Source organism: Crinia signifera, chromosome 12 (genome assembly GCF_055691185.1).
Source record: "Crinia signifera chromosome 12, ASM5569118v1, whole genome shotgun sequence".
NCBI lineage: Eukaryota > Metazoa > Chordata > Amphibia > Anura > Myobatrachidae > Crinia > Crinia signifera.
The window spans coordinates 75,251,800-75,484,489 of record NC_139228.1 but is presented as its reverse complement, the minus strand read 5'-3'; the positions used below and the strand labels follow the sequence as shown (position 1 = coordinate 75,484,489).

At 46.2% G+C, this 232,690-nt stretch overlaps 4 protein-coding genes and 1 long non-coding RNA gene across 5 annotated transcripts; 1 reads left to right on the top strand and 4 right to left on the bottom strand.

The window, feature by feature from the left end:
• Positions 1-10,782: 10,782 nt before the first annotated feature.
• On the bottom strand, positions 10,783-16,246 carry LOC146049480 (uncharacterized). Its single transcript, XM_083166023.1, has 3 exons — positions 15,860-16,246; positions 14,478-14,644; positions 10,783-12,695 (listed from the first exon to the last, which is right to left on the bottom strand). Exons 1-3 carry the CDS (start codon positions 16,019-16,021, stop codon positions 11,204-11,206), a joined length of 1,821 nt encoding a protein of 606 aa, XP_083022149.1. The 5' UTR covers positions 16,022-16,246; the 3' UTR covers positions 10,783-11,203.
• Positions 16,247-21,593: 5,347 nt separating this feature from the next.
• On the bottom strand, positions 21,594-36,116 carry FKBP3 (FKBP prolyl isomerase 3). Its single transcript, XM_083167296.1, has 7 exons — positions 35,942-36,116; positions 33,743-33,844; positions 31,838-31,945; positions 30,864-30,999; positions 29,496-29,563; positions 29,087-29,184; positions 21,594-21,757 (listed from the first exon to the last, which is right to left on the bottom strand). The coding sequence occupies exons 1-7, from the start codon at positions 36,062-36,064 to the stop codon at positions 21,703-21,705; spliced, it is 690 nt and encodes a 229-aa protein (XP_083023422.1). The 5' UTR covers positions 36,065-36,116; the 3' UTR covers positions 21,594-21,702.
• Positions 36,117-36,171: 55 nt separating this feature from the next.
• FANCM (FA complementation group M) lies at positions 36,172-212,881 on the top strand. The gene is made up of 23 exons (XM_083167295.1): positions 36,172-36,966; positions 43,063-43,235; positions 90,310-90,387; positions 90,874-91,032; positions 149,515-149,646; positions 151,906-152,038; positions 153,466-153,555; positions 156,764-156,859; positions 163,512-163,699; positions 165,296-165,502; positions 168,345-168,573; positions 170,226-170,377; positions 171,076-171,231; positions 174,591-176,658; positions 180,501-180,583; positions 180,698-180,769; positions 189,225-189,305; positions 190,207-190,363; positions 204,147-204,250; positions 204,720-205,244; positions 206,699-207,056; positions 210,605-210,896; positions 212,550-212,881. The coding sequence occupies exons 1-23, from the start codon at positions 36,315-36,317 to the stop codon at positions 212,668-212,670; spliced, it is 6,306 nt and encodes a 2,101-aa protein (XP_083023421.1). The 5' UTR covers positions 36,172-36,314; the 3' UTR covers positions 212,671-212,881.
• LOC146050122 (heme-binding protein 2-like) lies at positions 98,139-125,370 on the bottom strand. The gene is made up of 5 exons (XM_083166966.1): positions 124,699-125,370; positions 109,517-109,608; positions 108,306-108,447; positions 107,406-107,589; positions 98,139-101,240 (listed from the first exon to the last, which is right to left on the bottom strand). Exons 1-5 carry the CDS (start codon positions 124,928-124,930, stop codon positions 101,069-101,071), a joined length of 822 nt encoding a protein of 273 aa, XP_083023092.1. The 5' UTR covers positions 124,931-125,370; the 3' UTR covers positions 98,139-101,068.
• LOC146050345 (uncharacterized) lies at positions 211,980-226,794 on the bottom strand. The gene is made up of 3 exons (XR_014466293.1): positions 226,559-226,794; positions 214,416-214,514; positions 211,980-213,462 (listed from the first exon to the last, which is right to left on the bottom strand). It is a non-coding gene; the product is annotated as an uncharacterized LOC146050345 (long non-coding RNA).
• Positions 226,795-232,690: the final 5,896 nt, after the last annotated feature.

Here is a 232,690-nt window from a genome sequence, read left to right as displayed (position 1 = left end):
CTTGCTCAGAGATCCCTCTGCTTTCATACAAGCTGCCATAGTGCCGCCCGTCCAGCGGCTTTTAACTGTGCAGAGCGCGCCGTGCGTGCTGTTGCCGGAAATGGCGTCCCGCAATGCATTGTGGACGCTGTAGTCCTGCCGCGGCGGAAGCGCGTCACCGCCACTCTGAAAGCCTGGCGTTGGCGGAAGTCGCCTCCGGCGCTCTGAATCCTGGTGCTTGTAGTCGCACACGCTGCCTGGACGCCGCCGCTCTCAGTAGCAGTATCATGCTGGATTTCCGCAGCGGTTTAAGGTGATATACATATATGCTTTTTAAGGAGACTTACCCATCCGCTCCTGACCTTTTTACATGGACAGTACTCTTAGAGCCACGCTTCCATGTTGCTCTTCCCCATAGTGACCCCCTGTATCTATGAAGTGAGCCCAAAATAAAGTAACCACTCCTGCCTCTAACTACACAAGGAGACAGGAAAAAAAGACACCAGGGTCTGGGAGGAGCAGGGATTTATACAGGAAGGGGAGGTCCCTGGGAAAAAAGTAACCTGTCTAATTACGAGGAGGAGGGATGGAATCCCAATGTTAAGGCTGCCATGGGATCGTAGAAGAAAGATGGATTTGATTCCTTTACCACTTAAATCATCCAGATAAGTTTAAGGATGTCAAGAGCTATAGACCAAGCCGACAAGATAGCGGATTAGGTTCTTTTGGCCGCAGCGTGGCGAGCGAGCCAGTCGGGATACCGAGGTTGGGCTAATGAATGTCGGGATCATGACTGTTGGAAGCCTACACCACACCCGTCAGGGTAAGAAAGTTTGTCTGAAAAACATATACTAGATACCAGTCAGAATCATAGACACTTCTTGTCTTCTTGACTGTGTACAGGACTGATGCTTCTTATTTACCTGCCTAGCATGCTTTGAGGCGAAGCCGTCATCTATTAGAATGAACTTAGGTCTACAGTTATTAGGTCGACCCCACTAGGTCGACTGGCAGGAAGGTCGACCTGACTTAAGGTCGACGTGGGCCAAGGTCGACATGACTTAAGGTCGAATTTGCATAAAGGTCGACATGAGGAAGGTCGACTGGTCATAAGGTCGACATGGGGTTTTTCACTGTTTTTTGAGCTGACATGTGCCGACAGGCAGTATTTCATGTCCTACCATCCACTAAGGCGTGGAGGAGGTTATTAAAGCTGTGGTGAGTGAAGCGAGCCACCGTGGCCGAAACATTGCGAGCGATGCGAGGGTCCGATTCTCATTGCCTACTGTGTCCGTGTCGACATTCGGATAAAAAAAAAAAGTGAAAAACCCATGTCGACCTTATGACCAGTCAACCTTCCTCATGTCGACCTTGGCCCATGTCAACCTTAAATCAGTCGACCTAGTAGGGTCGACCTAATGACTGTAGTTCATTCTGACAGATGTACCGATTCCGCTTTGAGGGCTAGATCCCGACAATCATTTACCCGACGTCGGGATCCTGACTGTCAAAACGCCGACAGCCGGGTGCCCGACGGCCACCCGCTATTTTCCCTCGTGGGGGTTCACGACACCCATAGAGGGAGAATAGAATAGGTGGCTCGCGTAGCGAGCCACCGTGCCCGCAGCGTGGCGAGCTCAGCGTGCACGCAGCGCGGCGAGCCCGCAAGGGGCTTTTTTTGCACTCGCCATGCTGTCTGACTCTGGCCAGTCGGGATAATGACTGTCAGGATCCCGATTGTCGGAGTCCCATACCACACCCCCTAGCATTGGTCTAGCTACATCACCAAGAATAACTACAAAGGTTCTAACTACCTTGATTGCACATCTGGGAGAGCAGCGTATTCAGATTGGCCATATTTAAACTGTTGTGGTTGCAGCCCGTTCATAAGAAGCAAGAAATTATGTAAAAGAGTTCCTGCAGCTCTGTGGTTGAGCCAATCAGCTCCTACATGTCATGTCACAGACTGTGTTTGAAAAATGTCAGGCAGGAGCTGATTGGCTGGCTGTTTATCACTCCATTTTATCACTTTTGAAGCTTAGTGCATCTGGCCCACAGAGAGCTACCTGGATAATCCTAACAGTAGCATATATGCTTGTCTCAGCCATGCCCTTAGCAGTGAATATTGTCGGTCCACATGTACCCCCAACAGTGCTCGTTTTTCCAGGTCGCCTGGCAGGTGCACTCATTATTCACTGACACTTTTTAAAAGATCACAGGTGGAGCTAATTATTTCACCTGTGATTCTGTGTGGAGACCTGGTAAAAGTGAACTGTTGTGGGTACTTGAGGACCGAGGTTGAGAATCACTGGTGTAAAGCAGTCTGATATTGGACGGTGGAGCAGTGGGAATGTGTTCTGTGAAGCGATGAATCACATTTCTCTGTTTGGCAGTCAGATGAGCAAGTATGGGTTTGGTGGATAACGGGAGAACATTAAACCTCCCAAACACACTAGCTGACTTGGCCACAGCACATTAAACCCCCCCCATGCACACCAGCCGACTTGGCCGCAGCACATTAAACCCCCCATGCACACCAGCTGACTTGGCCACAGCACATTAAACCCCCCCATGCACACCAGCCGACTTGGCCGCAGCACATTAAACCCCCATGCACACCAGCCGACTTGGCTGTGGCACATTAAACCCCCCATGCACACCAGCTGACTTGGCTGTGGCACATTAAACCCCCATGCACACCAGCCGACTTGGCTGTGGCACATTAAACCCCCCATGCACACCAGCTGACTTGGCTGTGGCACATTAAACCCCCCATGCACACCAGCTGACTTGGCTGTGGCACATTAAACCCCCCATGCACACCAGCTGACTTGGCTGTGGCACATTAAACCCCCCATGCACACCAGCTGACTTGGCTGTGGCACATTAAACCCCCATGCACACCAGCCGACTTGGCTGTGGCACATTAAACCCCCCCATGCACACTAGCCAACTTGGCTGCGGCACATTAAATCCCCATGCAGATAGTTAACTAGATCTTCCACTATCATTCAGTGACCTCACTGGAACCGCTTAACATGCAGGTTGTCTGACGAGCCAGAATGACCTGCATGTTCAGTAGACATCCATCATGGTTGAGCGCGCATTAACGATATTGAGTGTACACAGTAGATGACATAGTGATAGATATCAATCAGAAAGCCCTTTCTGAATGATGTCTGTCAATATATCCTGTAGTGTCTATGGGGGTAATCTGCCTGACTGAAGACTCTGATCCAGTTCATCCCAAAGGTGCTCAGTGGGGTTGAGGTTAGGGATTTTTGTGGCCCAGTCAAGTTCTTCCACACTTAATTCATTAAACCATTGCTTTATAGTCCTTGCTTTGTGCATTGGGGCACAGTCATGTTGGACTAGAAACAGGGCCTTCCCCCAAACTGTTGCTATCGCATTACCTTGGTAAGCAGTATGTGCCCCGTGTAATGATGGGCATTGTTTTGTGACCCAGCAGATGTGTTGCCTGACCGCAGGGGGTGGGGGGGCTTTCCAACAGGGTGGAACAGCTTGGGCCCTTAGACTGTGGGGCCCCTGCAAGTGCCCATTAAGCCCATGCGAAAAGACGTCCCTGCCCGCTGGTGTGTACCGGCTACAAGAGGACAGGCGTGCAGCAGCAGGAACTGACACAGATCGCACCAGGGCCGGATTTGTGCCTAGGCCAGGGTGGCACCAATTAAGGGCGGCAGGCAGGCTGACATTCTGTTAAATAGCAGCATGGCACAGTAGTAGTAGCAGTGGGCAGCGGCGAGTGACGAGCGCCGCAGACATGAATTATCATATGTCGGCTGCAGCGCCGCTCGTCACCCACACTGCCATGCACATTACATCACCGCTTAGCGGCTGGGTCCGACGGTCCCCCTGCGCGTCCGGAAATGGCTCAGGCTCACTGCTTCCGGCTCCCACCCATTGGCTACTCTATACACACACACAGTCTATTGGCTGCTGTGTATCCAGCAGCTGAGCGGCGCGCAGATCCTCCCTGCGCTTAGTCAGTCACAGTGTGTGAGCCGGAGAGAGACTGACGGAGACACTGTGCTAATCACTGTACTAAGAAGTGCCTCCCTCCCTCCGGGTCCTCTGTACAGTGAGGACCCAGAGTGCTTAAAAAATTATTAAGGTGGACTACAGTTAAATTTTAATGAAATATATAAATAACAATGTATATACATATATGATTACATTAAAATAGGGGGGGGGGTACAAAAATGTTGTGCCTAGGGGCGGCCTGACCCCTAAATTCGCCCCTGACCAGCACCCATCCGCCTCTGCGATCCCCGGCGTCCAGCGGCTCCTCTCCTGGAGGCTTGCTGCTTCCTCCAGCAGCAGCAACCGCAAAAATAATTAAGATGTTTTTTTACATGGTCTCCCTCAGCAAGACTCCCAAGAGATTTTCTCTTTGATCTCGAGCATTTATCGGTGAATGTTCTCAAGTATCTTACTCTTGAACAGTCCTATTTTTACTTCCCTTGTTTATTATAAATGTTTTACTGTAAGGTGTTCTTTTTAGTACATAGTATGTAATAGCACCATTTAACAGGTGTGTATTTGTGTACCTTATTGCATCGCTTACACCATTGTGTTCCTTATCTCTGAAATTCTCTACCTCTTCCTGTCAGACTCTCCACCTCCCTACAGAACTTTAAATGGTCTCTCAAGACCTACTTCCTCAGTAAACCCATACATGTCTCATTCTAACCTCCTGTTTATGCTGACATCTACCCCTTCTGTGTCACTCCTGTCTGATTGCGCCCCCCCCCCCCCCAACCTCCCTAAGCTCTGACGAGCAGGGCCCTCTCTCCCCATGTGTTTTTCTTGGAATATCTTGGTCATCCTATTGTTTAAGTGTCCTGTCCCCTGATGAAATGGGCTTTATTTACCATGCATTTCACTTAAATTGCCTTTATAATGGTAATTCGTTATTTAATTATTTTTTTTGCTCATTTATATATTGTTAGGTGCTGCAGACACATTGTGGCATAATATAACAGCCAATAGTAATCCAAGCTTGTTTCTCCTCATTTTGCTTGTTCTGCAATATTTTTGTGTTTCTCTTAGGTTATTGAAAATTCATAATTAAAAAAACCTTGCATACTGGGGCATCACGGACGGTGTAACAGTTTAGCATTACTGCCTCACAGCACTGAGGTCATGGGTTCTATTCCCACCATGTGTTATATATACGGGGCAGTACGGATGGTGTAATGGTTAGCATTACTGCCTCACAGCGCTGAGGTCATGGGTTCTATCCCCACCATGGCCTTTACTCTGCAGAGTTTGTATATTCTCCCCGTGTTTGCGTGGGTTTCTTCCCACAATCCAAAAACATACTGGTAGGTTAATTGGCTTCCAACAAAAATGAACCCTAGAATGTCTGTGTACATGTGGTAAGGAATATAGATTGTAAGCTCCACTGGGGCAGGGACTGATGGGAATGTTCAACTATACCCTGTAATGCGCTATGAAATATATATGCGCTATATAAGAAACTGTTCATGAATAATAAATAATACTGTATTTCTTGGTTTGTTTCAAATAATCTAATTAGGGGAACAATGTGAACAGGCGAATTTGTGCAGGCTGTATAATAAACTATTGGGGGGTGGGTATGTAGTAGGGAGACCCAAAACTGGGAACACTCTAAAACACACTTCCCGGCGCTAGGCAATATAAGAGAAATTCTACTAGATAGTAAAGCTGTATAATCAGATTAATATAGCTGCAGCATGCACTCCTGTAGGTCTGTCCTGACTCACACAGAAAAAAATGGGAAGGGGGGTGATGGAGTAAATTGCGCTGCTGTTAGAACAATTGAATAAAACAATAGACACTTTTGGGCAGTATAAGATGAATAAGTGATGGACACACTGTTTATATTTATATTATATGAAAAATAGAAAAAATAGCAATACATTTACAGACAACAAATTAAAACATTTTCAAAGTTGGGTGTAGTTATATTTTAAACAATACACCTAGTAATGAAATCCGATTAAATGGAGATGGTCATGGATCGTTAGCAGCAGACACTTAATAATTCAATAAGCTACAGTCAATTTGTAGAGTTATCACTTTTAATAAAGTGAGAGACAAATGTCCAGGACTGGTGGTCTTATTTAAATTGGACAGTAGCAGCAATGATAATATAGACACAGGTAATTTTATGTATGCTCACCCTTAATTGGAGGGAATTGGAGTTGGAATTTCTCCAGCGCTTATTTGCCAGGTATTACGTTGTAGCAATGGTATCTTCACTGATAGGTAACTCTGATGCTCCTCTCGGCATATGCCGGTGTAACTAGCCAGTGGTTTGGTATAGAATTTACCTGCACTTGCCACGGCGGAAAAGGAGATGCTTTGATATGTGGAAGTCCAAGATACCTGGTTTGGATCAGACGCGCTTGGTGGGACAGCTGATGGCCGGCAGCGGGGGGGGATTCGCTGCACTTTAGCTGGTTAGTGGATACAGAGAGCGGTGGTGTAGCGGCAGATATACCTGTGCTGGTGTCACATGAAGTTCTTGTTTTGCGGAGCAGCTTTTCAGCGCTGCGTACCTGCGGCTGGAGGTGAGGTCGGTGTGGAGCCTCAATCAGCCCGTAGCGTGTATGGGCTGCGCTGGTGCTGTTGGAATAAACGGAGCCCGGCGGTGAGCGGGGACGCCGCACTTCAGGCGGCTTGGTGTTAAAAACACACGGCGATGTCAGGCTCCAGGAGGGGGTTTGGATCAGCGTGTGGCAGCAAATGGTCAGCAGCGTGTACCGAGCTGCGCTTCTGCTGTGAAGTAACAAGTGTCTGCTTGCGTGGATCTCCAGGTAGGTATGACGTCAACGCGTTTCGTCCCCTTCAGTCAAGTGGGAACTTTTTCAAGACGGATAACGTGTTTGTCTTTGGAGGCTTTATTTAAAGGGAGGTGATTGGCTTTAAGTGGCAATTGCAATCACTCAATACAGGTGGTACTACACCCAATCGGATATCTGTTATATACATAGTAATTGTTGCAGTCGTACTTTCAATAGTATAGGAAATTAAAACATATGTAAACGCAGTAAACAGTGTGTCCTTTATCTTAAATTAATTAGCCCTATATAATAAGGCACTATAGATAAATTACCGGTACTTATGTATTATCTGGGCTCCCATGTTAAATGCACCCCATTTTTTCATACCCCTACTATCCAACTACGCATGGAGTTGATTTTATATAGTGTGGCGAGCGCAGCGAGCCCCGCAAGGGGACGCGGTCTCATAAGAAAAACGGGAGCCCAGATATTACATAAGTACCAAATTACCTAACTATTTATTTATACATTCTATATATATTATTTATCATTAAATATTTTTATTTAATTGATGTTAGGTAATTTATCTATAGTGCCTTATTATATAGGGCTAATTAATTTAAGATAAAGGACACACTGTTTACTGCGTTTACATATGTTTTAATTTCCTATACTATTGAAAGTACGACTGCAACAATTACTATGTATATAACAGATATCCGATTGGGTGTAGTACCACCTGTATTGAGTGATTGCAATTGCCACTTAAAGCCAATCACCTCCCTTTAAATAAAGCCTCCAAAGACAAACACGTTATCCGTCTTGAAAAAGTTCCCACTTGACTGAAGGGGACGAAACGCGTTGACGTCATACCTACCTGGAGATCCACGCAAGCAGACACTTGTTACTTCACAGCAGAAGCGCAGCTCGGTACACGCTGCTGACCATTTGCCGCCACACGCTGATCCAAACCCCCTCCTGGAGCCTGACATCGCCGTGTGTTTTTAACACCAAGCCGCCTGAAGTGCGGCGTCCCCGCTCACCGCCGGGCTCCGTTTATTCCAACAGCACCAGCGCAGCCCATACACGCTACGGGCTGATTGAGGCTCCACACCGACCTCACCTCCAGCCGCAGGTACGCAGCGCTGAAAAGCTGCTCCGCAAAACAAGAACTTCATGTGACACAAGCACAGGTATATCTGCCGCTACACCACCGCTCTCTGTATCCACCAACCAGCTGAAGTGCAGCGAATCCCCCCCCGCTGCCGGCCATCAGCTGTCCCACCAAGGGCGTCTGATCCAAACCAGGTATCTTGGACTTCCACATATCAAAGCATCTCCTTTTCCGCCGTGGCAAGTGCAGGTAAATTCTATACCAAACCACTGGCTAGTTACACCGGCATATGCCGAGAGGAGCATCAGAGTTACCTATCAGTGAAGATACCATTGCTACAACGTAATACCTGGCAAATAAGCGCTGGAGAAATTCCAACTCCAATTCCCTCCAATTAAGGGTGAGCATACATAAAATTACCTGTGTCTATATTATCATTGCTGCTACTGTCCAATTTAAATAAGACCACCAGTCCTGGACATTTGTCTCTCACTTTATTAAAAGTGATTACTCTACAAATTGACTGTAGCTTATTGAATTATTAAGTGTCTGCTGCTAACGATCCATGACCATCTCCATTTAATCGGATTTCATTACTAGGTGTATTGTTTAAAATATAACTACACCCAACTTTGAAAATGTTTTAATTTGTTGTCTGTAAATGTATTGCTATTTTTTCTATTTTTCATATAAAATAATATAAATATAAACAGTGTGTCCATCACTTATTCATCTTATACTGCCCAAAAGTGTGTCTATTGTTTTATTCAATTGTTCTAACAGCAGCGCAATTCACTCCATCACCCCCCTTCCCATTTTTTTCTGTATAATAAACTACTAGTTAATTAGAAAACTTATCAGCTGTATCTAAAGTAATCGTTAAGGATTAACATACCCTCAATTTCAATGTATTCCTTATGAAATTCATACTTGAAGACAGCACACAGTAATGTAAGTTATATTGCTGCTTTGTGATGGCTTTTTATTTTGTAATTCATGTAGGGACACTATTTTTAGCAATAACATTACTATATTTAGACATAAAACCTGTAGGATGTTACTATCATACTATCACCCCTTTAGGAAAAAAAAAATAAGTGAAAAAAACCTAAATTTGCTGCCTAAAAATTTTACTAGATTTACCCAGCATGCTAATCAGATATTAATCGCTGGGCAGTAGCGACACTAGGGACCACGCATCACCCTACACACGGAGCGGTGTAGGGGCATTTTCTCAGTGATCTAGTGAGATTGCTTAGAAAATGCCCTGTGTGTAGGCCCCATTCCATGCAATTTTGACTACATAGTAAAAATCATAAGCTTAATTTGCACTGTGCGTATGCACCTTTAGTTATAATTGACATACTACAAATGTAGAAACTGTCATTCTTGCAGGGGCTGGGGGTATATTCACCAGCTGCCGGAAGGGAACGCGCGCACGTGTGTCTCCTTACTACGGAACTCCCCGCCGGTCCCTGACGCCTGATTTCACCTCCACGTCTTCGTGAAGCGGAGACGGGCAGGGTTCATGTCCTCCCAATGACAGGAAACTGGAACGCTCACGTGTCCCAGTCAGATACAGCGCCGGTTCACCAGAGGGGTCGGTCTGGCGAGCTCCACTGAATGAAAGGCGCTCCATCTGTTTACACGTCAAACGATTTGCTGCAAAAAAATTCGAAAATGACTCGAAAATGAGGTTCAGTATGATTTAAGGCAGGGGTGTGGAACCTTTTTTGTGCCAAGGGCCATTTGTATGGGGAAAAAATCCTTTGGGGGCCATATGTAAAAATTTCTCTTACAAATTGTCCTGCTGCAGCCGCCCCACGCTTCGGTGCCTGCCGCTGAATAGGACTGACAGTCTCCGGCTGCCGCTGAATAGGACTGAGTCTCCAGTTGATGTGGAAGAGGAATCTCACGAGAACTACTGACCTCTTGCGAGAAATCCCCTGTAATTGACTTCCGGCAAAGCCGCCGGGCGAGTGGGCGGGCCATTCAGATCGGCTAAGGGGAGCGCATACGGCCCCCGGGCCTGAGGTTCCCCACCCCTGGTTTAAGGTTCTACAGCTGCAATCAAGCAACAAATTAAATTGGAGCAAATAGCAAGGCGTAGCTGTCTGGCCATAACCTAGCTCCAGGAAGGCACTCACCACAGAGGCTGGAGCATAGAACTTCCACTGCATGCTGTTGGTGGCTTCATTACACTGGTTGAAGAGCAAGCTCTGGAGCACAGGGTGCAACAGAGGGAGAAGAGGCAGTGGAGGGAGTAAACTTGCCCTGGATGTCAGTTATGGCGGTGATTAAGGAAGAGACCATCCCAGAGGCAGAGTTTGGTGGATGGAAGGCAAGTTCTAGCAGAAAGGCACCTAACCTTAGTACTGTCTACACTTTTTATTTTTTAATGCACCTAAAATTATATATACCTTTACAATAAATAACCTGTTCAAGATGCTGATTATTATTATGGTATAAAAACAGGATACCTATCTATTTTATACGGCATTATATAAAATCTGGGCACTACTCTGTGGAATAAAGTAAATTGGGGATATTACTATGAGGTGTAATACATTATGTTCCTTATAACAGATTGATCATAATAATTTATTACATATATATATCCTAAAGTGAACCCTAGCTCTATTTCTATGCCTGGATAAAAGAACCAAGTAATTAGGGGGAAAAAATGCCGAGGTCAAAGTTTGGCCACACCCACAATGACAGGAGTCAACCAAATTTGCCATATGCAGTACCTGCAGAAGTCCTGCAAAATCTCCCATTTTTATGCGCACCTCCATACGGGGCAAATAATCTGCAGTGTAGGGTTTAGAATGCTTTTAAAATGCTGATGGAAGAGAGTTCTGTCTGGCTAACTAGAAATAAAACAAAAAATAAATTAAATAAAATGATAAAATATATGCAATAAGGTTATTATGCCAATATATTTGCCAAATCACTCCTTATTTACATTCGGGTTCAGCAAGAAAATGTGTATTTCATACAATAGTTGCAATTCATTGCATAGTACAAAATACAGCACACTTCACCGGAAAACAAAGCCTTCTAAGAAAAGAACCAGCGAGAGGAGGCTGCAGCATGTCTCACCACTACAACAGAGCAACAACAGAATTGTCAAACCGCAGTTGATGTTGAGTCGTCCGTTGCCAATGTTTGTGGATGACTTGTGTGCAGAGTCCAACGTAAAAAGAAATAAAAAAAAAATTAAATATAAATTTATACAGCGAGTCAAAGGAGGATCCAAGTGCATCATGGAAACATAATAAAAAAAGGCTGTTAAGACATTACCAAAAATGTGGACTCTTTAGCTCAGTGACCCATTGATGTTAGTCAGCATAGCACACACTGCCCAAAGCTGATTAGTTATTCCCCCCAAAGACAGCGGCAGAACATTATCAAATATGTGGTACTGCCGAACCCTCTCGATGTCTTGATTGATGCAAATTCTTAGGCGTGCAAGGGAATTGATGTCTTTGTTTAATTCTGAAGATTCCGCTATAGTCTTTTTGGACTTTGGCCTACACCTGACAACTTCTTTGCAATGGGTGTCTTTCATAATCCCATCATCCTTGGTTACTTCTTTCACTTCCATTTTGGCATTTTCTTGGTCTTCAGATATCCCTTCTGTGCTATCAGAGGTGGTCACCACTTCTTCCACTACTTTTTCATCAGTTACGACTTCTTCAGTTGCATCTCCTTCTCCGGTGGAATGCTCCAGTTCCACAACGGCATCCTCGACTCCTGTTGAGGTTGTCACGACCAAGGTCTCCTGGCCCTCTTCGGCAGATGAAGCCAAGATGAACATCGTGTTTTGCTCTGGTGAAGTCTGACTTACCATGACTGTTGCCTCACAACAATCTTTAGGAAAGGCAGCGGTGATAATAGGAGGAACAACCACAAAGGCACCAACTCCTTCCACCAAGTCCTGGATAAGGAAGTCTTTTTCTGTGATGACCCAGTCACCGGCCTCCAGCAACTCCAATATTCCAGAAGATTTTGTGATGTCCCTCTTCGATGCACAACCGGAATACAGCGGGCTTATGAATATAACAGCGCCATGCGGCGCTATGCCGAGCAAACCTTTGTATGTAACGTGATTATAATATATCTGAGAGGTTACACTAGCCTGGTTATTTGTCTGGACTTTTATTTCGGCGCAGTGTAGAGTGACCCGGGCACGAGGATACGAAGCCTTAAAGCATTCTGGCACATCTTGGCAGCCGGCTTCACGACTACGCCAAAGTGGTATTTCACCGAGGACGAGATATAAATAGTGAGCCCACGTGATGACAATCCTGGCAACTCTTATTTGGGACACGTTAAACCGGACAGCCAAGTCTTGGTCGTGGAACCCTTGACGAACTTTGCACAGAAATAAAAAGAACTGGTCTATCTGCGGCATGGCATCTGCTTCGGAACCAGACTCCTTGGCGACGCTTGCGTTTCCTTCTTGCAGGCACTGTTTCCATTTCGCCAAACTGCCTTCGGTTTCGGTCAATGTAGAGAATACAACTTTTAGAGTGCAATAGTCTTTGAATCCAGTATAAAAATTAATAAGGTTCGAGTCAGCTGAGAAACGCTCCAGAAAGAACAGATGTTTTTCCAGAGCAGCATTGCGTTGTTGGAGTCTTGCAATCTCTTCCCGAGCTGCATGGAGCATTTCTGTGTCGGTCATCGGAGGTAAGTCGTAACAGTGGTCCAGTATGGAAGCTGTCATTTCAACTGGTTGGGGTGGCTTGTTATTTTGTATTTGAGTTTGTGAAGGTAAAATTGGCTGCAGAGTATTTTTCCCGGTGCTGTCAACAGGACAAAAAAGATGAATTTAGTTTCTTAGTCCGTCTTAACATATAGCAAGAACCTACAGATAGAGCAGTCAATTACTACGAGATTACAACCAATCAATTCACTAGGAATACGTAGCATTCTTAATGTAAAGTTACTGCTTCCAAGTGGGATACGGTCATTGGGTCTACAGCAAGTTGGTCGACATGGGTCTAAGTTGACCTGGGGTTTTTCACTGTTTTTTGAGCAGACATGTGCCTACAGGCGGTATTTCATGCCCTACCATCCACTAGGGCAGTGGTGGGGAACCTCCAGCCCGCAGGCCGTACACGGCCCCCGCAGCCGGTCTGTCCAGCCCGCCCACCCGCGGAGGGAGTCAAGTACAGGGGAAATCTTGCGAGAACTACCGGCCTCTCGCGAGATTTCCCCTATACTTGACTCCCTGCACAGCCGTCGGACCACACAGACCGGCAATTCTTAAACTGCGGCAGCCGCCGGAGCTGAACAATTGAATTGTTGCTGACCGGCGTCCTCTAGTGGCAGGCACCCAAATGGATCTGCTGGATTTCCATAAGTATTGATCGAGCCCACAAAACAGTACGGAGGCAGACTGAATACATAGACGAGATATATCATGTCAAAGAGATAAAAAGATGGTTCTGTCCACCAGAAGATAGCCCTCATTTTCATTGGTCATCCTCTTGCCATCAAAATGATGGCTTCTCCAATGTACTTTTTCTTTGAGCTGTGACAGATTTTAGCTCAAACGCTCTCCATCCCACCCCCTATCTGCTCCTACCTCCAATCTGTCTTCACAGCTCCCTCTATTCATATCAACCAAGTTAATAGATCAGCATCCCTGCAATAATTGCTTTTTACTTTCAGTTGTGACATCTTTTAGCACACAAAGGAGTAATTTAAACCATTGAGTGGCCTCAGTGGGGGTACTTCACCTCATAGAGGTGATGAGTAGATAGAGATACATCTATATTGTTTGTTTTCTGTGCCCAGAGCCAGTGAATAAGAGCCCCATACTGATGGCCTAAAAACCAATAGCACAATACTAAATGTTAAGTCTTACTAGTTGGTTTAATCTGACCTTTATAGATGCTACAAAAAGGTCCTGTCACAGAAATATTTTAGACCAGGCCTGGAAAACCTGCGGCTCTCCAGCTGTTGTGAACTACACATCCCAGCATTCATTGCCACTGTCTTAGCATTCCCTAATAACAAAACAGCGGAAAGGCATGCTGGGACTTGGAAGTTTCACAACAGCTGGAAAGCTGCAGGTTGGTCAGGTGTGTTTTAGACCAGGGATGGGGAACCTTCGGCCCTCCAGCTGTTGTTGAACTACACATCCCAGCATGCCCTGCAACAGATTTAGCATGGCCAAATAGCAAAAATGTAGCAGGGCATGCTGGGATTTGTAGTTCAACAACAACTGTAGGGCCGAAGGTTCCCCATTCCAGACAATTAACCCATACCATTTCCATTACGAAAGGGTCAATAAATCTGGTGTGCCTTCAACAGGAATATAGCTTCTACACCAGGGGTGGCCAAACCTGTCCTCAAGATCTACCAACGGTGCATGTTTTCCAGGCAACCTGTGGATCTATAGTAGGAATTAATGCAGCAGGTTTGAAAATGTGACCGTTAGTATTGGCTACAGCTGTGCACCAGCTAGGTAACCTGGAAAACATGGACCACTGGTAGATCTCGAGGACCGGTTTGGCCACCCATGTTCTACACTAACCTACCGTAGTAAACTAAAGTGCATGTGGAATTCGCTCCCTTACCCCGGGTTCCTCTTAGGGATGGACATTTGCTCCTCCATCAGCTCATCTGTTGACCACTGGAAGATACATGGCACACTGTAGGGCTTGAGATTCCTTTTTCCCGTTAGCGTCCGGACAAAATCAGATGGCAGAAAATGCTTAGAGCAGACCCGGGTGCAGCTGGACACCTGAAATGAGGACGGTGATTATGGAAAGGCGTCTGGTCAGGTTTCACATACATAAATCACTCACAGCATTCGGATTCATTCCTATTACACCACCACAGATACTGGCGACATAGGACTCCAGAGACCGAAGCCAATTTTAAAAAAGGTGCACCCATAATAGCCACCTAGCACAAGGGTAGGTGTGAGCAGTGGAGTGAGATATAAGTTTCAAATAGGTGTCCCCTGAGCATATGTATGTCACAGAACACAACCCTGGCTACACCAGACGGGCCATGCCTACACCTGTAAATGCCCATTTAACCTCTTGAGTGGTATGGCCAGAAAATGCCGCATCAGGCTGTCCCGGAAAATTTACGGGCATACCACAAATATGAAATAGGTGTGCGCCACCCCCCCCCCCCCTGCATCCCCCAGCCCCCCAATCACCGTGCTCCGGTGATCATACGCCGGAGCTGTTCTAACACCTGCCACTCCCCCAGCCTGTAGCGGCCAGTCATTATGGAGCAGTGACGTAGGCGGCAGGCTCGGGGATGTTCGGGAGCACTCAGGCGCCCGAGTCCTCCCGAGCCGCCGCAAAACATCCCTGAGCCTGCCGCCTGTGTGATGACTGACAGGTGGCAGGGGGAAACGGCGGCCGGGGAGCTCCGGCATAAGGTGAGAGGGGGAAGCTGGTAATGATCTGTGGTGGGTTTTGCTGGGGCAGGACAAACCTGCCCTAGTAGGTTTGTCCTGCCCCAGCAAAACCCACCACTGAAGGGGTTAACGTCCAGAGAGAGAGGTAGACTAGTCGCGCACCACTCACAACAAGCTCAATTTTGTAGAACTGCAGATGGCACTGAATCGGGCCCACGCTGAGCAGCGGCATGCTGCATCCCAGTAATACAACATACCATGCAAACAGCAGGGCCCTCCTTCCTCCTCGTATGACTGTTTTACCCAGTTTGTTCTTTCAGTGTTGTCAAAATTTGTAAAGCCAAACGAAATCTGCTAGGCTATATAAGAAACTAACTAAATTATAAAATAAACACCCACCCTCCTCAGCAGGTGCCCACATGGCTGCACCTATAGGGTTACCATATACCACTTTATACATTGGGTCAATTTATAAGTTATACAGGTTCTGGGGCTGGCCGCCTTCAACCTACATTTCCCCTGACAGTAATCTGCCCCAGAACCTGTGTAATCCATGAGTGCCCCGGTTGAAGCCTGTATTACCTTAAAGCTGGGACCTGGCTCCCGCCGGATCCTGTTCAGCCAGTCCCGGTGTCTCTGCGGCTCTACATGGAAAGCGGGGATCCTGTGGAAGGAGATCTTCTTGTCCGCATTGTACCTGGAGTCACTGTTGCAAAAGGGGACGCAGCAGTGGTAGGCAGCCATGGGGGCACCGCCAGCCTAGTGCATGCCTGGCAGGGGTGACGCACAAGGACCAGGGCTGGTGACAGGTCCCCCCTCCATCAACCTCAACCCAGATACAAACTTGCTGCCTGCCGGGGCGCTACGCACTTGCGGTATTGCTATCCCAGAGAGCGTTCCACCACCGCGCATGCGCAGAAACACTTCCGGTTCCCCCCTTCCCTGACGCCGGCGGCATGCGTGCTGCCCGCTACGTCACGGCGTCCGAATGACACGCTCCCTTTCCATCCGGGATTCGGAAGCGTAGTGCGCGTGCGCCGCATCCATTTTTTTGGGGGGGTCAGGAGGTCACCGACCTGTTCTGTAATGATCTGTCTCTGACTGTTAGAGGCACCATGATACTGAAGTCCAAAACCCGCGCTGCTCCTCCACAGTGTCCACACTAACATGGCTCCTGCATTGCTATGGTGGAAGAAAATGTCAGATATTTTATAGTTCCAGCAACATCTGTCCTGTCATGGCAGTGTATTTTATCACACTTCTGCCAGTATTTAGCCATTATCTGAGTGGAAGTGACAATAAGAATGGCCACCACCATTGCACCTTGCCTATCATCTAGTGTTGCTTGTTGCTCTTAGATGGTTTGTGACATGGGATACTGTTTGCTGCGTTAGAATTGTAATCCCTAGCGAGGGGTAGCTGTGCCAGTTATATAACACTAAAGGTCCATACACACGGAGCGGCTTTTCCCCTGCCGGACGCTGTCAGCAGGGGGGTGGATGGCTCTCCATAGCACATCGCTATGGAAAGCTGTCCACAAAGCCACTCATCTGCTGGTAATACCAGCAGGTGAGCGGCGGCTGGCAACGATGATGCAGGAGCGTGCAGCAACGCTCATTGTCGGGCCGTACACACTGGGCAGTGAAAGCTGCTCAGACAAGAACACGGAGTGGCTTTCACATGAATGTCACCCAGTGTGTGTGGCCCTTAAGGGGAAGATGTACTAAGCCTTGAAAAGTGGAGAGTGATAAACAACAGCCAATGAGCTCCTCCAATCAGCTGTAATTTTTTTTAAAACCCAGCCTGTGACATGGGAGGTCAGAGCTGATTGGCTGGTTGTTTATCACTCTTTTAAGCTCAACCCTTCAGTGGTAATCACAAGAATTTTTGGGGTTATGTTTCAGTGCCCAGACTGGCAAGCCCAGAAAATTCTCAGGATTGCCACTGCTTAGCGCCGGGCTCTCTCTGCTCAGCCGCACCTCCACCCCCCGGCTGTTGTGTTACAGCCTGCGGCGCAGGGTTCTGACACGCCAGGGGCAGGGCTAGGCAGCGCTCCCTAAAAAACAACAACACACCACTGAAGGGGTTAATACATCTGGCCCAATGGCCGGCTATGCTTCTGTCACAGCTTCTTACTCATTGAGATGCCCATCGGCTGCTGCGTATATCTACACCATTGGACAATGCACCAGCCCCGTAGTGTCTGTCAGAGCATGGCAGTTGGTGCCAGTACCAACCAAACATTGCATATGGCTAGCTGTTACCTCACAGAAGCGACTCCCAAACCGCCTCTCAAATTCATTCTGCTACTCCAATCCGCAACCATAGCGACACATGCAGATTAAAAACATCAGCCGCTCACATCCGAAGTTAATGCTGTGTAACATTTTTATATGGAGCAGCTTATATAAGACATATCAAAGGCAGTATAAGCACTTGTGAGTTGAAGAAAGAAAACAACACCCAAGGAGTACTATAGGTTGGAAAACTTTTTGTTCAGCCCACAAAATGGCTGCCTCCACTGTTGTCAGACATATCATCGATGAGGTACACAACTACTCTCATGCGCTATATGTTCAGTTTCAATGTCATATTCCCCCTATATTCATACTGCTGTGAGGGTATGACCCTCTGGGGTTTACTAAGATGGGAGTTTTATTGAAGATGGGATGTTGCTACGAGCAACCAATGAGTTCCTATTTTGTATCTTCTAGATGGTGTTAAATAAATAAGTAGATTCTGATTGGTTGCCCATAGCAACATCCCATCTTCAATAGAATTCCTATCTTAGTAAATACTAAGACTGTTGGGTGTGGTATGGGGGTCCGACTGTGGTCCAACCGTGGGGCGGGTGCAAAGAAGCTCCTTGCAGACTCAGTGGCTCGCCACAGGTTCTCTTCTCCCTCTATGGGGGTTGACGGTCAGGCTTTTAACAATCGGGATTCCAATGTCGGACTACTGACAGTCGGAATCACGAGTGTCAGGAGGTCATCCGACACCCCCCGTCACCATTCAAAGCTTCAACTGTGAATGGATCAGAACGGGAATGAACCCTGGACCAGAAAGGCTTCAGTCATCAAACTGGGTCATTCCAGAGCTTGTAGCGTCCAGTCCGGTGGGGATGCCTGTCCAATAGAGATGAGGAGGGAGAGATGACAGCCTCCATGTATGGTCCAGGATGTAGGGAAAAAAAACTGGAACAGTCCGGACCATACAGAAAGGTGTAATCTCTCCCCGTCTCCCAGGTGACAGATGTCACAGGAACACCCCCCCCCCGTATAGTTTTTACTTTACCCGCTTCAACTCTGGTGATTTCTCAAACCTAAATAAGGACAATTGGAGGTAATGCACATATCAACCAATCAAATTCTAGCTCTCATTCATCTAAGAGTCTTTAAAACGATAGCTTGATTCTGATTGGGTGCTATTGGCAACACCAGCGCTTGTTCTCCTTAGCCAGTTTATCATAACTGCCTAGTCTGAGGCCCAGTCATTTGAACAGAGGAACAGAGGGCCCTGCACGATGTTGGCTCTTCATGAAGACAACACCAGCATTGGTCGTTCTGTTCCCGCTGCCTCGCCATCAGTTTTATTTTAAAAAGTGCATCCCAAAGAGCGGGATGTCATGCTGTGCTGATGAATGAGAGGAGCAGCAGCGACTGAGGTACTGTGAAGGGAAGTGGTACTGTATATCATGCGATGGCTGGCTGGGGCTAGTTACAAAAAGGTGTGGGGGGACTCAGTGGCTCACGCGGGGGGGTGGGCGGGGGTGGCTATGTAGCTTTCTGCATACTTAAGCCCCCTGCAGATTTGATCGGACCCCGCGTGTTTGCACAGGAGACTGATGTTGCTGCCCTGCGCATGGTCTCATATGCAGGGCTCCTGCACTGTCAGCATTGCACTTGCACAGGGGGCGGTGCTCAGACATGGCAATGCCCAGCGTTTCATGGGCGTCCCCATGCAAATACTGGGGATTGCTATGTAAATGCAGCAGTGATGCAGTGTGCCAGGGGCAGGTGGCTGACATCACATGACCTCAGCCACCCGCCCTGTCTTCGGGCCGGAGCCTGTAAATATGACACTCTCCACTGACTTATATTTACGAGCCCAGGAAAAATCATTAATTGATCGCAACCATCGAAAGATTTCTCCTGCTGCGCGCACAAATGAGGGGATGTGTTTTCGTAACAGCGTCGGGGGGTCCGGGCACTCTGACTCGGTAAGCTACAATCTTCGTATATTATCACCCAGGACCAGCTCCTTACTGTACAGGTGGAACTGCTGGCTGAGCCTTGTCCTCAGTATGCTGTAGCCCCATGTGGTATGTTTCAAATATTTATGTACTGGGAGTTTGAAGTTTAAGGCATTGGTAAAATGAGCGAGTAAACAGGTAAGTCTTGGCTGATCCCTGCAGACTCCTTTATGAGATAAGGAGAGCAGGCAGAACATGGACTAAGGGCAGCGGGTTGAGCACAGGACAGATTAGACAGCTCTTATGTGCTGGAATGCAGAAGGCATAGATCTCTTGCAGGACTAAAGCCTGATCTATGAGGAGAAGGTTTACTGAAATGTACCAACGACACAGTTCCCATACCACCCATAAGGATATATAAACCTAAAATTCACATATCCAAGGGGATATTAGAATGGAGTCACAATGCGAGAAGTGTGGAATCATCCATTCACATTAGACATGGTCAGTGGACAAAGTTCTCCTCATGTGGGGGCTGCTTCTGGGACGCATTCAATGCTGATATTTGTATCTAACACAAGGGGCGAGTTGATCTATGTGCCGAGCTGATATCACTCAGCGCTGCACAAGCAATGTGTGTGCTGAGGGTTCTGTCACTGCTCATGTTCTCTTTAAAGAGAACACAGGCGATGACTAGATATTGGGGCATACACAGCGATTTATGCTTCATTTCATCGCCCGTGTGTGCGACCCATAAGTCATTACAGTTCCACAATGTGCATGCACAGAGCGACGTTCGCACAGCCTCAGAAAAGTATCGTACGTTCCTGGGCAGAGATGGCCCTACTTCTGGGCAGAAGTGGTAGCAAACATCAGATAAACCATTACTGGCAGTGGAGGCCATGCTGTGAGCGAGAATGTACACCTAGAATGGGTCTGGTGGAAGTTCCAATGGTAGTGACTGAACAGGCACCAAGTGGGATGTTACGCCTGAAGGTGCACCAAGGAAGCGTCACAATCCTTACACCCTCATACACGCGCTTGTATACAAGGGAAGGACAGACACTAGCATTAACATAATGTGACTACAGCAGAAGATAAGAAAGTAATCACCGTAGTTACTCCTCAGACTCAGCCTCCTGCAGTTCAGTTCTTACCTGTTTACAGCATCCACAGAGACCTGTTCAGGTTCGGTTGGGCTTTGGCAGAATATCCACTATTTACTTCCATTTACACAGGCGGCCTCAACACTGTGCACTCAGTCGAAAGAATGTAGAGAACACCAATCCCTGCTTGGGGGCAGACCCATCAATTGGAGAACATATGGGGACTACACACGTAGGGATTTAAAGGCATTTATCTAAGCAATCTCACCAGATGTCCCTACATTGCTCTGTGTGTAGGGCATGGGCGGATTTAGGGGTGAGGGCTCCCATAGGCACTACAATAATGGCCACCCCTCTGCCTAATTGTATTATTTTTATTGATTAGTTATAAGCCCTCATTTAATTGCAAATTTAATATAATAATAAAAAAAGCCAACAACTGTAACTTTTTAATTATGTATACATATTTACTAAGTAGGACCACTTACAGGGGCAGTACATGCATGTCCTATTCATTTACACTCTATTCAGGATGGAATATGGTACAGTACAGTGGATATTTTGCAGTTACTGGTACATTTCAGGCTAACAGTACTGTCACATGCATCCAAGTGCCGCCACCAAACATGTGCCACCCCTAGGCACGTGCCTCACGTGCCTAATGGGAAATTCGGCACTGGTGTAGGGGTCATAGTGACAGGCGGTGCCACTGCCGAGCAACTAATACCCAGCACGCTGAATAAATCTAGTTAATAGGCAGGGCCAGTGTTCTCAGCGGAGTTGAGCAATTTTGAGCACAAATCTAGCGGTGTCACTGTGTGTAGGCCTCATTAGTCATCTCCAAGTGCTGGAAAAGTTCAGCCCAGCTACTAACTTTTTGGTGTAAAAAAAAAAAAAAAGGGGGTATTAATCAGTACAGCGGACAAGGAGACTGTATCTGTACACATGTAAGTTCTGACCAGAGTAATACACATAACTTAGCCGGTGTGTGTGTTTAACACAAGTACAACAACAGAAATAATCTGAAAAGAGTTTTATTTACAGGTTTGTTGGCAGCAGCTGTGTAAACAAAAGTGATCCTTCCATGGCATATTGGCGTGTCCGCAGGGCAACGTGCATGTATATATTCATTCGATAGAAACCAGCTCCACTTCAAAGATCAGCTTAGCATTAGGTGGGATTCTGAGTAACATGGTAAAGGAAAATCCGATCCGTAATTTCACCTACCTCCGCAGTGTCACCAAGATGAACCTCGACAGCAAGGTAAGTAATGATCCTGTAATCCAGGCTATGAAATGTATCCATCCCATTATATGTGACAAAGAGATAGAACATAGCAATAACGGGCAATCGGCTGCAGGCGCTTGGGCACTCGTCCTCTAGTTCCGCTTTTATCTGAAACACTAAATGAAGCCGGCACAACCACGGCAGGGCACAGACGGAAATATGGCATTTCTGCTAAATTAAATGGTCTGTTACTTTTTATCTGTATGATGATGATCAGGCACCTTCGGCCCTCCAGCTGTTGTTCAACTACACATCCCAGCATGCCCTGCTACAGTTTTGCTATTTGGCTATGCTAAAACTGTTGCAGGGCATGCTGGGATGTGTAGTTGAACAACAGCTGGAGGGCCGAAGGTTCCCCACCCTTGCTTTACCTCTACCACACTGAAAGTGAAGCTGTAAATGCAGCATGTGTAAGTTTGTGCCTCCAGTCACTTAGTACAGTGTAGCGATGTCTCATGATCCCAAACTTTCCAGCTTATGGTCTTTCTATACGAGCTTCAATATATTCACTGACAGTGGGAACGGATATTTGGTGGAACCCAGTCTTTAGTTCTTATATACAATAGGTGCAGGGAGCACACCGGCATCTGAGTGAAGAGGGGACAACACTACAGGCCTACTGAATCTACTGGGATAAAAGGAAAGTAGATAACTCACTGGGAACATAGAGCCAGCTGAGGTTCCCATACAATCGAGCATGCGCGGTAGGCTCTGTCAGTAGGACAATATTCAGCACGCAGGCGTCAATATGAGGAATGGACCCACATGAACCCTTGCTCTCATAAGTCTCCCCTGACTACCGCACAACACATAATGGCCCTTATTCTGGTTCACTTGCAAAGGCAAATTCCTTCTCAAATGGACAAAACCATGTGCACTGCAGGTGGGGCAGATGTAACATGCAGAGAGAGTTAGATTTGGGTGGGGTTTTACTTCAAAGCAAGATCTATATTGCAGCGTAAAAACAAAGCAGTCAGTATTTTCCCTGCACAGAAAAATATACCTCACTCAAATCAAATTCTCTGCCCCCCCCCCTGCAGTGCACATGGTTTTGTCCATTTGAGAAGGAAATTGCCTTTGCGAGTGAACCAGAATAAGGGCCAATATCCTGATGGCTGAAGCTGCGAACCATCACTCCGTGGTACAGAAAACAGCCAGGTACACACATTAAGAAATCGTGCACAAAATACGCGAATTATACTCACCGATAATTCCTTTTCTTCCTAGAGATCCCATGGCAGCCATGACAGTGGGATATTCCCCTCCTCCTACCAGATTAGACAGGACTTTTTTCAGGGACCGCCCCCCTTGGGTATAACAGCTCACACCTCCCTTTCCTCTGTGTCTTTCGAGTGTCTCCGCACCAACGTCCCTGAAAAAACTTCTAACACAAAGGGTGGGAAATAAGTGGCTGCCATGGGATCTCTAGGAAGAAAAGGAATTATCGGTGAGTATAATTCGCATATTTCTTCTACGATCCCCATGGCAGCCATGACAGTGGGACATACCCAAGCTGTACAATAAACGGGAGGGAGCCAATATGAATGTAACAGTGATTTATTCAAGAGACTTATCTTATGGACAAGGCCTCTTCGATTACAAGATTCCCAAAGTGGGCTGTAGACACATTCAAGGCATAGTGGTTAGTAAAGGTATGGACGGATGACCATGTAGCGGCTTGACAGATCTCCGATACTGACGCCTTGGCCCTTCTAGCCCATGATGTGGCCACTGCCCTGGTTGAATGTGCCTTGATGATTGGAGGCGGTCTCTTATCTTCATTTTTGTAGGCGAATACGATAACTTCTCGTACCCATCTCGAAATGGTTTGTTTCGTGGCCCTAGAGCCCTTCTTCGGACCCTCAGGGATAATGAATAAGTGATCGGACTTTCTGATCTCCTTTGTACGGTCCAGATACACTGAAACTGCTCTCACCAGATCCAGCGTATGATAGGCCTTCTGTTCGTCATTAATCGGCTCAGGGAAAAACCTAGGCAAGGATATTTCCTGATTTAAGTGGAACGCTGATATGACTTTCGGCATGAAGTCTGGGTGAGTTCTCAGCACAACCCTGTCAGGGAAGATCACTAGGTACGGTTCCTTGATCCAGAGGGCCTGAATCTCGCTGACCCTCCTCGCCGAAGTTATAGCTATCAGGAACAGTACCTTCCATGTTAGGTACTTTACCGAAGAGTCTTCCAGGGGTTCAAATGGCTGTAGCATCAGTGCTTTTAGCACCAAATTCAGATCCCAAGGAGCCACTAAAGATTTTCTTGGGGGCCGTATTCCCTTGATTGCTCTGCAGAACTTCTTTACCAGCTTTTCTTCAGCTAATCTTCTGTCCAACAGTACACTGAGAGCAGAAATCTGTGACTTAATGGTGGCTACCGCCAGCCCCAACTCGAACCCTTCATACAGGAATTGCAAGACTTTGGCCGTAGAGATATCGGCAAACTGACCCTCAAAGTTCCCCCATGAGATGAACTTCTTCCAGGTTTTGTAATATATTAGCGAGGAACCTTCTTTCCTTGCTTTCAACAACAATTCGGTCACTTGTTCAGACAAGTTATGACGCTTCAGGGTCGCCCGCTCAATCGCCATGCCCTCAGCGAGAAGCTTTCTGGCTCTGGATGACATATTGGTCCCTGTTTCAACAGGTCTGGTATCACCGGCAACACCCAAGGTGGTTGCACCGCCATCCTCAACACTGAAGTAAACCAGGCTCTTCTCGGCCAAAATGGAAGCACTACCAGTACTTCCACTCGGTCCTCTCTGATTTTCTTGAGCACTCTGCTGATCATGGGAAATGGCGGGAAGACATATCCCAGAGTGAACTCCCATTTCACTGAAAACGTGTCCAGTGCCGTGGCTTGTGGGTGAAAGGATTTCGAGCAGAATCTGCTCACCTTCTTGTTGGAGAACGAAGCCATCAGGTCTATCTCGGGTTCGCCAAATCTGGCGACTATTTGTCTGAAAACCTTCGAGTCCAACTCCCATTCTCCTGGCAGAATCCTCTTGCGACTTAGAAAGTCCGCTACAGTGTTCTCTGGACCCGGAATGTACACGGCCGAGATCGATTGCAGGTTGTTCACTGCCCACGACATGATCTTCTCCAACACTCTCAGTACAGGTAAACTCCTTGTACCCCCTTGGTGGTTTATATGTGCCACTACTGTCATATTGTCTGACATGATCCTTAGGTTGGTATTCCGAAGTTTGTCTTGTAGGCAACAGATTGCTTCCCAAACGGCGAGCAGTTCTCTGACATTGGATGACCTTGCACTCTCTTCTGTGGTCCAAGACCCTTGTACCGAGCTCCTCCCGTGGTGAGCGCCCCAACCTTGAAGACTCGCATCGGTCGTCATCACCACAAATTCTGGGCTTGAGAGACTGGAGCTTCTTTTCCTCAAGCCAGAGCTCCACCACCTTAACGAATTCTTCGTCTTGGCATTCAGGACTATCTGGAACCCGTCGTGGGTCTGATTCTTCATGAATGGGAGCAACTGCCACTGTAGCTTCCTCATGTACCACTGGGCCCATGGAATGATATTATACACGATGTCATCATCCCTAGAAGCTGTAGAGCCATCTTCAGGGAGCATCTTCCCTTTGTCAATAACAGTTGCGTCAGATTTTGTATTTTCAGACAGCGGTCTACCGACAGGCTCACTGAAAACTTTACTGTGTCTATAAGAACACCCAGGAACTTGATTGTCTGGGATGGCTGTAGCTGACTTTTTTCTTGGTTGATCACCCAACCATGCTCCTGCAGAAATTCTATTGTAGTTTTGACACTCATCTGGACCTCTTTCACTGATCTTCCTGCCAGCAATAGGTCGTCCAGGTACGGCCAGATTTGGACTCCCTGCTTCCTTAGTTCTGCCACAAGTGTCACCAAGACTTTTGTGAACACTCTCGGCGATGTCCTGAGCCCGAAGGGAAGGCAGGTGAATTGATAATGTTGGTCGAGAAGCGAGAACCTGAGAAACTTTCTGTCCTCTAGTGACACGGGGACGTGATAATAAGCATCTTTCAGGTCTATGGACGCTAACCAATCTTCTTGTCTGAGACCCATAAGGATAGAACTTATAGTTTCCATCTTGAACTTTAGTTTCTTGATAAAGAGATTCAATCCTCTCAGGTCCAAGATGGTCCTGAAACCACCTGTACTCTTCTCCACTAAGAAGAGATTCGAATAATACCCCAGACCTACTTGGTCTTTCGGGACATGTTCTATTGCTCCTATTTGTAGAAGCTGTAGAATCTTCAAGGTGAGAGTCTCTTTTTCCAGTTTCTTCACTGGAACTCTTGACCTGACAAATTTGTTCTTCCAAGGCCTCCTTAGAAATTCTATTTGGTAGCCCCTTTCCACAATGTTGTTGACCCATCTGTCTGATATCGATGTCTTCCAGACTTCCGAAAACTGAAACAACCGGGCTCCAACTCTCACCATTGAACCACCGTCATAACTTGGAACCTCTCCGATACTGTTGACGAAAGGACTGGCGAGTCATATTCGGATTCCCCCTACGGGAGTACTGGCGACCGGGCCGATAACTTCTTGCCTCTCTATAATTCTGCCTGCTAGAGGTAGGTATGGGAAACCTATTCCTCCTGTCTTGGGGTAGTCTCACGGACTTCCCCCCCGAAATTCTCTGGATCATCGAATCCAATTTTGAGCCGAACAAGAACCCGCCTTCAAAGGGTAGTGCCGTTAGACGATTCTTGGAATTGGCATCCGCACTCCTTGGTTTGAGCCAGAGCGCCCTCCTGGCCGTCACTCCTTGTGCCATCGCCTTAGCCGAGAACGACACCGCGTCCAAAGAGGCCTCACACAGGTATTCGATAGACTTCTGTATGGTCTGTAAGCTTCTCAGCAGATATTGCTTGGAAATCTTCTCGGTTATGTCTGTATGGAGCTCCGACGACCATAACCTCATTGCCCTTGCCACCGAAGCAATAGCCACACTGGACTTAAGCGATAGCGCAGAGGTCTGGTGCAATTTCCTAAGCGAATTTTCGATCTTCCTTTCCATAGCGTCTTTAAACGCCGCCCCATCTTCCATCGGTATGGTTGTTCTAGACGTCAGCTCTGCCACCGCTGCGTCAACCTTAGGCACTAGACACCACTTCAGGAAATCCTCATCTTTGAAAGGATACATTTTATCCACTCTGGCCCATCCGGCCATCCTTTTATCCGTGTTGACCCATTCTTTATTGATCATCTCACGGACTACTTTGTGAACCGGGAAGGTTCTTCCTTTCTTCGATCTATCTTCGAAAAGTGGATCTGCTGTGGTGTCTGAAACTTCCGGGTAATTCATGGATTTGTAAATGCTTTTCAACACACTTTCCACCAATTCGAGGTTGAAAGATCTCACATCTTCCTCTATTTCACCTTCCTCAATGTCCTCTGCCTCCAATGGTTCTAACTCCTCCGAAGAACCACCCCCTTCTGTCAGCATTCCAGCCTGCTCCCGAGACCTCTTGGGTTTCTGAGACTGCAAGAACTCCTCCTTAGAGACGAATGACTTTTGCATCCAATCCATTAGTTTTTTAAGGACATCCGATTGGTCCGACTTATCCACCTTAGGCTGTGGGATTTTGTCACATTCTTCACACAGAGTCCTCTTATCAGCACTAGCAAATGCCTTGTCACAACTCATGCAAGTACAGGTAAGGAATTTCTTCTTAGCTGTCCTTTTCTTATGAACAGGTGATTTAGGCACACTGGAAACAAAGCAGAAACCTAACTAGTATCATGCAAAAATAAAATCAACTAATGCCCAAAAACCAAAGGGCTTACCTCAAAGGGGCAATGTCAGGCTGCTGGGAAGAAGGCCCTTGCTGCTGCTGGCTTTCTTCCATGGTTCTGCTGCTTGTACAACACCATAGAAGCTGCAATGCATGTCCGTTTATATTAGGACAGCTTTAACTCTTCATATGCCAGCAGCGTTTTCTGTCTGGCGATTCCTGCGCCTATTTCCGCAAAGCGGAACCAAAAATCCGGTCCCCGTTTCCGGGGACAACATTCAGGTGCACACTTGGTGCACCACGCCGGCGGAAGTGACGTTTTATGCGCACTTCCGCCGCACGCGTCTCAGCACCCGGCAGCTCTCAGCGTCGGCTCCCAGCCAGACGCTTACACGCGCTGACAGCCACGTGACAGCCTCCCTGCCAGCTCTGTCTCCCAGCGTGTTTACACAGCCCAGATGCCTAAAGGTAACGCCGCTATACACCCACACAGAAACGGGGGTTTTTTGCAAATGACATGCTGCCGGGATTTTAGCAAGTAACTGGCGCTAAGCACAGTCCTTACCCTTAGTAGCTGCTGGAGGCAGGTATCTCAAAGGCCACACTCCTCCGCAGCTCTCCTTCTTCCCGGGAAGCCATCCCATAAGTGTAAAGAGGTAGCCCTGTTTAAAAATAAAATAACGCCCTGCCTGTCCTATCTAGACGGAGACAGGAGAAAAAGACACAGAGGAAAGGGAGGTGTGAGCTGTTATACCCAAGGGGGGCGGTCCCTGAAAAAAGTCCTGTCTAATCTGGTAGGAGGAGGGGAATATCCCACTGTCATGGCTGCCATGGGGATCGTAGAAGAAATAAATATATTGTGCATAAAACGGAATGTTTCTATTTGTTAGAATTATTTATTACCAGTTATTTATATAGCGCGCACATACTCCGCAGCACGTTACAGAGAATCTGTCCATTCACATCAGTCCCCGCACCAGTGGGAGATCACAGTGATCTGACACACTGACACATCAGTCAGTGATCACCAGTGGGAGATCACAATCTATTTCCCAGCTCATTCAACTAGAGTTAATTTTATAGGTTGCAAATGAACCTACCAGTATATATTTGGATGTGGGAGCAAAACCGGAGTACCCGGAGGAAACCCACCCAGTTACGTGGAGAACATACAAACTCAACACAGTTGGGGCCACGGTGAGAATGCTATGATGCAGTAATGCTACCCTCAATGCACAGTAGTATATGCTACATACAAATGCTCTGTTTCCACCCCGTTACACTCCTACTGCTGTAAAATGGAGAGGAGCCTGAGTAGCATACACTTGTGTACACAGTGTGAAAGCGCACAAGACCCAACACCACTATAGTACCCTATAAAGAGCAGAAACGCTTTTCTCGTTAAGCTGACAGAACAGCTGCAGTGACCTGGGTCTAAATCAGAACGGTTAAGAGCAGGTGAAGGATACTTGGCGTCAGGCTGGCCTTTCTTACCATAGGCCCATTCTGGCTCAATCTCAAGTTTGGCCTTTTCTCCTTTGCTCATAGTCAAAAGGGCTTCATCCCACTGAAAGAAGAACAGGGAAACTGAAGACACTGAAGAAACTGTATGCACAAAAGAGAAAGAAAGTGAAAAAAGAAAAAGTGTGAAAAAGAGAAAGAAAAAGTGTGAAAAAGAGAAAGAAAAAGTGTGAAAAAGAGAAAGAAAAAGTGTGAAAAAGAAAAGGTGAAAGAGAAAAAGTGAAAAAAAAAGAGAAAGTGAAAAAAGAGAAAGAAAATGGAGAAAGAAAGTGAAAAAGAGAAAGTGAAAAAGAGAATGCAAAAAATAAAAATAAAATAATGAATATATATATAACTGAACCCTTTGTTTGCACTTACCCCTCTTATTACTTTACCAAGACCGACTTTAAAGGCCAGAGGCTTGGTAGCTTTCTTCTTCTTTGCACCTGGTTAAAGAGTATTAAGAATCACATTTAAACCTAGACACAAGATTATTGTGATCCTTTATTTATTTGGCAGCCTGCTTGCTTACATTCTAAAAAGGGGAGGGTCAGACAGACACACAGATGGGGTACACAGTGAGCATGAAACAGGATGGGAGATGGCTGGGAATCATGAGAGTTTGTTAGGAGATGTTGAGAGTCTGATAGAGAAGAGGGAGAGATTTCCAGAGGTAGCGAGCAGCACAGATAAATTCTGTAGTCAGTTGCGGCAGGAGAGGATGCGTTTATTTGTGGTGCTAAGAGGATGGCCGGGCGTTTGAAGGGAAAGGACTTGTGAGTGTGAAGATTCAGACTTTAATTGGTCTGGTCACATATGATGGAAACATGGAATTATATGGCAGATAACAACCACTTGGCCGATCTGCCGTTAGATAGATATACTGTAGCATAGATTTCAGATAGGACAGATACATATAGATATAAGATTGATTAGTAGATACGAGATCGATGACAATAAGTTAGGTGCTATTACTAAGTACACATCGCAGGTATCCCCACAAACGTTTGTTACATTATTAATATGGTGCCTGTTGACAAACCAGTGACCAGCTATGTGGTCACCTTCACAACTGCAGACATCAGTGGATTCTCCCATTCTCCATATTACCAACATCCTGCACGAGGAGCATCACTCAGTCACCTCCTTCCAGTCGCTCTCCTAATACAGAAGTCAGCCCTAAGGTTCCTCACTGCAGAGACCTGGCCGAGGCTGCTTGTATTGAAGATGTTCTTTGCATTTACAATAAACAGTTTTTGTTTCTAGAAAACTGCTTGTTGTAATGTTTTGCTTGACCCAACTATGCAATGTCCTTCCGTGGTCTCACTGCAACAACACGCTGTTACTAATACCCATTTCACACCGCATCAATTCAGATGTCAAACACGTGCGATTTGTCCTGATTTATCAGAATCGGGTGAAAACAGGCTAATTGGCACTCCAGCTGTTAAACTACACATCCCAGAATGCCCCGCAACAGTTCTGCCTTTTGGACATGCAAAAATGGTTGCAGGGCATGCTGGAATATGTAGTTCAAAACAGCTGGAGTGCCAAGGGCCCCCCATCACTGCTGTAGCCTGTTACGTTTGCCATTCTTCCGGTATGGTGCCTCGCTCCGATACTGCAGCCCCCGGTGCACTTTACCATTCCCAAGTGTAGTCCAGTGGATAAGAAAGCATGAAAAAGTCCAACAAAAGAAAGGAGACGAGTGAAAAATAAAACACAAGAATATATTGTTGTTCTTACTTGTTGAGATGTTTGTATCAAACACGGTGCCGTCCTCGAGAGATCCTGTGTACCAGCAATGCACAGTGTCCCCTTTTTTGGGATAATGAGTCTTGTCTCCCTTCCTCAGCATGTACTTTGCATATTTTGGTGGCCCCTAGTGAATGAGAAAAAACAATGTAAAAGCAGAAGATATCTGGCTACGAAAAAAAAAAAAATCATCAGAATGAGATAATGTCCCCATTATTTATTTTAGGAACATTCTAAAACAGCGGTTCCCAACTCTTTTTTCCCCTCTACCGTACACCTTGTTTAGGTATTTCATTTAGGACTACCCCTCCTCTCAATATGAAATATCCACAGTACTTACTAGTGGAGTGGAAGTGAGCTGTATGCGTATCCTTATATTAAGGAGTAGGAAAGGAGCAGTGTGCGGTCAGGAATCAGGTGCCTCTGGCTGTGTACTGTCTCCGGGGTTCCCTCTAACGCCTGTAGGACTAATGCCGCCATTTCCTCTACCCATGTCAGGACGGGACAGATAAACGCTGATGTCTGAGGGCAGCGCTGGTAGCTCCCAGGGGATTGCTGGTTGGGCAAAAGCACGAGGAGACGCTGAACGGACGTAACAGTTCATCTGAACGTACGTAACAGTGCATCTCCACGGCAATGGGAGAATTCTTCTTCTGTATCAATATTATTTTAAAGTACCTCCAACTGATCTGCGGAGTACCCCAGGTTGGGTACCACTGCTCTAAAACATGGCCTGTACCACTATGCTTGATAAATGTCAGAGGGTAACCCAAAAATGCTACAGAAACTTGGGTTACTCATAGCTGGTCTTTACCAAAATGGTCAATGGTCTAAAAATTATTTGCGATCTGTTCAAGATCTCCCTCCTAATCTGTTTCTGCTGAGTGCTGGCATCATATCTGCTGTGGTTCTTCTGTATGCAGAAGCAATCGCGGCTCTCCCTAGACTAACTCTGCCCAACTTACCTCATCCACCACTTCTTCTGGCTTCGTCTCTTCAACCTTTGCATCCTCTACTTTGAGAGCCTTAGCATCCTTTGCCAAATCAGCCACACTGTCCTTGCCTTTGAAACGCTTGAAAACAGAAAAAAAAAAAATGAAAGTTTTAGACCGTCCTAACGTCTACAGTTCATAGAGTGGGACATAGATGATCTGAATATCCTGATATTATATTCAATGTCCATATATTGTTCATTCTAGCACCCGACACCTTTCAAAAACCATGCAGTTTCCCCTTTCCTGCCTGTGGTGGCACTCTTGCTGTCTAGCACAGTTTGGTCTGTATCTCCCTGCTGAAATACAAATCATACTGTGATAGAATGAACACTATACATCCATATGGGATTTTTGTCCCATATGGATCCCTGAAGATCCCAGAAACCCTGCAGAGGACCTGCAAACTAAATATAGTGTTCGGTACAGTAAGATTTCTGCCTCTCAGGACTGGGGTCATGGGTTAAATTCCAACTAGGGCCTTATCTAGAATTTACTCCCACAACCAAGGTTCATTGAATGGAATAAAGACTGTATTTAGCACTATGATCATCACCACTTCTATAGTGGACAAGGTTCTCCGCTAACAGCTGTTAATTTATTATTTATATGGCGCAGAATATCCATAGCGCTTTACAGTGAGAAAAAGTGTCCATTCACATCAGTTCCTGCCCCAGTGGAGCTTACAACCTATATTCCCTACCAGACGAACACCTAGACATTGTAGAGTTACATTTCATGCTGGGACCCAATTGACCTATTTTTGGATTGTGGGAGGAAACCGGAGTACCCGGAGGAAACCCACGCAAGCACAGGGGGACTATACAAACTCCACACAGAGCCATAATGGGAATGGAACCCATGACCTCAGTGCTGTGAGGCAATATTGCTAACCATTACACCTTCTGTGCTGACAATACTGTAAAATTAAGACGTCCAGAATCCACTCAAGGCAGAACTATAGAAGACGAATCTCTTTGTGCAGGTGCATCAGAAATGTATTTTACGTAAAACATGCGCGCTGATATACAGACCACACTGTGCTAGAAGCATTACAGCAGACAGCGACACCCCAGGCAGGGAAGAGGAACTGCATGGGTTCAAGCTGCAAATTATGGCGGGGGAATTCAATTACTCACTGTCAATTTGAAACTTCACATTTTTTTCCTCTGAAATTCATTTAATGTGCTTTTGTGTTTGTTTTGTGGAGCAATTGATCCCTTTCTGTGTAAATAAACACATGGATCCGGGATAAGTTCCTGGATCTCTGTGTTTTCGTGATCAAATAAAAACCCAAACAAAACTACACTTATCAGGGATTTTGTGATTGGGGGAATATAGTTTCACCATGCACGTGAAAGTAAATCCCCAATAGTGCCGGCTATCAGGTATAATTAAATTACCCCCCCCCCCCCCCCCCGGGGATCGTTTAGCCTCTGTCATTTACTTTATAGCCCCCTAAGTGCATTAATAAATAATAAACAAAACGAATGCTTGCAATAGCTGATTTAATTAGATTTCTCTAGATATACCAAGAAGAGACACAAAGTACATAGCGCCTCAGAAATATGAACGGATAAGTAGTATTCTCCCCAGCATATACAAGGAGTACCACGGCAGCACAGACGGTGTAATGGTTAGCATTTCTGCATCACAACACTGAGCTCATTGGCTTGATTCACATCACAGTGTGGAGTTTTTATGTTCTCCCCATGCTTGCATAGGTATCTCTGTAAAGAGCTGGGGAATATGTGTGTGCTATATAAATAACTGGTAATAAATAAGTATTTCCTATGAGTACCTTGGGAAAAAAAACTAACACTCTAGGGTGCCATAATTCTGAACCACTGCAATAGGTTATACATGCATCGTAATTACCTTCGTTTCAAACAGTTTGTTATAAGCTGTAATCAGCTGATCTTTGGTCGCAGTTTTCGCTACATTTTTTATATTTCCCAGTAATTTTTGATCTGCAAGAAACTGGAAATAAAACAGATTAGCAAGTCAGCCAATAAGTAACAGACACTGCTCCAAGCGCTGCCATCAGTGTGAATGGGAACAGGGTTGCTCATCCTAATCAACCTATTCACACTGCACAGCAAAGATCTGGTAATTTCCCTGCTTTTTTATTGATTCATAGTCCCAGGTTGCTGGACCCGGTAAACCCTTCCAATTCGCACGCAGTACTGGGTCGAATCGGCATGAACCCGATAATGAGGTGCAATCTGAAAGGGGTATTAGCAATGTGAATGCAATTTGGCAACTTTTTATGGGATTGTGGTAAATTGCATAAAAAAAGGTCCAAATCTGGTTCTCTCCCTGCGATGGCAAAAGGTTTCGACATCGACAATAAACCATCAATGATTCTGAATCATCGAGGGGAGAAGTCGCCGTAGTGTATGGCCAGCTTAAGGTTCTAGTGACCTCTTCTGGTGTCAAATAATATGATCGCTTCCATGGATACCACGCTGCATAGCAAACACGTTTCATCCATCATATGTTCCCATGCTGCTGCTTAAGGCAAAGAACAATGATCAACATGCAATAAAGAACATGCTTATGATAGAATATTCATTTGCACTAGATGCAGAGTGATATATAAATCAAGGACACATGAATTACACTCTGTGGCTGGCTAAATTTCATGGCTGCATTTCTCATGGTTTTAATCAACCACAGAATTAAATCATAAGATGTCCTGAATTAAGGCACAGCTAATCAGATACGGGATGGGATGTATTAACATTACTCAGATATTAGAAGGTGCAGCTTACAGACATGCAGGAGGACTTGAACAAGCGTTATGGTTCTCAGCAAATGGCACCATATTCCTTACGATACACAAGTTTAATCTACAGCAGGGATGAGGAACCTTCAGCCCTCCAGCTGTTGTTGAACTACATATCCCAGCATTCCTTTCAACAGTTTTAGCAGGACCAAATAGCAAAACTGTAGCAAGGCTTGCTGGGATGTTTAGTTCAACAACAGCTGGAGGGCCAAAGGGTCCCCATCCCTGATCTACAGCCTTGCAGATGATGGACCGATTCAGAGCGGCAAGCAGTTCTGTATGTGCCTGCATCTAGCGAATCTTACCAAACTGCGCATGCGCCATTGAATGTACAAATCTCTGAGTAATTCCAAATTTGACTAATCTTGGCCTCTAATAGAGTGTTTTCAGGGGGGCAATAATGCTCATAGAACTGTTTTCTGAGCACATGGAAAGAGCCGCACCCTATTGTGCGTTCTCTAAGGGTGGATTTTGTGCATAGCGATCAGTGCTAAGTCCTAGGCAATCTTACCAGATATTTATTGCATGCACAAAATATCAGAGCTTGCGATACGGAACGATTTGTGCTTCTTTTAAGCCATTTAGACAGATCGCTTAGAAAAAAAAGCACAAATTGCTCCGTGTATGCCCCTTATGGTGGTGCATTCATCAGACGGATCGCCTGCACCCACTCACTACGGGGTAGCTATAAAGGCCCATACTAGCAATGGCGGCTGTGACTGCGGGGCGATAAAATGGGCAGAACACGATGTGTACGCTGGAAGACGCAACTACGGATGCATCCGCATACCGAGCTGCGTACGACTCAGAATCAGGCCCTACGACACCCGAGATCTGGGCTGGCCATTTATACCGCTATTATTTAGAGATCCACCCAAGCCTCAATAAGTGAATGTGGAGAGTGATAAACAACCAGTGCCTGTCATTTAGGAGCGGTTGGCTGGTACTTTATCTCTCTCCACAACCTCTTTCTACAGTTTAGCACATCTGGCCTAGGGGGTGGGGGGCAGGCACTACAGATGGCAGAGATAAAGTTGCAGCTCCTAATTGCCATGTTATAGGCTGTGCTTGACAAATGGCAGCGAGGAGCTGATTGGCTAGCACTTTATCTCTCTCCAATGATTAGCACATCTCCCCCTGAGGGGGTGCATCAAGCTTATAGCCATTGGTAGCTGCTAAGCTGCTGTGGAACCACAAGGCTCAGCAAGCCCTGCAATAGGGTTCCTAAAGGGTAGGGCATGCTGGGACCTGTAGTTCTCCAGCGGCAGCATAGTAAGAGCTGCAGGTACCGAGTCTGAGCCGTGCTGCTGCAGGAACAAGATGACATCTTTCTTGGACAGCCCATCGCCATGCAGAGTCTCCTCGTTCCACTCCCGGATCGGCTCACCGGCTGCTGGTGCTGGTGCGGCCATGGTACCACGTGTGTGTGAGAGCGGTTTTCTTTTTTTTTTTTTTCTTAAACAGTCGAAACTTTAGCAGCGGAAGCGGAACAGGCCATGACGACGTCGTCGTCGGCGTACAGGCGCCATATTGGAGGTGGAACAGGCTGTCACTTCCTGCCGTGACGTGTTACCGGCGCGTTGATTTCAATCTCCTGACAGAGAACGTAGTGGTTGTTATGTGTATGTCAGGGATGTATGGACCCGAGCGGCCTGCTGGGGGATGAACGGGAAACAGAGGACCCTCTTCCAGACGTGGGGTGCTGGTGTGGCCCCTGAGCCCACGAGAGGTGCAGAAGCCCCGACCAAAAAGAGCAAATCAAAGACTGCAAGAAAGGGGAAGGGTGGTAGGTGCCAGGACCCCCCTCCCAGGGTCGCCCCCCTAGCAGCACCCCAACCTGTGGTGCAGGAGGAGGAGGAGGATGATGATGATGTTATGCTTGTGGCTGTCTATGAGGCAGAGAAAACCTTCCATCAGTCTGCCAGCCACCATGGCCAGAGCCTGCCTATGCCCCATGCCATCAGTAGCAGCAGTGACCCCCTTCCCTGCCCTCCCCCTGAGGCCACTGACATCCAGAGTTTGCCAGGCTTTGACCTGTCTGCTGGCAACATATGGATTTACCCCACCAACTTCCCAGTGCGGGAGTACCAGTTCAGCATGGCACACACCGCCCTTTTGCACAACACGTTGGTCTGCCTGCCCACGGGCCTGGGTAAGACTTTCATCGCTGCTGTGGTCATGTATAACTTCTACCGGTGGTACCCGTCTGGAAAAGTCGTCTTTATGGCCCCGACCAAGCCACTGGTGGCACAGCAGATTGAGTCCTGTTTTCGTGTCATGGGGATCCCCCAGAGACACATGGTGGAGCTGACAGGTAATTGTAGTGGTTTGGGTATATGTCCGTATAATGGGGTTAGTATTGATCTGATGCTCTATATGTATATGCCCAGCCTACACCTCCCTTTACACATTTAACTGTTCCATTTTGAAGTTATCAGATGAATAATTATGTAGGTATAAAGTTTGCTCTTACGATCAATTTCCATGATAATACACCAAAATCAATGTATACCTAAGGCAGAGGTTCCCAAACTTGTCCTCGGGGCTCCTTTACGGACTAGGTTTTAAGAATATCCATGCTTGGCCACAAGGGACTGAGGGATAGATTTATATTAAGCTCGGTGAATTGATAAACTGTCTGGTTTTTATCACCGGCCAATCAGCTCCTACCTGTCATATTTCAAATCAAGCCTGTAACTTCACAGGTAGGAGCTGATTGGCCGGTGATAAAAACCAGACCTTTTATCACTTCACCGAGCTTAATAAATCTACCCCTTAATTATTACCTCAGTCAATTGATTCAACCGTCTGTGCTGAGCCATGGATATACTCTATTTAAAATCTGGAGTGTTGGGGATGGCAGGTCAACATTGACAAAAGGTTGACATAGTCAACACATGAAAAGGTCGACATTACTTTTTCATGTGTTTAAAAAAAAAAACGTAGCATGGCAAGTAAAGTGAGAGTACAGATTACAGTATTTGGCAGTCTGCGTGCTCAGGTGTCAATGTTGACACAAACCCGTAAAGGAAAATCCCTCATGTCGACCTTTCCATGTGTTGATCATTGTGGCACAGCAGGAAGCGGGTTCTCTGATTATCTCCCCATTTTGTTAACAAGGGGGCAGACTAGATGTGCCAAATGGTTCTTATCTGCCGTCAAATTCTATGTTTCTAGAACAAGCATATTGAACATGTAGCACTCCATCTCTAGAGATGTGCAAGTACAGATTTACCCAGATCTTATTGGCTATCCTGCTGTCACATCTTTGGAAGCCAAAACATATGACAGCCGATAACCAATAAGATCCCATTTTGAAATCTGGGTAAAGCCGAACCTGCACATCTATAGAAACAACGCATCCCAGCATGCCCAGCCACACTTTTAGCATGACCTAATGGGATAATGGTTAATAGGGTACAGACGGTGTAATGCAGGGCTTGACAAACTTCGGGGGGCCAGGTCGCCATGGCGACCAGATTCTGCTTCCTGGTGACCAGATTTTTTGGGTGAGGAAGCAGAATCTGGTCATGGCCGGGCACACTTGTTGTAACAGCCGGGCAGAGCGATGTACACAACTCACCCGGCTGTATGAGAGCAGTTCTGCCGCGGCTATTACAAAACTCAAGCCGACAGGGGTGTGGCCTAATCAGCGTGCACTGAGGTCTAAGAACCCGATACGCCAGGATACCAGCCCCCGGCTGCACGCCAGGATACCAGCCCCAGGATGCCCGCGACGCCAGGATACCAGCCCCCAGATCCCCGCGGCTGCACGCCAGGATACCAGCCGCGGCTGCACACCAGTCCCCCTCCTGCCTTCACACCTCAACCTTTGTTGACTCCTCCTGTCTGCAGATCCCAGCCGGGAGTGCTGGCGCCGGCCGCCGCCCAATCTCCAGTTGCTTCCCCAGAGGCTGCGTCCTCCTGTCCCCTGCATGGTCTACTGTGGGGCACGGACTGCTGGCTGGTCAGTACCTGGTGACAGCAGCTGAATCATGGCTGCCAGGAGCTGGCTGCTGCTGCTGCATATTGAGACAGGTGCTGCCCTCCTGCCTGCTCTCCGCTGCCACTGTATTCCACCAAGAAAGTGGCCCTGCTGTCTGTGAGGTTCAGTCAGGTTCTCCCAGGACTCCTGCTGCTATACCCCCTCCACCTGCCAGTCTGATGAGTCCACTGTCCCTATTATGTAACTGAGACGGCTTCCTTGACTGAAGAATGGTATAATGGGAGTTATTCTGATTTGATTTTTAGCTTATGCGCATGAGCAGACGTCTGGTGCATGCGGGCACGGTGAACTGCTTGTTCGCTGTACCGCTCGGACCTGGCGGTGGCGGGGGTCGGGCAGCTGAAGTCAGCGGGTGTCAGCTGCCCGTCTGCTTCCTGCTGAGGGCGCTCGTAGATCTGAGACACCAGAGATGTCTCAGATCTGCGAGTACTGTAATGATTTCCTCCCTGCTTGCAAGCTGCGAATGGATGTTTATGCTAATCATCCATTCACACGCATGTGGGGATTTTTGGCACGCATTGCCCCTCTCGTTAGTTTGTCTGGCTCCTACACTTTCATCCTGGCTCCTAGATTTGAAAGAAATTTATCAAGTCCTGGTGTAATGGACCCCACCATGTGTTATATATACGGGGCAGTACGGATGGTGTAATGGTTACATTACTGCCTCACAGTGCTGATGTCATGGGTTCTATCCCCACCATGTGTTATATATACGGGGCAGTACGGATGGTGTAATGGTTACATTACTGCCTCACAGCGCTGATGTCATGGGTTCTATCCCCACCATGTGTTATATATACACAGCAGTACGGATGGTGTAATGGTTAGCATTACTGCCTCACAACACTGATGTCATGGGTTCTATCCCCACCATGTGTTATATATACGGGGCAGTACGGACAGTACGGACAGTGTAATGGTTACATTACTGCCTCACAGTGCTGATGTCATGGGTTCTATTCCCACCATGTGTTATATATACGGGGCAGTACGGACGGTGTAATGGTTACATTACTGCCTCACAGCACTGAGGTCATGGGTTCTATCCCCACCATGTGTTATATATACACAGCAGTACAGATGGTGTAATGGTTAGCATTACTGCCTCACAGCACTGATGTCATGGGTTCTATCCCCACCATGTGTTATATATACGGGGCAGTACGGACAGTGTAATGGTTACATTACTGCCTCACAGTGCTGATGTCATGGGTTCTATCCCCACCATGTGTTATATATACGGGGCAGTATGGATGGTGTAATGGTTAGCATTACTGCCTCACAGCGCTGATGTCATGGGTTCTATCCCCACCATGTGTTATATATACGGGGCAGTACGGATGGTGTAATGGTTAGCATTACTGCCTCACAGCGCTGAGGTCATGGGTTCTATCCCCACCATGTGTTATATATACGGGGAAGTACGGATGGTGTAATGGTTAGCATTACTGCCTCACAGCGCTGAGGTCATGGGTTCTATCCCCACCATGTGTTATATATACGGGGCAGTACGGACGGTGTAATGGTTACATTACTGCCTCACAGCACTGAGGTCATGGGTTCTATCCCCACCATGTGTTATATATACAGGGCAGTACGGACGGTGTAATGGTTAGCATTACTGCCTCACAGCGCTGATGTCATGGGTTCTATCCCCACCATGTGTTATATATACGGGGCAGTACGGATGGTGTAATGGTTAGCATTACTGCCTCACAGCGCTGAGGTCATGGGTTCTATCCCCACCATGTGTTATATATACGGGGAAGTACGGATGGTGTAATGGTTAGTATTACTGCCTCACAGCGCTGAGGTCATGGGTTCTATCCCCACCATGTGTTATATATACGGTGCAGTATGGATGGTGTAATGGTTAGCATTACTGCCTCACAGCACTGAGGTCATGGGTTCTATCCCCACCATGTGTTATATATACGGGGCAGTACGGACGGTGTAATGGTTAGCATTACTGCCTCACAGCACTGAGGTCATGGGTTCTATCCCCACCATGTGTTATATATACGGGGCAGTACGGACGGTGTAATGGTTAGCATTACTGCCTCACAGCACTGAGGTCATGGGTTCTATCCCCACCATGTGTTATATATACGGGGCAGTATGGATGGTGTAATGGTTAGCATTACTGCCTCACAGCACTGAGGTCATGGGTTCTATCCCCACCATGTGTTATATATACGGTGCAGTATGGATGGTGTAATGGTTACATTACTGCCTCACAGCACTGAGGTCATGGGTTCTATCCCCACCATGTGTTATATATACGGGGCAGTACGGACGGTGTAATGGTTAGCATTACTGCCTCACAGCGCTGATGTCATGGGTTCTATCCCCACCAAGTACGGATGGTGTAATGGTTAGCATTACTGCCTCACAGCACTGAGGTCATGGGTTCTATCCCCACCATGTGTTATATATACGGGCAGTATGGATGGTGTAGTGGTTATAGCATTACTGCCTCACAGCACTGAGGTCATGGGTTCTATCCCCACCATGTGTTATATATACAGGGAAGTACGGATGGTGTAATGGTTAGCATTACTGCCTCACAGCACTGAGGTCATGGGTTCTATCCCCACCATGTGTTATATATACGGTGCAGTATGGATGGTGTAATGGTTAGCATTACTGCCTCACAGCACTGAGGTCATGGGTTCTATCCCCACCATGTGTTATATATACGGTGCAGTACGGACGGTGTAATGGTTACATTACTGCCTCACAGCACTGAGGTCATGGGTTCTATCCCCACCATGTGTTATATATACGGGGCAGTACGGACGGTGTAATGGTTAGCATTACTGCCTCACAGCGCTGATGTCATGGGTTCTATTCCCACCAAGTACGGATGGTGTAATGGTTAGCATTACTGCCTCACAGCACTGAGGTCATGGGTTCTATCCCCACCATGTGTTATATATACGGGCAGTACGGATGGTGTAGTGGTTATAGCATTACTGCCTCACAGCACTGAGGTCATGGGTTCTATTCCCCCCCATGTGTTATATATACGGGGCAGCATGGACAGTGTAATGGTTAGCATTCCTGCCTCACAGCGCTGAGGTCATGGGTTCTATCCCCACCATGTGTTATATATACGGGGCAGTACGGATGGTGTAATGGTTAGCATTACTGCCTCACAGCACTGAGGTCATGGGCTCTATCCCCACCATGTGTTATATATACGGGGCAGTACGGATGGTGTAATGGTTAGCATTACTGCCTCACAGCACTGAGGTCATGGGCTCTATCCCCACCATGTGTTATATATACGGGGCAGTACGGACGGTGCAATGTGAGGCATTACTGCCTCACAGCGCTGAGGTCATGGGTTCTATCCCCACCATGTGTTATATATACGGGGCAGTACGGATGGTGTAATGGTTAGCATTACTGCCTCACAGCACTGAGGTCATGGGCTCTATCCCCACCATGTGTTATATATACGGGGCAGTACGGATGGTGTAATGGTTAGCATTACTGCCTCACAGCACTGAGGTCATGGGCTCTATCCCCACCATGTGTTATATATACGGGGCAGTACGGACGGTGCAATGTGAGGCATTACTGCCTCACAGCGCTGCGGTCATGGGTTCTATCCCCACCATGTGTTATATATGCGGGGCAGTACGGGTGGTGTAATGGTTACATTACTGCCTCACAGCGCTGAGGTCATGGGTTCTATCCCCACCATGTGTTATATATATATATACGGGGTAGTACGGATGGTGTAATGGTTACATTACTGCCTCACAGCACTGAGGTCATGGCCCTAACTGTGCAGCGTTTGTATATTCTCCCACACTTGTGTGGGTTTACTCTGCGTACTCCGGTTTCCTCCCACATTCCAAAAATGTTTACGTGCGTGTACGTGTGGTATGGAAAATAGATTGTAAGCTCCACTGGGGAAGGGACTGATGTGAATGTTCAAATATTCTCTGTGAAGTGCTGGGGAATATGTGTGCGCTATATAAAAAACTGTTAATAAATAATAAAGATAAATAGGGTATACTTGGATTTGTAGTTCCACAGAAGCTAGTGGGCCACATGTTGACTAACCCTAGTTCAGAACATTGTGAAATTATAACCTCCGAGTGGGTGCTAGACCCCAGATGCCAGCTAAGTAGAATTCTGCATTGTGGCATAGTTGATGGAATTAAACAAGAACTTGTATCTTTTTGGCCGAATTTATCCTTTAAGCCTGTGATTGGCTAGATGATGCACCTATTAAGCATTTTGTTACATGTCCGCAACTGTTTAATAAAATGTCCATCCTGTTTATGATGAAAGCAAAGTTAAACCAAACTGCTTATTGCGTTCTGCTTTATATACGCAGTGTACGATAATCGGTAATCTTACACAGAACTCATTTCTATCTCTTTGCAGGCAACATCCAGGCTCAAAGCCGTAGAGAAATGTGGCAGAATCACAGAGTTTTCTTCTTGACGCCTCAAATTATGGTGAATGATCTAACACGCGGTGCCTGTCCTGCTGCTGACATCAAATGTCTCGTCATAGATGAAGCTCATAAGGCCCTGGGCAATTATGCATATTGTCAGGTAACATGTGCTAAGGTTATAAGGGATTTATTGGAAATAACAAGGGGCATGTTGTTGTAACGCACACACCATGAGAAGTTAAGTACTGGGACAAGGCAGATGTGGTGACATGGGAGCTGTGGCAAAGCTGACGCGGGAGCTGGGATGAGGTTGACGTGGGGACGCGGCAGCTGGGATGAGGTTGACGTGGGGACGCGGGAGCTTGGATGAGGTTGACGTGGGGACGCGGCAGCTGGGATGAGGTTGACGTGGGGACGCGGCAGCTGGGATGAGGTTGACGTGGGGACGCGGCAGCTGGGATGAGGTTGACGTGGGGACGCGGCAGCTTGGATGAGGTTGACGTGGGGACGCGGGAGCTTGGATGAGGTTGACGTGGAGACGCGGCAGCTGGGATGAGGTTGACGTGGGGACGCGGCAGCTGGGATGAGGTTGACGTGGGGACGCGGGAGCTTGGATGAGGTTGACGTGGAGACGCGGGAGCTTGGATGAGGTTGACGTGGGGACGCGGGAGCTTGGATGAGGTTGACGTGGGGACGCGGGAGCTTGGATGAGGTTGACGTGGGGACGCGGGAGCTTGGATGAGGTTGACGTGGGGACGCGGCAGCTGGGATGAGGTTGACGTGGGGACGCGGGAGCTTGGATGAGGTTGACGTGGGGACGCGGGAGCTTGGATGAGGTTGACGTGGGGACGCGGGAGCTTGGATGAGGTTGACGTGGGGACGCGGGAGCTTGGATGAGGTTGACGTGGGGACGCGGGAGCTTGGATGAGGTTGACGTGGGGACGCGGGAGCTTGGATGAGGTTGACGTGGGGACGCGGCAGCTGGGATGAGGTTGACGTGGGGACGCGGCAGCTGGGATGAGGTTGACGTGGGGACGCGGCAGCTGGGATGAGGTTGACGTGGGGACGCGGCAGCTGGGATGAGGTTGACGTGGGGACGCGGCAGCTGGGATGAGGTTGACGTGGGGACGCGGCAGCTGGGATGAGGTTGACGTGGGGACGCGGCAGCTGGGATGAGGTTGACGTGGAGACGCGGGAGCTTGGATGAGGTTGACGTGGGGACGCGGCAGCTTGGATGAGGTTGACGTGGGGACGCGGCAGCTGGGATGAGGTTGACGTGGGGACGCGGGAGCTGGGATGAGGTTGACGTGGGGACGCGGCAGCTGGGATGAGGTTGACGTGGGGACGCGGCAGCTGGGATGAGGTTGACGTGGGGACGCGGCAGCTGGGATGAGGTTGACGTGGGGACGCGGCAGCTGGGGCGAGGTTGACGCGGTGGGCGCGGCAGCTGGGGCATAAATGCTGAGTGGTATAAGAAAAGTTCTCATGATAAAAGTCCAGGGTAGAGGGCTAGTTAACACCTAAAGAGGGGGGGGGGGGGGTATATTTGCTAAATGTAGTCCATTAAATTTGACCATTGTCTATTGTTTTGCATTATGCTATTTTCATGTACTGGCTAAAACGATTGGTTTGTTTTGATAAGCCAACTTTGATACCGCGCCTCGGACTTGGTATATTGCTGGGGCCGCCCTGGTTCTGGCTTGGTAAGAAAGCGCCATCTATGTTCGGTGCATCCTGAATTTAACCCGTTTCATGCCTAGCATCAAACATGGGGACATTCCAGGTTGTCTGCAGTGTGACAACGTTACCCACGTTATCTGACACGGGTCACGCTAAAAGAAGCAGCGAGCCCGGATCAGCGGTCCTTGGATATGACGATCCTCTCCGAGTGTTGGCAAATAGGCATGCTGGCAATTACCGGGGTCCAGCCTGCAGTGTGAGGGGTATTAGTAAATCCATTCCCTTGTCCCAAATATTTTACAATGGTCCATGTAGTTTGGTTTTGGCTGCTCGCCATGGCCTTACCTTCTCTGACAGTTTAACTAGTTTTGTTACTTATGTATATTATTTTTTGTATCTGAAGCTACAGATTCTCCTCTTGTAGATCTGGTGGTTGTTTCCAGTCAGAATATTACAATATTTAGATCCTCCCTCTTTATAAATAACATTTGTATAACCTGGTAATATTGTCAGTTTTATCCGTGTTGGAAATACCGATTGTTGACTATTTGGCCCTAGAATATGAGACTGTGTACAGTATCCGAGGCCAACGGTTGGTTCAAAGCCAGTGACATCATTGTACTGATATTGGTATTGCTGCATGTTCTAGGAAACAAGTACCTAATTCAAAATTAGATTTGTGTGTGCGTATTTGGTTGGTTTGAGTATTTGTGATAATCATCGTAATCCTAGTGTCTGCGGAAACACTATTATGAAAAGACATTTTTCATTGCGGATGATGGCCCGGCCACGTGGGAACCGCTACTGCAGTATACAGAATATACCTTAGTTGCTGCTTCCATGTGGCTGGGCTGCCGTTCTCCACGGCGGCCGGTCCTGCGCTGCCGGGAGCCCCACCATCCTGCTGTCCTCTCCGCCATCTTTACACCGGCCAGGAACCCGTCCTATAACACTTACTGCCTTACCAGTTTGAGTGGATGTGAGTCCCTGGTTGGTAATTTTTGGTGAACTACACTCTATAGCGAGTATTTGCGAACCCTGTAATGTATATATTACTGAACCCCAGAGATATGGATGAGATGAATTTAAGAATTTAACATTTTTTTTTTTACACGTGGGAACCGCTACTGCAGTGTACAAAATATACCTTGGTTGCTCCTCCCATGTGGCCGGGCTGCCGTTCTCCGCGTCGTCCGCTCCCAGCCAGCGACACAGGCGCTGCCAGGAGCCCCACCATCCTGTCCTCTCCGCCATCTTTACACCGGCCAGGAACCCGTCCTGTCACACTTATGCTGGGTACACACCAGGACGACTAGGGCCCGATCCCCTCAATCTAGGTCCAATTCCGACCAATTGGAAGTAGATTGTGTGGTGATTGGGCCCTTTTCTGTCCTGGTGTGGACCGATACCGATCCGATGCGCGGTCCCGCGGGTCGGTCGGTCGTTATTGAGATCCTACCTGCTGCAGGTAGGATCTCAATGACGACCATACAGCTGGGTGCGGGTCGCCATTGGATCGGACCCGCTCACGGTGCACATCGTGAGTGGGTCGTGCCCCCCCCCCCCGCGTCACCGTGAGCGGGTCGGACGAGACACTGACGACCCGCTCACGATGTGCATCGTGAGCGGGTCGTCCTGGTGTGTACCCTACATTACTGCCTGACCAATTTGAGTGGATGTGAGTCCCTGGTGGGTACTTTTTGGTGAACTACACTCTATAGCAGGTGTTTGTTATCACCGGCTTCATTTCCATCCACTTTTCTTACCTGTGTGAGCAATTGGTCTGAACATCTGTTTCCAGCATACAAAAGATCCTATACACAATGCAGGGAAATCTAGTGGTATGTACTAAGCCTTAGGTAGCGATACAGTGCCACCCACTCGCTTCTAACTGCCAGATTACCGGCTGTTTGTGACAAATGACAGGGACTGACTGGTACATTACCACTCTCCAAGGCTTAGTAGATTGGCACCTTAGTTTCACATCGGTGTAGTAGCCTACAAATAATGACATGAGGGATATTCAATGCGCGTAGAATTTTATGACGGTCGGAAAAATCAGCACGTTCGGGAAAACACCTTGGATCAGGAAATGACTTGGATCAGGAAATGACTTGGATCAGGAAATGACTTGGATCAGGAAATGACTTGCCGATCCATATGTTTTAGTCTAAAACGCATCCGCCTTCAACTATTTTTTCCACCGATGCAGATCTGACTTTAAAGAAAGCTGAACCTGTATTGGTGGAAAAAACAGCCAATAAGAGTCGCATTGAATAGGTATGTTAGGATTTTTTGGCTATGATTGTATCGTGATCCCTGCAGGATCACAGGAGGACAGGGTGCTGCAGGAAAGAAGGCACTTTGAATGTGCTGGGCTGGGCCTGATGCCAAGTGTCTGGAGGCACCCCAGGGTGCCTGGTGTAGTTGTTCCCAAACTGTTCCTAAGTGACACCCCAAGTACATGTTGTCAAGTCTGGTTTTAGTGCATTGTTCAATGTTAGTGGGGATATGTGTCATTGTTATTGATGTTGATAGATCTCTCTCTCTCTCTATCTCTATCTCTATCTCTATCTCTATATCTCTATATTTATCTCTATATCTCTATATCTATCTATATATCTCTCTATCTCTATATATCTATCTATCTATCTCTATATATCTATCTATCTCTAACAGAGAAAATATAGGTGCGCTGACACCTTTAGTCCTTAGTAAGACAGTCTGTATATCAGTGTCCTTAAAAGCACACACTAGTCCTATATAATGTTAACTATGTAGTGACCTTGTGCTTGTAATAGTGGAGCGGAATATGGGCCTGATTCAGCTTCATTTGTAGTTTTGGGGCGCCCTCCCCACAATGCAATAGCAGAAATGTAGCAAATACATCGCTATAATGCCAGTGCTGTGCTAGGTGGTGAAGCGCTTCCATAATACCAGTAGCCCCCAAATGCGCTCACTGCTGTACTAGGCCCTATATGAGAGAGTGCACAGCCACACTACTGGTTATATAATCTAGCCCAGTGGTCCTCAAACTGTGGGTCCCGACCACCTCAGAATGGGGTCACGACTCCATGTTGCTGACCATCAGATTAATGTGTCTGCGAAGGGGGGGGACAGGGGATAACTCATTAACTCCTCTGCTTCCCTCTTCCATCCCCTCATTACCCACTGCCTCCCTGTCACAATAGCGGGTACTTCACTTCACTGATCACACATGTGGCGGCCATTCTGTGGTAACTTGCTGGGGTCCTGTAATAATTTTTAATATCTGACTGGGCCCCAGAGCAAATAGTTTGAGAACCCCTGATCTAGCCGTATGAAATAGGCCTAACCTTTTACCTCCATCTGTTTTTACTTTCCTAAATCTAGAACGGAAATCCCATTCATAGTGACGTGTGTGTGACTGGGCTTGTTGCATTGTCTCACTTCCCTTCTGCGTCTCTGTTGCCCTGATCTCCTGCACCACTGCTCAGCCATGAGGGTTGCAGTGTACAGAGAGCCACATTTTCTTATAGAAGCCTATTAGTAAAGCCGGCACAATGCAGGGGATAGCAGAATACGCTTTTCATGTTGCTTTTTGTGTTGTGCACTTACCTTTATTTTTAGAGTTTCCCAATAATGCGATCTTCTTACCGCTAATTGTGTTTGTGTATTATATACTGTGACTCTCATCAATTACATGTAGGTAAAAGTCTGCGGTCATCAGGTTGTGGTGTTGTTAATGACCACGGTATATGTGTGTGTGGTGGCCATCATCTAGTGTATAGGCCAGTGGTTCCCAAACTGTGTGCCGTGGCTCCCTGGGGTGCCTTGGGACACTTGCAGGGTTGCCACGGGGTGGTGGTCCAGGACCAATTCAAATGATTTATGATCAATTATTTATGGACAAAACCAGAGCTGGTGACTGCCAATAATAAAATGTGTACAAACAGAAGCACACTCCACCCTTTACCACATAATGGAACCTAAAAATCACAAACAAACACAATCTACTTCATTTTATATTTATTTTTTCTGCATTTTTGGGGGCCTAGGGGTGCCCTGGAAAAATTCTAATGCTCTAGGGTGCCATGATTCAAAAAAGATTGGGAACCCCTGGTATAGGCAATATATCGTTAATGTTGTGCGCTCTCGCATGTTTTTTTATTTTTTAAGATCTGTTTTGCCAGTGAGATCCAGGGTGTTCATGGGAAATATGAACGACACGGTATCGTTGGCATGTGGTCTAGTGTGTACCCAGATTTAGACTTCTAAAAAAATATTGCGTTGGTCCATGGTGGCTGTGCCACTACCAATTCATAAAGAACCGGTAACCCCATCGCCAAGGGGCCACGCCCGATAGCCATGCAATAACAGCCACGGGTGGGGGTGGGGGGGGGGAAGGGGAGTGGGAGTGGGATGGGTCTCTTTGTCTCAGGTTCCCAAGCCTGTGTGTGGGTCTCTTTGTCTTTGGTTCCCAAGCCTGTGTGTGGGTCTCTTTGTCTTTGGTTCCCAAGCCTGTGTGTGGGTCTCTTTGTCTTTGGTTCCCAAGCCTGTGTGTGGGTCTCTTTGTCTTTGGTTCCCAAGCCTGTGTGTGGGTCTCTTTGTCTTCGGTTCCCAAGCCTGTGTGTGGGTCTCTTTGTCTTCGGTTCCCAAGCCTGTGTGTGGGTCTCTTTGTCTTCGGTTCCCAAGCCTGTGTGTGGGTCTCTTTGTCTTTGGTTCCCAAGCCTGTATGTGGGTCTCTTTGTCTTCGGTTCCCAAGCCTGTGTGTGGGTCTCTTTGGTTCCCAAGCCTGTATGTGGGTCTCTTTGTCTCAGGTTCCCAAGCCTGTGTGTGGGTCTCTTTGTCTTTGGTTCCCAAGCCTGTGTGTGGGTCTCTTTGTCTTTGGTTCCCAAGCCTGTGTGTGGGTCTCTTTGTCTTTGGTTCCCAAGCCTGTGTGTGGGTCTCTTTGTCTTTGGTTCCCAAGCCTGTGTGTGGGTCTCTTTGTCTTCGGTTCCCAAGCCTGTGTGTGGGTCTCTTTGTCTTCGGTTCCCAAGCCTGTGTGTGGGTCTCTTTGTCTTCGGTTCCCAAGCCTGTGTGTGGGTCTCTTTGTCTTTGGTTCCCAAGCCTGTATGTGGGTCTCTTTGTCTTCGGTTCCCAAGCCTGTGTGTGGGTCTCTTTGGTTCCCAAGCCTGTATGTGGGTCTCTTTGTCTTCGGTTCCCAAGCCTGTGTGTGGGTCTCTTTGTCTTCGGTTCCCAAGCCTGTGTGTGGGTCTCTTTTTGGTTCCCAAGCCAGAGCTGTTGCTTTAAATCATTGCAACAGAAATTTCCTGCTGTCCACCTTCAGCTAAAAGATCCTCAAAGAGCTGGATGAAATATTTGGGATCCATGTGGAAGCGGAGCATATTTGCACTCATTTGCATGGTAATAGACAAGGAACGGCTACAAAAGGCTTTCATGGAGCTGTGGACTAGGAAATACCTCATTGGGTAGGCGAGCTCACTACCCATGTAGGAATAGGCTACATAGAGGCATGTTGACAGCCATATCAGTAGATCCTCCTGAGTGTCTAGCTCGGATGTCATCACTTCACGGCAGAGCATGTACAGAAACATTACATTGGCCGGATTGAGGAAGCCCATGGTCTTATCGATTTTAGTGATGGAAATGTCTATATCGATCAGCCAATAAACAAGAGGTTTTGGTGTTATCTTCTCCTTACACCTGCGACAGAGGAACTCTGCAAGACAGGCCAGCAGCTCGCTGGTGGATGCCTGCACCGTCCTGGCTTTAGGTGGCGAGAGGTCTTGCTTTTCTTCAACAGGCTCACTGACCGGCTCCTTGGCCCAGGTATCCTGTGAGACCTGTGTTAAATCAACAAAGGAGTAGGATCTCTTTAGGCTCTCATGGACGAGATGGCTAATATCGACCTGGCCATTTATGTGCTGTCTTCTTCTTTTAGTTATAAAATTTCTCAAGCGCCCAATCAGTGAGCGTCTCTCAGTAGATTCTCCAGTGGTAGTGTTCTGGGTAGCAGTGCGCTGAGTGGCACTTGCTGAATCTTCATCTGTGCGGTTCGCCTTGCGGCAGCACGGGAATGTCAGGCAATTCCACATTATTATTCAGTGTCCTGTTCTTTATGACACTGGTTGTGGTCTGTGGTGGTTCTGATTGCAGAAAATAATCCAATAATAACAGTCTGTTTCCAGCACGTGTGAATGATGCTTCCTGGGTCAGTCCAAGGCAGCAAATGAGTCCAGCAGATTGTAGCCAGAGGTTTTCTCTGCTTACTCTGGGCATTGTGACATCACATGCAGATTGTGACATCACATGCTGATTGTGATGCGTTATTTATGCTAATGAGCTACTGATGATATCTAGGCAATCAAACAATGATTACAATTGGTGAAATATAGAATGTATTATCACCTTATTTAGAGCCCTATAAGGAAGATAATAATTTTACATGATCGAAGTAGATAGGATATTTGAATAATCTGAGATTTAAATAGTTATAAATTAAACAAAGAAAAAAAATCTATTTTCCTTCAGCAATGGACCGATGTTTTTTCCTTATTATGAGATAGCAGGATATAATTCATGTCTGTGGACGAAACGCTGTGATTCTAGCGACTCATTGGCTATTTCCAGTGATAGTAATAATGTAACAGACACTGAAGGTGCACTGATTGATTATTGGGCGTTGGGGGATACATGCGATGTGCTTAGTGACTCGGTGACCAACTCATCTCTTTCATCTGGGACACATATTAATTACACAGGTTCTGTGGCTGGCTTTCACCTGGTTTTAAACTGCCACACCTCAAGACTCCATTTCACCTGGTTTTAAACTGCCACAGAACCTGTGTAATTGATATGTGTCCCTGATTAAAGGGATGAGTTGGTCACCCTATTAGTGACAGCGCCTGCCTTATTTTCTTATTACACTTTGTGCCTATCCTTGTTATGTCGTTTTTATTTTCTTATATAGGGGGATATTCAATTACCGCGTCATGACTGTCAGGCTGGCCCGACAGACGTGACCCTGTCCCATTCCAGGCTGGCTGAATCAGGCCCCGATGCTATTTCCCCCATCGGGAATAGCGGCGGCAGATTGAATACCCCCATAATCTGATATATTAGTAATAACTGACTAGGTAATTGTACAGTGGGTCACAGGTCTGTATCCTTCTAATGCCAAACACACAAATTCAATTACTATGTGGCAGTCTGCTGTTTCCTAAGGAGTGGAACTCATCACACACTTGGTGCTGTCACCCCATCACTGTCTGACTCCCTTCTTCATATCCATCTACCTACACCGCTCTCACCCCGTTATTCTAAAGCTTTGGAATCCATTTCATCCAGCCCAGGCACCCAGTGGTTTGCATCCACTAGTGTTCCTGCTAGGCTGTTTTAGCGGGGTGCTGCGCCTTGCCCGATATTTTAAGGAAAAAATGCGCCCTGCCCCTCTCGCAGTGCCCCGCTAAAACAGCCTGGTGCCTGCGCGACAGCTTGCACGGGGAAGCCCAGGGCCGCCTTAGACGGCGCTTCCCCGGCATCAAGGCACCTTCCCCCTGTAGTGGCGACATCTTCGGTGGGGCCGGGCCTGCCCACTTTAGTGACGTCAATGGCCCGGCCCACTCACTTTAGTGCTGTCTGCGGCCCGGCCTGCCCACTTTAGTGACGTCAGCAAGTGTGACGTCGGCGGGCCCGGTGCCCTGCCCGACAAAATTTCTAGAGTGAACACTACATCCACCATACAACAAGAGGACAATTTCTTTGGGACAGTTTCGCACGATCCATAGATCTTCCTCCAGCGGCATCACTCACTTCATAGAAACGCAATATCCACAAAAGTCCACAAAGCACTCTGAATTAACAAGGTGCGTAAATAAGGTGACTGATTAGCAAATACCGGATTTTATTAATATTATTATTATTATTACTGTTTAGTATGTATTGTTTTGTTTTTTAATAAATGTGTTTTCATTTTCAGACCACTCCACTGATTTATTGATGTACTCAATCTAGCGCCCCCCTGCTGCCAGCGCCATGGAGACTATGTAAGTCTCCAAGGCTGCCCTCAGTGAAGGCTTGTCCGGAGGTTAAGTACACGATGGGCGATTTAGAATGAGCCATAAGGTGCCCATACACGTGGAGATCCTGGTGATGCGATATGTGCTATGAGATGTGCGCTCCCGCGGCATCTCATCGCACAGTACTGTGCTGCACATACTTTTGTACTGTCTTTTCACTAACGTCCTATGGGATACTGAGAATGGTCTTAAGACATTAGGGTATTACAGGGTATCCGCAGGAGACAGGCACATCTATAACTTTGAAGCTGGGTGTACTGGCTCCTGTCCTGAGTGGGTGTTTGTACTCACGGGCATTGCGCTGCAGTGATACTCACCCCCAGCATGCCGCACACTCCTGACACAGTCCGAAGACGTCTGTGGTGAGTAGAAACCGGGGTCCCCACAGTGGGGTACCCCGGCTCATCGTGCGGCAAGATGGCGGCGGCGGCAGACGCGGCTCCTTACAGGGGCTGCGCAGACCCCCCGCCACAAACTGGCTGCAGTGACAGTCCCTAGAATACCAGGGCAGATCACATCAAAAACGCTGTTCAGATCAAGGGCGCCATTAACTGACAGCCAGCGCCAGTATAAAAATCAGTGAAGCCCCTGCACCATTACCAAGGGGGCGGGGCTTCAGCGGAGCGAGGCCAGAGCTCTGAGCGCGCATACACTACTTCCTGCTTCTCCCTGGGCGCCATTACTGCCTCCAGATCACTCCTCAGCGGTGAGGTGTTGGACAGAGGAAATCTGCAGAAAACAGCAAGTGTATTTAGCGCTGAATCGCTTTATTGATCACACTGTACTGTGTTTTGTGCGTTGTACCAACTCCTAAATAGGAGTTCAGGTTGTGCAGGGTGTGCTGGTCTCCTCAGTGTAATCTGAGCGCTCCCCCATGGGCTTGTTAAGCTACACGCTATCAGTGATAGAGCTCACACATATATAGCTGCTATACACTGCACATTGATTTTATATATATTTCATTGTGATTGTGGTGTGTTTGTGGAAAGAGGTTATTTATTCCTTCACCATGGTAAGGAAATTAACCTGTCTCATTTGCAGCACCAAGTTTGTGCCTAAGTCCACCTCACAGATTACCTGTGAAGAGTGCATGTCCACTCAAACAGGGGTTTCACCCCAGATCAGTGGAACATCACAATCAGACTCTCAAGAGCCTGAGTGGGCTGCAGGCATTAAAACCATGCTGCAGGCAGTGTCAACTCAATTGGCTGCAAATACAGTGCAGACCAAACAGGTGCAGCAGGATCAGTTCTAGCCGCACGGGTGGATAATATGAATCCCACCACGGGCCAGTCACGGAAGCGTGCTGCGGCCGCCATGTTGCCTGATTCAGATGATGATCTACAGGCGGGTGACGACACAGATGATAATGTGGATGACGGGGCTCTGATCCCTGATTCACAATCATACCTCAGGGGCCCAGAACCTGTTATTATAGCAATAAGAGAGGTTTTAGACCTTCCCTTAGCAGACATGCAGGAAGGTGACCCGTTTTTTGGGTCCCAAAGGAAACAGCAGATTGTTTATCCTGAACAAGCTGACCTTGATGAGACGTTTAAGGAGGCTTGGAAACAACATGAAAAGCGTTTCCAACTGTCCAAAAGGTTTAAGTCCAATTTCCCCTTTGATCCCAGCACTAGAGGGGTGTGGGAAGAGCCTCCGGTTGTGGACGCCTCGGTGTCCAGACTGTCCAAGAAGGTGGTTTTCCCCGTTCCTGGGGCAGCAACACTGAAGGATAGTACAGACAAGAAGCTGGATACTCCCCTTAAGGCCATGTATACAGCGAGTGGGGCGTCTCAGAGACCTGTCCTCGCCAGTTGTTGGATAGCGAAGTCCATTTATACATGGGCTTCTCAAATCCAGGAAGGTATGCTGGCCGATATGTCACTGGCGCAAGTTGGAGAGAGACTTCGCCATATCCAGGATACTGCAAAGATCCTATGTGATACACAAAAGGAGCTTGGAGCTATAAATGCTCGCTCTTCCGCAATGGCGGTTTCGGGTCGCAGGGCCCTTTGGTTGAGACAATGGGTAGCTGATCCAGAGTCCAAACGTAGTGTGGAGAATTTGCCCTTTAAGGGGGAAAAATTGTTTGGTAGTGAACTTGACGACCTCATATCCAAGGCTACGGCCGGCAAGTCGACTTTTCTGCCAACGGCTCCCACTCACGCTAAACGTCCCTTTCATGGTCAGACGTCTCAGTCCTTTCAGGCTTTTCAGTCCTTTCGGCCTTCCAGGCCCAGGCAGAGGGCGAGAGGCTCCAGCTCGGCCGCCAGAGGGGGCCGTGGTAGGTTTAGAAAGCCCGCCAGCACAGGATCTCTGGATCGTGCCGCTAATGCCACCGCCTCTAAGCCTGCAGCATGACTCTGGTTCCGATCCTGGAGTCACGTGCGAGGTGGGGGGTCGCCTGTCAGCTTTCAGCCAAGTATGGTCGGTCTCTCACCTGGATTCCTGGGTGAGGGATCTTATTTCCAACGGCTACAGATTGGAATTCGAAAGGCCTCCCCCTCACAGGTTCTTCAAATCAGGTTTACCGGCTCTGCATGCAGATCGGGTGAACCTGCAACAGGCAATACAACGCCTACTGACGTCACGGGTTATCATACCTGTCCCGCTGGAGGAACAAGGAAGGGGTTACTACTCCAACCTGTTCCTAGTGCCGAAGCCGGACGGCTCGGTACGCCCCATATTAAATTTAAAGTCTCTAAACCCTTTTTTAAAGGTTTACAAATTCAAGATGGAGTCCCTCAGGGCAGTAATAGCAAGCCTGGAGGAGGGAGAGTTCCTGGCATCGTTGGATGTGAAGGACGCCTATCTCCACATACCAATTTGGGGTCCACATCAGGCTTTCCTGAGATTTGCGTTGAAGGATTTGCACTTTCAATTCAGAGCGCTTCCATTCGGCCTGTCATCGGCACCTCGTGTGTTCAAGAAGGTGATGGCAGAAATGATGGTACTGGTCGGGAGTCAACATTATCCCCTACCTGGACGACTTGCTGATCAAGGCAAGGTCGGAACATGTCCTGCTGCAGGATATTGCAAGAACCAGACAGGTTTTATCCGAGCATGGGTGGATCCTAAACATCCCCAAGTCTTCACTGACGCCGTCGCGTCGTATCCTCTTTTTGGGAATGTTCCTGGACTCAGAGGAGAAAAGGATTTTCCTCCCTCGGGAGAAGATGGAGGCCATACAATCCCTAGTGAAGGTGATTTTGGCAAAGCCTCAGGTATCGGTTCACCAGTGCATCCAGTTACTGGGCAGGATGGTGGCCACCTTCGAGGCCATCCAGTTCGGACGCTTTCACACCAGGGTGTTCCAACTGGATTTACTGTCAAAATGGTCGGGCTCACATCTCCTGATGTACAAGAGGATTTCTATGTCGCATCAGACCCGACAGTCCCTTCTATGGTGGACTCAGGAGTGGAACCTGCTTGCAGGTCGGAGATTTGGCATCCAGGACTGGGTGCGATTCACGACGGATGCGAGTCTGCTGGGATGGGGTGCTGTGACCATGGACCGAACCTTTCAAGGTCAGTGGTCTCGGTGGGAATCGAGACTCCACATCAATGTCCTGGAGCTAAGAGCTGTATACTATGCAGTGTTACAGGCCCAGGATCTCCTCCAAGGACAGGCGCTCCAGATACGGGGCCTTATTTTGGTTAATTCTTTCTGACAAAATCCTTCTTAGATGGACAAAACCATGTGCACTGCAGGGTGGCAGATGTTACTTGTGCAGAGAGAATTAGATTTGGGTGGGGTTTTACTTCAAAGTGAGATCTATATTGCAGTGTAAAAATAAAGCAGTCAGTATTTTCCCTGCACAGAAACAAAATTACTCACCCAAATCTAATTCTCTCTGCACATGTTACATCTGCACCCCCTGCAGTGCACATGGTTTTGTCCATCTAAGAAGGATTTTGTCAGAAAGAATGAACCAAAATAAGGCCCACAGTCCGACAACGCCACAACTGTGGCCTACATAAATCGCCAGGAAGGCACAAGGAGCAGGACTTGCATGAAAGAAGCTTCCAAGATCCTGGCTTGGGCGGAAATGTATGTGGTGGCTCTGTTGGCCATCTTTATCCCGATTGTGGACAATTGGGAGGCGGATTTCCTAAGCCGTCACGCCCTCTACCCTGGGGAATGGAGCCTGAATTCTCAGGTTTTTGCTGCAATTGTGGACCGTTGGGGTCGTCCATCGATAGATCTGATGGCATCCCGGTTAAACCACAAGGTTCCCAAGTATTGCACAAGGACCAGGGATCCATGTGCAGTGTATGTAGACGCCCTAACAATTCCGTGGGTGTTTCCCTTGGCGTATCTGTTCCCACCCATACCACTGCTGACAAGGGTACTCAAAAGGGTACGAAGTCAGGGAGTGGAAGCCATTCTGGTAGCTCCGGACTGGCCAAGAAGGGCTTGGTTCGCGGATCTGCAGAGTCTGCTGATCGAAGATCCTTGGCCCCTGCCTCTAAGGAGAGATCTTCTCACACAGGGCCCTTGCGTCTTCCAAGATTTAGGGCGGCTACGTTTGTCGGCATGGAGGCTGAGCGGCAAATCTTAGCTCAAAAAGGTCTACATTCATCAGTCATCACCACGATGATACAGGCCAGAAAGCCGGTAACAAACACCCACTACCACAAGATCTGGAGGAAATACGTGGGTTGGTGTGAGGAACAGAAGGTCCCCCCAGCAAAGTTTAACCTGAATAGGTTGTTGTGCTTCCTGCAAGCGGGATTGGATTTGGGCCTCCGTCTGGGTTCCCTAAAGGTCCAGATTTCGGCCTTGTCCATATTCTTCCAAAGAAAATTGGCTGTCATCCCAGAAGTACAAACCTTTCTTCAGGGAGTGCTTCACATTTAGCCTCCCTTTGTACCACCTACACCACCTTGGAGTTTGGACGTCGTCCTAAACTTCCTTCAATCCTCCTGGTTTGAACCTTTGGAGTCGATAGAATTGCGGTACATTACCTGGAAAGCGGTGGTTCTTTTGGCCCTAGCCTCGGCTAGGAGAGTGTCGGAATTGGGAGCCCTATCCTGTAAGAGCCCCTATTTAATTTTTCATTCAGACAGAGCGGAGTTGAGGACAAACCCGCGATTCCTCCCTAAGGTGATTTCTTCCTTTCACCTTAATCAGCCCATTGTAGTCCCGTCTGCGTCTGGTTCACCGGATATTCCGGTATCCCTGGATGTGGTGCATGTCTTGCGTGTTTATGTCCATAGGACTTCAAGAATCAGGAAGACAGATTGTCTATTCGTCCTGTACGACGCACAAAAGAAGGGACACCCTGCATCTAAGCAATCTATTGCTAGATGGATTAGGACTACAATCCAACAAGCCTATGTGACGGCAGGCCTGCCGACACCTTCTGTTCTAAAGGCTCATTCCACCAGATCGGTGGGCGCATCCTGGGCGGCTGCTCGGGGTGTGTCAGCTCTGCAGCTCTGTAGAGCTGCTACATGGTCGGGGCAGCACACCTTTGTAAAATTTTATAAATTTGATGCCCTGGCCAAAGAGGATACCCAGTTTGGGCAGGCGGTACTGCAGCAGTCTCCGCACGTACCCTCCCTTTCCGGAAGCTTTGGGACATCCCCAATGTCTTAAGACCATTCCCAGTATCCCATAGGACGTTAGTGAAAATAGGAATTTAATACCTACCGGTAATTCCTTTTCACGTAGTCCTTATGGGATACTGGGCGTCCGCCCTGTGCGGGGTCTGGCTGCAGCCTTATCGTTTGTTAAAGTTCAGAAGTTCATCTTATTGTCTTCTGGTTGTAAGGTCTAGTTTAGTGACCTTGATTTAAAGAAAATCCACTACTAAGTGGTATTATAGTTGTTTGTTCTTTTGATTGAATGCGGGTGTGCTGGCATAAATCTCACCACACATTTCACACTTATGTTTACATAGGTGACATATAGGTCATTCCTCTTATATGTTGATTCTCCTTCGGGCACAGTTTTTCATTAACTGGTTCCTGGGTGGGGAATCAGAGGGGAGGCGCCAGTACACCCAGCTTCAAAGTTATAGATGTGCCTGTCTCCTGCGGATACCCTCTAATACCCCAATGTCTTAAGACCATTCCCAGTATCCCATAAGGACTACGTGAAAAGGAATTACCGGTAGGTATTAAATTCCTATTTTTATCGCTTTGCATGTACAAGGCATGCGATGCTATTAAAGCTCAGAACGCACAGAAGCAGGTGAGTTAGAATACTGAAAAAGGTGAGTTTGAACACAGTCTAAATTTTCATATTCTGTTTTATTGTAATATATTCATCTTCTTTCTATCCTATTGTAACCTGTTGCTCAATTTTGACATTTAATTCATTGTATCTATATTTTTCCAACATTGTATTTCATTTTACTCATTCACTATTATTTTCTCTTATCTTTGCCACACATTTATTGCACTCTGTTTCCCTCTTCACGCCTGCTCACATTTGCATCACTTCTGACCTTCTCTGTTCCCTTCATCCTCTCACTTGTTGTTGTTTCATACTTAATTGGATTACTCAATCAACCTGATTTTACCCACTGGTCTCCTCTCTGACAGTAGTTCCTTGCCTGTTACCTTCTCTCTCACTCTGTTTTCTACCAAATCTACTACAGACGCTGTCTGTCCTCCCAAATCCCTCTGTCTGCTTTCACTAACCTACCCTCTCACCTTCGGTTCCTCATGGCTGTTAATCTCTCAACTTCACTTTCTCCAACTGCTCCTCCCCCCTCCCATCCCATACCTATCCTGACCACTCGCCCCCGCACCCCCACCCTCCCAATGACCCCCCCTCGCTTCTGCAATCCCAAAAACCTTATCCACATAAATACACAACCCCCCCCCTCTTTCCTGTGCACTATGGAACGCCAGATCCATCTGCAACAAACTCCCTGCCATCCATGACCTATTCATCTCTAGAGCATTCCACCTCCTTGCTATCACCGAGACCTGGCTCTCCACCTCTGATTCTGTCTCTCCAGCTGCTCTCTCCCACGGTGGCCTCTCTTTCTCTCACACTCCCAGGCCTGACGGTCGCCAAGGTGGCGGTGTGGGTTTTCTCCTCTCAGCCTCATGCACCCACAGTGTCATTCACCCTGAACCCTCTCTCCTTTTCTCCTCCTTTGAGTCTCACTCTATCCGTCTATACTACCCCTACCACCTCCGTGTCGCTGCAATCTACCGCCCCCCTGGCCCTATCTCCCAATTTCTTGACAACTTCGCCACCTGGCTTCCACACTTCCTCTCCTCCGACCTGCCATCTGTCATTCTTGGTGACTTTAACATCCCCTTGGATAACCCCGCTGATCCTGGCACCTCCAAACTCCTCTCTCTCTGCTCCTCTCTTGGCCTATCTCAGTGGACTACCTCTCCCACCCACATCCAAGGACACTCCCTCGATCTCGTCTTCTCTCGCTCTTGTTCCCTTACTGACTACACTATCTCAGCTTTTCCTCTTTCTGACCATCACCTCATCTCCTTCTCCCTCACTGCTTCCCCCTCTCCCACCCCCCCTCCCAAGCGCATTGTCTCACGGCATAACGTCAACACACTTGATCTTGCTGCCTTCTCAAACTCGCTGTGTCCTCTTCTCGCCCCAATCGCCCTCATGTCCTGCCCGAACCTCGCTGCCTCCCTCTATAATGACACCCTATCTTCGGCATTGGACTCTGCCTGCCCTCCCTCCTCTATCCCCCTTCGATGCTCCAACCCCCAACCGTGGCACTCACCTATCACCCGATTCCTTAAAAAGTGCTCTCGCACTGCTGAGCGCTTCTGGAAGAAATCACGCTCCCTTGCGGATTATCTCCATTTCAAATTCATTCTTTCCTCCTTCAACTCTGCCCTTGCTCTGGCCAAGGAATCCTACTTTAAGTCCCTCATCCTTTCCCAATCATCCAATCCCCGCAGGCTCTTCGCCACCTTCAACTCCTTGCTCTCCCCCCCTACTCCAGCTCTTCCGTCCTCCATCGTAGCCGCTGATTTTGCTACCTACTTTCCAACCAAAATCTCCTCTCTCAGGACTGCCATCACTGCTGCCATGACCTCACCCTCTCCCTCCTCCCCTCCTACATCTCCACTCCCCTCCTTCCAACCCCTGCCCTCATTTTACCCCACCACTGCTGCTGAAGTCCACTCTATCCTTCAATCCGCTTCTCCCTCCACCTGCCCGCTCGATCCTATCCCCTCCAATATTATCCGTCGTCTCAGTCCATCAGTCTGCTCTCACCTGGCTCACCTCTTTAATCTTTCCCTATCTTCTGGGACCTTCCCTTCCTCCTTCAAACACACTCTTGTCTCCCCAATTCTCAAAAAAACAAATCTGGACCCCAACTCTCCATCCAACTACAGGCCCATCTCCCTCCATTTTGCCTCCAAACTCCTAGAACGTCTGACCTATAATCGTCTCCTAAGCCACCTTACTGCTAACTCCATTCTAGACCCCCTCCAATCCGGGTTCCGCCCTTTACATTCCACTGAAACTGCCCTGACCAAAGTCACTAACGATCTACTATCGGCTAAATCCAAAGGCCTCTTCTCTATCCTCATCCAGCTTGATCTGTCGGCTGCCTTTGACACTGTTGACCACCCTCTCCTGCTCAACACCCTCCGCTCCTTTGGCATCACTGGCACGGTCTTCTCCTGGTTCACCTCATACCTCTCCGATCGCTCCTTCTCCGTCTTCACTCCGAGCTCCTCCTCTCCTACTACCCCCCAGCCAGTCGGTGTTCCCCAAGGTTCAGTCCTTGGCCCTCTCCTCTTCTCCCTCTACACCACCTCTCTGGGAACCCTCATCAGCTCCTATGGTTTTCATTACCACCTTTATGCTGATGATACCCTAATCTATCTCTCCTCCCCCGACTTATCCCCATCACTCCTGTCCAAGGTCTCCGAATGCCTCACGGCCATCTCAGCCTGGATGACCCAACGCTTTCTGAAACTAAACATGGCTAAAACTGAACTTCTAATCTTTTTTTTTTTAAATTGCGTAAATTTTTTATTGAAACACATGAAAATAGGTGTACAACTTTACGTTTCAATGTACAGATATAATAAACAACTCTAAGAAAATACAATGTATGGATTGCTTGTACAAAATAAAGTGTTTAAGCTAGAGAATAAAATAGAGTAACATACATTACAAATACAATGGGTTCATTTAGGTGAGTTGTTCACTAGCTATATCAGGTACACATATAGGTCGTTCGAATTTGATATTTTTTTTAAACCTTAACAGATAAATAACAAACATTCTTAACCCGGTACTCTCAAGATGGAGTACCATCCTACCACCCCCCAACTAACAAAGTAAAAGAAGGAAAGAAAAAAAAAAAAAAAAAAAAAAAGAGAGCAAGTAATCATTATTGAACCGTGTATACTTAGATGTGCATATAGGCACTGAGGTAGATTTGAAGTATTTCAGCAAGGTGTGTTGTGGATTAAATGATGGACCGCATCACACTACAGGGGGGAGAGAGGGAACGGGTACCCACCAGGCCCCAGGGTTGCATAATAACAGGGCCTATAGCCCTCATTGTGGGTCAGTGGCCAAGGCCAGTCTAGAAGCATTCCAGTTGCCCCATTTAGCAGCGTAAGGACCGAGCGAGCCACGTGATCTATAGGTGAACCTTTCGTGACTCACCACCTCATTGACAAGTGCCCTCCAATGGTGTACATTTGGATGTGTTACATCAAACCATTTCCTGGCTATTAGTACCTTAGCAATGGCCATAAGACTTAGCACATATTTATAAACTGGAGGGGAACGGGACTCCTGCAGGCCCAGAGCAAACATACAATATTTGGGGTCAAAGGGAGGAAGAGAGGGGTCAGTGATAAGTACATCGATCCAAACCATCTCCCAAAAGTCATGAATCGGCGGGCAGGACCACATCATATGCCAGAAATCAGCCCCAGGCGTTGCACATCTGGGGCATTTATCATCCGGCCTCAACCCCGCTCGCATCAGGGAAACCGGGGATTTGTAGGCCCTGTGCAGTACATAGTATGATACTTGCTGATATTTCAGGCATGAAGTGGCGTATCTAACTGAGTCTAGAATCTCGGCCCACTGCTCCGCATCCAGGGCCCCTATGGTCGATTCCCACTTATCCCTGAGGGGGATGAGACTATCAGTGTCAACCCGGCTAACGATGTCCTTATAGATGGTGGAGACTTGTTTTGTAGTAGCTAGGTTCCGAAGGAGGGTCTTTAGAGGGGAATCAGCAGTGAGGGGAGGGGGATCTTTAAACTGGGTTTGGGCTGCATGTCTAAGTTGCAGATAGCGGTAGAAGGAGCTATTGGGGATTTGGAGTTCCTTCGAGATCTCCTGGAACGTCTTAATCACTCCCGAGGTATATAGTTGGCCTACTGACACGAGACCCGCCCCCAACCAGAAACCCTCTAATGATAGCTGTTCAAACTCCAGGTATGTTTTGTTGAACCATAGGGGAGTGTCCCCATCCACCCCTCCCCAACCGCACACCCTGTGAGACTGTCGCCAAACCAGTACTGCCTGCCTGAAAAGAGGGGATAGAGTAGGCTTGAAGGGAGAGGAAAGAAGGAACTGGAGAGGGGGGAGGCGGGACCCCACACACTCGGCAAATGATCCCTCAAAAGTGGGGCCGGATCTTCCCAGGATCCAATCCGAAATATGTGCCAACTGTGCTGCAAAGTAGTAGAGTCGAAAGTCAGGTAGTCCCAGACCTCCATCCGCTCGTGGTTTAGTGAGTGTTTTAAAGGCTATCCTAGGTGGCCTGTTTGCCCATATAAAAGAGGAGAGGAGAGTATTAATGGTCATAAATATGTGTTTAGGTATGTAGATCGGGGAGTGCTGTAGCAGATATAAGTATTTAGGGAGGATAGACATTTTGATGAGGTTGATTCTGCCCATGACTATCAAGGGGAGCTTCTTCCATATATGTATTTTAGCCTTAAGGTCTTTAGTGACTGCATTGATGTTAAGGTCTATAAAATCTGGGATTTTAGGGGTGATCCAAACCCCCAAGTATTTAAACCTAAGGACCCACTGTAGTGGGGAGGCAGTTGGCAGTCTCTCCGGTATTTTGCCCGAGAGAGGTAGGATACTAGATTTCCCCCAGTTGACCAGGAGACCCGAGAAGACCCCAAAGGTCTGGACTATCTGGAGCATTCCCTCCAAGGAGGTTCCAGCGTCCCTCAGGAAGAGAAGGGTGTCGTCAGCATATAGTGCAACAACATCTTCCCTCCCTCCCAGAGGAACGCCCCTCACCACCGGGGAGTCACGAAGCATAATGGCCATGGGTTCAATGGCAAGGGCAAAAAGGGCAGGTGATAGCGGGCAGCCCTGCCTAGTACCTCTACCAAGGGGAAACGTCTCCGTCACATATCCGTTAACTGAGATACGAGCCACTGGGGATGAGTATAGCAGGCGTACCCATTGTATAAAATTAGGGCCAAAGGCAAATCTGCGCAGGACCCCCCACAAATAGTCCCACTCCACAGAGTCGAAGGCCTTGGCAGCGTCCAGAGACACCACCACTGCCTCCGACTCATCCAAGTTGCTCCTCTGTAAATGGCAGTATAGTCTCCTGAGGTTACGGGTGGTTGATCGGCCCGGCATGAAGCCAGATTGGTCCTCGTCTATAACGGTGGTCACCACTAAGTTGAGTCTAGTTGCCAAGATTTTGGCCAGTATTTTCACGTCTGTTGAGAGAAGTGAAATGGGACGGTAAGAGTCTGGGAAGGAAGGGTCTTTACCCGGTTTGGGGATAACAACAATAATCGCCTCTGCCATAGATGGAGGTAGGACGCCCCCCTGTTTTAGGTCCGCATAGAGCTGGAGCAGATAGGGTACAAAAAATTCCTTATGTTTCTTATATACCTCTATTGGTATACCATCGCTACCAGGAGCTTTACTATTGGGAAATGAGGATATGGCCGCATCAATTTCACTGGAGGTGATATCAGATTCAAGCAGAGCTACTGATTGCTGGGATAGGGAGGGTATGTTGATGTCCAGGAGGTATTGTTCTAGTTGGTATGGTGTATATGTCGCCCTGGACGAGTATAGTGAGGAATAGAAAGCTAGAAAGGTCTGTGCGATCTCTGGCGTTGTGAAGTATTCTCTGCCTTGTGCGTCACAAATTTTTTGGACGGAACAGGCGGACCTCTCGTCCCGGGCGAGATACGCCATATAGCTACCCCCTACATCAGACTGGGAGTATCTAGCGTGGGCCGAGAATAGAAGCTTTCGTTTAGATTTGTCAAACAAGTGGTCAGTCCACATTTTACGTGCCACTTCCCACCGTATTTTGTCTTGAGGGAGACCAGAGCGTAGGTATTCAGCTTCACCCAGTGAGCACGCCTCCTCAAGTTTAGCCTCCTCCTCCCGACCCGCCCTCTTGACATTGGCTATTCTTTTTAGAAGGGAACCGCGGATGACTGTTTTAAATGTCTCGTGCTTAATAACTGGGTCCCGGCATGAAGCATTGTCCTCATGGAACGCAGACCACTCCCCCACTAGCCCACCTCCGTCAGCCAGAAGTGTGAGCCAAAAAGGATTAAGCCTCCAGGTGCGAGCACCTCGGGAAGGTAGCATATCCAAAGTAATAGACAGGGGGGAGTGGTCCGAGATACTCCACCGTAATGATTTTGGGCAGTAGGTCCGGAGACACCAAAGCAAGGTCTATCCTAGAGAACGATTGATGACCCGGGGAGTAACATGAAAATTGTCTCTGCGTGGGGTTTCTATGTCTCCAGGCGTCAACCAAGTCCAGCTCATCAACCAATCTAGCAAACGGGGTGGGCGTGGGGATCGGGGGGGAAGGGGGGCGGCCCGCAACCGTCCATCTGTCCAGCGATTTATCTAGAATATTGTTGAAATCGCCTATGCATAGCGTAGGGGCTAAGGGGAAAGAGGCAAGGAATGTCACAGCCTTCTTAAGTACCTCATTACTATATGGGGGGGGTACATATACTGCAAGGATATTTAAGGTGATATGGTTAACAGTTGCCCTTAGGAAAACATAGCGACCGTATTGGTCAATCTGATGATGAGTGAGATGGAAGTTAATAGATTTTTTAATTAGGATTGTAACTCCTCTGGCGTTGTTAGAGAAGGTGGAGTGGAACATATGTCCCACCCAGGGTTTTTTTAGGGACATAGTTTTAGTACCAGTCAGGTGGGTCTCAGATAGGCAGGCTATGTCAGCTCCATGCTTTTTAACCTCCGCAAGCACAAGTGAACGTTTAACCCTGTCATTAAGACCCCTCACATTCCAACCGAGTGTGTGGAGTCCCACCACTACTTTAGGGGGAGGCATAGGTGAGGAAGAGAGTAGGCGAGAAGGAAGGAGGGCTCTCATCGCCCGGGCATGGGGCAAACAGGCTTATCATTACCCATAGTAAGAGGGTGCAGTCTGATTGGCATTGGCATTTAGTAAAAACCTGGCACTCCCACGACCCACATGTGTGATGGTTGGGCCCACGGGGCCGCCGGACACCCGCCCCCACCCCCAGAATGGAGCGGTAGCTATGCAGACACTTACTTATACGAGAATACATCAGCCTCATACACATCATTACTTTTAAAAAAATTAAAAAAACTAAAAAAAGAGAAAGCAGTGAAAACAGTAATAAAACAATCACCCCAATAGCCCTAACCCACCCTGTATACCTACTGAACATTAGATATACCTTGGATCCCAGTAACAGCTAGAACTAAACTTTCCCAACCAAAATGCTAACTGTGCTAACTAAGGGGTATAGGTAATAATAGTCACCTATAGACTAATAACAATTTCCTAGCATGCTTTGAGCTCCTTAGAATGGAGTACATCCTGAGCTAGATATACAAAATTATTAAACGGTATGAGTAAACAGATTCACCAGCTGCCCCACTTATGGGGTATCAGATCAATTATGCTCACAGGTCGTGCGTCAGTTCTGGTGCCGTGGCCTGCGGTCCAGCCACTGCTCCGCCTCCTGTGGAGAGTTGAAGAAGTGGGTGACACCATCCGCCACTACCCTGAGCCGGGCCGGGAACAGCATGGAATACTGCACCTGCCGGTCTTGTAACTTGCGTTTGATTTGTAGGAATTGCGCCCTTGTTTTCTGGACATCTGCCGCAAAGTCAGGGAACGCCGCCACCACCTGGTTGTCGATTTTGAGGGGACCTCTCTCCCGTGCCAGCCTGAGGACAGCGTCTCTGTCCCTGTAGTTTAGGAATCTAGCTATAAAGGTGCGTGGGGGGGCTCCCGGTGGTGGGGCTCCAGCGGGAAGCCGGTGGGCCCTTTCAACTGTGAATTGCCGGCTGAAGTCATCAGGGGAAAATGTCTCTAGTAGCCATTTCTCTAAGAATTTCTCCGGGGAAGATCCCTCCGTTCTTTCAGGCAGTCCAACAAATCGCACGTTGTTGCGGCGAAGGCGCCCCTCCATATCTGATATCTTGGACTTAACGGCCGCCATTTGCGTAGTGAGATCCGCCACTGCTGTTTTAAGGGGATTGGTCACATCCTCCAAATCTGATATCCTATGCTCGGCCTCCCCCACCCGCTCACGGACCTTCTGCATATCATGGCGAATGAGGGAGATGTCAGACTGTACTTGGCCGATTCTATCCATGACTCTCTGTTCAGTAGCCGATATGGCTAGTAGGATCTGCTGAGTGGACTGGGCAGCCGTCTCAGTGGGGGGAGAGTCCTCATCCGCATTTGGGGATTTTGGAGATTCAGCTCGGCTCGTTGACTGCGCTGGAGGGGGGGGCTGGGAGCCCCGAGCATATTTCTCCAATCTAGTCGCTGCGGAGGGGCCTCCCGTTTTCCCCATGGCACAGGGGGGGCCTAGGACTTAGATCGGGAAAGGCTTATTGTCGGAGTTATATGTTGATGCGGCACTCCGGATGGGTGGTCCGCAGGGCGGCGGGGGGACAATCACTCCTTTCCCAGGGGGGGCCGTAGCACCTAAGTCAGGAGGGGGTAGTGGATGGCGAGGTCAGCAGCGGTCAAGGGGAACAAAAGTGTAGTTGGATAGGGAGGCAAACGTGCAATATCAGAGAGTTCAGAGTCACTGCAGTGCGAGACTAGCCCTCCTGACAGAGCCTCTAGGTGGAACCGCGTCCTGAATGTAGTGACAGAAAAGTCAAAGGCACTATGTTGAAGTATATGATGCAGGTATAGGGCAGCAATGTTGAAGTATGGAGCAAGATGAGACCTTTAGGTAGTATGTACAGCAACAGAAGGGAGCACGCTGATTAAGTGCCAAAGGGCAATATGCTGGGATTAGCTGTGTAACAAGGACTCTGCACTTCCCACAGGCTACAGGGTCCGGGGGGGAGGCAGAGGGTGGAAGGTAGCTTACTTCAGTGGGAGAAGTGGGTACTCTGCTTGGGCAGTGGCTCCCACGTATCACCCCCTTGCTGGGTATGCTGAGGTGGGCCAAGGCAGGTCACAATGAGCGCCAATAGTGTTTCCCTGCTTAAGGTGTCAGCATGCAGGCCTCCACATTTCTCCAAAATGGCGCCGCCTCCCCTCCCCAGCGCCCGCTTGGCGCGAATTAATGTGCTGGGCGCTTCTGCCCGACTCACCCTCGATGGAGACCTCAGTAAGGGGTCCCTCGCCTCCCGATGGATGTGGGTTTGCGAGACGTCAGGACTCCGCGTCCAGCCGGCCGCCTCCTAGCTCTGTATGCCGGGCGGGGGGACGAGGTCTCAGGCGGGCGTGAGGATCTTGCTCCGGGTCACCAGCGCTGTCACAGGGAGGAGGTCGGGAGCCGGCGGTGATGTACTGGCAGCGTCTGTTACCTCGCGGCACCCGCGAGGCGTGCTGGATGGGTCGCAAGCTCCGGCGTCTGCAGGTCCAAGATGGCGGCGGGGTCACTAGCGGTGCGGGAGACGGCGTGGATCCCTCACGCAGCCAGGCACCCGATAGAGTTCAGCGCCGCTACTCCGTGGGCACCGTCAGGTAATGCTCTGGGCAAAGTGGTGAGGCAGCCAGGTCTCTGTCAGGGCACAGGATGCAGGATTTTTAAAGGATTTTTGCGGAGCTCAGTGAGAACACGTCTTCTCACATGCTCAGCCAAGCCCCGCCCCCACTGAACTTCTAATCTTCCATCCCCCGAACATCCCCTCTTCTCCCACTATCTCCATCAGCATTGGTGAAACCGAGATCACGTCCACCGACCAAACGCGCTGCCTCGGTGTCATCATTGACTCCTCCCTCTCTTTCACCCCCCACATTCGTGCTCTCTCACAGTCTTGCCGCTTTCACCTACGCAACATCTCACGCATCAGACCATTCCTCTCCACTGACGCGACCAAAATTCTCATTCACTCTCTTGTCATCTCCCGCCTTGACTACTGCAACATCCTTCTCTCTGGGCTACCTCTCACCCGCCTCGCACCTCTCCAATCCATTCTTAACGCTGCTGCTAGGCTCATCTTCCTCTCCCGCCGCTCTACCTCCGCCTCCCCCCTCTGTTTATCTCTTCACTGGCTCCCCATTCCTTTCCGAGTTTTCTTTAAACTCCTCACCACCACCTACAAGGCTCTCTCCTCCTCCACAGCTCCCTACCTCTCTTCACTGATCTCTATCCACACTCCCTCCCGTCCTCTTCGCTCCATCGCTGACCGCCGACTGACCTCTCACCTAATCACCTCCTCCCACTTTCGTGTCCAAGATTTCTCTCGCGCTGCCCCCCTGCACTGGAACAACCTCCCGCCACCCATCAGGCTATCTGATTCCCTTACCTCCTTCAAGCGCTCCCTCAAAACCCACTTTTTTCGACTAGCCTATCCCTCCTCCTAACCTCTTTTGATCCTCCTATCCTGCCTCCGTTCCCCTCCGTTCCTACTTATCCTATTGTATTTCATTCGTCCACCCACCTATTTTTAGTATGTTAACTCTTATGAGCAGGGCCCTCCTTCCTCACGTACTCACCCTACCTCATTACCTCACCTGTGCTCCTGTCCTGTTCTTCCCTTCCTCTACTTCATCTTCAGTCTCCTTGACAATTTTGACACCTACTTCTGAACTGATGCTGATTTTAGTTCTACCAGCTATACCCCTATTTATACTGTATCTTTCAACACACCCTGTACGTTACCTTGTAATTTGTTTTTTTTTTGTTTGCTATGTACGGCGCTGCGGACACTTTGCGGCGCCTTATAAATAAACGTACTACTACTACAGCCGAATCGGCACGTGTATGGGCACCTATATTGCTCACAAGGGCTAGAATGAGCAATTATTGCTCATTTTAGATTTGTGTAGGATAGATACTGGCTGCTTTATTTTGCCACTTAATTGTAGATTTAAGATTAAACACACCCCGACTTCCGGCCGCGACATGGAGGAGTAAGCAGCGTCTCCCCGTCGCTCCGTCTCCCGGCAGCTCATTTACCTACAAACAGCACCCAGATCCAGTCCCAAGGTCGGCGGAATACACCGCAGGACAGCCGGCATCCAGGTACACAACACCCGCCTGACCGTGCAGACACCGCCGCCCGCCCCACGATCCGACATACGTACACAAGCGGCCTGGGAAATACCGCAGCTTGTCAGCGCTGCGCGGCCTTGGTGTGCGGCGCCCGTGCTCTGACCAGCTCAATCTCCCCCATGTAAAAGCTGTGTAAATCTTTTCACAGCAGCCGGCTCACCAGTGATTATTCCCTGTCTGACTGCGTGGGCATCACAGACTGGGCCGCGGCCCGGGACACAGGTACCGCTAATTGAATAACCTTACACCCTGCACGTGCTGTCTGATTCAAAGGCACGAAGTCAGAATCCGACACTCATCCTTTTTACCCCACCCCAGATTGGAGGATCGTGCCTCAGGTAGCTGTGCCCTGTCTGACTGTGCAGGCGCAGTGGACCGGACTCGGGCCCAGAATTCAACAGACCACGGTCTAAGATTTATTCATTTGCCACAGCCCACCCAAGCAGCCTAACCCAGTATATAAAGCCTGGACCTGAAATACACCCAGTTTGTTACAAAGTAGACGCAACATTTATTTGATCTTATCAGACGCATACATAACGGCAACCCTGTCAGCAAAGCACAGACCTCGCTCCCGCTCACCCCGGAGAAACACAGGGTATATGGAAACCAACCTTGATCCCCAACAGTCTGGTAAACAGACACCATTGCCGCAGCTGCAACGCCAAGAAAAAAGGCGAGTGGAGCAAAACTCAACAACATGTACGGATAAAATCCAGGGAAGTCCATCAGCAAAGAAGCCGATTATAGAGTCTGTGACTCTAGACTCAGGTGCACATATAATGCTGAACTCACCCAATGTTGCTCAAGGGGACCTTATTTCTATAATCCAAGCTTCTATGGCTCCTCTATTACAAAAAGTAACGTCAGACATAACCCAGCAGATTGACCGACTCAGCGATAGGATGACGGAAGCGGAAAGCCAAATAAGCATAAATATGGACGATATCCAGTCGTTGCAACAATCAGTAAAAAGCCTGAAAATAAGTAACAAACAGTTAAATGAACGGCTGGAAAATGTGGAAAATAGGGCACGACGAAATAACATCAGGATCACCGGGATCCCGGAATCCATAAAAGGCCCTCAATTGGAATCATTTGTCCGTACCACCCTTCTTAAATTACTAAAGATTGAATCCACCTGTGCTGATATTGTGATAGAGAGAATTCATAGAGTGGGCGCCCTACCACCCCAGGAACAGCCAAGACCGAGGGTGGTAATAATGAAAATACTTAATTTTCTCCATAGACAACTTATTTGGAATTCATCAAGAAAAATTCAGCCGTTGAAATGGGAGGGTCACTCAATCAGGATCTTTCAGGACTTTTCCAGTGAGGTGTCTAAAGCCAGACGCTCCTTTTCACATATCTGTTCCGCATTGATAAAAGCTGACCGCAGATTCTACATGCTTTTTCCTGCGCGCCTCAGAATCTTCACTGACTCTGGGACTCACGACTTCATAAATGTTAAAGAGGCAGAAGATTTCCTTATTAAGAAACATTTGATAAACCGTCAAGATATCCATAAGGACCATACAACAGGAAAACCAGGCTGAATACATCAGTTTACCCAAAGATTTGGATACAGGGTTGAAGGCGTTTACCTATGTCCTTTTGGAACTGGAGGAATATAGGTAGTATGTTTAAAACTGAGCTAAAGCTCTCTCTCTTGGTTGGTAAATGGGTTAATATGTTATAACTGTTTTGGTTGCTGATCTATGTTTTAAAAAATTTCTCTATACTACATAAGAGCTGCCGAGGGACTTAGCATAGTCACGAATGTATCATTCATTAGTTTTCTTATTACTATTGGCTACAAAGCTTTGCTATGTGCATTTACATCTGCACCTGGCTATACATCGACGGAAGTCCCTGAGAGTAATTGTTATGATAGCTGCACTTGTAAATAAGTTATTATGTTCCCCTGTCTATGTCTGTGTGTTATATGTTTCCCCTTTGTGTCTTCCCTTTCATGTTTCCCTAGTATTACAATGGCAGTACAATTGGTTTCATTTGAAATTGTCACACAATGTCTATTAATATCAGCACTTTAAACATTAGAGGCATTCACACTCCGGCTAAACGTCGTAAATTGTTAACTTATTTAAAAAAACAAAGGGTTGACTTGATTTGCTTACAGGAGACACATTTGATGCCAGATGAGGTCAGGAAATTAAGGATGCTTGGCTGGGAAGTACTGGGTTCAGCATCCCTAAATTCTAAATCGTGCGGAGTCATTACAATGGCAAAGAAATCATTGGGAACAAAAATCCTATGGGGGGGGGGGGGATCTTAGAATGCACACCCGATTTACATGAGGTGCTATCATGCTGGGACTTGTAGTTCTGCAAAGAAAGACATGTGGTGCAGATGCACACTCCATATTATTAATCAAAATCAATCAATAATAGAGGTTCTTGGTATATTCATTGGCCAAGAAATATTTGCCCACCAACCAGCTTCACGGTAACCTCATTTCTGGTGGGTCCCTAATACTAAGAATCTGGGGCGCGGAACCCCAAAAAGGCCAGCATAAGCCAGTCACCCCAGGGCAGCACACAAGTGAAAAACTAAGCTATAAATGTGTGTTAATAAGAAAGAAGCAGGAGCTAGAGGTTAAAAAGTGTAGTGCTAGGAAGTATAATATTAGTGAAAATAAATAGTGCTAAATAAATGTTAGGGTGTGCCACCCTGAAAGCAACTCGGTTACACCAACCCAAGGGGAGCCACGCCCCAAATCCATCTCCAAGACTAGCAAATAGTGTAAATTTTTAGGTCTTACCTTCATTGTGCCCTCAGTTTGCAGTCTGTGGCTACCAGGGACCAAACTGGTGAACTAATGTTCAGATCAGGTGGGCGGGGTGCTACTCTAAGTTGAAGGAGTCCCAACCTTCAGGTGTACAGGTGTACACCTGAAGCGGAACAAAAATCCTATCTGTATCCTCTGACCCAAAAGGACGATACGTATTTACTAACATAACGATAGGAGACCATACATTAAATATTGGAAATATCTATGCCCCAACCCAATACAAAAAGTCCTTTTTCTCTGAACTACCAGCCAAACTCCATACATATGACCCAACTTCTTTAATACTGTGCGGAGATTTTAATCTCATCTCTTCAAACTATTTAGATAGATCTCCGCCTATTAAATGACAAAAATCCCTTCCAAAAATAGGCATACCTTATATGTTAAAAACTCTTAATCTTGTAGATACCTGGAGAACCTTGAACCCAATAGAAAGAGACTTCACTTGTATTTCTTTGACACACAAAACTTGTTCAAGAATAGATTATATATTAATAGCAGACCCCTTATTCCCAAAGATTCGATCCTCAAAAATAACCTCTCCAGTCCTTTCAGATCATGGAATGGTCTCTATTGAACGTGAACTCACTAAAATAAACTATATTAAACCCACCTGGAAATTCCCCTCACATCTTATACAGTCAAAAGGCCTACGTGATATATTAATCAATTCATGGCAAATTTACTCAACAGATAATGCTAAAATTAAAGATTCTAACCCCACTTTGTTTTGGCAAGCTGCAAAGGCTGTGATTAGAGGTGAAATTATAGCATATGTCTCGTCAGTTAAGAAAAAATATAATAATAAATATACAGAATTACAAGCCAACCTTTCTGAAGCGTACCAGACTTTTAAACAGGGACCTGCTGAGGAGACGAAACGGGATTATCAGATTGCTAAAATTCACTTTGAGGAATACCTAAAGACACAGGGTGACAAATACCTTTTTAATATTGATTCCAAATTTTATAAATTTGGAAATAAAATAGGCTCTATGCTAACAAACCTCTTGCAAGGCTCACGACAAAGAATTACGGTACACCCTTTGATTAAGGAGGATGGTTCGGTTACAAACTCAGATGTACAAATTGCCGAAGTTTTGAAGGCATTCTATGAACAATTATACTCGCCTCCACCGGAAGTTCTGGAGGGGTCGATGAGTGCAGCAGTGCCTCCTATGATTAATGATTAATGATTACCTTCCTTTTGGAATACTTTACCCCTTTTACAAGTACCCGAGAATCTCAAACATACCTTGACGTCTCCTATTACAAAGGAAGAGGTAACGTGCTCCATTAGAAAACTAAAATTGGCTAAAGCGCCTGGCCCAGATGGGTATTCTAATGAGTTTTTTAAATTCATGGAACAATACATAGCTGACCCATTGACGGCATGTTTCAACCATATAATGGAGCACGAGACCTTTCCTTCTTATTTCTCCGATGCCACTATAAAGGTTTTGCCCAAGGAGGGTCGGAACTTAAGTTTAGCCGGTTCATACCGCCCAATCTCTCTGCTCAATATTGATTATAAATTATTTGCAAAAATATTGGCAGAGAGATTGAAGCAGGTTTTACCTTGGATAATTCATAAGGACCAAACCGGTTTTATAGCGGGCAGGCACTCTGTTTCAAATGTCCGCAGGGTCCTAGCTGCTATTCAGCAGTCGAATGCCTCCTCGGCCTCTCAGAAAGAACAGCAGATGGTTCTGACATTGGATGCCAAGAAGGCATTCGATCTTGTTTTATGGCCACACATTTTTGACACATTACTCAAATTCGGATTTCCCCCTAAATTTATATCGATTATTAAAACAATATATACAGCCCCGAAATCGACAATAACCTGCAATGGAATCACATACCATGCATTTCAACTAGGGAGAGGCACACGCCAAGGATGTCCCTTATCTCCACTACTCTTTGCAATTGCAATAGAGCCCTTGGCAGTGGCGGTAAGATCCTCCCCATTGATTCATGGTATTAATATCAACTCCGAGGAACTTAAGATAGCATTGTTCGCAGACGATACTTTAATATTCGTTTCTAGACCTTCAATTTCTATCCCAGCACTGTTGCATCTCATCGGCTCATTCGGACTGGTCTCCGGATATAAAGTGAACATTTCTAAGTCAGAAATATTATTATTGGGGGACACTGATCAAAACAGTCTACGACATTTAGATATTCCGTTCTCCTTTACCAGCTCTCATTTTAAATATTTGGGAACACAAATAAGCACAAACCTATCTAATCTTTATTCATTAAATTTTTCCCAAGCTATTACTAAGTTGGTGACAAAACTGACGGCCTGGAAAGACCTTCCCGTCTCCTTATTAGGCCGGATAGCTATAATAAACTCAATAATTTTCCCCAAAATTTTTTATTTTATGCAGATGCTTCCTATCAAACTACAAAAATCAGACATAGCCCGCTTAGACTCTTTATTTTCTAAATTTATTTGGCAGGGAAAACGTCCCAGGATAGCCAAAATAAAAGTACAAACACCAAAGGTTGATGGTGGCCTAGGACTGCCAGACTTGGAAAGCTACTCCTCCGCAATATTTTTTAGGTATGTCAGTGATTGGATCCTAAACAAATCCACATATACTGATTCAGATCGAGCCATTTTCCACCCATATGCCCCAGGAGCATTGATACAAACAAAATATTCTGATATACCAATGAAAGTGAAAACACATATTCTATTTCATGATACATATAAAAATTGGATAGGTATGAACAAGACAGATATCCCCTTTCATCACAATTTATTTCCCTGTGGGGTAACCCCTCATTCCCCCCTTTATTGACCAATGCCCTGTTTAACACATGGCGACGGAAAGGACTGGAGACGTCAAATAAAATTTTCGACCCGGGAGGCTCTATAACCTCTTTTTCAGACCTTATGCAGAAATTCTCCCTACCTAGGACTCACCAGTTCATGTACTTTCAAGTGAGACATTTCCTGACCTCAATAAAAGCACCAGCTCCTGTAGCAACACAAGTCGTATTGCCTTCACAGATCTCTTCAATTGACCTACTTTTAAATTTTGTACAAACTAAGAAATATAGGGTACAATATTTATATATGCTCTTGGTAAAGAGACATTGTACTGAACATGGTCAATGGAGGATCTTGAGAGATAAATGGGCCAATGATATACCCTATATCACTCAAACAAATGATCTGACTGGTATGTGCGCCATTTCTTCCAAGGCGTTGCAATCGACGTATTTACAGGAAGTATATGTACGTACTTTGCATAGAGCATATATAATACCTCACAGACGAAAATATATGGTCATGGAGGAAACCGGTGAATGCCCTAAATGTAGGGTAGCCAAAGCAGATTTTGCACATTGCATGTGGCAGTGTTACAAAATAAACCGTTTTTGGCACAAAGTTATTAATTTTCTGTCTGACATGTTTCATGTGCGCTTCCATGTAGAACCGTTGGCGCTTATGGGCATATCCCTTGATAAATGGCAAATGGAAGGGGTTGCAAAGCAAAATGTACCAATGCTAATACTGGTTTTAACGATAGCTAGAAAATGTATCCTCATCCACTGGACTGCAAAGACTGCTCCGCAGTTAGCAGCAGTCAAACAAAAACTGCTACAAATTCTCTATTTTGAAAGAAGATACGCAAAATTAGACCTGTCGCATGGATCAAGTAGATTTTTCAGGAAGTGGACACCTTACATCGATTTTCTGGACCCTACTTTAAAATCACATGTTTTATCGGTCTTTGAAACAGTTTGAAGCAATCGATTCTCTGAATTATGTACATATTTCTTTTAATGTCAGTTGCGGTTGGCTTAGAAGTGAAATGCCTCGAACTGGCACTCTCTTTGATGTGAATTGTGCTACTTTCTGCATTCTAGTTGAAACTATGGATAGGAATATATCCTATAATATATTTAAGAATGCTAAACCAAAAGATTATAATCGATATTGAATCTCCATTGTATCCCCCCCCATCCCCCCCTTCTTCCCCCCCTCCCCCCCTCAATATTTTTCACACTCCTCTCAACTCCCTTAAACCTTACCTTAAACAATCCCCTCTGTCTCTGTCTTTTGTCTGTGTGATTGGGTCTGTCTGTCCTGTCTCGACTTGTCTTGTGATGTTGCCTTTAAAGGCCCCCATACACTAGCCGATTTTGGTCAGATTTCAGCCAGATCAGTCGGATCTGGCCGAAATCGGACCAAAATCGGCTAGTTTTGATTTCCCCTTAGATCCGATGCGCGGTCCCGTGCGCATCAGATCTGCGTCGGGTGGTCGGACCTGCTGCACGTCCGACCACCCGACTTGGGACCTAGTGGGGCGGCGGTGGAGGGAGTGGGGGACGCTGGGTACGCAGCGGCTGGGGACGTTGCGGGGGACACAGGCGGCATAGAGCCGGGCAGGGGGAGCCGGGAGCTGTCAGCACTGAATAAAAAAAAAAGCCCATACAATGAATGGGCGGCCTGTGATTGGCTGAGCGCTCTCTCAGCCAATCAGCAATTGGCTGAGAGAGCGCTCAGCCAATCACAGGCTGCCCATTCATTGTATAGGCTTTTTTTCTAGCACTGACAGCTCCCGGCTCCCTCTGCCCAGGTCTATGTGCCGCCTGTGTCCCCCGCAGCGTCCCCAGCCCCCCCTGCTCCCACCAGCAGCCCTGCTCTGAAGCCCCCCCCCCCCACCGCACCCTGGGTTTTTTACATGTGATAAATCGAGACGATTTATCACATGTAAAAAATGGCACATCAAGTGCCAATCTAATCAAGCTCCCCCGGGGAGCAGCCGGGGAAGTCGGGGGCGACTTGTCCTAAGGACAAGTCGCCCTAGTGTATGGGGGCCTTAAGTGTTTAGTACCTTGATAATTAGATACTTTAATTGTAAACCCAATCTAATAGGATAACTTTTCCACTAATAGGATGGTAGTTGAAAATGATATCACAAAAGAAATCCCGAACATCTTGGCAAGCCACAGGGCTTATTTTTAGAACATAATGTAGATATTATTGATATACATTGTAACGAACATTATGTGCTATTATACATTATGTGATTGTAATGTTGTAATATGATGACCTAATGCTACTGTTGTTGTTAATTTAGAAAAAAAATTCAATAAAGAAAGAAAAAAAAAAAGATTAAACACACCCCACCTTAAATCTAACTCTCTCTGCACGTGTTACATTCTCCCCACCTGCAGTACAGCATGGTTTTGCCCAGGTGTGTGTGTGTGTGAGAGAGAGATCTGGGTATTCTACAAGAACAGGGCTCATTTCAGTCACATCAGACATTGCTTTATATACACTCCAACAGAACAGGAAAAGGGCTGGGAGGGACTATTCATATCTGAGAATACCGTGTACACATACGGGACGGAAGGTTTCCTTCCTAAACCAAAAATGATATCGGCATTTCAAAAACATGGAAAGATGACCAATGACTGGACCACATTCTTTACTGTTGTATTATAATTCATGGTACTTGTTTCCTAGAACGGCGGGCATCGCATGTACATCGAATGCCATTATAATGGCATGCGATGCGACCGATGCCATGCCCACGATTTTACATAGAAATGCATGGTAAACTGTAAATCGCATCGCATGCAACCAAAAAATCGCATGCGATGCGACCGACGCAATTACCGATTTTACATAGGGAACAATGTTAAATGGCCCACAGACCCCAAATAGCCACCCTGAAGTGTGAAATGGCCCCCCCAATTGTTAACGCCACCCCACCATCAACGTGGCGAGCGGCGGCGGTACGCATCCTCCGACCTTTTCATACCCCCACTATCCACGTCGGCGTGGAATTGAGAATAGAAAGTGTGGCGAGCGCAGCGAGCCCGAAGTGTGGCGAGCGGACGTGGATACCTGTGAAGCCCGCGAGGGGACGCGTATAGGTGTGAAGGTATCCGCTTCGGGCTCGGTGGCTCGCTGCGCTCGCCACACTTTCTATTTTCAACTCCACGCCGACGTTAGTAGTGGGGGTATGAAAAGGTCGGAGGACGCATACCGCCGCCCCTCGCGGGCTCGCTGCGCTCGCCACGCTTCGGGTTGACGTTGATGGTGGGGTGGCGTTAACAATTGGGGGGGCCATTTCACACTTCAGGGTGGCTATTTAGGGTCTGTGGCCCATTAAACATTGTTCCCTATGTAAAATCGCGGTAATCGCGTCGGTCGCATCGCATGCGATTTTTTTGGCCGCATGCGATGCGACCGACGTGATTTTTTGGCTTGCGATGCCTAAGATCAATATCGTGGGCGCCGTTCTAGGAAACAAGTACCTAATTCAAAAGTAGATTTGTGTGCGCGTATTTGGTTGTATTGGGGTTTGAGTATTTATAATCATCATCGTAATCCTAGTGTCTGCGGAAACACTATTATGAAAAGACATTTTTCAAAGAGGATGACGGACCGGCCACGTGGGAACCGCTACTGCAGTATACAGAATATACCTTAGTTGCTGGGCTGCCGTTCTCCGCGGCGGCCGGTCCTGCGCTGCCGGGAGCCCCACCATCCTGCTGTCCTCTCCGCCATCTTTACACCGGCCAGGAACCCGTCCTATAACACTTACTGCCTTACCAGTTTGAGTGGATGTGAGTCCCTGGTCGGTAATTTTTGGTGAACTACACTCTATAGCGAGTATTTGCGAACCCTGTAATGTATATATTACTGAACCCCAGAGAAATGAATGAGATGACTTTAAGAATTAAAAAAAAAAAAATTTTACACGTGGGAACCGCTACTGCAGTATACAAAATATACCTTGGTTGCTCCTCCCATGTGGCCGGGCTGCCGTTCTCCGCGTCGTCCGCTCCCAGCCAGCGACACAGGCGCTGCCAGGAGCCCCACCATCCTGTCCTCCCTGCCATCTTTACACCGGCCAGGATCCCGTCCTGTCACACTTACTGCCTGACCAATTTGAGTGGATGTGAGTCCCTGGTCGGTACTTTTCCCTAACGTCCTATGGGATACTGGGAATGGTCTTAAGACATTGGGTATTAGAGGGTATCCGCAGGAGACAGGCACATCTATAACTTTGAAGCTGGGTGTACTGGCTCCTCCCCTCTGATTCCCCACCCAGGAACCAGTTTAGAAAAATGTGCCCTCAGGAGAGGATGCACACTGCTGGAGCTCCAGAGAGTTTGTCTTCAGTTTATTTTCTTTTATTATTTTGGGGTTACTGTGTTGGACTTCACAGTATCCCTGCTTCGAGGGAGTCAGTTGAGGAGGGTTCAGCTGCAGGCCTCTTAAGATACCGAGCTGTCCCTGCTGCAGGACCACTGTCCTGAGTGGGTGTTTGTACTCACGGGCATTGCGCTGCAGTGATACTCACCCCCAGCATGCTGCGCAGACCCCCCGTCACAGACTGGCTGCGGGTGACAGTCCCTGGACTACCAGGGCAGATCCCACCAACAAACGCTGTTCAGTGTAAGGGCGCCATTAACTGACAGCGAGCGCCAGTGTAAAAATCAGTGAAGCCCCTGCGCCATCACAGGGGGGCGGGGCTTCAGCGGAGCGAGGCCAGAGCTCTGAGCGCGCATACACTACTTCCTGCTTCTCCCTGGGCGCCATTCCTGCCTTCAGATCACTCCTCAGCGGTGAGGTGTTGGACAGAGGAAATCTGCAGAAAACAGCAAGTGTATTTAGCGCTAAAATCGCTTAATTGATCACACTGTTTGGTGTTTGTGCGTGATACCAACTCCTAAATAGGAGTTCAGGTTGTGCAGGGTGTGCTGGTCTCCTCAGTGTAATCTGAGCGCTCCCCCACGGGCTTGTTAAGCTACACACTTTCAGTGATAGAGCTCACACATAAATAGCTGCTATACACTGCACATTGATTGTATGTATATGTATATATGTATATGTATATATATATATATATATATATATATATATATATATATATATATATATATTTCATTGTGATTGTGGTGTATTTGTGGAAAGAGGTTATTTATTCCTTCACCATGGTAAGGAAATTAACCTGTCTCATTTGCAGCACCAAGTTTGTGCCTAACTCCACCTCACAGATTACCTGTGAAGAGTGCAGAGTGACTGTGATCAGTGGTACTTCTCAATCAGACTCTCAAGAGCCTGAGTGGGCTGCAGGCATTAAAACCATGCTGCAGGCAGTGTCAACTTAATTGGCTGCAAATACAGTGCAGACCAAACAGGTGCAGCAGGACTTAACAGTACTAGCCGCACGGGTGGATAATATGAATCCCACCACGGGCCAGTCACGGAAGCGTGCTGCGGCCGCCATGTTGCCTGATTCAGATGATGATCTACAGGCGGGTGACGACACAGATGATAACGTGGACGACGGTGCTCTGATCCCTGATTCACAATCATCCCTCAGGGGCCCGGAACCTCTTATTATAGCAATAAGAGAAGTTTTAGACCTTCCCTTAGCAGACATGCAGGAAGGTGACCCGTTTTTTGGGTCCCAAAGGAAACAGAAAATTGTTTATCCTGAACAAAAAACAAAAAGGAAGTAGCGCTAGTAACACCAATGAACATTAATAATGGTAATATTTAATGACAGGAATTAAAAACAAATTGATAATATAAAACGTGATCGCGCCACCTAATATGTTTCCCCAACGCTCACGCGAGAATATGTTGTGAGAGGTCCCCGGCCATCTATCAGCCCCACAGTGAGGCTTGATACGCACGCTAAGATACGTGCTCAGCCTCCCTCTGGCTAAACTGTTTAGCGTCACACTGATTGGACGAGAGGGTCATGTGATACCGCATCATATACACAGGGGAATGTCTACATCTCTGTGATTGGCTCAGGGATGTTTGTTTACTTATTTCTATGGTTACCGGATCCCGGAAGTGTTACTAAACACGATGCTAATATCAGTCACTGTCTCTATATATTTTACATACTTATGTTTTTTCAAGTCTATTGTAATGCCTTCTTGTTCAGCTCTCTCCTTTTTTCTTTTTATAATGATTTTATAAACGATTTATTAACACACCAATGAACATAGTGATGAAAGTGTCACACATGTGCTGATTTCCCAATCAGGGACTGGTATATAAACCATCCTCCAAGCTGTATGGCTATTCCTTTGACAAAGCTGCACTTAGTTGCAGGGAAACGCGTCAGGAGCCCTGGACATTGCACCCAGCACTTTTTATCTCACTGGATCCGGACCAGCCACCACTTGCGCCATTACTGCGCACCTCTGCGAATTATTTCCATTGGACTTTGGCACCTTCACCTGCATTGGAGAGATAGTGCTGACATGCACTCCGAATGGAACAATTCCTCCTGGTGACCCAATTGTGGCAATTGTGGTAACTATCCATCTATTACCAGCATACCACTAACTGGTGCCCATTGTATACCTTCCTTTGGATATTATTGGAACCATTATTTCCAGCGGTGACATTTATAGGAACGGATCCTGTGGTTTTATATTATCAATTTGTTTTTAATTCCTGTCATTAAATATTACCATTATTAATGTTCATTGGTGTTACTAGCGCTACTTCCTTTTTGTTTTTTGTATGTACTTTGTAAGGGATTGCTCACCCCTATAAGTAGCTGCTTCGCACACGCACCCCATACCAGCGCCCATTACTGTTGCTTGGCAACATCTGTTTTTCTTTATCCTGAACAAGTTGACCTTGATGAGACGTTTAAGGAGGCTTGGAAACAACCTGAAAAGCGTTTCCAACTGTCCAAAAGGTTTAAGTCTAACTTTCCCTTTGATCCCGTCACTAGAGGGGTGTGGGAAGAGCCTCCGGTTGTGGACGCCTCGGTGTCCAGACTGTCCAAAAAGGTGGTTCTCCCCGTTCCAGGGGCAGCAACACTGAAGGATAGTACAGACAAAAAGCTGGATACTACCCTTAAGGCCATGTATACAGCGAGTGGGGCGTCTCAGAGACCTGTCCTCGCCAGTTGTTGGATGGCGATGTCCATTTATACATGGGCTTCTCAAATCCAGGAAGGTATGCTTGCCGATATGTCACTGGCGCAAGTTGGAGAGAGACTTCACCATATCCAGGATACTGCAAAGATCCTATGTGACACTCAAAAGGAGCTTGGAGCTATAAATGCTCGCTCTTCCGCAATGGCGGTTTCGGGTCGCAGGGCCCTCTGGTTGAGACAATGGGTAGCTGATCCAGAGTCCAAACGTAGTGTGGAGAATTTGCCTTTTAAAGGGGAAAAGTTGTTCGGGAGTGAACTTGACGACCTCATATCCAAGGCTACGGCCGGCAAGTCGACTTTTCTGCCGACGGCTCCCACTCACGCTAAACGTCCCTTTCATGGTCAGACGTCTCAAGCCTTTCAGGCCTTCCAGTCCTTCCAGGCCCAGGCAGAGGGCGAGAGGCTCCAGCTCGGCCGCCAGAGGGGGCCGTGGCATGTTCAGAAAGCCCGCCAGCACAGGATCTCAGAATCGTGCCGCTAATGCCACCGCCTCTAAGCCTGCAGCATGACTCTGGTTCCGACCCTGGAGTCACATGCGAGGTGGGGGGTCGCCTGTCAGCGTTCAGCCAGGTGTGGTCGGTCTCTCACCTGGATTCCTGGGTGAGGGATCTTATTTCCAACGGCTACAGGTTTGAATTCGAAAGACCTCCCCCTCACAGGTTCTTCAAATCAGGCTTACCGTGCCACCCACTCGCTTCTAACTGCCAGATTACCGGCTGTTTGTGACAAATGACAGGGACTGACTGGTACATTACCACTCTCCAAGGCTTAGTAGATTGGCACCTTAGTTTCACGTCGGTGTAGTAGCCTACAAATAATGACATGAGGGATATTCAATGCGCGTAGACTTATATGACGGTCGGAAAAATCAGCACGTTCAGGAAAACACCTTGGATCAGGAAATGACTTGCCGATCTATATGTTTTAGTCTAAAACGCATCCGCCTTCAACTATTTTCCACCGATGCAGATCTGACTTTAAAGAAAGCTGAACCTGTATTGGTGGAAAAAACAGCCAATAAGAGTCGCATTGAATAGGTATGTTAGGATTTTTTGGCTATGATTGTATCGTGATCCCTGCAGGATCACAGGAGGACAGGGTGCTGCAGGAAAGAAGGCACTTTGAATGCGCCAGGCTGGGCCTGATGCCAAGTGTCTGGAGGCACCCAGGGTGCCTGGTGTAGTTGTTCCCAAACTGTTCCTAAGTGACACCCCAAGTACATGTTGTCAAGTCTGGTTTTAGTGCATTGTTCAATGTTAGTGGGGATATGTGTCATTGTTATTGATGTTGATAGATATCTCTCTCTCTCTATCTCTATCTCTATCTCTATCTCTATCTATATATCTCTATATCTATCTCTATATCTATCTATATCTATCTCTATCTATCTCTATCTATCTATCTATATCTATCTATATCTATCTCTATATATCTATATCTATCTCTATATATCTATATCTCTATATCTCTATATCTCTATCTCTATATATCTATCTCTATCTCTATATATCTATCTCTATCTCTATATATCTATCTCTATATATCTATCTCTATATATCTATCTCTATATATCTATCTCTATACCTCTATCTCTATACCTCTATCTCTTTATACCTCTATCTCTCTATACCTCTATCTCTCTATATCTCTATCTCTCTATATCTCTATCTCTATATCTCTATATATCTATCTATCTCTAACAGAGAAAATATAGGTGCGCTGACACCTTTAGTCCTTAGTAAGACAGTCTGTAAATCAGTGTCCTTAAAAGCACACACTAGTCCTATATAATGTTAACTGTATGTAGTGACCTTGTGCTTGTAATAGTGGAGCGGAATATGGGCCTGATTCAGCTTCATTTGTAGTTTTGGGGTGCCCTCCCCACAATGCAATAGCAGAAATGCAGCAAATACATCGCTATAATGCAAGTGCTGTGCTAGGTGGTGAAGTGCTTCCATAATACCAGTAGCCCCCAAATGCGCTCACTACTGTACTAGGCCCTATATGAGAGAGCGCACAGCCACACTACTGGTTATATAATCCAGCCCAGTGGTCCTCAAACTGTGGGTCCCGACCCCAAAGTGGGTCCCGACCACCTCAGAATGGGGTCACTACTCCATGTTGCTGACCATCAGATTAATGTGTCTGTGAAGGGGGGACAGGGGATAACTCATTAACTCCTCTGCTTCCCTCTTCCACCCCCCTTTCCCCCTTTTCCATCCCCTCATTACCCACTGCCTCCCTGTCACAATAGCAGGTACTTCACTTCACTGATCACACATGTGGCGTCCATTCTGTGGTAACTTGCTGGGGTCCTGTAATAATTTTTAATATCTGACGGGGCCCCAGAGCAAATAGTTTGAGAACCCCTGATCTAGCCGTATAAAATAGGCCTAACCTTTTGCCTCCATCTGTTTTTACTTTCCTAAATCTAGAACGGAAATCCCATTCATAGTGACGTGTGTGACTGGGCTTGTTGCATTGTCTCACTTCCCTTCTGCGTCTCTGTTGCCCTGATCTCCTGCACCACTGCTCAGCCATGAAGGTTGCAGTGTACAGAGAGCCACATTTTCTTATAGAAGCCTATTAGTAAAGCCGGCACAATGCAGGGGATAGTAAAATATGCTTTTCATGTTGCTTTTTGAGTGTTGTGCACTTACCTTTATTTTTAGAGTTTCCCAATAATGCGATCTTCTTACCGCTAATTGTGTTTGTGTATTATATACTGTGACGCTCATCAATTACATGTAGGTAAAAGTCTGCGGTCATCAGGTTGTGGTGTTGTTAATGACCAGGGTATATGTGTGTATGGTGGCCATCATCTAGTGTATAGGCCAGTGGTTCCCAAACTGTGTGCCGTGGCTCCCTGGGGTGCCTTGGGACACTTGCAGGGGTGCCACGGGGTGGTGGTCCAGGACCAATTCAAATGATTTATGATCAATTATTTATGGACAAAACCAGAGCTGGTGACTGCCAATAATAAAATGTGTACAAACAGAAGCACATTCCACCCTTTACCACATAATGGAACCTAAAAATCACAAACAAACACAATCTACTTCATTTTATATTTATTTTTTCTGCATTTTTGGGGGCCTAGGGGTGCCCTGGAAAAATTCTAATGCTCTAGGGTGCCATGATTCAAAAAAGATTGGGAACCCCTGGTATAGGCAATATATTGTTAATGTTGTGCGCTCTTGCATGTTTTTTTATTTTTTAAGATCTGTTTTGCCAGTGAGATCCAGGGTGTTCATGGGAAATATGAACGACACTGTATCGTTGGCATGTGGTCTAGTGTGTACCCAGATTTAGACTTCTAAAAAAATATTGCGTTGGTCCATGGTGGCTGTGCCACTACCAATTCATAAAGAACCGGTAACCCCATCGCCAAGGGGCCACGCCCGATAGCCATGCAATAACAGCCACAGGTGGGGGTGGGGGGGGGAAGGGGAGTGGGAGTGGGATGGGTCTCTTTGTCTCAGGTTCCCAAGCCTGTGTGTGGGTCTCTTTGTCTTTGGTTCCCAAGCCTGTGTGTGGGTCTCTTTGTCTTTGGTTCCCAAGCCTGTGTGTGGGTCTCTTTGTCTTTGGTTCCCAAGCCTGTGTGTGGGTCTCTTTGTCTTCGGTTCCCAAGCCTGTGTGTGGGTCTCTTTGTCTTCGGTTCCCAAGCCTGTGTGTGGGTCTCTTTGTCTTCGGTTCCCAAGCCTGTGTGTGGGTCTCTTTGTCTTCGGTTCCCAAGCCTGTGTGTGGGTCTCTTTGTCTTCGGTTCCCAAGCCTGTGTGTGGGTCTCTTTGTCTTCGGTTCCCAAGCCTGTGTGTGGGTCTCTTTGTCTTCGGTTCCCAAGCCTGTGTGTGGGTCTCTTTGTCTTCGGTTCCCAAGCCTGTATGTGGGTCTCTTTGTCTTCGGTTCCCAAGCCTGTGTGTGGGTCTCTTTGGTTCCCAAGCCTGTATGTGGGTCTCTTTGTCTTCGGTTCCCAAGCCTGTGTGTGGGTCTCTTTGTCTTCGGTTCCCAAGCCTGTATGTGGGTCTCTTTGTCTTCGGTTCCCAAGCCTGTGTGTGGGTCTCTTTTTGGTTCCCAAGCCAGAGCTGTTGCTTTAAATCATTGCAACAGAAATTTCCTGCTGTCCACCTTCAGCTAAAAGATCCTCAAAGAGCTGGATGAAATATTTGGGATCCATGTGGAAGCGGAGCATATTTGCACTCATTTGCATGGTAATAGACAAGGAACGGCTACAAAAGGCTTTCATGGAGCTGTGGACTAGGAAATACCTCATTGGGTAGGCGAGCTCACTACCCATGTAGGAATAGGCTACATAGAGGCATGTTGACAGCCATATCAGTAGATCCTCCTGAGTGTCTAGCTCGGATGTCATCACTTCACGGCAGAGCATGTACAGAAACATTACATTGGCCGGATTGAGGAAGCCCATGGTCTTATCGATTTTAGTGATGGAAATGTCTATATCGATCAGCCAATAAACAAGAGGTTTTGGTGTTATCTTCTCCTTACACCTGCGACAGAGGAACTCTGCAAGACAGGCCAGCAGCTCGCTGGTGGATGCCTGCACCGTCCTGGCTTTAGGTGGCGAGAGGTCTTGCTTTTCTTCAACAGGCTCACTGACCGGCTCCTTGGCCCAGGTATCCTGTGAGACCTGTGTTAAATCAACAAAGGAGTAGGATCTCTTTAGGCTCTCATGGACGAGATGGCTAATATCGACCTGGCCATTTATGTGCTGTCTTCTTCTTTTAGTTATAAAATTTCTCAAGCGCCCAATCAGTGAGCGTCTCTCAGTAGATTCTCCAGTGGTAGTGTTCTGGGTAGCAGTGCGCTGAGTGCCACTTGCTGAATCTTCATCTGTGCGGTTCGCCTTGCGGCAGCACGGGAATGTCAGGCAATTCCACATTATTATTCAGTGTCCTGTTCTTTATGACACTGGTTGTGGTCTGTGGTGGTTCTGATTGCAGAAAATAATCCAATAATAACAGTCTGTTTCCAGCACGTGTGGAATGATGCTTCCTGGGTCAGTCCAAGGCAGCAAATGAGTCCAGCAGATTGTAGCCAGAGGTTTTCTCTGCTTACTCTGGGCATTGTGACATCACATGCAGATTGTGACATCACATGCTGATTGTGATGCGTTATTTATGCTAATGAGCTACTGATGATATCTAGGCAATCAAACAATGATTACAATTGGTGAAATATAGAATGTATTATAACCTTATTTAGAGCCCTATAAGGAAGATAATAATTCTACATGATCGAAGTAGATAGGATATTTGAATAATCTGAGATTTAAATAGTTATAAATTAAACAAAGAAAAAAAATCTATTTTCCTTCAGCAATGGACCGATGTTTTTTCCTTATTATGAGATAGCAGGATATAATTCATGTCTGTGGACGAAACGCTGTGATTCTAGCGACTCATTGGCTATTTCCAGTGATAGTAATAATGTAACAGACACTGAAGGTGCACTGATTGATTATTGGGCGTTGGGGGATACATGCGATGTGCTTAGTGACTCGGTGACCAACTCATCTCTTTCATCTGGGACACATATTAATTACACAGGTTCTGTGGCTGGCTTTCACCTGGTTTTTAACTGCCACACCTCAAGACTCCATTTCACCTGGTTTTAAACTGCCACAGAACCTGTGTAATTGATATGTGTCCCTGATTAAAGGGATGAGTTGGTCACCCTATTAGTGACAGCGCCTGCCTTATTTTCTTATTACACTTTGTGCCTATCCTTGTTATGTCGTTTTTATTTTCTTATATAGGGGGATATTCAATTACCGCGTCATGACTGTCAGGCTGGCCCGACAGACGTGACCCTGTCCCATTCCAGGCTGGCTCGACGTTGATTCCACAGGCAGGATTCAATGTCCCGCCTGCCGAGCTGCGGCAGGAAGCACGACAATTCCTGGCTGTTCTCGGCAGAACGGGCCCGGCCGCTTGTAAAGTCGGGCCTGTTCTGCAGAGATCCCGGTTTAATGCTGTCGGGGAAGACAGCATTGAATCAGGCCCCGATGCTATTTCCCCCATCGAGAATAGCGGCTGCAGATTGAATACCCCCATAATCTGATATATTAGTAATAACTGACTAGGTAATTGTACAGTGGGTCACAGGTCTGTATCCTTCTAATGCCAAACACACCAATTCAATTACTATGTGGCAGTCTGCTGTTTCCTAAGGAGTGGAACCCATCACACACTTGGTGCTGTCACCCCATCACTGTCTGACTCCCTTCTTCATATCCATCTACCTACAGATGTACCCCCTGCCATCCTTGGCCGGGGCTCGCCAGACCCTCCTCGCTAGCGAGCGCCGGTGTCAGGGGCTACACTGAACTGGGATGCGCGTGCGTCTCAGTCTCTTGGCAGGGACTCTGCGTGTCCCTGCCTGTCTCCGCTTCAGGGAGACTGGCACGGTTAGGGGGGCGATCAGGGCAGCGAGGGGTACCTGTTGCGATGGCGGGGGAGGCGGCTTTGTCCGGAGGCAGGCTCCGTTGCCATGGGGTGCGTGCGCGCCCCCATGGCAAGGGCTGGCGTTAGAAACACCAGCCCTGCAAAGATTAGACAAGCCCAATCTGTACATCATATCTATATGCGTCATATCAGAATACACATGGATGACCGCCGAATGTGATGCTGACAGTCAGAATACAGACGCCTGCACCCCAATAGATGGAATTCCGACTGATCCGGATAGTACACTTACTTTTCCCCTGGACCCCCTATAAACATATCCCTGCACCTTAACCCTTACCCTTCCTGGTAGTGCCTTACCTTCTTACGGCAGCCAAAACCAACCCTCCCACTATGCAGGCTCTCCCTAATCCTCCCTTTTTTACGTGCCTAACCCTCTCTCTCGCTCTACACTGTCAATCCCTAATTTCCCACCCCCCTGCCTAAACCTAAGTACCTTCCCAGCGCCTATATCTCAAACCCCCCCCCCCGCCTAGTGATAACCTAGCCCGCATACTTATGTTCGGGATAACGGTAGCATCCTCATAGATGTTCGGATACCCATCTGCAATAATGTTAACCACATCCCATCATATTTATATACCTATTTCCCCTCCATCTATAGTGTCTCCTTATATTTAGCTGTGCCGTATTTATCTAAGGGCAGGATAAGATGAGGTATTAGTTATCAGATATCAATGTATATTCCTTTGTATTCGTACAGGTGATGATGATTCGTTTTCTGAATATAAAATGATTGTGTGACAATAATCAGGTTTTTCTCATCACGTAGGTTGTACGAGAGCTCAGCAGCCATACGACGCAGTTCAGAGTCTTGGCTCTTAGTGCCACTCCTGGAAGTGATATCAAGGTAAACACTTGTGCATGGCACCGCGGTTCTCACGGTAATACGAGTTTGATCTCATTTTTTTTTTCTTAAGCATGAGGACAAGTCAGACCCAATTTCCTTTGATCTTCCCGGGAGGTCTCACATACGATTTGGCAGGTGGGGGAACAGGATGCAGGATGGGGGGGGGGGCTGTATAAACCGTTACAAATGAATGGACAGCTGCTGATTGGCTGAGCGAGCTCTCCTAGCCAATCAGCGGCCAACTGGTGGACGTGTTTGCATACACATTCCCTTGCATGCTAGTGAGGGGATTCGGCGGCAGGAAGGAGCAGCGGACAGTGCTTTCCTGTTATCTAGGTTGCTAGGTTGCTAGTTTATGCAGCTTAGCGATCCAGTTTGAATCAGGCCCTTAATGAGGCCTAGGTTCACTACAGGTGTCGGGTAATGATATGTGAATTGGATTCTAGGATTATAGCTGAATAAAGGTATTTTCCCCCTTTGTTACAGTCTGTGCAGCAAGTGATAACGAATCTGCTGATCAGCCAGATAGAGCTGCGGACGGAGGACTCCCCAGACATCCAGCCCTACTCCCACAATAGACAGCTGGAGAAGTTTGTCGTGGCACTTGGTGGCGAGCTAGGGGCAATACAGATGTCCTATTTAAAGGTAACTCTTACATGTGTTTTATGGATCTACACTTGTGCTGCATCTCTGATATTTCCCGTGCGGCACTACTACGCTGGCGCTCTATTGGAACGTGATATTTCCTGTGCTGCACTCGATTGGAACGTGGGCAACAACCAAGAACTCTAAAGTTCTCCGTGACTCTTTCCAGTTGGAAAAATCCTATCCTAGTTTTATGAGAAGCATGAAATCCTTGCATAGGACTTTCTTAAGTGAGAGTGGAAATCATCTTTTTAGCGGGGGGCTGGAGTACTAGCATGGGTAGGAGAGAGTAGGGCGAGTACTAGGATGGGTAGGAGAGAGCAGGGCGAGTACTAGGATGGGTGGAAGAGAGTAGGACGAGTACTAGGATGGGTAGGAGAGAGCAGGGCGAGTACTAGGATGGGTAGGAGAGAGTAGGGCGAGTACTAGGCTGGGTAGGAGAGAGCAGGGCGAGTACTAGGATGGGTAGGAGAGAGCAGGGCGAGTACTGGGGTGGGTAGTAGAGAGCAGGGCGAGTGCTAGGATGGGTAGGAGAGAGCAGGGCGAGTACTAGGATGGGTGGGAGAGAGCAGGGCGAGTACTAGGATGGGTGGGAGAGAGTAGGGCGAGTACTAGGATGGGTGGGAGAGAGCAGGGCGAGTACTGGGGTGGGTGGGAGAGAGCAGGGCGAGTACTGGGGTGGGTGGGAGAGAGCAAGGCGAGTACTGGGGTGGGTGGGAGAGAGCAGGGCGAGTACTAGGTTGGGTAGGAGAGAGCAGGGCGAGTACTAGCATGGGTGGGAGAGAGCAGGGCGAGTACTAGGATGGGTGGGAGAGAGCAGGGCGAGTACTAGGATGGGTGGGAGAGAGCAGGGCGAGTACTAGGATGGGTAGGAGAGAGCAGGGCGAGTACTAGGATGGGTAGGAGAGAGCAGGGCGAGTACTAGGATGAGTGGGAGAGAGTAGGGCGAGTACTGGGGTGGGTAGGAGAGTGCAGGGCGAGTAGTGGGGTGGGTAGGAGAGTGCAGGGCGAGTACTGGGGTGGGTAGGAGAGAGCAGGGTGAGTACTGGGGTGGGTGGGAGAGAGTAGGGCGAGTACTAGGATGGGTAGGAGAGAGCAGGGCGAGTACTGGGGTGGGTGGGAGAGAGCAGGGCGAGTACTGGGGTGGGTGGGAGAGAGCAGGGCGAGTACTGGGATGGGTGGGAGAGAGTAGGGCGAGTACTAGCATGGGTAGGAGAGAGCAGGACGAGTACTAGGATGGGTAGGAGAGAGCAGGGCGAGTACTAGGATGGGTGGGAGAGAGCAGGGCGAGTACTAGGATGGGTGGGAGAGAGCAGGGCGAGTACTGGGGTGGGTAGGAGAGTGCAGGGCGAGTAGTGGGGTGGGTAGAAGAGTGCAGGGCGAGTACTGGGGTGGGTAGGAGAGAGCAGGGCGAGTACTGGGGTGGGTAGGAGAGAGCAGGGCGAGTACTGGGGTGGGTGGGAGAGAGCAGGGCGAGTACTAGGATGGGTGGGAGAGAGCAGGGCGAGTACTAGGATGGGTGGGAGAGAGCAGGGCGAGTACTAGGATGGGTGGGAGAGAGCAGGGCGAGTACTAGGATGGATAGGAGAGAGCAGGGCGAGTACTAGGATAAGTGGGAGAGAGTAGGGCGGGTACTAGGATGGGTGGGAGAGAGTAGGGCGAGTACTGGGGTGGGTAGGAGAGTGCAGGGCGAGTAGTGGGGTGGGTAGGAGAGTGCAGGGCGAGTACTGGGGTGGGTAGGAGAGAGCAGGGCGAGTACTGGGGTTTGTAGGAGAAAGCAGGGCGAGTACTGGGGTGGGTAGGAGAGAGCAGGGCGAGTACTGGGGTGGGTACGAGAGAGCAGGGCGAGTACTGGGGTGGGTAGGAGAGAGCAGGGCGAATACTGGGGTGGGTAGGAGAGAGCAGGGCGAGTACTGGGGTGGGTAGGAGAGAGCAAGGGTGAATATTATACCCCTTTTACACCAAAAATCCCAGATCCGACCCGGCATTTGGAAGATGGATCCAAGCCGTTACACCGTTTACACTGCGGTGCCCACCCACAGTGTAGACTGAGGCGGCGCTTTTAGATGACGACATCTCCAACCGCCGGAAACACCGATCGCCGTTCTGGGGGCAGCCCAGCACCAAGGTAAGCTGCTGGGCTGCCCCAAGCCCATGTGCACCCCCCACCCCCCCAGCCATTGTCCGGGAGGTGAATGGAAGCTGCACACAGGCATCAATTCACCTCCTCTGCTTCTGTCTGCAGAATATAGCAGACAGCAGCGCAGGCTGTCTGTGCCCCCCTGTCCAACCTGCGGACGCTGTGGTCCGCAGGTTGTACGTCCCCATTGATGTAAATGGGAGCCGGTGTCATCCGACCCGGCGTCCCCATTTACACCGCCCTCTACCCAGGTCCTAGTCCTGTTCTACCCTGGTCAGGACCTAGGCAGAAGTCCTGTGTAAAGGGACATGGCATGTCCCATTTACACCGCCGCTCACCCGCCAAAGACCCGGGGTTATGCGGCGATATAAAAGGGGTGTCAGTGGGGGATGTTGAGAGCTAGTAGGGTGATTCCTAGGATGGGTGGGAGCGTGCTGGGTGAATATTAGTGGGGGTGGGCGAGGGCTGATGGGGTGATTCCTAGGATGGGTGGGAGCGTGCTGGGTGGGTGAGAGCTAACAGGGCGATTTCCTAGGATGGGTGGGAGCATGAGTGGACATGATCAGGGTTGGGTGAGAATAACACAGGAAATTGTATTCCTTTTGGTGTGATGTGAAGCACTGGAGAGAGAAATGTGCAGAGAGCGGTTGTCCATAGTAAAGATCACTGTGTATTTGTCTGGTTTACCTGTTACTCTATCTCCTGTTCTCTGGGATGTCCCCCGCTTTGAAGTGTGAAGGGTATTGTCTACAATTGGTGTATCAGTACATTGCATAACCAAGGGCTGATCATGTGGGGGGTAAGGCACCTGTCCTTTTCTGTAGGCATTGAGCACTGGGATGGCGTTAGCTGGAAGGTTCTTAGCGTATGCTGATACACAGCTTCCTCAGTGGTGTCCGTATCCTGATGCAGGATGCTTCTGGGGTCCTGTCCACCCCTATACAAAACTGGTTTGGCTTTGCCCTGTGTGTGTTTATTACTCTTTAGAAGTTCAATTCTAGTTAGTGTTTTAGCATTACTTCATTTTGCACTGTGTTTTGTAGAATAAATTAGTTGTCTAGAGAGAGAATAGAGTTCATTCCATTATAGCGAGTACGAGTTTATGTTCATTTATAAAGGAACCAAACAATTGAGGCCCAATTCTACATTTTTTGTAAACAAATATGAAGGTCTTAAGCCGGTTACATAAGGGGGTGATGTTGGGCCAATTTGCTGTTTTTGTTTTTTAATAGTGAATTGGCTACATTGCTCAGTGTGTACGGGTGATATCAGCCTTCCAGCGATGAATTGCTGCTACTTTTTTCGTTAGCCCTTGGAAGGTGATTGACAGGAAGCTGGCGGCTGGGAATGGTAACCTGCCGTTCTCTGGAAGCTCCATTACAAATGCAGGCATGTCCAAGCGTTTAAGGGGAGGGTGTGTGACGTCCGTTCCGGGCCAAATTAGGCTGACTTTATCACAGCCGCCGCGTAAGCGCAGGGCAACGAGGCGCTTGTGATCAGTGGTGACCAGTACAAACTTCAGTCGGTGATTAGCATCAAACGATTGGGTTTGGACATATTCGCTTGGCTGCCAACTGTTCACTAGCCTACACTCCTATTCACGGAGCGTGCGCATTAATTCGCAAGGCGGGATTTCACTACCCGAATCAGGCCCATAGTGCATAATTAATGGACATAATAATAACTGTTAAGCCCTCATCTAGTCCTTGATGGAAGTTGTATGCCTAATAAGAGATGTTTAATTACAATGTTCTAATGTGAAATCTCCTGGCGCTGCAGTAAAGTAGGATGAAAGTGAAATAAATACCTGTGTTGTTTTTTTTTTTTTTTTTCAAGAATTTTTATTATGTTTCACAATATAATATTAAGGTAAGTAATACAACAATATCCATTTCACATAAAATGCACTTTGCATAGGTTATACAACGACTTGTTCCATTCTGCACAACCTGTACTCGAATTGAAACATTATGCCAGAACAAACATATATAAAAGAAGTTGTGATCAGAGTGAGATTCCTAACAATAATCAAACTTTGGAATTATCTTAAACAATTCTTACGCGGATAATGTATTTAGAGAGTATAGGAAGAGGGGGGGGGGGGGGGTCAAGACAAGACAACGTTCCTGCACATGACCCCGACATCTCCAGAGGCAGAAATTCCACATTGTGTGGGGGAACCACGGTCTCTATGATTACCTCCTTACTGGACGAGACGGGGAGGGATACTATAGGTTAGTCTGGGGATAATGAGTCAATATATTTTTCCCATTTTCTATAGAATTTGTCAATGGATGGTGATATATTGAATTGTAGTGTCCTAATGTCAAAGAGCAAGAGTTGAGATAGTCTATCTTTCAATTCGTTTATTGAGGGCGTTGACGTTTTAATCCAATGAGTAAAGGTGCGTACCCACGGTAAGATATAGTGCATAATCTAGCACACTATCTAGCTAGTTTCGAATAGCATGCTAGATAGTGCACTATATCTTACCGTGTGTATGCACTATCCGATGTACGATGCGCGCTCCCGCCGGTCGTCTGGCAGGGAGCTGATCGGGTGAGCATGCAACTCAATCTGGCTAGAAAGCATAAGATAGTATAGTGTAGTACAACTGTGATGTCATATCGTATGTGATATCTTATGCACATTGTACGTTGTTTTAAGCACAAATCTTATGCTTTTGACCACTGGGACTTTCCTGGGAAATCGTATACAATATCATACAGAACATAAATCGTACCGTGGGTACGCACCTTAAGAATGATTTTCTTTGAAAGGGTGAGTATGATAGTCAGTAGTGGGATATGTCTGGTTTGAACGGAAAGGGTAGGCCAGTTATTGAAGTTCAGGCACGAGCAGGCCAGGGGGTCAATGCTAACTGCAGCGTCAAATAGTGAGTTAATGTAGAAGACCACCTTCCTCCAAAATTTCAAAATCTTTCTACACGTCAAAAAACAATGGTAACATTTTGCGTCCATCATTCCACAATTAACACATCTCCCAGTAGCCTCAGAGGACATATGTTTAGATTGGGCTGGTGCAATATATAACCTGTGAATTGTCCTAAAATGGACTTCTTGAAGATATGCAGACTGAAGTGTCTTCATTGAAAGGGGAAAATGATCAGTCAAGGTTTTTTCATCTACCGCCATGTTCAAATCAGTACTCCAAAGCCTCAGGGTGTTCGACATTGTGGTTGATGTATTGTGTTCTTGCAGGATGCTCATGAGATTTTTAGTTTTATATTTATTAAACATTAATGCGTGAAAAAGTGGTGTTAGTGGCTTAATTTCTAACGAGGAAATGATGTCCGGTATGTATCGGTGAATGTAGTGTCTAACTTGCAAGTACATAAAAAAGTTTGAGTTTAGGAGGTCGTATTTTAATTTGAGTGTCTCGAAGGTGCAAATATCGCCTCCTGGGTCGAACAGTTTAGTGGCTAGGTCCAGTCCTTTGCGTCTCCATTCTTGGAAGTTGGCGTTAGTAAGTGAGGGGGGGAATAGTGGGTTGCCCCATATCGGAATGTATTGGGATATTGTTGGGTTTCTGTTTAATTTTTTGTTAATTTGAATCCATGCGTTGTAAGTTCCCCTAAATAAGACATGGTTTAGGATTGAAGGTGGGATCAACTTTGGGGTAGAGTGCAGCAAGGCACTAGGCGAGTAGGGGTGAAATATCTCTCTTTCGATTTCTGAGTTTGTGTAGATAGATCTGTCTTGGATCCAGTCTGATATGTACCTTAAGTGCGAGGACAATGAATAGAGAAGGAAGTCTAGAATTCCGAGGCCTCTGTCCTGTTTTGGGCGTGCTAATTTGGCTAAGGACATTCTAGCTTTCTTCCCTTTCCATAAAAATTTGGACATTATTTTGTTTAAATGTAAAATGTATTTTCTAGGTGTTATGATAGGGAGTAGCTGAATTATATAATAAAGCTTGGGGAGAATTATGTTTTTTAGGACAGCCGACCTACCTAGTAATGATAGTGGTAGTTTTGTCCAACTCTCTAATTGGGCTTCAATTTTTGCGACCAAAGGGGGGATATTTGTTTTGTAAATCTTAGTTGAGTCGTTGGTGGCATTGTATGCCTAGATATTTGATTTGGGCATTTTGAATTTTAAATTTTCCTATCACGGGGTGTGATCTGAACAATTCAGTAGGGGGTGAAAAGGGGAGGATCTCCGTCTTATCTATATTTATTTTGAAACCTGATGTGTGGCCATAAGTTTCTATGATACCTAGGATATTTGGAATAGAGGAGAGTGGTTTAGATATGAAAAGGACCATATCATCCGCAAATAGTGCTAGTTTGAGTTCTTCTCGGCCTACCCGGATGCCTGTGAAACCAGGGGAAGAACGAAGGGCGATGGCTAAGGGTTCTATCACTATAGCGAACAGTAGAGGCGACAAGGGACATCCTTGCCTTGTTCCTCTCTGTATGGGAAAAGGGGGGGAGAGGAAGCCATTACATGAGATCTGCGAGGTAGGATTAGAGTAGAGAATTTTAATGTAAGATTTGCCGAATTTCGCGCTCCCCGGGGTAGGCAGGGGGCGGACGCAGAGGACCAGCCAGAGATTCGGGGGTTTGCATATGCGCATATTTGCATGTTTATGGCAAACCCTCACCTTCGGCCGGGGGGAGCGAATTCGGACCTGAGCAAATCAGGTCTGAATCACCCTGTATGTTTTAGCTCTTTGAGTTAACAATCGTAGCGGCTTTATGGAGCAAGTTGACCAAATCCCTGGAGCCCTTACGGTACAAACCCACCAAATCCCTAGAATCGGGGGCAGTTGATTGAGATAAGTTCAGCGTCAGACCGTACGCGGTCAGGTGGGAGGAGTTATGACACCTGACCATAAGCAGAGCACTTCTTCCCCTGAATACATTGTCATACATTCTATATACAATACCTGGGTTCTATCGTAGTTTCTGCCGATCTCCACAAAGTCTCCATGAAACCATTGCAATACTACAAAGTATACGTCTCGTTTTATTTTAAAGCACAAGAATCATCGGTTCTTACAGAAAAAAAAAAACATTCACACTTTATCCAAATATAGATCTCATTTAAAGCACGACTACTAAAATATATATCTAGCACAAATAAATATATATATTTTTGCAATACTTTTATTATTTTACACCACTGTATACCGATGAGGCCTGTTGATATTGCACATGATAGTTTACGCCTGTTACATTGACTATAGAGCTGCAATAGGAAAACAAGCATTATGAAATCACAAATCATAGTCACATTTTCACCAAGGTCTCCCCCAGTCGCACTGGTTACCTCAAGTTCGGCAATCGTGTTTCCAGGAGCGCCCTTGTGGTCACACATGGGCTGACTGCTTAAAGGTTTTATCTCTGTCTGTAATTTGGTGATTCTCAGCAGGACACATTGTCTTGTCAATAAAAGATGAGGTAAAAGATGCTACAACTATTCCGTGCCATGGGTGAGCCAAGGTTTTTAACCCGGACATACAATGTAGGCAGCCTGATCCAATACATATGAGAATACAGCCCTATAATCCGTTAGGACCTAGTGATGCCACCAAGGAATGACGTACTTTAGATCCGGGCCTCCTATAATGTGAGGTGTGACTAAAATAGACATATGGGGGCGTAAATGTACTCAAAAAACGAAAAACAAAAAACCCCTTCCAGCTAAAAGGAGTGATCTTCTTCAGGTAGGGGCGAATAGGAGAGCTCATAATGAGCACGTGCGGATGGTGTTATGGTTAGCATTACTGCCTCACAGCGCTGATGTCATGGGTTCTATACCCACCATGGCCCAAAATGTGTGGAGTTTGTATATTCTCCCTGTACTTGCGTGGGTTTCCTCCCGGTACTCCGGTTTCCTCCCACAATCCAAAAATATACTGGTAGGTTAATTGGCTCCCAACAAAATTAACCCTGGAATGTCTGTGCGTGTACATGTGGTAGGGAATATAGATTGTAAGCTCAACTGGGGCAGGGACTGATGTGAATGTAAAAAAAAAAAGCACTGTTCATCAGCCACACTCTCTCTGCATGGTTGTGAGTGGGGTATGGGTAAATGCAGGCAAACCCCGCTAGAACAAAGTGCACAGTTATGGGGAAGCGTTTGTAGTATAGTGCATCTCTGTAATTAAATTTACCCATATGAAGTTTTTGTAATTAGCTACCATTGAGGAGCTCCCAGTGTAGAACATTCTGCTGGGACTTGTAGTTTCACTACAGCTGGTTGGCCAGGCCTGTTTTTAGGGCAATTGATGCGAATTGTGTTTCTGGTGCCACAAATGTGTTGACCCATACTGTGGATCCGGGCATTTATTACAGAATTTCTGTCAGGCTCGCTGCAGATTTACCGTGCAAGAGAAGGGCATGCAATTGAATAGCTTTGGCGTGGCTAATGGAGTCTGGCCATTATGGCATGCTCAGAGGAAAAATGTTTGCATTTTTTTAATGTATTTATCTTTTGCAAGTACAATCGATTGTACTGGTAACGCCCATTCCCATACACACGATAGTGTTCATTCTAGCACCCGCCATCTCTGAAAACCCATGCAGTTCCCTGCCTGGGGTGTCGCTGTCTGCTGAAGTGCTTCCAGCACAGTGTGGTCTGTATATCATCACTGATATGCAAACTAGACCTGTGCTAATAACCCCACAGCAGACAGCGACACCCCAGGCAGCGAAGAGGAACTGCATGGGTTTTCAAAGATGGCAGGTGCTAGAATGAACACTACATGACACAAGTTGTGCTAGAAGCTCTACAACATAACGTCAGTGCCATTACCCCCCCCCCCCCTAAAGAACGTGTAGCGTTGCTCGTAAACCTGTCCTCGCCTTTGTGCATTTTGGCGGGTTTATATTATAAAGAAGAAAAAAAGATCAATGTTTAACATTTTCGTCATTCTTTTACATTGATTTTTGTGTGGATACCTTTTTGAGATTTCAGTCATCTTTTCTGATTTGCAGGCTTAGGAATACTCCTAAAGGGCCAGATGTATCAAACGTCAAAAAGTGACAAAAGGACAGTGATAAATAGCCAGCCAATCAGCTCCCAACTTCCATATTGCAGGGTGGGTTTAAAACCTGACAGGTAAGAGCTGATTGGCCGGTTATTTCTCACTCTCCAATTTCTCACTTTTTTGGATTCCGGGAATAACTACGCATCGGATCGCTCCTGCACTGCAATCTGGTGGTTTATATACCTGTTTTTGATTTTCTGGTTGCAGTTCTTGCACATAGACTATTAAGAATCCACACCAATCCACTTAGCATTTTGTTTGGAGGTATTAATGTTAAAGCTCACGATGAGGCTAATCCTGCCCCCACCCGCCCCCTATTAGCGCACATTGGATGTAAAGGTCACATGTAATCCTTCACCTTTAATCTCGGGTGGTGGCAGAGATGCTTCTTGCTTTCAGAGTCTGTCAGGACATCTAAAGCTTGGCTATTAATTCAGCAGACAACCATGGCTGAACAGGGAATCCGCGACAACATTTGAGGCACGAGGCACTTGTACCTCAGTAATGTTACCGTTCCTTGTTAATTAACATTGTCATGAGTAAGGATCTGACAACAATAAGAGTTAAAAAAAAAAGGGGGGGGAAATTGTTGACTTTTATATACAACAAACTTTGATCAAGTAAAAAAAAAAAAAGTTCTTTCCCCAAACTGGATCTTCCATTTTCCCAATTTGTAGACTTATTGAAGCTGATTGGTTGGGTCCAGAGCAGTGTGCTGTGCTGGTTAATCATCCTTCACAACCGTAGACAACAGAGAAGAAATACATTCAGTACTAGTCCGCTTATCTGGGGACAGATGGCATGTTTTATTGTGTAATAATGTCCATGTCCACCGGGGGCAGCATGAGCTGCTCCTGAGCATTCTCCACATCTGCCGGCTCATGGCCTCTGTAAGAACCAGATCTCATTCTGTCTGTTGGCTGCCGCTGGGTTTGTGTATCCCGCAACAATGAACGTGTCCTGTAAACACAGATCCGGAGACTCCAGCATTTCTGCCAGCAAGGCAATTTCATGCAGAATTGACTCCTCATTGGTTGCTCCGGTAAAAGCTCTGGAAGAAGAGGATACAGTGTCAGTCTCTATGTAATCCTTCCATGTATAGATGGGGGAAAAATAGTTCCAACTTTGATTAAAGGGTGTGTACACACCAGAGGATATATCATTAACTATGCGTGTTAACAATGTTGCTTGATATATATTGTATCAAGCATATAATTTATTATTATTATTATTTTATTGATAAGGCGCCACAAGGGTTTTGCGGCGCCGTACAAAGGAACAGTACAGGGAGACAAAACTTACAGTAAATAAATAACATAAATAGGTTACAGGTAAAATGAATGCCACAGTACAATACACATTACAGCTTAGATGTAAGCAGGCAGAGACGGTCAACGTGTGTGGCAGGGGTCAGAGGACGAGCCTCAGGACTAAGTTATGCAGCGGAAGGGTACGCTTTGATGAATAGGTGAGTTTTCAGTGCTCGTTTGAAGCTTTGCAAGATTGGGGAGAGTTTAATGGAGCGAGGGAGTGCGTTCCACTGAAGGGGTGCAACACGGGCAAAGTCCTGAACTCTAGCATGGGAAGCAGTGATCAGGTCATGATGGAGTATGAATGGAGATATATGGAGCAGTGGAATTAGAGATGGCCCTGTATGTGAGTGTGAAGAGGATTCTGTAGGGGAATGGGAGCCAGTGCAGATTTTGTTGAAGGGGAGTGGCAGAAGTGGTGGCGGGAGAGGAAGATAAGCCTGGCTGCAGCATTGAGGACAGATTGGAAAGGAGCCAGTTGGGATCGAGCGAAGCCGGTGAGGTCCATGGTTCTCAAACTCAATCCCAAGTACACAGTTCTTTTTTTTTTTTTGCAAGAAAAAGTACACTTTTCAAACAAATACACAAAATCCAGGAAAAGTTCCATGATCGATATGTTTTTGTGAAAATTAGTACTTCATTGGGGATTTTTTTCCTTGCTTTTGGCAGGAAATAAATCCCACATAAATGCTGGTTTACGGGGTTAATTGGATAGCCCCCAGGGATCAATTAATGGTGGTTAACGACCGCATTGAAGGGTGTCCGATCCAACATGCTTTTAAAGTTGGATCTGTTTTGTCGTAAAGGCCATGGATTGTCGAATTCACAGCTTTTTACCAAAATTCCGTGGCTGGTTTCGCCGATCTGTGGACTTTTTCCGACACTTGGCAGCCGGAACATTGAATACCAACTGTCCAGTTAGTGTTGGATTAAACCAGTGGTAGCCAACTCTAGCCCTCGAGAGCTACCAACAGTGCACATTTTACAGACAACCTAGCTGCTGCACTCATTAATCACTGACGCATTTTAAAAGATACACAGATGGAGCTACTGTAATTAGCTCACTTGTGATTCTGTGAGGAGACCTGCAAAACATGCACTGTTGGTAGCTCTGGCTACCCCAGGATTAAACTAAAGCGGCCCGGGATTCTGACTGTCAAGACATACCGACAGTCGGAATCCCATATTGAATACCCCCCATAGACAGTACAGCCTTGTTGACACAAATGTTTAACATATAGGCTGTACCCCATTTACCTTAATGAAATTTGTGCTACACCATTGGTGATCTGGGGCAGATTTATTAACCTCGGTGATGTGATAAAGTGTGTGGAACTTGATCACCAGCCAATCGGCTCCTGACTGTTAAGTTAAAGGCGGGATTTCAAAGGGGACAGTTAGCTGATTGGCTGGTGATTAAAGTACCAGGCGCTTTATCACATCTCCGTCCTCATCACTGCTATGTTTGAAAAAAAATATAGGTAGGAGCTGATTGGCTTGTGATAAAGTCCCAGCCACATAATCACTTCACCCATAGTTCTCTGGGTTTCCCATGGTAGAACTATACGTAACCATTGACTGGATATTCTACCACTTTCCCGATCTACTTCTTTAAGGCCATATAATGAGAGTGTGCGGTCTACTCAGGCACCATTAGCCTAAGGGAAATGTATATAATACTATAATAAGGGATTAGGCGGGATTCCTGGAATTTTCTAGTACAACATGTGATGAATAATGAATCGGTCACAGAGGTTTCATCAGTCTTATTAGTAGGCAAGACTATACTCGCTTCTCCGTGGTGTCTGGCTGGGAAACTCTCAGCCTGCTTTCGCTGGTGTTGCAATTGTAAGGGACCGGCGCGGAGTTGGGTGTTTGCTTGGTATACAGTAACTACAATAATAAGTGGGGGCACTTTTCACTCGATACTGATGGATCGGGCAGAGAAATCTGGCCGAATCGGATCTGTGTTTGACATCTGATGCGCGGAGCCGTGCGCATCGGAGTCTGAGATGGGCACTGCTTGCAAGTCCGTCCTCCGACACGGACACCCTCCCGGCAGCGGGGGAATTGGATCGCATGCGAAAGGACCGGGGCTGACCTCATGCTCAGCATATTAACGTAATGGAGATGCACGGTTTTTACTTGCGCCTTTTGTAGACCTTATTATTTTCATGCAGGAACCTTAAAGTGATCAAGTGAAAAATGTAATTATCTTCTCCAGAGTTTTAGTATGTGAAGAAAAACAAAAATCCCCCTAGTTAAAATGGTCTTTGTATTCTACAGCGGGGAGGGAGGGAAAGAAATCCTTCTTGTGACTCCGTGGCCGGCACAAGACAGTCAGCTGATAGTCTGATGCCTCATCTGCTTCCACTTGCGTATAGCCAGAATAGATACCAAATGCCTTCACTGTTGTTTATCTGTGTTGGCATTGTGTGCACAATCTCTACACATTGGCACTCTCTGTTGTGGTTCTTATAGCACATGTCTGGTCTGTATAACAGGGCTGAAATACAGACCAGACTGTGCTAGAAGCACCATAGCGAGCTACGTTCCTGGCAGGGAAGAGGAACTACGTGGGTTTTGAGTAAGGCAGGGTTCTAGAATGTACAATAATATGACTGCAGTGGGCCTATACATGGGTTTGGTTATGTTATCGGCGTACTAACCCTATACTAGGTGGGGGGATATACTGAGATGGGAGTTGTATTTAACATGGGATGTTGCTATGGGCAACCAATCAGAATCTACTTTTTAGCACATTCTAGAACAGGGCTGGGCAATTGCGGCCCTCCAGATGTTGATGAACTACAATCCCAGGATGCTTTGCATTAGTTTTGCAATGTGGCCATGCTGAATCTGATGCAAGGCATACTGGGATGTGTAGTTCATCAACATCTGGAGGGCCGCAAAATTAGACTGACATCTGTGTATGCACGTATTGCACACTTACCTTCCCCCCCCCCCCCCCCCCGCCACCGCCACCGCCAAGTTCCTCTCAAGTGGAGATGCGTGCTGATCAGAATGGCTGTACACAGCGATGCTTGGACTACACGCTCCTATGTGGCTTAGCTGCCCATCTGTGCCACGTGGTGTTCAGCAGAATATGGGCACCAATTCAGTCGCACCAGATAGTGATCGGGTGATGACTCCAACAACCATTCATACTGTACCCATGCACCAGGGGAAGTCTGTCTGGGTACGCATGTGGCTATGCGTCACTGGGTAGAAAATGTGTAGGTCGACAGTCACTAGATTGACAACTAATGGTCTACAGTGACTAGGTGGTTGAAATGGTCGATATTGACATAAGCTTATGTTTGACCTGAGTTTTTCAGTTTTTTTTTTTCTTTTTAAAAAAAGGTGTTTTTTCACTTTGATATCCAAGTGGGCAGAGTGGGAATATAATAATTTATGAAAAAAACACCTTTTTTTTCATTTTTTTTCAAAAGAAAATAAAACATGACCCGCATCCCAAATTACAGACCCTACAGCTCTGGTAGGGATCTTAGTAAATGATGCGGGCGTAACATTGTGCAGGAGATAAAGTTTTGAAGTAAAAATTGCACCGCGAGCGAGTTGTAATTTGTTCTTCGGCTGAGTAGAAGCGGGCTCCCGCGAGGAGGCGTTTAGTAGCTGTAGCACATTGTGATTAATTCCCGGGGGGACGACAAGTAAATTCAATATACCAAGTCTTTGTAGACCAGGCCCAGTTAAATCCTGCAAATAGATGTCCTCTGGGTTTATTGTACCTCGACGGTGGCCCAATCATTATCCCTGCGGCGGCGGGGGGGGGGGGTGTAGAACAGGTCAAGGCGCTCTCTGTGCGCTTATTACATATTATTCTCGCAGCCGAGGGTGTTATTGTTCATCCGTATAAGGTCTGAATAGAAGCCCTTCATGTCAGGTCACTTAGACCCTCGCCTTATGTGCAGCCCGATAATTGTTTGTAATAGGAAAGTGGAACTTCGTCAAGATCAGGAAGTGGCTGCGAGGGGAGAATGTGCTAATTACATGGTCCTTGTTCTCTGGGGATGGAAAGGACACATGCTGGTCAAATGGGTTTAACTTTATTAGGGCTCATTCTAAAAAGTGTCATGTAAGAATAAGCTGCGGCAAACGCCTTCCCGGGCCTTTTCAGCGCTCTTCTGGAGAGGGATTAAACGTCGTTTGTGAAGCAGAGAATGCCCAGCGTGAGAAGTGTTACACCTTAATCCATGTACTGTACATAGAGGGCCTTCCAAACATACTGTGTGCGGCTCCGATGAATTTATATATCCTTATGTCAGCGGTCTGCAAAACGGCGATCCGCCGGAAAAAGGGTCATCCAGGAGACTGCGGTTGCCACTACACCTTGGCCCGTCAGACTTCTTTAATAATAATTTAGTTAAGTATGCAGATGTTGGTGTTGTTGTTGTTTGTTTTTGTAGTAGCATAACCAATAATTTAGCAGTATGTTCAGGATCTGTATAGTACCCATTTCACATTGCAAATGCCGGGTTGCACCTGTGATTTGGACATTCACAGTGATTAGCTGCTCACAGCGCCCTGGTTTATTGCTGGGTCGCTTACTTTATCCGTGGGGGGGCTCGGTGGATTTGTGACGCGTCTGGTGGAGGAGGAGGCAGCACTGAGGTGGTGTTGCTGCTTCTTCCTCCATAGAAGTGAACATGACCCGGGATCTGTGAAAGGGGTATATGTTGCTAAATCTGCTCAGCTCTTGTGGGCTGTTGGCTATGAACACCTTATCTATTTTAGGGTACGTCCTAATGACCATAAAATGCTCCTCTTTGGATTGCTTAAAATGTTGATGGTATTGCTGTTTTTCCTTTGTACATGCATTGCCGTTTACCGCTCTCGTGTGCTGGCGTTCATAATACCGATGCTGGCATCCCAACTACCATCAGGAGACAGCTGCCAGAATACCAACATCAGTGTGGACTGCCAGAATGCCAAACCTAAGTTAGCCAGGGCCAGTTGGGGTTAGGTTTAAGCACTAGGGTTGATGCAGATTTAGGGTTTGGCAACAGGATTAGTCGGGATCAGATGAAAAGTGCCAAATTTGCAATATTGTCCAATTCACAGGCTGCACCCACTCTGTGGAATGCCCTCCCATGCATAATAAGACTCTCTTCCAGTCTCCAAACCTACAAGCATTCCCTGAAATCTCACCTCTTCAGGCAAGCGTATCGTTTCCAGAACCAGCCACTTAACCTTCATATACCGTTCCTATCCAATCACATCCCCACTGTACAGGAAACACACATATCCTCTCTCTTTCATACATTTTCCATCCTCCTGACTCCTGGCCAAACTGCTGGGTCACCATATTATACAGCACACCAGGAACCTTTGCGTTCTGGTGGACTTTATGCATTAATAGTGTTCATTCTAGCACCCGCCATATTTAAAAACCCATGCAGTTCCTCTTCCCTGCCTGGGGTGTCGCTCTCTGCTGTGGTGTTTCTAGCACAGTGTGGTCTGTATATCAGCACTGATATGCAAACCAGACCTGTGCTAGAAACACCACAGCAGACAGCGACACCCCAGGCAGAGAAGAGGAACTACATGGGTTTTCAAATATGGCGGGTGCTAGAATGAACACAAATTAAAAAAAAATATCTATCCTTTTTGTATCAATGCCTATTTCCCTATAGATTGTAAGCTTGCGAGCAGGGCCCTACATACCACCAATGTGTATTGCTACAGTATAACATATTGGTCATCCCTATCTTCTACATGTCCTGTACATATGTATACTATTTAGGGGGGTGATGATACCATTAGCACAGTGCCTGCTGGGTTCTGGTTTGTTGTCACAAAGTACAGCATCAATTTCTTTATAGCATACACTGTTCTCTATCCACGGCAGTGCCTGGGTAGAGGGGTAGGAGCAGAACATGTACCTGGTGAAGACCGTGGTTGGAGGCCATTCCTCAATCACTATGTCCTGGTCTGCTGGTTGAGGTGGGTCGTCCTGAAGGTGCGTAGGAATGTAATATGCCACAGTCACACTGCGCTGGAGACTGGTTCGTGCTTCGTCTGTGTGCACTGTTGTCAGGATTGGGATGGTCATACCTAGGTACGAGCCTAGGAATAAAGGTACAAAACCATCATTGGTTTTTATCTTAAACCTTGTGATTTGACTAATTTAACCAAACAGGATTGAATAAATAGAAATTAAATTGTTTCTATGTGTCGCCACCATTATACTGGTCTGTTTTTACACCCTCCACTTCCTACTGATCCCATTATCTTCCATGATGAAAACAGAATGTCCCCTTCCATAAATCTGTCTCCCACAGACAAGTCTTTATCTAATGATGGAATTTCTACATTTTCATTTTGTTTTTTGCCCATAAATCAATGAAAAGAGAAGTTTGTGTCTTAAAGTGTAACTGTCCTCTGAGCAGCCATTGTATGGCAGACAGTATGAAAAAGACAGCAATTTTATAATTTATCTATCTGCTCCTCACCTCTATGAGGTGAAGTACAGACACTGACCACTAGAGGCCACTCGAGGGACCAAATGACTCCCTTTTTGGGCTAAAAGATGTTCTAACTGAAAGTGAAAGCAATTATTGCAGGGGCACTTATCTGTTTCACACTTGCTGGATATGAAGAGAGGGAGCTGTGAAGGCAGAGATTGGAGGTAAGAGCAGATAGGGGCTGGGGTAGAGAGTTTGTGGGCTAAAAATGGTCACAGCTCAAAATAAATGCAAAAACTGTCACAGCTCCAAGTGAGAATACATTGCGGAAGCTGTCATTTTGACAGGCTTTTAACTAGGGATTCGGACACCTCTTACCTGATGAGTTCTGCTCACAGATGTATCTCATGATCTTCATAAACCCCACACATATACTCTGCTCGTACCGCTCCTCGTGCACCTTGATACAGGCCCATTTGGCTTTTCCGTATTGTCGTCTTTCGTACAGCACTTCCCCACACTGCAAGCAAGGCAACCAGTATTAAACGCAGCTGTGGTCCACATGGATAATCCTTCCTACATCTTAACGTAGACCTGAAATATGGATGTTTTTACCCTAAGGGGGAGCGTTGTTCCTGCCATCTCGGCTTTTTTATTGCGTTCTGACTTAGTGTCTGGTGCTTGTTATATACAAGCAGAGGGGTGCCCTTCTTCCCACTAGAGGTTTGGGCTTGCCTATTGCTGTTGTTATGTAGTGGTTGGCCATTGTGCTCGCTTTGGGCCCGGTTTGGTATGAAATGTCAATATGGTTATTATGTCGACATTCAGAATGTTGACATAGCGGGGAATTCAATTGTGGGTGAAGGGTGAGAATTGCTGTTGCCACAATATATAATTTGGGTTGACCACACAGTCGTAGATTTAAAAAAAAAAAGATCTATATCCTGAAAATCACAATGAATGATTTCTAACTGCTGAAAACGGTTTGTGGAGGGGTTTGGGGTCATGCAACAAGAGACTAACTGTTGTGGAGGGGTTTGGGGTCATGCAACAAGATACTAACTGTTGTGAAGGGGTTTGGGGTCATGCAACGAGAGACTGAGGGGTTCGGGGTCATGCAACAAGAGACTAACTGTTGTGGAGGGGTTTTGGGGTCATGCAACAAGAGACTAACTGTTGTGGAGGGGTTTTGGGGTCATGCAACAAGAGACTAACTGTTGTGGAGGGGTTTGGGGTCATGCAACAAGAGACTAGCTGTTGTGAAGGGGTTTGGGGTCATGCAACGAGAGACTGAGGGGTTCGGGGTCATGCAACAAGAGACTAACTGTTGTGGAGGGGTTTGGGGTCATGCAACAAGATACTAACTGTTGTGGAGGGGTTTGGGGTCATGCAACAAGATACTAACTGTTGTGTAGGGGTTTGGGATCATGCAACAAGAGACTAACTGTTGTGGAGGGGTTTGGGATCATGCAACAAGAGACTAGCTGTTGTGAAGGGGTTTGGGGTCATGCAATGAGAGACTGAGGGGTTCGGGGTATAACTGTACTTCTGTGTAGGTTGATGCTGAAAGTTGGAAAGTTTCAACTCACCTTTTCTTTGCAGCTGAGGAGCAGGTACGGTACTCGTGGTCGTTCCTCACTCCGGCTGTTCCTTGTTAACTGTTGAATGGGTTCCGCCATCTCTATAATAACAAGATGGATTATGCATTTGGTATTTGATTATGCAGGTTTACGTCTTGGCGTCATACAGTTCCCAGATAATCAATTTAATACGCAGCAGAGAAACATAAATTACAGTGGACAGGTCTGCAACTTTATAGCTACCGGTGGTCTTGTAAAGAGGATTGGGAATCATGCAAGCCGTCCTCAATCACCAGAAAATATGACATTCCATGTGTTCCAGATCACCCCGGTATCACAAGTGGAATACTTCACTCTAACTCTGCCCTTGCCTTTTTGCTGGTTGGAAGTTTGTAATTAGTTTATTATCTTTAGAATTTTTCCTCCTTTTTTTTCTGGAATTTTTGGTATTTTGTAATTTTTTTTTTTTTGGGGGGGGGGGGGGGGGGGTGTTGGCTCCCAGATATTTGCGCTTGCCCCCCTGTCAGAGCACCGGCAGTTGGGATTCTGACGTTTGGATACTGACAGTATCCGACTGACCATACGATCCGATTAACCTACCAGTCAATTTTTCATTTGTGGGAGGAAATCCATGCAGACGTCATCATGATAGAATGTGCATCACAACTGCATGGAAAACATTGTGGGCCAAATGTAATGGGGTGAGAGTTTCAGAAAGTGAGAGATTTTGGGAGAGTTTTTCAATTTTTTTTTAAAGCAGCAATCAATGACATGGCAAAATCAACCTGGTTTTGCAGTGTCAATGATTGCTGCTTTAAAAAAAATGGGAAAACTCTCCCAAAATCTCTCACTTTCTGAAACTCTCACCCGATTACATTTGGCCCTCTGTGTTTTGTGTACATGCCTGTTCCCCACTTTGCTTTCACACATGTGTACTGGCAATCTCAGCTCAGATGCTTCTGTAGGGCCAAACATTTTACTTTGTGAAAGAAGTGGAGTTTGAATCGAGAGGAAGTAAACTTTTAATTCATTGATCCGTGATTATTACTTTTTAAAAGAAAAATTGATTTCATTGTTTGGATACCAACTTTCCCCTGGGACACTGACTAATATCTTTCACAATATTGGCCAGTGATGTCACCCTCCCTCCCCTCAGTTAATGACATATGGCTGCACGCATTGTTAAAGATTTTGACCTATACAATGGACGATATGCACACCATATCGTCTATATCATTACCGATGTATCACCCAGTGAGCGATATTCAATGCCACCAGTGAGGGGGTTTGTACAGGGAGGCTGGCTTTTCCTTGCCGAAAATAAGCCATCCTCGTCAAATCCCCTCGCCATATTCAATGTAAGGGCCGAATCCTCGCCATGAGATGCCGGCGAGAATCCCCTCAAATGGCGAGGTTCGCTGCATTTCCACCTCACCTGAGGGAACAGGCACCAGATTGGTTGAATACCGCTCCGTGTGCACCCAGCTTTAGCCTGACCAAAATCCCGGCTTTTGCGCCTTCATCTGAAGTTGGTGGAAATCGGGTGTAATGAGAGTGGAGTAACAAAGTGCTGTTTTGTAATCCATTTATTTCATTATTACATCTGCTTTTGACTTTGCTTAAAGTGAGAGTTTTTTTCCTGTTTGAATTTGAGTATTTGTTTTTTTCTCTTTTGACCTGTGAAGATTTTAATAAACCCCCATACAGTAATTATTTAGTCTCCAGCCACCGCCAGGCACGCCTGAGACTGGGAGCTGGTAATCTCATTGAGATATTCAGGTCATGCCGGCATTAAGTGCTGTCTAATAGCCAGTGAGTTTCATCTGATTCAGAGAAATTAACAAGTTCCCGGGGCCCTGCTTTTCCTGGTAGGATAATTTGGTGCAAGTGAACCTGTAACGCCGGCGTTACACGCTGTTAGAACTTCTGTTGGCCAATCATGTTTGTAGATCAATGGGAAATCGGTCACATTGTGCCTGAGTGATGTCATTCATTCCTAGTAATAACTGTTTATACCTCGTTTGCAGTTTCATGTAACGAGGTAGCTGCCTATTTGTTTGTTGAAACCTGCCAGTTCGAACTATGGGAGGAACTGGAACCTTTTAAAGGAAACTTACAAAATCACAAGGAATTAGTTCCACATAGAGAGGTTTCTGCTCGGAATGAAAGGCTGGGTACAATCTTGCCCAACCTGTCTGCAGGTCATTGCGTCCATCGACTGGGCTTCTGATCCTGGTGTAGCGCTCTATCATGTGACACTCTACCATGCTCTACCATCATAGATCCGTCGTCCGGAAACGAGCTGGTTACAGGGTGACCCCGGTATTCTGTCCTGTATTGTACTGGTTTACTGCTAGTCCTGTGGTGTAACTGCAGCCTTTGTGCCTGATTGTCTCTAACTTATTTTCCTTCTTAATCAAATTAAACTTTATTGCAGCCTAAAAGAGGTGGAGGCCTGTGTGCAGAGTCTGTCTGAGCCCCTATTCTCTAGCCAGCAGTGCTGTAGACTCTACGTACTATGGTCACTAGGGGACCCTAGCGCTGTCCCAGAGTCTTGATTTGCACGAGCGGCCATTTTCCCAGTGATTTTCTTACTGCACACACTGTCTCCTAATGTTACCTCAGGCCAGAAATGGCTGAGCATTTTGTTTTGGCGCGCCTCTCCACCCTACCAGGCAGGAGGATACTTCTCGCCTTCTTTCATGTTAACACGCCCGTACAACCACTCTACTCGCAAACGCTTCTATTAATTACAGGTTCCCAATTAGGAACTTCTGTGTAACTTTAAATAACCTTTGGCTTTTCACATGGGGTGTTTTTCACTAAAAGGAAATGTGATGTAACTTTTAGTACATTTAATAGTTTACAGTAAGATGTATAATTATCCCTCAGCAGGTGGCACATGCGGACTCTCGTTTATGTATCATCTTATTATTTGTATTATAATGGTACAGTATAATGCATGGGTCTTCAAACTGTGGCCCTCCAGATGTTGTGAAACCACAAATCCCAGCATGCATTGCCACAGTTTTAGCACTCCCTTATAGCAAAACTGTGGCAAGGCATGCTGGGATTTGTAGTTTCACAACATCTGGAGGGCCACAGTATGAAGACCCATGGTATAATGGCTTATGTTGAAATGGAAATACAGGTCTGTATAATATATTTGTGCTATAGAATAAGGATCTGACTGTATGGTTTAATGACGTATAGTGTTCACTCTAGGCTGGTTTAGCAGTGCACCGCATCCTGCCCATTTTTAAAGGGCAAACACACCCTGCCAGTATAGCGTCATCCTGCTAAAACATCCGGGCTTGTTTGTCCCCACCGCCGTTGTCTGGATCGCTCGGTGGAAGCCCAGCACCTACATGCCCCCTTTCCTCCGGTGCCCTGCCTTAATCCTAGAGGCATCCCTAGAAGAATTTACTTATGTGTCCTCCTACATCTAGCATCAAAACATCATTCCGTGTGAGATTCCTGGCCTGAGCAAGCCGACAGCTCCTGCTTATTCACAACACGATGCTCCAGGAGACTGATTCGTTAGATGAAGGACACTTGTATATTGTGTGCGACTGAGTCTCTATACGGAGCACAATGGAACTTGTATTAAAATAAACTGCGGCTGCCATATTGTAGCATTTAATATACAAATTCAGACTCATTCGCACACAGATACACAAGTGTCATCAAATGAATCTACACGGTTCCCTGATGCGCCCTAATTGCATCATGTTGTGACCGAGACACATTTTCAGTAATAAGACTCAGCCATCGCTATGGGGTCTGGGGCACACAGAGAGCTGCTTGGTGCCACTGCTGCACGATCAGGACTCCCCTGTACAGTATATATTCATCCCAAAATGCAACAAGCAAGCAAGTCCCCTCTGCAGTATTTATGGACATAAAATACTTTGACTTGTATTGATCTGGGGCTCTACGCAGTTGAACAGTTACAGATATTGTGAGACTGGCCTTGATCACGGTACAGACGGGCTTTTCCACCCCTCACGTGGTCTTGGCTGAGCTCCCTCCCCTCATAGGCTGCAGCACGACTCCTCTAATCAGCTCTCCCCTCCTGCTTGATGAAACTAATATTATTGCTCATGGTAGGAAACAGACTGTAGTGCATGATGGCATAAAGGGTACATAGGACGGGGTACACTGTTGGTTTCTTCTCACCATTATTAACCCTCTTTTGGACGTGCTTTTTATTTTTTGTTTTTGGCATTTTTTATATTTTTATACTTCTTTCTATTTTATTTTTATTTCTGGGTCTGTTTAGCGTGCTATGACCTCATTGCTCTCATCGTAGAAACTGCGCACCATTCTGCAAGGGAAGGGCGTTTCAGCACAGTACATCATTATAACCCAGCTTCTTAAGGGGCATACACATGTAGAGATCTGTGCTAAGCAATTTTGCTGGTGTCGATATCTCCCATGATGGAGAGCACATACACACGTAGAGATCTGTGCTAAGCAATTTTGCTTAAGCAAAAAAAGGCCGGGCAGTGGATCAGGATGAGAGATTGCGATCAGTATCTCTCATTCTGTACACACAGAGAGATTTGCAGTCATTTGCTAAGCAATCTGACTAGATTTTGACTGCATGCACGGACTAAAGGCCCATACACATACTATGATGTCTTATGATGATGAACGACCCCATTATAAATCCCCTCCTGAACCACCCAGAACGGCTTCGTTCAGGGTTGTTTAGGAGGTGAATCTTTTAACATCGTCTAGTGTTTATGCTGTGAATGACGGACTACTTCTTCGATGCGCGTACCCGCGGGGCGTTAAAGACCATAGCCATCATCAATGCATGCAAGGCAATATGGCTATGGTCGTTAACATTGGTTTTTTTCAATAGAAAAAGGTCCTGCATAGTTTGTGGTCGTTTGTCATCCATCGTGCACCAGCGATCACCGACGATGCTGAGGTCGTTCATGGTCACTTCAAGGGTGAAAATGAACGATGTTTGTTAACGATGGGTCGTTAGTGACACATCCTTGTGTGTGTGTACGGGCCTTTAGTTAGCAAGAGATATTTAATCTCGTGGAGCATACACACGGAGAGATCTGTGCTTACCTTCTAGGCCAGGCATGTCCAACCTGCGGCCCTCCAGATGTGCTAAAACTACACATCCCAGCATGCCTTGCCATCATTCTAGCATTCCCTAATAGCCAAATTGTGGCAAGGCATGCTGGGATGTGTAGTTTTAGCACATCTGGAGGGCCGCAGGTTGGACAAGCCTGTTCTAGGCAATCTAGTCAGATTGCTTAGAAAATAGCACAAATTTGCTCCATGTGTATGCCCCTTTAGTGCCGATCCTCCATTCCAGAATTGTGGGCGGTGATATTACGTCCCGGAAAAGATTCGGAAGAGTTCCATGCAATGTGGCATTTCTGTATTGTGTCATGGCTGTTTTCATGTATGCACTGATGGATTTATAATGGGTCAAGCATGGGCAGTGCTGGTGCACCCACACCCCATGTCTGCACTAGCTTCTGAAGACCCCCCAAGCAGGGCTGCAGAAATCAGAATCAACTTTATTGGCCATGTGTGCTTGCGCACACTAGGAATTTCTTGTGGATTGCAGTGCAGCATCAAGCAGGGATGAAATGTGGGGGGGGGAGGGAGGCGCCGCGCCACTGGTCGTTGCAGCAGCCAGGTAGGTAGCAATATAAACAGGGACAGTACAGTTATCTCACCAGGAACACGTGCCCGCCGAGCTGCACAGCGCCTAGGCAGCTATCAGCGGCACCACTGGTTGTTGCCAGTGGCGCCGCTGATGGCGCCACTGACAATTTGCGCATAGGCCATTTTACTGGGCCAATTGCCAGAGACTTGCACAGAAGATTTTGTGGCAAGTGCTAGGCACTGCCGGGTAGATAGGAGGGTACCCAGATGAAAGTCTCTATGGTACTTGTTTCCTAGAACGGCCACAATCGTGAGTGATCGTGGCTCTTAATTAAGGGACACGATCCTCACGATGTGGCCGATTTTTTACAATTTTTTCACTTTGATTGACAGAAATCGGGTCAATCGGTCGGTCGCGACCAATTAAAATCGGCCGCGATGCGACCGACCGATTGACCCGATTTTTCCATAGACTTCAATGTTAAAAAAACTTTTAACATTGAAATCGGGAGGATCGCGTCGGTCTTGTGCCATTATAATGGCACAAGATGAGATGGACTTGATTAAGTCCATCTCACATAGGGTAAAATGATAAAAAAGGTGAAATGGCCCAATATGACCCATTTCACATTTTTTATGTGCCCGCCATGACCCCACGATAGACGTCAACCCGAAGCGTGGCGAGCGGCGGCGGTGCGCGTCCTCCGACCTTTTCATTCCCCTACTATCCACTAGGGCGTGGAGTGAGAATATAATAGTGTGGCGAGCGCAGCGAGCCACCGAGCCCGAAGCGTGGCGAGCGCAGCGAGCCCCGCGAGGGGACGCGTATACCTGTGAAGTTAGACGCGTCCCCTCGCGGGGCTCGCTGCGCTCGCCACGCTTCGGGCTCGGTGGCTCGCTGCGCTCGCCACACTATTCTATTCTCACTCCACGCCCTAGTGGATAGTAGGGGAATGAAAAGGTCGGAGGACGCGCACCGCCGCCCCTCGCGGGCTCGCTGTGCTCGCCACGCTTCGGGTTGACGTCTATCGTGGGGTCTAGCCCACTTAGTAACATTTGGGGGGGCAATTGAAACAAATCTGGTGAAAAAAAAAAAAAATCGGGTGAAAAATCGGTCGGTCGGATCGGTCGCATCGTATGCGACCAAATCGCATGCGATGCGATCGATCCGATTTTTTATCTTACGACCACAACGATCTAAATCGTTGTGGCCGTGCTAGGAAACAAGTACCGTCTCTATACAAGCATCCTCCTCTCTAGAAGAGTCCCTGCCTGGATGGGTTAAAAAACATAGCGCACATGACTTTGATATGTCTGGTGAAATAAACCAGTGGTTCTCAAAATCAGTCCTCGGGATCCCAAACAGATCACGGGTGAATTGTAATAGGATGAGAGATTCAGAAAGTGAGAGAATTGGCAAGAAATTTTTTAAAGCGGCAATCATTTACACTTGAGAATCCAACTGGTTTTGCAGTGTAAATGATTGCCGCTTTAAAAACAGAACTGAGATTTCTTCCCAAATCTCTCTCACTTTCTGACTCTCTCATCCTATTACATTTCCCCCAATGTTTTACTAGGTGTATGATCTACGCAGGTGACTTGGGAAAACATTAATTGTTTGGGATCCTGAGGACCGGGTTTAAGAATCCAGTGCGTTAAATTTTCTAAAGTAAAAACATTAGTTGCCGCTGGTTCCCGCAATCCTTATTTAAATGATGACTGAGTTCTGTTGCACAATGAAAGCATCACAGTGTCAGTCTTTGTGATTATTAAATAAAGGGACTGATAAATGACTCTGCTGCATCATATTCAGGGTCACAGGATCTGGGGGCTCCTAACGCCCTCTCTCGCTCTGCTTTTGTATATACTGGTACCGTAAGACTCTTTATTTTCGGCATTCCCTATGCACATTGACGCATGACTGACGCGCTTAAGTAAATTGCCTTATTATTTGGAATAGCATTAACTCTCCACTGCTTAGTTGGTTATACCTCGCACCGACAAGATACGTATATAAGAAGCAGGACCTGATTTTCTCCACCCTTACTATAATTTACAATGTAAATCACTCTTCTGGGATTATCTCCTACTCAGAAGTGTTATATAACTGTCTGTCTGCACATGAGAGGTGTACATGTTTAATCGCTGGTACGTGGTGATGGGGGCAGAGACACTTGTGAGCTAGCCTGTGTGTAATGCTTTGGAAGATACAGTCTCTTCTAAATGATATCTAATACCCCTTTCACACAGAAAATGAAATACCCGGGTGAAGCAGTTCCACCCGGGAATTTCATTAAATACACGGGTCCTTTTCTGTGTGAAAGGGCACACCCGTGTCGTAAATCCCGTGTCTCCGACCCGGGAAATGACCAGGGTCGAGGACACGGGATTTATGACCCGTGTTGACCCTTTCACACAGAAGAAATACCCGTGTTCTTCAGCAAATTACCAGGTAGAAATTTTCAACCCGGTAATTTTGTTCTTCTGTGTGAAGGGGGGTCAGGCTGCTCCCGGCAAATTGACACGGCATTTAAAATGCCGTGTATTTGCCGGGATTTTCAGACTTTTCTGTCTGAAAGGGGTATAACTTTCCTTTCCTGTACCTTATGGGGACCTGGCCATAGAAAGAATACTCTGCTCAGAAGTGTATCTACCCCACAATCAGAATCAATTCCATTACTGTATAGATTTGATACTGAAGCCCTTTCTCACTTACTTGGTATATGATATGTAATGTAGACTTTTTGTGAATCTTTATTGTTGGTTATTTATGTATTGGGCAAGTGTTTACTGGTTTTCCCCTTTTTGATTGTTCTGTATCAGCCAAAATTTTATTTTCATTCTATATATCTATAATTTAGAAAAATCTTAATAAAAATAATTTAAGTTTTTTAAAAAAGTGTCTCAAACAATAGTTTTATTTAGTGGTACTGTATGTACAAACAATATTGTTCAGTGGTACTGCGTGTACAAACAGTATTATTGGTTAGTGGCACTGTATGTACAAACAGTATTATGGTTTAGTGGCACTGTATGTACAAACAGTATTATTGGTTAGTGGCACTGTATGTACAAACAGTATTATTGGTTAGTGGCACTGTATGTACAAACAGTATTATTGGTTAGTGGTACTGTATGTGCAAACAGTATTATTGGTTAGTGGCACTGTATGTGCAAACAGTATTATTGTACCCCTTTCACATTGCACTTCTAAACCGGTATATTGTCGTTTTTTTCCCATTTTTAAACGTTTAAGGCTGCAATGTGAAAGTGCCAAAGTTGATTTACCGGTTAAAGATAACCGGTATTTCAACACGGTTAAAAAGCAGAGTCCTACACGTTTTAATGCAGTTTTTTAGGCAGTGTGAATGGCTCTATTTCAATGGCTTGAAACGTGTCCCTTGGGGGTTAAACGGGTTGAATTTTGAATGGTATTAAATGATTTTTAAAACTGTTTTCACCTGCAATGTAAAAGGTCTCAAGGCTCAGACCCGTTTTAAAGTCCCATTTAAGAATACCGTGTCATTACCCATTTCTGCAATGTGAAAGCATAATTGGTTAGTGGCTCTGTATGTACAAACAGTATTATTGGTTAGTGGCATTGTATGTACAAACAGTATCATTGTTTAGTGGCACTGTATGTGAAAACAGTATTATTGTATAGTGGCACTGTATGTGCAAACAGTAGCATTGTTTAGTGGCACTGTATGTGCAAACAGTAGCATTGTTTAGTGGCACTGTATGTACAGTACAAACAGTATTATTGGTTAGTGGCACTGTATGTGCAAACAGTAGCATTGGTTAGTGGCACTCTATGTGCAAACGGTAGCATTGTTTAGTGGCACTGTATGTACAAACAGTATTGTTTAGTGGCACTGTATGTACAAACAGTATTATTGTTTAGTGGCACTGTATGTACAAACAGTATTATTGTTTAGTGGCACTGTATGTACAAACAGTATTATTGTTTAGTGGCACTGTATGTACAAACAGTATTATTGTTTAGTGGTACTGTATGTGCAAACAGTATTATTGGTTAGTGGCACTGTATGTGCAAACAGTATCATTGGTTAGTGGCACTGTATGTACAAACAGTATCATTGTTTAGTGGCACTGTATGTGAAAACAGTAGTATTGTATAGTGGCACTGTATGTACAAACAGTATCATTGTTTAGTGGCACTGTATGTACAAACAGTATCATTGTTTAGTGGCACTGTATGTACAAACAGTAGCATTGTTTAGTGGTACTGTATGTACAAACAGTAGTATTGTTTAGTGGCACTGTATGTGCAAACAGTAGTATTGTTTAGTGGCACTGTATGTGCAAACAGTATTATTGTTTAGTGGCACTGTATGTACAAACAGTATTATTGTTTAGTGGTACTGTATGTGCAAACAGTATTATTGGTTAGTGGCACTGTATGTGCAAACAGTATTATTGGTTAGTGGCACTGTATGTGCAAACAGTAGTATTGGTTAGTGGCACTGTATGTGCAAACAGTATTATTGTTTAGTGGCACTGTATGTGAAAACAGTAGTATTGTATAGTGGCACTGTATGTGCAAACAGTATTGTTTAGTGGTACTGTATGTGCAAACATTATTATTGGTTAGTGGCATTGTATGTACAAACAGTATCATTGTTTAGTGGCACTGTATGTGAAAACAGTAGTTCTTTATAGTGGCACTGTATGTACAAACCGTATCATTGTTTAGTGGCACTGTATGTACAAACAGTATTATTGGTTAGTGGCACTGTATGTACAAACAGTATTATTGTTTAGTGGCACTGTATGTGCAAACAGTAGCATTGTTTAGTGGCACTGTATGTGCAAACAGTAGCATTGTTTAGTGGCACTGTATGTGCAAACAGTATTATTGTTTAGTGGCACTGTATGTGCAAACAGTAGCATTGTTTAGTGGCACTGTATGTGCAAACAGTATTATTGGTTAGTGGCACTGTATGTACAAACAGTATTATGGTTTAGTGGCACTGTATGTACAAACAGTATTATGGTTTAGTGGCACTGTATGTGCAAACAGTATTATTGGTTAGTGGCACTGTATGTACAAACAGTATCATTGGTTAGTGGCACTGTATGTACAAACAGTAGTATTGTTTAGTGGCACTGTATGTACAAACACTTTTATTGTTAGTACATTGGGATATACATATCATATAGATAATAGAAAACAATAAATAAATAGACACTAGACTATAGTAACAAATGATCTGACTGAATAGTAACCAGATAACAGCTGTGTCTTAGGTCCCCAGGTAATGTATAGGAATCTGACAGTTGGCTTAAATTCCCAAAAGATATTTATGTAGTAAAAGGGGCGAGAGCGAATATCGGTCAGTTATGTAAATACTTCTATAGATTAAAATAACATATTTTATATAAACTTCAGAATGGAATTCAGTGGAAAAGTAGCACAGATGATAACCCGCCTATGGGGGAGATGCATCAAAGCTTGGAAAGTACAAACCAATCAACTCCTGTTACTTTTAAAACACAGCCGGTGAAAAGATAGTCAGGAGCTGATTGGTTGGTATTGAGGTGGATGTATCAGACAGTAAAAAGACAGTGTATCTGTTCGGGAAGCATTTATCAAGAACACTCAACAAAATGATGATCTGAAACGTTGCTACGGGCAACATCTCCACCGTTCCAGTTTGCCAATGTTTTCACCGCTTGATACATCAACCCCCTTTTTTTCTTTTCTATCTCTCCACTTTATCTCTCCCCAAGCGTCGATGCATCTCCCTCGGCGTCTTCCATCGGCTATTGCCCCCTCTCATTTATTGGTTACAGGGCTAAGTGCACTGTAATTCCAGGGCTCCGATGGCTCTGCCCGTTCCTGCTCTTCTTTTCATATGAAATTCTAAAGTATTGTTGGCTTAATGCAGGGCTAAGAGATTTTCTGCGATTTCCGCAAATCCTCTTATTGTGGCAGCTTACACTTGAAGCAGCCACGGGAAGCGGTGCCGGGGCTTGTAATTCAGTCTGCATGGTTACAACATACAAGGTCACTGCACGTACTCTGTGCCCGCACCCCCCACCAGTACGTTATCTGGAGCGACACAGGAATGGCGGGCAAGTGTTCCTATGCCGAGGAGTGTCTGATAGTCACCTCTTCAACAGAGGGTTCTCCCCAACGTATCCTGTTGGTGGGAAACATTGATTGTGTTTTTCTATTTCAGTATATTCAATATCTATGTGCTAGATAAACCTAGAACGTAGGCTGGCTGATTTAATGATCAGGGCAATTGGAATGTGGTCCCAGAAGGCGACAGTATTTATGTGGCATGTTCGGAAGTCTCCACCAGTGTTATATGGGTGTGGACACTAGGACCGACATGGACAGTAGTCGACACAAGCAATAGTTCAACATGGAAAAGGTCAGCACAATAAAAGGCCGAAATGGAGTTTAACAGGTTTTTTTTTTGTGTCCATGTCAATATGAGCTCACAATTGGTGTGATATGCAGCCTTGCACGGCTTGCTTTGATCGTCGTGTTTTGGGACTGGTTCCTTGCTCCGCCAACGTTGCGCTCCGAACATGTTGCCGTTACTGGTCATAATCCACGTTCATCGTGAAGCGTGGCAAAGTCCAAAGAAAGAATAGAAAACCGTGGAAAAATTCATGTGGACTGGTGCCATGTCAAACTATTGTTTGTGTTGAACTTTTGTCATTGTAGTGCAAGTCAACCTGGGCACCATCGACGTGTCATCGCTGATACCTTGTCTATGTGGGATTAATAATGGGATACATGAATGCTGTGGGCCAGAGTTGGACGCGGTGCGGATATTGATGCGTCTAAGTAACGGAACGTGTTCCCAGCGCATGTGTCTCAGCGTCTAATGTGGGTGTCTCCATCCCTGCACAGCCAGGCGCACATGTATTCCCCCAGCAAAGGCCATTTACTGGCGCTAGCATAGTCGCAGGCTGCACCACGGCAGAAGAAGCTAATACGGTCGCAGCAGAACGACTGTCAATCAAAGCCTTTGAACCTCCACCCACTTGCAGCCTCTGTGTCAGATGGGAAAAGCCCCTGTGTGAATGAGCCCTGGTTTCTTCTCCGTCTGCTCCCCGCATCCAGAACAGGGACGTTTAAACCTTCCAATGCCATTGTTCTGGGAGCCCAAAATAGATGGTCCACTCTAGTACACAAAACCGAGGCTGTGCTCCGGTTGTGTGCATCTACTATAAATGGGCAACGCATGCTAGGGATGGCCATCATTGCCATCGATGATTGCTATCATTGGCAATAGTGAGACTGGCCATCGATGGTGGTAATCTGTGCAATAGATGACCATCCATAGTTTTACAGATTGATGGTCATCCATTTTCTTTGAATGGTTGGCCTGTCGGCCAATCAGAACCTGAGTGCGGGGCTTCACGGGTGCTACGGGTGGAGCTATACTCCGTGTCCCGGACCCTTAGGGGGAGAAAATAAAGAAATAATTGATTATGCTTGCCATCGATGGAGGAAAACCATCTGGTTCTCCCCCATTGATGGCAAAACTATTCTACATTGGTCATAAACCATCAATGATTTTGAATCATCGATGGTCGATGGCCGTCCCTAATGCATTCTTCGACGTCTAGGTTCCCAGCAGCCAGAGAATTGCAGGTTGTCAGGTCTGTAGAGTGCAATAAATAATCCCCCCCACCCCCTTCCATGGCTTTATTAAAGATTAAAGTTTGTTCTATTACTTTGTCTACTTTTGTAGTGTGTGTGTGTGTGTGTGTGTGTGAGATATGTCCTTGGCCTTTTCCCGTGCATTGTACTGTACTTGCTTTCTAGTTCTGTTATTGCTACAATCACCTCTAATGTTCCTTCCCAGAGTCACATGATGCTTTATATGCCCGTGACCTTCCGCCCTATATAGCTGTGTACACACCATATACTGTAACTAGCAGAATCACCCGCACTATAGCCACAGTTGGACAAATCTCTCCAGCCAAGGTACCAATGTTACGGTGGTTCCTGTGCATTGGATGCACTGCCTGGGATTCCACTACATTTGTCCACCTCTGATTACAGGCGGCTTATAGGCGATGTTGGGAAGAGACCTACAGATATAAGTTCTCAATGTAACTGGCTGCGGAGCTGCCTCTTCTGCCCATGGGGTAAATGTACTATGATGGAAGTTCTGCTGCAGATGGGATGTTGCTATGGGCAACCAATCCGATTCTTTCTATTATCATCTAGAACAGGGATGGGGAACCTTCGGCTGCTTTTGAACTATGCATCCCAGCATGCCCTGCAACAGTTTTAGCATGGCCAAATAGCAAAAATGTAGCAGGGCATGCTGGGATGCGTAGTTCAACAATAGCTGGAGGGGCGAAGGTTCGCCGTACCCGTTCTAGAAGGTACTAAATAAATAATTAGTAGAATCTAGTCGCTATGGGAAACATCCCATCTTCAATAGAGTGTATAGGCATTACAGTGTTAAATCTCTTATTAACCGTCTTATGTGTCTTGAGAGATTGAACATCTGGAGTTACAGAATCTACTTTATACCGGACTATCTGTAATGCAGAATGTCATTTTCTCTCTCTCTCTTTTTTTTTTTCTCTCCCTCTCCCTCCCCCTCCCCCTCTCCCTCTCCCTCTCCCTCCAAGCCATGTACAGTAGTCAGATAGCACGCGTGTAGTGCTGCTGTTTTATATGCGTGGAGAACTCTTATTTTTGCATTTCCCGCTTGCTGAGGGCTAACAAACTTTTCTACAAGAGAAATCGAACGCACAAATCTGATTGGACCAATCTTTCGCTAAACACATAACACGTATACCCACTGACCACCACCTTGTTTTCCCAACTTCATAGCTGAGTTCTACTGTGTAACCTGCACCAGCTGAGGCTCCTTTTTCCAGCGCTGTGACCTTTGTGTTATGTTTTAATCTACAGCGAGGGGAACAAACAAAATCTAAAGAGTACATATTTACACAGCTTACAGGAAATGACTGTGAAAGTTTCCTGTAATCATTTCACTGGATTAGTCGTACATGTATTAGCTCTATTAGATAGTAAGCTCCTTTGGCCAGAGCGATCTTAACCTTCCGTTTCATGCCAATGCGTGTTACTCAAGTGAATTCCCTTCGCCCAGGTATACCCAGACCACAGAAGGGGTAGTAAATCTTCTGATGTCACGTGGAACTTGTTGACCTATATTTATTTTGTTTGCACTTTTCGCAGGATAAACACAAACAAAGCTGATGTATAAACCAGACAATGGCGCTTAATCCCGCACTGCGCTGTAAAATGAATGCGGCGTCTGGGTACTTTTTTAGTACGCAGCGCAACCTCATTTTTGCAGTACATTGCGAAAAAGCCAATCACATGGAAAGCACAAACAAACAAGCGAAACACATGGCTACAGTGGCTGCAAGCCAGGTTTCTTGTGCGCTTAGCCATTTTCCTAATGCCTGTGGGTGACTGCGTCCTAGTAAGACTGCGACCTATGCATACTGCAACGCCCCTCATCTGTTCATACAGATCTGTCGCTAGTCCCCTGATGAGATTAAACTCTGGTCCTTACCATTTGGCACGTCCACTTCATGTCCCCGTCCTACGGTCTGCCAGTAGTTGAGCAGCTGATCTTGCTCGGCATCGTCCATGGGTTCCAACTTCTCCTCGATGCTGCCGTTACTGTTGTACGCCGAGTCCGAGCCCAAATCATCAGTCATGTTGTCCAAGTCGTCCAACGTGATCATTCCGGCCACAGCCTGCTCCTGCACCCCGCCACTCATCCTACACCCTTCACGTTGCATGGTTATCTGCAGAAGTGGGTTCCAAAGCTACACTCGGGACCCGGTGCTATGAATCCAGCCTACAGACTCTCTCGATCTCCGGCTAAGCTTAGGGATTTCTGTGGAATTCCGATGGAGAGCTCCCTATAACCTAGCCCCAGACCGGCACCGCTGCTAGCCCTGGGATAAAATGTCCACAAGACCGGTGCATCCAGATTACTGTGACCCTTAGCCACAATGCCTGAGCTGTATCTGGAATCAGCTGAACTTGTTCAACTTTCCCAGAATGCAGCAGGACAGTGCAGCTTCGAACCAATACTGGAGCGAGCGAAACTTTGTATAGTTTCAGTTTGTAAGTATCCTAGCACTGCAACATGACTGGCGTCCCTACCTCCCTTCCTGTCACTAGTAGCAGTAATGGGGACTGTGGCAGCGCTCAGTATTGCTGTGTGTGTGTCTCAGCAGCTGCTTTTAAAAGCTGAGCTTAGAGGAGGGTTCGGGAAGCTCTTGAGAGGGAGGGGGAGAGGCAGATACACAGACACATGCTCCCAGTCAGGTGGGGGGAGGCGAGTATTGTCAGCTGCTTTTTAACTCTTCCTGCACCAGATCACTGCAAGCAGCCTTGTGCATGCATCTTCTGCGTGTCCGTGTAATGCACTTTATGTTTATAAGTACATTTTTAACGTCGTCTTTGAACATATTATCTATATATGTACAGTAAGCCGCAAGTGTCGGTAGTCTCTTCCTTTGGGAAAGTCACCTGTGCACCATAGTACTAGGCAGCCCCACCCTGTTCTCCGGTTACTTGTGTGTAACCTGCGATCTCCACGGCAGACGTGTGTGTGTGTGTGTGTGTGTGTGTGTGTGTGTGTGTGTGTGTGTGTGTGTGTGTCGAGGACATGAAAGTGCGCTGTCCCCCTGAGGGTCTGCGCAAGGAACTCCTGATAAAACCCTTGTACTGTTCCTCAGGGCGACTCAGATAAGAATGCTGAGCTCAACAGTCCTGCAGAAAATCCGGCATACGGAGGAATGGGCACAGCGCTCTGCTTTCCCACCCTGTTCCATAGTTGCCAATGGGCCATCATTTCCAGGGACAGGCCAAGGGGGAGAGTTATTTATTTATTTATTTACAGTTTCTTCTATAGCGCAGCGTATTCCGTTGCACTTTACAACAGAGATAAAACAAACTGGGTGGTAATAAACCGACATAGAGGTAGGAGGGCCCGGCTCGCAAGCTTCTATCAAACCTTGTAAAGAGAACAAGTGTCAGTATCATGTTCTAGAGCCAGCCTAGCTAGAATCTGGTTGCTATGGGAAACACCTTTGCGTGTCCTTTTTTAGAATTGTCCCTGAAGGTGTCACGGTTTATCAGAACATGTCTGATGTCATGTTAGATGTGATTCTCACTAAGCATACATTGAGTACAGAAGATACATAAATGTACTTTATAATAAAATGTATCAGACATGATAACGGTGATGTCAGGGCTCAAAGCCGCATGTGGCGGTATCCTGTGTAACGCATTCAGATGCCTTAGGACAGTGGTCTCCAATCTTTTTTGGGGCGTGAGCTACTCGAGACAACATAATCCGCCTGAAGAGCTACTAAAGTAAAAAAAAAAAAAAAATCTGCCTAATAAACGAAAAATGCCCTTTACACATTATGCCGCCCACTGTAATGCCCGACACATTATGCCACATACTGCAATGCCCCAGACACAATATGCCACACACTGCAATGTCCAATATGCCGCATACATACCTCCCAACACTGGAGTTAGAGAAGGGACATCTTCCTGAAATTAGGGGGCATGACCTACTACCGTGGTACTCCTGCGAGGTCATGTCCCCCATTTTTTCTGCTATGGTGGCATGGGGGATATATATCTCTGGAGTCTGGGGTAATCAAATCAATACTTCATTGTGTTGAAAAACTTCTCTAAGGACCATAGAGACATTTTTCAAAACAATACAGTATTGATCAGATTACTATGTCGCCCCATCACCTCTCCGTACTCCCATCACCCTTGCACATCTCTGTCCACCCTGCACCCCTTCAGCCCCCATCCCCCTTGCACCTCTCTTTCCCCCCTGCACTTCTCCATCACCTCTCCATCCCCTAGTAACCCTTGCATGTCTCTGTTCACCCATAACTCCTTCACCTCTCTGTACCTCCTGCACCTCTCTGTCCCCCTGTACCTTTCCGTCCCCCTCACCAACCTTGCACCTTTCATTATCTAAATTCTAAAAACATAAAATAAATGCTCCTCAAAACGTATTTAACTTGTATGGTACAACACACATACATATATATACACACAGCACATGCATACACACACATAGAATACATACATATATACATGCATAAATGCACACATATATAGAACACAGACATACACATGTGACACCAAACATGTAGTGCACACACTTACAGTGACAGAGGGAGGATGCCCTGCAGCTGTCATTGATGCCTGTCTGCTGGTCTGGGCAGCGGCTGTTTTAACCCTGCCTACCCCTCCCTCCCTGCAGCTTATCAGTGCATCGGTATATTGCACTGAGCCACTGGTACTGTAGTGTTATAGCCACTCTGTGAACTTATTATATTTATGTCAGGGTTGCCGACCCTCCCGGAATTTGCGGGAGTCTCCCGAAAATCGGGTCCTTCCTCCCGGCCCCCGGAAGGGTGGGCAACCCTCCCGGAATCAGGGGGACCCCCACAGAGCCCCCCGATCGCGGCATTTATATGCTGCAACCCGCGGGTCTCAGGGGAGGGGGCGGAGCTAAAACGGCACAATCGTGTCGTTTTAGCCCCGCCCCCTCCATGGATATCAGTTATTTAGTACACTAGGTGATTCATCGTGCCCTACGGGCGCTCTCCACACCGTCGTAAGGGGCTGCGCCCCCTTAATTTGTGAACGTTTGTATATGAGAAATATGGTTAGAATTGTATTAAAGATGCCCTGTATTGCAACTTAGGTGTCCGCGAATCGCGGGAGGGGGGGTCGCGGAAGGTGCCGCGAATTGCAGGAGGGGGGGTCGCGGGGGGTGCCGCGAATTGCAGGAGGGGGGGTCGCGGGGGGTGCCACGAATTGCAGGAGGGGGGGTCGCGGGGGGTGCCGCGAATTGCAGGAGGGGGGGTTGTGGGGGGGTGGATGCTGCGAATCGCGGGAGGGGAGGGATTGCAGAGAATCGCGGGAGGGGGGTTGCGGGGTGGGTTGCCGCAAATCGCGGGAGGGGGGTTGTGGCGAATCATGGTAGGGGGGGTCGCGGGGGGCGTGCCGTGAATCACGGGAGGGGGGGGTCACGGGGTGGGGTGCCGAGAATCGCGGGGGGGGTGTGTGTGTGCCGTGAATCGCGGGAGTGGGGGTTGCGGGGGGGGGTGTGACGCGAATCGCCACAAGAAAAAATCAACACAGAAAGGTCAACACATGTAAATGTTGACATAAGTGTGGCACTTCATTGGTGTCCATGTCGACACATGAGAATGAATATGAAGACATTCAAAAATAGAAAAAAAAAACTTCAAAAACTCATGTCAACCTTTTTCATTGTCGACCATAGCCATGTCAGTGTTTTCCATGTGCAATTTAATTCTGGAGCTGCCGCGAATCGTGGGGGGGTGCCGCGAATTGCGGGAGGGGGGGTCGCGGGGGTGGGTGCCGCGAATCGCGGGAGGGGGGGTTACGGGGCGGGGGTTGCGGCGAATCATGGGAGGGGGGGTCGCGGGGGTGTGCCATGAATCACGGGAGGGGGGGTCACGGGGTGGGGTGCCGAGAATCGCGGGGGAGGTGTGTGTGTGTGTGTGCCGTGAATCGCGGGAGTGGGGGTTGTGGGGGGGGGTGTGACGCAAATCGCCACAAGAAAAAATCAACACAGAAAGGTCAACACATGTAAATGTTGACATAAGTGTGGCACTTCATTGGTGTCCATGTCGACACATGAGAATGAATATGAAAACATTCAAAAAATGAAAAAAAAAACTTCAAAAACTCATGTCAACCTTTTTCATTGTCGACCATAGCCATGTCAGTGTTTTCCATGTGCAATTTAATTCTGGAGCTGCCGCGAATTGCGGGAGGGGGGGGGGTCGCGGGGTTGGCTGCCGCGAATCGCGGGAGGGCGGGGTTCACAGGGGTTCCGGTGGGGGGTTGCCGCGAATTGCAGGAGGTGGGGGGTCACAGGGGGTGCCACGAATCGCGGGAGGGGGGGTTGCGGGGGGTGTGACGCGAATCGCCACAAGAAAAAATCAACACAGAAAGGTCAACACATGTAAATGTTGACATAAGTGTGCCACTTCATTGGTGTCCATGTTGACACATGACAATGAATATGAAAACATTCAAAAAATGAAATAAATCTTCAAAAACTCATGTCAACCTTTTTCATTGTCGACCATAGCCGTGCCAGTGTTTTGCATGTGCCATTTAATCCTGGGGCTGCCGCGAATCGCGGGGGGTGCCGCGATTTGCGGGAGGGGGGGGTTGCGGGGGGTGGGTGCCGCGAATCGCGGGAGAGCGGGGTTCATGGGGGTTCCGGTGGGGGGTTGCCGCGAATTGCGGGAGGGGGGGGGGGGTCGCGGGGGGGGGGGTGCCGGGGTGCCGCGAATCGCCGGAGGGGGGGTTGCGGGGGGTGTGACGCGAATCGCCACAAGAAAAAAATCAACACAGAAAGGTCAACACATGTAAATGTTGACATAAGTGTGCCACTTCATTGGTGTCCATGTCGACACATGACAATGAATATGAAAAAATTAAAAAAATTAAAAATAAATCTTCAAAAACTCATGTCAACCTTTTTCATTGTCGACCATAGCCATGTCAGTGTTTTGCATGTGCCATTTAATCCTGGGGCTGCTGCGAATTGCGGGGGGGGGGTCGGTGCCGCGAATCGCGGGAGGGGGGTCGCAGGGGGGGTGCCGCCAATCGTGCAAGGGGGGGTCGCGGGGGGGTTCTTTTTGCCGCGAATCGCGGGAGGGAGGTCGCGGGGGGGGGGTGTTTTTTCCGTGAATCGGAGGGGGGGGTGTCACGGGGGAGGGTTTGCCGCGATTCGCGGGAGGGGGGGGTCGCGGGTGGTGGTTATGCCGCGAATTGCGGGAGGGGTCGTGGGGGGTTCTTTTTGCAGCGATTCGCGGGAGGGGGGGTCGCGGGGGTGTTTTTGCTGCGAATCGCGGTAGGGGGGTCGCGGGGGAGCGGGTGTTTTTGCCGCGAATCGCGGGAGGGGGGGGCGCACGGGGGGGGGGGGGGGGGTTTTGCCGCAAATCGCGGGAGGGGGGCGCTCACCTGGTGGCTGTGGAGTAGCAGTGCTGGGCAACATGGGAAGGCAGTGGGTGTCTGGCACTGTCTGTGGGCTCACTGGGCTGGTTCTCTGTCACATACCTCCCAACATGACCCTCTCCAGGAGGGACACAATGCTCTGTTTCTAGACTTCCCCTTAATGTATGATTGCCATCACCTGTTTTAAACAGGTTAATTTCTCAGAAAGGTGTTCAGCACAGATGAAGGCAATCACACATTAAGTGGAAAGCCCAGGAACAGAGCGTTATAGACACAGACACCCACTTTGAGTGACAGATGTAGCCAAATATATAGGAGATTTCCCGTAATGGGGGCGGGGCTTAATGACGTCACGGTTAAGCCCCGCCCCCAAAAATCGTAATGAAAGATTCCTCTCCGGGCTTCTCCCGGAGAGGATTTTCAGAAAGTCGGCAACCCTGATTTATGTGTCTTGTCCAAGCTACTACTCACTACATACCCAATAAGTAAAGCTGATAGTGTGTGTTAAGCCTCTCGCCTCTTGCTGCGGGGTAGCGGAGTGTCCGGGCACCGTAGCCTGTGGGGGGAGCAGAGTAGCTGTGGGGAAGCGTAGTGCCCGGGGAGCAGAGATGACTGGACGGGCGGGGGACAGACGCTAGAGGTAATATTTCACCTCTAGCATCTGATAGTAAGCATAGCGCTGCAGCGCTACCCGGAAGTGCCGGGAGCGCCAAGCGCTGTGCACCCTGTCAGGCGCTAGAGGTGATAGCGTCTGACTGTCTCAGGTGAAGGCGGCGGTGGGCGATGGAGGGACGGGCAGGCGGGCGCAGAGTGGTCAAGCCACCCGGATCGCTACAGCGAGCTACCAGTAGCTCGCGAGCGACGGGTTGGCGACCACTGCCTTAGGAGATGCTTGTTTTAGAACCTGCTGCTCATCTACAGAATTTTGGAGCGAGGTGGCGCTCGCTGGTACTAACAAGTGTTTGCAAAATGCGGAGGGGGACCCGGTATTGCACGGTTAGAATGGAACATCCATTATGTGGGATGGATATAGTAATATTCTTCAAACACCTCACACTCACATACAGGGCCATCTCTAATTCCATTGCTCCTTATATCTCTAACCTCATCTCCATTCATACACCCTCCCGCCCTTTACGGTCGGCTGCTGACTGTGCTCTCTCCTCCAACCTGATCACTGCTTCCCACGCTAGAGTACAGGACTTTGCCTGTGCTGCACCCCTTCAGTGGAACGCACTCCCTCGCTCCATTAGACTGTCCCCGACCTTGCAAAGCTTCAAACGGGCACTGAAAACTCACCTATTCATCAAAGCCTACCCTTCCACTGCATAAACCAGCTGGTTCTCCGACCCCTTGCCTGTTTACATCCTGCTATCTAACCACCACCCACTTGCTTGCACCTCTTGTAATCTGTCTGTCTCCCCTTCCTACTAGATTGTAAGCTCCTCCGAGCAGGGCCCTCTTCCCTCCTGTCATCAAAACCCTCTTCTCTTCACATGTCACTCACAGCTCTCCTATACTCAAACACTCAGTGACCGTCTTTGTCCACATACTCATCTCCATCATTGGCCACCAGCCCCTAGTAGTACATTCATCGAGTCCTCACTACTTACATTTAAGCTGTAATGTGTATTGAACTGTGGCGCTCTTTACCTGTACTCCCTTTCTGTTATTTATGTACTGTAATGTTAAGTTTGTCTCCCTGTACTGTTCCTTTGTACGGCGCTGCAAAACACTAGTGGCGCCTTATAAATAAAATTATAATAATAATAGTAGTAATATCCCTGTGTATGGTTTCTAGTGGGACAGTAATGTCTCATTTTTGTGGTGCTATTGAGCTGTCTGAATTGAAGAGTGTAAATATTTGGGACAATCCGTGGCGGTAAGGGTGCTGAATGATGTCCCGACAGTCGGGATTCCGACTGTCAGTTACAGTCAGGATTTTGATATCCGTGTACTGACAGGGGCTGTTCTCCCTTGTGGGGGTCCACAATCCCCATAGAGGGAGAATAGAACCTGTGGCAAGCTCAGTGAGCCCACAAGAGGGTCTCTGTGCTTGCCCCCCTTTCGGCGTACTGTCAGTTAGTATTCCAATACCGGTATAATGTCCACCATAATACCTACTGTCTGAGCCGTATACCACACCTGGTGGTAATTTGAACTTGAGTTGTATTTTGATCTGGTAAACTTCCACATAAGCTCCCCATTTCTTCACAAAAAATACTACCCCTTTTTCAATATAAATACACACACACACACACACACACACACAACTACTCCTCGCCTCTAAAAGGTGAAGTACCATCAGTGACCACTAGAGGCCAGTTGACAACCAAATTACTCCTTTACTCCAGAAAGTGAAAGCCATATTGCAGGGACACTGATCTGTTCCAAACTTGCTGGTTGTGGAGAGAGGGAGCTGTGAAGAAGGCGTTTGGAGGTCGGAGCAGATAGGGCCTGGGGGTGGGGTGGAGAGTTTTTGGGCTTAAAACTGTCACGGCTCAAAGCGAAAGTGCATTGCAGAAGCCTCAGTTTGACGGGCTTTTAAATAGTCATGATATACATGGGATACTGCCAACTTCCATTCATTGAAAGTGGCTGAGGATTTGGGTATCTAAAGACCGGATCACACTAGTCATTTGCCATTTGAGCTTCTTTCAGCTCCGTCACCTAGTGTGTATGGCAGGTTGATGAGCGCTCCCACATCATCGTTGGCACCGCCCGTCATCCTGTTTGATCCTACTATGAGTGATTTTCAATGCTGGCCATACACGCTGCACAAACACAACACACCCATTGTGCATGGACCCTAACACCGAAGTAATAGAATGTTTGGTTCCCAAACTATCAGGAGGGCTTTCCAAGCATCTAGAGCCTTGCCCAACCTCCACCTGAAAACTCAACAAATAAGTAGTTAGACCATCGGGGATGTGGACACAATATTGGCGAATCTCTAAAGATCGGACATAATGACGAGACTTCAAATACATATATATAGATAGATAGATAGATAGATATAGATATAGATATATATATATATATATATATATATATATATATATATATATATATATATATATCTTCTCCACTTATTCACATTTCCCCATTACATGCTCACTCCTCATCGACCATTTATAATTATTTATGTTTTTAAATTTTCTAGACGTCATCATAGCGTCAAACAAAAGTTTTTCTAAAAACTCTACATATATCTTCCAAAGTTCAATAAAATCGGTATGTATATATCATTATCCATACCACTAATTACTAGAAATGAAGACAAACATTTAAAGGGCTTTATATATATATATATATATATATATATATATATATATTTTTTTTTTATTTGTCATAGAGTCAATTACCCCTGAGGAAGTCGTACAGCGACGAAACGCGTTGGGTCCCGACTCATCTGTAATTCATGTACCATAAATGTACCATCAATACTGTCTGACATTGACTACAATATGTTTTAATAAAATCATTTTACAAGTTGTAAAAATTTGTACCCACTGTTGTATAACACACTAAGGTAGAGGTTCTTATTCAGCGCTCTCTATATACACTTCTTGTTTTTTATCTATCGATACTGTCCTCCACTAACAGGGAGGTCTTATAGAGTAGCTGCTTACAATAGCGCAAACAAAGGTCATATATATATATATTTTTTTCCTTAATCTCAGTGAAAGCTGCTAATCGGGGGGAAATAGATCTTTTATTTAATGAGATGCCCTTTGGACACCTGAGTTTTTATATCTTGAATTCTCAAGAGACTGTGTCAAAATCTTAATTTCCCCAGAGGGGAACATAAGGTGAGGAATACGGGTTTCGCTGTAGGTGCTTATTGATGAACATCTAGGTAAAATAGATGGTTATTCTAAACCAGAAGAAAAGGTTTTACCTCCGCACACAAAAAAAAGTATCCGCAATAGGATTTGAAAACGACATAGTAGATATTCGGAGAACTTTGTTGCATGGATTGCAGAGATATACTGGTAGTTCCTAACGCTACATGATAAGAGCATTCACTGGGTCATGTAATTATTGGCACAACTGTAAGTTTGTCTCTAACAAATGGTTCTGTACAATTGACGGTTGACTAATGTCCACCGTCGGCTCCAAGATGACAAGTGGAGGTCTTAAGGTGCCCATACATGGTGCCATAGCACCCGTGCGTTTTGTACTAAATTGCATCGCACCCGTGCATTTTGGCTGCGATGCGATCCGTGGGCAGTACAATAAGTATGTGCAGCACATACTTTTTGTACTGTGCGCTGCGATGACCGCGGGAGCACGCATCGCATCACATCGCATCGGATCGCACCGTGTATGGGGGCCATTATCCTAACCCCTGCCCCAATCCAAAGGTCCCCATACACGGGCTCCCGTGGGCATCGTATCGCACAGTACAAAAAGTATGTGCTGCACATACTTTTTGTAATGCCCGCGGATCGCATCGCATGCAAAACGCACGCATGTGACGCGATCCACCCGATAACACGTTGCATTGCACACTGCTTATCGCAGCATGTATGGGGGACCTTAACCCTAATCATTACCAGCGGAGTGTGTCAGGATTCTGACTGTCGAGATGCTGACTACATCCCATCCTACCCCTATAAGTAAAATAAAATATGGAAGGGAGTCCCGAAGATGCTTATGGTAACTCTGACAAAGCTACAGTCACCCTGCCAGGGGTGGGATTAATGGTCTGTAATTCCTTCTCTGTTCTCTCATGAGATCAATATTCACGTTCTTGACGTCTACATTTGGAGCTGTGTGGTATAAATGTAGCACCAGAGGACCTTATACTTGTTCACTCGCACAGGCAAATTCCTTCTCAAATGGACAAAACCATGTGCACTGCAGGTGGGGCAGATGTAACATGTGCAGAGAGAGTTAGATTTGGGTGGGGTTTTACTTCAAAGTGAGATCTATATTGCAGTGTAAAAATAAAACAGTCAGTATCTTCCAACCCCACTGAGAGATCCTCCTCCATCTTAGCGACCAAAGCACCTGTTAGTCAGTTTGGCCTCCCACCTGAGCAGTTGCTGGTCCTGCAGTGTGATGTTTGAGCTGTGCGGAGCTCGCATTACTCTTGAGGTCCTATCAGTGAGCACCTGCTTTACCATCCAACTTTTAGTTGGCATAGCCAGCGAGCAATGTGTGACTGAATGTGCCAGGTCATAAGGGGAACCAACATCATTTCCAGCAGTTCCCAAGTGGTACGTATTATTTCCACAAATTAACATCTGAAAGTATAAAAACTTTTTAATACCCATTACACACAGAAAAGCAAATTACCGGGTTAAACATTTCTACCAGGTAATTTGCGGTTTAACACGGGTCCTTTTTCTTGTGTGAAATGGTCAACCCAAGTCACAATTCCTTGGTCTTCAACCCGGGGAAAATAGCCATGTTGGAGACTTGGGAATTTTAACCCAGGTTGTACATTTCACACAGAAGAAATACCCGTGTTAATCAGAAAATTACTGGGTGGAAATGTTTAACCCTGTAATTTGATTTTCTGTATGGAAGGGGTGGGGGGGGGGGGGGCAGTCTGGGACCTGCATTTGCCGAGTATAAGCCAGATTTAGGGACCGTTCTGTCTGAAAGTGGTTAGACTACAAACTGTCTACAACTCTTCCCAACATGCAATTCATGGTCACAGAGGGTACTTCTCGGTTAGTATTTATATTGATTGTTTTGCATTGATTGTCTATGGCTGACAAAGAATACACTTTTAAAACAGAATTGATGCAAACAGAAAATAGACACAATAAAAAACAAAAAAAAAATCCCTCCAGTCTTAGAAAACAGTATATATAAATTAACAGGCAATGTATTATAGGCTGGTCCGAGCACCCGAGGCATAATTATCTGGGCATTGATTATTGAATGGGGACCAGTATTAATACACAGACTATGTGGATGTGTGACTTTCAGATGTCCGTCCAGAACTGTGCAGTTGTCTCCATGGCTTGGGCAGTCTGTTCAGTGCTTTGCATCTCACATACAACTTTGACCGCAGTTTGGAACAAGATTTGTTGCTTTGAAATCAATAAAAAATTTGTTTTTCCTCAATGTAGCAAAAAAGTAAAACTCAGTGAGTCTTAAGGCCCCCATCCACTAGGGCGATGTATCACATGCGGTACCTTGCATGCAGTACACCACCATCTCACCCGGCAGCTGCCGGGCTGCAGGATCGCATGTAATAAATGGCATGTGGTCCTTTTGCATGCATGTATCTTACATGATCCTAGCAAGGGCTTCAGGCTGATCCCGTAGGATCTGCTACTGTGATGCGGGGCATACTGGAACGGGATACAGTAATTTGGTGTACTGCATGTTGGTCGACAAGCATTGGGTTGACACCGTTAGGTTGACATGGTTCTAGGTCGACAGGTCATTAGGTTGACACAATCATTAGGTCAACAGTCAAAAGGTCGACATGGGGTTTTTCACAGTTTTTTGAGCCGACATGTGCCTAGGGTGCGGTGGGAGAATAAAATAGTGTGCCGAACGCAGCAAGGCACTGTGCCCGAAGCATGGCGAGCGAAGCAGTGCACTGGAAATGGTATCCATGTCGACTGTGTCGACATTCGGGTAAAAAAACCCTGAAAAACCCCATGTCAACCTTTTGATTGTCGACCTAATGCTTGTGTCGACCTGTTGACCTAAACCCATGTTGACCTTGTCCCATGTCAACCTAGAAACATGTCGACCTAACGGTGTTGACATAATGTTTGTCGCCAAACATGCTGTAGACTGATCCCAACCCACTGGAACGTGCCTCACGTCAGAAATGCAGGAAAATAACACGTGATTTGTCACTTTCCGTGTGATCCATCGCAGCAATGCGTCGGAATCGGATATAAAGTGGTCACATGGCACTAGAGGATGGCCGCCTTTACACCATAGATAATGAGAACTATTCATCTTAGAATGATTTGAGTAACTCTACAAAGGAATCTTCCAGTTCGGGAAAGCTTTTCCGTTCTCCCCCATGACTGTCACTAACAATTCTTCCCGCTGAAAGCTACCGTATATTCCTGGCAAATTAGTACCGATATGATCAAATGTATATAGATTAAAAGCGCTCATGAGAACAGTCCTCTGTACTATTTTATGTGAGGACTTCTACACCAATCTAGGTCCTCGTCCTATCTCTGTGTATGATTGCTATACTGACTGTCAGGGGCTTATTCTGTTCAGTAAAAGTGGAGATGCTGATTGGTCACTAGATGGAGCACTTCCAGTAGATTGTGTTTCTGGCATTTGATCACTTGAGCCCTGTCAGCATGACAGCTTCTACGCCTATTAACTATAAACATGCACTTTGCTACAGCATTTCTTATTACCTGTTCGGAGATTATATTTTTTTAACAAATTGTCGAGTCCTTAGTTCACTAGCTCCCGCACCACCCACCCACACACACACACACACACCCACCTGTCAGTCACCACCAGCTCCTGGTGCTGGTGTACGGACAGTCAGCGGAACACACGTACACACAGCACTTAGCACTGATGGATCTATAGATCCATTGTCTGTTTTGCACAGCCGACGTGATGTCTGTGAACAACCTCGTTCAGTCACAGCGCTGGTACATATTGGCCGATGGACTAGCGATATATCGTCCATTTAATTGTAAGGCCGATATATAGGCCAGTGGGTGTTATTCTGGTTGGGTGCAAAAGCAAATTCCTTCTTTAACCCCTTCAGTGGTGTTTTTTTTATTTTTTATAAGGGAGCACTCCCCACTGGATGAATTTTTTCTGGGGAATGCTCCCTAAAAGAAACCCACCACTGCAACCCCTGTGCCGGGCAGCAGCGCTGAACTGTCCATCAGCCGCTGCCTGGCCCTGCCCCCGGCAACCGGGCTGTGTGTGCGGCTGATGTTACAAGGTATAGGTAGAAGGGATTCTGCGCGGGGGGGGGGTCCAGACTTTGGATTGACATGCATTCAGTCGACCCCTATTGGTTGGCATGCATTCAGTGCACACAATCAAAATTTCGACAAAGTAATTGCCGACATGGTTTTTTTCAACAACAACAAAAAAATGCTATTTTTTCCTTACTTTGCCATCCACCTGGACTACCCTTGGGAACAGTAAAGTCACCTGGGTTTAAGCATGGCGAGCGATGCATGGCTTGAGTTTACATTACATAGATCAGCCTATCGGATACTAACTGTCAAGTTGCTGTTTTTTAATGACAGTTAGGAGCCGATTGGCTGCTGCATTATCACTGGCAACTTTATCACTTCACCAGGCTTAATAAATCTGCCCCACGGTTTTCTCAGCGCTTGTTTACACCACTGTTACCAGGGTGGGTGACAAAAAGGTGCAGAAGGGTTGGGTAGCTCTGTGATGGGTATCCTGGGGTAGATGATATGTAGTAATTTGTTGGCATGGAGATGTGCAGTGGTTCTGACGAGGCTCGGCGAATGTAGGACTGTCCGATCATGTGTACTGACAGCAGCGCCTTTCTTTCTCATCCAAGATTTTCCATTTTGTCAATTTTGATCAGTGAAGCCTGTGACCGCCTCCATTCTTCCTGGTGTCACATGTGCTCGTGACACACACACACACATACACACACACAAACACACACACACACACGTGGTATATGGCTGATGTGGGGACTCGTAAACATTGAGTTTGTCCCCTTCACAGACATACACTGCCTTAGCTGTTGCCTTGTGGGACCTTTTTTTATGGTGGTTGAAAGTATTAAAACTAATCTTAAAATTAATTTCTTGTATAGACTCGTTTATGTGGGGAAAGCACTATATTAGTGTGTGTGTTCATTCCATAACCCTGCACCTTTCAAACACCGTGCAGTTCCTTTTCCCTGCCTCGGGTGTCACTGTCTGCTGTGGCGCCTCTCACATTGTGCCCTGTATCTCTATATAGTCCTGACTGCACTAGAAGCACCAAATCAGACAGTGACACCCCAGGCAGGAAAAAGGAACTGCATGTGTTTAAAAGCTGCAGGATGCTAGAATGAAGAAAATAAATAAATATATACATACTTTGTATACTACTGCTAGGCTTATCTTCCTCTCCCGCCGCTCTACCTCTGCCTCCCCCCTCTGTCTATCTCTTCACTGGCTCCCCATTCCTTTCCGAGTTCTCACCACAACCTACAAGGCTCTCGCCTCCTCCACCGCTCCTTACCTCTCTTCACTGATCTCTATCCACACTCCCTCCCGTCCTCTTCGCTCCATCGCTGACCGCCGACTGACCTCTCACCTAATCACCTCCTCCCACTCCCGTGTCCAAGATTTCTCTCGCGCTGCCCCCCTGCACTGGAACATCCTCCCGCCACACATCAGACTTTCTGATTCCCTTACCTCCTCTGAGCGCTCCCTCAAAACCCACTTCTTCCGACTAGCCTATTCCTCCTCCTCCTAACCTCTTTCGCTCCTCCTATCCTGCCTACCCTACCCCTCCATCTGTTCCCATCTGTTCCTACCTATCCTATTGTTTTTCGTTCGTCCACCCACCTCCTTTTAGTCTGTGAACTTTTATGAGTAGGGCCCTCCTTCCTCACCTCTTTACCTCACCAGTGCTCCTGCCCTGTTCTTCCTTTCCTCTACTTCATCTTCAGTCTCCTCAACAATTTCGACACCTACTTCAGAACTGATGCTGATTTTAGTTCTACCAGCTATACCCCTATTTATACTGTATTTTATCAACACACCCTGTACGTTACCTTGTCATTTGTTTTGTTTTTTTGCTGTGTACGGCGCTGCGGACACTTTGTGGCGCCTTATAAATAAACAAACTACTACTACTACTACGAGAGCACAGCCCTTCATCCACTAGAAATTCATATTTTACTGATTTTAGTAGTGTGTGTGTGTGTGTGTGTGTGTGTGTGTGTGTGTGTGTGTGTGTGTGTGTGTGTGCGCGCAATCTGTAGATACCAATTGGTACGCGCCCATTAATACTGACATCGGAGGGTGACTGACAGTCTTGCTAACTTGCCATTGGATTGATAGAGGCATTCGCAGGAGTGTGGGCAGCGATTGGCTAGAGCTACAGCAGATCCTTGTTGCATTGGAGCTGTGTGATAAGTTATCATCCTGCCGTCTAGATACAGGGTTAATGTAAATGCGTCACATTGTACTATGTAACCGAGCCACCGTCTAGCAGATTTACACAGGTAAGAAGCGAGGAAATGGGTTATGTTTACTGGCTCCGGCGGATCGTGTTACCCGCCTGTGTCTGACAGGAGACTAGATTGTCCCCACTCCACCAAGTCCGTATAATCTGTCTTTAAGAAACTCCTCATAAAAATAAACCCATTTCCAGCCATTGCCTCTGACAAGATCTTAAGTTGACCGTATGGCTACTGCAGCCCCAGACTTAGAGGATTCAGGGGACGCATTTTACAGTATTAAATGGATTTCCATAAAGCTGTAGGCAGAAGTGAATGTGAGTTTATATAAGAGACGGTCTGCGGCGCTTCCTTTTATTGTAATAAGACCAATCTCATTTCCTAATGACTCCGTGCTGGGAGGCTGGCTAGTATTTCTTACCGGACGTCTGTAATGTAAAGGCGGCTGGGAGGTCTGGCCAACCTGTTGGGAAACTACACATCCCAGCTTGCCCAGCATTCCCAAATAGCAAAACTGTGGCAAGGCATGCTGGGACTTGTAGTTTCCCAACAGTTGCAGAGCCACAGGTTGTATGTAGGTTATATATAGGTGTGAGACGCATAGCAGCACTTGCCCCTCGTTGTCTTACATAGTATGCGCGCACACACCCAGGCTGGGAGGGTATAGGTCATAGGGTTCACTCAATGAAGGTCAACATAGATTCAGTCCACCACAGAGAGGCGGTAACGCTAGTTAGACACAGACGGCTGATCGGCGGTACCATGGTCAACGGCACTTTTTCAGGATTTTTGGTTGCCGAATGTCACAGGGTTCCCCGGGGACACTGTATATGTGCACAGTGTCCAGTCGCCATGCTTAGGGCACAATGTTCTATTCTAAGTCTATGTCCACTTGGATAGTAAAGAATGATCCAAGTGGACCAGCACCAAAAAATCCTGAAAAAGTCCCTTCGACCATGGTCCTGCCTATCAGCCGCCGGTGTCTAACTAGCGTCACCGCCTCTCTAGCGGCCGCCTACTAACTTTTATGCGTCTAACTAAGCCTGGTCCATCTAAACCCCGTCGTCTGGATACCGTATTGAAATACCCCCTGTCCGCACATGTCTGGTCAAAATAAAATCTCATGTTGACCTTTTCACGATCGATCTTCCCATTGTCATTCTATCCCAGCTGGGATGTGAATTACATTATGCCCCCCAAAGTCTTTCCTGGCTCCAACGTTCAAGGTCTCCGCTGCCGCCCTCTGCCCTGCGCACTCCCGCAAGTCATGCACTACCAGCGGATGTTCCGCTGATTGTCAATAGCGAGGAGAGTGCGGCAAATATGGGTTCTCTCCCGCAAGTGACCTGTCACCATACACAACACTCTGCCCGTGGAAGAATTTACTTCTCTGTAAAACAGCATCAGTACCTTCCAAAGTATAAGGAATCCAGATGAAGGTCTAAAGTGTTTAGGTCAACATCGAACATGAGTTTTTTACAATTTTTGTTATTAATTTTTGATTTTTTTTTTTCATACTTTCAATATCTTTATGAACTCTGATTGGGAACGGTAAGGTTTGCTGGACACCGCAATAGAGGAGTGAGGCGCCATGTCCGAATTGTGGCAAGCAAAGCACTACAGTAATTGGTGCCTGTGTCCACATTCACACGTAAAATAACCCATGAAAAATTCATGCCCACCTATTGACTGTGGACCTAGGTGCTTTAGATTAGGGATGCGGAACCTTCGGCCCTCCGGCTGGTGTTAACTACACATATCAGCATACCCTGCTACGGTTTTGCTATTTGGCCACGCTAATGCTGCTGCAGGGCATGCTGGGATGTATAGTGCAACAGCTGGAGGGCCAAAGGTTCCTATCCCTGCTTTAAACCTTTGAATCAACATTGTGTGTTCATGGAACATGCGCATTGTTATCGCCTGACTAGATGGATACTGCCTGCCGTATTTATCTAGTGATCTCCAGTGTACACTGGTCATGGCAGGTCGCTCAGCTAAGATCGCTGTGTGCTCAGAGATCTGTTGTTAACCCCATCACTAAGCACAGAGGCTCGCTCTCCCCTTGTGTACCAGGCATTAGTTACACAGTGCTATTAACCCCTTCAGTGACACTCTGGGCTATGCTCCAGTGCCCCGACTGGCAAACCGGGAAAATTCTCGGTATTGCCACTGCCTGCGCTGCTTAGTGCTCGGCAGCACCTCTGAGCTGAGCGCTGAGCCCAGCTTCAGACCTTGCCCGGCCTCCTTCCACCCCCCCGGCTGTATGTGGCATGCCCTTGCTAACGTCACCCTGCACACAGCCGGGTTACCGGGGGCAGGGCTGATGTAGTGCTCAGTGGCGCTGCCCGGCCCCGGGAGACACAGTGGTGGGGGTTTTTTAGGGAGTGCTCCCAAAAAATTACTCACCCAGTGGGGACCACTTTCTGAGCAAAAAAAACACCACTGAAGGGGTTAAATATGTCCTTGTACATTACAATCTGGGAACAGACAATGTTCTCTACCCCTTTTTTGTTTTTATGGTTTCCTTTTAAATAGCAGTCAGCAAGGATCTCTGCCTGCCCCGCTGAGGCATATTACTTGTACCAGTGTCTCACAGGGTACATTGGCTGGGCACAGATACCTATTGCAGTGTCTCTCACATTGGCAGTGCACAGATACCTATTGCAGTGTCTCTCACGTTGGCAGTGCACAGATACCTATTGCAGTGTCTCTCACATTGGCAGTGCACAGATACCTATTGCAGTGTCTCTCACGTTGGCAGTGCACAGATACCTATTGCAGTGTCTCTCACATTGGCAGTGCACAGATACCTATTGCAGTGTCTCTCACGTTGGTAGTGCACAGATACCTATTGCAGTGCACCTCACATTGGCAGTGCTCAGATACCTATTGCAGTGTCTCACATTGGCAGTGCACAGATACCTATTGCAGTGTCTCATGTTGGCAGTGCACAGATACCTATCGCAGTGTTTCTCACATTGGCAGTGCACAGATACCTATTGCAGTGTCTCTCACGTTGGCAGTGCACAGATACCTATGGCAGTGTCTCTCACGTTAGCAGTGCACAGATACCTATTGCAGTGTCTCACGTTGGCAGTGTACAGATACCTATGGCAGTGTCTCTCACATTGGCAGTGCAGATACCTATGGCAGTGTCTCTCACGTTGGCAGTGCACAGATACCTATTGCAGTGTCTCTCACGTTGGCAGTGCACAGATACCTATTGCAGTGTCTCTCACGTTGGCAGTGCACAGATACCTATTGCAGTGTCTCTCACGTTGGCAGTGTACAGATACCTATGGCAGTGCACCTCCCATTGGCAGTGCACAGATACCTATTGCAGTGTCTCTCGTTGGCAGTGTACAGATACCTATGGCAGTGTCTCTCACATTGGCAGTGCACAGATACCTATTGCAGTGTCTCTCACGTTGGCAGTGCACAGATACCTATTGCAGTGTCTCTCACGTTGGCAGTGCACAGATACCTATTGCAGTGTCTCTCACGTTGGCAGTGCACAGATACCTATTGCAGTGCACCTCACGTTGGCAGTGCACAGATACCTATTGCAGTGTCTCACGTTGGCAGTGCACAGATACCTATGGCAGTGTTTATCACATTGGCAGTGCACAGATACCTATTGCAGTGTCTCACGTTGGCAGTGCACAGATACCTATCGCAGTGTTTCTCACATTGGCAGTGCACAGATACCTATTGCAGTGTCTCTCAGGTTAGCAGTGCACAGATACCTATTGCAGTGTCTCACGTTGGCAGTGTACAGATACCTATGGCAGTGTCTCTCACATTGGCAGTGCAGATACCTCAGGCAGTGTCTCTCACGTTGGCAGTGCACAGATACCTATTGCAGTGTCTCTTACGTTGGCAGTGCACAGATACCTATTGCAGTGTCTCTCAAGTTGGCAGTGCACAGATACCTATTGCAGTGTCTCTCACGTTGGCAGTGTACAGATACCTATGGCAGTGCACCTCACATTGGCAGTGCACAGATACCTATTGCAGTGTCTCTCGTTGGCAGTGTACAGATACCTATGGCAGTGCACCTCACATTGGCAGTGCACAGATACTTTTGCAGTGTCTCTCACGTTGGCAGTGCACAGATACCTATTGCAGTGTCTCTCACGTTGGCAGTGCACAGATACCTATGGCAGTGTCTCACGTTGGCAGTGCACAGATACCTATGGCAGTGTTTATCACATTGGCAGTGCACAGATACCTATTGCAGTGTCTCACGTTGGCAGTGCACAGATACCTATCGCAGTGTTTCTCACATTGGCAGTGCACAGATACCTATTGCAGTGTCTCTCAGGTTAGCAGTGCACAGATACCTATTGCAGTGTCTCACGTTGGCAGTGTACAGATACCTATGGCAGTGTCTCTCACATTGGCAGTGCAGATACCTCAGGCAGTGTCTCTCACGTTGGCAGTGCACAGATACCTATTGCAGTGTCTCTTACGTTGGCAGTGCACAGATACCTATTGCAGTGTCTCTCAAGTTGGCAGTGCACAGATACCTATTGCAGTGTCTCTCACGTTGGCAGTGTACAGATACCTATGGCAGTGCACCTCACATTGGCAGTGCACAGATACCTATTGCAGTGTCTCTCGTTGGCAGTGTACAGATACCTATGGCAGTGCACCTCACATTGGCAGTGCACAGATACCTTTGCAGTGTCTCTCACGTTGGCAGTGCACAGATACCTATTGCAGTGTTTCTCACATTGGCAGTGCACAGAAATGTGATGAATTGGCTGCTAGCTGTTGATGGCAGCGGGCAGTACCCTCTGGTCCATGGCATTCACACAAAGTACACCGCGTCTCTGCTGGGAACAGTCTGTTTTACTCTTTTTGTTGACTCTGTTCATTCATCTGGGTGCAGAGTAGAATTAGCTCAGACTGAGAACACATTCTCCTATTTGCAGCTCAGTGAATTTTAACGAGGAGGAAGGTTTCCATAGAGATCAGTGATCTACTGTATTTCAGTTGTTATTATTAACTGGTGTTTATATTGTGACTATTTAATTTACATTGCTTAATTCCTTCACAATTCCCAATGGAGCTCTTCTGAAATGTTGTGTGACGCGACTTAATTGCACACGGCCCATGGTGAAAACATCACGGTTATACACCTCCTGTGCACTAGCCATAAGTCCCATGCTCTGGACTCGACCCTTATTGTTAGGGACGCACCAGAGGACGGTGTTTAGTGTGCACCTACCTGTTTTTCTCTGTGTTACCACACAAAGGCGCACATTTGTACTCAACGGTGCAGCAGTGGAAGAAACAACAGTGTTCAATAGAATCATTCCCGGAGGCATTGTGGTGGCTTGTGTAGCTGCCTGCTTGCAAAATGCATACTGCAGAACGGTCTCAATTTGGGAGACTTGAAACAAGGGCCCTTATCCAGATCTGATCGCAGTACAAATTTGTTCTCAAAATGGGCAAAACCATGTGCACTGCAGGTGGGGCAGATGTAACATGTGCAGAGAGAGTTAGATTTGGGTGAGTTATTTTGTTTCTGTGCAGGGTAAATACTGGCTGCATTATTGTTACAAATCCTATAGTGTATGGGGCTTTAGATTCACTCATTTTATAACGTCAACAAAAGCTGGTGTTACCATATAGAGGCCTGCGGGCTTCTTTCTGCATCTATGCTGTAGAGGGATCCCTAGAATATTGCAGAGAAGCCGCTCGATACTTGCCGCTTGATAAAGCGCAATACACAATTCGCCTCATTTGCTGGAATACCGTGTGGCTGTTCAGTAATCATAAGTAGTGCTAGAGCTTCTATTCCAATCTTAGTTTCCTCTGCATGGACCTATAACTGTACTGTAAGGTACAGCCACAGAGAAGCCGCTGTGCAGTCCCGTACAACTACCGTAGTGTGCTGATGCGGTAGGAGACCTCTGAGAAGAAAAGCTTTGCAGTTAGGAGTACTGCATTGATATACATAGCTACAGATCACCATTGCGATATTCCAGACTGACCACTTACAAGGCCAGGTAATATTCATCCACTGAGAGAGTTCCTGACATCAGCACTCCCAGAAAGTGAGGGGCGATACACCGCCATTTCCAGTAACGCTGGCCAACCACTAAATGTTTCGAATACACGTTCGTTAATTGGGGTGGAGAATAGTTCTACAGTAGCAGTAAACTGATTTTAATAACCAGGCGGTTGCACCAAGTAGTGAACACGCAGATCCGGATCTCTAGCTGGCTAATATTTTTCCAAATACCTTTTCGGAAATTGTTGGGTTTTATTATTGAATTCGGATATCAACTGCTGTACCATGGCTGGTCATACCTGGTACAGTTTATCAGCGTTTTGGTGTCGGTGTGTAAATGGAGCATGTAAGCACCCAGTCAGTGTACCGCATACCCTTACAAAGTCGACATGGGGAAAAAGATTGATACAAGCAATAGTTCTAAGTGGGAAAAGATCAACATGACTTTTTTTTCTTAACATTCTTTGTGTTTATTTGTAAATTTGAGCACATGGATCCCCAATTAGGGTACAGTACTCGCCACACTCCGCTACTGGTACGCTCTGCACACTTTACCATTATCTGCAGCCTAACCCTAACCTTCACCTCCCTGCATCCTAACCCTAATCATTACCTCCCTGCAGCCTAACCCTCACCATTACCTCCCTGCAGGCTAACCCTAATCATTACCTCCCTGCAGCCTAACCCTCACCATTACCTCCCTGCAGCCTAACCCTAATCATTACCTCCCTGCAGCCTAACCCTCACCCCTACCTCCCTGCAGCCTAACCCTTACCCCTACCTCCCTGCAGCCTAACCCTCACCCCTACCTCCCTGCAGCCTAACCCTCCCCATTACCTCCCTGCAGCCTAACCCTAATCATTACCTCGCTGCAGCCTAACCCTCACCATTACCTCCCTGCAGGCTAACCCTAATCATTACCTCCCTGCAGCCTAACCCTCACCATTACCTCCCTGCAGCCTAACCCTAATCATTACCTCCCTGCAGCCTAACCCTCACCCCTACCTCCCTGCAGCCTAACCCTTACCCCTACCTCCCTGCAGCCTAACCCTCACCCCTACCTCCCTGCTGCCTAACCCTAACCTTCACCTCCCTGCAGCCTAACCCTCCCCATTACCTCCCTGCAGCCTAACCCTAATCATTACCTCGCTGCAGCCTAACCCTCACCATTACCTCCCTGCAGCCTAACCCTCCCCATTACCTCCCTGCAGCCTAACCCTAATCATTACCTCGCTGCAGCCTAACCCTCACCCCTACCTCCCTGCAGCCTAACACTCACCTCCCTGCAGCCTAACCCTCACCATTACCTCCCTGCAGCCTGACCCTCCCCATTACCTCCCTGCAGCCTAACCCTAACCTTTACCTCCCTATCCCCAAGTCCCCCAGTAGTGCGTACAATATTAATGTAATTGCCAAATGAATGTCTCCTAAGCCTGTATTTGTGCACACTTGCTGTATAACACCCTTTGTGCTTATGTTTGATTACTTGTGTCCTGTGTGTTCTCCGTAGCCCTTCCCTGTCTCCTGTGCGCTAATGCAGTGTCTAAGAGGCCTCATTTCTGGCTGGTAATAGACTTATTTTCTGCACTAATGGTAAACCGCAAATTATTTATAATGCGCCGCCACAAATAGGGCTTTTAGCCCAGTAACATTTATTATTACAATTTTTTTGATTTAACGATCCTTTAACCTGAAGTAGAGCTAACATCTACTCCTAACATATTCCCGCTCCTTTTGTTCCCTTTTGTGTATTAACGGAACCCAGTATATACCGGGTGGGGCTGCTGTGTATTCAGTCTCCGGTACTGCATTGTATTGCGCCTGGTTATGGGTTCTCTCAGTTGCTGTCCAGTAATTATCTGTTCCCTAAGCTCTGCATCTGCTGACCACTCTGTTCCTAATGGTATCTCCAGGAATCCACTCGAGGGGGTATTCAACCTCGCCATTCCTGATGGGGGGGAAGTAGCGGCGGGGCCCTATTCAACGCTGTCTTCCCTTACAGCATTGAACAGGGGTCTCGGCAGAACATGCCCGATGTCACAAGCAGTGGAACACATTCTGCCGAGAACGGCCGGGAATTGACAAGCTCCAGGCCGCAGCTCGCCGATTCCTGGCCCCTTCTCTGAGCTCGGCAGGCAGCACATTGAATTCCGCCTGCAAAATCCCTGTCGAGCCGGCCAAGAACGGGACAGGGTCACCGCTGTCGGACCAGCCCAACAGTCGTGACCCAACAATGAATACCCCCCTTGGTGTTCTGCTCATGGGGTAGCATTTCTGTCTTTATGCAATCGGAGGTCCAGACTCTCCAGGCAGCCCCCTGTCCATCTGCTCTTTCACACTCCTCTCTCTATGGACCCTCTAGCCCAGTGGTTCCCAACCCTGGTCCTCACGTACCCCCAACAGTGCACGTTTTCCAGGTCACCCGGCAGGTGCACTCATTATTCAGGCACATTTTAAAAGATCCACAGGTGGAGGAGCTAATTATTTCACTTGTGATTCTGTGTGGAGACCTGGAAAACGTGCACTGTTGGGGGTACTTGAGGACCAGGGTTGGGAACCACTGCTCTAGCCCACACTGGGTGACCGATTTTGCGTCATGTAAAAACCACCTTTTCCTCACTTCCCTGCCCCAGACCATTGCATCCTGTAGAAGTAGGTGGTCATTTTAGTTTGACATCATTAGGTTGACCACTATTGGTCAAGTAAAAGGGATCATTAGGTCGACCACTGAAGGTCAACAGAGCTTAGGCTGACACCTTAAAAAGGTTGACATGAAAAACCCTCATCTGCTTTTTTACGATGTGATCCTTAAATGTAGATATATTTATCGGAGCTGCCTGTTTTAAATTCAATCTTTTAACACATTGGGGAGAACTATAGGCCTGTCTAAGGTGAACGCTCCCCCCGGTTCCATAACAAATCAACCCCTAAATCCGCTAACCAGAAAAGTTCCCCATGGCAAGAGCACACCAAAAAAAAATTGGGTGCTCACACTTTTTTTTCCCCCCTGCAATATGTATTTTGCACCAACTCTCTACAGCAGTGGTGTCAAACCCAAAGCACAACATTTTGCAGGGCACGTTGGGAAGTGTAGTTCCACAACAGCTGGAGGGCCATGAGTTTGACCCCACTGGTCTACAGTATATGTCAGATTATTGATGTAGATGTCATTTCTTCCGCAGGTACTAGAAACAGTCGCCGGACGACTGATACAAAACAAATTGTTAAAGCGGACTGAGATTCCCAATCTGACAAAATACCAACTGATTATGAATCGAGATCACTTCAGACAAAACCCACCTCCCAATATTGTGGTAAGTGCGCAAAGAGATCATTTTATTTCCAAAGCACAGACTATAACGAGTTTCTGGGAGTCGACCCCTGATGGCCTGGAATTGTGCACAACCCAGTAAATACTTATAACAAAAGGTTCTTGACATGGGTGGATTGGGATGGAACCACCAGCCTGGGAAATTAATGGAAGCAGCCCTAAACAGGGCGTCTCTATATGCAAACATGCACATACTACATTAAATCGTCTGATTAGTCATTGTTGTGTTATCACCCGGCACCTTTCTCATACATTACCTGGAATATGCAGTGTGGGACCGACATCCGGCATCCCTAGAAGATGTGTGGAGGCTCGGGATAGGAGGGCTTAGGTTTGGAAGTAGGGGAAGTTAGACTGCGGAGAAGGGAAGGTTAAGGTTAGGCTGTGGAAAGGGAAGTTTAGGGTTAAACTGTGGTGGAGGGGCGTAGGTCTAGGCACTAATGCTGTGTACACATGGGTAGATATAACTTTCGATTTTAACTATATAGTCTAAATTTAATGGAGATCAAAGCGAAATCAAATGCTTTTAGCAGCATTTGATGCAGATTCGATCCCAAAGCACGTTCACGTTTGTGTGTCTCAAACACTGTTGGCAGCGAGTGGAACTACAGCTCTTTGTCACACATGCACAAGCACATAGGCAATCACAAGGTAGCAGACTAGCTCTCGAAGCATTAGCTTTGAGCGGGCTTACTAGTAATTAAGTAAATAATTAACGTCTGCTTTGTTCATTGCAGAAGTCATATCTTGTGGTATTTTCTTTGTTGGTTAATCTAATAATGCTTGGAAAATGTAATATACATGTTTGTTGTAGCTTATGTAAGAGCTGATGGCGGCCATTTCTGCGGCTGCCTCCTCAGGTAGGAGAATAACTAGCCACTTGCTCCGACTTGTAGAGGTTCGCCTGCTCTGTTCTGATCCTGGTCTCCGGCCGTGAGATCTGCGTACGTTCCTAGAGAAATACACCTCATTATTATTGGAGTCCCCACAGAGGCGGTCTAAGCTCGGTGGGTGACAGATTAGGAGGACGCTCGCTGAGGGACCTCATTTCCTGTACTGCAGAAAGCTGTCTGCAAAGTAGATCTCAGCACGCCTGGCCAGTAATTATGGATATGTCAGTTCTACCAAGCTATTTCTTTGTAGGACACGGAGGGGGCTGTTTGGCCCTCCAGCTGTTGTTGAACTACACATCCCAACATTCCCTGCTAGAGTTTTGCTTTTTGGCCATGCTAAAATTGTTGCAGTTCAACAACATCTGGAGGGCCAAAGGTTCCCCATCCCCGTAGATGCTGAGGAAGTGCTATAGGGAACCTATACACAGCGGAGGCAGATGTGTCTTGTGTTTAATCGGCAATTAGGAGACTGTATGATGCCCATTATCAGGGCCCCAGTGGCACATTGGCAGCTATGCGCACCTAGACACAGTGGTACAGAAAGGGGGGTGCATGTGTTATAGGTGGGGCCAACAATTCCTGGAGGCAGCAAGAGCTTATCTCAACCCAGCACGTGCTTCAGTACAATCGTTTTGTTCTGTATGTTATTCTGAGTGCGTGACCACACCTCCTACAATTAGGCCACACCCCCTGAAAATTACCTGGGCTCTCCACTGCTCTGCAGAGACATATAGGGCCCAATTCAGACATGATCGCAGGGCGGCATATCTTCGGAGCACAGTGATAAAGTAAAAGCTGCCACGCCAGAGTGTCGTCCCACCCCTGTGCATGGCTGTAAATGCGAACAGAGGGAAATTAATTCGGAAACACTCCCCCCCCCCCCAATCCCGTGTGCAGCCGCAGCAATAACCACGGGTGATCATGGCCGCTGGTCAGTGTCCCTCCCTCTCAGGGGCCAAACCCACCTGTGTTTTTTTTTTTTTTGCTGGCCATGAATCGTCTTGCAAACAGCGGCTTCATTTGCAGGGGGACCTCGCGCATGCGCACAGCGTACCATGCACATGCGCGGCCTTTGGATTATTGACAGGGCTGCATAAAGGTCTGAATCAGGACCATGAATCCTAGGTCATCCTGACTATGTTTTTAATTAACCCCATGAACGTAATAAAATGCAGAGCAAGTTCTGTGTTGAGGAAACAGTGTGCCCCCCCCCCCTTCTGTGCGCCGTATGTGGAGCAACGTTGTATTGCGTAATTCACAACGACCGCTCCATTCACAATATTACCAGTACGTTGAGTCTGGGTTGGTTCATGTGTAGTGAGTCAGAATGACCTTCTGTTTCCTTCCAGGGGGTTCAGATCGGAATGGTTGAAGGTGACTTTGCTCTCTGTATAAGTTTGTATCACGGCTATGAACTGCTATTACAGATGGGAACACGTTCTCTCTACTACTTTTTGCGTTCCACAATGGATGGGTCAAAAGGTAAGTTTATTTATAGGCAATGTATCTTTTATATATGACTTTATTCTAGCATCCCCTCCCCCTGATCATGAACCCCATAATTTGGCATGGGATTTGGGCATTTTAACCCCCAGTGATGAGGATGGTCAACCATCAGGTCTAGAAACACCAAGTTATACACCAGTGTGGTTATTTGGGGGACAGGCTACAAGGTAGTCTAGGTGGTATCATGTGCCACCTAGATGTTCTCTGCAACATCAAATACCCGCTGGAGACTATATGGAGAGGTGGATACACTTGTCTACACGTGGTGGTCTTATGTTATTCCGGGACCAAGTATGTAATGTGATCACACAAGTATCGGGCACATGGATACCTCGCGGTGCTCCAATAGCGCCACTCAGGGCACCGGTGCCACATACGGATATCCTCTGGACAGACTGTTGGGCCATATTTGCAACACTGCCACAGAACTGAATGTTTCCCGTGGCTCCTGCTGTGTCAGATCTTCTCTAACTGGATTGGTTTGTAATAGTGATGGTTTGGGATGACTGATTGTGTGGTTGGTTTAGTCTTTAGGATGTTTGGTTGAAACGTACCATGTTTGGCTACCAAATTTGCTGATTTGTGGCCAGCATTGGAAATGTGTTCAATTGATACAATGGGAAAAATAAAATGAAAAAACCTTCCCAGTGTCGGCTAAAAGAACGCAGCGTTGCACCATAATTTCTTTTCCTTGATATTAAGAAAAGTGTCGTCCTGACCCAGATGTGTTTTTAAAAAGAATTTGAGGATCTCGCCAAGAGTGTTCGCTCCGGGGAATTCCAAATGCCCATGAGCAGACGACCACCATCGGGGACAGGTCCCTTATAGCCCTTTCACACCAGCCACCTGGCAATTACCCGTCATTTTTAAGTGCCGGGTAATTTTGCCGGGTACAGCTGGACCCCATTCTGCAAATTACCAGGTTAAAGCTTTTCAACCTGGTAATTTGCCGCAAAACCCGGGTTTTATGGTGGTGTGAAAGTGTCAACACAGGTCTTAACTCCCGGAACTCCAAGCCTGTTCAAGAGCATGTGTTGACCCTTTCACACCACCAAAAAAAAAACGGGTTTCCCGGCAAATTACTGGGTTGAAAAGCTTTAACCTGGTAATTTGTTTTGTGGTGTGAATTTTACACCGTAAAATGAATTGACATGACATCACTGCCCATGCGTTCCACTCCTTTGTCTGGTTTAATTCCAGGTGAAGGAAAAGTGATCCAGTGGAATCCAAAACAAAATTCTTCAAGCCAAATTCTACCAAAATGTATTGGTCAAAACTCCGGTGCCCAATGCATATCGGACACATTCATTTTACAACTGTATAATCCTGTATTCTGGTCTTTTCTCTTAAGGCCGGTTTTAAAAGTAGTTGCTGATCTCTCGTCTCATCTTTTATTGTCTCAGGGATGACTCGCGCAAAAAACGAGCTTAGCCGGAATGCTGACTTCATGAATATATATCAGCAACTGGAATCCATGTTTTCTGCTTCTGATGGTACATGACGAATCTGAGGTCTTGTGTGTCTGTCATATCCGTATGGTTTATCAGTCCCCAAATGTATTCATTAACACTTTCCAGGTTCTCCTAATATGCTGCTACCTTCTATACAGATCTTTTATTTTATCAACCATGATGACCTCTTAATGGTAGTCTAGTAGCTCCCATATGTAGTCTTTGTTGGGTTAGTTATGATCACTAACACATTGGGGGAAATTAAATAGGATGAGAGATTCAAAAAGTGAGAGATTTGGTAAGAAATCTCCAGTGAGAATAGTCTGCAACAAGTTGTAATGCTCTGCCTGTGGGTTGTCTCCTTTCGCAAGGATGATGGAAAAGAGACAAGGATGTGGTAAGAAATGACTGGGACCTAGAGGTGGTTGCTCATTGTCTAATAGCAAAGCGGCAAAATGAAACTGGTTTTGCAGTGTAGATGATTGCCGCTTTAAAAAAAATGGAGATTTCTTACCAAATCTCTCACTGTCTGAATCTCTCATCCTATTACATTTTCCGCATTTTATATTTACAGGTGACTATGGGAGTTCCTGTGTAATGCTGGCCATACATCAGAAAGATCGGTCTTAAGATTGATTGCGCTCTTGATTGTGTCCAATTCCCAGGCAGTCCTTGGTGGTTTTTGGACACACAATGTGCACACAATCTGCATACAAACCATCTTAAGGGGCATACACACGTAGAGATCTGTGCTAAGCAATTTTGCTAAGCAATTTTGATGGTGTCAAGATCTCCCATGGAGAACACATACACACGCAGAGATTTGTGCTAAGGAATTTTGCCTAAGCAAAAAAAGGCCGGGTAGTTGTTCAGAATGAGAGATTGCGATCAGTATCTCTCATTCTGTACACACAGAGAGATTTGCAGTAGCAATCATAGATTTGCTAAGCAATCTAACTAGATTTTGACTGCATGCACTGACTTAGTTAGCAAGAGATATTTAATCTCTCGGAGCATACACACGGAGAGATATGTGCTTACTTTCTAAGCAATCTAGTCAGATTGCTTAGAAAATAGCACAAATTTGCGCCGTGTGTACACCCCTATACGATCAATTGAGATTGTATGATTGGGTACAATATCTTTCTAATGTATGGCCACCTTAAGCCATTTAAGTACTTTAAGAGCTTTAATGGATGGAGAATTCTTGGATTGTTTGGAGCGAATATTCAGCTGATGTACTTGTAAAAACTACAGTGGAACAGTTTGTTGTCCTGGCTGTAATAACTGGTACAGTATGTCCCGATTGGATGATTAGACACCCATCTGTCTGGGAAGGTAGAAATATCCATTTAATAGACTAAGTATTTAATCCTGTATTCCGACAGTCGGAATCCCAGGCCGTTTATCTCTTGACTGCAACGCAACAGTCGGATTTCAATGTTCTGAGTGTCGGAAAGTCTGAAGATTGTCGAAAAACCACCGTCAATTGAACAATCTGCAGCAATGAATAGGGGACAGCCGCTAATCCCGCCGGTCTTTATGAATGTCATTCACTGATAGTTGTCCATATTCTAGGTGTCTTTGTAGCAGCCTATTCGTACTATAAATATAATTCATTTTGGAACTCTCAGCTTCGATGCAAAGAACACTAGGCCCCTCCCATATCTCTTATTCTAATTTATTGTAAAGCGAGCATTTTGTGATGTAGGTTAATCTGTGCCTGCTCCCACCTCTGCCCATACAGATTTCTATCTATACATACATACATGCATATTACAATAGTGGTTTTAGTATGTATTCTGCAGTTAATCCCCCGCCATTGTATCAGCTGTTACTGGGATAGCAGACTAATCTTTCCCTATCCTAACTTCCCATAGGGTGAGGCTTTACATTTCATCAACTAGGTTTATGGTTTGTTCCCTCGAGAATCACATCTGGCTTCTCGCAGTTGCAAATATTTTCCAAGTATTTCAAGTATGGCTACTTATGTATTATCTGGGCTCCCATTTTTCTTATGAGACCGCGTCCCCTCACGGGGCTCGCCACGCTTTGGGCACGGTAGCTCGCTGCGCTCGCCACACTATATAAAATAAACTTCATGCGTAGTTGGATAGTAGGGGTATGAAAAAAGGGGTGCATTTAACATGGGAGCCCAGATAATACATAAGTACCCAAGTATGTTTTCAGAGCTGCAGAAACTTCAAGCATAGGGATACTGCAGAAGTAACTGCCTTTTGGAGTGTACTTGTGATGGCTAGTCATCCCCGATGTCATGGGACATGGCTAGCCATCCTAGAGGTCATGGGACATGGCTAGCCATCCTAGAGGTCACTGAACATGGTTAGCCATCCCAGATGTCACTGAACATGGTTAGCCCCCAGAGGTCACGTTGAGTGGCTAGCCGCCCCAGAGGTTGCGGTACATGGCTAGCCGTCCCAGAGGTTGCGGAACATGGCTAGCCGTCCCAGAGGTTGCGGGACATGGCTAGCCGTCCCAGAGGTTGCGGGACATGGCTAGCCGTCCCAGAGGTTGCGGGACGGCTAGCCGTCCCAGAGGTTGCGGGACATGGCTAGCCGTCCCAGAGGTTGCGGGACATGGCTAGCCGTCCGAGAGGTTGCGGGACATGGCTAGCCGCCCGAGAGTTCGGGGGACATGGCTAGCCGTCCGAGAGGTCGGGGGACATGGCTAGCCGTCCGAGAGGTCGGGGGACATGGCTAGCCGTCCGAGAGGTCGGGGGACATGGCTAGCTGTCCGAGAGGTCGGGGGACATGGCTAGCCGTCCGAGAGGCCCGGGGACATGGCTAGCCGTCCCAGAGGTCGGGGGACATGGCTAGCCATCCTAGTGGCCACGTAGAGTAGTGTGGCTAGCCGTCCCACAGGTCACGTAGAGTGGTTGGGCTAGCCGTCCCACAGGTCACGTAGAGTGGTGTGGCTAGCAGTCCCAGAGGTCACGTAGAGTAGTGTGGCTAGCCGTGCCAAAGGTCACGTAGAGTAGTGTGGCTAGACTTCCCAGATGTTCCCAGCAGTCATGTAGCATTCCCAGAAATCCTATATGTAATATATGATTTCTATTCATTAATAAATCTTTGCCCTACTTTTTACAATTCAGATATATACAGTACGTATACATAGTATATATTTACATGAGCTCTTATTATATTGATTTTATGTGTACACAGGTTTGCGCTTTGAGATTATTACTCTGCCCCAAGTCATATATGATTTAACATTTATCTTCTTTGTATAGGTGCTGATGGCAAAAACCCATTTATCTACAGTCATCCTAAATTAAAGAAGTTAGAAGAAGTGGTCATCCAACATTTTAAATCTTGGAATAAGCAGGGTAAGTTGTTTATATCTCTGTGCATTGGGCTGGTCTCTTCATGTAAAACTGGTGTTCGTGTTTCGGTTCCGGTTGGGGTCTGATGTGCTGACAGCGGTCTCTCCCGTTATACGGTGCCCGCCCCAGTACTTGGGAGTTTATTCTCATTCACTTAGAATACCTTTGGGTTTTCGGGTCTTTGTTACTTCACCTTGCATGGATTTTGACCAGTTTTGGTTGGAGAACAGCAAAAGGGTGGTTCAGGTCACCATTTCCATGGTTTCATAGTGTGAACATCGGGCATGGTTGATACTACAACCTGGGTGCAAACAGAAGATTGAAAACAATCAGAGCATGCACTATATCAGATTACTTCATGTGTTTGCAAGGATTTATCCAAATTATCCCTCGGTGTCCTCTGTTTATGAACTAATTCGGTGCGCGACCATGTCAACGCACAGATCCGTGAACTTTTCCCAGATTGTTTGAGTTAATCCCTGCTGATGGGAAATAGCAAGGTGATCGGGATCATTCAGAGTCTAATAGAGTAATGCTCGAGGTTACCTCCACGATAATTTACAGCGGGTTATTGAATCTTGTAGACTCATGACTATTCCCGCTTTGATTAGAAAAAGTTTTTAAAGTGCCGGAATCCCTTATTTGATGGTGTTTGAGTAACACGACCTGCTTGTAAAGTTCCCCTCTGCAATAGGCACAAGATTGCGTAAAATGAACACTGAGATTACGCCTCCTCTCCGGAATTGACCAATTATGCATCTGTACCTTTTTTTGAGGGATGGACCGAAACAGTTTCATTTCGACGCAAATAAAGAATGCAACACTAGTGTGTTTTGTACTCCACTTTAAATGCAAGGGTGAAATGCACAATCAGAATCAGCTTTATTGGCCAGGTATACTTGCGTATACTAGGAATTTGATTTGGATTGATGTGCAACAGCCAGGGTGGGAACAAGTAAAACAGTGACAGTACAGATATATATCACACATACAGATATGCACCAAAATAATCCTGATGAGGGACAATGGTATGGGGAACATATATTGACTGAGCTGTACAGCACCCATGCAGCCATTTAGGGGCGCCACTTGGTTATTGCACAGCCAGATAGGTAGCTGGTAAAAACTGGACTGGGGAGACACGGGGTACATGTTCTGGCTAGTGGCACAGATCCTAGGCAGCCATTCAGCGGCGCCATCATAACATTGCTACTCACAGGCAGTAGTGGAGGGGTTCAACAGCCATCTCCCTTCAGCACCCATAGGAGTCAGCTTGGATGGATCCAGAGGCTGTCCTGCTGAGGGGCTTAGGGGAGGGGGGGTGGGGCAGCGTGCCAGAGGCCTGGCTAGAGGGAGAGCCAGCGGGGTGGTGGTAATGGCAGGGGGGGGGGGGGGGGGGGAGTCTGTGAGGCTGGGGGTAGAGATTGGCCCTCTCTGGGCTGATAGATAGTACCTGCTCCCATGGGGGGGGGGGGGGGGGGCGGGGCAGTCTGTGAGGCTGGGGGTAGAGATTGGCCCTCTCTGGGCTGATGGATAGTACATGGGGGGTGGGCGTCTCCACTGGGTTTGCCTGGAGCTGGAGCAGTAATGGGCTACCGCAGTCTGGAGGACTCACTCCCAGTCCCGGCCTAGTGATGTGGCCGATGGTGGTCACTCACTCCTAGTCTCCCGGGCCATCGCTGATGCCACAGCTCCCGCTGTTGGAGGTCACTCACTCCCGGTCTCGCCGGGACCATCGCAGATGCCGCCTGTCTCAGTGGCACAGCCTGGATACGTGGCCTCCGATGATTGGGTCCTACACCAGGGGTCATTCGGCAGTCATTGGCACTTTCTTCATCCCCCGTCCGCCTCCTCTGTACCCCTCTGCATCCTCCACCATCCAGGCTCTTCTCCCTCCACCATCTCTGCACTCTCCTCCTCCGGGAGCCGAGGATGGGATTAGCTGCCGAGGATGGGAGCACGGAGGTCAGAGCTCCCCGTGCATGCGACCATCCTCGGCATTCACCGGAACCGGAATGCGCTGTGGGTGAGCGGACCATTGAACGTTAAGAGAACAGCATGTACCTGCAGCACAGCACTGCATAATTCCTTGCTTTCTGTGCTGTGCGTAACTGCCGTCACATTATTGGGCTGCACCCTTGCCCCAGCTGCTGTGGTTGTCTAATAGCAAAGCACCTTATATTTTTGCAGACCTATAGACAGGGTTCTTTGATCGTGATTGATGTGCTAGGTTATTCACGTCAATCCATGTCCCATAAATTCTGGGAATTAAACCCAGACCCGTTCTTTGAGGCAGCAGTGCTAACCACTCTGCCACCATGCTCATTGTACCCTGCACTTAGTTTTAAATGCATACATTTATTTTCACATTTAGTTCCATTGTGTATATATATTATTTTTGTTATCTTGTTACCTCCCAGCGGTCGTTGTCAGAATTGTTGGTAGAGCAATATCTCTAAATTCCAATCAAAATCAATTGGACATTTTTGGTAAGCAGATGTCTATTAGGGCCTCCCTGAAACCGCTGGAGTGCCGCTCACGAACAGCCACCAGGTGTCAATGGTCACTGGCTTCGTTTGCAGGGGGTATATGTCGCTAGGTCGACTCACTGTAGGTCAACCCTGTGACCCATACCTCGCAGGTGACCACGCGCATTGCGTACCGTACGCATATGTGGTCATTCGATACTTGCTCAGGTTACGAGTTTGCAGCCCAGCGAGTTGCTCTGAATCAGCCCATGCGTCTTTTTCCATAGTGGCACCTGCAACTTGTTAGCGCTAGTATCTGCCACTTCCCCTGGCGTACTTCTGCAATCCTAAGGTTGGGGATCCCCGTTATCAGGTGCATGGATGATATTCTGGACGGGTTTACCGTAAGAGCAAACAAGCTGATGCCACTCACATTCTTTGTGATTTTATAAGTACTGCGTCTTCCAGAGTCCACTCCAAACCAATTCTGTTTTTTTTTAGGCTTTTAATAGTTGTGTTTTTTCAGGTGCATTTTTGTGTTAGTGAATAGAGTAACTTTGATCTTTGAATCAATATTTGGCCAAAATACATCCTCGAGTTAATAAAGTTTTGTGTTCAAGCTACGCTCTTTTTTGATTTCCCTCCGCTGAAGAAAACCCGAAGCACATCTTTCAATATTGGATGCGTCCACTATTAATTCTAAGAGGCGGCAAGGCACTTGTGCAGTGTTCTCCCTTTTGTCTGTACCGTGCTTTCATAGCTGAGTGATTTGTGTGGCCGTTATCGAACTGCGGCTTTTTATCTAGGCCATCTCACAGCGGCAAATCAATTTGTATGATTTGTCCATTGTGTCATGTGAGACGGTTAATTGCACGAAAAGCGCACTCACTCCTGGCTCCTATTGATCGTTTATGTAGGGCACTTGGGATAGAGTAATTATAATGTGGTTAATTTGTCTTCCTGGGTCCCCCCCCCCCCCAATCTATGAACCACTCTATTAAACAAACTTACGTCTAATTAACCGTCCGTCTCCTGTACTTTCTGTTCACTTTTTTTTTTTTTATTGTGTACATTTTTATTGATTTTTGCAACATACACAAAAACAAAAAAATAAACATTTAAATAAAAACAATGATGAACGTCTCTGCGATATTTTGGGTATTATGATAAAAGAGGTACAGTCTCAGTGTGGCCTTTGCAAAGCTAATAAGGACAAATAGTGCAGCGAAAAATAGTAATAAGTACAAAAAACCCCGGAAAAATACAATTGTGGCAACAGTAATAAGGTGTAATTAACATGCTCCATAATCGCGAGGTAAGATAGTGTATAGCAATCGTTACGGCACATGACTCCATGCTAAAACGGAATCATTCCACCTGTCCCATCTGGCACGGTAGTTGAGAAGCGTGCCCCGTGAACGAAACACAAATTTCATGTGTCCGGAGACTTCATTAACTAGTGCCCGCCAGTGATGAATAGAAAGGGGGGGGGGATGTATGGAACCAGTGACGTGCTATAATAACCTTGGCTAGAGTAGTGAGGTGCAAGACGTATTTATAAGTCACAGGGGAATGAGTATCTTCAATATCAAGGCCAAACATACAGAGGGCTGGCATCATAAGTGGGATAGTTGGTTCCGTGGTATTATATCAGTCCACACATACCTCCAAAAAGCAAGCACCGTAGGGCAGACCCATACCATATGCCAAATGCCCGCGTCTGGGGCAATCCACAATGGATCTGAGGTAAACTATCTGGAATAACACCCATTATAGGGAAGATACTAGATTTAGCCCAATTACTGAGGAGGCCTGTGAAAGTGCCAAATTGACTGATTCAAGCATTGCCGCCAGGGAGGGGCCCGCATCCCCTAGGAATAAGAGCATGTCATCGCTGTATAGTGCAATGACATCAGTACTATCGCCCATGGGAATACCACCAATATTTGGGTGGTTTCAAATTATACAAGCCAAAGGCTCAATAACTAGGGTGAAAATGGCTGGAGAAAGTGGACAGCCCTGTCTAGTCCCACAGCCCAAGGGGGAAGTGGGATGTAATATACCCGTTAATAGACAACCTGGCTCTGGGACAGGAGTAATGTAACTGGATCCAACGCACACAAAAGCAGGGCCAAACCTAAGCAGGACCTCCCATAAGTACGTCCATTCGCTTTATGGTCATTTTTTTTTTCAAAAGCGTCAGAATTCTCTGGGAATTTATTTGTAGAACTCACAGAAACGAAGACCTTCAGTGTGTAGTCGCTGCCTATACATTAACACAATTCCATTAACCTAAAATGTTTTCTGTACCTCAAAGCCCCCCTTTTGATTCATACCGGACTCAGGCCGCGATTCAGACCTGATGGCACAGCAGCAAATTAGCAGCGCTGTGCGATCGCCGTGCGAATAGCTAGTCGCCACACCGCCGCAGTGTAATCCGGCCCTTCACGCGACTGCGAATGGGTAGCCCAGTGAAAAGCTGCAAATCCGTTCGCAGCTCACTCACCAGCTAATGATTTCCCCGCTGTGTGCAGCCTGTGCCCTGGCCTTACTCGGCCATGGAAGAAGCCTGACCGGGGCCTGAGCTGATGTCACATGACTTCCCCTCAAACGCCGGGGCACACCTGTGTTTTCCCTGACACAGCGGCCGGTCGCTGCCCAGAAACAGCGGCTTCCTGTCAATCAACTAGCGAACGGGCCGCAATGAAAAAGTGCCAGCAGTCTATCGATGCGGACCCAGCCTGTAAATTTAAAGGTCAACAGGACTTGGGTTGAGACATGAAATAGGTCAACATGACTAAGGTAGACGGGTCAAAAGGTCAACACAAGCATTAGGTCAACTGTCGAAAGGCCTACAAGAGCTTTTCACGTTTTTTGGAGCCGACTTATGCCGACAGGTGCGCTGGTACGGTGGTCATGTCGACTGGCGTTGAAATTCGGGTTAAAAAAAAAAATGTGAAGAACTCACGTCGACCTCTTGACTGTCAACCTAATGTTTGTGTCGACTCTAGACATTTCGACCTATTTCTTGTGTCCACCTAATGTATGTCGACTTTCATATTGTCCAGTCACAATGGCGGTTCCTTGGTCAGCTGTACATGCTTGTTTTGTCAGTGCGCATATATCTTCCTTAGGTCAGCTCCAAGTTTTGTACCCATCAACCCTCCGCTCCCGAGTGTGAAGCCTTCCGTTTATAAAGCAGCCCCTCAATCCCCAGCCCATCCAATCACCTGCGCTCTGCTTTCTTGTCTTCCCATTCCCACCAGCCACTCTAGCTCTGCTCGCCCGTACATCGGGTACAAGATCACAGAGTACCGAGTTCCCACTTGTGTCTCCGGCTAGCCTCCTGTGAGTTTGGACAGTCCATGCACCAGTCGTGTGTTCTACTCATTGGAATTCACGTGATGATATCCTGCGGTGTGTTGTATTTAAGATCAAATCTTGCTGAGCAGGGTTTACTCTATACAGCTCTGCGTACATCTTGTGGCACCGAATCATTGTAAGATGATGGTTTATTACCATGTTCTATGTGCGTTACCTTCCATTTTTCAATGATGAACTTCATCTGTCATTCACCTGAATTGTTATTTAGTGTGAGTTCTCCTTATACCCTCCTCTGACCGTGGAAAAAATTGGGTTCAGTAACGATCCACCGGGCACACAGACTCCCATAGTACATTAAAAAGTACAAAATAAATATATTTTATAAAAACACAATATAACTCTGTACATTGCGTAGTCACAAATGGAAACCCCACACTATCGGTCTCGTGTGAATACAAACTAGCAATATGTCAATGATAAGAGGTTATGAGGATAGCCTTTATAATGAGTGGTAAGGTGCGGGTTCCAGAGCAGTGGGTCAGCAAGTGTTTTATGCAGGACAGGAGGTGAATACATTTGAGGAGGTTTGGACATTATACAGTCGTATAATGTGTTATTACCTTACTGCAGGGGTTCCCAACCTCGGTACCCCCAACAGTGCACGTTTTCCAGATCACCTGGCAAGTGCACAGCTGCACTCATTACTCACTGACACATTTTAAAAGATCCACAGATGGAGCTAATTATTTCACTTGTGATTCTTTGTGGAGACCTGGAATAGTGAACTGAAGTAGGTTCTTGAGGATGGAGGTTGGGAATAATTGCCTTACCGGGGTGGTACTCATTGTCCTCCTCTTTTGCAGGCCAGAATATATCCAGTGAAACACCCAAAGACACTCGAATCATGATATTCTCCTCATTCCGGGACAGTGTCCAGGAGATAGCGGAAATGCTCAACCAGCATCGTCCCATGGTCCGCGTTATGACCTTCATGGGCCATGCATCCTCCGCGAAAGGGGGTAAAGGTTTTAGTGAGAAGGAGCAGCTTGAGGTGAGTTCTGGTCTGTGCGCTCCGATCAATGAGATTCTACTGGGGTCTTTCTTTGTCTGTGTGGATAGTAACAGTCATGGTAGCGCGGTAAGTACACCTGTCCTACTGAGCTTATTTGTGTGAGCCAAATCACCTAGTTGGTGCACAGCTGTCGTCATTACTAATTGTCACATTTTCCAGATCACCTAGCTGGTGCACAGCTGTAGTCATTACTAACGGTGTCATTTCCCAGACTCCCTAGTTGGTGCACAGCTGAAGTCATTACTAACTGTCACATTTTCCAGATCACCTAGCTGGTGCACAGCTGTAGTCATTACTAACAGTGTTATTTCCCAGACTCCCTAGCTGGTGCACAGCTGTAATCATTACTAACTGTCACATTTTCCAGATCACCTAGCTGGTGCACAGCTGTAGTCATTACTAACGGTGTCATTTCCCAGACTCCCTAGCTGGTGCACAGCTGTAATCATTACTAACTGTCACATTTTCCAGATCACCTAGCTGGTGCACAGCTGTAGTCATTACTAACAGTGTTATTTCCCAGACTCCCTAGCTGGTGCACAGCTGTAATCATTACTAACTGTCACATTTTCCAGATCACCTAGCTGGTGCACAGCTGTAGTCATTACTAACGGTGTCATTTCCCAGACTCCCTAGCTGGTGCACAGCTGTAATCATTACTAACTGTCACATTTTCCAGATCACCTAGCTGGTGCACAGCTGTAGTCATTACTAACAGTGTTATTTCCCAGACTCCCTAGCTGGTGCACAGCTGTAATCATTACTAACTGTCACATTTCCCAGACTCCCTAGCTGGTGCACAGCTGTAATCATTACTAACTGTCACATTTCCAGATCACCTAGCTGGTGCACAGCTGTAGTCATTACTAACGGTGTCATTTCCCAGACTCCCTAGCTGGTGCACAGCTGTAGTCATTACTAACTGTCACATTGTCAAACCTGCTGCATTCATTCCTACTATAGATCCACAGGTGACCTGAGACACATGAACTGTTGGTAGATCTAGAGGACAAGTTTGGCCACCTCTATATTAGGGTTAGGCTGTAGTTAGGGATTAGGATCAGGCATACCTGCCCCCGAAATGGAAATCCATATGCTGGACATGCCACCTGTCATCATTCTCAAGGTGCCGAAGTGTGACCTGTCCTCCTTCTGTCCATGTCAACATTCTGAATGTCCACAAATGCTACCACATCCCTCTAATATTGTGAGTTTTATGAAAATAATTGTTTTTTGAGTTACCAAAAGGTGCTACAATTCTGTACCCGGAACATGTGGAAGGAAGTGGTGTCATGTTTCCTGGTGCGTTTTACTGCCCATCACCTAGATGCAGTCAGTTACCATCAGACACTGCACTGTGGGTGTAGTGGTTAGCATTGCTGCACCACAGCTCTTCCCTATTGTGTCCAATCTGCAGTCAGTACAGAGCGCTCCCTTTCTGCTGCGGTACCTTGGTGATCAGTTGGCCTTTCCCAGAAATACTGTAATGACTGTGTAAATATTTCCTCTGTGTATGTGGATCAGCGAATAACAAGCATTTGTCAAAAGCAGTGAGAACGTTGTCCTGTTCCTTAGGTGGTGAAGCGGTTCCGTGAGGGCGGTTATAACACTTTGGTCTCCACCTGCGTTGGGGAAGAAGGCTTGGACATCGGTGAGGTGGATCTCATCATTTGCTTTGATTCTCAGAAGAGTCCGATCCGTCTCGTGCAGAGAATGGGACGAACTGGGAGGAAGCGCCAAGGCCGGATCGTAGTCCTGTTGTGCCAAGGACGGGAGGAGCGGGTATGTTCCCCGTATCTTTACTCAAATGAATTTTGCACGGGTCTAGTTGTGCAAGGGCGGAGTAGTACTCTGTGTTAGAGGTTGGCTGGTGGAGTGGCAGAACGGAACAGCTTATGTAGAAGGAGTGAGGCCAGACATGGAGGAGGGGTGGAGCTTTGCTAATATACAGTTATTTAAGGCAGGGATGGGGAACACATGGACAACTTAGAAAAGGAGTTTGTGCAAAGGCGCTGGTCACTCGGATAGTTAAGTAGATCTAGAATATGACCTTGATGTGCATTGGTGTTAGCGCTATTTAAAATGACTACTTCCAGCTAGTAGCATAAATAGCCAGTAGTCCCAATGTTACTCTTATCCTTTTCCTGGAAAAGTTCAGAATGGTTTTATTTTATGAAATGTATAAATGTGTCTGTGTCTTATTATTATTTTCCCTTATTTCCCCCTCATTCAACATTCAATAGATTTTTTCTCATCCAGACACTTGACGGTGTGTTTATTAGAAAATGCGTTTTCGCTCTATGACCCCTTAATGCACAGCAGGTACCTGGAACTGGTAAAAGGGAATCGGCAAGACACGTTCTCTGTACAGACGCGGCAGCGAGATGGGAGATATATTAACTCCAATTAACTCTAAAGGGGACTGCTGACTAGCAATTGCACATAAAGGGACCCAGCATGTTTCTAACATTGCTTTAACAGACCATTGAGCTTTTCATATAATGCCAGGGCTGTGAAAGCTGGCAGTGTGAAGAAAGTACCTTTTTTTTTTTTTTTTCCCTCCTCCTTTAAACACTGTTAATACTTGGAACACTGATACGTTTAAAGCTGGTTGAAACATTGGGCAAGAGCTGAGCCTATGGTCTTTAACTAATACCCCTTTCACACTTGCAAAAATATCCCGGGTTTTTGCACATGAACGCTCATCAACCCGGGATTTAGCTCAGTGTGAAAGGGTCTTGAAAGAATATCCCGGGATGAACATCCCGGGATTTCTACCCAGGTCCTGATCTGGGTAGATTACAGAATCGACCCGGGATGCGGTCAGTGTGAATGGTCCCGTACAAGGGACTTTAAAAAAGCTGCTGATTGGAGTTTTCTTGGGCATGCAAATGCTGATGTCATCTTTCAGAGCCCTGGAGTCCATTTCTAATGACATGCATATGTATTTTCAGGGATTTCCCGGGATCAGTGTGAATGGGGCTGTCCCGGGTCGATCCCAGGTCTGAGTGCAGTGTCAAAGGGTACATTCCTGGGTAGAGTCCCTGGAAGCATCCGGGAACACATTCCCGGGTATGACCCGGCTCTGCGAGTGTGAAAGGGGTATAACTTGCTTTAAATGTAAAGTCTCTCCTTTCTAATGGGGTACGGTTGCTAGGTCGAAATACATGAGGTCGACGGCTTATGTTGACACATAAAATAGTTCGACATGGCTAATAGGCCTTTTACAGACTGTATCAGGGTTTCCCCTAAGATTACCATTTTATTTAATCTACCGGTATTCCGCACCGTGATGCTTCCCGATATGGTTACGCTGCTACTGCAATGCTTCCTGGTGAAGGTTGTGTTCCTGGAATCATGTGTCGTGTTCATTCTGGTTTCGTAGTTGCTGCTTGAAGAGTAAAATCTTGCATTCATCAGCGCATGGACCCATCCTCCACTATATAAATCAGGTGGTGGTGTGACTACTAATTGTGTGCCCCCCCCCCCCCCCCCCCCCAAAAAAAAACCTTCAGCAGCGCGCCCTGCCTTACCCCTTCGTATGGTCTTGTCTGTGGTCCCGGCGGTCCTCCTGGCTCCAGCTGCTATTGGAAACACGCTCACAATATGGCTTCCCCTAATAGCAGACCGTTTTTAAGGATGGTAGAAGAGGCCACTGCCTCCTCTAGCATCCTCAAAAACAGTCTGCTGTATGGGGGCGGCCATTTTTTGAAGGTCAGTTTTTAATAGCAGCAGGAGCCAGGAGGGGAGACGGGACTGCAGACAAGTAAATCTGCAGGTCCCGGCTGGAGACGCGACAGCGGCGTAACATCTTATACATCTTTGTGGCCTTGCTTACAAGCTCCCTTCTTGAGGCTTCGCTTTGGAAGACTGCTTCTTCCGGAAATATTCAGTCGTACCATATTCTCTTTCTTGATCATGGGCATAACCGTTCTTCAGTTAGTCATTCGTGATTTAAATATTCTGTAATCTTCATGATGAAGCTCTTAAAATGTGTTCATCTCACGAACCAATCTGTGTACATTTAAAGTGTTTCAACTGGTTCATTTAGGCAAAAAGAGGACCGTATTTAGCAAGTTGTTTTAATGTCACCTATATATTATATTATGGTGCTCTTAACCAGATATATCATTCGGATCAGTTGCTATCCAAGTAAAATTTACAGTCTAAATTCCCTACCATACACACACACACACACACACACACACACACACACACACACACACACACACACACACACACACACACACACACACACACACACACACACACACACACACACACACATATACATACATACATACATACATACATACACACATATACATATACATATACATACACACACACACACACATACACATATATACAGTACTTTAGATCAATGTTGTTGTTTGTCAACAGCCAATTATTCTATTTGTATGTATTCGTAGTGTATAATCAATTGTCTTTTAGTTGCAATAAAGATTTAACTTTTTTTTTTTCCTTCTTTTTTTTTGTAACTGGTGTTTTGTATCGCTTATTAAGAGATCACAAATAAATCGATAGGCGTGAATACTTCTTATATCCACTGTAGACAATAGCTTCTGGATCTTTAACCCTGGCTTGCGTTTCCTTTCTACAGATTTATAACCAGAGCCAATATAATAAGCGGAGTATCCATTTGGCCATTGTGGGAAACGACACGGTTTTTCAACGTTACCATGAAAGCCCACGTATGGTTCCTGATGGTCTAAACCCCACAGTGCACAAGATGTTCATCACACAACCAACCTACGATGTCAAAGAGGCCCCCAAAGACCGACGTTCTAATCTGGTTCACCGGAAATCCTCTGTGTTCTTTAATGGGGAAGGTGAGTGCGTACAAACAAGTGTAGAGCCGGACTTTCTTGTGACATACAGTGTGGACGCAGCAGCACTTCCTCCGTTACAGTGATTGTTTCCTGCGTTCTATACCTTTTACATAAGGGAGAAACCATTTTTTTACTTTTCCACTGATGACATTGTGTGCGTAATTCTGCTGTGATTTAATAGACCGTCTGGTTTATCTTTTAAAAGAAAAATAGTGACTAAAGTTTATACACCATAGACTCCAGGTTCTCAAACTCTGTCCTCAGGACTCCACAAAGTGCACGTTTTGCAGGTCTCCTCACAGAATCACAATTTAAATAATTAGCTCCACCTGTGGATCTTTTAAAATGTGTCAATGAGTAATGAGTGCACCTGCAGGGTGACCTGGAAAACGTGATCGGTGTGGGGTCCCGAGGACCCAGTTTGAGAACCCCTGTACTAGACGATATTTGAAACGATATGCACAATAACAATGTATTGAAACAAAACGATATCATTAATGGTGAACGTGGGTCGTTAGGGATGTCCTCCATCATCTGTACATGAGGACAACTGAGGATATCACAAACGAGAGCCATACTGTGGTAGTATTTTATTAACGATAATAATCATTATCATTGTTGTATTTACCGATGTGACCACATACATCTGTACTCCATGCAATACAAGTCATGTAACACATCGCATGAATGCTGTATTTCTCTGTAGCGATGGACGTCTTTGTGTGAGACTTTTCACAAACCTTCTTGCAAAATGGAATGCATTAGGAGCTTCTGCTGATTAAAATGATATGCAGCCTGCGCTATTCTGTGTGTGTGACTGCATAAGAAATGGAATGTTAGTGTTTTTGCACAAGGAATATAGGCAAGCAGTATATCATTTTAATCAGCAGAAGCTGCTTGTGCATTATATATACTCTGTTTTGCTAATAAGACGCCCAGCGCTACATAGTCACGCCATGGACTTGGTTAAGCATTACATTTTCAATAAACCCTTTCTTGATTTTAGAAGGTTATGGATCATTGAGTCGACCAACCCAAGGTCGACATGGATTGTGTCGAACACAGAAGGTCAACATGACTTAGGTCAACACAAGAAATAGGTCGACATGGGTGTAAAGCTGGCCATACATCAGAAAGATCGATCTTAAGATCGATTGCGCTCATGATTGTGCACAATTTCCCTTGAAATCCCCGGCAGTCCTTGGTGGTTTTTGGACACACAATCTACACACAATCAGTCATACAATCTATCTGCTGCAGGATTGTGTACACAAGATGTACACAATCTGCATACAATCCTGATATATATATATATATATATATATATATATATATATATATATATATATATATATATATATATATATATATATATATATATATATATATATATATATATATATATATATATATATATATATATATATATATATATATAGTCAATGGTGCACGGCGGCACTCAGCAAGCAAAAGAATAACACAACGCAGGTAAATGTCCAAACGTTTTCGATGTATTAGAATCACATCTTCATCAGGAACAGGAATATGTTTAAAAAAAGGGGCTAGACTAGATGGGCCAAGTGGTTCTTATCTGCCGTCACATTCTATGTTTCTATGTTATTGTCCCATTAATGACTTCCTTCTGCACACAGCACCTGACCGCACACAAGACTGGCCTTTAACACATGCAGAAATAGAGACGTGGAAGCGCGTGTATCGCCTGACGGAGGCCGATGGTATAACAGATGTCACTCTGCCCAAAGCACAGTTTGGAATCTACAGCGATGCAGACACCGGCCCTGTGGTGAGTAGCGGATTCCACCACGTTGCAGACTTCTGCCGTACAGAGCCGCTTTACTGCAGTTACTTTATTGATTTTACGAGAGCAACTATGTTAGAGTGCCCACTTTGGCTACAGTAACGTAATAGGACGAAAAGGTAATGTACACCCAAACATAACGCACATCACATCCACAGGCAGGAAGGCCAGAAGCATCGTCTGTGTTATGAATTAAGTGGAGGTGATTCAGTCCGGCAGGTGATTCAGTCCGGCAGAACAGTGGGGAATCAAGTACTTGCAACTGGTAGTAACTATGTTAGGCCAAATTGGGCATTGGCGCCCGTAGGTCACTCGGCTGCTGTCAGCGTCTAAGCTCTTTTTTATATTCCAAATGTATTTAACACTGTAAAGTTTCAGTATATTCTTCCAGTACAGTTCTATAATGATGGTGGTTAATTCAGATACTTAAATGTGTCCACACAGCAAAGTTACCAAATGCTGTGATTTTATTTAGGGCGATGACTTTACAATGTGGATTTCTGGCCACTTCATCTCCGAAATATCGTTATTTGGACTTGTTCTCAACCGGATTACAATGTTCTGTTCTGTCGGGTTCTCAAATAAAAAAAAATAAAAAAAACAATTCAAATATAATTTTTAAAACGGATGTAATAAAAAAAAATAAAACAACGTTCTCATCTTGTATGATTGTATCTATTTAGGACCCAGCAGTCCCCGGAAATGTCCGCGAGCTCTCCCTGTCAGAGTGGAAATTGTGGCAGAATCGGCCCTTACCAACGCACTCGGTCGATCACTCTGTCCGGTGTAAGAATTTTATTGCGGTCATGGACCTGATTGAGCAGATGAGACTGGAGGAGGTGAGTCTGGTTAGTGTAGACATACACTGTTTTGGCCATTGATAGGGTTGGCCGTCTCATGGGGCCTACACACGGGGCGATGTCAGGGATCCCACTAGATCGCTTAGAAATTGCCCCTATATCGCTCCACGTGTAGGGGCAATAGTATGCTTTGGACAAATCGAATTGATTACCGCTCGGGCCAGTGTTCTCCCCGGAGAATGCTGGCCCTGACAGATCGCTCAGCAGTACATTACTGTGCAGAGCTGTGTGCTGAGCAATCTACAGTGCTCAGGTTGCTTAGCAGTGTCACACCCCCCCCCCCCCCCCCCCCCACGTGTGTAGGCCCCATTAGTCCACTGCATGGAGGATCCACATTCCCAGCGATATCATTGTTATGACAGGTGAAACCGCTACTGCAGGGGTGGCCAAACCTGTCCTCAAGATCTACCAACAGTTCATGTTTCTCAGGCCACCTGTGGATCTATAGTAGGAATGAATGCAGCGTTTTTGAAAATGTGACCGTTGGTAATGACTACAGCTGTGCACCAACTATGGAGTCTGGGAAATGTGACAGTTGGTAATGACTACAGCTGTGCACCAGCTAGGGAGTCTGGGAAATGTGAAAGTTAGTGATGAGTACAGCTGTGCACCAGCTAGGTGATCTGGAAACCGTGGATCGTTGGTAGATCTTGAGGACTGGTTTGGCCACCCCTGCGCTACTGGATTTCGTATATTTAACTTTAACCTGTACCGCTACAATACCTGTTTTGTTATCTCTATCTCCGGATGGGAATTACCAAAACCTTAAACACAAATCTGAATAATATTGGAGTGGACCAGCAGTCCAGATCTGAGATTTCTGTACCACTATGCATTGGTATGCTGGACAAAGAATGTCCAGGCATTTTGGCCTCAAACTGCAGAGTGATCTTGGCAACTTTTGTTGGGACTCCTCCCGCAAGGATTGCTTTTTAGAGAACTATTGAACGATTATCAAGTGACCGCACATGCCCATTGCACACGCGCGACCGCAATTAGCGAATATCCCTACACATAGCAGTCGCATAGCAATTTGATTTACAGGAAGCCAGCATTTAGGGGTGGAAACATGCCATTTTTGGGGGTTTGCCAAAACACAGGCATGCTAGGGCGTTTTTTGGGCGAGCCTCTTACCTCACCTTCACCCGGTTTCTTCAGAAGATTTGGAATCCCTAGACTGACGCAGGTGGGAAAAAAACTGTTGGATGTTCAGTATTTGTGAATGGATCTAGGAAAGGATCACTAATTGCGACGCATTCACAATTTTGCAATAGGCATTTATTATTTATTTCTGGGCAGTGACTTTTTATACGCAGGCAACTGCTGTTTCTCTAGAAAGCCATACAGAATAAGGCCCGATATTTGTTTAATTTTGCCCAAAAAATTTCTGTTGCAATAGAAAAAAAGACCGTAACTTTAATCTGGATACTAAATAGACGTCATAGATGTTAACAGTGTTTGTAACAAGTCTAGTAAAATACTGTGTTTCTCGCTTCCTCGTTATTGTCCGTTTCATGGAAGTTTGCAGAGAACAGACAAAACACATTGTTCTCTGCACTGCTTGACATCGCCTCGGCATTACCCTCCTGATAAGTAGGTGCCCGCGTGGTCTTTCTTTCTGGAGCTTCATGACACTCCGCAAGTAGGGTCATCGGCTTTTGTCAAGGCCATAATAGAGTAATGTGTTTTTCCACTTTTCTCTTCTGCATCTGGCACTTGATTGGCAGAAGAGCTGTCCTGATGGGCTCGTTATCACACAGTCACATTCACAAGATAAGATAATCATTCTGCAATCAGGAATTAGATTTGGGGCCTGTGTTTTGTATGTTGGATAAATCTGGCTCCGTGCCTCATTATACATGTATCTAGAGCACAGGATTTGCACTTTTGAAAATGGTGTTCTATGCAGGCAGCATCCATTGGAGGCTTTCTGTTGGGACGCTGCGTCCTCTTTGAGAATCTCACCCTGTGGCAGTTCCTTAGTGACTGGTGACGTTTTTAAGGATCTGCAAATAAGGGAACATTTTACTTAATTTCCATTTTTTTAATTTTTATTTAAGGTAATCATATTGGCCACTAAAAGCGAAGGCGTACGTCTTAACGTGACTGATGAATTTAATTTGGACGATGTCTGTGTCAAGGCGGTTTCCACCTGCTTTTTTTTTTTGTCCAACAAAATCTAAATTAAAATAGGGCAATTGATGTCCACAGTGTGTTCCATATTTAATACTGTTAACCAAAACCAATGAAAAAAAATAATGTAGAAAATATGTATAAAGATATTGAGTCCAGAACATATACTTTAAACATCTTGGCATAGCATAGATAACCTAATTCAGACTGGATCGCAAAGCGAACACTTGTCAGAAAGTGTGTATATAAAGGCCCAATTTTTTGCATTTTGTGATGGGTTATAACACCAGGCTATAATGCCCCAGTGCGCATGCCTGATTCAGAGCCACATGCAGTGGCAATGTCACTTTGTTAAATCGGTTAGTTTCCACTGCGCTTCCACAAGGTTCCCGGGAAACTCCAATGGCGTAGTGTTAGACCATGGGAAACTCCTATAGTGTAGTGTTAGACCGTGGGAAACTCCTATGGGGTAGTGTTAGGCCGTGGGAAACTCCTATGTCGTAGCGTTAGACCGTGGGAAACTCCTATAGTGTAGTGTTAGACCGTGGGAATCTCCTATGGCGTAGTGTTAGACCATGGGAATCTCCTATGGCGTAGTGTTAGACCATGGGAATCTCCTATGGCGTAGTGTTAGACCGTGGGAATCTCCTATGGCGTAGTGTTAGACCGTGGGAATCTCCTATGGCGTAGTGTTAGACCATGGGAATCTCCTATGGCGTAGTGTTAGACCGTGGGAATCTCCTATGGCGTAGTGTTAGACCATGGGAAACTCCTATGGCGTAGTGTTAGACTGTATATATGCACAAAGACTGCAGAATTTGAGAAGCACCCAATCAGGAATGTGATGTAGAAGAGCTGGGAGGTGACTAGTCACGGAGATGTCCCGTCTTCTTGAATTGGTGGCGAAAGTGGCTACATACACAGAAGTTTAACCTCTCATATAGGAGGGCATACTCTGCAGGGGAATCTGTAACTGCCACAGGTCTGTTACAAGGTTCTATGATGCGTTTAAAGTTCCACCAATCAGTTCTATATACACATAATCAAAGATCTCCAATAGCCATGGCCAATAGCCATGGCCGCGTCTCCTGCAGAATAATCCCTTCTGTCTTTATTGTAGCGTTCTAGACCAGTAGGAATCCTGTATTATGACTTATTTTGATTTGGGTAACACATGTATAATTATTTTTTCTCATTCTTTGCAGAATGTCTGCAACTATGATCTAGAAATGAAGTCCTACTTGCACAAGGAGGATGTTCGCCCAACAAAGAAATGTACTAAAGATAGAGCGGTTTCGTCGAACTGTAATTTGAAGCCAAGAAAAAAGTCTCCACTCCTCAAAAAACTAAAAACTTGCAAGAATCCAGATTCCTTTTTAGTGACTGAATACGATGAAGATTTTAAGTTGGTGTCCAAGACCCTTCCTAACACAAAATCATGTTCTTCTGAAGCGGTGAATACAGTACCGGTGGCCGATAGAGTAGGAAGAGAAGAAGCAGGTGTTGCGGAAGAGGGTATAGATCTTGATGATGCCAATCCGATGGAGACTGAATGTTCTATGGAGGTCTCTAACAATCCTCCAGATCTAGACGAGAAGTCGGTGACAATTTGCCAAAGTACTGTATTAAAATCTCCAAGTACAGAGGACTTTGGGTACCAAAGCTGTAGCGAAGATGCTGCTTCGCTTTTATCCAATTTCTTTTACACACCATCTATACGTAACGGTCAAGGCGTGTTGACGTGTTTTGCTGATGACGGTGTTTATGACCAAAGACCAATGATTTTGCGTGTAAAGAAATTCCTAACCTACTCCCCTCCACCATTGAGTGAACTGGATTCTCTCTGTGATGAAGACATTTCCACTGGTTATTTACCAATCAAATTACCTACTGTACCATGTGAACATTCTAAGCGCCAAGTTTCAAATGTACAGGGAACACACAATCCTATAAATGAACCGGAATATTTAGGCAATGAAATGTGTCCTAACGAGGTAGAAAATCATGAACGAGAGCCATGTGACAATGACATTTGCGCTTCACCAGACCACATTAATAACTGTGAGGTGGAGACGATTAACCCCAATCGCATTGTAGAGGGAGCACAAAATGATTCCCAATGGGATGATATTTTTGACTGTGAGAGTGAAGAAGCTTACATTGAACATCTTGACCCTCCTATAACACACAGTCCTATCCAAAACCGTGACCACACTGAAAGTCCTGAAAGAGTCATTGAAGGCGTTCCTAAGACACACCTTCCCTTTAAGGACCATGAGAAGAAAGAAAATCGTGAAACCAAATTAGAAATTGCAGCTGATCCCCGTAGTCTGAACCCTTTCCTTAATCGAAATAAGACACAACGTGATAATACGGACATTGAGGTTACACGGACACAGAGCCCTCTCCAGAAAAACAACATGGTAGAAAGCCAAAATTATTCGGCGGAGACTGAACTCAATTCTTTTCCTGAATACATAGAGGAGAGCTTCGATTTATTTGAGGATGAAGCATTTGCTGAGATAGACCAGTTGTCTTCATATGGGGCAGGCAAAGAAAACAAACCCAATAATGGAAAAACTATTGTGAATTTTAACATGTTTGATTTATCTGCACTAAACGAGGACAGTACAGAACCACCGGAAAACAACATTTCTTTGCAATCCCATGCGAACAAACAGCACATAGAGGATAACGATGAGTTTCGGCATGTAGAGAAGAACGATGAGTTTCGGCACATAGAGAATAACCATGAGTTTCAGCACATAGAGGATAATGATGAGTTTGATGGCTCTGGGGAGTTATTTTCTGTTAATTTTGACCTTGGATTTTCTTTTGAGGATCTCGATGATGCAGAAGTTAGAGATATTGAAGATGACCAATTGGAGAATAAATGTGAGGCAGAAACCAATCAGTTAAAGGCTTTAAGCCCTCCGCAAAGGAACATTCTTGGTGGATGCAGTGTTTCTACTCCTGTAACCTCGGGAATTGGAAATCCTTCCTTTGGAAGATTGTCCGAAAGACAAACCTCTCTAATTTCACCGTTACGGTCCTGGACACCTAACAAGTCGGCGTGTCCTTCATCATCATTTCTAACACCATCAACTAAGTTGAAAAACTCTGAAATGTCTTTCAGTTTTAGACATAGAAATGATCTGTATACACCCACCACCCCGAAATCTAGACCGAGGAGTCTCTCTTCAGCTACAGTGAATGTTAATCCACTGGGCACAAATCATCCAGATGCTAAGGTCGGCCATTCTATAACTATAGGTAAGTTTTTGACATATCCATGGTTGTATACAGCTTACTTTTATTACATATATATATATATATATATATATATATATATATATATATATACAGTATATATATACATACACTGTACGACCACATGTAAGAAAAACCACCCAATAACATCAACTCAAGTTATTTAATGGTTATGTTGCAATTTGGTATTCTGTACGTTTAAGTGTTTCCAGGATAACCTTCTGCAATATGACCCTCGGTAAGATGTAGTTGGCGCAGCGATAGCTCTTTATGGAATTGCAGCAGGAGGCGTCTATTACAACCAGTAACCACCTGCTGAAGTAGGACTCCGCACCAGATCACTCCCTACGTATCGGGCCAAATCGGATGGGCCAATTTTTAGCCCAACTTCGACATCCAACTCGGATCCCCCCTCCCGGCGGTAGGGAACAAATCACATGTGAAAGGGGCAGCATTCGATCTTGCCGCCTGGGACCTTCCCTGGTTGGATCGCCATACACTGCTGCGATACATCGCAGTAGTGCATGGCCAGCATAACAACCCGCAATGTAGAATGTCGGTTATATGGCCTGGGAGAGAACAAACCGAAACATCAGATTAAATCTTTATTTTAAAAGTGGCTATAATCTCTTTTATGCTGGTATTCTGTAGTTGTGGTGTTTATATAACCTCTCCTCTAGCGCATTGTTGGGGGTCCCTCCCTTGAGAACGGTACCGCTTGTCATGCGCTAATTTTTATAAGGGAGCATTACTGAATCATTTTTTTACCACGGTGGATGAGACCTAGTTCTAACTGGCTGATCAGGTGGCCAATCAGAGCTCAATACTCATATGTCAATGTTGTAATTCTTCCGCTAGGACTCGATGTTGGTTCAGGGTATGATGGCGTATGATGGTGTGTGTTGCATGCCGCAGAATTATGTGACGTGTTTCAGAAAATTGATGTAACACACTTAATTTGTGTAGCAGAAAGAGAGAAAGCACAGAATGTCTGTTATGGTGCACCTTGAAAACAATTGTACAATAAAATGTAACTTTTAATGAGGATGTTTAAAAAGTTGCGAACATATAAAAACACACTAACATACATATACACACAACTGGTGATTTAAAAGAGGAAAAATCCTCATGCAGTGTTCCCCCAGATTGTAGTATCAATATCAAAGATTTTATTATGTACGTCTCCTTGTGTGTATGCACCTAGGAGAGACCCACTTGTAAGTAACTGTTTAACCCAAGAACAGTTGCGGTTTTTATGCGACCCTTGAATAAGATCTACCATGAGATCGGGTTCGTACGTGTCAGTTCAATCTGTGTTGTAGGGAGGCTGACTGCCTCGACCCTATCAACTGCGGGTACCTGAGGTGTGTGCCCGTGCAGGGCCTCAGGGGGATCAGATTGTTTATTAGGTCGGGTGACGGCTGTCAAATCCTGACCTCTAAGCAATGGGGTTCCGTGTACCACGGAGACCTTTATAGCGCAACTGTTTTGTTTTATCAATCAAATAGTAAATAAGTAGGCTTGCAGTTAAACAGAAATAATTATAAATAATTGCGACTTGTAAATGACCCTTAAAATAAGATCCACTATGAGATCGGGTTCGAGATGCACGCTCAATATTGTATTGCAGGGAGGCTCAAGACTGGTATGTGGAATCGGACCGTGGTGCAGGGTGTGGAGAGCGTCTCCGTTACCTGCCCATGTAGTGGTCACCGTTACCGTGTCTAAGAGAATCGCCTAATCTCTGCTGGTGGAGAGCGCCTAAGGTATGTGCCCTTGCACGGCCTCAGGGGAATCGGAGTGCTGCTTAAGTCAGGTGACGGCCGTCAGATCCTGACCTCTATAAGCAGTGGGGTTCCGTGTACAGTGGAGACCCGTCAAGCGCAACTATACATTAATCAAAATACAGTGGTAAGTGGGGAAAGGGTATGGGGGGACACACTGCGTGCGGTCGGCGCACGCTTCGCAAGAGCTTCGTCAGGACCACCCCCAGGGCGTCCGGAAGCCATTTTTATACCTTAACTCCTCCTCATTATTATGCTAATTAAGGGAGCGGTTAGTTACACACTGAAAGTAGGTCATTGATTGAATCAATCAATTCAATTGTTTAGCTGACAGTCTAAGTCAGTGTTAATTGTCTTATGTTTATTATTTTAAGAACACTGTCTCCTGATTGTTTTTGAATACATTGTGTCCATTCTGAAATCAATAAAGACTGGACAAGAATTGAGCAGTGCAATATATGATGAGTTGATAAGGTTAATTGCACGATTAAGGGGTAATTTGTAAATGTCATTGTTTATTAACAAATAGGTCTCCAAGGGGATAAGATAATTTAATACTTGGATGAGAAATCATGTAGGAATATACTAAGGGACAACATTCATAATGATATTATTAGAACGTTTAATGAGTCTGCTGTACCCCTAGGTAATGGGTGGCTGTATAATGTTAGGTGTGGCGTGTTGCGGCCAGATTATCTGTCCAACGTGATATATTGATTTTGCCTACAGACCAGGCGATCTATGAGACAGTACAATTCTCCAGATTCTTTGAAGATAGATATCTAGTTGATTCTATACGGCGTATTTAGGCATGTAGAGATACTGTAATGGTATTCCTAATGTGACCAGTACATTAGTGACAATTTATGTACGCTCTAAGTTTTGTTATGTATCTGGGTGGTCACCCGCATCAACTTTGTAGTCTGTGCGTTCGCACAGTTTCATGCGTCTCCATATCTTGGAACATGAGGGTGGTTAAATTATAGCATATCCTTAGTCAGGAGTTGTGAGGTACAGTCAGTAAATCCCTTTTTATTCATACATGAAGTTGGTGATTAGAGGCAAATGACTACATACAATTATGCCAACTTAAAACAAATCTGCACCCCAGATTATCTTCAAATGATGTAGAGACCGTGAGTTCCTCCTAGGTCTCTTAATAGGATACTGTTACTGCAATTGTATCCAATATGTTTCAATTTAAAGAACAGAGAAAAAGATGATCTTAAATAGGGAGGATATAATCTGGAATCTGCCTGGTTTGGTTTATTCTAGTTCTGTATAAGCGATCTCCTTGGTGTTATGTATAATAGTACATATTGTTACATATATGGTATAATTTGTGAGTGAGGTGTGGAAGAGGGAGTTATTTGAAAATACATTTGGTGAAATCCCTGTGATGATAGTGATTCGATTAAAGTGCTGGGTCAAGTGCTGGGGGGATGTGTACCCCCGTAAATCCATAGTCAATGAAAGTATCGATCAGGGTTGGTGATGCTGATGTTGGAAATGTCGAAAGATACGTGCGTGCAAAACTCATAAATACAAAACAAAGTGTATGAAAAAAGTGCGAAAAAAAGGAGGGGTGAAGACATTTTACCTTTCAACCTGTGACCATGTGGACCTTAGGGATCGGCGTCCCACTGAATGCATTCCATCATAGAATACATCTTTTCATTAGGGAGAAACAAAGGGAACAGAAAGCATTTGGGTTCTGCAGATTGCGCCTGTGGCAATGAGAGCTGTGATCCGTAAGCCGCCCACAGGTCGTAGGCACAAATCCCATATAAACAGTACAGGATCTGTTCTCCTTTTGTTCACACTTTCAAACAATATTTAGTTTTACCACACAACTGTTTTGCGACAAGCACACACACACACACACCGCGGGGCCAGGTCTGCCAACTTCCAGGTAGAAATGATGTCCTGGGGCAGAGGTATTGTCCGCCTGACTGCTGGATGCTCGAGCACAGTGAGTTTAATTGCAGCCGCTCTCCGCAGCTTGGCCTTTTCATTCCAAATCCGATTGTCTGTTCTGGGATGTTTGCCGTCTCTCCACAGGTAGCAGCCCCGAGAACGAGGACGATGTCGTTGTCAGGCGGAAGAGAAAATTAACCACAGGCGGTGTCCTCAAGTCACCGGAGGTGAGTGCAGCCAATCTCGCAGCAATGCCCGGGGAATCTCAGGGATGCAGGCGAGTCACTTAGCAATGTGCTTATTTCTCTGCGCGTTCATTTGTTCCCAATTTTCTTTTCCAGACTGCAAGCAGCGAGTGTGATTTCGACTCGCCGATGCCCGCGGCTAAGAAGCGCAGACATGTGTATAACACAGTAAGTCTTCTGTCGGTTCATCACCAGCTGTCTTGGAGTTTCACGTTTCGCAGAACCTCGAATGGCATTTTTATAAAGTTCTTTTTGAGAGACAAAAACTTCTATGACGAGTGATGCCGTGGCGTCGCCCGGTGCCAGGTTTAGGTGATGTGTTGCTGCAGGTTGTAGCCTTTGGGTTGACACTTGTAATGCCGACACAAGTGTCTACAGTTATGATGTCAACTTTGCTAAAATGTTGATATTCTCAGAAAGTCAAAATTAGGGATAGACTGCAGAATAGAAGCAGGGGTTAAGTACTAGGGGTAGTTTACGGTTAGGTACTAGGGTTGGGGTGGGGAGAGGTTCGAGTTGGGCCCTAGAGCAGAGTTGGCCAAACCTCAAGATCTACCAACCTGTGGATCTACTGTATAGTAGGAATGAATTCAGCAGATGTGAAAGTTAGTAATGACTACACCTGGGCACCAGCTAGGTCAGTGGTTCTCCACCTCAGTCGTCAGGACCCCAACACAGTTCATGTTTTCCAGGTAACCTGTGCATTTTTAAAAAGTGACAGTTGGAGATACAGAGGTCAGCTGCTGGTGACCTGGAAAACAAGCAATCTGTGGGGGACCGGGGTTGAGAACCACTGAGCTAGGTGATATGGAGAACGTGGACCATTGGTAGATCTCGAGGACCGGGTTGGCCATCCCTGACCTGAAGGAACGGTGTTAGGGATTAGGGTTATGGGTTGGGGAGGAGAACTTACCTGAACACTGAATCAGCCGTCAGGAGCAGGTAAGTCACCGCTGAGACACCAGAAACAATATATTCATATTTCATCTGTGTCCGCATGATGAATGTCAACATGGTCAATGTTGACATTATGGGGGAAATTTTCTAAGATGAGAGTTCTATTTCACAAGGGGTGTTGCTATGGGAAACCAATCAGATACCAGCTATTCTTTTCCAGAAGGTGCTAAATCGATAAGAAGTAGATTCCTGATTGGTTGCCATTAGCAACATCCCATAGAAATTGAATAGAACTCTCATCTTGTAAATTTTCCCCTATGACTGCCGACCTATCATACCACACCGGTTCATGCAAGTTCACCTACATTCAGGCTTGCCTACCCTCCCGGAATTCCCGGGAGGCTCCCGAAAATCGGGTCCCCCTCCTGGGCCCCCGGGAAGGTCGGCAATCCTCCCGCTTTTGCCTGGCAGCCCCCGCACCCCCTTTATTACCGCACTAATTACCATTTTTTCACGGGTCCGCGGCAAGGGGTAGGACTAAAATGACGCAAATCGCATCATTTCGCGTCATCTGATGAGGCTGCTAGAAAAGTCATTTCGCTTCTCCCGGAGAGGCTGCTAGAAAAGTCGGCAAGTATGCCTACATTCGCTTAAGCGGAGTGCAAAACTGGTATCCTCCTTCGAGACTTACAATACAAAAATCTAATTGGAGTGCGAGTCTATAGAAATGTGCCAACTCCAGCTACAGCAGGGATGACCTCATCCACTATGGGCAGTATTCAATGAGCATTTTGGCGATGTGCAGCGAATCCTGTTTAGGATTCGCTGCACATTCGCCACTGCTCGCCGCGTTCCGGAGCCTCTCCGGCTCAAGTATTCAACGAGTCAGGGGCTCGCTGCCCCTGACCGGGAATTTTAACTCCTGCGGCGATGCCGCAGGGAGCCTGAGGACGGCGGCAGGGAGATGGAAGTCTCCCTGCCTGCCCCAGAATGTTTATGTGGGGGGAGGTGGGCTCCCCGGGAGCCAGGCAGCACAGGCTGCCCCCCGGGATAGCCAATAGGGGACCAGGTATTCACTACACCCAATCGTGCATATGTAATGATCGGGTGCAGTGAATATATGAATATCTAATGAGCGGCTCGGCTCCCGGCCCCCTGCTGGCTGGTCTGTGCAAAAAAAAAAAAAATCTTTTTAAATTAAATATATATTCATGTGCTTACAGCACATGAATAAAAATAGCATGCCCCTCCTCAGAATAAAATTCCTGATTTTTTGACACCAAATGTAAAAAAACAAAACACTTTATTTTAAAAGTTCACCTTCCACTTCACCATAAAAAGATAATGATTGCTACTCGGTGAATCATGGCGAAAAAAACCTTGAAATGTATTCGCCATCTGGTCATTGAATAGGGTGATTCACCGTTTTAGTCAAAAATTCGCCTTACAGCACAAAATCGCCATAAAAACCTGGCGAATCAGCCTCATTGAATACCGCCCTATGGCTGCAGACACGCCAACAGCGTGCCAGGTCCATGTGACTCCACTTATGCCGAGCATCTTTACGCCTTAGTTGTGACATAAGCGCTTCACAAGACTGCACGTATTAATATGATATGGGTAAAGCTTTCTTGTGAAACTGGTTTGTTACATTGCGACGAAGGTGCAAATTGTACTGGAAGCGTTGCACGGGAACTGGTGGCTCACTAGTGCCAGGAATGTCACGTCGCGGGGGTATGAGGACCCGTCTGTAACCTAACGCATGCACAGGTGTCTGTGACTATTTCCCTCCTCCAGATCAGTCTCCTGCTAATCTGCAGGAGTGGAAAGCCAGTAAAGAGTTACCCAGGACAGCAGTGTTTGTTCTAAAGCTGGGCACACCCTGCCGCGATATAGCAATGGCTTGCTGTACTATAACAACCAATCATGGACATTGTTTAGTATGTGCAGGTGATTTGCACACCCACATAGTCACGTGCAATGTGGTCCGGTTAGTTGTGCTGCACGGGCAACTGGACAATTTTTGGCATGCAACCTGGTGTATTATTGATGAAGGGTGCAACCATATATCAATGTATCGATTCATCTATCATTAAATAGAGCAGTCAGGCTGAAGGGAAATCGGCCGGATTGCTGATCGCACCAGTGTGTGCCCGGCTTATGTTCCTGAAACTGTAACCAGCAAAACTAGGAAAAGTAGCCGCATAATGAAGTAAAGTGTCCCGTGTCCAGACTAATCTGTGTGAGGGCAGTATCCTGACAGTTTTGGATAATGTCCAGCCTCATTCCATGTGTTTCTGCAGCTCCAGTCCCCTCAGTGCATCTCCAGCCTGTCCCCTTCTGTCTGCAGCCCTGCAGTGTCTGTCCAGAACCAGCCGGCCGCTACTGCCTGCAGATTCGGCCAGAACAGCTGCCCCTCCTTCTGTCTGCAGCCCTGCACTCCCTGTCCAGAACCAGCCAATCCCCTTCTGTCTGCAGCCCTGCAGTGTGTGTCCAGAACTAGGCAGCCCCCTTCTGTATCCTGCCCTGCAGTGTCTGTCCAGAACTATGCAATAGGGGGGTGGGGGGAGGGGAGTTAGGAGTCCGCACACACTTTTTATTTGAAATATCCCCTGTATTTTATTTAGGGGCTTGCCTTTAAATGCTGTTTATTAGGCAGCGGGTGCTATCCGGGCAATAGGATTGGAGTACAGGTTCAAAAAGAAAAAGAATTGCACTGTAGATGCACACCTGGAGAAAAGAATATTTCAAAAAGAGTAGAAATATTCTATTTTAGTTTTATTAAAATTTTTTAACTTTATTGATTTAGTTCAAAGTAAAAAAAGGGGAGATAAACCTGTCGGGATTTTTTAACATATAGAATCCGTGTGGTGATCTTGCCTTGTTGCTTGTGATATTTTCAAAAAGAGATTAAAATGCACATACAAACATACAACATATAGTGTACTGTGCTATTGCACAAAAAGATAGAAATGGTGAATAAAGGGATTAAAAGAGTTCCCCTTTTGCTGGCTTACAAAAAGACGTTGTGTCTGAGTTAGGTTCTTTTCTTGAGATACTCAGGTGTTTTATATGTCACCCTTTTTCCGGGGTTTTGTACCTCTCAGGTTTACTAGCCCCCTCTCACAGGGTTTTGTAAATCCTTTTCATAGAATTTGGGCCTCCTAGATTCACTTACCCCCTCTCACCGGGTTTTGAGAATACTGGGAGTAATTTTTAAGGGTTTTGTGTCGCCTTAATCGGAGTGTTATTTCCCAGACAGTTTTATTACTGAATTCCTGGTCTCCTTTAAGGTGATTGACTACCATCTGATTTTTTTTTACTTTGAACTAAATCAATAAAGTTAAAAATTTTTAATAAAACTAAAATAGAATATTTCTACTCTTTTTGAAATATTCTTTTCTCCAGGTGTGCATCTACAGTGCAATTCTTTTTCTTTTTGAACCTGTACTCTGTCCAGAACAAGGCAGCCCCCTTCTGTATCCTGCCCTGCAGTGTCTGTCCAGAACCAGCCAGTCCCCTTTTGTCTTCTGCCCTGCAGTGTGTGTCCAGAACTAGGCTGCCCCCTTCTGTATCCTGCCCTGCAGTGTCTGTCCAGAACCAGCCAGTCCTCTTTTGTCTTCTGCCCTGCAGTGTCTGTCCAGAGCTAGACAGCCAAGTTCTCCCTGCAGTGTCTGTCCAGAACTAGGCAGCCCCCTTCTGTCTTCTGCCCTGCAGTGTCTGTCCAGAGCTAGACAGCCACGTTCTCCCTGCAGTGTCTGTCCAGAACTAGGCAGCCCCCTTCTGCCCTGCAGTGTCTGTCCAGAACTAGACAGCCACGTTCTCCCTGCAGTGTCTGTCCAGAACTAGGCAGCCCCCTTTTGTCTGCAGCCTCTTCAGGTTCTGTCCAGAACAGCCCCACCCCTTCTATCTGTAGCCCTGCCGTGTCTTTCCAGGACCAGCCAGTCCCCTTCTTTCTGCAGCCCTGCAGTGTCTGTCCAGAACCAGCCAGCCCCCTACTGTCTGCAGCCCTGCAGATTCTGTCCAGAACCAGGCAGTCCCCTTCTGTATCCTGCCCTGCAGTATCTGTCCGGAACCAGCACGACCCCTTCTGTCAGCAGCCCTCCAGTGACTGTCCAGCAATGTTGGTTGGTTACTGGAGAATGCACAGAAGTGTATTCCATTTCATTATCCTACTGTCAATTACGCGACAGTAACAAGTAAGTGATCAATTATTTGTATACAGAAGTGTTCACACTTGCTGATGCCAGCTGTGGAGAGTAATGGCAGGGGGTGGTGGGGACATGGTGCCGACTCCCCTGCCGTGATGTCGCTGGGTACACAAATTGCTTGCTGCTCAGCACAATGTAAGTATAACCTGTGCTAAAGGACAAACATTTTGGAAATGCTCAGGTTGATTTTTGATCTCACAATGTTTTCAGCAGCCAATTATTCCCCATTTTCTCTACTTCCAGCCCAGATACTGTTTTATTGATTTTATTACCGGTTATTTATATAGTGCACACACATTCCACAGTGCTTCACAGAGAATGTGGTGAAATGGGGAGAATATACAAACTCCACACAGTTAGGGCCATGGTGGGAATGGAATACCATGCGTGTAATGAAGACCCTGAGGGGACAATTCAGTTGCTCCTCGGCAGAGGCCGCAACCAATGGGCACCTGATGAGGCATTTCAATTGTTTTGGACCCATTTATTGTTGCACTAGAACCTCCAGGTCCAGCCTGGCTTATTCCGTCTCAACAAATGTGTGTGCATGCCTGTTCTCTCTGCTGGCTGCATGTGCTGATGGGTACCGCATTAGCCTAGTTGGTAATGCTCCCTTACAATTACTGTGTGAGTAAAGTTGCAAATATCCATCATATTGCAGAGACCTGTTTCCGGTGTCCAATCTCCTTTGAGTCTGGTAATTCGGCAATGTCCTCTGTTATCGTTACGCTGTATTGCAGGGATGGGCAACACCGGCCCTCCAGATGTTAGTGAACTACACATCCCAGCATGCCTTGCATCAGTTTCAGCATGGCCACATAGCAAAACTAACGCAAAGCATCCTGGGATGTGTAGTTCACTAACATCTGGAGTGCCGGTGTTGCCCAGCCCTGCTGTATTGTGTATGGCATTACAGAGAACCCACATCGCCGTTATCTGTATTGTCTCCCCCTGTCCGCGGTGCAGGGACAGGACTGTAGGTTATTCAGCACGTTCTGGTCCAGGCCAAGTGAATGCTATATGCCGGATGATCAGACACGCGGAGGAGGCAGAAACGCGTCATTCTGCGTCTTTAGTAATTAGCTGATGATGTGAGCTGGCAGACGTGTATCTGTGACCTATACAGCAGATTCAGTCGGAAGCATATAAAACACAAATATGTGCAATTGGGAAGGGGGGTGTATTTGATTGTCAATGACTTGTTGTTCCTTAGCAACAAACTATCATCATTCTTTGAATAAATATGTTCAGCTGCTTTTCAAGGCCGGCAATGAAAGGCAGCAGTGGCCTGTGCATGTCCTTGGATGTGTCCTCCGCCAACGATCCATTCGCTTTTTGTTGTTCGAGTGAGTGACCCCCTGACCCCAATTTATGCAGTAGGAAATATTGTATATTTTATCGCTTTACTGTTGATCATTGCAACTTTTACTGCTGGTCATGTGTTTGTGTTCCACATCGCCCAGAGAGTTTTTTTTGGGGGGGTGTATAGTGTACCATTACCCACGTCCGCTATAACCGCTGAGGATTTCAACCTTATGATTGTTTTTTTTTACTGGTATGGGTCATTGGGTTTATTGTATTTAGGTCGACATGCATTGAGTTGACCACTGAAGGTTGACACATGACATAGGTCGACGTGGCTAAGGTGGACAGGGTTGGAAGGTCGACACAAGCTTTAGGTCGACAGTGGGAAGGTCGACATGAGTTTTTGAAGTTTTCTTGTCCCTGATGTCGACACGGACACCGTCAAAGTGTGACGCATCCCCTGCTTTGGACACAGTGTTCTCCCTCCACACTGTAGTGGATGGTAGGGCATGAAATACCGCCTGTAGGCACATGTCCGCTCCAAAAAAAAAAAAACACAGGAAAACCGCATGTCGACCTTTTGACTGTTGACCTTCCCATTGTTGACCTAATCTTGTGTCGACCTTAGCCGTGTTGACTTTCAGTGGTCGGCACAATGTTCCAACAACACTTTGCACTGTGCAGACATGGTAATTAGGACGGTCATACGCTGTGACAGGTCCAATAATACGCACAAGTCATCGATATCTGGCATCTGGTATCCTGCATTTGTAGTCCGTGGATATTTATGGAATTTGCTGTTCTAAGCTTTCCGTGGGTCAGTGTTAGAGGTGCCTGAAAGCAGCAGTGATAGCACTGTATGGTAATGCATTACATGTCCCCACCACCGGGCGGCCTGCAGCACTCATTGGTGCCGCCCATCGCAGTAGCCAGGAAATGTCCACCCTACAACCACTCATATCCCCGCCCTCTTCCCTCCCCCTAATTGGCATCAGAACGTGTCCTGCGCAGGACAAAAAATCTGTACTTTGTTGCGATGGACGCAGGCGCATCTGAATAATCCCCTCATGTTTTATAAAGCAGTACAGGTCACAGTAGTTATATTATAATTGGAAAAAGAGAGCGCTTGGTTTATGTGAATAAATTAATGTGACAAATGTTTTAAACTGCTGAGCATGGTACCTGTAAAAAAAACTGGGTTAGAAAATATACAAGATATAAGGCGGATGTTTATCAGCTCTTTTTTGGATATTTTTTGGAGGGTATGCAAAGTCCGTTTGTGGATGAGGTTTCCGGTATTCTAAGCTTTCCCGATCATACCTTTGTGTCCTCTTCCGGACTTGTGGGAGGATTTCCGAGTCTCACTTCGCCGCTTGTCAGTTTGTATACTGGCTTGCGGCACGCGTTCTCTTCTCTCCGTCCCGGCTTCTCCGTTCTGACCGGAAGTTCGGCTGTGAGCGCTTCCGGCCGTCGGCGGTTCTGCAAGCCAACGCGTTTCAAGCAAGGCTCTTATTGAATAGTCTGTGTTTGTCCTTGTGTGTTTGTGTGCCCTGGTGTCACAAGGGTTCCTGTTCCTGTGCCTGCTCAGCAGTTCAAAACATTTTTCACATTAATTTATTCACATAAACCAAGCGCTCTTTTTTTCCAATTATACCCTTGTAACCATTATTTGCAGAGAAGCTCGAACATATAGCGCAGAAACACCTTTTTTCCAATCTTAGTAGTTATATTATGTTATTTAAGGCATTTCTCTTTTTTTCCTTTGACCCATGAGGTCGTCTTCCTCCTGCTGCTAGACCCTGACCTTTACCACCATAGAACTCTTAAAGATTGGTCTTGTGGTGGCCTCAATCGCTGGTGGGGTTTTCACCATAGGTTTTGATGGTGCTTTAATACACACAGGTCATTGGGTGCAGGTTTAAAATGGCCAAACCACATAGAAATCCACCATGTCTATACTGTATTGGCAAGTTAAAGGCGAGGGCTTCTAGTACGTTTTTAAAGACCATCATTATGTATTGCTTATAGATGCAAAACGACATTACTAATATTTCTATTCGCTCCATCACTGAATAACCACAATTTGCTGAACAGTGCTTGCCCAGCCAGCAGGATGACGCTAATGTTACTGCTCTGGAAAGGTTCACTCATTTCATTGACACGAAGGGGGAGAGCTTTTGTGATTACTGTGTTTGTGTTTGCATTGGCAGATAGATTCTGGGGATGATGAAGATGACCAGCATAGGAAGCAGCAAAATGAAGCCAGAATCTCTAAGCGCACCAAGAAGAAGGTTTGTAAAAACTAAATGGAGGAAAACCAACAAATTCATCATCTCAGTGCATTGTTGCACACCAGTCATAAAGCGCCAGCAACTTGTGCAGAACTGACACATAACACGTAGAGATCCCTCATGACCAGGTGGAAGCATCCTAAGGCGAGGGATAGGGGATGCAGAGCAAGATTTAAGTGACTTTGTACTAATTATATTATTTGGGACGTCTACTACATGTAAATTATACTAGTAGCTAAACCCAACTCCTACTCTATTTCTCAGATGACCGTAAGAGCCGGTTACTGCGAAATAATTGATCTGATTACAGAGAGACCAGATCCTTTTATACAGAGCTTTTGTTTGTTGCATACAGTAAAGGTCTTTATAGGTGACATCTATAAATGTTTTTTAATCACTAGTTAAAAGCTCATCAAAATGACAGCTTTTGCAATGTACGTTCACTTTGAGCTGTAACCGTTTTTACTTTCACTTTGAACTGTGACAGTATTTAGCCCACAAACTCTCCACCGCACTGCCAGTCTCTGTCTCTCTCCTCCTACCTCCAAGCCATCCTCACAGCTCCCTCTCTCCATATCCAGCAATCTTGAAACAGATCAGTGTCCCTGCAAAAATTGCTTCCACTTTCTGTTAGTTTAGCACACAAAGGAGTCATTTTGACCGTCGAACGGCCTCTACTGGTCAGTGGTAGTACTTCACCGCATAGAGGGGAGGAGTAGTTAGCCTTGTAGATGGATTAATAATAACAGCAATATTCCAGGGAGAATTCACCAACTGACACATTTTCCATTTTACTAGGCAGAGTGGTGGGGAGGGGGGTCGCGTTTGTTCTGCATTTGAATCTGTTTGTTACCTGATGTCACATAATAGATGTACAGTATGTTCTCCCCTGTTACTGTAGCATGCAGCCAGACAGTTTCTAGACGATGAGGCTGAGTTGTCTTCTGAAGATGCAGAGTTTGTGTCATCTGATGAGAGCGTTGATTCCGAAAATGGGCAAAACACTTCCCTTGTGGAATTTCTCAATGACAACACTCAGCTGTCTCAAGGTCTGAATGGTAAGTGACATATGGGGATGGCTGTCACTCTGGGAGAATGATGCAGTTCACTGTCGTGGGGAGAATGGCCGTGTTCTGTAGGGAGTAATAACGGTGGTTCGCTGTGTGTGTGGGGTTGGTGACTAGTGGTGGGGGTGGTGATGGCGGTTTGCTGTGAGGGGATTGGAGAGAATGGCAGCTAACTGTTGGGGAGGCAAAAGCTCTTTGCTGTTGGGGTGGAGAATGCTGGTTTGTGGGAGAGGGGGGGGTGCAGTTTGCTGTGGGGAGGAACCCGTAATTTACTGTTGGGAGATGGGAGAGAATGGAAACTTGCTGTTAGGGCAATAATGGCTGTGGCGTTATCCAGGGAGAAACCACCTTGTTATCAGAAGTCCAGTATAATATCTTCCTGGCAATATCGTCCTAATTGGTAACCCTACCAGCAGCGGCCACATGTTCCACATGATATCGCCTTCACAGCAGCTGAATCCCCAGACTATGTATGGAAGTCTCTCTCTGATAGCGCCAATCTACTCACATTTATCACATTTCCTGTCTCTTTTTTGTCATTTCTTGCTCAAAGTGGAGGGTATGGATTAAAAGCGCGATATATAATATCTAAATATATAATCAATAGTTCAACACCAGATGGTTGATGGGTTACTTTTTTTTTTATAACTGAAGCCATGCCTTACTGCTATACCCCTCCTCCGGCAGCCTAACCATTGCCGTAGTACCTAACCCTCCCCCAGGAGCCTGATTGTCATCTCTGGCAGCCTAACCATTGCTGTAGTACCTAACCCTCCCCCAAGAGCCTGATGGTCACCTCTGGCAGCCTAACCCTAACCATTGCTGTAGTACCTAACCCTCCCCCTAGAGCCTGATGGTCACCTCTGGCAGTCTAACCCTAACCATTCCTGTAGTACCTAACCCTCCCCCAAGAGCCTGATGGTCACCTCTGGCAGTCTAACCCTAACCATTGCCGTAGTACCTAACCCTCCCCCTAGAGCCTGATGGTCACCTCTGGCAGTCTAACCCTAACCATTGCTGTAGTACCTAACCCTCCCCCAGAGCCTGATGGTCACCTCTGGCAGTCTAACCCTAACCATTGCTGTAGTACCTAACCCTCCCCCTAGAGCCTGATGGTCACCTCTGGCAGTCTAACCCTAACCATTGCTGTAGTACCTAACCCTCCCCCAGAGCCTGATGGTCACCTCTGGCAGTCTAACCCTAACCATTGCTGTAGTACCTAACCCTCAACCAAAGAGCCTGATGGTCACCTCTGGCAGTCTAACCCTAACCATTGCCGTAGTACCTAACCCTCCCCCTAGAGCCTGATGGTCACCTCTAGCAGTCTAACCCTAACCATTGCTGTAGTACCTAACCCTCCCCCAAGAGCCTGATGGTCACCTCTGGCAGTCTAACCCTAACCATTGCTGTAGTACCTAACCCTCCCCCAAGAGCCTGATGGTCACCTCTGGCAGTCTAACCCAGCCCCCATCCTGACCCAGGCCTAAAACTAGCGCTCCCTTCATACTTACATTGGGCGCCCCGTCATCCTCATTTATGTGTAGATTCTGGCTCTGGGTCCCTGTGAACGTCATTTACAAGCCGGTGTACTCGCTCGTACCAACATATTCATCGGATGGACGATATATCGCCCAGTAAGTACCCAGCTTAACATTGTTGCCAGTGTGCAGAACTTCCTTTGCCGTTATTTGCAGGCAGACCTGTTCCATCTGTGACCAGACCTCCTCATCAGCACCCTCAGCACTCAGGACACCTCTCCCTGTGTAGTCTGCAGAGCCCTGACTCTCCACCCGTAATCTAGTGACACTGCACTGGCCATCGCTCCCCACTTATCTGCACCCCCTTACAGTATCGGCACTATCTGCGCTCCGCGTGTCTCCTCTTTTGCTGTCATTTTTGTGCCAGGCTATTCCCTTCAGCCAGCAGGCTCACACTCACCGACTCCCGGCTTGCAGCAACATTCTATCTTGATCAGCCTAAAGGTGCCCATACACACTGTGAAATTCGCATGAGTTATGGGCTAGATCGCATCGCATCGTACGTCATTTGTTTTGCATGCAATGGGTGTGCATCTGCCGCACCTGCAGTGCACATGGTTTTGTCCATTTGAGCAGGAATTTGCCTTTGTGAGTGAATCAGATAAGGGCCATAGACCGTAAGCTTGTCCGGGGACAGGGACTGATGTGATTCTGTGCTATATAAATAACTGGTAATAATGTAGATGTACAATAGTGCCACCCTGGCGAAAAACACATATAAAACACACTTACACAAAAACAATTTTTGGAGTTGTGCGTGGGTCACTTTAAATATTTTTAGCGACCTTGAGATTGGATAGAAGAAAAACAGACCATTGTGCAAATATAGTTTCCACACTTTAGCTAATCCAATAGTAAAGGAATGCACTCACAAACGATGGGATGTAACAGGCATATAAGAAGGTCTTTTATTCTTCACACAGTGGTCCACACAGATTCTGAGGAACTCAAAAAACAATCTCTAGTGCAACATTGTTTGTCAGAATAAAAAAATACATTTATTGGACAAACTCACATGATAAAAGGAATAAAATCGCATATCACCCACACTGGGGTACAAGGATCCTCCAAAGGATGGATGTGCATCAAGCAGGTTTTCTTATTATCCAATCCACAGGGGTCCGTTCGGCAGCAGTGGTATGCTTAAACGCGTTTTCAGGCTTAACAGCCCTATATCAGAAGCATATCCAAGCGTGTCGAGCGGGGCCCTTTTTAAACCCCACCAAATACATACAAAGTGATCACAGCTGTACGTGATCATGTATCATAATCCGGAAGTCGGGGAACGCTCCAGCGGAAGTGATGCTTGAATCCACTAAGCATCTTGGGAATTGTAGTCCATTCGACGCACATCGTGTAGCGGAAGTCAATGTCCGCTCCAGCGGAAGATGACGCTCAGTCCCGCAATGCCTCCCGGGATCTGTAGTTTTTTTATAGGCATACGTCCATATTGATACATGTGTCCGCTCCATGGAACGCATTTCCGGGAGCGTTCTTTAATATGCTTGGAACGCACATCCATTTTTTTTGTAAAAAACGGAATTAAGTCCAACATATATATAAAAATAAAGAATAAAACAATGAATTAGGTACTGAATAAAATATATAAAAGGATGAGAGAGATATAGACTGAAACTGAATGGACAACACACTATTTTCAAAGAAACCACTTTAATTCAAAATCGCCATTCAAACCTGCTGGTACTAATGTTTTTAATTTATGAATCCATGACATTTCAGCTTTAGCTAAGCGAATGTCTATATTGTTGGATTTCCAATTGGGATTAATTTGTTGAATCCCCCAAAATGATTTGATATGGCATGGATTTGAATGGTGCATTTTTGTAAAGTGGGCTGAAACAGTGTGTCCCTCCTGATTCTTTCTAATATTATAAATGTGTTCTGCTGTCCTGGTTTTCAAACATCTAGATGTCTTTCCTATATATACCAGGTTGCAAGAACACTCAAGTGCGTAAACAACATTCTTAGAATTACAGGTCAGGAATTCTCTTATGGGATATTTGGTCCCTTTTACTTCAAATTCTTTTATTTTGCTAGGACCTTTGGTGGTCACCAAAGCAAAGGCCACAACGGTGGAATCCCTGACTACGTATGCTATTTCTTTTGGGCACATCAAGGGCACTCCTAACAAGGGAATCTTTTATGGTGGTTGATCTTCTGTAAATGAACTTAGGTTTATTCGGAAGGTAAGTTCCAAGGATGGGGTCATTTTTTAAAATTTTCCAGTTCTTTTTGAAAATATTCTCTATTTCCTTATGTTGGTAATGGAATTTAGAGATAAAGGACCACTGATGTTCATTGTTTTGGTTTTTATTCTTTTCTTTTGCTTCTTTTCCAATAAGTTCATTTCGGTTTAAAGTGTTCACCCTGGATCTGGCTAAATCTAGGTTATCCTGAGTATAACCTTTCTCGAGGAATCGAGTATTCATTTCCTCCTTCTGTTCATTACAGACAGTAGATTCTGTGCAGTTCCTCTTTACTCGTAGAAACTTTTATTGGTACTTGTTTCCTAGCACGGCCACACCGATTTACATCGGGGTGGTCGTGTCGGAAAAATCGGGTCGATCGCATCGCATGCGATTTGGTCGCATGCGATGCGATCGACGCGACCGACCTTGGACCCGATTTTTTTTTTTTAATGAAATGTAAATCGGGTCCCTGGGACCCGATTTTACATTGGATTCAATGTAAAATATTCCCAACCCCCCCAAATGTCACGGCGTACACCCCACCCCACGATAGACGCACACCCGAAGCGTGGCAAGCGCAGCGAGCCCGCGAGGGGCGGCGGTGCGCGTCCTCCGACCTTTTTATTCCCCTACTATCCACGTCGGCGTGGAGTTGAGAATAGAATAGTGTGGCGAGCGCAGCGAGCCACCGAGCCCGAAGCGTGGCGAGCGCAGCGAGCCCCGCGAGGGGACGCGGATACCTTCACAGGTAAACGCGTCCCTTCGCGGACTTCACAGGTGTCCGCGTTGCCACGGACACCTGTGAAGCCCGCGAGGGGACGCGTATAACTGTGAAGGTATCCGCGTCCCCTCGTGGGGCTCGCTGCGCTCGCCACGCTTCGGGCTCGGTGGCTCGCTGCGCTCGCCACACTATTCTATTCTCAACTCCACGCCGACGTGGATAGTAGGGGAATGAAAAGGTCGGAGGACGCGCACCGCCGCCCCTCGCGGGCTCGCTGCGCTCGCCACGCTTCGGGTTGGCGTCTTTCGTGGGGTGACGACGGGGACATCTAAAATGTGAAATGGGTCATATTGGCCCATTTCACATTTTTCACATTTTTTCAGGATTTCAATGTTAAAAAATCTTTTAACATTGAAGCCTATGTAAAAATCGGGGGCATCGCGTCGGGAATGGTCCCGACCGACGCGATGCCCCCGATATTTTACCTTTCCCGACACGATTTCAATGTTAAAATATTTTTTAACATTGAAGCCTATGGGGAAATCGCGGGCATCGCGTCGGTCGCGTCGGGACCATTGTTAACGGTCCCGACCGACGCGATGCCCCCGATATTTTGTCCTAGCCGGCCAAATGGACCTGATTTCAAAGGAAATCGGGTCCATCGTATGGATCGTGTACCTTAACTAAAGGTACACGATCCATAAGATTTGTGGCCGTGCTAGGAAACAAGTACCCTTTTATTTATTAGATAAAGATATACCTATAAGGGATACCTGTGATGAGGATTTAAATTCAATAATGAAAAAATTGGAAAACCTCATCTTAAAGGAAAATAGATGCTGGTGGGAGGTCAGCACTCTAGAAAGATATATGTCTGATAATATGGTACCCAAAGGGTTAAAAATACAAAAAATCCCCTCTTTCCCACATCCGAATGGGGATTTTAAAAAAGATTGGGACTCTGTCCTAAATCAATGTTCCCTTAGATTAATGGGCCTTATTATTAAAGAACGTAAAAAAAACATGGCACAATTTAATGATGAAATTCAAAAATTGCAACAAACTTTAGAACCTTTTCAAGCTCTAGAGGATTTTAAAGAAATGGAGAGAGAGATTGTAAGAAAATTAAATAAAGAGACAAAATAATTGAGAGACAAAAAAAGGAAAAAATATCAAAGGGACATTAATGATCTAAAAGAACCAGAAATAGTCCCTATTCAAGAAACCCCCAATCCACCAGTACTAAAAGAGTGGAATAAAGAACATAAAAACCCCAAAAAACCATACCGACCCCCATATAGAAGAAATAGAAACAATTGGAGGGAAAATTAACAGAAACAATAAACCGATCCACACTCCTAGAAATAATCAACATCCCCACACCCGGGATAATTACTATAGAAATGATCATCAGGAGGAGGACTATGGTAGGTTTAGGGGAACAAACCGATATGAACCGCTGATTCGAGATCAAACACCCAACTCACCTTTTTTGGATTTTACTCCAAGAACAAGGTGGAGAAGGTAAAAACAAAGAGAGGAAAGAGAGGGGGCAAAAAGAAAAAAAGAAAAAAGAAATCTAGGACCCCTAAAGAAATCACACATTTAGAAGATGAAAATCCCCCCGTTACACAGGCTACGGATAATATAAAGATCTTCAATCTTAGCAAAAAAATACTTACTAGGGATGAAGAAAAGGTTCTTAAACGAGGCCTTAAATATTGTCCCACTAGCAAACTGGATGACTTCGAGTTTTATATAGATTTGCAGAAATATATTCGCAAACTAACCGTAAAAAAAATTTTTTTTAGCAAAGAGGGAGGTGAGGTTGATGACACTGGAGGTACCTCGGGTCACCAATTTCGCCCCAAATCTAAATTCTATCCTGCCCATATGAAAGGATCCTTTATTGATTGCTTCAATAAATTGATCCTGGATGAGGTAGAGGAAGTCTTAAAAAAGAAACGGAAAAATTGCAATCTGACTAAACGAGAATGGCAAGCTTTAAAATCTTTAAAAAGCCAAAAAGAAGTCATTATAAAACCGGCCGATAAGGGTGGAGGTGTGGTCCTTATGGACGTGGAAGACTACATTGCCGAGATAGATAAACAATTAGGAGAAGGTAATACTTACCAAAAATTAAAAACTAATCCTTTGGAAAAAATTACTAAAGCTTTAAATAGCCTTACTTCAAAGGCACTAGAAGCCAATATAATATCAAAGTCAGAATATGACTATATCAATATACCATATCCGGCAACACCAACTATCTATATTCTTCCTAAAGTCCATAAGGACCCCCTCCACCCACCTGGTAGACCCATTATATCAGGGTCAAATAGTATAACATCAAATTTGTCCACAATGATAGACCATTACCTCCAGCCTATTGTTAAAAATACAAAAGCCTACTTAAAAGATACTACTAATGTACTCCAATTATTGGATAATTTACAGTGGAAAGACAATTATACCATGGCAACAGCAGACGTCTCCTCGTTATACACGATTATTCAAGAAGATAAGGGTGTGGAGGCGCGTCCTCCGACCTTTTTATTCCCCTACTATCCACGTCGGCGTGGAGTTGAGAATAGAATAGTGTGGCGAGCGCAGCAAGCCACCGAGCCCGAAGCGTGGCGAGCGCAGCGAGCCCCGCCAGGGGACGCGGATACCTTCACAGGTAAACGCGTCCCTTCGCGGACTTCACAGGTGTCCGCGTTGCCACGGACACCTGTGAAGCCCGCGAGGGGACGCGTATAACTGTGAAGGTATCCGCGTCCCCTCGTGGGGCTCGCTGCGCTCGCCACGCTTCGGGCTCGGTGGCTCGCTGCGCTCGCCACACTATTCTATTCTCAACTCCACGCCGACGTGGATAGTAGGGGAATGAAAAGGTCGGAGGACGCGCACCGCCGCCCCTCGCGGGCTCGCTGCGCTCGCCACGCTTCGGGTTGGCGTCTATCGTGGGGTGACGACGGGGACATCTAAAATGTGAAATGGGTCATATTGGCCCATTTCACATTTTTCAAATTTTTTTCAGGATTTCAATGTTAAAAAATCTTTTAACATTGAAGCCTATGTAAAAATCGGGGGCATCGCGTCGGGAATGGTCCCGACCGACGCGATGCCCCCGATATTTTACCTTTCCCGACACGATTTCAATGTTAAAATATTTTTTAACATTGAAGCCTATGGGGAAATCGCGGGCATCGCGTCGGTCGCGTCGGGACCATTGTTAACGGTCCCGACCGACGCGATGCCCCCGATATTTTGTCCTAGCCGGCCAAATGGACCTGATTTCAAAGGAAATCGGGTCCATCGTATGGATCGTGTACCTTAACTAAAGGTACACGATCCATAAGATTTGTGGCCGTGCTAGGAAACAAGTACCCTTTTATTTATTAGATAAAGATATACCTATAAGGGATACCTGTGATGAGGATTTAAATTCAATAATGAAAAAATTGGAAAACCTCATCTTAAAGGAAAATAGATGCTGGTGGGAGGTCAGCACTCTAGAAAGATATATGTCTGATAATATGGTACCCAAAGGGTTAAAAATACAAAAAATCCCCTCTTTCCCACATCCGAATGGGGATTTTAAAAAAGATTGGGACTCTGTCCTAAATCAATGTTCCCTTAGATTAATGGGCCTTATTATTAAAGAACGTAAAAAAAACATGGCACAATTTAATGATGAAATTCAAAAATTGCAACAAACTTTAGAACCTTTTCAAGCTCTAGAGGATTTTAAAGAAATGGAGAGAGAGATTGTAAGAAAATTAAATAAAGAGACAAAATAATTGAGAGACAAAAAAAGGAAAAAATATCAAAGGGACATTAATGATCTAAAAGAACCAGAAATAGTCCCTATTCAAGAAACCCCCAATCCACCAGTACTAAAAGAGTGGAATAAAGAACATAAAAACCCCAAAAAACCATACCGACCCCCATATAGAAGAAATAGAAACAATTGGAGGGAAAATAACAGAAACAATAAACCGATCCACACTCCTAGAAATAATCAACATCCCCACACCCGGGATAATTACTATAGAAATGATCATCAGGAGGAGGACTATGGTAGGTTTAGGGGAACAAACCGATATGAACCGCTGATTCGAGATCAAACACCCAACTCACCTTTTTTGGATTTTACTCCAAGAACAAGGTGGAGAAGGTAAAAACAAAGAGAGGAAAGAGAGGGGGCAAAAAGAAAAAAAGAAAAAAGAAATCTAGGACCCCTAAAGAAATCACACATTTAGAAGATGAAAATCCCCCCGTTACACAGGCTACGGATAATATAAAGATCTTCAATCTTAGCAAAAAAATACTTACTAGGGATGAAGAAAAGGTTCTTAAACGAGGCCTCAAATATTGTCCCACTAGCAAACTGGATGACTTCGAGTTTTATATAGATTTGCAGAAATATATTCGCAAACTAACCGTAAAAAAAATTTTTTTTAGCAAAGAGGGAGGTGAGGTTGATGACACTGGAGGTACCTCGGGTCACCAATTTCGCCCCAAATCTAAATTCTATCCTGCCCATATGAAAGGATCCTTTATTGATTGCTTCAATAAATTGATCCTGGATGAGGTAGAGGAAGTCTTAAAAAAGAAACGGAAAAATTGCAATCTGACTAAACGAGAATGGCAAGCTTTAAAATCTTTAAAAAGCCAAAAAGAAGTCATTATAAAACCGGCCGATAAGGGTGGAGGTGTGGTCCTTATGGACGTGGAAGACTACATTGCCGAGATAAATAAACAATTAGGAGAAGGTAATACTTACCAAAAATTAAAAACTAATCCTTTGGAAAAAATTACTAAAGCTTTAAATAGCCTTACTTCAAAGGCACTAGAAGCCAATATAATATCAAAGTCAGAATATGACTATATCAATATACCATATCCGGCAACACCAACTATCTATATTCTTCCTAAAGTCCATAAGGACCCCCTCCACCCACCTGGTAGACCCATTATATCAGGGTCAAATAGTATAACATCAAATTTGTCCGCAATGATAGACCATTACCTCCAGCCTATTGTTAAAAATACAAAAGCCTACTTAAAAGATACTACTAATGTACTCCAATTATTGGATAATTTACAGTGGAAAGACAATTATACCATGGCAACAGCAGACGTCTCCTCGTTATACACGATTATTCAAGAAGATAAGGGTGTGGAGGCAGTCTCTTATTTTTTAAGTAAAACTGACTACTCTGAAAAATTGAAGGAATTTATTGTTGAAGGCATTAGGTTTATTTTGCGCAATAATTATTTTTATTTTAACGGCCATTTCTACTTACAGCGGGTGGGTACCGCCATGGGCACCAGGTTTGCCCCCAGCTATGCAAACCTCTTCATGTCATATTGGGAAATAAATACCGTATGGCATGGAGGGGAGCTGGGGTCAGGCCTGGTGCTCTGGAGGCGCTTTATTGATGACATCGTTTTTGTATGGGAGGGAAATGATCAAGATCTAGACCATTTCTGTAACTCCCTGAATACCAATGATATGAATATAAAATTGACCTTTTTTAAAAGTAAGAAGGAAGTGTTCTTCCTGGATCTGTGTCTATATGTCAAAGAAGGGCAGCTGAACACGAAAGTATTCAGGAAAAAAACTGACTCAAATAGTTTGATTGAAATTACCAGCCAACATCATGGGAATTGGCTGAGTAGTATCCCCTTCAGTCAGTTTCTATGAGTAAAGAGGAACTGCACAGAATCTACTGTCTGTAATGAACAGATGGAGGAAATGAATACTCGATTCCTCGAGAAAGGTTATACTCAGGATAACCTAGATTTAGCCAGATCCAGGGTGAACACTTTAAACCGAAATGAACTTATTGGAAAAGAAGCAAAAGAAAAGAATAAAAACCAAAATAATTAACATCAGTGGTCCTTTATCTCTAAATTCCATTACCAACATAAGGAAATAGAGAATATTTTCAAAAAGAACTGGAAAATTTAAAAAAATGACCCCATCCTTGGAACTTACCTTCCGAATAAACCTAAGTTCATTTACAGAAGATCAACCACCATAAAAGATTCCCTTGTTAGGAGTGCCCTTGATGTGCCCAAAAGAAATAGCATACGTAGTCAGGGATTCCACCGTTGTGGCCTTTGCTTTGGTGACCACCAAAGGTCCTAGCAAAATAAAAGAATTTGAAGTAAAAGGGACCAAATATCCCATAAGAGAATTCCTGACCTGTAATTCTAAGAATGTTGTTTACGCACTTGAGTGTTCTTGCAACCTGGTATATATAGGAAAGACATCTAGATGTTTGAAAACCAGGACAGCAGAACACATTTATAATATTAGAAAGAATCTGGAGGGACACACTGTTTCAGCCCACTTTACAAAAATGCACCATTCAAATCCATGCCATATCAAATCATTTTGGGGGATTCAACAAATTAATCCCAATTGGAAATCCAACAATATAGACATTCGCTTAGCTAAAGCTGAAATGTCATGGATTCATAAATTAAAAACATTAGTACCAGCAGGTTTGAATGGCGATTTTGAATTAAAGTGGTTTCTTTGAAAATAGTGTGTTGTCCATTCAGTTTCAGTCTATATCTCTCTCATCCTTTTATATATTTTATTCAGTACCTAATTCATTGTTTTATTCTTTATTTTTATATATATGTTGGACTTAATTCCGTTTTTTACAAAAAAAATGGATGTGCGTTCCAAGCATATTAAAGAACGCTCCCGGAAATGCGTTCCATGGAGCGGACACATGCATCAATATGGACGTATGCCTATAAAAAAACTACAGATCCCGGGAGGCATTGCGGGACTGAGCGTCATCTTCCGCTGGAGCGGACATTGACTTCCGCTACACGATGTGCGCCGAATGGACTACAATTCCCAAGATGCTTAGTGGATTCAAGCATCACTTCCGCTGGAGCGTTCCCCGACTTCCGGATTATGATACACGATCACGTACAGCTGTGATCACTTTGTATGTATTTGGTGGGGTTTAAAAAGGGCCCCGCTCGACACGCTTGGATATGCTTCTGATGAAGGGCTGTTAAGCCTGAAAACGCGTTTAAGCATACCACTGCTGCCGAACGGACCCCTGTGGATTGGATAAAAAGAAAACCTGCTTGATGCACATCCATCCTTTGGAGGATCCTTGTACCTCAGTGTGGGTGATATGCGATTTTATTCCTTTTATCATGTGAGTTTGTCCAATAAATGTATTTTTTTATTCTGACAAACAATGTTGCACTAGAGATTGTTTTTTGAGTTCCTCAGAATCTGTGTGGACCACTGTGTGAAGAATAAAAGACCTTCTTATATGCCTGTTACATCCCATCGTTTGTGAGTGCATTCCTTTACTATTGGATTAGCTAAAGTGTGGAAACTATATTTGCACAATGGTCTGTTTTTCTTCTATCCAATCTCAAGGTCGCTAAAAATATTTAAAGTGACCCACGCACAACTCCAAAAATAGTTTTTGTGTAAGTGTGTTTTATATGTGTTTTTCGCCAGGGTGGCACTATTGTATATTACTATAGAATTCAACGAACTTTTTTGGTGAAAGGTTCATTTGTTGTGTTTACCTAGGCTGAAAAACACTAAGTGCGCTTTAGATTGACAAAAAAAATTCCACTATTGTCAATAATGTAGATGTGACATTGCAGAGGCGATTCCTAGTTGTACGCATACCAAACCAAATCGCTGCATCTTATAATATGGGGCCCAATTAGGGTCTGTATCACAAGCCCCTTTTAATCACCAACAGGTGCTCAACTGAACAAATAAGCTAAGTAAAAAACATTTTAATATATTTTATTTTAATGACATCAGTGTCACCATTAATCCTGGCATGGCACAGTAAACTACACACATTACAAACTGGAACAGGAAAGAAACAGCAATGATAACAGTTACAATAGTTGGCAACTGCCCACTGTGTAAATCTGAATCCGCCTACACAATGGGCGGTATTCAATGAGCCTGATTCGCCATGTTTTTATGGCGAATTTGTGCTGTTTGGCGAATTTCTGACTAAAACGGTGAATCACCCTATTCAATGAGCAGATGGCGAATACATTTGAAGGTTTTTTTCACCATGATTCACCGAGTAGCAATCGCTATCTTTTTATGGTGAAGTGGAATGTGAACTTTTAAAATAAAGTGTTTTGTTTTTTACATTTGGTGTCAAAAAATCAGGAATTTTCTTCTGAGGAGGGGCATGCTATTTTTATTCATGTGCTGTAAGCACATGAATATATATTTAATTTTTAAAAAAATATATATATATATTTTTTTTTTTTAACACAGCAGCCAGCAGGGGGCGCCGGAGCCGAGCCGCTCATTACATATTCATATATTCACTGCACACGATCGTTATGATCGTGTGTAGTGAATATAAGCTCCCCTGCTGGCACCCCTGGGGGGCAGCCTGTGCTGCCTGGCACCCGGGGAGCCCACCTGCCCCCCACAAACGTTCAGGGGCAGGCAGAGAGACTTCCATCTCTCTGCCTGGCACCGTCCTCAGGCTCCCTGCGGCAATCGCCGCAGGAGCTCATATTCGCCAGTCAGGGGCAGCGAGCCCCTGACACGTTGAATACCGGAGCCCGCCGGCTCCGGAACATGGCGAATGTGCGGCGAATGTGCAGCGAATCCTAAAAAGGATTCGCTGCACCTCGCAGGTATTCTCATTGAATACCGCCCAATACCTTTATTGAACGCCTTAAAAAGAAACACAAGTTTTGCAGCTCTGTCAGAACCCGGCGGTTTCTCCATTCTGACTGCACCAAACCAAGAACCTTATTAAGATCTGATCACAGTACAAATTTGTTTGGAAAATGGGCAAAACCATGCTGCACTGCAGGTGGGGCAGATGTAACCTATGCAGAGAGAGTTAAATTAGGGTGGAATGTCTTGAATTTTCCAAACGAATTTGTACTGCGATCATATCTGAATAAAAGCCCAAATGTGGAAAATCTTCTTGCTGCTGCTGCAGCTGTCGGCCATTGCCCTGCTACCACGACATTGTCATTGCCAGCTGCCGTCTCAGAACCAATGTGCATTTCCACCAATCTTTTGGTGCCACTGCTGACCCAACATCGTGGTCACACAAGAGGTCATTAAACAGGGGTTGCTTTCACTTGGGACTTGACTAATGTTGGAAGAAGGGTATTAGAATGTGGATATAGTCCTTTGGCAAACTTGAGAGCTTCTAAAACTTTTTATGCGGTTAAACAACAACATCAGTAATCTGGGTCCATTAAGTGTGATTTCAATCCGCACACCCTGATTTTTGTATTCTGATTTTTAGACTCGGAGATGCACGGAGTATACTTGAAGTCTGTGCACAGCCCTGCGGTGGGAAACCGATATAAACTGGATTACAAGAGGCGCAGTATGGCCGTCTTCTCCCAGGTGGGTTTTTCGACGCATATGAGATTTGAGTTGTACTTTGGTGTATAACTTTACATCTCTTCTGGGATCGCTATGTGTACAGGTTTATCCTAATTGAAGAACAGTACTTGTGTGTTATTCCAATAATCTGGCGTTGATTGGTAGAGTCTACTCAGCATCAATTATGGTGCAGTTCTGAGAACATATAGCTATTAAAAAGCAATATTTAATTCCAGGGCCAGCAAGTGCTGTGGTGAGCATCTGTGCCTTTTCCACATCTACTCTCGGCTGATTGGTTGGCTTGCATTAGCCAATCAGAAAGCTGTAATGTGTACACACGAGTTACCTAGAGCTCAAACATTAACTCTTCCTAGATATCATAAAGTCGCACAATTTTAGAATGACTTCGGTATATCTTCTCCTCTAGTTTTGTTGGGCACAAAGGCTTAAGATGCGGCTCCAATCGCTGACTTTTCGTTGTTTCTCTTAGATCCCCGAACAGGACGAGAGCTACATGGAGGACAGTTTCTGCGTAGAGGAGGACGATGAGGTGGAGCAGAATGAAGAATCATCCAGCACAGAGGAAGTTCAGGTGGACTTCAACCTCCTCCAGCAGGACAGCTTTGTTGAAGGGAGGAGGCAGTATTGTACCAGACGTAGGTTGAAGCTCAAAGGAGCTCAACACAAACAATCCAACGTGGGCCACCCGGCAAAAAAGAAGAGACGGATTATCGTTCACGATGACTCTAGTGATGAGGAAACGGGAATGAAAATAAAATCACCACCTCCAAAATCATCAGATTTGTCCTGTTCCTCCAGACCACTATCGGAGAGCAAAGATCTGTCAACCAAAAAGAAGGACATATTAGATGTTCCCCTGCAAGACCGGTGCCAAGTGAGGATTAATCTGCAGGCATCTCTCTCAGACCAACTTGATTTTCAGACTGAGAGTAAATCTTCTCTTAGCACCGATAGAACCAAAACATCGAACGGGATTATACATTATCCAGACAAGGTATGTGACATTTTGTGTAAATTCATACTATCTAGTAAACTGATCTCACAGATTGAAATATTATTGTCCAATCAGAGCAGATGTTCCACTAATTTCTCAATTGGTTCTGCAAACATTGGAATTAAAAATTGCACACGCAGATAGAGTTACTGGTTGGGTACGATGTCCTGGCTGTGACCATCTCCACATTCACAATACCGACGGTGGAATGTCAAATGATTATTCTATCCCTAAAGGTGTGTACACACTGTGCAATTTTGGCTTAACAGCTCTCAGCAATATATTTCTCAGTGTACCGTTTTCATCAGCTTTTTTTTTTAACCTCTATTCTATTTTGACTAGAAATCGCTGGTGCACAGTGCATTGTGTACTAGCGACTTTTAGCTATAATCAAAGGAACCTGCTCCTGCAACCATTAAGGGTTGGCTGCGGGGGTGCATTCCTAGCGATTTATCACCCATAACACACACAAAACACGGGCGATAAACCCGTGCGTACAGGCCTTAACCGTCCCCTCCCGCAGCCCAGCCCTAACTGTCCCCTCCCGCAGCCTAACCCCCTCCCCTAGTGCCTAACCCTGGGATTCTGCAGCTGGCATTGTGGCTGTTGGGATGGTGACCTGGATTCTGACAACATCCCATGTTACAAGGTATAAATAAAAATGCAGACTATATATACAATTCCCCATAGATTGTTCTGCTGTGTCCTTCACATTGTGACTAAGACCAAAAGACACCTAATTTTAGCAGAGCTGCACTGGACCTGGCATCTTGGTCACATCGGGCATCTCCCGCTGCTTGGCGAATTGAGACTAGACGCACGAGGACACATCTGTATTATAGTATAGAGCAGTGTTTCTCAGACCTGGCCCTAACAGCTATTCGCAATCTGAGGTCTAGGACAGTGATGGCTAACCTTGACACTCCAGCTGTTGTTGAACTACACATCCCAGCTACAGTGTTGCTATTTGGCCATGCTAAAAATGATGTAGGGCATGCTGGGATGTGTAGTTCAACAAAAGCTGGAGTGTCAAAGTCAGTCATAACTGGTCTAGGAGGACATAACCAGTAAACATTGCAATCCTGAAGACTACCGGAAACAACTTTTTACTGTAGTAAAACTGATTATCTCTGCCACAGCGCCTCTTGTGGTACATTCTGTTATTGCATCATTAATAACGATATACATGAGGGGGAAAGGACACAAAAGTTTTGAAAAAGAAACAAACAATGAATAAAGTTGATAAAATAAAATGAGCTGTCAAAACATAATGCAAAAATGACGTATTCTTTACTGTTTCATGAAATGTTCACGGAATATATATTAACTACATGTTATTTTAGAATAGGGTTTAATGGTATCATCTGAGTGGATGTCATTGTAATTTTAGCTGCGGTTATACTGTATGACTTCTTGTGCTTTTATTAACCTGTGTCCATTGTTCTTCTCTGCAGCTAGAAGACAGCACTACAAATCTCCCTCCTGACTCCGCGGCAATGGGCTCCGGGGCTGTGAGGACTCCTGGATCCAGCCTAAGTAGCACAGCCCTGTGCATTCTCGCAGACAGCCGGGAGATCTCATCTGGGCCAGAGGTCATCTCTCTTCTGAAGACCGCTCACAGGGTCAGAGTGGACATTTGTTCTCTGGGATGCGTCGACTACATAGTCAGCAGCCGCTTGTGCGTGGAGAGGAAATCCCAGTCTGATTTCTCAACCATCGCCAATAGGAACAAACTGGTGGAACGGATGCAGCGTTTACACAGCATGTTTGACAGGATGTGTCTGATAGTGGAGAAGGACAGAGTAAAACCAGGTGTGTCTCCTTACTAAATCACAGCCTGATATATGGGGTGGCAATCGATGTAATGTAGTCCAGTATATAAGGTGGTCACTAGGTACTGAGGATGTAATGTAGGCCAGTATATGAGGTGATGGTCACTAGGTACTGAGGATGTAATGTAGGCCAGTATATGAGGGGATGGTGGTGGTCACTGGGTACTGAGGATGTAATATAGTCCAGTATATGAGGTGATGATGGTGGTCACTGGGTACTGAGGATGTAATGTAGGCCAGTATATGAGGGGATGGTGGTGGCCACTAGGTACTGATGATGTAATATAGTCCGGTATATGAGGGTATGATGGTGGTCACTGGGTACTGAGGATGTAATATAGTCCAGTATATGAGGGGATGGTGGTGGTCACTAGGTACTGAGGATGTAATGTAGGCCAGTATATGAGGTGATGGTGGTGGTCACTAGGTACTGAGGATGTAATATAGTCCGGTATATGAGGGGATGGTGGTGGTCACTGGGTACTGAGGATGTAATGTAGGCCAGTATATGAGGGGATGGTGGTGGTCACTGGGTACTGAGGATGTAATGTAGGCCAGTATATGAGGTGATGGTGGTGGTCACTAGGTACTGAGGATGTAATATAGTCCAGTATATGAGGGGATGGTGGTGGTCACTAGGTACTGAGGATGTAATGTAGGCCAGTATATGAGGTGATGGTGGTGGTCACTAGGTACTGAGGATGTAATATAGTCCAGTATATGAGGGGATGGTGGTGGTCACTGGGTACCGAGGATGTAATATAGTCAAGTATATGAGGTGATGGTCACTGGGTACCGAGGATGTAATATAGTCCAGTATATGAGGTGATGGTGGTGGTCACTGGGTACTGAGAATGTTATATAGTCCAGTATATGAGGGTATGGTGGTGGTCACTGGGTACCGAGGATGTAATGTAGGCCAGTATATGAGGGGATGGTGGTGGTCACTAGGTACTGAGGATGTAATATAGTCCAGTATACGAGGTGATGGTGGTGGTCACTGGGTACCGAGGATGTAATATAGTCCAGTATATGAGGTGATGGTCACTGGGTACCGAGGATGTAATATAGTCCAGTATATGAGGGGATGGTGGTGGTCACTGGGTACTGAGGATGTAATATAGTCCAGTATATGAGGGGATGGTGGTGGTCACTGGGTACCGAGAATGTAATAAAGTCCAGTATATGAGGGGATGGTGGTGGTCACTAGGTACTGAGGATGTAATGTAGGCCAGTATATGCGGTGATGGTGGTGGTCACTGGGTACTGAGGATGTAATATAGGCCAGTATATGAGGTGATGGTCACTGGGTACCGAGGATGCAATATAGTCTAGTATATGAGGGGTTGGTGGTGGTCACTGGGTACCGAGGACATAATATAGTCTAGTATATGAGGGGATGGTGGTCGTCACTAGGTACCGAGGACATATTATAATCCAGTATATGAGGGGATGGTGGTGGTCACTGGGCACCAAGGACGTAATATAGTCAAGTATATGAGGGGATGGTGGTGGTCACTAGGTACCAAGGACGTAATGTAGGCCAGTATATGAGGTGATGGTGGTGGTCACTGGGCACCAAGGACGTAATGTAAGCCAGTATATGAGGTCATGGTCCAGTATATGTGGGGATGGTGGGGGTCACTGGGCACCAAGGACGTAATGTAAGCCAGTATATGAGGGGATGGTGGGGGTCACTAGGTACTGAGGATGTAATATAGGCTAGTATATGAGGGGATGGTGGGGGTCACTAGGTACTAAGGATGTAATATAGTCCAGCATATGAGCTGATGGTGGTGGTCACTAGGTACTGAGGATGTAATATAATCCAGTATATGAGGTGATGGTGGTGGTCACTAGGTACCGAGGACATAATATAATCCAGTATATGAGGTGATGGTGGTGGTCACTGGACACCGAGGACATAATATAGTTCAGTATATGAGTGGATGGTGGTGGTCACTAGGTACCAAGGACGTAATGTACGCCAGTATATGAGGGGATGGTGGTGGTCACTAGGTACCGATATAATATAATCCAGTATATGAGGGGATGGTGGTGGTCACTGGGCACCGAGGACGTAATATAGTCCAGTATATGAGTGGATGGTGGTGGTCACTAGGTACTGAGGATGTAATATAGTCCAGTATATGAGGTGATGGTGGTGGTCACTAGGTACCAAGGACGTAATGTAGGCCAGTATATGAGGTGATGGTGGTGGTCACTGGGCACCAAGGACGTAATGTAAGCCAGTATATGAGGTCATGGTCCAGTATATGAGGGGATGGTGGGGGTCACTGGGCACCAAGGACGTAATGTAAGCCAGTATATGAGGGGATGGTGGGGGTCTCTAGGTACTGAGGATGTAATATAGTCCAGCATATGAGGTGATGGTGGTGGTCACTAGGTACTGAGGATGTAATATAATCCAGTATATGAGGTGATTGTGGTGGTCACTAGGTACCGAGGACATAATATAATCCAGTATATGAGGTGATGGTGGTGGTCACTGGGCACCGAGGACATAATATAGTCCAGTATATGAGGGGATGGTGGTGGTCACTAGGTACTGAGGATGTAATATAGTCCAGTATATGAGGTGATGGTGGTGGTCACTAGGTACCAAGGACGTAATGTAAGCTAGTATATGAGGTGATGGTCCAGTATATGAGGGGATGGTGGGGGTCACTAGGTACTAGTGAGGATGTAATATAGTCCAGCATATGAGGTGATGGTCTCTAGTGGAGTTTACGGCTCAGTAGGCTGCAAAAAAATGCAGAATTGGGCCCTAGGTACCATGCCTAATTGTGCATGACAGGAGATGGAGGTCTGTTTTTATTTGGCCAGTGTCCAGGTATTAATCTATCCAATTATAGTCTCTGGTCTCTTGTTTATTTATCTCCCCCCCCCCCCCCCCTATTCAATGGGCCATGTTTTTTTACTATAACATTGTTCTAGTGAGATATACAACCATGAACTGTGGCTGACTAATGACCAGAGACATTACTGGTGCCCTTTCCCTCAGCTGCCACCTGTTCCTCCCCAGTGCCGGCTGTCTGTTATGTAAGAGACCTTTATCCATCTCGTGTATATCTTCTGCCGTTTTCCTTCGTCTGATCTGCTCGGCCAGCTTGCCGCGGTGTTTGTTGTATTATTCACGCCATCCAGCTTCAGGAGTATATACAAGTTGCTGCCATTTGGTACAGGTCTAGGTATAATGTGGGCACTTGCTTGGCTTATAGGAAGGTGATTCTGCAATCTCTGGCTTGTGCTTCATACAGACGCATGTCACCCATCCTGGTTCCTGGTGTGCAAACCAGGTGCCATGGGACTTATGGGGCATATACAGCGATTTCTAAGCAATCCGTGCTCCATTTTTAGTCCCACTGGCTATGTCTGGCAAGGATTGCTGGGACTTATAGTACCACAGCACAGAACAGCAAGGTGTGGGTGTTGCAGTAGGATTAGATAGTAGGATTGCTGATTGCATATAGAATCCTGCATTTCATATTTATTCTATATTCACAGGAGACACGTCGCGGCCGTTTCAGAGAACACGGTACTACGACACAATGTTGTCCTCCCTAACCAGCGCAGGAGTGCAGGTTCTCTTCAGCTGCAGCCAGGAGGAGACGGCGGGGTTGCTGAAAGATCTGGCCGCGTTGGAGAGGAGAAAGAATACCGGGATATCCGTACCGGTCCACGTGAGCGGTCACAAGCAGGAAGCAATGACCTTCTATCTGTCCATTCCTAACCTCAGCTACATCACCGCCCTGAACCTGTGCCATCACTTCAGCTCTGTCAGACACATGGCAAACAGGTAAGTGACTTCCCCAGCACTTGTAGCCATATTAGTCAGAAACGGTCCATCGTCCATAGTGGATGGTGCCATGTGTGATCGCCCTCATAGATGAGACTGCTTCCTAGGGAATGGTTGAGCGGGCAGGTACTACGTGTGGGTAAAGGCGATGGTTAGCCCTTTACTCTGTAGTGGTAGTAAACCAAGGAGTCAATTATAAAGGGTGCAATGTGCTGTTACCACAGTATTTTAAAACCGGCAACAACACCCCATCTCGCACCTTTCGTGAGCTGGCTTCAGCCTGAATTGGCACCAAATTGCTTGCCCCCATGGGGCAGTGAGCACTTCTGTGTGAATTCAGCCGCCATGTTGACTCTCACTCAGAAGACCATCACGGTTAATTGGATTGACCGCAAGCCTCAATGTTCCATGTGGAGCGAATGAGCCGACCAATCGTTTCTTTACATTTCCTCTTATTCACACCACAGATGCAGTGCACCACCATTTAGTCTAGATCAGAGACGCCAGCCTGCAACTTTAACTGCACGGGCATTAGTTTGATCTATGTACAGAGGTAGGGTAGCAGATCTTCGTGAGATATAAAGTAGTACTTGTAGTACTTCTTCTGTAGACTCATTCGCACAGCACATTAGTCAATGTAGTTTCATTAAGCAGTTTAGTCCCATGCAGCTTAATGTATGTATCTAAAATGCACATTTTGTGTGGGGAAATAACAAAACACTTAGCAGTAGCAATCTTCGGAGAAGCTTTGCCATTAGTTTAGTTTATGAGGGGACATCTGTTTATTTTGTGTGGGACAGAACTAGCTTTAAAAGCAAACGTACAGATCTACCCGTAGCTGTTTCCATAGTGACTCCAAAAGAGGGGATACGGTCACTAGGTCGACATGGGGTTTTGGTACTTGTTTAGTTTCACGGCGGCAGCGGCCGTGCGTCTGAGTCCCCTTGCGGGGCTCGCTTTGTTCGCCCACGCTGCGGGCTCGGTGGCTCGCTGCGCTCGCCACGCTATATAAAATCAACTCTATGCCAATGTGGATAGTAGGGGTATGAACTATCTACGTTGGCATAGAGTTCATTTCCTTTATATTAGATAGTTTGGTGAGCGCCGCACCCGGAAGTTCACAGCGGCCATGCTGCTGCCGTGAAACTAAACAAGTACCGGGGTTTTTCACTTCTTTTTTGTGAGCCGACAGGGTCATTAGATCGACATGGGGTTTTTCACTTTTTTTTTTTTTTTTGGGAGCCGACCTGTAGTATTTCATGCCCTATTATCCACTAAGGCATAGTGGGAGAATAAAATAGTGTGCCCAGGTGTAGCATGGCGAGCAGATGCGGTGCTACGTTTCAGTGTTCATGTCGACTGTGTCGACATTCGGGAGAAAAAAAGTGAAAAACCTCATGTCGACCTTTTGACGACCATCCCCATCTCGACGTAATGCAAGTCAACCTAATGACCCTGTCGTCCTAACCTGTGTCGACCTTCCTGTATGTAGACCTAGTGGTGTTGACCTAGTTGCTGTCTGTCCAATGAGCCATACCCCAAAAGAGTCGTAGCCTGGGGTAGTTGTTTCTTGTGTTATGGAGGTTGGGAAACCCGTTGTACTCTAAGTTCTGAGGTGGACTCGTATAACAGTCTGTACTAACACTTTTCCAGCTCTGTCGATGTTATCGCCAGCAGAGGACAAGTGAGTCGGCAGAAGGCTGAAGAAATCTACCGCTACCTGCATTACCCATTTGATTCACAGCTGCTGCCCTCTAGTGACAGACGGAAGTAAAGTCTCGTATAATCATTGATTTAGAATTGTTTGGGGTTATTGTTGTTTTTCCTTTCTCCTAATGGGGAAACATCTTATTGCAGTGCAATTATTTCCAACCCTCAGCTTGTCTGTATCCTATGCACTTTATAATGTGTTCATTTTGTACAATATGTAAATAAATTTTTGAAACAAATATTCAAATTTGATCGCAAGTCATCATTTCCCCATGCAACTGGGCCAGTGTGAGTGTATGCACAGAGAAGAATGTTTAATGGCTCTTACCTGGGTGGAGGAGGGAGGCTGCCACTGGCTGCACTACCTGATCCCTACACCTGCAGCCAGTAGTGTCAGCAAACCCCAGCTTCTCTGCACTTCATAGGCCGCAGCCCCTGGAAGCCAGCTAGGGTTGCAGAGTAAGGCAGGGAGCGTCTCTCTGCTTATCGCATCCCGTTCTGGCGGTCCTGGAGGGAGGGATCACCTCCCAATAGAACTACCTTACTGCAGGTAGGACTTATAACAGGAAGTGGAGAAAAACAGAGGTAAGTGCGCTAATCCAGGTGTCACTGTAAGTGAAAACTAACATTTAATTATAATATGCAATGTCACACAATAAATAGCAATATGCATGGTATATAGTCACCCATGCGAGACAGAATCCAGCAAGGAATGTCTAATGTCCATTCCTATGGTGTCCCAGAAGTGTCCAATTGATCATCCTTCGTTCACAATCACGGTGTGCCTTTTGGTTTGAGGCAATGATTTTGGGTGGCGTACCCTGCTGTCGCAGTGTGGAAGTATTCAGCAGTATATCTGTCGAACCGATGTAGAAAGACCATGAAAGATGGTAAGCCTTGCTCCTTGTAGTTTTAATATGGTGGGAAATGGTTAATCGCACCTCACCGACAAGATATGAGGAATGGTTTAGTTAATTGCCCATAGGCCAAGGTGGGGTCCAGGTCTGCTTTGGGCAGTGCTCCAGACCAGGACATACACTCCAGCATCACTGTCCAAAGCAGTCCTGGACAGGGCAGCGGGGTCCCTGCGGCATGTGCCAGGCACTGGAGTCCCTCTGTGGTGCTGGTCAGCTGGAAACTGAGTGAATAGTGTGGGGGGCCGGCTGTGGGGTCCGGCCTGGGCGGCAGCGCTGGTAGCTCTGCGGAATTTGAAAACACTGGCCGGACGCTGATTGGCTGAACATCAGCCAATCAGCGTCCGGCCATTTAAAAAAAAAAAATTCAGCAGCTCTTCCCGCGCTAGTCGCCGCGGGAAGCGTTCCTGAATTTGAAAACACTGGCCAGACGCTGATTGGCTGAATCTCAGCCAATCAGCGTCCGGCTAGTGTTTTCAAATTCAGCAGCGCTGCCGCCCAACCAGCTGGCCGGACCCCACAGCCCACCCCCCGCTACACGCGTCGGAGGTCCCAGGACAGCCAGCAGGTCCGACCACCTGCTCGGGTCCGATGCGCACAGGACCGCTCATCGGACCTGAGGGGACATCAAACCAAGCCGTTTTGGGGTGAGTTCACAGCCCAATTGGCCAAAATCGTCTCGTTGTATGGGCACCTTTAGGAACAGACTACCACCAGTAACAGTAGCAAGCATGTAATGATCAGTCTTTGCTGTATTCCTTTCAGTTTTTAACAGTGTGCTGCTATCTTGGATAATAGATGGTTTGGGCACCTTTAAAAATTGAAAAGTTGCAATACTTTGGCATGTAATCACCTCATCGTCGGGCAACAATAAAACGAGTAACAATAGGCTCACCTTATATACCAGACACATGTGGCCAGCAGCGCTGTTTGGGAGCAGAGATCAGACGATAGATGACGTCACCACCAACTGCCAGTCACCTTTCTAGTTAGTCTAACAAAAACAAAGGCAGGAGGTAGATACAAGCTATAATGCTGGCATAATAATTACATAATACGCAACAAGGCAGCTGTAACAACAATACTTGTTTAACCACTTGAGTGGTATGCCCGGAAATTCCGGGCTCAGCTGCGCTGCCGGAGCGGGCTGTCCTGGAAAATTTCCGGGCATGCCACTTTGTAGTAGGTTTGCGCCAGTGGTGCCTCCATTGGAGCATCACTGGCGCACTACCTTTAGGGGTCCCCCCCTCCATCACCCCCTCACCCCTCCTGTTTGTTCCCCTGCTCCAGCGTACCCGGTGATCGTACGCCGGATCTCCCTGCCGCCAATCACCATACTATTGTGACGTAGGTGGCATGCTCAGGGATGTTCGGGGCGGCTCGGGGGGGACTCGGGAGAGTTCAGACACCCGAGTCCTCCCGAGCCGCCGTGAAACATCCCCGAGCCTGCCGCCTGTCTGATGACTGATAGGCGGCTGGGGCAGCGGCAGCAGGGGAGGGGGGGGTGATGGGTTCCCACGACCTGTGGTGGGTTTTGCTGGGGCAGGACAAACCTGCCTTGGTAGGTTTGTCCTGCCCCAGCAAAACCCACCACTCAGGGGGTTAATCAGCTCGTTAGCAGGACCTTTACATTGTTGTGAGTGCTTTTGGCACTAGCACCCATTGAGATATAGTACATATTCCGTTCTGGACATATTGATACTAATTATGGCGGAATGGGCGAGTGCTTCGGGCAAAGCGAAGATTACACAAGGCACATCTATCATTTTTGGACTCTGAATCTATATTCGGTTTAAAAAATATAAATATATTGCATAGTACTGTGCTCTGCCTATTGATGTTTGTAATGGAGTCTCTTACTTATATCTGATCCCTTCTAAAGAAGCCCATACACGGTCCCTTGTGTACGGCTCTGTTCTGTACTATGAGATGCGTGCTCCCCCGCATCACATAGTACGGTACAAAAAGTATGTGCTGCACATACTTTTTGTACTAGGTACACATCGTATCGGATCGCAGTGCATGCACTAGGTATGCAATCCGATCCGATGTGTACTATTTAAGTCCCAAATGGATCCGTTAAACGGACCGTGTATGGGCTGCTTTAGTGTTGATACTTTAAGCTAAATACAGATATCTACACATCAATATTATTAAACTAAGATAATGATGTCCCACATATGTTTGTACGATCAAAAACTTGCATCCCAAAAGGTATTTATACAAAATTGGGATGCGAACAAATAAATACATTCCACAGGTGTCACAGTGGGGAATAGATGGTCAACTACAGGGATCATGGGCACTTTAAATCTAAATGAGTGTGGCCAACTCCTCCCCCTCTACTTCCTCTCCCAGGCAGTCATAAGGATTGTGCCCAGAGGGAGCTGGAAGAGAAAAAACACACTTCTTTAGAGGAGGTTAAATATAAACACATACAACAATACAGATTGGAAAGTGAAAAAAAACATTGAGAAACTACACTGAGTAACGTACAACCACACATCAGAACACAAGGAAGTTCCAGCAGACATAATCGTAACTTAAGGTGTGTACACACGCTTCGATTTGCTTTAGATTTGATGTTCAATTTGCTTTTCCATTAGATATGGCATTAGATCTTTCCATTCAATTTGGCGTTAGATCTGTACTTTTGTATTCGATTCGATTTAGATTTCACAGTGTAGGCACCATGTACACATTCAATCTACTAGATTGTATTCAATATTTGCTTGGCTGCACAGTGTATTTTTATTTTCGATATAGAGAAAATGGGAGCGCGCATCGAAAGCGTCCTAAAAACCATTCGATTTCACTTCTATAAGCATAATCAAATCGTAAACAGGGAAAAATCAAAGTGTGTGTACGCAGCTTAACCCTGGCAGGAAGAAACTTTATGTTTTCAACGTCGGGATACAGAACCAAACAATAGTAACAGCGACAAGGTGGGCGTCCAGTGATACCTGTGGACTCGGAAAATAGGATTTACGGTAAGTGCAAAATCCCTGTTTTCTCTCAGAAGCCTTGAAAAAGACCACAGTAGTGGTCGAAACGCGTTGACTACTACAAATCTTGAAGGAGGAGAAGCCAGCCAGCCAGGAACATTGCTCCGGCACTGGTAAAACTGACATCAGACTGTCATTTCCTGAAATGCTCGATTGAGAGTCCATCTAGGTCTCCACTCTTTTGTGTAATTACAGATCATCTGCCACTTCAGAATTTATGTAGATCCTCATGCTGATTGATTTATTATCACTTATTTGAGAACTCTTTTCAATAAGGTTCTCCTTTTATTTTGGTAATTGTATTGTATTACAGTATCCCTGGAGGGATTCCAATGTCTATTTGGATTTTTATTGTATTAATTAAAACGCTATGATATATTCTTCATATATGAATTATACTGACAAATTGATGAAAAGATTAATGTGAAGTATCCCCTGAGCTCTAAACGGTTGTATCATTTTATTACTGTATACATGTGAAGGTGGAGGCGCAGGAAGCTTGTGGTGTTATGTCAATTTTTGCAGGTAGATTCAATAAACTTCTTATGTGGGGTACACACCAGGACGACCCACTCATGATGCACATTGTGGACGGGTCGTCAGTGTTTCTTCCAACCCGCTCACGATGACGCACGGGGGGGGGGGGGGCACGACCCGCTCACGATGTGCACCGTGAGTGGGTCCGATCTGATGGCGACCCGCACGTGGGAGTATGGTCGTTCTTCAGATCCTACCTGCTGCAAGTAGGATCTGACGAATGACCCACGGGACCGGCATCGGATCGGTCCACACCAGGACAGAAAAGGGCCCAATCACCACACAATCTACATCCAATCGGTCGGAATTGGATCTAGATTGATGGGATCGGACCCTTGTCATCCTGGTGTGTACCCAGCATTAGAAGACCTCTTTTTGTGAACAGGTGAAGTAGGCACACTACAAGAAACAAAACCGTACTAACTATCTATCTATAAAACAAATCACTAATGCCCAAAATCAAAGGGCTTACCTCACAGGGGCATTATCCGGCTTGTGGGGAGAAGGAAAGTCCATGCTGGTTTTCAATCAGCAACACACCACCAAACTTTGCTGGCTTCTCTTCCGTTTGCTTGTATTTAAATACTAGCTGACCCACCCGGCGTTGCCCGGGAAAACCTTGGGGTTTCTTTATTTCCAAAATTGCTGAAAAATGTCATCTGACAGTATGCTGTGCCAAAGACCTAAGATTGTAATTTGTTATAGATTTAACCATAATGTTAGAATGTGTTTGCATTGATACTCAATGACGGCAATGAAATGTTATTTGAAACACAATGCTCCTGAGTTGATAACTTGTATGTGTTGATGAATTCCACATCCACTCCTGAGAATTAGCACCTATGACATACCCTCCAACATCTGAGGGTCAGAAATCAGTACAAAATCAGAAAGGGACGTGGCCACACCTCCATTTCTATACTTTCAATGGTACAGTTTGTAGGGTGTGTAATTATAGGCGCTGATTGCGTGGGGTCCGGGGTGGGCGTTACTTACCGTGCCATAATTAAAAATTCACTGCTCCCTGCCAGTGCCACTCCCCTCACCGAACCTGCCTGCAGCAGTCTCTGAGGTCTGGGGATCTGTAAAGCACATGCACCGGGCATCTCTACCAAACAGTGGGGCAGCAGGTCCACGGGCCTGGCCACATGATGTCATGACGCGACGCACGCTACCAGCACCACTGTAATGCACCACTGGGAATGGGTGCAATGGGCCAAATTCTTCCCTACACCCGCCGGGCCAATCCACTGATCCAGCCATCATAATCATAAATGGGTGCATCGATAAGGTTTGGAGTGTAAGTATTTGAAGAATAAAACTGAGAAAAAGATTTGCCATGTTACAAAGTGTACAATTTACTCAATAAATCGTGAAAAAATTTAAGTGTACATAGAAGTACAAATCTATAGGTGGGGGTATGGATATTGTGGGCATAATTGGTGTTTGTTACACCTACAGGGGGTCCTCAATTGATGGGATTTTCAGTACAGTGTCACGGTCAAAGTGTCACCATAGGGGGATTCCCAATTGGGGTCCAGGTGTACCCTTTACAATCCTATAGGTCTCTTCTCCTTGAGCTTACGGTCTCCCTTAATGATAGTCAATCACTGAGGGAGACTGTAGGCTCCAGGAGAAGAGACCAACGGGATTGTAAAGGGGTCCCTAAAAGACCAATTGAACCTCAATTGGAAATCCCCCTACGGTGACACTGTAGTGAAAATTTCTCATCAACTGGGGACCCCCTGTAGGTGTACCAAACTCCAATTATGCCCACAATATCCATAACCCCTCCACATATAGATTTGTTTCGCAACCCACCCCCATCCAAACAATTATCAGTTTGAATCAGAATTTATTTTTTAATCCTAATTTCATTTTTTGATTGTACTTCTATGTACACATTTTTTTCACGATTTATTGAGTAAATTGTACACTATAACGTGACAAATCTTCATCTCAGTCTTATTCTTCAACTTCTTACACTCATAACATTCAAACTAATGCATGCAGCGCTCATGCCCATCGACCAAACATTATCTATGAACCAAAAGAGTCTGGGAAACCCTTAAGGCAGAGCAGTGCCTGATATCCAACTGACTGACAGGGTGAGTGCAGTGTACCCACTTTGTATTGATCAATGGGTGCATTGGCCAGGACAAAGATTTCTCAGTGCAACTGGCCGGGAAGCGCAGTGACAGGCTGGAGGACTGGAGAGACGGATATGGGGTACAAAGTAGAAACGGTACATTAGGTACAGTTTTTATTTGCCGGTACAGACTGTTAAATAAACGGCAAATAATTTTTTGTGTGTGTTGTACTGTTTTTGTGTGTGTTGTGTGTGTTGTATTTTATGTATCTGTCCAATGCGTAAGTGTGTGAGGTGTGCTATGTATATACAGTATGTGTGTGTTGTGTCTCTGTGCAATGTTTAAGTTTGTGTTTTGTGTGTGTTGTACTGTTTTTTTGGGTGTGTGTGGTGAATGTGGGTGTGTGTTGTGCTGTTAGAGGTATGTTATGTGTGTGTTGTGTGTATCTGCCCAATGTGTAAGTGCGTAAGGTGTGCTATGTATAAATCTGTGTGTGTAGTGTGCTGTGTGTGTATCTGTGCAATGTTTAAGTGTGTGTGTTCTGTGTATTGTACTGTTTTTGGGTGTGTGTTGTACTGTGAGTGGTGTGTTATGTGTGTGTGTTGTGTGTATCTGCTGAATGTTTAAGTTTGTGAGGTGCGCTACATATATGTGTGTGTAGTGTGCTGTGCGTATCCTGGCAATGTTTAAGTGTGTGTGTTTGTTGTACTGTTTTTGGGTGTGTGTTGTAGTGTGTATGGATTTATATTGTACTGCATGTGGTGTGTTGTGTGTGTTTGTATCTGTCCAATGTGTAAGTGTGTGAGGTGCGTACGTATAAATGTGTGTTATGTGTGCGTATGTGGTGTACTGTGTGTGTGTGTGTGCGTGCGTGTACAATGTGTACGTGTGTGTGTTATGTGTGGTCCATATATATCCTCAATTATTTCCTAATTGTTTAAAGCCTTCACCATAATGTTAGAATGTGTCTTTCATACTCAATGACAGCAATGAAATTAGGTGTGGAGTTGTTCCTTCGGCTACGGTTTCCCAGATCGTCGATCTTTTCCCCAGAACGTCAATGAAGGCAAATTAAAACTAGGTGTTTTTTAAATTTCTAAGTGAAATTTCGAAAAAAACGGCTTCGAGGTGCACACCACCGGGTCCAGAGGTATCTTGTTGCTGAATTTGGTGTCTCTGAGTGCCATGGTGTGTCCGCAATGCGACGGACACGCACACACGCACACACACTCTTCAATTTATTATATAGATATCGCTTTAGCTCCTTCCTCGCCGGCCAGCATCATTCAGGATGGGCAAGCGGAAGCAAAAAGACTCCCCAGCATTCCCACGGGGAACCCTTTCTTACGCACACCCTGTGCCGCCGGGAGGAAGTGAGGCGTGATCGCGCACTTCAACTCCTTCTGCCTTAATCTCCTCAGCATGCAGCCGTGGCTTTTCAGCCTGGGATGCCGCTGCTGCTCCGGCTTTCGTGGCCGCTCCATGGCGTTTCAAGTAGCCACATCGCCGGCTATAGACTGCTGTTCCGGCTCCCCAAAGTGAGCACTTCCAACATAGGGCGGTATTCAATGAGCCTGATTCGCCAGGTTTTTATGGCGAATTTGTGCTGTTTGACGAATTTCTGTCAAAAACGGTGAATCACCCTATTCAATGACCACATGGCGAATACATTTCTAGGTTTTTTTCACCATGATTCACAGAGTAGCAATCGCTATCTTTTTATGGTGAAGTGGAATGTGAACTTTTAAAATAAAGTGTTTTGTTTTTTACATTTGGTGTCAAAAAATCAGGAATTTTATTCTGAGGAGGGGCATGCTATTTTTATTCATGTGCTGTAAGCACATGAATATATATTTAATTTTAAAAATAATATTATTTTTTTTTATTTTTTTTTACACAGCATCCAGCAGGTGGCGCCAGAGCGGAGCCGCTCATTACATATTCATATATTCACTGCACGATCATTTTGATCGTGTGTAGTGAATATACGCTTGCCTGCTGGCACCCCCGGGGGGGCAGCCTGTGCTGCCTGGCACCCGGGGAGCACACCTAACCCCCCACAAAGGTCTGGGCTAGGCAGAGAGACTACCATCTCTCTGCCTGGCACCGTCCTGAGGCTCCCTGTGGCAATCGCCGCAGGAGCTCATATTCGCCAGTCAGGGGCTCGCTGCCCCTGACTCGTTGAATACCGGAGCCCGCTGGCTCCGGAACGTGGCGAATGTGCAGCGAATCCAAAAAAGGATTCGCTGCACCTCGCAGGTATTCACATTGAATACCGCCCATAGGGGTAAGTCATAATGCGGTTTAAGGCAGGCATCCATGTATAGAGACAGGTATCACCACAATCCTCATGCATCCTCTTCTCCCCGGGGAGCCACCCCATTCAGCTCCTATGCTGACCAGAGGTAACCCTGATTGAAACAAATAAACCATCCTACTCTGTCTAACTCTAAACGGAGACAGGAGAAAAAGATACAGGGAAGAAGGAGGAGGGGTCTATAAACCCAAGGTGGGCGGTACCAGAGAGAAAAAAATCCTGTATGATCTATTGGGGGAAGGTAACATCCCAGTGTTATGGCTGCCATAGGGATCATAGAAGAAAGCCAGTAATTTCATTGTCTTCCACTGTTAGGTAGTGTAGTTGCTTTATTCCCTCTAATGGTTGTGTTAATTCTAGCACCCTGCTCCTTGTAAAGTGATTGCAGTTCCTCCTTCCTGCCTGGGGTGTCACTCTCTGCTGTGGTGTTTCTATGACAGTCCGGTTTGTATCTCAGCATTGAGATACAAACCAGACTGTTCTTGAAGATTCACAGCAGACAGCGACACCCCAGGCAGGAAGGAGGAACTGCAAGAATTTTACAAGGAGCAGAGTGCTAGAATGAACACCAGTTTGGCATTTGTAGTAATGGATTCAAAATAAAGTTGGTTGGTGATGTCAGCTCTCTCAACGTGGTTTATTAACTTCGACATTTGAGGGTAGATCGACAACTTTAACAAAGTTTGAGGCACATTGTACTTCCTATTTTTCACATTTACCCCCACTTGTCTTTTTCTAAATGTTTCATAGCTTCCGCTATACTGTATATCTCTTTTTAAACTGAGAGCTTGGACCCACTGACCAGATATTTACATTTTTTGTTACTGTTGAAGGCAATGCTTGTAACAAGGGGTACATGTATGGAACTCTATGGATAAGGATATCTAATACTATTACAGATGAATGCAATTCTCCAGAATGCCAAGCTGCTACTATGCTTGATATAATTTGGAAGTTAAGATACTACAAAACAAAGATAGACAGATGGAAACCCACATTACAACATTAAGATCAATTACAGAGTCCAGAGAATATAAAACATACACGATTAATCAACACACGGTAACGTGAGTTACCATGATGGTAACTCACGTTACACATAGGTTTTATTCATTTATTTGGTAATGCTACTGCATTGAATAAATGTTTTGTGGTTTTGGACTAAGTACGGTCTAATGTTAGAAAAATGTGAAATCACTACTTTTTTTCCCAGCAATCTGGCAAGATTAAACGAAAAGATAAACTTTTAGGTAACTCACGTTACACAGTTGAGGTTATGCTCATTAGGAATGCCAGAACTCTTAAAGTATTTTGAATATGGATAGTTTTGTTTACTAAAAATGATTTCAAGATTGTGATCTACAAACGAAGTGACCTGTATGTGTTTTTTTTTTTGTATTATTAACATTAGAAAATTTACTTTTAATTCTGGTGTTTTCAAAGTCTCTTTCTCCATCTGAAGCCAGCCTAAAGCAAGATGGTTTCCATAGCAACAATGATGCGACTAGCTAAAAAAAAAAACTCACATTGTTGTACTATAATAATTTTCAAAAATAAAAGTGTTGCTGTGAAAAAAAAAACATCCACACAAATTTCCATAGTTACCTGAAACTACCCTTGGGTTACCTAAATCACAATCTTAACTGCTTTAAAGGGATTATGGTTGCATGGGAACCTTTAACTACTATAGATTATACAACCCTGTCTGTACATGCATTTCAATCTGACAATAATGTCAGCGACTGCATGTACAGAGCAGGTGGTGGGTAACGTCATTGACCGATATCGTCAATGACATCGGTCAGTGTGTATGTACTATATAAATCTCCCGCGGCATCGTCAATATCGTTAACAATATTGGCATTGCCAGGGATCGCTAAGTGTGTACGCACTTTACCCAATGCCTGTGTCGACATGGATGGAAGGTTGACACAAGTATTGGGTCGACAGTCAAAAGGTTAACATAGGCTTCTGACTTTTTTTTTTTTATGAGCAGACAGGCGGTCTTTCAAAAAAATTATGAAAAACCAATGTCGACCATCGATGCATGTCCACCTTACGCATATTGACCTATTCGTGGTGTCAACCTTTGGTTGGTCAACCCAATAACCTATAACCGTTTGTAAAATAAGTTGACTGGTACCAATGCTAAGTACATAGAAATAAGTCCATGAGCGTCCTACACAGCGTCTGACTGAGACATGTCACTTACACTACAGCAGGGTCTGACGGTAGATAATTTTTATTGAGAAAGAAAGAATGTCACTTGGGTGGTGCACTTCAGGGAAAGAAGGTATTTATTAAAAAGTAACTTTTAATTGAAGTAGCTAAAAATGTTGCGAAATATAGACTAAAACAAGAACATGTAAGACACAGACAGTGTAATTAAAAAGGACACTGAGTCCTCACACAGTGTTCCCCGCTGTCTGGCCGTCCCCTTATAAATTGATATAACAATTTCTGTTGGTGCGCGTCACCGTTTACACAATATCTGATCAATCCTGTTATGTCACTTTTATCCTACAATATAATATATGTAAGGGAACTAATGAATTGTCCCGTAGGGGACGGGGAGACAGTGGGGAACACTGTGTGAGGACTCAGTGTCCTTTTTAATTACACTGTCTGTGTCTTACATGTACTTGTTTTAGTCTATATTTCGCAACATTTTTAGCTACTTCGATTAAAAGTTACTTTTTAATAAATACCTTCTTTCCCTGAAGTGCACCACCCAAGTGACATTCTTTCTTTCTCAATAAAAAATGTCTCTATCTATGTCCCGTGGTAGCACCCCCTCATATTCTTATCATCATTAAGAATTTTTTCAAAATGAAGTAATGTGATCTCAAAAACCAGGGGTTTCTACATATACCTATAAATATCTTTCCTGTGCGACTGGCGCAAACCTTTCCTCTTTGTGCTCTGACGGTAGATAACCACTAGACTCCATTACACATGCCTCTTACCAGTGCACATATTAGTTGTGTGTGACACAGGACTCCTGCTGTGTGTAGCAACACACGCACTTATACAGCAACAGCTCAAGGCAGCCCGCTGCCCAGCAACAGCCCCTCCCCTACTTACTGCTCGCTCCCGCACAGCGCACGCCCCTGCTCCTCTTATTGGCCGCCGGCTACATTGCGTCTGGTTCAGGGGTGGGCAACTATTTTGGCTGGGGGGCCGCTTATCAAAACCAGAAAATATTAGAGGGCCGCACACATAATCACAAAATGCTTTAAGATTTTTATCAAGAATATTTGTTATGAATGTTACAAGACATACAGAATATATATACACACACTTATACATTATAGATTTAACGTCGACCCGCTCATCGCATGCAGTACCTGTACTTTTATTAAAAAGAAACTTGTTGCCCAAGACCTCTGGAGTGATGCGGATCCTTCCCACAGTATCCACACACCACCGCGGACACCCGGGCAGTTACCCAGGAGAGCGAGTGCCGGTTCGTCCACCACTTTATTTATATATAAATATCAATATGGCCCATAATATCTAGCGACCCTACGCTGCCATCCTTGAAGGACACCAGTATATTGCCTTCTTTCCGTAGAAGTAAGAATATTAAGGACATCGTCGTCCACAATGATGTCACCAGTATGGGCATAGTGAGACCCAGCCATTTTCTGACAAAGAAACCCGGTAATTATAGATGTACGGGCTGCACCACTTGCAGCCTAATGGAGGTTGGAGACAAGTTCAGCCACCCGCATTCGGGCAAACAATTTACCATCAAGTTTCCCTTATCTTGCACAAGCCGATACGTGGTATACCAGATTCGATGCCCATGTGGTCTGCTATATATTGGCAAGACAACACGCCAAATCAAAGAACGCATTGCCTTACACAGGAGCCACATTAAAGCTGCTCTCGAAGGAAAATCAGCAGATCAACCAGTAGCACGCCACTGGAGAGATGCCCATCATAGCATGACTAACATAAAAATGAAAATGATAGATCATGTACCGGCTTATCGCAGGGGTGGTGACAGGGGTAGAACCCTACTGCAGAGAGAGACTTTTTGGATACATACTCTGCAGACAGTTCACCCCAAGGGACTCAATGAACTGTTTTCGTTTAATGCTTTCTTATAACATGCAGGTTTATATTTGAACATTTTCTTTTTTATGTGTTCGCTATACCCGCAGGGGTTATAGTGTCAGCACTGTGTACAACGTTACACGGAGATTCCTGCCATGATTAACTTCTGATATTGCTATGTAGATCTGCATGATTATTCAGTACACAGTACCATATTTACTGCTGCACATGTCTCCCCCCTGCTGTTGTTCTCATTTTCCCGTTTCCAGCTCTTACGTTTATTTTTTGTGTATATTTTGGTATATTTTGGTATTAACTATTTCTTCTTTTCACAGTGTCCTGTCACCGCACGCATATACAGCTGAACTCAAGCGGGTACCTCCGGCCGTCAGTGTGCCTTAGCAAAGTAACCCCCAGCTTTACAGCCAAGTACGTACTGCGTCTGTGTATGCATCGTCGGTTGCCATGGTGATATGACACTTGGGTGAAGCCGCGCCTATCGGGAGGCGCCGGGAATCACTGTGGTCACACACCAGTGACGTCACCGGACCCCGAACGAGCAGCGCGGCAGGTGTGGGGCGCATTAACTGTAAGTTTGTCTTGTGTATATATAGTGTATGTTCGTTTGTGTTCTAACAGGTCTTGATAAAAGGGGTGACACCCTGAAACGTTGATCTTTGAACTGATCGTTTGTGAGCGTTTTTTGTTGCTGAGTGACATCCTTTCTGACATGCATGTAGTTTTCCTCGGATGGGCACCAGACAAAGTTGTTTCTATATAGAGAGTGCCGGGCTTCCCTGGACTGTATATATATATATATATATATATATACATATACATACATACATACATACACTGTGTGGGTGTGTGTGTATATATATATATATATATATATATATATATATACATATATTCACACATTCACACACTGTGTGGGTGTGTATGTGTGTGTATATATATATATATATATGTGTATATATATATATATAAAACACTAATGCACATAAAATATTTGCCTGTTGCTTACTTAGCAGCCGTTTTGCCACCTCATAGATGTGCATGGCAAAAATCCTGCTGCACCCGCCCTGCACACGATTCAGGGAGCCTGGGAGGGGACGCGGAGAAACTTTAATACTGCTGCCACCGCTGTTGATGCCTGTCTGTGCCTGCCGCGCACAGAACTTCCTGGAGCCTGGGAGGGTACCCGGTGTCACTCTGTTACAGCCGCCGCCGTTAATGTCCGTCTGTGCATGCTGCGCACAGCATTTCTGAGAGCGTGGGAGGGAATGCGGTGATGCAGCTGAGCCAACCAATGGTGGGGAGGCAGCTGCAGCGTCATCACGTCCCCTCCCACGCTCCCTGTAATGCTGTGCGCGGCATGCACAGACGGACATTAACGGCAACGGCATTAAAAAAAAAGTAAACAGTATGATGTTAATGACAAGCGGCTATGCAGCCGCTTGTCATACTAATATATGTCAGATCGGCGGGCCAGACCTAAGCGGCTCGCGGGCCGCCTGTTGCCCACCACTGGTCTAGGTTATACAGCTGCGGCGTTGATGGACGGGCAGCGGCCATCATAGATGAGGGCGATGCTCAGTACTGGTTGTGCCGTTTGCTTGTCCTGTACAAAAATGGCCGCTGCCCGGCCTGGCTATCAGCGTGAAAATAAGTGAAGGGCACCTAGATCGGTCTCCGGTCACCCGTTATAACTGTGTGGCACTATTTACACACGGATATTTGGTTTTAGCAGCTGGTATATGTGAAGCAGGTGCAGGCTGTTCCTAGTTTTCACTGGGGATAGGTTACTGGCACATGAGCTTCCGTTACGGTGTATTCAGGTCGCCCATTGTGCTTTTCCTACACACTAGTACAATACTACAATTATGTTTTTATACAATATGGTCAATAGGGGGAGGAGGGAAAGGAATTGTGTTACTTCAGTAGCAAGTCTCCTCGCGTTATTTACTTGATCAGCTTGCTTCAAATGATTTACTTGCCCTGAATAAAAATGGCCGCTGACGAGGCAGCGGACATCTTTGTTCAGGGCAGGCAAATCGTGAAACGAACAAACTACGCGGGAACTGCTCTCCAGCTAAAGGAATAAGGATGCTGCTTATTCCCAACGAGGTGGAATGTGCACCCAATACAACAATCCTGCTTGGTCTGAACCGGGGAACCCTTTACATACACTAACACACGTACACGCTTGCCATCATTTAAGATGGCGGCTTGACGGGTTTCCGGGAGCTTGTGCCAGGCTTGACTTCTGTCTGTGACTGGATGGAGTGAGGCCGGCGCTTAATGCGTGGCGGCCAATCCCAGTGCGGGCAGCAGGGAGGCCGGGGAAGGAACGGCTGTTTGAAAACAAGAGGCGGGAGCGGTGAGTAAGGGTCGGGCCGGGATTAGGGAGCGCGGTTCCGGGGTGGCTGCAGCTGCTGCAGAAGCTCTTGTCTGGTCGCGCTGCAGGAGGTAGCAGACGCAACTTATGTCTGCTCAGCGTTTCCGGGGGACACATATATGCACAGATAACTGTGGTTAGTGGTACATGTAATGTAATGGGTGCCAGTGAAATAATACACACGTCTGTTCGCAGAATCACCTAATGTCCCAGCATACCTGTCAGTCAGATGCTGTAATGTGTAATTCCTGTATGCAGTCATGAGGTTGACATGGAAAAAGGTCGACATCATTTTTTTGTGTTTAAAAAGACAAAACAAAAAAAAGTACTTGTACATCCTCTACCATTCCAGTGGGAATAGTCGGATAATAAAATAGTGTGCTGAAAGCATGGCGGGCGGACGCACACCACTTATACAGTGCCCGTGTTGACATACAGTAGATACCAATAAAAGGAGAGAAACCTTTTGAATGTTGATGTAATTACCCATAACTGTGATTCCACAGTACAGTAATAAATACGTCCTATTACTCAGATGACAGCAAGGATTCCACCAAACAAAGAGGCTCGCGGCTAATGCAGGGATCCCACTGCATTTAGCCGCGAGCTTCGCTGTTTTAGCATCCGCACACGCCGTTTCCACATTGCTGGCTTTTTGCCGTGACGTGGAAACGGCGTGTGCAGGGTGTCAGTTGAATACCGACCGTGCGAGCTGTGAACGCTCGCAAAAAGCTTTCAATATACCCCTATATCTAGCTGCAGCAATATAAATTGTGCATTGGCTAATAACCAATTATCACTTTCTGTCCTCTTGTCCAGATTACAATGCAGGAAATACCTAGAACTGCATGATCTTCCTCCGTATTCCCCACCAACAGCTAGCAGAGCTGTGTACACAGGATGAAGAAACGCAGGTCCGTTCCAGCCACTCCTGGACGCCACTTGCGGTTACTTTCCGTTTGTCTGGACGACATTACGCCAAATAAGTTGACTCACGTCAAAAACTTAGAGAAACTGGCTTGGCAGCAAAAGTCCAAAGCAAGATCTCGGACAGATAGAGATGACTTCCCAAACGTCTGTGTTGCCAGGGCAGATGTTAATCTGCAGATCGAAATGGCCAAGCTGGCATCTTCCCATCTGATGAACAATCACGTGTGCCATGATACTGCTAATATCTGTCACACTCCAGATCAGCTGCTGAACAAGGAGAACAAGGCTATGGGTGTTCCCTTCCCAACTGGCAACGAAAGAGACCAGGTCACCAACTGTCCCCAGGATACCTGGCATGAGACTGTCTTTAATCCAGGTGTAGATGGGAGGCATCCAGTCCATGCACACCAACAGCAACCAGGAACAGAAATTCAGGGTGCACAATCCATCATGGACAAGTTCCACAAAGGTGAGGTGACCTTGGGCCAGATTCTCTAAGCTTCAAAAGTGATAAAATGGAGAATGATAAACAGCCAGCCAATCAGCTCCTTCCTGCCATGTCATAGACTGTGTTTGAAAAATGTCAGACAGGAGCTGATTGGCTGGTTGTTTATCACTTTCCATTTTATCACTTTTGAAGTTTAGTGCATCTGGCCCCTTATATTTTTCTGCGAAATACTTGGTGGTAATACTTCCGTAGTAAAGGGGCCTACACATGGGGAGATATGCTGGGAGTGATGCTAGATTGCCCAGAATGCTCAGCACACAGCGATGTGTCAGCGATGTGCTGCTGTAGTGTTCATTCTAGCACCCGCCATCTTTGAAAACCCATGCAGTTCCTGTTCCCTGCCTGGGGTGTTGCTGTCTGCTGTGGTGTTTCTAGCACAACCAGAAGGGTTTGCATATCAGGCTGCTATACAGACCACACTATGCTAGAAGTATTACAGCAGACAGCGACACCCCAGGCAGGGAAGAGGGTGCTAGAATGAACACTACTGCTGAGCGATCTGTCAGGGCCAGTGTTCCATATCGATTAATATCCAGCATGATAACGACGTGCGGCGCCACGAATCGCTAAGACCCCTACACACGGAAGGATGTAGGGGCATTTTCTAAGTGATCTGGTTAGATCGCTTTGTAAATGCCTTAAAATCGCCCTGTGTGTAGGCCCCATAGCTTCATTTTGCAAGCTCTACTGTCTGGTGTGTATAGGTGCACATTGTGGGTGACAGCTTTCTAATTGTTTTCTGAACTGGTTTCGTTGATTATACAGATAGAGGCGCTCTAGTAGTTTCTGCCAGCTCGCCATATCGGGAAAGCTGGCGGACGGCAGAGACGTGCAAGCCTCTCATGCTTCTGCATCCCATTGCCGAGAATGAGGCGCTTGAGCGTGCCTCATTCTTGGCGGACGTGTGACCTGGCCCATGGCGGTAGTGGTGCTAGGCGCGGCTCCCACTATAGATAACGGACAGGAGACATGAGCTGTTGTTCTCTGCTCCTGTAGCTCAGGTGTCAGTGAATGGCTTCCTATCCTCTCCCTTTACTTTATTACACACAGTACTAGGGGATTCAGTATTGAATCCCGGTGGTCGGGATCCCGGCGTACAGAATCCCGACAGCCGAAATGCCGACAAGGGGGGGACGTGGATCGCCCCCCCTTGCGGGCTCACTGCGCTTGCCACGCAACGGGCCCGGTGCCTCGCTACGCTCGGCACACTAATTTATTCTCCCTCCAGGGGTGTCGTGGACACCCCAGGAGGGAGAATGTGTCGGCATTTCGGCGGTCGGGATTCTGAACGCCGGGATCCCGACCGCCGGGATATTAACTGCATCCCGTACTAGGCACTGGGTGCTATATGCATTGAGCCGTTGTCCTGACTGTTATGATCCCATTGTTGTATTCGGGGAGGGAGGGGTGTGTGTGTGTGTTAAATTGGGTTCTAGAATAGACAAATTGGCGCTTTACATTGCTACTATTCAAAAACCATAACCATCCTTCTGTGCTCCTAGCTTTTGATCTTCCTCTCTTCAGTAGCTTCTCTGGTTTTGTCCTGCATCTCTCTCATGCCAAACACAGCAATTCAGTTACTGTGGCAGTCGGCTGTTTCCTAGATGGGCCAAGTGGTTCTACCATCAATTTTTTCTGTATCTATCGTTGGTCTATATTCTGTGCCACCACCTATAGCTTGTCTGTACATTTGGGTTTATTCCTGTATACAGAAAGCCTGATGGGCGTAAGTCCTGCGGGTGCCCATTATTTGTAGTCTCATCATCCTGAGATGGCAAACAGAAACATGTTCAAGGGGACACCCATAAACCGCTAGGTGTTGCCCCTGCCCGGTGCCCACCCCCTCTGAAGTGACGGGCTCGGCCAGTGTGAAACCTCCAAAAGCATTGGAAGAGGGACGAATTTGGCCCCTTATGATCGTCTGAATTAGGCCCTTTGTCCAAACCCAGTTAGACACTAAACAAAGCCACACAGGAGAGCCCTAGTTTGCATTCTAGCTAAAACCTAGCAAATACGCCATGACAGTAATTTGGTATTTATCCCAAATCAAAGGGTCAAAAATCTGAAGCCGTTTTTCCCAAAGTTCCAGCCAAGGATGTCCACTGAGTTTATGACTAAGAAGTATCGTATAGTCCAGTTTCTACCTGGGGGTACTTCTGGTCGTAGCATTTTGTCATGTGCAGATCATGTTGCAACAACAGTCAACGTAATGATCATTTCTTTCCCAGGAAATATCCAGGGGTGCATGTCCTGACCCTTCTTGAAGGTTTGTCAGGTGATGATTGTTTGCACCAGACTATGTGGGGAGAACAACATGGATTGTTCCAGAAAAGAGGGAACATGGACTCGGGAACAGCTTATACACCCGCATGCAACCTGCCAGGTGATCTGTAGGAGAGGCTATAAAAGGGGGCACCTGCTGGACAAAAGCGGTTGGAGCAGTAGTTGGAGACAACAAGGAGGCAGGACTGCAGGGTTAGTGACCGATTAGAAAGTGCATCAGGGCCTTACTTAAAGACTGGTATCTGACGGAGCCACAAACACCTCCAGCGATCTTGGTGCAGTTTCTGGGAGGCAGAGGCACCGATCCGCTGGAAGGCGTGACTCAGCCAATCGGGCGGTCTTATAAAGGGGGCTGGCTGTGAGTTGTGGTCGGGCTGCAGCGTTGTGACAGGAGGCAGGCCGTGGGCGGCAGAGGAGGAGGAGTGCCTGTAACCAGAAGGTGGGCCGTGAGTAATAACCGGAGCACAGGCTGTGGTGTGAGCAGTAGGGAGGAAGAGGCCATAAGGCAGCAGTAGCGGAGGACACTAAACCTTACCTGGGCATCGCGGCTCCTGACAGGCAGTGGTCCTTGCAATAGGGATTTTTTGTCAGCCCCAGTCCTTATTCCTCAGCAGGTGTTAATTGTACTGGTACCTGTAAAGGACAGAGGAGACCAGGTCCGCCCACTTCACTACATACTTCTCCAGGAGTGATTAAACTGAATAGCTTTACTAGTGGAGTTAAAACTGCAGAAAGACACTACAGGAGCAGCATGTATCAAACTAGTATCATTGATCCCGTGGGTGTGGTATAGGGTTACGACAGTCTGGATCCTGACAGTCATTAGCCCGGCATCGGGATCCTGACTGCCCGGTCTCGGACAGCATGGTGAGAGCAACAAAGCCCCTTGCGGGCTCGCTACGCTCACCACGCTGCGGGACACCCACAAGGGAAAATAGCGGGTGGCCGTCTATCCTTCTTATATTCTTTTTAATTGAGGAGCCGGTCTCATGTCTGTCCTGTTGTCAGCATTGGTAGTGTCCTTGTATCCAGGATCT

Excerpts from the sequence above, each read along its gene's own strand:
- LOC146049480 (XM_083166023.1), bottom strand. The coding sequence starts at position 16,021 with ATGGCTGCCTACCACTGCTGCGTCCCCTTTTGCAACAGTGACTCCAGG. Across the intron at positions 14,645-15,859 it reads AGCCAGGTCCCAGCTTTAAG|GTGTCCAGCTGCACCCGGGT; the intron begins GTAATACAGGCT and ends TCCTCATTTCAG. Across the intron at positions 12,696-14,477 it reads ATCCCTAAGAGGAACCCGGG|CACCGGGAAAAATACTCTGC; the intron begins GTAAGGGAGCGA and ends TCCTGTTGACAG.
- FKBP3 (XM_083167296.1), bottom strand. The coding sequence starts at position 36,064 with ATGGCCGCACCAGCACCAGCAGCCGGTGAGCCGATCCGGGAGTGGAAC. Across the intron at positions 31,000-31,837 it reads CAGAAGAAGTGGTGGATGAG|GGGCCACCAAAATATGCAAA; the intron begins GTAAGTTGGGCA and ends CTCATTCACTAG. Across the intron at positions 21,758-29,086 it reads AAAGGCCAGCCTGACGCCAA|AATCCCACCTAATGCTAAGC; the intron begins GTATCCTTCACC and ends CATGTTACTCAG.
- FANCM (XM_083167295.1), top strand. The coding sequence starts at position 36,315 with ATGAACGGGAAACAGAGGACCCTCTTCCAGACGTGGGGTGCTGGTGTG. Across the intron at positions 153,556-156,763 it reads CATGTTTTCTGCTTCTGATG|GTGCTGATGGCAAAAACCCA; the intron begins GTACATGACGAA and ends TTCTTTGTATAG. Across the intron at positions 207,057-210,604 it reads GAAGGACAGAGTAAAACCAG|GAGACACGTCGCGGCCGTTT; the intron begins GTGTGTCTCCTT and ends CTATATTCACAG.
- LOC146050122 (XM_083166966.1), bottom strand. The coding sequence starts at position 124,930 with ATGCAACGTGAAGGGTGTAGGATGAGTGGCGGGGTGCAGGAGCAGGCT. Across the intron at positions 109,609-124,698 it reads TGAAGTGGACGTGCCAAATG|AGATGGCGGAACCCATTCAA; the intron begins GTAAGGACCAGA and ends TTGTTATTATAG. Across the intron at positions 108,448-109,516 it reads TCCTCAGCTGCAAAGAAAAG|TGTGGGGAAGTGCTGTACGA; the intron begins GTGAGTTGAAAC and ends CCTTGCTTGCAG.